This window comes from Thunnus thynnus, chromosome 14 (assembly GCF_963924715.1).
Source record: "Thunnus thynnus chromosome 14, fThuThy2.1, whole genome shotgun sequence".
Classification (NCBI taxonomy): Eukaryota; Metazoa; Chordata; class Actinopteri; order Scombriformes; family Scombridae; genus Thunnus; species Thunnus thynnus.
Window position 1 is genome coordinate 7,509,344 of NC_089530.1, and position 250,477 is coordinate 7,759,820.

At 39.2% G+C, this 250,477-nt stretch overlaps 6 protein-coding genes and 2 long non-coding RNA genes across 18 annotated transcripts; 5 read left to right on the forward strand and 3 right to left on the reverse strand.

The window, feature by feature from the left end:
* Positions 1 to 28,968: 28,968 nt before the first annotated feature.
* On the reverse strand, positions 28,969 to 71,189 carry LOC137197606 (uncharacterized). Of its 2 annotated transcripts, none has more exons than XR_010931478.1 (4): positions 70,636 to 71,189; positions 69,931 to 69,993; positions 69,196 to 69,314; positions 28,969 to 29,522 (listed from the first exon to the last, which is right to left on the reverse strand). It is a non-coding gene; the product is annotated as an uncharacterized lncRNA (long non-coding RNA). The 2 variants fall into 2 exon arrangements; XR_010931477.1 differs by having other exon boundaries at positions 28,969 to 29,525; positions 70,636 to 71,188.
* A 1,699-nt stretch (positions 71,190 to 72,888) lies between these two features.
* On the reverse strand, positions 72,889 to 90,849 carry LOC137196725 (rab11 family-interacting protein 2). Its single transcript, XM_067609529.1, has 6 exons — positions 90,685 to 90,849; positions 88,795 to 89,390; positions 84,965 to 85,371; positions 82,823 to 83,177; positions 80,384 to 80,450; positions 72,889 to 78,106 (listed from the first exon to the last, which is right to left on the reverse strand). The coding sequence occupies exons 2-6, from the start codon at positions 89,145 to 89,147 to the stop codon at positions 77,882 to 77,884; spliced, it is 1,407 nt and encodes a 468-aa protein (XP_067465630.1). The 5' UTR covers positions 89,148 to 89,390; positions 90,685 to 90,849; the 3' UTR covers positions 72,889 to 77,881.
* Positions 90,850 to 90,905: 56 nt separating this feature from the next.
* On the forward strand, positions 90,906 to 157,703 carry LOC137196727 (uncharacterized). 2 transcript variants are annotated; one of them, XR_010931307.1, is made up of 5 exons: positions 90,906 to 91,098; positions 93,637 to 93,755; positions 99,617 to 99,700; positions 157,212 to 157,302; positions 157,418 to 157,703. It is a non-coding gene; the product is annotated as an uncharacterized lncRNA (long non-coding RNA). The 2 variants fall into 2 exon arrangements; XR_010931308.1 differs by lacking the exons at positions 90,906 to 91,098; positions 93,637 to 93,755; positions 99,617 to 99,700 and adding an exon at positions 153,152 to 153,695.
* On the reverse strand, positions 132,346 to 153,107 carry fam204a (family with sequence similarity 204 member A). 4 transcript variants are annotated; one of them, XM_067609533.1, is made up of 7 exons: positions 152,768 to 153,107; positions 152,449 to 152,533; positions 151,900 to 151,930; positions 151,602 to 151,704; positions 149,849 to 149,938; positions 135,512 to 135,621; positions 132,346 to 135,313 (listed from the first exon to the last, which is right to left on the reverse strand). In XM_067609533.1, the coding sequence occupies exons 1-7, from the start codon at positions 152,990 to 152,992 to the stop codon at positions 135,262 to 135,264; spliced, it is 696 nt and encodes a 231-aa protein (XP_067465634.1). In that variant the 5' UTR covers positions 152,993 to 153,107; the 3' UTR covers positions 132,346 to 135,261. The 4 variants fall into 4 exon arrangements, with proteins under 4 accessions (XP_067465634.1, XP_067465633.1, XP_067465632.1 ...); XM_067609532.1 differs by having other exon boundaries at positions 151,602 to 151,707; XM_067609531.1 differs by having other exon boundaries at positions 152,440 to 152,533; positions 152,768 to 153,106.
* Positions 157,704 to 175,677: 17,974 nt separating the features above from the next.
* pik3ap1 (phosphoinositide-3-kinase adaptor protein 1) lies at positions 175,678 to 191,189 on the forward strand. Its single transcript, XM_067609534.1, has 17 exons — positions 175,678 to 176,004; positions 176,876 to 177,301; positions 178,862 to 179,106; positions 179,443 to 179,587; positions 179,835 to 179,977; positions 180,069 to 180,201; positions 180,428 to 180,624; positions 180,747 to 180,924; positions 181,049 to 181,111; positions 181,210 to 181,464; positions 181,554 to 181,610; positions 183,331 to 183,530; positions 183,631 to 183,703; positions 183,916 to 184,083; positions 186,237 to 186,307; positions 186,922 to 187,022; positions 189,833 to 191,189. The coding sequence occupies exons 1-17, from the start codon at positions 175,974 to 175,976 to the stop codon at positions 189,948 to 189,950; spliced, it is 2,604 nt and encodes an 867-aa protein (XP_067465635.1). The 5' UTR covers positions 175,678 to 175,973; the 3' UTR covers positions 189,951 to 191,189.
* Positions 191,190 to 192,827: 1,638 nt separating this feature from the next.
* Positions 192,828 to 233,501, forward strand: LOC137196729 (sorbin and SH3 domain-containing protein 1-like). 6 transcript variants are annotated; one of them, XM_067609537.1, is made up of 27 exons: positions 192,828 to 192,948; positions 202,795 to 202,831; positions 203,119 to 203,205; positions 203,593 to 203,709; positions 204,511 to 204,617; positions 204,775 to 204,916; positions 205,173 to 205,202; positions 207,590 to 207,732; positions 207,975 to 208,035; positions 208,177 to 208,251; positions 209,742 to 209,777; positions 209,879 to 209,981; positions 211,039 to 211,153; positions 213,300 to 213,383; positions 217,605 to 217,654; positions 219,773 to 219,951; positions 224,737 to 224,801; positions 224,991 to 225,161; positions 225,804 to 225,850; positions 226,331 to 226,445; positions 226,653 to 226,778; positions 226,909 to 227,103; positions 227,372 to 227,899; positions 228,578 to 228,673; positions 229,350 to 229,402; positions 229,487 to 229,593; positions 229,925 to 233,501. In XM_067609537.1, the coding sequence occupies exons 3-27, from the start codon at positions 203,172 to 203,174 to the stop codon at positions 229,990 to 229,992; spliced, it is 2,847 nt and encodes a 948-aa protein (XP_067465638.1). In that variant the 5' UTR covers positions 192,828 to 192,948; positions 202,795 to 202,831; positions 203,119 to 203,171; the 3' UTR covers positions 229,993 to 233,501. The 6 variants fall into 6 exon arrangements, with proteins under 6 accessions (XP_067465638.1, XP_067465637.1, XP_067465643.1 ...); XM_067609536.1 differs by lacking the exon at positions 192,828 to 192,948 and adding an exon at positions 199,536 to 199,691; XM_067609542.1 differs by lacking the exons at positions 192,828 to 192,948; positions 227,372 to 227,899 and adding an exon at positions 199,536 to 199,691.
* Positions 220,530 to 224,801, forward strand: LOC137197542 (sorbin and SH3 domain-containing protein 1-like). Its single transcript, XM_067611037.1, has 2 exons — positions 220,530 to 220,623; positions 222,043 to 224,801. Exons 1-2 carry the CDS (start codon positions 220,530 to 220,532, stop codon positions 223,671 to 223,673), a joined length of 1,725 nt encoding a protein of 574 aa, XP_067467138.1. The 3' UTR covers positions 223,674 to 224,801.
* Positions 233,502 to 237,597: 4,096 nt separating the features above from the next.
* On the forward strand, positions 237,598 to 245,412 carry pdlim1 (PDZ and LIM domain 1 (elfin)). The gene is made up of 7 exons (XM_067609543.1): positions 237,598 to 237,833; positions 239,056 to 239,207; positions 239,760 to 239,844; positions 240,925 to 241,109; positions 242,780 to 242,925; positions 243,158 to 243,275; positions 244,764 to 245,412. The coding sequence occupies exons 1-7, from the start codon at positions 237,741 to 237,743 to the stop codon at positions 244,948 to 244,950; spliced, it is 966 nt and encodes a 321-aa protein (XP_067465644.1). The 5' UTR covers positions 237,598 to 237,740; the 3' UTR covers positions 244,951 to 245,412.
* The last annotated feature ends 5,065 nt before the right edge of the window (positions 245,413 to 250,477 follow it).

Genomic DNA, 250,477 nt, shown 5'->3' on the forward strand with positions numbered 1-250,477 from the left:
ACTGTTTACATTTGGACAGAAACTTTACTTATCTTTGACTCGGCTTGCGTCACCTTGATTTTGTTTAGATGGAGGCAGCTATTATCTGGCAAATGATGTCTGAGATGAGATGTAGAGAATATTAATGATGACTGTAACGCATGCCCAATCACTTCCCTGGAAAAATTATAGAGGATTATTTCTGAAAGGCAGAAAAACACGCCGCTTATTAAATCATTTCTCTCTTCCCCCCACCCCACCCCACTTCTTCATGCTTTTCATGGGTGGTCAACAGTAATCAGTTTACCGTCTGGCTCTTTCAGGGTGTTAAGACATCCACTTTTCATTTGCACAAACAGTATGATAGTTTCAAGCACCCATTTAAATTAATCCCCCTTAAAGTTTTGTGCAGTCCCTCTAGAAAAAAACAAACCTCCCACTTTTAATCTGAAACCTATGGTGTTTTTTTTTTTCTTTTTTTTTTTTTTGTGAAAAAGGATTTACCCATAATTCTCATCGCCTGCATCCCCTTCCCCCACTCACGGAAAACACATCTGCACCCTTTTTTGCGCACACGCATGCAGACACACACACGCTGACGCACACACAAATACACACTGTATAATTTATAAAGCCTAAGCTCTTTCAATACTCCAAAATGCCAGATAAACTTTTCTCATTTGCTCCTAATTTGGTCACGCAAGATAATGCCAACATCTGAAGGCTTTTTAAACTGCTTTTTAAAATGCATTCCTGAAAGGAGCTGGCACCGGCACCTCTGCACCTTGTCAGCTCCAATAATTATTTCCAATCCGGAGCTAGCCCTTAATGTGCTGATTAATCCAGCCCTCTCCTTGCTGTGAGATGCATTCAGCTCCATTAATTTTTCAAAAAGGCCTCACTCTCTTTGCTGGGAGCCCTGCAGATGTCAGGGCTGTGGCAGAGAAAGCCATTAGAAGTTAACACCTCCCACTCCCCAGAGACTGGCATGGACTTTCCCCTCCCTCATTCTAATGCCAAGCAGCCGCATTAAGGACGTCAGCTGCCAAGCCTGGCATTCCCTGAACTTGGACATCATCATCTATGCACCCCCCCCCCCCCAAAAAAAGAAAACAGCCTTAATAAGAGTGGTTTCCAAAAACCAACATAATGAGAGACACGGCTGTGACACTCTTAGTCTCTCACGAGCACTGTCTTTGCGTTCATTTCTTGGGAATATTCAGGATTGGCGGAGAATCTCATGTCGTGTGTCACTGTTCTTATCCAAACTCTCAGCTCAGAGATTCTCAGCCAGGTTTCAGATCAGCCTCTGTGAAAATGTCCTTTAGAACAACTCGCTCACCAGTGTGTTCGAATTCAAAGCAATTTGAAATCTGTGCTCCAACCTCCTCTCACTCCAGAGCTTTGTGCAGCTCCCCCCTTATGCAGACTGGTTACAAGCTGTCTCAATTGAGGAAATCCCCCCCTTCAACCAGCTTTTATCTGCCGATAGGTAGGTGAATGGTGGAAATTAGGATTCCTGGAGAGACTTGGGATGGAGAGAATAGAAACAAAGACTTCCCCATGTCGGGAACCGATGTCTCTTTTTCCACTGCTTTTCCCTTTCATCCCAAGGGCTCCTGTCAGACAGAGGGAAGGAGAACGAGAGCACATATAATACCTAAGAGCCTGCCAGTTCTCTCCCATGCGATAAGCTCTGCTTGAATCACAATGGAGTTTCAGGACCCTGCAGTCACCCCAATGTAGGCCTGAGAACACACTCCAGCATACACATCAACACCGATATGCAAGCCTCATTGAAATATAGCACTGTAGCTAATTAGACATACAATACTGGAACCATTTTACACTAAAAGCATGTGATCATTTCCTCCAAATCATCTTTAGAATAAAGCTATAGCTTCTAAAGTCATGTTATAGCAAAGAAACATCTTAAACACTCGGCATTACTGGGAAAATCATCTGTCTATACTGCAGCACTTAGCTTGCCAAAATGGAAGTGTATAACTCCACTCAACAGTGGAGATACTATGTATACAGTATTTTGTATACAATCCCCACCGCAAAGTATTCAAAAATCTGTATAAACAGAGGCAGTGTCAAAATCCCAGCCCTTTTGAATGTTAATGAAACGGAGGTGTTAGGATGTCAGAAATCTGTCCAATAATGATAACAGTACAACTCCTGTTTACACTGAGCACGCTTCAGCTCCCAAAACCCAAAGTGCAGCCTCATTTACGTGCTAATGTGGGGAGGCAGATAAAGGACGGAGGAGCGATCACATGCCCTGTCAGAGAGTCACCCTTTGAACCATCCCTCATGCCGGTGAAGAGGGGGGAAATTAAAGAGCCTCAGCAGGTTTACCACCTTTCAAACACAACTCACACTCCATCCAAGTCCTCACATTTGTGACAGAGAGAAAAATAACTGCGTATTACAGCTGTAATACACACACAAACACTCACACACACACACACACACGCACACACAAGCTTTCAGTGCAGAAGTTCACTGTCGTGTGTCTGTATGTGAGATTTTCTTTGACAATTCATCCAAATGATTGTTTGGATGGTGCAGAATTAGACTGAGGTTGATGTAATGTACATGACAGAGCCAAACATGACTGTACTTTGTATGAGGCATTAAGTATACACTGCTATATTAAATGCTTTCTGGTGTCACGTAGGCAGAGTGCTCCCAGATTGTTGGACAATTTGACTTGCTAACAAGCTAATATATCTTACTGCTTACTCAACAGTGACTGAAATGAATGGAACAATTGTAAAAGACAGATAAGGTACTGTTCAGCAGCAGACCTGCATATGTCACATGTCATGTTCCCCTCAGCTCTGCGGAACATTTTAGCGACTTTCATCTCATTGTTTTGGTTTCACAGCCCGCAACTTTACTGTTTTGATTTTGCCTCTACCTTGTTTCCAGTAACAGCAGGTTGCTGTTTTCAGCGAAAAAGGTTTGATAAACCAGCTGAACGCTACCTGCTCACCTGCTAGTTTGAAACTAGCTGGTGAACACAGTGAAGCATTTAGCAGCTAAAGAGACCAAAAAGAGCTAAAAGGAGAGTGAATATTAGACGATTCTAAATAAATGCTGATGTTGCAGTGTGATTTATATATATATATATATATATATATATATATATATATATATATATATATATATATAATTCTGTGTGTTGTGTTAATAACTTGCTGCGATGCCCCCAAGTGGCCAAAAAAAAATCAGTTACAGGCAGTTTAAAGTCACTGTGGACATACCAATGACTAATGACCTACTCACTTTTTCACTCACGATAATCAGTCATACAATTATTTCCTTAACTTTACTTCAACTTTATTTGCACATACTGCATTAAAGAAGAGAAAAAAAAGTTCATTTCACCAAGAGTGGATTCTGTTTCCAAAACTGTCCACCACAGAGATCAATACAATCAATTAAGAAGATGCCACCTGTTCATGAGGAGGTGCAGGTTTGTGAGGTGTGATCATTAGCATAATAATCCACGCCCCTAAAATTGCTATATAAGACTCCATGTTCTGCTCTGTTTGTGGGTGAGTTTAATTCACAAAAAAAAGTTCCGATAGAGTCAAAACACAAGACAAGACAACATCAAGTCCTGCTTTTTGTTAATTGTAATATCATATTTAAACTCCAAATTAATTCAGATTAGGGCATTATACTTGTAAATCAAACAAGTGTTTCTCCCCAGTGCTCGTGACAGGTCTGGAATTTGTTCGTTCCTAAGAGAAAATTCTAGGTATGAGAAAACTGAATTCCACAAATGTTCTTAAATCACTCATAAGTGCATTTTAAAAGCTAATCTGCTCTAATTTTCTCTAATTGTTCTGATCATTTATATGCAGATGACACAGTGACATACACATCTGACTCCAATATAGCTAAAATTGAAAGTTCTCTGCAATCAGAATTTTCCTCTGTTCAAAAATGTTTTTTTAAATAACAATCTCATATTAAACAAGCAGCTCGCAGCTTGTTATTTGGTACTCCTTATAATCTGCTGAGTTGGTTATTAATTTTACTGATGGGTCTCCACTTATTAAAGTTGATACGTTTAATATTTGGGACTTTGGATTGATTCTGAATTTTCTTTTAGGCCTCATATTGATTTTATTAGAAATAAAATAAATGCTAGTCTCAGAGTACTTATCGGTCAGTTAATTGTTTTACTCTCCAAGTAAGAAAACCAACTGTCCAACAGCTTTTATTTCCCATTATGATTATGGTGATATCATATACCAGAACACCTCTAAATCCCATCTTCAACCTTTAAATGTAGTTTACAGTAATCATCACAGCAATCATCATATTTACTCAGACACACTCAACAAGCTTTATTCTTATTGTGCCTAGAATCTGTAAAGAAACTGGGAGACTTGCTTTTAAGTTTAAAGCACCATCAGACTGGAATCATTTGCCGAACTCACTCAGATCAATTAATTCTTTCCATGACTTCAAAACTTCTTCGCTTGTTTACCTTAAATCTACTTGTTTTTGTTTATGATTGTATACTTACTTTTTTTAGTTTATAAATAGACTTTATACTTTGACATAATGTTATTTGGTCTGTTAATTTATTTCAGTTCTCGTTCACTTTTTGTACAGATGACACTTGTAACAGATGTAGTGGGTGTGGGTTAGGATGGTGGGAGAGCCCTTATGTGTATCTCCTTGTTGATGTTGCTATGGTGATTGATTTGTGTCATTAGGTTGTTTAATCTATTATCATTATCATTATATATTTAGTTTTTTGTGTAAATATTAACTTTCATGTTTTGTGCCTGAGGACTCCATTAAAAACAAGATAGTGCATCTCAAGGGGTTTATCCTCTTATTAAATTTTGAAATAAAATAAAATGATGAATTTGTCTTGTCAAAATGTTGTGACTATTACAAGAAAGAACTGTAAATTAAAGACTTTCCCGTGATGTGATGCTGTCTGGACTGTTCCAGTTGAGTAAACTCCACCCATCTGGTGCTCCAATATGGTTAAAACAAATAACCTGCTTGCTAACACTATATGACCCTGATGTATTTAGGGTTAAAATGAGGTAACAGAGGAGTGATGGAGCATGTACGTGATCACAGCTGCACTGCCTTTTGGAGGAATGGCTCTTTTGGACCGGGAAGTGATTTTGCAAAATCTTCATGGAGCATTTAGGTGTGCTGAAGTCTTGAACAAATAGTCCTGACTGTTCTCCATCACCCTGCGCCCCAGCTCTCCTGCCTCAGCCATCCTGCTGATGAGAAGAGCCAGCTAGGCCACATTAGTGGTGCTGCATTAACCGTTCCCACATGCTGCTGAAATCTTAAGTAATGCACCTGTAATTTTTCCTCCATTTGTTAATATTTTACATGCAGGTTTTACATGTTACTGAGTCTAAAAGGTTTGAGTGGGCCTGTGGTCACAGTATGATACTTCTGTTCAGTTTTCATTCACACCTGCTTACAGTTTTACAGACACTGACTGCTCTAACTTATAGGTGGTTGTGTAATGTGTCCACATAATTCATAATAACACCCACATAAAAGCACACAGTCTCACTCTGAGGTCATTTCATGGTGTAATAATTTTCCATCTGTCTGTTATTGTTCATGTAAAAAGAATTTGTAAAATATCTGACCGATAGAATGTGTATTTTACAGTCATTGCATTTTATTTTCATCCAACTATGCATGATTGCTTTCATAGGAAATATTTTGGTTTTGGTAACATAGTTTTACTTTTCTGACTCAAAGAAAACTGCCCACATAGTGAGATGAAGGTCTGATTTGTCAGATATTGGTTCATTTTCCTGTAATTCCTGGGAAAGGATCAGTCTCTAAGAGGCATAAATGTTGAATAAAATTTCAGTGTAATTATTCAGGGGAGATTTGGAACAGTGGAACATTTAGGCCTTTATCCCATGTATTATGCAGGGAATTAACAGCTAGAGAGCTATCTGCATTTGGCAAGAGGAACTAAATAAATACCCCAAATGGATAAACCAGACCATCTAGAATCACACTAAATGCAATCATTAAACTTCCCCGCATTTTCATTAACTTTTGGGAGCTGTGTGCTGTTGATCAAGTTCAATTTTGTTCCTCAGGGACACTGAAATGATTCACGTTGTCTTGCTGATATTGTGATGCATAAAACAATAACTATACTGTGAAAAAAAGGCAAAAGCACTGCAACTTTTTCTTTTTATTCTGAGATATTTTGGCGGCGACAACAAAAAAATATGAACCCCCAATGGCTGGAGTTCAGAGAGGGGGCAGGCCAGATTGCGAAAGAATTGCTTTGAGTGGTGGATCGGCATTGCAGGAATTTTTTAATTTCCTGTTACTCAATAATTCTGCTCTAGTTAGGTCCTTGGACAACATCCTGCAGTGTACCTTGTCTGATCAGCTCAATCCATTGGACAGATGCAGGGGAAACCTGCTTTAATCCTTTATCATTGGTCCACTACATGGTGGCCCTGTGTGACTCGCCTGGCAGGTAGGCGAGTGGATGTAGTTGTTTGGGAGGCCGTTGGACAATGCAGTCAGGCTTAGTGATGTCACACACTGGGGACATACCCCCCACACCCTCCACACCCGCTATAGAAGTGATTATTTTATCCTCCGGGCTTTTTATGAGCTCATGGTGATAAACGGGAACGATTCGGCTGTCTTTTACTGGGGAAATAAAGAAAACAGTCAGATGAGAAGCAGAACGAAGTGAGCGGTAAGTGCTTTACAGTGGGGGGCGTCGACTTCCAGGCCTCCGGGGCTGTGTAGCTGGTTTTCTGCTGGAGATATTCCCCTCCTTAACCTCCACCCAGCCACCCTCCCCACTGCGCGCTCGTCATGGCTGTTCAGGGTCAAATAAATCACCTGCCATCGCAGGTGCTGACCTGTTGTTTATTAGTAAATGTCTAAAGGACAAGCTTTGAGAGGGGGAGGAGTTGCAGAGAGGTAGTCAAGGGGTTAAAGCACTAGTCTTAGGTCTTAAGGTTGATTTAGCAGGCCCTCTGGGAGGCTGCTGTACTACCCTGAAGAAATGAATGCCAATAAAGCCTGCAGTGACTGATAGTTGAGAGCGTCTTAATTGTCTTGTTAAAAAGAAAGACCATGGTATGTTGGAAGAAAATGTTCTCTTGGTGCTGTGAGTTTGCATAGAAAAAATCTTACACATGAAGTTGTTACAGCTGAAAAATGCTACTGTGAAACAACTTTCATATTAGATCACTTCATCCGGACATGAGAGTGAAAAATCTTCTATTTTAACTTAAACTGAAAGTTTAAATAGTATTCTGTCAGTAGAAAAATCTCTCCTTCTTGGGTTTATTATTTCTTAAAAACGCAACAGATAAACTCAAATCTATGTACGTGGTCATCAAGTAAAAAGACAGTTAGGAGACACCTAGTTTTCACTCAACAACAGCAGTATTTTGTTTAAGAAACTATTCCACACCATTTAATCACGTCATGCGCATAAAAGGTTTAGGTTTATAAAGGGATTATTTGATGAGAAAGCTGACTGTCAGAAATGACAGACGCAGATGAGAAATGCAAAATTACTTCCATCATTGCTTCATAACTGCAACAGTAAAGGAGTATACTGTGTAGTATAACCTTTGAGACAAGCCAAGATTGACAGCAAAGCCTGATCTTCAGCTATCTAATAAATTACACTATTGTCTCTTCACTCTTGACTTAGTCTCCTGAAGCATGTGAGCTTGACAGAGACCAAAGCACTGGAGGCCTTAGCATAACACTCGCTCTGCCACCATCCAACAATGACTGGCACCTTCCACCAAAGGTAAGTCAACCTTAAAATTTTTAAATTAAAATAATGATTGTCTAAACATTTATACATTCGATTTCTGTGTACATACGCCTTTGTCTAGACAGTGCGTTGCCATGAAGCTGGCAAAACAACATTAGCCTGCAAGAGCGGCGCAAAATATCAGTATCAAATGATGTCATCTGCCCATGTAATGTAAAGCTAAGATTGAGCTCGATCAATTAGGATTTGCAGTGGAGCAGAAAATAGCTTATGACAGAGCTAAGGTGGAAGAATGTATGAGGAAAAATAAACTTTTCCACTGACACACACTCTCTACCTTTGCAGATTTACAATTCAGCCAGATTGTATGCATTCATGTACTCACTAAGGAAATGATCCACAAGTCTTCTTATACTGTATTTGTTGAAAGATCATACATACAGTTTTTTGGATTTAATTAAATGGATTGACTGTTGCACATCTAAGTTTTGCAGTGATGTCTGCAATTGTGAATTATTTCATACCAGGCAAAACATCAGTTATACAATTAACAACATCCCTATGGCAAGTTAGGAAACTTAAGAAAAAAGTAATTTGTGCATTTCATATTGAAAAGCAATTTAATTGTCTTCCAGTTGCTCCACATCAATGTGGAACAACTGGAATTCCCCTTTACTGCCTGTCCATCTTTTGGATTTGAAATAACTTCAGGTTTCAGTTGTTTTACCAAGGCGCTGCCCCAGTTTTAGTCACATCTGATCTGTTCAAGTGCTACAAGTCCTCACTCATTTAACAGGAGAGTTCCCTCACTCCCCTCCAGCTTCCATTCATCTCAACATTAGACAAGCTAGAAACTCCAAAGAGGAACACCTAATAGACAAATTTAGCTACAAGCTTGCAGCCTGACATTGACACTTCATGACTTCAAACGGGTTACACTTACGAGTACCTAAAACTGATAAAGACACATGGTTAAAGTGTAATTTTGTAGGATACTTCTTTTTACAATGTCATCATTGCTGCTGAAGCTAACTACTGTGTTCTTCTATTTACCCCAAATACACCACGGTTGCTAAAACAGGAAATGTATGGTGTATTATTTTCTGTGCACCACAAGCCTGCCACAACAGCAAATATACAGACTTAAATAAACTTCTTAGTCTGTAGTCTGAATCTCTGATGTCTGTTGTGTCGACTGGAAACCAAGAGTGGGGAAACAGAAATGAATAGATTTGCTAAGCAGTGTATCCCATATATAGAATCTATCTGGACGATACTGCATACAATGTGACTCAAATCATGAGTACGTTTTTTGTGTGTTTTTTTATTTTTTATTTGTACATATTAACATCTTGTGTGAACATTTAGTTAAAAGTGTAGACTGATTTAACTTTTGCAATAACTTGAGTGTAATTCACTTGAGTGAAAAAATGCTTTCCTGCTCTCTGGAGTCAGACGTTACCTTGCTATTCTATGTTATATGCAATATTTAACTCTCAATCTTACAACATGTAAAAAAAAGGAAAATAAAACTTTGTAGAAAGGGGAAAATATGTTTCAGTGTCACCATTTTCTTGTGTCAGTTTTAAATTTACAGCAACCACGCTGGGAGTACATAGTTTACTTCTTATAGCGAGGGAACACTAGCTGAAAAAAAATGTAAATCATGACCTTCTGTAAGCTGAGGTTCAGGCAGAGGCATAGCTGAGGCTTCATAATCTACAGGCAAAATCTTTTACTGTCACATCAGTGAACCTGTAAAGTTGATCTTTTCATAGCCTATAATTTGTAGCAGATATTATCAGTATGGATATCAGTATGTCAGCCCGAGTTAAATGATGAATCAGTTAAAATGACTTATTACCTGTTCAAATCTGGCTTATCACCTTGATCTGCCTTCAAAAGCACCATCTTAACAGAAAACTTCCTTTCGGTAAGCAAGTCTGCACAGCGGGTCATTCCCAGTGACAGCTCAAATCATGTTTGTTATTGTGCAAGAGGTTGAGAGCCGAGGCTTGACGGGCAGGTGTAATAAGCCAGGGAGTTGAGATGTCACCCATGGGTGCAGCCTAGGGCAAATAAGGCCTAGTGAATGCCTAAGGATTCCTGGACTATAATGTAACTCTTTGTTCAAGTTGTACAGCAGAAATGGGAAATATGTTCATGCTTGACGTGTTCTTGTAATACCGGGGTAATGAGTGTCAAAAAGCAGTGGCCATTCCAAATACCTTTTGGCATCATGCGTCACTTTGGTGTCAAAACCGCAATGCAAACGCAGGTGTAGCTGTAATTGTTTCACTTAAGAATATGTGATTTATGTCAGCTGTGTGCTCTGAAGAGCAGGAAACAAAAATATTTCCTATTATCATTCCCACAGCTGTATATTATCTATCAAGAGATGTCGAGAGAATTGTGTAAACTTTGAATAAAACTGACTGTCACATATCCCTAATTCATTACATGCACAGTACATAACTAGTACATACTGAATAGTTGTTAATGGCAGTCTGCTTCTCTGAATGTCATAAGCACCCCAGTGTGTGTGAATGATCAATTAATGACTGATTCATTTTTGAGCAATTATATAAACACATCAGACAGCATCTTTTCTGTGTATATTACAGGACATAAACTCATCTTTCCATGTTTTTTTTTTTTTTATCTAGCCTATTTAAGGGGGGCGGGGTACATTCTACAATGCTAAATGCTGTTAATCCTGGCCTGAGGCCTCAGACAACAGAAATACAAATTTGCAGCTGCCTTAATTACCGGATTTCAAAAACAAACAATACATCTGCCTTAGATAGAGATGCTGCTGGAAAACAAACAACCTCTGGGCTTACAGACGGTTATCGCCATATTCTGATGTCTTAGGGAGATTAGTATAAAAGCCCCATGTATTGTGGAAGTGAGTCTATGCAGAGGTTGTGACACTTAAAGAGTGTGTGAATCATAGTTTCCTCAAGTTAATTATTTTTTTTTGCTTTTTGGAGCAGATGTAGATGATGGCACTAACCTCTGAGGTGGCTGTTTTAAAAGAAGGAGATACATCTCAGTCATTGGAACAAGGTGTGTCTGTTTCACGCATGAGTAAAACCTCTCGCAGCACAAAGATGTGCTCTGTTCAGTCCTGACCACCCGAGTACTGCAGTCCAGCTATTGAGGTTTTGATTATATTTTATGAGTCCTAATTGTGACTGACCTGGCCTGCTGGTGGCTTCATTTCATCTGGGGAAGAAGGGTCCGGTCCTTCCTGCTGATTGGGGCATCTCGGCCGATCAGCGTGGCTGTCTGCTGACCTCCACCTTCACAGGACGGTGAGGGACACGTCTCAAGTTCATCCTCCCCTTGGGTGGTACGGCTCTCAGCTTACCTCCACCTGTCCGCTGGGGCCAGCTTCTCCCTTCACCCCTTGCCCTCCAGCTTCTCTGTGAAACTACTTAACATACCCTGCTCGGCTCCTTTTACAGCTCTTTAACAAAACTCTACCTTTGTTTACCAACACTAGCTAGGGGTAACACTGCTTTCAAGTATAGTTTATGGCGTCACATTGCAACATAACGTTTCTGAGACTTCAGGTTCTATAATAAGAAGTAGCTGTAGCTTTGAATTAACTTCAACCTCACATGGGTATTTGAATATTAGCCCAGAACAGAGAAACACTAAAGACTTTTTCACCCTGAAGTCCAGTGGCTGTTGCTCTCTTTAGGTAGTAACATAAGAATGTGAGTCTAACCCTTTATTAAACTGCAGATTCCTCATTGTTTGTATAACCCCAAAGTGACTCCAGAGTCACATTTGTTCTCTAGGCCTCTGTACAGCAGAAAATGGCCGCTGCATGACCAGATCCTCTTTGATGCAATAATGAAAACAAATGAGTGTAACATGATAATATATTGAGGAGTGCCGCAGTTTCAAAGCTGACATCGCGGGGAATTGAGGTGCAACCACGGAAACACTAAGCTATGTTTGTCATCACTCTCGACATTGTCTCTCGCACAAATTATTTCCTCCAGTTCACTTCAGAGTATTAGTCTTCTTAAGGGCTCAATTAATCAAAGGAAGCACAGTTCCATATGCCTGTGCAGGGCGACTTTGACTGACCCCACCATCACTGTGGACTTAAAGCCGTACTTCATTATTCTGTACCTGGATTTTGTTTAAATCATATAATTCACTGTTTTCTATTTAAGTAAATACCAAAGAAAACTGTAAATCATGTTGGAAAAATACCATTTGAAAAAGAAAACATTTTTAGCGATCCCAATTGTTGCTTAAATAGGACTGCCAAGAAATTATGACTATTACGGTACTAGAAATATAGTATTAGGCCATGACACAATTTATCATGTGTGAATTGGAAGCTTATCCTCTTTATTTCCATAAACATAATTTTATCTTTACAGACTCAGTATTACCCGCTATTTAGGTAGACTCCAAGTTATTTTCTACAAGCTCACCTGTTGTTCTCATAAGGAAATCAATGCCTCTCCCTGGCGGTATAATAACATTCCCGCTGGAGAGTAACAGCTTAATTCACTCTTATCACTTTTGGTTGTCTGGCTTCCAGTCAAGCTGGGGTCCAAGAGGTGAAATGAGTTTGGCAACCTCAACTCCAGGCGCGACAAGAGAACACACATCATGGTACAGTTAGTGGAAAAAGAGAGGGAAAATTGCCTGCATAAGCAGGAAAGATAGAGTTTCATCGTCATCCCACTAAAAACGCACACTCGTCTTTGGCAGACTTCAAACACTTAATCGGCAATCATATTTCAATGAGCCCCAGAGGAGCACATTTTAGTGCTCCACCAAACAGTCTGCTGCTTTGTGCTCTCTAATCCCTCACGGTTATGCATCATGGGGAGCCAGTGGTCGTTCTTTAGGCGGAGGTTAACCCCCACCTCCAGACACACAGACGAGCAGACAGACAGACCCGCAGCACTGCTCTCCTCTCCCCTACTGCCTCTGCTCTGCCTCACCCGCAACATCTGTATCCATCAGGAAACACTCACTTTCTATTGGTGCAGCCCGCAAATTAAGATTGTCTTTTGATCTGGAGGCTGGACAAAATGCAAATGAAATGTGATCCCATAAATGGCCTTCTCATCTGCCTCGTTAGGCGCTATGAAGAGGTTTCACCAGCTCCTATTGAGCCCTGCCTCTTCTGGACTCATATCACACATGTGACTGCCTCACTTCAGAGACCCCCCCCCCACCACCCACCCCCAAACAAACACACACAACCACACACACACACACACACACACACATCGTCTTCCCTTAACCCCTGCTTCACTCCCATCTCATCTTTTGCCTGTGTTCACAATCTGAGACATAGTGCTCGGGAAAAATCATATGCAGGGAAGCCAATAATCTAAACAGCACTTAACCTGGCTGGTGGAGGAGTGTATTTGTGTGATGAGAAAATCTCCAGGCTCTGGCTCCGTCTCATTAATGAGAAAAGATGAGCGTTCCCCACTGCAATTAAGAGTCAATCTCCTGCATTAACTCACTGCCCCGCGGCCACACACACAGCACAAAGACAACAGGCCATCCCCTGTCACTCATTTTCCTGGGGTGAGCAGTGCGGAGAGCACTCCCAAGATAGATTAAATTAGATGCTCCGTCCTTCTGGGCTCACCTGCTGAAACCTAAACTTGGACAAGTAATGCCGCAAGGAAGTGCAATGAATGCAGCTCCAACTCTGTTTGCCATGCGATCATGTCACAATGATCATTTTAGTGCAGTGTGTTTAGTGTCCCAAAGCATTATATGCATTAGAGCCTATGCTAAAGACAAAGACCTTTTTCACAGCAGACATTTTGACTTCACATAAAAAGAGAAGCACAGGTGTTACTAATAACATTAACAATGGCTCCGTTCTATTCAAGTGTCCCTGAAAGCCATGATAGTGTGACAGTGTGACAGCACGCACAGTACCAAGACTCTGCAGCTAAATGGAATTCAGCCGTCATTAATTTAATTTGGATTAAAAGTTCTATCTGTGTATATCATACTTTTCACATGTGACATACTTGTCACATATTTAAAGGTGTAAACAATTCTGTTTACATTAAGTTTTACTAACACTAACATGAATGTATTTCTCCTTTTCATAAAACATTTGCAAAGCTGATTTTTAAAGAAATGTGGGAACCTGCATTGTTTACATCCATATTTGCATGCTAGAAGTGTTCCTTTTCTTTGCCTTTGCTGGCACATTTCTGACTATCTTGTGCTACAGCCACTTGTAGATCAGTTGAATAGTATGAAACCTTTGGCAGGAATATGTAATGCATCACATGTGTGTTTGTGCACATGTGAAGGAACAAAAAGGGGACCTATTGGTAAAATCATCGGGTACCTTTAACTTGAAAAGGATCATTAAGTTTAAATTAGTATGAATATGTAGATAAACTGTAGACAAATTAAAGTACCCTAACACTGTAGAATTTTTTTGTAAACAAACAACAGTTATGTTTACATTTAGTGTTACTCACCAAAATGCATTGTTTGTATCCTTGAGGTCTACCACAGGTATTGAGTGCATCCTTTCCTCATAAAACATTTGCAATTTTTGAAACAATTGAAACCGTGCATTGTTTACAGACATGTTTGCTTGCTAGCAGTCTTCTTCACTGTCTTTGTTGGCGCATTGGTACATTTGTTGGCATGGTGCTGCCACCAACTGTCGATCAGAGGAATAGTAGAAATAGCATGAAACCAATGCCAGGGTATGATTTGCGTTGCCCTTATGCTTTGCAATCTGTGCGCACGTCCTTGTGACCCACTCATAAAAACATTGCTCCACAGCACCACTAGTGGTCAACAATGCCACAGAGTAGCTTTAGGCTAATTCTCATAAAGACAGTCAAACAGCATGTTCATATTTCCATCTGCAGAAGCCCCTCGCAGACAAGTTGCTTCCCATATTTTAAACACATGTGTTTTGCCTCGCATCATAAACTCCGCTGGCCACAACATATGACACTATTTTAGACTGTATAACACTCAGTGGGAAAGCAGGTTTGGACGACTCAGCATTATAATTTGAACAGCAAACATCATTAAGCACTCTAAGCACAATATTCATCAAACAAGATTACTGCAGCACTCAAAAGGAGTGCAATGCCAGGCGACAACAAACAGGCAGTCATTTCAAAGAAGGACGCACTGTAGGCGTGGTGGGAGAAAATCTGGGCAGCAAAAGTGAGGATAAACATGCCACTTGAAAACCATTATTCTGTTTATTATGTTACATCATCATGTCTTTGCAGGATGAGAAAACCAAACTGGGCTTATATATGTTGTGTGTGTGTGTGTGTGTGTGTGTGTGTGTGTGTGTGTGTGTGGTGGTCATGGGGGTATTCAAGAGTGTGACAGAAAATAAGAGACAAGTGAAGGGATAGGAGATTGAGTTGGGGTGGGGTGGGCTAGCATAATGAGTGACATATTGTGAAATCTTTACCTACAAAGCAGAGTCTTCTTCCATGCAAATGAGACTCCCTCGATAGCGATCTGTTTGATGGGACACATGCGGAATATGAGGCAGTTAATTCCCTCATTAGTATTCCACAGAGCTGATTGGCAAAGACCGGAGAGAGCCAGCCGGAGAGCATGTCTGCAAAACCCAATATTGATTTGTTTAATGGTGTCAGAGAGTCAAAAATCACAAATCTCCTGTCAATTGTTTATGAGGCTGTTTAGCGGGCCAATAGATGCCCCTCGCTTAATTAATACCTCATTACGGAGATGTGATTATATGCTTGAACTGTTAATGGGGCCCCCGAATTTCAAAGACCACCATAAAAGGTGTTTTGACAAACAGAGCTGGGGAAAACACGATATCTGATGAGTCTCAGTGTGTTTGTTGATTTGGGACTCTTTGTTTGTTTTCTTCCATTTTTATGCTTCCATTATACACAGGGCATCCGTGCTCGAAGGCTCGACATTTTCCTCTTGTTATGTCCAATTTTGCTTTCTATAATTTGCTACCATATTGTTATCTAAAACTTGAATTTAAATTCAGGAAAGAAAATGTAATAAATTGATCGCTGTAATCAAGAGTTTGCTTTAAGCGTGTGAAGATGACAACATTTTTATAAGATATGTGCACATTTGTAAAGAGATATACATCCGTGCACAGTACTGTACACAATGTCTGCAAAAAACAGATTTTACAAATTATTATTGACAACGACGGCAGTCCAAAAAAAGCATTAAATGTCTTGTTACAAATGGCAGAAAAGCGAGGGGGCTGATGTTCACCTAGGCGAGCACACATGGCTGATCTGAAGGGCTCTCTATTTAAAGGCCTATAAAGGGAGTGATAATGGCATAGGTTTATGAGGACTCAGCCCAGTGAGACAGGCTGTTACTGCCGCGGCTGCTGTTGTTGTTATTCCCACTGTTCCTCGATGGCCACTAAAGCGGAAAAATGGATCCCCACTTTGGGTTGAAATATGAAGCTAGGCTTATTCTCCCTCTCTTTCTCTTTTTGTGTGAAAGGCGCCCAGGCATTTGCCTGCATGGTTATGGAGTTAAATGCTCAGCTCCATGGCTGGGCTTCTGCACGGTTCCCCCCTCCATTTCATTCCCCCTGACAGGATTAGCAGGTCTCCAGTGTTAGAAATACATTAAGTGGACCTTTGCAGTCACTTATTATGCCTGATTATGCAGCTGGAATGGGGAAGGTAGGCTCTGTTTGTAGTTAAATAACTTCTCAGATGCTTTTTTTTTTACAGCAGCAATCTTCAAAGCATGAACGGGTCAGTGGCTCAGGCACAAAGCTGAGATTGATTTCCACCCTCCTACTCTTTGTTCCCGTGGTTTAAAGAGGACAGGTTCTACTAAATTAGTTTGCCTGTGTTATTAATGGAATAGCCAATTAAACTCCCATACAGTGGTGTCATGGCAAAACAATGCAGCCTCACAGCCTTCCCACAGCAGTGGTTAGTACAGCAGGGTTAATGAAATGGTTAACTTATGTTGATGTATAGATAGGATTAGGCTCCATCTGGGCAGTGTGCCACTCTATTAGTATGGAGTCTATATTCTTGAAATACCACAGAGTCCCAACAGCTGTCCATTTTCTAGATCAGTATAGCAATCCTCTGCAGAGTGATGCATTCTGGGATCTTCTCAGGTCGAGGCGATATATAACACTTCGACATCACCCGAGACTGCAAAACGTGCCTAATGTTGACTCCTCTTGTTTTGACAGCTGGGACAAAACAATCTGAGAGTTTCGAGCTAAAACAAGTGGACAATTCAGCCGAGTCTGAGAAAGTTTCCATAAAATCAGCAGTGAAAGTGAGATTGACAGGGGGAAGGGAGAAGAAGAAATTTCACCAGAAAAGTCAACCAAAACAGTGAGAATTCTGTGTATCAGTATGTGGAAATGTGTGTGTATAAGAAGGAAACGAGCGGCTGGGCGGGGAGGTGGGTACAAATGCTGGTTTACTGTCAGCTGCGTCAGTTCTCAGATTGTCCAAAATTAGAGAACAGTCATTGCCCAACAATGAAACTCAATCCTGTGCTCTTTTTACCTACTTGAGTTATTTTCTGTAACGCCAGCAACATTTGCCGTTTTGTTATTCATTCATTATCTCTGACAATGTAAATGACTCATCACATTTAAAATGGCTCCCAAAGGTGAACAGACCCCAGGCATGATGTGAATGAAATCATGGGCATTTAGGTTACGGCCCAGTTCCCTTGGCCCGAAAATTCCAGTTAGAGTATAAGGCACAGCAGAGGGAAAATTAGTCTTCTTCGCTTGATGGCTGTTATACTTGGCCATTTCCTGACCCACTGTGAATAAAGCTCCAATTTATGGCAATTATCCATGTTAAAGACGGCACCCATACAAATTAGCAAAAATGCCAGAGGTGATGAGAATGTGCGAGCTGAAGCTGCTATTATCATATTCTTAAGCTCGCATACCTCACATGTACAGCAGATCACAGCTTAAAATGACTTTACACGTGTTATCTATGAGGCGGGTTTTTGCTAAAGCTAAATTGATAATATTTCTATTTATGTGTCTCAGAGACGTGCGGTCTTTCAGTGTATTTGTGGCAACGGGGGGAGGGTAAGAGAGGGCTTCTCCTCCAAAACAGCTGACACAAGTGATCCGTTATTTCTTGGAGGGAAGGTCAGGCACATGGGGCCTCCACACATCACACACCTCGGGCCATGACCACTCAGCAACGCCCTCCCCATCCCAGGCCCGGCCCTGTCACATCTGGCCCCAAAGACCCGGGACGTTTTCTTTCCCCTGTTCAAAATGCACCAGTGGTTCCCATTTAACACCTGTTCGCCCTAATTTCCATTTTCGGGGACGCTGTGGATTTCAAATCATTTATCACTTCCCAAAGTGCTTCCACATGTGCGCTGCCTTTCCCAGTGCGCGAGGTTCCTGCCTCCGGCCAACCTTTTCCAAATGTATTAAAATTCAGTTTGGTCCAAAGAAGTTCAGACACTGATGTTTCATTGTGGTGATGTCTGGTAATTATTAGTCTAAATTACAGCTCCGGCATGTGACTTGACAGGGTGGACTCCATGTTTAAAAGGAGAGATGGGGTGAGGAGGTAGGGCCAAGGTGGTCTGTCACGCTTTGTGCACTTTTATAGCTGTGTTCCCCAACACTGGGATGTCAGTCAGACTGAAACAGTTTCGCCACCGTGGAAACACTTGTGTGGTTAGGGACCTGAGAGGGTCCACTGGGGCCCGCTGTGGGGCGGCTGGGTGAAGGCTGTGTCAAAAGCACTCCACTGTGAGGGGAAGACTCCCACATCGAGCTCTGATGAACATTAAATACCAACTGCAGTCCGGTTGATATTCAAGGTCAGAGTTCATATTGTGAAACCAGGATTAGATCTCAAAGTGGAAAACGATTTGAATGAAAGTGAAATCAGATTATGTCTCGGGGCTCTTTGGTCAACAGTCCCCAAGCCTCAGCACACCAACAGTGTGTAATTGGCTTTGACAAAATGGGACGGGAGACATGCAACCTACTTGGAAAAAGTGTAATGTGATTACGTTGTGCATATTGCTTAAAAACGTAGACACGCTGAAGCATCGACCTAGAACGGCCCCTCCTACATATACTGTAGTTGTGTTTTTCATTGTCCAATCAACACCTTCCAATTCAAAGTCTGGAAATACTCTGAATCATTACATATGTAGCTGAGTTCAAGCTCAGGCAAAAAGTTCCAAAAAGGAAAAGAAAAAAACACAAATGAAAAAATAAAACTAAAGCCAACTAATTTTGTTGTCATCATATTAAATAATCAGAGTAGGTAATGAGAACCTTATCATCACCACATTTTCTGTGTTCAAGGGCATGTGCTACAAAAGTGGGAAAAAACAGATATTCCCACAAACACACACAAAAAAGAAATTTATTCAAATTCAATCTAATTAAAAAAGAAAATTGCAACATTTGTGTTTACAAAGTACGTTTTTTGACGCGCTAAGCTCCATCTTCAAGTGGGGAATGTTTGAAACTGTACTGTAAGTGTGCTTAATTAAAGTGGGCTGTGAAAATGTGCACTAATCAGATATGGTTGGTAACAAAGTCCATGAAATTACTAATTAGAATTTCATTAAAAGGTACTGCTTTATCATCTGAGGAAATCGTAACCTTTAAAACGCTTTCAGGAAGGCAGTATGCCTCTTTAAATGGGGTAAAAGAGAGGAAAACGGCTGGCTTTTGATGTAATATCTCATTTAGGATTTGAGCTAAATTGGACCATTTAAACATGTCATTGTTTTGGACGTAATTTATCAGACTAATTAATGACAGTTATTGCCTGGGTTGGGCGGCTGACAGAACACCAGGCTCCTGCAGGAAGAGATCACAAAGACAGACGTTTAGCTTGGATGAAAACACACCATTAGGAGGCATTTGCCAAGAATGAGAGCCACCCCTTTTTGATTTCTCATCCTGTTAAACTACCTCAGATGATTAACAATCACATTTCAAAGTGTTGTGGAGAACACAGAACATACAGTTGTCTGGTGCTTATTTTAATCCATGTGTGTAATGTACCATTTTATTACACTGATACATTAGTTTGAAGTATGGACAATTCCAGTTCATAGAGAGATTAAATATTCTTCAAAGATTCATGCAGAAAAACAAACACTACATTTTTCATTCAATTCTGGTAAGTAGTTTAAAGTGTTCATCCTATAGGCAGTATAGTGTGTCGTCCATGTGACTGCCTGCCTGATTACTATTCCTCCCATCAGTTGGTCAGGATGGGCTGTGTTAGTTGAAAGGATCGTATGTCAGCACTCAGGCCTGTTTATCTGAAGGACAGAGGCTCTGGAAGAAAAGACAATCTGTTCCTCTACTAATGACTGCTTGATTTAAGCGCCACAGAGTTCACTCTTTTCTACTTATACTCACAAGAGCGGAGAATAACAGGCAAACTGTCGACGTTAGGCAGATATGTGTAGAAAGCTGATTAGTTGATAGTTCACTGTGGTAACACCCATGAGTCAGAGGTGAGCACGGGTGAAAAGTGAAAAGTAATACTGTAGGTTTCCCTTGTGTCATGGCCTCTGCAGAGGTGCTGGCCTGCTGCAGATGTTGAAGAGGGAAAACCTCTGGAGCAGAGAGGTGCTTTATGGGGCCAAAATTGTCTGTCTAACAAGATGCAGTTATAGTCTGACTTTGCAAGTTCAAATAAAATCGGGAAACTGATCAAGTCCTACTAAAATCTGGGAACTCAATCAAATTCAAAGCTCCCATTAAGTTAACTGCCAGTGTGGTGCGAAACAAGGCATGTCGAGAATGCAGCTGTTTAATTTGCCCTCCAGGCTTCATAAACCTTTGCCTTTGAAATACCAACCATGGTGGCAACAGTCTATCCTACCAGCTACATGTGTACACATGTAAGTGCCAAGTGTTTCTCATGCAACATAAATTCTCACAAGGTGAGTAAAGGGACACAAATGCTTTAAGAAAAAAGGATTTGAGAAAGGATGGCAAACATAAATATGTACATTTTATTCATGGAATTTAATTTATAGAAGGAGCTGATCACATTGGCTCCTTAAAAGATTAGAATACTGATGAAATTGATTAGCATGGACACTTTAGTTGATTGAGCTTGATGCCTGAGGCCAAATGATGTCGTTAGTTTGATTTGTGGCACACCCTGGTTCCTCAAGTGGAAACTAATTTGCACCTTTGCACGGGTGACACTTAGGCATTAGCTTGTGAGTGTGTCAGTACCTGTAATTAAAGCAGATGGTCAAATAACCCTGTCAGTACTGTTAACAAAGTAGGGCCTCTACATGGTCCTAATTCCCTGCCCGTTTGTAAAGCCAAGCTGTGCTCTGGCCAATTCCCCCTGCACGTTGTTACAGAGGAGTTGTTTTTTCAACCGGTTTGGGCCTTATTAAAACTGCAGCTACAATTAAAGCGTACAGTAAATAGACTTGGTCGGGGACAACAGGGAGGACGTTTAGGCGACAGTCTCTGTGACATGCCAGATATGACCTTAAATGACTTGAAATGAAGCCTGCTAATACCGAGCTGCCTAATCTCCACCGCACAGGTACTCGTGTTTGAATGACCTTCAATCAGCCCCCCAAAAAAGAAAGGGTTATATCCTCAATAATTTCTTTTTTATCCTGGAAGCAGAGAAAGAAAGAAAGGAATAAAGGAAGAAAGAAAGAAAGAAAGAAAGAAAGAAAAAGAAAGAAAAAAGTAAATAAAAAGAATAAGTAAACCATGGGGGGTCACTAAATTAAAGCTACGACAGATCTGTAAGTTAGTGTGCGGTTGGGCTTATATTTGAAAATAACCCTGTGAGATTCTTATTAGAGCAATTCCTCTAAACTTGTTCCAAAATTGTGTTCCTTCCCCCTTAAATTGTGAGATGTGTTTAAAAGCACCACACTGAGATATGTGCTAAATACCAGCTGAGCAAAAAAAAGAAAAAAAAAAAAAAAAAATCCCCGTATCTGTCATTAAAAGGATCATAGAGTATAATCATCGTTTTACAATTGGAACACATGCTGTAATAGAGCATTCAGCAGTCCTGTGCAGTCACTATACTTTCTGACATGATACTACAGCGCATAATGCAGCCCTGTAATTATCTGTTTCCTGAAGGTGGAGGGCTGCGTAAAACTGCCATGAGCTCCTGTGTGCCTTTCATAAAACGCTTTTCTCCTCTTTGGCAATCACTCGCACAGACTGAGTCACTGGGCTTCGACGAGGAACTTAAGCAGGTTCACACCAGGAGGGGCAGTAGTACAGCAGCCATCTGGTTAGCAGAACAAAGAAAAGTAAAATATAGTGCACTCCTACATACGATTTACTTTACAAACCGAACATCAGACCTGGACTTGAAGCACATTCTGATTCCCGACACTAATGTTTTGTATCCGACTGGCCTGCCATCATGCTCCCATCAAGGCAGCGTAATTTAGTTTAGCCCAGGCTCCAATATCAGGCCTTAACATGACCCTTCGTCCCTACAGACAACTGTGAACAGCCAGGAATACATGATACCCATATCTTTTAGCAGCGTGAGATTAAAGAAGCTAAATAAACATAATCAGCACGGGTGATAGTACTGTTGTCCACTGCCTTATCTAAAAATACTCTTGTGAGACGTCATCATCCTGCTACTCAGATTGGTGGAGGTATCGAAGGGCTTTCTTAATGATACAGCAAACGAAGGCAGGGAGGGAGAATGAGAGTGTGTGTGTGTGCTTGTAGTGGTGGAGGTAGAGCAAGAGGAGAGAAAGAGAGGGTAAAAAAACATTAATTATTAGCCCCAGTGGGATCTCTTATATTCTGTCTAGCCTGGACAACACCAATTAATACAGCAATTATTATCCTGGCCCGTAGCACAGGGTTGACTAAGCTGGCTTGCCTTCTGACGATTATGGCGTGAGGGGGAGCAGCAGAAGAGAGGCATGCTGGAGCGAGATTATTCATCTCACACTAAACCCCTGCTTTTATGATGCATGGGTGATGGGGGAGATAGAGCCAAAGAGTAATTTAGTCTGCAAATTTCAACTCAGCATTACTGCAACACAATCTCCCTATAGATTAATTTCTGTTGGGTGTCATCTTTAGGGGTGTAGGGGAGCACCAATTCGATAAAGAATGAACCGCGCAGACGTTTTTCTCATATTTCGCCCTCCTCCGGAGTAACAAGCAGGCCTAAAGCTGTACTTTAAGTCTGAGACCCTCTAGATCCTGTGTGACAGGTGCACAGTTCACAGTACTACTGCTCTTCTTATACCCCCAAGGTCTTATTCTAGGCTGTGACCCAGCCCTGCACTGCATTCATTTCCTAAACATTGTCTTCTCCCCTCCCCTCTCTTGGCCCTGATTCCTCACCAGTGGACGCAGATGTAAGCAATAGCTCCACCTAGTTTCTGCAGCGGCGCTCTCGCCCATGCACTCCTTTTCAGAGCAGCACAGATGACTGAATGAGGCTCGGATGAGAGAAGATCTGCCGTTTCAAATAAAATACAGCTCCCATATTATCCCCCCTACTCCAGTCAAATTATCCACTGTGCCCTATTCTTCCTCATCATCTTTTTGGACAGGAGAGCTCTCTGTCTCTCTTGTTCTATTTTTGCGCCTTCCCGTCCTCGTCCCTGCTCTCCTGCAGTGACAGCCTTTGCAGGAGCATCTTAAGCACATATGCCCCTTTTCCCCGCAGCCACTGTAAAATCTGTGCTGACAGCCAATGAAAACAACATGGATGCTTGCATGTTATCTTGACATGGCCATGTTAAGCTTCGCTCTCATGATGCTAAATGGTCGTCATAAACCTTTTAAGATCTGCGCGGCCTAATATGGACTTTTATAAAAACATTATGCTGTGTAATATGTTTAGATTCAGCGAGGACATACAGTAGGCAGCTACTGCTCGCTGTCACACAGCTCAAAAGTCAAGCACTTTATCAAAACAATGTGCGCACTGTATTCAAAGTGATGTTTTTTTTCACGAACCAGCAAGGTGTTCACATAGATGCGTATTCTATTCACTGAATGTACCATTTTTTTCTGTTACAGCAGATTTTAATTGGAAAGAATTTATATATCTAAAATAATAGTATTGATGTGATTTTTTTATGTTCCACTGTCTCCTGCTGTCTAATCTATCTCTGTTTTTCTATGGGATCAATTGACAAAACAATTACAGTCTGCAGGATCTTGTCTAACAAGCCCTTGGAGTACTAAGAATGATTAGATGGCGGGTATTACATGAGGAACCCATCTTTGGATTAGTGATGAACACAATAAATTCTGAAATAAGTGGAGGAATATGTACATCCCTTTCATGGAAGACGCTTAGGTGATTGCTGCCACGAGAGGATTTGTCAGCATAACACAGGATCTCAAACAATAATGTGTGTGTGATAGGACACCATGGAACACATTCATAGCCGAATTCATTGCCTGTTGTGTAAATGGATTTCTCCTCCATGAAGCCGAGTGAAGGGCCAGAAAGAATTCTGCTCAGTTTCATCATCATGTAGTTGAATACATTAAACCATCCTCGCCATCATCATCATCAGCGGCAGAAAAAAAACAGCATTTATGCCGTCAAAAATAGTCAAATCCAGGAAAATGTTCACCTCCAACAGATGACAGATTTTAGCTAGTAATTGGTACATGCTGCATGTTCTTTCCAGCAGTACCGTCATTTATTTACAGGGGTGTTGTGTTGCGCCTTGGTACAGAAAACCGGCCAGGCCTCTAAGAGGAGGCGCTGTCATTGTCACTGTGAGGTGTAGGATAACAGCTCTTGAGCAGGTTGTAATTAGAGTGGCTGAGGTGTAATGAGGGTGCAAGATTCCTGCTCCTGAAGCTGGAGCCAAACTGGACAGAGGTGCCGATGGCACACTGTTGAGTGGCATCCGAGTGGGGTTGCCACCTCGCTGTCTCTAAGTGTGACTTGGAGAAGCACAGTGGACGCTCGGCAGAAGGCTGAGCATGTCAAAGAGGGCTTGGACTCAATACACTGAATATTTTCACCAGTTTCTCAGCTGAACTGGAGTGGTTCCCAACAGATGGTAATGATAATAATAATAATAATAATGATCCTGAGGCATAATAATAGAGTTATTAAAATGATTCTCAGAGAACAGAGGCAGTGTTTTGGCTCAAGAGCTATGTAAGACGTGAAAGAATTTGTGGTTTACTGATTGACTCGTAAATGAAAATGTTTGTTCATCCTGGATGTTGTCTGAAAACACAACATTTTCGGGCCAACTTCTCTTTCTCTTTGGTCACATTTTAACTTGTGTTCACTAGACGTGTACTGTACACCTCCCAACACACACATAACACACACACACACATACACACACACATGCCTCTTTTTGCACTCTTGGCAAATTGAAAACTTCTGTCAGAGTCAGATTGAAATTTATATCAGTTTGTCAGGCGCAAGCCAAAAATGATCTTACTGCACATTATTTTGATAAGTTTGGTGCCAGAGATAGAGAAGAAATGGAGGAAAGAGGGAGGAAAGTACCCCACACTCCACACACCAGATAAGTGCAGAAGCCAAGATTCCTCTCGCTGCTCCATCAGTAAGTGCTCAACCTGACACTCAAAAAAAAAAAAAAACCCTTTGGTAGAGATGCCTCTTTGCATAATATCCCACCCTCAGTTATACTCTCTAAACTGCACACAATTTTCTCAGGGAAGAAACAGCATCAATCACTCTTAAAAATTTTTAGAGAACAATCCGGCTACACAGTAGGGTGTGTTTCTTAAACACTTAAACAACAATGACCTAATTATTTTTTTCATGTGTTGGTACTGCACTCACACACATATATACATTCATGTGTGTGTGTGTGTGCCTGCTTGTATCACGAACTGTGATGTGCCAGGAGTTCGTCAAAGTACAAACTGCTACTACCCTACGTGATTGAACTTTTAAATTAGTTTGTGAGCAGTTCTCCATCTGACACTTTGGAGACAACACAGCTGAGGAATCGTAATGAGACGAGAGGAAATAAAAAGTGTTATGTCAATAATGTGTTGTCATATCATTTTCTTCCCTTGTTTATTTATTTTATTTAATGAGGAGAAAGCCTTTATCTGTGGCTGAACCGCCACCATGAAATTCTTTTCTTGGCTCTGTGTGGAGTCAACCGCAGTGTAACACAGTTACACCATGTCAGAGCTGCAGCACAGAGCAATGCGACTCATTACCGCTCTGCTTGAGAACATAACCACAATAAAACCACCCCTTTCCACCAGGGCAGGCAGCGGGGGCAGCCACTGTATTTGTGTCCAGCTCTAAGGGTGAAAAGAGTGGGCGAGCTGTGGTTTTGCTGGCTGTGTCAGGACAGGGTAAAATTTTTGTGCACTCTAGTGTTGCAGAATATGAAAATAGTGTTACATGAATATGAAGATAATTCAGGCTGGGGTAACTAACGGTCATAATGTATTCATTCCTTACTGTATCTTTCACCTTTATGTGGTTCATTTAGTATATTGTTAAAGCGAGTATAGCAGTTGAGTCCAGCATCTGTCTGGAGTAAACTGGAGTTGATGTGTCTGGCATGTGGTGAGCCAGTCAGGGACGGGCATTTTCCTGGAGTCCTGTCAGGCTAGTGGGAGCAGACCCCCACAGGCCATAAACTCCATAATGTAGGCCATCACAGCAGCGAGCCCGTGTAAGTCTGACTTCTGAGGGGCTTCCAAAATACCATGGTAGCGCTTTCATTTCCCCACCACTCTCCAGGCAGCCGCAAGAATGTCAATACGAATGAAAGAATGTCTCGGGAAAATGTCGAGAGGATTAATCAACACCTGTACTCCTTGGATATGGATTTACAAATGGCTGTAGACAGAGAGACAGTGCAAACTATGCAAAGCAAGAATCCGGGATTCATCATTCTTTGCATTCATCACATTATAAAGTTGTCTTAGCAGACAGAAGCTTGAACTGAAATCAGAAAAAATGTATTTGTTGTTTGTCTTTAAACTAAACAGAGTTAATGTGTAATTTGAAGGAGACAGAGAGAGTCTCATCCTTATATAATACTAGTTTATTTCAAGTAAAAGTCTTGCATTCAAATTGTTATTTAAGTATAAGCACAGAAGTCATTAACAAATGTACTAAATACTGAAGTATCAAAACTACTAAAAGCACTCATTATGCTGAACAGCCTCTACCAGTGTTATGTTATTGGATTATTATTGTTGATGCACATGTAAGCAGTACTTTAATGTTGTAGTTGGTCAATGCAGGGATCATTTTAACTGCTTCATTGGGTAGGTCAATGTATAAGAATACTTCATATTTTATAAACTATCTATATGTTTTATATGTAAAATCTAAATCTGTAGCAACTATGGCTGTCAAATAAATGTAGTGACATAAAAAGTATATTTCCCTTTAAAATTTACTAGAGCAGAAGTATAAAATAAAGTATAAAAAAGTACATCAAATACTCAATTGTGCTTAAGTACAGTAGAACATAGTTACTTTCCACCACTGCAAATATGTACAGCATCAACAAAATGAGCAGCAATTATGATTCTGCAATAATTCAATAATTCACTGTCTTTCATGAAATAATGATATCGAGTCAACTTGATACATTATTCTATTCTCTAATTATTTATTAAAAGTCAACACCAACTTAAATCTCTCAGAAAATGAGATGTTAAACAAATTAGGAAAGGAACAGTCATTATAAAGTACCAGTTTTATCACTACCATACTATCCAGAGTGATGTCATGAGATTTTGCAAGGTAGGTATCGTTATTATTCATATAAAAAATATCTTATCATTAAAGAGGTCTGAATTTTGTCTTTTTGTCCCACATTTGAATTTTCTAAAAAACCTTCACTCTCTTCTTCATGTTGGAAAACTCACTGAACCTTCAGCAGTCGTGTATTTTCTGCAATAAATGTCTGCACCCGAACACATGAGAATAATAGGTATCACAAATGTGCTTGTCAGTGCTTACACCTATTACATTCACACTTATTATAATGAACAAATTACACTGCATTAGTGAAGCAGACCCGCTTTGTGACATAACACTGAGTAATATACAGCTATGTTGTCTGTGCTGATATGTAGAGAGCAGATGATGTTATGAGGTGATAATGACCAAGCCGGGGTAATTGCTCTGCCAGTAGGAGACCTGTAATCACTGCGCTGTGATTATGTAATGGACCTTGCTGATATGGAACAGGTGAACCGAGAGTGAGTTGATTCATTTGGAGCATCCACAACAGGGATTTAATTTACATGCACAGAAATCAAGATTACAGTGCCATTAAGGTAATAAAGATGGTGCAACAGGACCCATGTAAACACCACACTGATTATCTCAGTGCTATTATGGCCTTAATAGGAGTACATGTGATCTCAGTCATTTATGTGGAGTTGTTTATTAGCAACATTAGAAATTTATTTACCTTCATCACATTTCTTCAAGTGTCATCACTGTGTTTAATGTGTAATTGGTGATGAAACTCAGGTTACTTAATCGTGGGTGCCTCCCATGATGACCAGTGTTATTTTATTGAGTGTTGTTCAGCTTAGTGACAATAATGTCTTAGTCAGGCTATTGATAATCAATACAGTAATGTTGCGTGTCAACAAAAGCACAATGAGGTTTGACAAATAATACCAACTTAAAGGATGAAGCTGGTGATATTCTATATTTTTCTTTTTGTCAGCAAATTCTATGAAAAGAGCCAAACCAGAAATGAATTGATCCTACTAACAAAGCCACAGCCTGATATAGCTTATCCCTCTGTGTCATAGATATTTATTGTTGTCCAGAAACTATTAAAAACATAACAAAAAATGAACACTATAGCACCGGGTGACACGTGCTTTCATTACCATGCACACGGCCACAGCAGTTTATTTTGAGTCGATCCCACACACACCGTCCTGCTGCCATAAATACTCACTAGAACACCAAATGTGTATTAATCCACCGCTGAAAATAGTCCCCAGCAAATATAGAATTTACTCCTGTTTGAGTAGCATTTGCTAAAAAAACTAAAGTGCTCAGCTGTTTCAGAAGATTACTGAGCCTTTTTTTTATTATTATTATATATATTTATAAAGACTAATCTTTGGTTTTGGTCTTTTCATGGGATTTATTGACAATAAGCAAAATATAGAATAACACCTGCCTTATCCTTTGATATAATGAGTGAATAAATGAACACATTTGTTGAAATTAATTTGTCATAGTAATGATCTTAAATTAATTATTGACTAATAAAAAAGATTGATTAGTGCATAATTCATGTATTGACTGTTAAACTGTGTATGTGTGTGAGAGTAACTGTGAAGCCAGCAGGACAACATAAATGGTACTTGTGCTACTTAAGAGACTTGTAATATGTGATAGTGTTAAAATGAGAAGAGGCCTTTGATATTCCCTCCGTCAGTTTATCCTTCTGGCATCGACTTTCTGATAATGTTTCTATTATTACACTGAACAATAAATGAGTAAAGCAAACCAAGAGATCTCAATCTCCAACACCTCAGCTACATCACTTGCACCCAATTACCTTTTCACCTGTGAAGGTCAGAGTGCTGAGAACGCTGAGCAGAGCTCGACCTCCCTCGTGCTGGCAGACACTGGACCTGTCTCACCCTTCACTGGTCGGACACTATCTGTCTCCCCAAACAGGAGGATCCACGATTCCCAAGCAAGGTGCAGCACGCTGCTGTCACTGCCCACCTCTTCATTGCTTGCACCTGCTAAAACATTTGAGGTATTTGAGCAGCAGGGCAACACATTTGCTTTTCATTTAACCTGCCTTTGGAGACCTTTGAAGTACATAATAGCAGAGCAGCATAGGTTCCCCCCCACCCCCCTTAATCATTTACCTAGTAAAGGCGCATTCTCTGCAGCTAACCCATCAAGCGGAAAACGAGTTTGGCCCGCTATTTCTCTCTCCCTCCCTTTTTCCCCTCCCACCTTTCCTCCCTTGCTCTCTCTCTCTCTCGGCCTGTTTTGCTCTCTGTGTGTCACTCCCTCCCCTTCCCATTGTGAAACCCTCATGCAGTTGCTCACTGACTCTACTGTATGTGAATGAGGGAGGCATGGAGCCAATTGTTGGCCTCGTCTGGGCGTGAAAGGTTTCAAGAGATGGTGTGGCTGGCAGCCCATTGATACAACATGGCTAATTATCTTTTGCGTCCAATCATGAGGAAATTTATTGGCATCGAGAATATAGCCTTTGTATTTTGGGCAAGATAATGAGACTTGTGTGCTTCAACACAGGACATGAAAAAGATCTGGTTGTAAATTCGGGTTGAGAATAGAGCCAGATTTGGTCTAAATGTTTAATCATCTTCAGTGATAAAAGCATATGCTTTATTTTTTGCTTGTGAATGTCCTTATTAGACAGATGGGGCTGTGTGTGAGAATGTGTGTGTGTTTCTGAGGAGGAGTGTAGAAGCAATTAGAGTAATTTGATTATTATGTATTAGATAAAAGCCATTGGCTTTCTATTTCTTATCTGAGTTCTGTGAACTTCCTGGGAGATATAAGAAATATTTCCTACAAATGAAACAGCTGTTTATGTTTTACATTACCCTTTAATCAGAACCACTGAAGTGAACGTCTGGTTCAGATGATTTGGAAAATCACATGGCAGTTCAGAAGCAACAGCCAAATATACGTATATTGAATAAACGTTGTAATGAAGTGCTCCACAATGGAGGCAGCGATGACTTTAATGGATCAAACCCTGGCACTTACACGCTAACTGTCCTCACCTGTGAATGCTCACCTGGACCTGGTAACTTTTAAGAGACATTATTACACACATTAAAGACACAGCCAAGAGTCGGAAGATGCTTCGCTGGGGAATGCGCTAAGGAAATGCCACAGGGCAATTTGCCCCACCAGCTAAGGCTATTTGTACAGTGCAATAACAACAGCAGACTGAGGATGTTCCTGTTACAGACAGCTGGGGTTACAGATGCAGGTTTGCATCCTGCTTGAAGCAATACATTAAAAATATTGCCCAACAATCTTGAATGTCTGCTACATAGCTGTGGATATTTGTTTCTAGAAATATATTTATCTATTTATAGGAGCTTATTCTATAGTTTTATTCACAGTAAACACAGTGATCATCATTGATAGAGTTTCTTTGGGTCCAGCAAAGTGAGAAAATAGAGGAGTTTGTTCTATGACCATCAACTAAATGTTACTGTGAACATCATTATAGATCCCGCCACTTCTCTGCTTTGGTTGAGTGTTCGGTAGAGTACTGTATTCTTCTTAATGCAACTTGAACAACACGTCTTTGAGTCATAGTGCGTGGATTGAGTGCTAATTTTGTGAATCAAGTTGCAAGGCGTAAAGTTCAGTCAGGTGTACCGTGCACAGTGCTGTACATGTGTTTCCCACCCAAAGCGCACATGGAAGCAGAGTTGGATTTGGAAGAATCTATTATCATACTTTATCAGTGGGTGTGTTAGGGGCCGGTAATAATCCCAGCCAATCAGTGCTCTCGCCACCGTGACGTACTGACAAGTTTGGTAACAGAGGGGAGAGACCAGAGGAACTTCTCTTGGGAGGGATATGCAGAGCAGCAAGTGAAAAAATACAGAACCCCCGATAAGCTGCCAAGGGCAGAGATCTTCTTTCAGCTTCTTGAACATAATGAAAGTCTGCTGGTTACCATGTTTTATGAGAGTAATAATGCACAATTTTATTAGAAATCACAGTGATACACTCAATAACCAAATTTTCAATAAACAAAGTCATATAAAAGAGAGCGTACACATAAAAATGCAGTCAAGTGTTTACACAGGTTGTCCTTTTACATAAAATAATAATTAAGGTTGCAATATTATGCAGCAGCGTGTCTACATTTAGTAGAATAGAATAACAGTAACGTCACTAATGCTTGAATGTCCAGAACATAATACATTATTAGACAGATGTCCTGCTAACATTGTTCAAGTTATAAATGGGGAAAAGTGGAATGTATAAGTGTATTATTAAAACCATGAAGCGTGGTTTTGGAACATTCAAAACATTGATCAAAGGGGCTTAAATAATGCTGAACCTCTTAAAAATGTTTTTAAACTCTTTTCAAATCTGAAAACCTGGCCGTTCATCTATGTTTAAAGCATTTCGGTCTTGTTAGTACTTTTAGTAGATTTTTTTAGTGTACAATTAATCCCAGAAGAATTTATACGAGCAGGCGAAAATGGGTGAAGTAACAGAAAAAACACTGGAGAGCAGTGAGTCTTACAGTGATGAGAGAAGCGTATAATGCTTTCAACAACGCCAAAAGCATGTGTAACAGCTGCCGAATAGGACTTTATAACAACGGTTGTAAGTGTCAGGCACATTTTGCTCATACTAAACACACAGGAGCAAAATATTGACATGAGGTTTGTGGGTTTTGCGTTAAACTTACTTTTACAACATTTAAAATTTGGAAAACCCACACTTCTGAAACAAACACTATCCAAGCTGTAGTCAGCTCTGTTTTTCCTCAGCATCTCACGTTGATAACTACCACCAGGGAAAATCCATTTTCAAGAGTGTTTGTTTGAGACATTAATTCAAATGCTGGATCTTTTTTTTTTGTTGGTGATAGGAAAATAATTATTTTTAAGCTAAGGTTTTAAATAGAAAGATGTGTCACTGATGTACAAAAGCTCCCAAAAACTCTGTTACAACTTAAACACTGTGTAGTAGGTTTGCAAATGATCCCAGAAAACAGACCTAAATTATATACTTGGCCAAGTATAAAATTCAGAGCTCATCCATCTTACTGAAAGAACAACTTAACAAGTGAGCTTTTCCCTATGAGTGGCTGAGTCACTCTTCTTTGGTGGTTGCGACGTCAAAGAAAATGCAGGCTGTACTGAAATCAGTAGCAGCTTCCTTTGTTACACGGTAGAGGCCTTCTGAGCCATCAAGGCATATTTGCTCCATCACTCCATTGTTCAAGACTCAAATCCACATTTAAATCCTCTCGCCTTTGTCTTCCTCCAAGTCACATGGCTGCCTCCCACTCTGAAAACTCTGTTAGCCATCCTTTCAACCAAGCAGGCTCAAAGGAATAGACCACATTGAACTACAAGCAACTACAATTATCTCAAATGTGATATGTCATAACTAGGATCAAAGCTAAATGTTAAACTCTCCAAAATGTTAATAGTTTCCCGGTGTTTAATAACTGGCTTCTGACCAATGAACTTCTCTGGAATAAGTCAAAAATAAAAGTAGCAAGTGGTTAACAAAAACCACAAATCAATAAAGACTTGTGAGGCAAAATAAATATTGAAGGCTTCTTGCAGGCTTTCTGTACACATCAGTGAATATCAGCGCGCTCGGTCCTTACTGTGCTATCAATGTCAGTCACATCTCCTCACTAACATTTTACTAGAGCACTTGAGTGGTTCTCTTTAATGCTCAATTTAACACAATCACCGTATAAAAGGGACCACCTTAGCCACCTGGATCTTTCCTTCCAGAGAAAACCAGGCTGAGGATCAAACTCTTGACCCAGGTAACTCAAATTGTTATGCCCCCTTTCCAAATTAATCTTACATACATGCTTACTTAACGCATCTCTTTTCCACTTACCATTGCTCCTGGTTCATTTGGGTATTTGTAGGAGCCTACTTGCCAGACATGCTACTGCTATTTCTCTCCATTAGGATTGATGTACAAAAACATGAATTATTATGAATATACTGTTTACAGACAGGGAAATATGGGAGAGGTGACACAGCCAATGAGAGTACAAAACAGTTTTGATTCATCAATGAGCTAAAAATGAACAGACTGGACACATGTCTGTAGTCTACTAGCATCTCCATTCAGCATTGTTTGCTTTTCATTAATCTAAATAGTATGTCATAGTCTCTTAAAGACCACTTCAATGAGGCCGAACTGAATTGCCCCCAAGAGAAAAGAGAGATATTTCCTCTTTGGTATTTGTATGTGTTCATATGCATGACTCCTTCTCTCTCGGTTATGTCAACCAGAACTAAAGGGCTTGTTAAGAAGGGCCAATCTTCATGTTATCTATAAATCCCAAATAATAGGCAATGAGTAAAAAAAAAGATGAAAAAGGGACATGGGGCTTAAAATCAAATAAATCACACCTGGATCCTTGGTAAAAACTGGCAGAGCACTCCTTATATTGCACTCAAATTACTCCATTTGTTCCCTAAGATATTTTAATCCCGACTGACCTCAAACTTCCCATGAACCAGGGCCTGAACAAAAGGCCGCCCACTGTCCTTGCAGTAAATCTGTTGTCTCCCTTCTGGGCCCTCAACAGGGGATCATAGATCAGCACTGCTCTGCAGCTTGCTTCAATTTACTCAATTAACTCTGGTAAAGCACTTGTAAGTTCTGCAGATGTTGGTTTATTATCGAGGCCTAAAATGTACAAGTGGGTTCAGGAGCCCGGGGTTGTGGCAAGGTTCACAAGAGGGGGGTGGGGAGGGGGGTGGGAGGGGGTTGGGAGCAAACTAATTTCAACCCTTAGTTTTAGTAAAGAACATTATGATATATGTAAGGGTGTATGTGCATCAGTTGTGTCTGTTCTTTAATAGAGCTCAAACCAAAGCATGGAAGCTCTGCAGTGAAACAATTTTAAAATTTCCATTAAATATATAAAGGTTTGGATTAACAGGTTTAATTGAGCCATTGGAATGACAGAGAAGTCCACTAGAGATGAGCACACACAATGTTAATTATTTCCGCTGCTGCAGCTGTTAGACTTCCAATCAGCATCTCTGAATAAAGTTCTCTGAAGATCTTAGCCACATGAAATAACTTAGTCCCTTCGCCTGAATCATTTACAGATGACAAACCTCAAGAGGCTAGCTGTAAATCATGATCACAATATTATTGCAATGCACGCAGTTATCTCAAAAATGACCTTCCAGCAAAATAATTTGTAAAATGTTTTACATATTTATCTCCTTCCAGTTATCAGAAAATCTTTGATTTGCTAAAACATAAAACTATTTTTTATCTACGTTTAACCTCTCATGGATAAATCAAACTAAAACTGACGTGAGGAATGTAAAGTATACAGTAAGGAGGATGCTAATATCAACCAGGTGTTGTTACCATCACCATAAAACATTCTGCCGGCACCATCCATGTGTGCCCATATATTTCCTTGCTTGGCCAACTACATTTCAATTAAGAGCAGCAACACAGGATGACATTCATAGTGCTTTAAAATAAGGTTTTGACAAATTATTTTCCTCTGTCAAGCTAATATGCTAAGTGCAGGCTTGGCTCCATAGAGTGAGGTCTTATCTTTGTGCAGTTGGTGACTCACAGGCCAAGTCAATGTTGGGAGGCTTTGCACTAGTTTAATGACTTGCCAGTTGATTTTAATGTGAAAAGTATTGCTCGTACACAGGCACAGCGGCTTAAGCCACGCGCATATTTCTAATAACCTCACTCCTCATAAACACACCCAACAGAGACTTTGCAGTCATGTTCTTTTGAGTAAGTTTGACTTTTCTTTTAAGATGAACCATCTTATCAACTTGGAAAGCTGATAAAGCTGCAGGTTATAACTGAATTAGCTGGGAATCAACTTTGAAAAGAAACTGTTTTGACAACTTGTGATAATTTATATGTCATTATTTTACTTCAAAAAATATTGTGATGTATAATACAAATCGTGTTTTACAACTGGCTATAAAAATATTAATGAAATGTCCATCTGACAAAACCCCAGCGGTTTTGAGTATAATTTAACATTTTATGTTATGATTACATGAATTATAAGCACACTGATGTTGAATTTGAAATAATTATGAAATTCTATGGAGTCTTAATATTTGAATATAGACTTCCTGAGAATATGTGGTGGAGTTTTATATGAGTCCGACACTGCTACAACCCAATCAGCCACAACTCAAGTTTCTTCATAATTGTATGTATTTATTTTTTATGTGAAAAACAGATTTGTTGAGAATATTGATTGAGCTGATATCGATATGTTATTAGTCAAACTTAATGTCCTCATTCAAAATTTTAAAAACATTCATTAACAAAACATTATTAACAGTATTATTCAGGGTTTTTTTCTTTATTAAAAAGAGGACACTAGAGAGTTGAAAGGAAATGAGCTGAGACAAAGGAAGGATGACTTGCAACAACAGTCCCCAGCTGGATTTGAACTGGGGACGTTGTGATTACATGGTCAGCAACTTAAAGCACTAAGTCACCAGGACTTCCCTTAGATTATTATTATCATTATTAAAAGGAGATGATGAGCAAGTGTTATCTCAATCAAAATACACACTATAATAAAACAACTAGATTTGATTGTGACTGTGAAAGCTTTGCTATTTGAATGACCTTTGTGATATTTTATTCTGAAGCAGCTCTTGCAAAACAAGAGGATATGGCTCCAGAGCATTTATTGTAAAACAGATTAGCTCTATGGAAACACAAACTATGACATGCAAGGCATCATGAAAGAGACGAGTATTACTGTACATATTTTCCCCCCATTTAAAAGATGAAAAGTAAGACAAAGTCTTTTGGGAGGCTATAAGAAGGAATTCCCTGCTAATGATATTCCCTGTGGGAAGAATGTAATTTATTCAAGTTAATGCGTCTTATTTTCTGTTCAAGGTGTATTCCATGGAATTACCAAACAAATTTAATTGTTAATCCATCTGCTTTGAAACAACCAAGATCTTGTTCAATAAGCTGTGAGTCAGCTTGATCCAATTATGCTAGAACGGAGACATTTGTAATCATTTGCCATCACACCACCCCTGCAACCTACACAGATACACACACAAAACCGGCTTATACTATTTGGGAGAAAAGCATGAAACTTGTGCCTGGTGAGCACCAGAGTAATACAAACAGTTTGAAATGAAGTAGTGACCCCAGAGAGTTTGAGGTCAAGGGTCCCGGTTTAAGAATTGTAAATGACATGTTCACCCTAGGGCTTCTTCTAATAACTTTTTGAGGAGAGGATGAGGCCCGCTCATTTCTCCACTGTCTTCATTGACAGGTCTTTGGGGAGAGATATGCAAGTATGGAAGTGTAATGAACTTGTTTTCCTTCTCTAAACCCCTGCGCTGTCTCCTAAATCACTTGTGCAGCACATGAGCCACCGTCCTCTCTTCCACAGCTGCACTTGCTCTGAAGCTCCGAACTACAGAAAGTGGTGTTGATAGTAAGCAGATACAGACCTTCTGTCCGGTCCAATGTTGCATTTCTGACTATGTGGAGTTTTTTTTTTTCTTCTAAATTGTGAGCTTTGCAGATTTGAAATGATCTAAATAAAATGTTTGCAATAATAACGATAACAGAATTTGTCCATGCTTTTATCTCAACTTCTCCATAGATAACAGACGTAGCCTGTCATAACATATTCTCTCATGTCTTGTAAACCCTGATGATGTTCGACATTTACTAGTGGCAGAAGAGTCGAATGTCTTATCCTTTAGCTGTACGTTTCCATATATCTCTTTTAAAGAAAGAGTTTGTATGCATGCTTCCACATTACATGATACTGCATCTTTCAGCATTTTCCTCTTGTGGTAATAAATTCTATCTGTCAGTTGGTCCCATAAGTTTCTATTTTCATGTCTAGATTTTTTATCAGGCTAACACAGACATACTGTACATCACTTTCAGTTTAACTTTGTTAGTAGAGCAGAGATCTGCCAATTTATTGACCCTGGGTTCTTATCTCAAATGAGTAACTTAAAGAATAAGTATGTATATTATTGTTACTGTCAAATAATCTTATGAAAAGACCAAAACTGATAATGAATTGATTCTCCTAACAAGTATCGTCTCCGCAGCTAAAGCCTGACAGTTTATTTATCTCAGCTATAGACCTGCACTGTTGTCCAAAAATATTAAAAACACACAAATAAGCAACACCTGATTCCACTGGGTGATATGTGTCTTTGTTAAAATGAATACTCACCAGCATACCAAACTTCGCATCTGAAAATGGTCATCAACTAATGCACTATTTACTCCTGTTTGAGGAATATTTGGTAAAAACTACAATGCCCAGCTGTTTTAGGAAATTATTTAGCCTTTTATAAATGTATATGTATATATTTTTGCTGCGACATTTTATTTACAATTTCAGCATTTTTTCATCAAGCATACGCCCAGGTATGTATTTTACAAAGGGCTCAAGTCAGTCTGAAAACTGCTGTGGTCTTGTTTCTCTGACTTGTGTATCAAAAAATAACCTAAATCTATCTATTTTATGCATGTAAAATAGTCTTTTGAAAGATACAACAATGGTCACAGGAAAACAAATGTTCTCAAATGTTTAGAAATTATTAGTATTAGAATTAATTAATAAAGATGATAATATAACCACATATGCTTTCAGCAGTCAATACTGGTATCTTATCATTAGCTCGAGGTTTGTGCAACCAGTTGTAGTAAATGATATGTGATTATCACTTTAAGTTTTCTAAACTCCTCTGTGAAGCTTGGTGTTGCCGTGTCCATGTCATATCCTGCACAGGGTGCAGCGGTGGGTTAAACTCAGGTCTGCTCCTGGTTAGCTAAACAGATCTTAATCTTCTGGGTAGACTGAGTCCAGCATCTGTGGTATTCAAAGAGGATTGATGGGTAGCATTCCTTGATTTTTACCCTTGCCCTTCCCCGTGCCCCTCCCATGATGTAATGACATTATCAATTAGCTCCCATTAATTTACCAAAAACAAATAAGCACCTCAGTACACCTCCCTTCTAGCATGTGGTTCTGATTTCCTGAATGTTTGTCAGTGGCCGCTGTTTGGTTAATCTTTTGGCCAAGGTGGTGTGGCCAAGAGAGGTCATGCCTTTCTCCTCCCTTCAACTGGTTTCCTCCCTGTCCTCTAAAGGATATCTTCAGCTCTGTGTCACACTGTTAACTGTTCATTTCCCTAAATCCTTCTTGCTTGCTTTCTTTGCAGTTTGTTTCCAGCCACAGTTATGTTGACAATTACTGAGATTTTACAACATTTCTCTAGATATGATCAGAAGCAATATAACATTTGATAAGAAAAAAGAAAAGAAAATTTTAATTAAGTTGTACAGTGCAAGTATCTGTCAAGACAGGGCTGCTCAGAATACAAAATATTCTTAACCAGTGATCTCACTAGTTGAGTTGAGTGAACCTCAGTGGGTGAGGCCAAAGATCCACAGCTTCACTGTTGCCAGTTATCACATTTTTATAATATCTTTTCTCTGATATGTATTATCAATAGTTCTGAAAAATACAAACTATGATAATTGGACATTACAACTGACACAATCAATATATTTTACAATGAGAGTTGTGAATTTAGTGTGATGCTGGTTTTAGTCATTGTCGACTATAGTGAAGGGCTGCACAATTTCGGATAAAATGAGAATCACAATTTTTTAATTGTGGCAACCAATCAACTTTGCAAAACAAAAATGGCTCACTCCTGATTTATGTATAATAAATACATTTATTATGATACAATGATATAATTTAAACAGAACATTACATTGTATGAAGTAACATAGCAATGCAGGCCAAGGCCACTGGATTAGGGAAACTAAAATAGGAGCATTTTTGGTATGAAAACCAACGACATAGTCCTTTTCAGGCAGCTGACTGCTTAAAGATTTCTGGCCATGAACACTACTTCATGAACCTTTTGAGGCTTCAAAGAGGAGTGGAGCCATATTACTACATTCCCACCAATATTAAACACTCTGAAGGGGAACTCCTGGTTCCCTTGAAAGCAGCTCTATGGACAAAGTTTGCTCTGGCTGTGATGTCTCATTGCCCTTTGCTGCCTAAAGAAACTCCCTAAACTCTCAGCTCTTATTCACTCAAATACAATGAAAAGTAAACTAATCTATCATGACTGTTGATGAAGTTATTATCCAAAAGTAAGTGATCTCATCTGTGAGTCTGGCCTGGAAGGTGCTCTCTATGTCCTCACTAACATAATTAATTTTGAACCTTGCATCCATAGTCGTGGCTACGTCCAGTAGCTCCTCTGTGTTTGGATCACTGTACTTTTCATGAAGGTGATCCAGGATCCTTGATTTGAGTGATCACGTGAGATCAGAGTCATCTGTCTTCACCACCAGTACTGATGTGTAGAAGAGGTGGAAAACTGGCTTCACAAAGGAGGTGCTAACACACTGCTCTCCTGAGAGGCCCCCTATGAAGTCTGTCAGTAGGTTGAGTGTCTTGTTGATTGCCTCCAGGACTTCAATGTCCTGCCATATAGGAATCAAGCGGCGAGCGTTCTGATCAGAGGTGAGAATACATGAAATAGCAGTTTGCTGCTCATGTATCCTCTGGACCATAGCTTGTTTTGATTACCCTCACTCAGCTTGTTTTCAGGTTGCTTGAGCTCCTACAGTCAATTTTTGGATCTTTCATTGTGTAGGAAAAAAATATTTTGTCATATAATTTGTTGTATAATATCTAATAATATAATAGTCATAATATAGTAGCACAAATATGGTAGTTTGCCAAATAGTTAAAAAAGAAAAGATAATGAGGATTCTTTAATACACAGCTCACCTATAGCCAAACACTGAGGCCTCGTCCAGTTATGGACTTTCACAGTGTGGGATCCATCATATACAACTGGTAAGACTCCTTCAGTCCAGATAGCCTCACCTGTGTGATCCTCAGACAAAAACACAGTCTGTAGGCACTGGCTTTTCATGAAGAAATCACTTCTAATGAAGTGGACTTCATTCCAGACTCATATGTAGATGTTTCCATGGTTCAGTTTGATCATAAATCTGGTCAAACTGATCATGATGCATTTCTCACTTTCTGCCTCAACTGCTGTTCAACAGTGAGTATATAGTCAAGGTAGTGCAACATTTGAAAAATAGTTGTGGGAGGGCATTAAATACTTGTCTAGTGTGTCATTTTTTCAAAAATTCCTCTGTTTTCCACAGTGTTGGAGCTATATCTCTCACTTGGTGGTGTGTGATAGCCTCTGTAATGTTCTTGTGCCTAAGTTAGTCAATCACATATGGAAATGCACTGTATAAAGTTTCCATTATGGATGTTTGTGTGGTTGAGTGGAAATTTTCTTAACCTTCGTGGCTTCATCACAATGTATTTTGTGGTGATGTTTCAAGTGGTTGTACAAATTCGTCATATTCCTCTGGGGAATTGCAACTCCTGCAAAAGACTGTTTGCACAGTGCTTTTGACTGTCGTCGTCTTCTTTCAATTCCAAAAAAAATCCACACAGGCGAATGTAATGTAGGAGCACAACATTACTGTTTGAAGTGAGGTTGGAATAATGTATTTCCTTCTCCTCACCAGCAGGGTCTTCAAGTCTGACTCCTTTTGTTTTTGTTTTCTAAGCTTCTTTCACCATGTCGCACACGTTATATTTGTTTTCAAATCTGCCCCCTCTTCCTGCGTACAGCGTCACATGGTGTGACACTGTCTTGTCATTTGTTGATACAGCTTAGGGAGAAATTGGGGGCACTTGGGAGTGTTACGCAACGGATCTCCCTGCTGATGCAAACACGGCAGAATTGGAAAAACTGAGATCGCACAGGGGCATGAATTGAGATCGTGATTTAAAAAGGATTAATCGTGCAGCCGTACTATGGTGTTCAGGATCTTGAGGAGATAGTACAAGTGAGTTACCAACAGTGTAGCTCACCGACAGTCACTTACTTGAAAGCAAGTGTCGGCTACTTAAAAGTAGAAGGTCAGCTTCAATAACTTCAATAACTACAGCTCTCAGTATGTTTTTAGTCAGTCGCAATGGTTTTATCCAGAAAAACTGTGGTTCTTTTGCTCCACCCATTGTGGTTTAACTCAAAGATTAAATCTGCCCCCAGAAACCAATGTAGGCTGTAAAGAAAAGTCCATTGTGCTATTTCTGAGTGAAGCAGCGTATAAAGCTCTTTGTAACTAGACAAACACACACAAGACTCTCACACGCACAGATACACAAACAAACAATTAAGGACATATGAATCTACACTATTTAGTATCAATGTGCATAATATGGGTTTTATGTTATTTACAGGGAATTAAATTTAAGTGGGAACACATCAAAATGAGCCTGAGGAAAAGTTGACAACCTCCACTGTGAGCCCCTGCGTCCCAGAGGAGCACTTCATACATTAATACTCGACCCCTGCAGGAAATTGGGGCTTTCCCTCCTGTATCTCAGTAAAACATATTCCACTGCAACAAAGGCTATGGAAAGTAGCCCGCTTTTTTTATATTAATAATGAGGTTAAGACTGACGCTCATAGATTAGCCCACAACGTCTGGCTGCATGGTTGCACAAAGACGAGAAGTTGACCCCCTTCTCTTCCTGACTGTGAAGTGGCAGAGAGGAAAAGAGAAAGTTTTAGATCATACAGTTACGCCTGCTGCTGAAATAACTCTGCAATCTCTGTTTGGGAGTGTTTGACCACTGCTTGAAGCCTTTCATGATTTTCATAATTTTAATTAAAGTAAAATAGAAATAATCAACAACATAATGTATAGCAATTTGCATTCATACTACTATGACTTAGAATGGCAGAAGCGGGATGTTTATTCATTACTTTTAACTATGTATTTTGACATATCTGCCTGTTTTGTCACGCAGTCTCAGACAATGACAAATATGTGGATACATTTGATTTTAAACAAACTACCATTTCAGTTTTGTTATGTTTGTTGTTGTTTTTTCAAATAAAGTGAGTGTGTAAGTTTCTGTTCTTTCCATCTATGATCATCGTTCATTATTCCATAAACTATACAACACAACAGTGACTTCCTCTGGTACACAGGAAGTGATACATTTATGTGTTTTGTTTGGAGTAAATAAAATAATAAATATGTTTTCAGCATTAGCAGCTAAAGCCACAATCACTGGACAGATGAGAGCAAAGGCCCCAAAAATAGAAAGTCAAATGTCATCAACAGAAAATCCAAAGAAAGAAGGAAAGATATCACAGTTCTGACCACAGTGACTGATAAATTGTCTCCGGTGCAGTGCAAAATAAAGAAAAAAAGAAAAACGAAATGAAAAATACACGCAGTTATCCTCATGTGACACTTTAAGTAACTAAAAAGTAAGTACCTAACTTTATTAGTGATAAGTTTTTGAAGCTGAACACTATGATGACTAAGAGGACTAAGTTGTACTGAGGGTCACTATCAAAAACTAAACCACCTGCTACTGGATCAGTGAATTTGGATTAGCTATAGGGGTCTGTTCTCTTTTCATTCGGTAAATCTTCCGTCTGAATAGCGTCACGCTGCCTTTACTCAGGCCACATTGACACTTCTCTGTGCCACTTCAATACTCATGGCTCATTTGCTAACAGGGACAGATTTTATTGTTTCCAAAGGCCACTTTTCAAAAGTGGTGACATGCTCAATACAACGTAATTCAACTTGAACGTGAACTTATCATTCCCAAAGCATCAGTGGATGGGAAAGGTTAAAGAGTTTATCTGCTTGTAGATTAAATTAAACAGCAATGATTTTGGTTATGACAAAATCTTAATCTAGACTCCTGTGTTTTCTTGATAGCGGAGCATGTGCTGGTTATGTGATTGCCTCCCCTGCCTATCCTATTTACTTTAGACTGAAGGGACCAAATCTCCAGCTTCTCCTCCTGGTTGCCACACAGTAATTCCTGTAGAGAAATCAAGGACCTTGAAGCGTGTTAATGCTCACATATTGAAGTCTTACAGCATGGTTAAGATACAGTACCTATGAGGGAGCACAGATAAGAAGGTGTGGACAGTGATGCGAAGTTTCTGTGCAGCATGTTTGTGTAATATTGCATCTAAACACTTCAAAGGTGGTGTGACTCATCTCTGGACTTTGCACCTGACTTGTGCTTAGCCAATCAGTAATGTACATATTTATCCCAGAATCAACTCTGGATTAGGAGCTTTCTAGAGAGCAGTTTAGAGGAGATTTCTGCATGAGGTCTTGAATGTTTCGGGTTAAAATGCAGCTGAATAATATTTTACAGGGCAGATATTCTTGTGAAGTTATTCATGTCTGTTGTTTACATTATTTTTTAGAGGAGTCGTAACCTAAGGCTAGCATAAGCAGATGTTTTGGCAATGGCTCATGTAAATGCATACCTTTTGTGCCTTAGTTGTACTTTCCAGGTATGACATAGTGATCACTACTGCTCTGCATGTAAGAAAAACTATTATACTGTAAAAGTGCATTTTAGTTTTCTAAAACACCATCTTTACAATGTGGTCACTCTAAAATGAAGAAATCTTTGTAAAATCAGGAAACTACTTAACAAAGTAAAAGAAAAGAGTGAATAATTGAAGTATAAAGTACAAGGCTCTTTACAAAAAGAATTAAAACAAGCAGTTTTAAATATGTAAATAAGGACTACAAAATATATTAAATAATAAGATTAAAGTTGGAATTAAAAACAATACATAAAGCATAGGAATAAGAGCAATGTTTCAGCCTATTTTTTGACTCTCTGGCCATACACGAGTGCATCTGATGGCAAAAAGCACACTGACCTCTAGTCTTGATCAGTGGCTCATAAGAGATTTATGCCTCATTTACACTGGCATGGTGCAGCACACTTTAGCGGTGCAATGGCATGCCAGGCTATGACTGTGGAATGAATAAATGCAATGACCCATGATATTGTGAGCCTGATGGGAGCAAGACCAAGCACAGGAAAGCTTTTAATTCAGAATACCTGTAGCTACTGCGGCATTTTTTTTTACCTGCGGCTGCCTCGGTCTATTCAGTACATCGGTTTTAAATAATGACAAGTAACCACAGTGAAGTGGTTAGATGAAGACCTGCAGGAGATATGCTCTAACTGCAGTTTAGTTAAATGTTAAGTGTCCAACAAAACATCAAGGGAAGCAGCGCTACTTGATTTCTTGACCAGTATCACTCTGGTTTGTTCACATGAAAATAAAGCACATACTCCATCCCATAAGATAATGTTATAAAAAAACAGCCACTGTTGTTGTACGCTTCAATATTTTAATTTAGCTCTCGGCAAGAATGCATATAAGTGTGTCTCCTAAGATGTCAAGCTGTTCCTTTAATGGGCTAAACGCTGGCCTTTACACAGAGCTGGTTGATGCTGATACTTTGTTTCAAAAAATAAACTGTATCCACATTTCTCTGTGTCCCATTTTGAACCACAAAGGGAAGTGGAGTACATTATAATAAATCTCATGGAAAAGTTAATTATAATATATACAAACGTATACACATATTGGAGCTGTAACTGTGTTGTTGCAGCCTTAGTTCTTTGACTTTAAAACTACTTACTGCTACTGATTGGTCAGACAGACATTACACCATGATTTATGAGGCTTTAAATCAAGCCAAGTCATGTTTAATTCATTGGCTGTCAGGCTAACTTGGGGTTTTAGCTTTTTAGATTTGTTCATGTTTGTCTTCCTTAAAGAGTAAGTCCACCCCCAAATTCCTAGAGGGTGGTGTATGTCGCTACCCATACATCGCTCATTGTATGGATTAGCTTAGAACTACAGGTCTCCAACCACGGTTTAGAGCTACAGCCACTGAGCATAAAACATGTTTAACTGTTGACAAAATGACTAGTATTATTTTATTCTATGTACGACAAGTAATAAATCTAAGTTTACTACTCAAAAAAGTTTTTGTGGGTGTAGTTATTGTCTTAAAAATTTATATTTAGGCAGCACAGGTGTAGTGGGACCTCTTATAAAAGCTATGATAAATTTCAATAATATACACAAGCACTCAAACTCATCGTCATCATCAGACCCATGATCTCAGTTAGGATCTCTCTCTCAAGTATTATTGCTATAATAAAGCAACATCTTCCCTTTTTTCTTCCTTTCACAAATCCACAGCTGCATGTATATATTGGCTGGGGGATACGAGAGAATGGAATTTCTCCTTTGATTTATATGACGGACCTGCCTTTGACCCAGTCCTACTGCTGGAAGCTTGCCATCACCCCATTCAGTTATCAGTGAGCATTTGAAAGTGACCAGACAACGTTTTACGCCACGTTTGGGTCATTCTGGGCAAGTTGGGCATTTAAGGAGTGGAGTGTCCTGTCAGGTGCATGAGTAAATATGTCATGCGTGCATGTTCTTACAGCTTCATTTATTATGTTGGGCTAGAATAGCCATAGAGCCGAATTTATAAAAAAAGAGAATGAAAAACTGCTTCCAGTAAAATAGTTCTTGTAAGTTTATCAAGTCCAAGTAGAGTTCCTACTGTGCATGTTGCAAGTTGAGTTGCACTATGTTTGATACAACAGTAAGGCAAGTTGATGGCGACTCACAGAAAGTGAAGAGTACAGTTTCTCCTTTTTCTTTTATCTCCAGAAGAGATGTGTTAAAACCTTCCAATGAGCACTTGTAAAATGTCTGTTGGTAAGCTGTGTAGTAGTTGGATAAGCAGAGAGGAAATCTAGAAATAAATAAAGTGGATTATGTCCTCTGAAAGCTCCATCTTTGCCCTACAGCCGACTGGGTACCTCTCCTGTCTGCATGATAATGCTTTTGTCAAGGCTTGTGACCCAGTTGGTACAAAGCGGGAAATTACGTCATTTGCAAATATGCTTTTATTCCATGATAGTGTATAATTGTACAAATGAAATGAGATTATCTCTCTAGTCCTCCACAAACAGCCATGCAGCTTTATAGGGGGGGATTGGAAAAGACTGATAATTTGCCAAAAAAACCCGTGGCGTGGAAGCATGTACTCAACCTTGGGCCCAGGTTATTTTAAGGAAAGCCAATCTTTGATCAGCCAAGCTGAAATGGCTAAGATAAGTGGGAGCTACATCTCGCGGCAGGACCGCGCACCAGTCTGATATTGCTATTTCCTCCCTGATTTCTCAAGAGCGGTAAATAGCTGCTGCCCCCACCACTCCCCCCACTGCACCTCCACCCCTCCCCCTTATCTACTCCCCACTTTCTTCTGGAGATCTCTGTCACTTTAATCCACAGAGTCTGCCGCTGGTTAACAAGGAAATCCTGTGTCAATTATCACCAACCACTTCCTGCTGGGAGAGCAGCGGGGAATCAAAGGGGCCTGAGAGTCTTTCACACCAGAGAGGAGCAGTAGGCCTAATTAAATGGCCCTTGTGTCCCGCTGGCTGCCGGTGGCCGGGTGACAGATAGCCCAGCCCAACGATAACCTCCTTCAGCTGATGATTGTTTTGATAAGGGAGCTAGTGGTGCCCTAAGGTTGGCAGATTGTGATCCAGGAGTCCAAATTAACTCACGTCGAGGACGTTGAGGTTTATGGAGAAGAATGATGGATAAATTCTTTCAAATGTATGTAATCATAATGTAATGTGGGTTTAAGAGATGTAATTCTGTGGAAATGAGATCCAAGCTGTTGAAGCTTTACAGTACAAAATGCATTTTTAGAAAGTCACCACAAGCTTTCACAAAAAATCCAGTCTCCTAAACTGTTATAAGTCAGAAAAAAGTCATTAAAATTCAGGTTTCATAAATCTGGGAATGTGAACCCACGATGCATCATTTGCACACTAGTGGGTGAGGCGTACATATTAAGATTTGATATGCCATATTTTATCTCAATTCTCAAAACCCTGCGTTTGGGGAAAAGGGAGGTTATTTGAAGCCCAAATATGCAACGCTCAAAATGACAATTCCCACACCACTTTCAGGTGGAGGTCTGTGAAAGCACAACTTGAGGTTCAAACTGCTTTTTACAGTATCAACTTTAAGCATCATATGGGGTCAGCAAATCATCAGCCTGCTTGCCTTGTAGTTGTCATTTCACTCTTAACTGTCACTTACAGGTATCTTGTGTTGCCTGCATAATGTCAGATTAGGCTATCACCCATAGTCGCTGCCAAAAGTAGCTCTTTCTGTTCATTAAAAAAAGTTAGCTTCTAAAAACTCACCAGAATTATCATTTCAAATACCGCCTGTGTGAAATATGTTTCCCAGGGATTGGCTATGGGTTGTGCATGATTGATAGAATGGGCAATTTAAGGGTCCGAAGGAAGTGAATGTGAATAAATGTGTGCATACATACATACTTTGTAGAATATTTAACATTTTAACGGGCTAAATAAAGTGCTGCAATTTTACATTGCAACCTAATATTAAGAACAACCTGCAGCTGGATGAAGTTCATCAAAATGTCCTCCCCCAGTCTCCACTCCTGTTGGAGACAGCTTCAACCCCCAGTGCCTTGTCCACCTTTAAATTTTCATATGGAGGAAAGGGGCTGCAGAAAAACCAATTTACTAACAGAGCGACATCATCTGTTTGGCCGTTTATCTCTGACACACCACCCCTCAGTCCAGTGTTGACAGTACATGATATTCCATTAATCTGCCTAATGAAAATTTAACCAGTGTTATAAACAAATAATTGGCCATTATCCTCTCAAAGATCCCGAATAAATTACTTGGGCGTTTTTCATGGCTTCTGAAAGAAGAAGAAGCCGGCCCCTCCTGATTGATGTTGGAATAAATGCGGGGCCGGCTCCGACGCTGCGAGTGGGTCTCGGCTAAGCCTGTGATTGACTTAATGAGAGTCTTTGGGGTGAGTAAATGTTCCAAATTGCTCAGTCATTAGCTTTTGCTCGGCTGTCTGAAGATACCCCCGGATCTGCAGCGCGGGTCTCTCCTCTTGTACCATTCCGCCTGCAATTACATTTTCATTTAGAGCAAACCTCTGAAGTCCGATAGGCAGGCCCCTTTTCATTATGCTGGCCTCCTTTTTCTTTTTTATCTAAATGGTGTGAAATGTCTCTTCATTTAGACCAATTAAAGTTGAAAAAGACTGCGCTGTAATGAATTATCATACAAATTATTTACTTAATGCCACAATCTCTCTCCCTCTCTCCCTCTCCTCCTCTCTCATCCTCCTCTCTCTGACACCAGGGATGCACAGAGTGCAGGCAGACGGGGAATACGGTGTGAGAGAAGACGTGGTGGGAGTCCACAATGGATCTACTTTGAAATGGAAACTTCCTTCAAAATGATACACATTTTGCTGAGGTTATGTCTCTCTTTGGCATTTATCTACGTCGTGCATGAACCGAGTTCTGCATATGGACAGCCTTGACTCATGGAGGAGGATAGGGAACCCAACATCCGAACAAAGGGAATAGTATGTCGTCAATATAGCTCATTTCAGATATTTCATTTCAGGAGATGTCTAAGCTCTTCTTAATTAAGGACAAGCTTATGGTTTCAAATTAACTCATTTAATTGAGGGGACCAGTCCTTGTCTGCAAGACGGTGTGGAGAATGTCTCCAGTCTCCTTCCGGAGGCTGTTGGCTGACACATAAACACTGGGAGAGTTCACAACTATCACAGCAGCCCCATCCATACCTCTGGGACCGCCTCTCTCTCTCTTGCTCCTCAATGAGACGCACACTGCCAAAGACTCCCTCCATTAGCTTTTCACCAGCAGAACAGCTATTCAGCGCATATTCTCCAGCCATTATTCGTGTTAGCAGCCAATGCACCATATTAGGGTTGTTTTTCACCAGCCGACATAATGGGGAGAGGAATGAAACGGTATATTTTCTCTCACTGTTTTGTTTTTTTTTTTTTGTTTTTTTTTTTTAAAAAGCCAGTCAATTCACAGCCTGATCATGCTGGGCAAAGCTGGTGGAGCTGAAGTGACTCGTCACCATGGAGACGGCAGCTTCTACTTCATGCCAGAGCAGTTCTGCTAAAGCCCCAAGATGAGGGGGCAGCAGGAAGGGGCTGTTAGTTTGTCCCCAGCCCAGCCACCCCTTCCCTCCTAAAAATGAGGGGGACTGGCCTGACCTTAGATGGAAGCCAGATTTGTCACCGGAGGCCATATTTAAAAAACCTCAAGCTGGTGAAATGAAAAGTCCCAGCCTGGATAAATTACTTTAACGTACCACAAAGAAGTACGAAATCTATGGGGAAAAATAAACTCAAGAGGGGTCAGTTTCAGAGGAGGTGTCAAAGTGTTGTTAAACTCACTGGGCAATAATCTTAAGTACTCCATGATTTGCGCTAATTGGTATGAAATCACCCACAGTGCTTAAGTGCAGCTACCGCTTCGGTTTGCTGCATCTGCTCTATGTCAGGGCCGATTCTTTTTGACAGCCTGGAAATACAAATACAAAATTGCCATATGGATCGCCCACCTTTGAGCTTAAGTCACAGGTACAAAGAGGGAATGGATTTTCACCAGAAAATCTTCTCTATTGCTTTTTGCTTTCTTATCAGCAGTGAAGAATACAAGTGCTATTTGCTGTCATTATCAATGAACACATAAAAGCCGCAGATATTCTCATGTGCAAAGGAAGCTATTCTAAACATTATGACATGAAATGATTTTAACAGAATGACAGGATTGCTGTTTGGCAACTTACTGAAGATAAGCATTTAAAAGTATAGAGGTAACATGATGTCACAGTTTTTCCAGATATGTTCATGTTACAAAGAAATATTTTGCCTTTCTTCGAGAGACAAGTGATTATGTCAGTAATGAATGACTGCTGTGAGAGGATACTGTAGGAAATTCAATGTCAAAACCGGCTTACTTAGATCTGTCATGGGATAGTGAGTGTCCCATAGCTACGTATGGCTAGACAAGGCTATTTGCTCTCTCAAACATTAAGCTGCCTCTGTAATCATACCCAAGTACTCATTATGTGTGGCATGCACCCTAATGCATGCTAATGGCTGCTTATTAACCTCATACTTTCATTAACAGAGGTAACTCATTTTGAAGCACCATATAAACGATGTAGAAGTCATTTATAATTGTTGATGACAATTAAAGGAAGGTTGCGCTAATATGAATCTCTGCAAAGGCATTAAAGTAAAAATCCCCCTGTTGGAGATTTGAAACCAGTTTAATTCCCCGTCTGTCTCACGTGTCTTAAGTGTTGTATTGCTTGTGGCTCCAGTTTATACGAACATAAAATCAGGACAGGTTAATCCTAAGTGCTTATGTAAGTAGTTGTGTCTTCAGTCTCACTGCAACTCATTGAACAAACGTGACTTCAAGCGAGTGAAATAGCCACCTGTCATGAAACATTGGAGTCTCAGAGCAGTGTCATGAGTTGTGTTAAGCTGTTAGGTGACATGAGAGGAAATTCTTTATAATGCTGCAGGCTAACATTACCTCCCTGTTACTTTAACACAAAAGGGGTTGTTTCTTCTATATTAATAACCAAGCCTCACCTAAAAAATTAATTTGAAACTATGCATACACTCCTGAATAAGAGAGGGTAAAACTATTAATTAAAAGTGGAACAGGTTCTTATTTTAGTGGAAAGTGGAAAAATTATGAGCCTTTGTTAAGGAAGGCCCAGGAGCAAAGCTTTCATTAGCCTACATGCATGGCAAAAGCAATTCATCAACTGTAATTTTGCCTCAATGGGCAAAAAAGAGGGATCAACCTCAGCATGCTATTTATGGAGATTTACGGAAGTCTGGGAAATGCTAATGTGATTAACATTTATCTACAACATGTTTCGAAATGGCCCTCGTGTCCACATTTTGCCTTTAAGATTAAGTTATTGCACTTGCTCGAGAAAAAAGAAAAAAAAATATAGAGTGATACAGAATCTGCTTTGCAGTGCAAGAGCACACAATGATGATTTTTTTTTTTTTTTTTTTTTTTTTTTTTTTTGAGAATTCTCTGTCACATTAGTGGAGGATTTCTTTCCCCCCCAATCCCCTCCCCTCTCTCTAAATATCTCTCTTTATGTGTGTCTGTCCCCAGATGAAGGCGCGGCGAGCAGAGCAGCGCTTTTGTCCTACCGGAGTGTCTCTCTCGAAAATGTGAACTGTTCCACGGATTAGCTGAGCAGAGATTTATTTAATGCATCCTCATAGAGTATTGTTGAAATCTATTTTGGGATACGGAGCTTGCCAAGCTCTAAGCCTGGTAATATATGCCTGCTACAGTTTAAGAGAGAGGGTTCACAGACCCTCTTTATGTTGGGATCATATGGATCATACAGAGTCGTTGAATATGAAAATATTGAGGGCTGGTAGCAAATTTATTGTTTTCACACAGGGCCCACAAAAGGCTTGTTTCCATGCCCTCCCTTCTGTCTCTTGTTTGTATGGCCTGTTTAAATATTTGATGTCCTAGAGAATGATTGTGATATTCACCAGATAAGATACTGCACATGCATATGCCATGAGAGGCCCCTATTTAAGATACCGGCTTAAGGTTTCTGAGAGGCCAACAAAGCCATGGATGGAAAAGACTTCAGTGCATTTGCATTTAAGCTGTGGATTTAGGAACAGCTAGAGCAGAATGAATACTAATAATGTATCTAATTTAAAATGCTAAGTATTTACCTTAGAGTTTATTCAACCATAAAACCTTATAAATAAAAGCAAAAGAAGCGTTTTTATTCAATATCTATAATAGTGTGTTTACAGCAAATGATAGTCTATGTAAATTTCATGAGCATTCACTGTGAAATATAATAAAAATGTAATCATCATAGTTTTTCACTTCTAAATAAAACCCAACCAGCGTTGGACCATTGATAAGTTTCAACTTGCTGATATCAGCAAAGTCACAAAAACCAAACCACCAATCCCTCAACCCAGACTCCCAACTACACTTCCCAGCATGCCCCGGGGGGATAAGGTTTGGACCGCTTCTCCTCACAGTGAAACGGGTAGCAATGTGACAGAGAGTGACACAAAAGAGGAAAGCCAGGGGGTGTGCAGGAGTGGGGGAGAGGGAGCCGGACAAAAGAGAAGACATGGGCTTTGCACGGAGGACATGATAAAGCCAGGAGCATTATCGTCAGTGTGAAAGACGGGGGCCATACTTCAAACGGGATTTTCTCTTCATGACAGGATACTCCGCTGACGCAGAGCAAATAGCTCTCTGTAGCAGTATATAGCTTCAGGGTTTCTAGGCTTCTTTGTAAATTCAACAAACTACAATGCAATGATAGGATCTTATACAGAGAAACCACAATGCTCAGTACCAAAATTTATAGATAAGTAAATATAATCATAGTGAAGAAACTGGGAAAATTAAAAATGCAAGCATTTAAAAAAATATTTTATTGCATTTTATTGTATTTTATAATTGAAAAAAAAGTGGTCCGCTTGAATAAATAAATGAGACTCACTTAAACAAATTACAAAAAAGCAATGCTGGCAACTGAGGCATTACTTTAGCTGCTATAGTGAAGGCATTAAGCTTTACAAATATGACTCTTGCAAGGAAGCCACGGGGTTCAATCAATTAGTCTGTGATTATTATTACTTCTGTTGTTATTACTAGTCCCAGCAGCCAGGCTGTTATGGTAACCCTAGACGTGGTCCATAGTACTAATCCTTGCCCCTTCCCTAACCTTAACCTTTACTCTCTTAATCAACATCATATTCTGAGCAAGTGGGCAAAACATTTACATGTTATCTCTCGCAGCGTTCAGTGAGAATTTGCCTTCACTCTGGGAATTCTCAAGCTCAAGTTGTTTGCGTGCTTGCACGTGCTCTTGACGTGCGTGCAAGAGAGTGTGTGTGTGTGTGCGTGTACAGTAGGAGCATGTGCGAGTGTGTGTGTGTGTGTGCGCTGTGCATGTGTTATTCTGTCCGGGCTCCATTGTTGGTTTTTCATCTTTTGTCTGAGTTGAAAGTCACAAGGACATTAGGGTCCCAATAAATTAGAGGAAGAAAGGCTCCCATTGTAGATGGGCTGTCGTGGGTGGTGTAGTTCTGTCTTTATGTAGCTCTGTCTTGCACATTATGGTGTTACTGACAAATTAGAGTTTAGGTTTGGTCTTAGAAGTTGTGGTAAAATACAAGATATTTTGAGTTAATAAAGACAAAAAGACAGTAGTGCAGCAACCACAGCTAGACAAGTTTATATTCCAGACTGGTGGAAAAGCTCTTCTTTCATTTTTGTTCAATATTCAACCCATCTGTCCTCAATTCTGAAAATGACTATTGAGAAGTTTGATCCAACAGCAAATATAAACTGGACAGCAAGATAAAGGAAAAGCACGAAAACATCGAAGCAAGCAAACACCACAGTGAGACAAAGATATTTCCTATGCAAAGCTCACACACAATGTCATGTGTGATAGCGACGAATCCCGTCCAAGTCACACGCAGGGGGGTTGGTGGGGAGACAGAAACGAGGTCGGCCGCCTGCATCTTCCAATGATTCCCCCTCTTAGCTTTGATTCCGCTGATCCAGTATCTCGCCATATAGCAAGGGACACAAAGCAGATTTCAGCTTTGGGCTAATCTCATTAAGAAACTCTAACCACCCCTATGAGTAGTGAGGGGAAAAAAGCAACTCATTCTGCAGTATGCCAGAGCCAAGGCTCAGGGAGGCAGGTGTAATGTTACATAATTAGCCTCTAAACGGTAAAAAGGAGATTATTGCAAATGGCCTACTAGCCAGCACATGCAGTGGACCTGGTCCCTGAAGACTCACCAGTCTAGTGAAGCTGAAAACATCCCTGGGGAATTGATGTGTGAAAAAGGAAAAACAGGTTATTTGCAGTAAGTGTGTGGTAGAGGGTGGTCAAAAGCCTCTGTAATTTGGTCCACTTTAATGAATGAACATGAGTTTTATTAGGGTGTAAGTAGGGGAGATTTAAACTAAATAGTCAGTAGACAGTTTAGGTTAATAGAGAATGAACTAGTCAGTGCTACAGAAATACAGCACTGTGGGTTCCTGAATTGACATGTAGCATTCCTAAATCTTTCTTCTCTCCCTCTTAATAAGTGGAAATGTTACTTTTAAATACATAAAAACTGCATGAGGGGAATTTAGTGAGGCCCAAGTTTGTGCTCCTGCTGAGATGTCCTGTCAACCACCAGCAGGGGCTCAACCGCTGACTCCAGCACAGAAATGGCTAACAGAAGAATTGATGGAGTTGGTCTGATCCAGGGAGCCCACACCTAGTCACTCATAACCTCAAGACTGGATTACCATGTCAGATTGTTGCCATATGTGGCACGGCGCACCACTCTGGCAATGACAGTGATCAACTACTGCCGATCACCAAAACCATCCAACAAACATTACTGTCAGAGTTCAAACACTGCACGGACTCAAACACAGGATTTCTGCATCATGTAGAAGTACAATAGCCCATATTGTCCAACAAACATGCTAATTAGAGAAACAGAGTCAAAGTCTCTTCGGGCAGAACCAGTTAGGACAAAGAAAGAATGGCGGCATTCCTTTGTTGCCTCTTCAGACACACTGAAGCATCGGCTCGTTGTTACATAAAGTTGTATAACAAATGAGCCTGGGCTCTTTGAACTGGCTGACCACACAAGCCTGGAAGAGTCACTAGGAGCCCAACATGTGGCAGCAATAAGATGGCCCCGCCCTCTGCAAGACATGTGGGAGACACTGCATTCCAGTGGAGCTCATTAAAGATAAAAAACAAATCCAACAAACACTGCCCCAGTCTCAAAGGAGGACCATGAAATATATAGAACAGGCCACAGCAAATGACGCCTGCTGTTACTGCTGTTTATCAATTGATTCATTATTTTTACTTTACTATTTGCCCATCTCCATTGTCTATTCCACATTAGAAAAAGGGGAGAAATCCTTAAAAATCTTGTAATTCTTAATTACATTCGCTCATCATCTCGGTAACTTCAATGAGTCAGTGTGACTGACAGCTGAAATTTCAGACAGTGACATTTACGATGGCTTTTATAAAGTGTACAGATGTGGTTTAGTATTTAAACCTGTCATTGAATTTGGCTTATTTATAATGCTGTTTGTTCCACCAGTCTGCCCAGTTAAGCTCTGTGTTGTCTGTTTAACTTGGCTATAAACAGACTGTTGCTGACTGTTTGAACTCCTCCTCATACATTCATATGAGAAAAGGGCATATGGTAGGTTTTTTTTTTTTACTGTTATTGTAAAATGTGACATGATATTCAGTTTGTGTACATGACTTCACAACATCAGGCAGTGCATTATGAGGATCACAAAGTGTATTCACTTAAGATTGATAAAAACTCAATAAAATCAAATGCCCACCGGGGAGGCAGTTTTCTCGCTGTAGCAGACATCTGGCATGATTATTTTCAGCTCTTCAGCTAATCCTCTCTAAATGTAAACTGAAGAAAAATGTGCCAAATGGCTTTAGAGCAAGACTGAATTTTGGACTTGTGGAAGATTTAAATGAGTTTTATAGAAATGTTAGAGGCATTATTGGAAAACACAGTGAGACAATTGTAATTAGTTTTCAGCCTGTCACATTTATAATCATTATCCCACTTTTTAGACATGCCAATTTTTGACTCCTGTTAACCACTGCAGCTGTGGAGAAGCCACATAACATACAGCAGGTTTTTTTCATGTTTTGATGTGCTTTCATCTGTGTTGCTGGGCGTTAGATGTTTGATATGTAGCGTTGTGACTGGAAACGCTTGAGTCGTGTGCATGCCATTCAGAGGTGGCCCAATAAGAGCTAATCTACTTGTCAGGGTTGACTGCCAAGCATATCAGCCCACACACTTCACAATATGACTTTATTCATACTGTAGATCTGGGACATTAACTGTCTCTGCCCACCAGAACACAACACTTACGCCCACCGTTCCCAATGTAAGAAACCTACATTATAAGCCTGTGCAAGTGATAAAAAACTGATCCACATTCTTTACACCTCACATCTACAACCCCCTTCACCTTAAGACTATAACCTGAAGCCTGTTGAGATGCATACCTTCATTTTAACAGCACTGGTTTTGTTTTATGTGAGGAATTTAGAGCAGTTCTGTGCATTTTGATATTCCTATTCAATGAACCTGAGGAAAACTGCCAGCAGGATGTTTGAATGATGATCTATGCTACAGTGATTCAGTTCTTATGCAGGAACATTTAAAATAAAAAGGCCTCAAGGGCTAAGAAGTTTACAGCAGCTGTATTATTAGGGACTTCTCAGATGGATACCACCATTGTCAGTACAAAATATTTAAATAAATGATTTGTGATCAAATTAAAGATGCAAGAGCAAAATATTTTTCAGAGCTCATCACCTCCAAACAGCACAAGCTGGATCCTTTAGTCAACCCCTGGTTCTCCTGATGTCCCTATCACTGCAAATGCAGACTGTGAAAGGTTTTTAACCTTTCTCATAGACAAGATTGAGGACGTTTGATCGAAAACAGTCAATAGTTCTTTATTTTCTGGATGTGTTCCCAATTATTTTAAGACTGCCAGTATCCAGCCACTTCTCAAAAACCTGGTTGTGATCCCTCTGACTATAGCAACTATAGGCCAATTCCTAAAGAAAATTTTCTCAAAACAATTGGTGGAAGTCTTGATCGGTAGTAATATTTTTGAGAAATTTCAATCAGGTTTCCAACAGCAACACGGCACAGAGATTGCCCTTGTAAGAGTTATCAGTGATATCTTGATGAAGGCTGATGCAAGTGAAAGCTTGGTGCTGGCTCTGCTTGGTCTTAGTGCCATATTTTGACACAGTGGGTCATAGCGTTATTATTGAAAGGTTGAGACCATGGGTTGGTATCTCCGGGACTGCCCTCCAGTGGTTACAGTCATACTTTTCTAACAGAAAATTTGTTTTGTCTGTTGATGGCTTTACTTCCTCTCAAGCATTGTCTATGTATGGGGTGCCGCAGGGCTCCATTCTAGGTCCAATTTTATTTTCTCTTTATTTACTCCCTTTGGGCCACATTATCAAACAGCATGATATTCAATTTCATTGCTACACAAATGATACTCAGCTGTACTTGTCCTGCAAACCATCTGAATCAGATAAGCTATCTTCCCTGCATAATTGCCAAGCTGCGGTTAAGGATTGGATGGCAGAAAATTTTCTTCAGCTTAACTCCTCCAAAACGGAAATCCTTATTATAGGGCCTGAGCAAACTTATGGCCAAGTCCTGCCTGCTCTTGGCTCAACATGTTGTACCCGCCGCTAAGAATCTTGGAGTTGTTAAAAGGCTAGCTCAGTCGTGTTTTTCCATTTGAGAAAGGTTTCTAGAATTAGATCTTTTATTACTTTTAATGATCTTCAAAGAGTGATTCATGCTTTTATCACTTCTCGTCTGAATTATTGTAATGCCGTGTTTACATGCCTTGGCCAAAACATGATTGCACGGCTTCAGGGTCCAAAACGCAGCCGCCAGATTTTTCACCAAATCACAAAAGCATGATCATGATGATCATCTCCCCTATTTTAGCTTCCCTTCGCTGGCTGCCTGTCCATTTTTAGAACTGATTTTAAAATTTTAGTCTTGACTTTTAAGGCCCTGAGCAGTATGGCACCGAGCTACCTGGCTGAGCTCCTAAATCATAACTCACCAGCCTTTAGCTCGAGATCCTCTGATAAGGCCCTGTTAGCTATTCCCCAGTCAAGGCTGAAGACGAGGGTGACAGGGATTTTGCTGTTAGGGCTCCAACCCTTTGGAACAGCTTACCTGAGAAACTTAAGACTAGAAAATTCACTGCATTCTTTTAAATCATCTCTTAAAACTTACTTCTACCATATGTTTTTTTTCTTAATTATTTTATCTGTTACTTTTATGTGTTATTTTTATCCATTATTTTATCTTTACTTTTAACTGTTTTATTTGTTGACAATGATTTTTTTTATTGTTTTCCTGCTTTCTTTTATTTGTCCTTGTTTGTGAAGCAGTTTGTAATGGTAGTATTGAAAGGTGCTATATGTGTAAAGTTAATTATTATTATAAATTGGTCAAACTCAAAATTAATTTCACAACTCTGTTGTGAAATATGTGGTGATAACATCCAAACAGATGACCTGCAATCATCTTAAATAGAAAAATTGCATCTTGCTCCTGACTTGAAAGCAAGAGATCCATTTGATCAGGCTTATTGTACTATAATAAAAGTGGCTGGCATGATTTATTGAACTTGAATAATGGAGCCTCATGGGCATTTCATAAATCTCTAATAGGGCAGTGACCTCAGTCGCTGGCACTTCATAAATCTATATCAACAAAATTAGAACTTCAAAAAACACATAATATAGCAAATGTGTCTAATATGTTTGCTTCAATTAAAGAAATTGAGTACAGGTCAAATAGGCAAGGTTCACATATACATTAAGAGTAACCCGCTGAGCAATTATTTAGAAAGTAATAACTCCTTGATAAAGAAGAAAGGACACACAGACATCTGCAGCTGATTAAAGCCTCACAAATTTACAATGAGACGGAAGAGGGATGTCAAGTTTTCACACTAATTTAATGCAGGGACTTCTTAACCCAACTATTATGAGAAGGAATCTTTTGCATAACATATTGCAATGATAATTTTAACTCTACACCATAAAGCAGGAAAGCTGTCACAGAAAGGACTGCTGCCAGATGGAAAAAATATCACTCCGGACTGTATTATAGCGAGACAAAATGAAAATAAAAACGTATCCAAAGTTCACAATAGCAAAGCTATTCAAATAAACCAATAAATAAATGAGTGTACAAATGTGTAAGCCTCAGGGCAAAGAGAGGATCTTGCTGCCAAGTCACAATCTCAATCTCAGTTGGTAGTACACCACAAGGGGCAGTGTGCAGTACATGACAAATGAGGGCTGCAGTGCTGTTACACATTTGATTCACTGCAGGGGTGGGCTCACAGGAGTCACTTAAGGTTATCAAGTGTTTGTGGCTCCATTTTCCCATTACTACATGTGTTGTAGGATAATACAAAAAAGAGTAAAACAAGTCATAAAGTAAAATGTGCATGTATCATTTAACACTGTTATGATTAAACACATCTGGTCTTTAATGTGATATATAAATTGCCATGTTTTTTGTGTTAAAGGAGTGTTTTTAATGCAGGATGTTTACAGCATGGTGCGTCATGTGTATCTTAAAATGTTTCTAACCTAAGTTGCTGTTGATCTCTGGCCTGAACTGTTAATATGATGTTCCACGGGCAATATACTGCACTAATATTAGCAAGAAACCTGAGCAATAGTCCATTAATTCCAAAATGGCAATTAATTTTCAATATGCCATTAAAATGGGCTGAGAGGAATGCTGAATATTTTATATGACCAATTAATGGCTTCTTAGTGGATGGATTTTATTTGAATTAACAGACCGTCTTGCTCTCCTTTTTAATTTCCCAGATTAGATTGTTTCAAAGGAAAGGAAATAAGGTTTTGCAGGTACTGACAAAGACAGTGTGTGTAGGCGCATGTGTGTATTAAATGTGTATGTATATATATTTTTAATATTTTAAATACAAACGTTTAATTCCTTGTGTTATTTAAAATTAATACATTTGACTACAGATACAGTATATTATTTTACTCAATTATATTTGTTTACTTTTTACATTTTACTACAATAAATTACAATATAGTTTCAAAAAATATATTTAAACCATCAGTGTGAAACTCAAGTCATTTATATAGTGAACTTTAAAAAAAAACCATCATAAAATCAGGCACTGATTAAAAAACACTTCTCAAATTTAAATGTAACTAATTTTTTTCACATGATGGTTGCAGTAGATTTCAGTATGATTTTTTCTGTATCATGTAGAAGAAGTGAAAGCAATTACAATGAATGATTTAATTTATCCTTTATATCTCTTTAGATTATCTATAATTTTAATGATTTAACTGCAAAGGAATAATTCATTTTTGATGTAACCTACACAAAGCTGTATCTACTACTATAACCTACTTACACAGACGGTTGTATTGTTTGGTCATGTACAGTTTTACAGTTATAAGAGTGGGGGGTGTACTGCTTTTCATTTGCTTTCACAGGCAAAAACCTGCCAGCTGACCCACTGAGGGGGCTGTAGGTTGAAGAGACGGCGAGGTGGAAGGTGGGGGGGCTGCGAGGATGTGGAACTTGAGAGCACAACCTGAATCACTTTCAATCTGTGTACTAAATTGATGGCGATGAAAATAAGCCTCCATGACACAAAAAAACACTTGTTTGCAGATTAATGTCTTGAATGGAGGCTTGTGAGTGCGCTCTTTGTCGCTAGCCTCACATTGTGCCTCGGCCCTCACCTGAGACTAATGCTCAAAAGACCCTTAAACCAAACTGGGCTGAGTAGCACAAATGGGACAAATGAAATGATAGTTTACTTCACTTCCTTTATATACTGTAGATATTTAGTAATAAACAAGTAACAAACATGCAAACACAGCAACACAGTTTGCGTTTTTTTTTTCCACAATGTCACATTTAGGCTCTAATATTCTCCGGGAGAATGAATATATTTGTTGACTAACAGCATGGATAAAACCCTTAAATATTCAGAATTTTTAATCTGGTTTAATATTTCCACCCGTTTTATGCAAATTACAGTCTATTAGCATAATCTCATTTGAGAATACATCCTTTTAAAGTAAAAGATTATAACCTATTTTTTAAACACATATAAATCAAATGTTACATTGAAATGGTAATGTTTTAAAGTCTGTGCTCTGCAGAAAAGAGGTGCATTTACATATATACTTTTTTTTTTCATTAGTGGCTCAACACTACATGAAAAGATACAAAACGGAGCTAAAACCTCCATGAGGGAAAACATCCAACAGCTTAAATGTCTTGGCAAACATGAAACATCCATTTAAAGAGCTACAATAAACAACTTCAAATATTCTCTTTGTGCTATTTTGCCCAACATATATGTATATATATATATCTCGTCTAACCTGCTTTTTACAATATCACTTTTTCATTTACCAATACTGTACTTGACGAGTAGAGTTTAATTTTCATGGAGAGGAGAGGAGAGGAGAAGGTAGGACATTACCTCCAGGCATTTAAGTGGAAACAGGGTCTGTAAAAGCTTCAGCGAGATATTGAGGTGGATAAAGATGTAAGAAAGGGCCATTATGCTGCTGAGATGGTGGTGGAGGGGGGCTCTATCTCTCTCCATTCCCTCCTCCTTCCCTCTTTACGTCTGCCTTGAACTTGTAAGGAGTTCAGCAGGTCTGAGCCTACAGTCCAGACAGGCCTCTGGAATGCAAGTGCGGCCACTCAAGCCCGTCTGACCTGCCACCATACCAGCTCCATTTCACTGGGCTAACTTACCTATTCATTTACAATGGGACTTCAACTTTATCTTCCCTTGTAACACAACATTAACTGCCAAAGAGCTGGAAATGCATTATCAGCCCGCCCCAAAGCTTGGATTGCTTCTCTCATAAATAAGATCATTATACGAGTGGTAATCCCATTAAATAGATCATTTTGCAAATATCTAAATCCAATTAATAAAGTGTTTTCAGAGGGGGTGCAGCAAACACTGCCTTTTAGAGAGCTGACATGCTGTGACTCCACTTCTTTGTTCCTCACTCCCTTAGTAGCAAGGGTGATATTAATAAATACAACCCCGAGCCTGAATCACTCACTAAAAGAAAAAGTGGGATTCAGTTTGGCTTTTTCTGGTGAAGTAAAAATTCAGCGAAAAGTCTGTGTTTATCAATTAAAAAAAAGATTAAATTATTCAAAGTTCATTTTGCTGTGGATTTGGAGAATTTTCCTGCAAAAATAAGTTCTTTCTTTACCTTTCACTCTGGCATGCATTGCATTTACTTGCATAATGTGCTTATAGGATGTCCTTATGCTGTAATCCTATAAAAATCCCTAGCTGGACTGGGCCACATGAGCTAAAAGCATTTAAATGATTACCAGATGGTTTAACAAATTAGCCATTTATGGAATTAATCCAAACTAGAGTCCTAAATCATTACCACAACTCATCAGTGGAAGTGCCCTCTAAGTGCCCTTTAACTTTTGGATGTGTGCTCCTGCATTGACCGTGTCACTTTCTCTGGACCAGTAGCCAGAATATCAGCAAGACAGAAAACTGTTGTACTAATTAATTGCCATTGCATAAACTAACCATCTGTGAGCAAAAGAGGCATTATGATCCTAAAGTAGATGCCCCTCAAGTGCTTGTGTTTGTTCCACTAAACTAATAAAGTGCATAATCCGATAAAGGATGATATCCTTTGATTGCGCCTGAAGTGGTTGTTTTACCTTTGTGGAAAGTGCGTCTGGCATGGTAAGAATGTTTTCGTATCTTTTCATGGTTTTTAATTGCCAGCTGAAGCTGTTAGGAAAACACTGCTGTGGTTAAATGAATTAGAAAACAGTGCCCCTGGGTGATGTTAACACGTTGCACTCTCTCAGCCGAAGCGTATGTAAGGCAGCTGCCAGTAAATGATCTACGGTATGTCATTTATAAGGCTGTTTATGGTACAAAGTGAAGGAGACCACAGCTCTAATTATGGGGTTTGAATGTGTCTTTCACTATCTAGACGATTCCTTTATCTTGGAGGTTAATTTTAATAACTTTGAGATGATTTAAGTCACATTGGCAACGGTTACTTTTGCACTTCAAACCGTCAAAGGAATCACATAACCCAAACATATGTCTGTGTCTATACATGATACTATTAGAGTGAAAAGCTTTTTTTAAAATTCTGGGAAGCTCCATGTGTTCAGAGCAGAGAGGCGGCAGCTTGTAGCATTGCATCAGACCGCAACTCAACATCCTAATGACAGCATCATTAGAAGTATCATTTCAGTAATTATTCCCCTCATCTGAAGGCAAGCCTACAAAGAGTGGTTGGTGAAAAACCAAGGCGGACTTTGAGACCCATCTCCCCCTCTTCCAGTCTGCTTTTCCCTGTCTAATCTGTCTTTTTCTAATGAAGAGAAGGAAAGCGAGAACAGTGGAAAGAAAGAGATGTCAAGATTGAGGTCGACCGCCCCCCTCGCAGGGTCAAACTCGAGGGGTTAATACCTGGTGTCCGACACTGCACATAAACTCCGCTGAGCTCATCACACTAATTAAACAGACACACATCCTCTCTGAGCTCCGATGGCCAATCGCTGCCAGCTAAAAAAGCAGTCCATTCATGGAGGTTGGCAGGGTGTGCGTGTGGGGTGGGCTAGGGAAATGCTACCTGCCCTTCCTCAGTTTGATTAATGTGAAGAACAATGGCGCTCTTGTGGCCCGACAGCCTCACTCCACTTGGTTCTGGTTCACCGCTCGAGGAGAGGGGACTGCATGTTCCAAACTCGTACCGCCAGACGAACCACCACCTAGCCTAACAACTTCTCGACGACTGCTGTCTCCTCAAAACGCCCATCTCCTCTTCCTAAGGCTAGTCAGGCCGAAAACAGTCCGAACACTTGATTATTCCCTTGATTCATCGATTTCGTCAGAATGTCAGAAAATAGTGAAAAATAACCATCACCATTTCCTAAAGCAGAAGGTCTTCAAATGGCTTTTTTCCCCCCGCATAACAATCTAAAACCCAGATATTTAATTTCATATAAAACAAAGAAAAGCAGCAAATCCTCACATTTGATTTCGGCTCTAATGCTGATAAATAACTACTCAAGTTATTTTTCTATTTATTCTAAAGAAACTGTTATTTACTAAAAACACATCACCTACTTTGTGCCCAAATAATTTCCCTGCAAAGACCTAATCCACATTGTTCCTTGAAGCTGATTCATGATTTCATTATAGTAGTTGTGTCAGAGAGCTACAAAGCAGACATTTATTTATATGAAAATGTCATGGATTATTGCTTTAATGTCTCATTTGTTTGTCTTTCCACAGACTTAACAACCCTTAAGTGGATGCATCGCTTGCATTTAAAGGGAAGTCAAGCCTTTTATTTTCTTGTTTCCTTGATGTATCAGACTACTGTTTTGTGGATGCCTAATCTAAGTTTTATCAAACACGTCTGACCATCTCTCTTTCTTTCTGTTGGCGTGAAGAGTCACAGACAGCCGGCAATTACCTCCAAGGGATAAAGGCATCAACGTCATTCCTCTGAGGGACTGACAGCATAATGTTATGTGTGTCAAAACTTGGGCGACATAATTAATTGCAGCACTCGCTGAACTCACAAAGACTTGTAGAGCTTTACCAACACTTTGCCAATACTCACTGCCTCAGCTATATCAAAACAGGGAGACAAATTGAGCCACCTGCACAAGTCTCCAAAGCTTGACAACTCATCTCACTTGCAAATTGCAAGTATTTTACCCCCCTACAAAGGAGTCCGTGGAGGCTAGCTAGCTCCTCACCAGCCAAGGCTTGATAGGTCTTCATGCAGCTATGTGACACTTTGAAAACAGTGGAGACATTCCATAATGTTGGAGGCTGGAAAAAGAACATGCAAAGTCCTAATGATGATAGTCCATATGGCCAACAGCACAGTGTCGGTCACATACCCTGAGCTGTTTGGAGAAGTGTTTCATAATTATTTGCAGTGAACTTATATTTGAAAAACAAACCTTGTTGGCTCGAAGCCATGCCGTGAGGATCATGCAGTCAGGGATGTTAGTTTTCTGTAACATAAGGTTTATATAAGACCTGATTTTTTAAAGTAAAGCTTTGCTGGCTGAGGACAAGTTTATACGTATATAAAGCATTGTATTAATCGGTAAAAAAAGGTCAAGTGGAAAAGTATTTTTAGTGTGAAGGTAAAGCAGGGTATAAAGCACTGAGACACTGCACACAGTTCATATAGAAATGGTTGTGGATTACAAGGAACTGTGCTGATAGAGCTGAAGAAAGAAAAGGAGAGAGAGAAGGAATGATGACTGAAGCCAGGGAAAAAGATATTTGAATTCCCTTCATTAAAACTTATTACTTTTTATTTTATGGTATTGTAATCCTCTCTATGAGCTATTTTATAATAGCATAAACCATTATTTATCTCAGATTAATTAGATTAAAGACCTTTTAAGTCTCGTCTGGTGCAGAACGCCCATGGAGCTTCTCTTCTCACAACAAAGAAACACCAATAGATCTTTACTGCTGATCATTTTTTTGTAGATTAGAGGATTGTTATTAATTGGTCAATTGGCTAATTGTTCTTTTTCTTAATTAGTCACCGCAGAGGAATAACTGGCTTTGTTCAGTGACCCTCATTTACAGTAATGTGCTTGTCACACAAGTTTTATTAGAGGATTCACACACACTAAAAGACATGCAAGCCAAAATCTAAATTATTGGGCAGAAATATAGGATTGTGTATTTGGAAATCATGGATCATGGCATTGATGCACAGCAAAAATCTTATCGCCTGTTGGCAGTAGCAAAATGAGGGTAGCAGACTGAACACTAGACAAAAACATACCGTAACACTTATGTTTTTCATTTTATGTTAGCACACAAGCTGTGAGAACACATTATATTTGCAGAACAATATCTACTGTGGTATCTTCAGAATGAAGAAAGGTTGCGCATGTTTACATTCACGCCTGGGAGCTGCCTGGTAATAACATATTTTCAAATTGCTTGGTATGGATCATACAGAAAATAAAGGGTAGAAAACTAGTGTCAGTGTTAGGAAAGCTACTGGAACTACAACAAGGCTACTCAAGAGAATGCTGTTTTTCCCCCCTCAAAATTGCACTTAATAACATATACATCTGTCATACAAAAACACTCACTGCTAAGGAAAGCTCTAATCATCCGAAATCAAGTCAAACCATCTGTGTGTGTGCATGCTGGGTGTGTAGTCCTTTTAAATTAAGCCCAATTTAAAGGCCAAATATGTAACTTTTCTGCATTAAAATGTCTAAAATCAACTAGACATATGTTATATATTTTGTTGAGTTGTGTACTTACATTATCCCAAACATTTCCGACAATGTTCAAACCCAGAGAAATCTGTAATTTTAATTAAGGTAACGATCCATTCCCTTTGTGCATGTATCAGCGTTGTGGTTGTCTACCAGAAACTGTCATAAACTGACTTTTTATCTCGTTTTAAGCCACATTTCTACAATATACTTTTTAGATCTTGGTATTTTTTAACTATATCTTTTAACCAGATGATTATTTATTTATATGATTTTGGTTACAGTACCCATGGATGGCATTACGGCTAACAAACAGACAAACAGGTTAGGGCTGCAACTAAAGATTATTTTTATTATCAAGTAATAAGTCAATTACTTTCTCAATCAACCAATTTGGCCTATAAAATATCCAAATATAGTAAAAAATGTATGTAATGATTTCTAAAGCCCAAGGTGATGCCATCAGTTTAATTTTATCAACAGTCCAAAACTCAAAAATAGTCAGTTTACTATCACATAAGACAAACAAAAGCAGAAAATCTTCGCTACTGAGAGGCTGGAATTTGAGAATCTTTGGCATTTCCGTGTGAAAAGTGACAGAAATAATCCATTGATATTCAAAATAGCTGCAGAGGAATTTATTTTTTAGATCAATTAAGCACCACAACCCTAAACTATTTGGTAGAAACAGTAACAGATGTTAAATGTTATACTCAATCCTACTAACACAACATCACAGCAAAATACGATCAACAACCAGTTTACCTCTCAGTACTGTCAGGTTTGATCAAAATAAATAAGCACACATATCAAAGTCCATCATAGGTTTGCTGAGTCTGCACTAGTCATTCCTGGCATGATGAACTGCTAATGCCGCTTTAGAAACAGGAATATCTCCATCACTACCAGCAAAGCAACTCATCTCCTCACAAAACAAAACAAAACAAACAAAAGGGTGGTCAGCAAGTGGCTTGACTGGTAACCACACTCTGATGCTTTCCACATAACTACCAAAGACATTATTGTCATGAATAATTTATAGGAGATTCTGCAGTGGCATCTGAAAGCATTTCCCATATGAAGTTAGCAGTGAGAAGACGTGTGATTGTAACCAGAAGGTCACAGCAACCTTTGTCTAACTGCTCCTACCTGCAGCACATTAACCAGGGTATGTTTGTTCAAAAAAGAAAAAAAAAGCTAAGCAAACCTCTCTGATAATAATGATTTATGATCATAAATAGTAATAACATTAAAAAAGGATCAATGAGAAGAAGTATGTTGGGGGAGTAAAGCAATGTGCTAGAGGTATTCAGATATAAAGTGACATTTACCATCTAAGAGGCTCACACAGAGTATCTAATGCTGTACTTTACATGCTTATTGTATGTGTTCACCATGTTGAGTATCTAACAAATTCCAAACCTATTACACCTGCCGTTGGCAACATTTGCATGTAAACATGCGCAGTACAGAGGAGTGCCCCGACCCTTTCTTATTGGGATGCAGTAGGTTTTCCCTGAACTCAATCATATTTAGGGAAGTGATATGAACATTTAGACAGATTAGATGGTAGACTTTTGTGTGCTTTTCTGAGACGTACTTGATTTCTGGGTGCTGATGTTCAAAATTTGCATATAACAATTTAGTGCCACCAATACATGAAGTTTCTTAGCACAGCTCAATCAAATAAAGCCCTTTTTTTATATACTGCACATTCTGGTTTTCCGTTTCAAAAGTAATATTTTTAAATTAGCTGTTTTCATTAAGAAGGCATGTAAGCAACAACATCCAGCTAAATTGAGGAAGATGTTAACTCTCTGATAACTAAGCCAAAAACAACAAGCGGATTCATGTAAGCAACAGGTTAAATATCTTCTTTTAGTATAGCGTGCTGTGAAGTCACATCCTCCTGGCGGTGCCTCCTACTGTAAAATGTCCACTGCCATCATCTGAAAGATGACCAGAGAGCGCAGCTCAACAAGGAGCTCTGTATGAGAGACCGTGAAGCCAGACACTCAAAGACATTGGCAGACTTTGCTGAGCTCAGCCCAAACATACAACACTCTCCCCTCAAACCTGGGCTTGTTTAGCTGCTGGCACCCGAAGGCGTCAGTCAGATGTATGCCAGCTGAGCTGAAGTGTGCCCACAGAGTACACACTGCAGCATCACTACCAGCACTCGTGCCCTCACCTTGTCTACCTTGGCGCTTTTTGAGTTTGATGGAAAAAATGGCCCATTGCAAACGACAAGTCAAGTGCCAGACAGCATATTTAACCATCTTAATTAGCAATAATGAAGCCCCGTACCTGCCAACAATCTGATGCCAGTGGTTACTGTGTCGTGTTGACTAGACTGTATGTCTGTTGTTTGCCTGCTACTTACAGGAGAATTGTACAAATAAAATAGGTGAAAGGATCCGGTGTTTCGCTAAAACCATTAGATCTGATAACAAACATGTAATGATGATGGATCTTTAAATGTAGGTAACACCTGAGGATGAAATGTTTAGTCTGAATGAGCCATTACATACACCACTTAATGATAACTAAGCTTATATCTATCGAAAGGTAAAATCTGCAGGCTGCAGCATGCCACATATTTACAGAAGATTATAAATGATCTGGAGATGATTGTTAGTTTCTCTTACAGTTTGTCATGTCACAGTCACAGATCATTCATTTTTAAGGACCTGTCAGGACATGGTGAAGCACTACAGCAGTTTCTCCTGATGTTTTGTCTAAAGTCCGTGTGATTGGAGGCCGTGTTTGGATGCGAACATGTTTAGATCTGTCGGCAGCGATAAGTTTGAGCCCTGCACAGCGAGACATTCTTTATGAAGGTAATGGAAACAAGTTGCATGGATTTTTTTACCGTGAAATAGGCTACAGCCGTCCTCCTGACGTCTGGATTTATGGCCTGGTAATTCCCCTCTGGAGTAATTTGGCTGGTACATCTGCAGCTTAGCAGCATTCCAGCAGAGCTCTCCTGTGCTGTGAAGTCAGGAGATGACTGATTGATTGATTGTATTACTCTAGTTTTAGCATGGCTTTACTGAGCTATTGCAGTGAAGTTCTAATGTGATCTATCCACTGCAAACTACAACTGCACTTGACGTAAGCAGTGAGTGGCCTGCCTGCTGCTGGGCTAGCCCGCTGAGAAGATCACAAATCATAGTTAAAAAGTGAACTTAGCATAATAACCCACAGCGATAACAATACACACATTGACTGATTTTTTTTTTTTTTAATGGGAGCAATTAAACCTTCTTCCACACACAAAGAAAACTGTTTTAGGGTAAATATAGTTCAACTCAGAATCGTTATTAACAAAACATAGGTTTTACTGTGTAATAGCAATAATCTGCTTGATCATGATTATGTGTAATTCTTCATCGTTATTAATAACAAGATGAGATGGTCACTTAAGAGTTTCATGCGGCTTTCCCACGACAGTGATCCCTTTACAAGCTCTTTGTGGTGCCAATTACAGTCTAAAAATGACTAAATGCAAACCTATGGTCTGCTGACAGCTCATGTTTCCTAGCTTTTAGGTGATAAGTCCCAGGCACGTGCTGCTCAGACAGTGATAATGAGGCCAGTCGCTCACCAGCTTTACTGAAGAAAGACTGTGGTCCTATGAGCTTGACCTGTTCCCCAGAAACAGCCAGGCCTGCAGGAGCACAAAATATACAAGTGTACAAGTGAAATTACTGGATAAAAAGGGACAAATCTTCAATGTTACTTGTGTACAAGTAGCTAAAATTTAAGTCATTAACCACTGTTCAAGTTTGTTTTTCCCTTCTGTTTAACAACAGGTTATCTTAAGTCCTCCATTCAATAACACAATGAGAACATAAGACAATCCACATTTCACTGTTAATATACACTGTGTGGTGTTATGAAAAATTTGTGACATTAATATCATTTAATAGCATTTTCAAAATGACTGCTGAAGGTAACGTTACTTCAAGTTTTATGTTGTTTAGCTAACTTACTTCTAGCTTACCGCTAACCCAAAAATTTGACATATAAATTTAAAAATATTTGTGTCAAAAGCCATTGTTAAAAGTTATTGTAAAGGTAGAACATTACATTAAAGTAGCTTACGTAACATTAGTGTATAGTTTCTGTGTTGCTAACTTGCTATGCAGCTTAGCTTACATTAGCTGTTTGATGGACATTAGCTAATTAACAATTAACAAGCTATAAGCTAACACTTAAAATGCCACATAGGATACTTAAGGAAACTATGATACTCCAGAAAATGTAAGAAGTAAGAGGATAAGAAACTATAACTCAAGCTAATACAAACCTGAACACCTTTAGCAGGAACAACATGGTATTTACACAAACCAAGTGAAGAACTGAGCTGTTTGTCACAACACTGAAACTGAAACCTCTTTCTAATGTAACTAATGTAGTGACTTAACACTCCAGCTCTCAATTTTAGTTCAAGAAAATTGTTCACACAAATAGAACTAAAAATGACTATGAAAAAACTTATTTTTACAGCATGATTGAGAAAACTGAGGTAAATTTAGAAAAGATACATGCTTCATACAGAGGGATTCACAGTATATTCAGATGCTCTCAAAAAAATACCAATAGCTCTTGTTGACTTTGTTTACAGTAATTCACTGGATTGATAGTATTTGTTTCTACCTTGAATGTTTGAATGTGTACTTTTTATAAAAAAGCTGTGACAGTGTGATAGAAAATGCTTTCCATTTGTAATAATGAAAACAGGATTCAGAAGATTTGTAATTTGGAGAGGTGAGTGTTATGTTATTTTTATTATTAAATGATAAATTTGATTTATTTATTGATATATACATATCTCCTTTGTAGCTAAATGAGTTGCAGCCTGTATCCTTCACCCTTGTTTGATGTTTGGTGTTGACATTCTCTCTTTCCTCTGGTTGTCATCTGGCTTTGTTCACCTGATACCAGACGCGTGGCAGCTATCAGAGGGAGACAATACCTTCAATACAACGCACAACACTGGGATCTGCAGCACGTTTGACACCTGATTTATCTCAAGCACCTATTCAGATTAGCTAACTATCCAACAAAGAGTCCTGCGTTGGAGGACTGGGTGGGGTCTAATACTCTGGGGAGTTTGAGGGGTTAACCTTGACATCTGGCCCCCGATCATCCAACAAGTTCAGGCCAGCTGCCCAAATAGGTCTGCTTTTTCCTCTAAAAACACCTCATCCATCTGCTGAATTTCTCCTCATATAAGTTTCTCCATGATTGCCTTAGGCACTTCCATTCACAGACGCGTGCGGGGTGACACTGATCCTTGCTATGACGCCCATCCATATTTAAAGGAGGTTGCAGGTGACCTGTGGGTGGCCCCGTCTCTGGCACGCTTGGGCTCTCCTGCACCCACAGAATCTTACATAACACATTTGTCGGATATTTCCTCAAATTACAGCAATATGATATAATGCACAACGAACTAATGGGCTTTAATCTTGGAAGCACTCAGATGACACGTGCCGCTGCCATACAAAAGCTGGGATCTGTGAAATTCAATCTGTTGATGAGTGTGTAAGGATGACAATGAGTATGCCAATTAGCTTATGAATACAACAGGTGACACCTACATAAAGCCCAATTACACACTTATTTGTGTTCAGTGGCTTCCAAGGTAGACTGTAAGTTAACACAGATGATAAAATATTAATCATGATGCATGCTGCTAATGCTGTCACCAGACAGAATTAACTTGAAATTAACTTTATGAGTATGGCTACATTTAAATTTTACTTTATAGCCTCATATAAAGAAGATTTAGCCTAATTATTAAGTCAGCACAGGTGGTTTTGTCACGTTTTAAGTCACCTGTAAGGTTGTTTCATTAAAGGCATTATGTTGTAAGTAAGTCTATTTTCTTGGTGTCCTTGGTTACCGCTGCTATGCATCTTCCATCGTCCCATCTAACGCGGCGCTGTGGTGTGCAGTGGCAGCTGCCGCACTGTGAGGTGCACCTCTTCAGGAACTAGATTGAGGTGACAGGAGAGAGGTCATGTTTTAACCTGCGGGGTGACGGAGAAGCAAACCGACCAACAAAAGCATCAAGTAGTAAACAACACAAGTGTTTCTTGTCCCAAAAGATTTCACACAGTCTTGTTGCACACATAGGCAAATTAGAGTGGTGTTTTAACAAGCAATCTTGCTACTCAGTTGTCAAACGATGCCACTTCTCTCATTTGCCAGGGAGGCATGGGAATTTCTCAAGAACAAAAGGAAGAGCTGCTTTGAGCAGGGAGAAAACAAAAGCTTGACACAAATCAGCACAATTAAAAACTCTAATCATGGTTTAACAGCCTAGAGAGATCAGAGTTAATTGAGAATGGCTTTTAATTTATCCATAAGAAAGATGGGACAGGTGTTCAGCGAAAGAAGCAAGCTTAGAGATCCACTTTATGGAAGATTTACACCACAAAGTTTGATTAACCAGATCAGCTGCAAAATATAAGGGAATGCATTACAATACTAATTTCATTTGCAGTTAAAATGTTTTTGCCTTTAAAAAAAAAACTCCCAATACAACAGCAAGTTTCATTTACAGTGAGTTTATTGAAAAGGACAACACAATCTTGCTTGTGCCTTTCAAACTACACCCAGTGGAACATTTGAATTTGATTATAATGATGGTGATGATGTTATCTAAAAGTTCATGTTTCAAACTGTGGAAAAAAAACAAAACAAAACTGTACAGAATAGCACATGGAGGAAGGGTCAACATTAAGAAATGCATCAAATTCTTATGAATTAGTGCTTTTGTTGGCACTTCACATACAGTCACCATCAACAGCATTACACTGTTGCCATAATACCGATCAGTTAAACCCCAAAGTGTTTCCAGAGCTACAATAATAAAAAGCCATACATTCTAGTCCCCAAACATCCAAGTTTAAAAGTCTTGCATATCGGCCATTATGGGAAAATATTAAAAAGGGAAAAGCTAATTTACCTTCCACCTCTCAGGAAGGTACACTTGTTAATCAGTTTACACACTGTACACATTGTGAGTTAAATACATTACAATAAGGTTGTGTTATAAAGGCTGATGTACCTGATGAGAAATATGCCATATGATTAGGTAACAATATAAAATTGTACATCATCAAAACCTGTGATTGACATGCAGAAATGACAAGAATCCAAACGCACCCATTTACTATTTTGTTATTACATTACAAGGCATGTGGCTGAATAAACTGGGAGCCCTGGTATACATTTATTACCTCCAGAAGTAGACCGTCAGTCTGTCTGCCTAACATTAGTATGAAAATGTCATTTTAGGTCTCCGCCATGTTGGGTCACTAAACTCAACTCATGCTATGTATAATTGCGTTGGCCCCTGTGCACCGGGCTCCATAGAATTCTGTAAACTCAATGACGCTTTGATAACTGGCAAGATCTTTTATAAACACAGTCATCATTTCCTTCAAAACTGTGTGCCACATTACAAGCACCGTCAGGGGATTTAGCCGGAGCTTAAGTCTTAGTGTCTGGCAGCTGTATGTGGCCTATGGCAAGCAGCATCATATTATCAGTAGAAGACTTAAAAGACTGCCAGAGGAGGATTGTGAGATCCGACTCGAGCTTTATGTCATCTTCATCAAAAGGTTCAATGCATGCTTCGTCAACATGGGGGGAAAAAAACACATGTGTTTGCACTGTTTTAAAGGATGGGCCGGACAATCACCCATACTTACTTACATACATACTTTAACACGTGTGTGAAACAATCTGTATAAACTCACATGATGACACGTGGCCACGGCCAAAATGTAAAGGAAATTTTACCTCCAAGCATTTTAAGTGCTTTGCATATTCAAAAATGACTTTAATTGGATGACAATATTATGCAAAGAGGCAAGGAAGAAGTATAATCTTTTTTTTCTTTTTTTTTTTTTGCATTGTACCCCTTTACACTGTTGTGCTGGAAAATGATTTGAAAATGCTTTTCATTTAGATTTATGTGTTTCAGTCTGACATCCACCAAAGCACCAAATTATATTATAGCATAAAGCAAATGTAGCAATCAAGCTAAAATAAAAAAAATGACAGGCAAAATTAATTAATTTGAATTACTCACCCGTCATTTTTCCTTTGAACTGAATAACCTCCCGTTCCAAATGTGTTCAACATGTAATGTTTCTCAGACGTTATCTTATGTTGTTATTTCATCATTCAAGCAAAGCAGATGCTGTGTCCCATTGGTGCACAGTGCACATTGTGGACATGAGTGTAAATCACCTGTTTCATACTCTGACGGAGTATCACCGAAGAACAACATGACCTATACACCAAAATATCTCTGGTAGGAATCTATAGATTTGCTTTGCTTGGAGAGAAATAATCTATAACTATAAAAATGCCTAAAATGAGTAATAAAACAATAAAGAAGCCTGAGTGCTACTATTACATCATACTTTGCTAATTTCAGTTTAGCTCAAATGAGAGGTGAGTGGTGAATAATTTTCTTTAGTCTTACAGTTTTATCTCCACCTCTGGAATTGTATCCACCTTTTCCTGAAGCTTAGACAGAATAAATCCCAAGCAAACACATTTTCAAAACATTTTGGAGCACAAGAAAATGTGCAAAAAAGTGAGTTGTAGTGATATTACAAAGTGACTACTGTATACAGTATGTACAATGGAAGCATTACGAGCTTGTCAAGGTCCATGAAAACTGGCTAACTACCAATACAGACTAGTTAAAGCAGTTGGTAAAGCCTGTAACATGAGGAGACAGAGAGTTTACACTTCAACACATGTAGGAAGGCAATAAGTGAGAAGCTTTTCCACAATGGAAAACAGATTCTTATCCACATAGCTTCCTAATTAGTATCACATAATACTCATGTTTCTAAAAGGTCACATTTTTTTGGCTTTCCAAACTATGTGGAGATCAGACAACTTTTTTTTTCCCAATACAAATTCAATTCACCTCAACATCTGTGTCCCATCAGCCCACAAAACAGTATATACAAACAACAACTGCATGTTCATAATCACGTCTGAGTTGTGTCCGACTAAACAAAAGGGAGATTAAAAAAGAAAACATCCAAATGAAATGATCTCTTTGGATACACCAAATACTTTAAAGGCAAGCGAGGTTCAATGGCCTTGTTAGTGTATATCATTATACATTTCAGAATTCAGTATTTCAAAGCCAACCAAAATACATTCAGTAACAGGAGATTTTGGCTTGAAGTCCAAAAAAAAAAAAAGAGATCACATACCTTCAGATGAAATAACTACTTTCACAGCAGCACAAAATTATAATAATTAGTACATTGAAAAAAAAAAAAAAGTTTCTGAGTGGGGCGACATTCATGAAAAGTTAAATTTTAAAAAGTGTTTTTGACGGTTGACATTCCACAGATGCAGTGTAGCACTTTGTCTCAGCTGTGATTTGGTATCATACAGTGTAAAGGTCAAATGTTTAGAAGATTTAAAACTGGAAAGTAATTACAAAACAGACAGAAACACCAGAAAGAAAACCAGCAACAAGACAAGGTGGTTGATATCATTTGATAAAGAGTATCGATATATAAATAAACTTGGTGTGCAACTTTGGGTATAAGACAATGTGAATACAAAGCATGTTCTAACACTGTACATGAAGCTGCTTTCCATCAAATAGGAATAAACAATTAAAAATGTAAACCTATACATCAGTGAGTGACTTAATTATTGTTAAACATCTAGCACAAGCACAGGTATAGGTGATAAAACATGGCCTCTTTCTCAGAATAAAACCTGTAAGTAGCCATTTAGTTAATTTTAGTACCAGCAGTGTGATCCAGCAGCTGCCCTGCAGCTCACTCAGCATTTGTTCGGTAGAAACTGATAAAATCACAGAATAAGTGTTTAGCGTGGAAACAGCATATGTTGTTATGACATTAGCGTCGCAGATTGAGGCGACATTTGAGATGACATGTAACAGTGAAATGAGGATAGCTAGTTAGCTTCTGACATACGCTGTCAAAAACTTATTTGTGACCTGAATGACACTGATTGGCTGTTTATCACGAACAATTATGAAGTGATCCTCATTAGTGTTCACTGAACTTGTTGCGTTTAAGACACATTTCTATCTTATATGAGTGTTTATATTGGACTGTTTTGCTGATAGAAAAAGTGTGTTTCATTTAAAGTAAACATATCTTATTGACAATGTAAATTACATGTAAAACTTTATCAGTATTAGTCCTTAATACATGAATAAATTAGCAAATTTTGGGGGGATTTGTACCATCTGTACAGTGTTAATACAGTAGAACAGGTGATGGGGGAGGGGTCATTGGGATACAGTAGCGTTTTAACATTAGAGTACCATAGAAATACACCAAAATATTATTAATATGTAAAAGAGTTGTGACACATTTATAAATAAAGACTGTTCAGCATATATCCACGTGTGCAGCTAGGTACCATTAATACAATCATCAGCCAAAAGTGTAATTGAAGGAGATGAAGGCTGTAACAAAGAACTCCAAGCTAATAAATCAAATCAACATTAAGACATGAGTTTAGCTCAAAGATGTGATTAAAATGTAAACAAGAACATTACCAGCAGAACATAAAGCAAGAAGCTTAAGTTATGATTATTGCACTTAAAGTCAGTAAAATGATCACCTTCAGCAAGACCCTCAGTCCAAGAAACTTAAATGATAGTCTTCACAATTAAATCAAAGGAAGATAAAAGTCAGTAACTAATAATAGGAATGTTACATTTGTTCATTTTTTTTCTGAAAATGCATGACTCAGTAAGCTAGAGAGAACACTGACTCCCAGATACTGTACGCCAACTTTTTACCGTAACACCGTTGTAAGAACATTTATGAATCACTCAAGTTGTTGGGTGGGAGAGCAGAGTTCATCCACATCATCCCCAGCTGAGGAAGAAGCTCAGGAAGAAGCCGTTACTGCCTGGCTTAATGTGTTTTGTGGTTTATGTGGCAAGTTTAAGACTTGTGCTTAAGTGTAAACACAATAATTACAGCTTTGTTTCATCAACCCCTTGACCATCTTTTAACAGACAGCAAACAACTGCTTCTACAGCATCTGGTAAACATGAATTTGGCTGCATTTGCACCTTAAGAGCTTCTGGGCAGATGATGGCAGCTGTATGTGCAACAGACCTCTGTGGGTTCACAAGTGCATACGATATACATAAACCTAATCTTTGAGAAAAATATTGATTTGAATTTGAAATCAACTAATGAATTTCTCTCATCCTGTTTAAGTACCTTAAAATGCACCGCAACATTTAAAAAGAGAAATATAGGAATGAGATTTCTGCCAAACAAAGAGGCCAAAGAACTGCATAAACTAAAATAACTCAAACATTAAAAAATGTCTATAAAAACTACATCCATTGAATAAAAATGTTCTAAGGTAAAGAAATAACTCAATCATAAATTTGGCTTTGATCAATCCCATTTGTTCCCACTTATTTTACCACATGATACTGATACATGAGCTACCGCTAAACCCTTATTAGTAACTTTCATCCTCTGTATCTTTGCTTTCTACTTTTTGCTAAGTTTACCTGCCTTCTTTTTTGGCTCATAGGGTGTCCGTAGTATGCTTGGCGTTTCCTCCATGACGCGCACAAGTAGGTTATCAATGTAGTCTTCCAGCTCCCTGATGTGGGCGTCTTTCTTTTTCACCACTTCTTTCTGCTTGATGAGTTCCTGCACAACTTCCTCAAAGGACAAGTTTCTATAGGCTGCCACGCTTTCCTGTGTCACCTCCTGAAAATGGAAAACAAGTTAAATGCTCAATTTAACCTCAGCAGATTTTGAGGTTACATGGTCTGTGTCAGCATAGACATGTTTTTATAAAAGTAGACTAAAATGATTGAATGATATTCCACGAAATGTCAGCAACTGATTAACGCAGGAAAGTGTAAAGATGTATGTTCGCTCACGATGCGACAGAGAAAATAGACTAATTAGATGTGTTGGCCTGACGTGACATAAACTGTCGTGTTTATCTCTCGTTCCCTGTTGCTAATAAAGGCTAATTGAGAGTTGTTAAGATGAAACTGTTCTCCAGGGATTTAGCATTGACATGTCAATGAATTGTATAGCGGATGTCATGATCCAGTGTTTATAAAGCATCAAGAACAGTTAAACTGCTCTAATGGGACTCGAGTCTGACACTATAACAAGCAACTAACATCTTGAGAAAGTTCCTTTTTCTTTAGTTTCAAATATCTGAAAGCATGATCTCTTAATATAAAAAGGTCCAGGAAAAACTGACTATGACTAAACTGACATGCCTGCCAGCACTTAACAATACAGATTTCCCCAAAAAAAAGGAATCTTTGTTTCGAGGGGGAAATGCCAGGCTGCATAGTTCTGCAATTAAAGGTCACGCTAATAAATTCCAAAATATGGATGCAACCCAAGCCCAGCTTTGCTCTTTGCGGACAGTCTATTTGGACAGAGCAGTGTGGTACGGTATGTGCAGATCATATTGCGCGGGTACGAGAAGAGCTGTAATCGTTTTTAATGAGGGACCACTTTATCGCTTCAGTGCTGGGCATCCTCCCCTGAACGGATAGAGCAGGCAAAGCCTTCACCCTGTTTAAAATACCACACTTATCAGCTTCCACTCCCATGCACCATTCAAGCCTCTACTGCTGGGTAAAGACAATGCAGAAAGAGCCAGAGCGGGACTGCTTACCAGGTATCTTATCGCTTCTAACAGCATAGAGGCTACTGTGGGGGGGGGGGGGGACCACAAACCAAAATGAAATATTTGCCACCGAGATTAAATGTCCAACGTAAGGAGGGTTTCGACAACAGAGCTCTGTAACCTACTCCCCGCACACACACACACACACACACACACACACACACACACACAACAACAACAACAAAAAAAAGGCATCTCACTGAAAGATACTGAACTTAAGCCATTTGAGAGAGAATAAGAGAGCTGACAGCCATATGGAAGTAGATGTTGGTTTCACATACAAGCATGTGTACGTGCACACGCTTCCTCTCTCATACTCTCTCTCTCTCTCTCTCTCTCTCTCACACATGCACACACACACAGCATAATAATCAGGAGCTTTAGTGGCTGGTGACAAAGGCCTGGAAATGACCATGAACTGGCAAAGTAATGATGACCATTTTTCTGCGATCAGTAGTGAGGAGAAGATAAGGCGCACACTTGGCATTCTCCAGTTGTGTCATTACAGTTTCTAATGAGCTCAGCTTTGAGAATCTAAAAGCTCAGTCCTTTGAAATCTCTCACTGCGCTCCCTCCCCCCTGTGTGTGGTTAATTAGGGCCTTGAAGCAGAGGAAATGGGAGCTGCCATTTCTGCAAGGCATTGCGGCATGCGCAGGGGCACATGTGTGGATACCGACAGCCCTCAACACCCGAAAAGAAAGGTGAGGAAAGCCATTATCAGCATTCTCTTTCTCATTTAGACATCACTTTAGCTACTGCTCCCACCGCTCACTCATAAACACCAATTCTGCTGCGTAATAGTTGGCAAATTTTAGGTTTTTGAAAATAGAAATTTAAAAGAAATTTTTAACAGAACATAACCACAAAGAGTAAAATGCTGAGTGCAAATAATGAAACAATCATTAAAAAGAAAAACAAATGACATTTTAACGCCTTTTCTCAACAAAAACTCCCAATTACAGAACCAGCGCCGTGCACCGCTATGATTGACCTTGCACACCGAAATTTCACACTGCTTCAAATTATGATTGGATCAGACATGATGACCGATGTGTGCAGCTGCTAATTAGTTGAATGGCACATCTGAATTTTCAGAGGCCACAGAGATCAATGTCACCAGCTGCTATGTCAAATGAAACTTAGAGTTCTCAATTAAAAATCGGTAACGCTACACTTGAAGTAATGACACAGTTGCAACTGTTGAGGTCACTTCTTCCCCTTTTTTTTTATCTCAATCATTATCAGGTACAACTGACAACATGCAAAAAAAAAAAAAATCATCTGACAAAGCATCTGCTTTTAAGGATGGCTGTGCTCTCTTTCTTACTTTTTTCTTGCCGTCCTTCTTCCTTTGGCCAAAGGTGAGGTCTTCATTTCCTGTTGGCTTTTTATCACTGCAAAGCAATCAAAAAGAGGGTCTTTATTCACATGAAGGTATTAAAGTATAGATTTTGGGTATGATTGTAACATTCCACTAATACGGAGGCTCTGAGGTGTCTACCCTGTGCAGCTGTAAATGTACTTTTCAACAAATAATATACTATAAACCACCTTTTTGTATTCGTGCTCCACATTACAAATGACCACTGAGCTACTGTATGACAAAAGCGGCAGTAAAAATGATGGACTAGTGCCTACAGAGATAAGTGGTTAATTGGGTGGTCTATCTCTGCAGAGGATCTCATTACGATTGCTCAGAGGGCTCCGTTATCAAGCCCAGGCTCTCTAAAGAGCCACTAATGACACCTTCCATTCTGATAAACCAGAACTTAGCCACAGAGCTCACCAACTCTTTATGTAACACAGGAAATAGATGTAACCGGCTCGGTGGAAATGTTTAAACAACAATACTTGACAATAGAATGAGACAGAGAAGGGGGGTCCATCAGATAGTAGATTTCAATCAACAAGGTATTCTAAACCCTACGAGAATGCTGTAACCAATATCCTGTGGATTAGAGCTTGTCAACCTGCGTTGGGCCTCATGGGGTAGCAAGATCACTTTTTGGGATTGTGAGATGATTTATGGAATAGGATGAAAAACATACAGTACTGATATGCTACAAATTTACAAGCGAAAAAGGTTGACAAGCACTGCTGATAGAGGCTAAATTTAGGCCATGGAAGAAATGGATATTTCAGTGAAATATTTGGAAGTTAGTCATGTTTCTTAGTCACACACATAAAGCAAACTATAAACAACAAGTCTGAGGTTAAAAGTTCACACTTCTAAAATACATGGCAGAGGTGTGACTCACAATGTACATGAACATTTACTGAACATTTCCGTCAGCCAGAGAGCAGCAACTTAGAGAAGTTGCTCCTTAAGGGACGGGTTCACAATTTTTCAAGTCTGTCTTAAAACAACAGTCACGTGCCCAAACGAACATCGACACGTGTTTTTCTTGCTGTAATCATTCCTCAACTTCATACTGACCATTAGAAGATCCCTTACCCTTACTTACAGTGTAAGTGATCGGTGCCAAAATGCACAACCCTCCTTCTGTGCAAAAATGTATTAAAAAGTTTATCTAAAGCTAATATGATGCTTCAGCCGTCCAAATGAGTCAAATCAAGTAGATATATATTTCTATGTTACAGTCTTTTTAGTCCCTCTTTTTGTTACTAGACTTCCACCACAGCTCAAACAGGGAAACACTGTCTGAGGAATCACAAAGAGGGAATTTGATGCTAAAAAGACTGTCAATACAAAGATAAAAATAAATGGCAAAATGGTAAATGGCTACATTTATATAGCGCTTTTATCCAAAGCACTTAACAATGTTTCTGTTGCTCACTCACGCATTCTCTCTCACACACACACACACACACACACACACACACACACACACCAATGGCGGCAAGCTACCACGCAGGGTGCTGATGCAACCATCGGGAGCAATTTAGGGTTCTGAATCTGACGCCTCATATAAGCTTCAGATAAACTTTTAAATGCATTCTTGCAGAAAATGAGTGTGTGGACACACTGTGGATTTTGGCCCCCATCACTTATATTGAAACCACATTTGAAGGGGATCTTTTAATAGCCAGTATGAACAGGAAGAGTGATTTACAGCGAAGAAAACCTCTTCCAGTGTTCATATGGACACCTGACTGTTTTAAGACAGACTTGAAAAGTTGTGAACTTGTCTTTTAAGAGGGAAGGATTCTGGATTTCTAAATTAGGCACTTTAAGCCGAAAGGGGGTTAAATGAGGAATCAGACTTGAAGCCGTTTTTGTAGAGTCTTAAGCATTATATTAATTCTCAAAGAAAAGAAGTTTTTTAAACAATTGGAAATTTAGTTAAGGGATTAATGTGTTGAGATCAACTACAGGTTGACTTTGAAATTAGTTAAGGTTATCTATCAGTATCAAGAGATGGAAAAGATTTGAGGAAAAATGGAGGTTGAAAGAATAAAGAGTTAGTTTTTTTCCCATTAAGAAATTGCCATTCAACCTTTTTTACCCATTGATGAGTTAAGATGAAATATTTCAATTGCAGAAGAATGTTTTGCATTCATTACCTTTTATATTTCTCTTGTAAATTTTTGTATCCACTAAGAGTAGATGATGATAATGTTTTTGTATGTTTTTGTGATCTATAGGGAACATGACTGATCAATGAACTATACATAAGGAAACTGGAAACAACCTGATGAAGGCAAGATAGCCGAAAACATTTTGTGAGGTGAATAAAGCACGGTGTACCCGACAGGTGTAGTGTGACATGTTGTCATTTTTGATGAGTCATATAGTGCAAAGTACCTGGCTTTGTAGTTGGAGCTGAACGGGTTGGTGTCTGCTTGCGAGTCACCGCTGAAGGGGTTGGGGGAACGCAAGTCTCCAGAACTACCCGAACGCCCCCCGTTGCTGGTCTTGCGGCCTTCTTTCTTTCCCGTCACTCGTTCCAGTAGGCTGACCTTCTCCTTTTTCTCCTTCCGCTCTGCCCGGTCCCACAGCTGCCCGTGCTCCCCCTCAAATGGGTTGCGGTTGCGTGGGAGCGTGGCATACTTCTGTGGCAGGGCGTCACTGATATCAGTGAAAGGGTCACTGTGTGCCTCGCTGTCCTGGTAGCCTGGCACCTCACTCTGGGAACGCCTGTGAGGGCCGGCTGCGCTCCCTGGAAGAAAAGCCAAAAGCATTACGTCAACTTATGGTGTAGTTATTCTAAAAAAAAAAAAAATCTAGGGAAAGGGCCAATTACACTCTTAAAAATAGGTAAAATATGGGATTGTTTTGTTTTGTGTGATTATCTGTGACAGGTCTAATTAGGATTTTTAATGGCCAACACCAATCACTAATTTGATGTTATTAGAACCGGTTACTTTAAAACTGATCAAAGGTTGTCTTCTGTTCACAGACAACTTTTACAGTTTTACAGAGATAAAATAACCTGTAAAAATCACCACTTTGTATTGTGTGTTCACTCGTTATTTTCCAAGTTGTTCGTGTGGCTCTTCCAACTAATTTCTCTCCACAAAAGAAATATTTTATTGGGAGTAGTGATTTAGGAGCGCTTGTTATATTCTTTATAGCCTGCAAAATCTACAATTGTGTCTGTCCTACCCTCAAAACTTTGAGTATGTACCCCTCCCCTGCATGCCGATCTGAATGATCACAAAGCAGCTTGTAAGATAAGGTTAAAATCATCATAACTGCCTCAGATAGCTGTGCAGTCAAGATGAAGTGGGCAGTGAGTTGAGTAATACTTTAATTGGCTTTTATGATTATGTAGTTAGGTTGTTGGTAATGAACATCAGACGATTGTTGCCTAATTATTTGCTGCATCCTTTGGCAAAAGCATGAATTTCACTGCTCCAGCACAAAATGACCATGTTATATCTGTAGGATTTAAGAGGATTTCTCAATACTCAAAACTTACACAACCAGATAAAGATTTTTAGTGTTTAGCATTTCACTTTATCTCACTTCCCAGCATATCCATCTGCTTTACCACAAAAAAATTCCCACCCACCTACATTTCAGTCCGCCCCACTTTTACCCGACCTTATGCTCTTTCAGCTACAACACCTGTAGGACAGTATAAGGACAATATAAGTAAAACCTCATTCTTTAGCAAAAACAAAGCAAAACAGCATTTTTATAACTGTGATTATTAACTTGTTTTTCATTGATATGTGTTACATTTTACCAGCTACTTCTGTTAGATCTCTGCACTGTTGTTATTGGGAAATCTGTTGGTTTAAGGCATAATAAGTGAAGGACAGAAGGAAGATTGGAAGCTGGTGGAGCTGGAAAACTCAAGCCAGTTTTATACTGGTTAGCAACAGAGACCAATAAACAGGTCACAGATTGATATTATTACCTACATTAATATTTAAGTTAATGAAGGTTTATATACTTTATACTGTAAAAATCCTTATATCTATTCCCATAGCTCAGTGATGTCTATCGACCTCTACTGATGGGCAATAGAAACTGCAACAGCACCTCACGTCAAGATTAAGACAAGTCACAAGTCATGAAGCCTAAAACACATAATTAAGAACAGGTAGACAATTAAGCATTGTGTGAAGAGACACCATTCCAAAATGCAAAATACTGTGATTATAACACTGCTTTGTCATTTTACTGCTTGAGAGTGAGCCCTTTTATCCCTCATACATAGCTGAAACGCCAGTCTCTTGCTTGTACCGCTGCCCTACATCCTTGAAATGAAAATATGAGGAAGTAGCAATGACTCACTGATCACCAGTGACTTTACTGTACCTGGTAGAAAAACTGGTCTTATTTTTTTTTTTTTTTAAACATATTGCTGCCCTGCAGACAAGCAGCAATAAAAAGTAACTATTGCTGCTTTGATTTCATATTATATAATATATGGTAAACACAAAATATTTGAAAGTGCTGTAACATATCTGAAACATAAAAAGCACTGGTCCTCACCACTCTCCTCTATGGAGTTCATGGAGTCCAGTTTGGGGCGAAAGTGGGTCCCAATGAGATCCGACATGGAATGGGCTGCGGAGAGCTTATGGGCCCCAGCAAGTAGCGGCCTCTTGACCTTGGTTTCAGGCTGGGGCTGTGGTTCTGGGGCAAACGACTGACGGTTGGGCTCTGAGTCGCACACAGCAGAGCGAGGCAGGATGGCTGAAGATGTGTCACCATAGCCGCTGTCATGTTTGCGACCCTTCATCTTGTCCTTCAGTTTAGAGAAAGGCGAGCGGGGCTTTTCCTTCATGGAGAGGTCAAACATGCTGGCTGTCATGTTGTTCCTCATGAACTGGATGCTGACTTGGATGCGGCCTCGTTCTTTCCTCTTCTTCCCTGGCTTGGACTCCAAGGAATACCAGCTAAAATGAGAGTGGAGGACACTTAGGCTGAGGATATTCAATGAGATAGTTTATATAGAAAGAACATTTATGGAAATCTTTTGTCGTTGTTGATTACACGCAACTCAACATAATTCAGAAAGACAGGTATACAAAGTCAGAATGTCCTTACACTATCAAACAATGTAACCAATGGGAAAGAAAGAGCCCACATTCTTTCTAATGTGCTCTACCTACTTCTTTGCGGACACCACAGAAAAGGCTAATTTGAGCAGACTAATCCAAAAGCTACACACAAATGCAGAAGCTTAAATCGTTTGAACTTTTTTTGACACAAGTGAGAATACAATTTATCATTCAGGGGATAAACATTATTCTTTGCAAACTGAACGTAAAAAATAGCCTACTGCTGAATAATATAGACCATTTCAGGCTGCTTTTGGGCCCCTATTTGTTTAACCTCTCTGCTTTTTCAACTGGAAGTAATGGGATTTATGCTTTCACTCTGAGCAAAATAAAGTGGCATTTGCACAAATCTGGCCTTTGTTCAGAAATGCAACGACAAGCAATTGGGAAATTGCAAAGCCACGTCGCAGGGCAACCCAACAGTTCATACATGCTAATGAGACATATCCTCTGTGTTATAAGGCTTGTGATGTCCTTCAGGAAACCAGCATCAGACAACTCTATCGATGTATTCTGTCTGCTTTTGCCACATTAATCATGGAAATGTTGTGGGTGTATTCTAAATACTGGCCTGCACACTCATCCACCTCCACCATGGTGCAGTTTGATCGATGTAATCAATTGTTCCGTCTTACACTGATTCTTAGTGGAGAACCTTTAAACAGAAATTTTTTTCATGACTTTATTTGATTTAATTCAATTAATGTTATGTATTTCCTGGATTTAAATGGTGTGTGTAGTATCCCTTGAATTCCAACATGAAATATCAGTTATCACTGCAATCCAAAAAAGGTGTTGGTATTGGCTTTTTAAAAACCGCAGCTGTTGAATGCTATTCTACACTGTCTAGCTCGTGGCCCAGGAGCCCGGTCATGAAAGGCCTTGCCGGGTCCAATTCCCAGGCTGCGCGCCATGCTCAGTCTGATCAGCAGCCACAGCGTGCCGCTGCCGTGGGGCCGGGGCTGCACCTCACGTGCGTCTCAAGGCCAAGATAAACCTCCCTGTGCTTGGAACCACAATCCTCCCACTCTGTCCCGGACCGCTGGGAAACTCCTCACAATCAACAAACACAGGTGTGCGATAATTATGGGCTGCCTACTCAGATATCAAGACGGGCTTTCCTCCCCAATATGTCAGTTCAAAAACATTGCGGATGGGCCGCAGCGAACACAGACCCACTGTGGAGTGTGGATATATTATCTAGGGTCCCAGCATCATTGTCGAGTATGCCTGCAGTGTGGGATTAGGCCAACAAGCAATGTGGGCATATCCGTTACAGAACCTCTGCTGAACAAGTCCACGGCTTCGAGGTGCATCAGCTCAGGCACCTAAAACAAATACAACCCATCCACACTGATTATAACATATTGTGATTCTCCAAGCTGATGGTTAAAGAGGAAGTGTGCTAATGTCTTCCCATGTTGAAATGTGCTGTGAGCTAATTAACACCAGATCCAATTTTGTTACTCTGTTCCTGTATCGTTAATGTAAAGTTAAACAACAGCATATGTGTGTTTTAGGGGTCAACACCCTCCCAAATTAGCCTGATATAATACTGCCCCTTCATGCTATGACGGTATGTATACTGGTGTACTTTACTCCATTTATTCACGCATTTTCTCTACCTGTTCAAACCTTTTATGAATCACAAGGGAGCGGTCCCTATCCCAGCATGCACTGCTGAGGGCGGGTTAACAGCCCAGACAGGTCACATGTTCATCAAAGAGCGAACACAGATAGAAAGACAACCACTATGACAACTAATATCACACCTAGAGGCAATTTCGAGTCTCCACTTCACCTGACTTGCACCCCTTTGAGCTCTGGAGGGAAACCAGAGAACTAGAACATGACTAGAGAACGTAAACTCTATGCAGAACGAGCTAAGATTCAAACAAAACAAACAAATAGGCTTACTCTGTCCACACCTTGCAAAACAACAGTTTTGAATGCATAGGAGTGACTAACAAGGCATGTTAGGCCAGCTCCACTAGTTTCAATTAGGCCAACTGGTGCTAACCATGTCAATGATCGAGCTAAAAATAATCTCTTAACAATGTAGGCCAAGTCATTGCTAAGCCTCAAACAATAGAGGGTCAACAAGATGGAAAATCCCAGTTTGAACAATCTGTGGTCAATAACTGAGCACAAATATAAAACCTTATGTGTCAGACAGTCTAAAACTGAAGAAGAAACAATCTGGTGTTTTTATTAGACAAGTTACCTACTGGACGACAAACAATTTAATTTCTGCTCTTTAAATTACAACAGATCTATCTAATAAAATATATTTCTTAAACAAGTACATAAAGAGACTAAAGGACAATACAATGGCATTTAAATTATCAGCTATAAAAAAGTCAGGTCATCAACTTAATTGAGAACAGAATACAAAATATAACACACAAGACACAGTGCCATTTGGTCCACATATGTTGCCTAACATGGCAATAACACATGTGGCAAATATAACAAATAACAACCAATTTAGCCCATGCTGTGATCCACTTAGGACCGAAATAGTTCTGAAAATATTTTCCACTTCCTCCCAAAAGTCAGCTTCTCTATCAAGAGATATACATAGATGCAAGACTGTGAGCTGTGCTTGCACAGTTCTTGAATGTTGTAAAAATATCATTTCAAACATCAAATATATAAAAGAGCTCAAATTTTGTACATGTGACGCTAAAGTCTCAGTATGAAATGAACTGTATAAAAATTCAAGATACAAACAAGACAACTCGTCGCACACAAAAAACCCACATATTCAAATGTCAAAATGTCAATTACCACCAAACAAATGCAACAGCTCATTTGCTTAATATTGCAGCTTTTGCACCAAGTATTCCATCACTCACATTAGTCAGAAAAAAGGATTCTCTAGTAAGGATATATGTATCATGTATATTATGTATACATACTAGATGGATGATCAATGGTTACACACTTGTAACCACCAAATACTATTCTTAATTTTCATTGATTTATTTCATTCTGCCCAGATAATCAAAGGAGGCATATTGCTGGCATTAATTTAAAAAAATCTGGTGAGAATTTGGCAACAGTGATTTATTTATCTTCTTCTGGATTGGTGGTAATGGGTGTTCATCACCTGAATTATTGCCAGCAGAATCAAACAGTTATGTGTGTTTATCCCTGGAGAGTAAAAGCAATGCAGCCCAACCACAAACTTGGATTTATGGCTTGTTGTGAAATGATGTGCCTTAGGACTTAACTGCTTCAGCATATGATACTTACTCAGTTTTCTTTCGTTCCTTATTATCAAATATTTCATTAAGGTTGATGGACCTCTGACCCAGGAACTTGTCCATCCCGACCAAGGACCGATGCATCACTATGAAGCAGAGTTCATACACTTCAGGGTTGCCCTCCAAAAGTAAACCAGGTAATTCGAAGGAGGCTTCTTCTCTCCAGACAGGGTTAAGTGTCTTCTCGGCCACTGATGTCGAGTACTTTTCCTTGCCCAGCTGGATGATAGTGTAGGCATCATTGGTGCCATTTTTGCCCTTGGGCTGTAAACCGGTTGCTTGAAGAACAGTGGCTTGGACATGGGTTGGAAACCACTTTTGAGACTGCTCACCCAGTGACATCGTCAGCACTGATTATTAACTGAAAGCCATTCAAAACAAACTAAATGATAATTTATGCCGTTTGTTTTTTTAGTGAGTGTGATGTGCAAAAAGCAACAAACATGATTCACAATAGTTTGTTGTCCATGTCAGTGTGGTTTATGTGCCTACAGTAGCAATCATTACAAGTAATGACAAGTCTGACAAACTGAGCAAGCCTCATCTTCTGTAAAATCACAGATGTCCAAGCCACTGGTGAGTCATCTGAAAAACACAGAAAGAAGCAGAGCAGCATCAGTGTCTTTCCCAGAACCATGACATGACTCATAGTTGCACAGTGAGCATTGATATTAAACCAACTAATGATTTCAGTCACTTAGGATGATAGCCACTTGCACCAACATGTGATTTTGAAGTAAATACAGGAAATGAAGTAAACTATAGATTGATACATTAAATTGTGTTGGAAAGTAAATTAAGTATCTACAAACAGGTCTCCTTAAGCTGGAAATCAAAACAGAAACTGATGATCTCATCTAGTGCCACATCTTGTCCATTGTCACTGAATTAGTGACGACTCAGTGGGGTGATGGCATGATTGTTTCACATCTTACTTCCAAATATATTTTATTTGAATATAGGGCCTCTGGCAAAGGCTTACAAAATGTAACCATGTTCAAGTAAAATGACCACTGGTGCTGTCAAAGTGTCTTTTTTTCCACTGTTCATGAAGAAGCTCCAGGTTTCATCTCTAGATGACTCATGGTAGGTAGGTAGGTAGATAGGTGCGGTACTTTATTAATCCCCAGGGGGAAATTTCTTTTTTACAGCAGCAATGGCAATTACACAGCAATAACACAACAAGAAGAAACATTAGGATAATAAAATCAAGGTCAGAGATAAAAAATAATGACAAAAAATAAATAAACTCTACAGGATTGAAATATACAAAATGTGTAGTGCTTGGAAAAAGAATGTTTGATGATGTTAGTTCAGGGTTGAGTTATAGAGTCTGATGGCGGTGGCCAAGAAGGACCTCCTCTGCTGCTCTGTGGTACACCGAGGCAGGATGAGTCTGTGCTCCTCTGCCTGACCACAGTGTCATGAAGTGGATGAGAGGCGTTGTCCATGACGGCCAGCAGTTGAACCAACACTCTCCTCTCAGCCACCACATTCACTTGGTCCAGGCTGGCCCGCAGAACAAACCCCACCTTTTCATCTCTACAATCTGCCTCTCAGTTGATCAAAATGGAGCTGGTTTCAATTCACTAATTTAGATGAAAAACTATGTAAAAACTATAGAACTGACATAAGCACGTGAATTCAATTGGGGTGTTTTTCCATAAGAGTGAACATCTCTCCACAGGGTTGTCATGACGAACTAAGTTGTTATTTAACTGACTTCTAAGGTCTATTCATGCATTAAAGCAACTTTAAACACACCTGAAGCTTTGCTATTGTTGTTACATTCAGTCAGGCTGCAGGATAACGTTAGCTGTATGCGGCTAGCTACTGAGCTACCACACACACACACACACACACACACAGAGCTGCTTACCTCGGTGTCATTATCACCGACACTCGCAGGACATTCAGCTCTTCATCCCAGCAGAGACTGGCTTTACAAAAACATTCATGCGATGGCTTTACGAGGCAAAATGCCAGCTAGTGTCCGCTGTTGCTGTTCATTGCTATTCACTGCTGCTGTCGACCAGCGGCGAGCTTCACTTCCCAGTCTGACGTCACTTCCGCCTCACCCCGGTGAGGGTTCAAAAAAAAAAAACACAACAAAAATGGTCACACGCGCTCACGCACAAAGACGCGCGCGCACTACACTGGTTTTAAATGTTTTAAAATGTAGATAAAAACATACGTAACTATGACAAAAAGAACTGCGCAAGAGATGTGGAAAAGAAAATACGAAACATGTTAAGAGGAACAAAATGTGTTGAGTTGCGGGTGCATTTTACAGGTAAGAAGCTGTAACGAGAGGCTAAACACAGGTGAATTATTTTTGGGTAACACACTCTCTTCTGTAAGACACGTTATGTATGTGTGTGTGTGTGTGTGTGTGTGTGTGTGTGTGTGTGTGTGTGTGTGTGTGTGTGTGTGTGTGTATGCGTGAGTGTGAGTGTGGGTGCACTTTACTTGAGAGAGGTAAATCATACAAACATGGGAAGTGCTTTTGTCTCATGAGTGGGACATGGAGGTACAGATAGGCCTAAGGGATTCACTTGAATGAACACAGACATGCTTGTCACCCCACTTGACAAGTGCATCTTAACCAAACACACCTGCCTATGTTGGTTTTATCGTCCTGCTGCAACCAGTGCAGTGTGTACACACCGCTGGCCTGAGGCTCCGGCTGGGCCATCCATCAAACTGAGATTATTGCACTTATCTAGAGTACATCTCTGAATGAAATGCTAAGGCTTAGTGAAATATTAGGCTGAGCAGAAATATAAGTCAGATAGCATTTAATACATGTGTGGATCTTACCCTCATGTTTTGCATTAACTGTTGTTATAAACATTAGGTGAATAATTACAGTACAATGTAACTGTAAAGGATCCTTAAAAATGGCTTTCTAGCAAATCTAAAATGAATTATTTTTTAACATGTATTTTTAATAATTGAAATACACTTTAATCATTGTATATGTTTTGAAAATTCAGTCACACACCGCTTGTCTTTTGGTTTATGATTTATTATGAAATGTATTGGCATTAAAACCCCTTTATATTCTGTATACACATTATATTTCCTCTTAAGTAGCTTTAAGAGAAATCATCCAATTGAACACAATCTGACAGTATCACATGCAGTATATTTTCTGTGTCAGTTTATTCCTGCTCTTCATTGAAGCTTCATTATGTTGACACTGAATGAAGTATTCAAGCCCAGTTTTGTATGGATGCACTATTCCAAAATATTCAAGGCGTCATTAGTCATAATTTTGTGCACATTTGCTCAAAATTCAGTTTGACATATTTGTTTGTATGTTTGAAAATTTTAAGATCTTCTCTAAAATTTGGGGTTGGACTATAAGATGCTATAAATATGACAAGTGTCAGATATTATGCCATATACTGTGGTAGCTATTTCTTTAATATCTCTCAGTGCATTATGCTATTGCGGACAATGTTGCAAATTAATAAACACGACTGATTTATGGCAATATTTATATTTTTATATAATTGTTGCATCGATGTGATAATTGCCTTGATGCCCAACTATTTAAGTCACTGGATTTGGCAAAAAACAGATTTTATCCACTACATGCAGTATGCACAATGCACTTGTTTTCCAGAAAATTCACTATATCCCAAAATATATTGGAAATTATTGCAAAATTTACATGTAACAAGATACAGGACTTTATCCAAATCAGCCAATCTGACTAGAATTTAAAATAAGATTCTGTTTCGTACAAAGTTTGGCTGCAAAGCCTGAGTTTATAATGACTGTGCGTCAAAGTAAAATTACAAGAAAGCATTTTGAAGATTTGATTGACTTTTGATCTTGTTTATGGTGGCCACAACGGACAAAGATTTAAGACAAGCAAAACCTGTAATGAGGCCACTAAATTTTATTTACAATCAGAGACAAGAGGCGATAAAGCCTCTCATCCTATTAATGGTATCTGGTCAAACTGTTAGAAGTCTTAACACTGCACAGCTCCTGTGTGACTCCCAAGTGTTTGTGATTTATCCGGTCCCATCACTAGTCACATTCCTCTCAGAAATATTTTATTATCTATTGTGGTTAGCAGTGTCGTGTTGAGCTGAATGAAATAACAACCAGAGGCATGCATGTACACCACCAGGGTCATGACACGCTTGCTTAATTTGACAATAAGTCAAACACTTTCATATATTACCCTCTATAGGAACATAATACGACTGTACTGCTCCTTTGTGAGATAAAACATGAAAGACTGCATTCCAACATCACCTGTATCCTTTTATTACTCTCCACTGGTAGAGAATACATTGGTAAATTAGAAAGTAGTAACGTATGGACTCGGTCTGCTTTCCAAGGGAACAATGCTGAAGGTCATAAACTGTCCAACATATAAGTGAACCTGCCGGCACGGCTCCGTCCACATGTTGAACCATATTATCTGTGGCCCCTAACGGCCGCCATCCACTCCGTGCACATGGTTCTGGTTTAGGCCCCTTTCTTTAACACTATATAGGTTGTATTACATTTATTAAACACTTTAAAAAATCTCTGGCTGCAAGATTGTCCATCTGTTGAGGACAACAGAAAATATATGAAAGAGCCATGAGGTGCGTCGGGGAGAGGGGAAACAGTTGTGATGTCAGAGCCGGTCTTAATGTGGTGCAGGTCTAAGTTCTGGACGGATGACTGATTTAAAAGGCCTAGCTTTTAGCCGAGCGAACAGTTAGATCACAGATGAATTTTAATAAAAAAAGAAGGAGAAAGGCACACAAATCACCTCTGCTTTGCTCTCAGGAATGTTTTTGTGCACCGCTTTGATATATAGGTGCAGATGTGCGACTGCAGCGTGACGAGCAGAGCTAAAAAGGGCTGCTAAGCTGGGGAAACATGTCAGCCCGGTGACTCCCTAAAGGCCCTGATTTCTACCTTGTAACCTCAAAAAGAGTAAGTGAAACTAACACCAGAAAATCTACAACATCCACAACCCACTGGTCAATGAGTTCTGCGTTTGCTTGTTGATTAATCACTGATTTGGATATTTAAATATGTTGCTTTAACCACAATTTTGCTATTATCGTCAATGAATCAATTTCTGAAATACAGACATCTTAAACCTCACTACTCTTGAATCTAGTCAAATAATTAGAGCAAGTTTGTTTGTGCAGGAGGTGCTCCTTCCTGCATGTCAGTCATATTATGTGCACAGCTCACTACCCTCAACCCAGTGATTACACAGGATGTCCTCTGGTGTACCATACTGGGCTACTAAGACAAAATTTTGCAAAACAAAGCATACAGTATTTCTTGGTGGATTCGGGGCTCTGCCAAGGCTGAGTCTTGTCCCCAGTTCGGGTGGTTACGGAGTGTGTCGGTGCAGCTAAAGATTCGGGAGTGTCTATGTTGGTGACCTCAGAATTGCATGTTTGCTTTTTACTGTATAATTCTGTTGGCTTTGTTGTGCTTTCACATCCCAAATCCAGCACACTGGAGTGAAAAGTGATATGGATGATATGATGGGCCATCAAATGCAAATCTGAGCTCAAGGCACTCCACAGAAAAAGACTCACCTACGCCCTTACTGGGTGTTCAGACTGAAAAACAAAAATACTAGCAGCTGTGTTGGTGGGGGCTTGTTGGTTCAGGTAAAAGAGAGACAATGAAATGTGATCCCGGAAGGCCAGAGTGAGTAATAGATCTACGGGTATTAAGGCTTATCAGATGCCAAAACCAGTTTTGGTGTCTGATAAGCCAAAGCGGTTTATGTCTATGTCCATGAGACAGGTTTTCACAACCCTTGAAAGTTTTTTCCACAGTTTCAATTTACCATCCACCAGTAAACAGAAGAAAAAAAGCCATTCAAGTCACAAAGTAATCTACCAGGTATGTGCGCTTGTACGTATTTGATTGGCCAACACAGAAGCCTGTTGGAGGACTCTGAATTGTGTTGCCGGACAACACCGTTGTAGTTAGAACAGAGCTGCTACCCAAGGGAAGGTGTTCAGCTATCCCAGGTTCTTTTTCATGAGTGAGGTTAAAATACAGCATTAGATCAGCATCCTAATTTATCAGTCGATCTAGGTTCTAACCATCACTTACGGTCATTAGCTTTTAGAGAGCAAAAGAATGAGATCATGGACACAAGTGGCTGAGGTCACCCTTAGAAACAGGATGAGGAGCTCAGAGATTCAAAAGGATCTCAGAGTAAAACCCCTGCTCCTTTACATTGAAAGGAAGCAGGTGAGATGGTTTGGACATCTGATTGAGATGCCTCCTGGATGTTCTAAGCATGTCCAACAGGCAGTTTCAGAACATGTTGGAGGGATTACATGCCCCATCTGCCATGGGAGGACCTCAGGATCACCTAGGAAGAGCTGAAAGAAGTGGCTTGGTGCTGTAGAGGGATGTCTGGGAGAGTTTGCTTAGCTTGCTGCCACCACGACCCAAACCAGGAGAAGTGGAGGAAAATTAATGGATAGATTCCTCTTATTTCTGTAGTAATAAGTAGTTCAGTATATTTGTGTGGGTTTGAAGCATTTTAGCATCACAAATTCTGCAAACTCCAACAAATCTGTGTACCTGAAGAACAAAATATGTATTTTATCAATGCCTGTCAAAGAGACATATATATGTTCCTCAAACCATAAGTTTGTGGAACTAAAACATAAGGCACATTAAGGAAATATGGCCTTCATGACTGGTCATCTTCACTTTTGTGACTGTGTCAGGAAAACATAGCATAGGCTATTTAAGGAGAATACACACATCTCAAATGGCATGAACTAAACATGGACTTTTGAATGCACATAATGAAAATAGAAATTAAACAACAGCTTTCCTAATTAGAAGCACTGTTATTTCAGTAATAATTACAGACACTGATAATAACAGTTGTACTTTGTTAATTTAAAGTTTCTAGTTTACACTGAAGTAGTAAACAATGCATTTCAAATTAATTCAGCTGATTCAGTGTTTGTGTATGATCAGATATAGATACTGTCTCTGCAACCACCTACTGATTCACATAATTGCTGTGGCCACATATTTGATACATTACGCTAACTAATCTCTTCATTTCTGTCTGTTTCAGGAGAAACAGCTTATTTTTTTTATAAATGCAACAAGAAAGGAAATACAGATAGTAGCCTCTCTGTGTACCCGTAGGCCTCTAAATTAGTGCATTCTTACATGCACAGTTTAATGTCAGCAGCACACTCTGAGGTCATGTTTAGCGGGTCAGGCGAGCAGGTGTCCACCCTGCACCCTTATGAAAAGACTCTACCCAGGCCAGAGGAAGCACCCACATGTGTATGCCCTGAAGTCAGCCCCATACAGGATGAAATAATTCATCAGAACTGTTCAGAAGAGACATTGTGAGGCAGAGTTCAGAGGCATGCTAATGACAAGAGCATGTTCGCACAGAAAAGGAAAACTGTCAGCTCTGAATGAATTGGGAACGGCAGAAAAGAGGTTAGGCCATTTCAAACTCCTTATATCTTTGTATAATCCATGTAGAGGGCTTGTTAATGTCCGGAAGAAATTGGTGGTTTTGTAGCAAATGATTTCTTCAGTCCAGTTTTACTGTTGGATATTACAAGATGAAAAATACTGTAGAAAGCATGTTGCTACTTTATCATTTGCAAATATAATATATGAGCTATTTTTCAAACCATGCTGCTGAAGACAGAATTTTCCATAGTCAACATAAAAAGTAATCATCCCACTGCATTTTACAGTGAAATGATTTAAAGTAATGAATGTAAAACATGCACTTAATGAGTCTCTCCAGATTAACATTTTTCTAAGAAAGTGGAAAGTACGGTGCGCCAGCATTTGCATAGCCAATAGGATATATGTGCTTATATGTTAACTGAGACATTTATCATGTAATACATATACTGCGTTTGGAGAGACTGTGCATTAAAACACACACACACACAAATATAAAGTAGTGTTTTACCTTAGCCCCACCGAAAACATGAGTGGGATGTATCATTACGTTTACCAGTCTTCAAAGCTAGAAGCAGAATGGAATCAGCTTATTACCAGTTTCTACAAGGATAAACATCCCACACAACCACTCAGTCTGCACAGTTTTATAGCAATTTGCCTATATTAAGTATCAAATTAACATTTTCTTCTACACACAGATACACATTTATCACAATGTAGCAAGTCAGACTCGTTGTATAGATAAAGATGAAACTAATGATTCCTGTAGAGACACTGTTCAAGTGCTGGGCAACAACCAGGGGTATATACAATAAATAAGTATTGATTAATATGTCTAAATTTGAAAAGTATCCACAGCATTTACCATATGAGCAGGAAATCAAATATGATTAAATTAATATTTAGAGACTGCATACCTGCAAACCAACTGCTCAATCTTCTAAATTTGTTATTTTAATAACAAATGAGATGTGTAATGTGTTTGTGGATCTGAGTAAAAATACTCTAAAAGGTTGAAAATTTTAAATACATATATATGTGTATATATATGTATATATATATATATATATGATTATTATCATTAATAATAATAATAATAATAATAATAATAATAATAAATCCTGTCCAGGAATATTACATTTCAAAAAGCAAGTGAATAATTATTTTTGTGCTAATTCAAGTATGTTTGAATTATTTATTTGAATATTGGATGTAATTTGTAGGAAGTGTGTATAAAATAGATGGATCTTGAAACAAGAAACGTGGGGCGAAATGTATTTTATTTCTGAGGTTATGAGTTATTGACCAATAGGTAGAGTGTTTTAAAATAGCTGTGTTTGTCACTGTTGGATCCAGATCTAAACCAAAATCTAATTGTTTGTTACCTTGCCCATTGTCCCAATTTTCTATCAAAAATCAGTTTTTGAAATATCCTGCTAACAAACAAACAAACAAACCGGACTGAAAGTGTCGATGCATGTCTGCGTTAAAAGCTGCAATGTAAATCCACCAAGCCTAAGTTTGCGTTATAGATTTGGATAACATACAGACAGACAGTGAAAATTAAGACACATGTATTAATACAGCAGCTGTGCGCCTTAATTGTCCATAAAATGTGTAAAATGTACACTAAATCTGATACAATAATAAGTATGTTTTTTTAAAGTGCAGGGGCTATTTTGTAATTAAATGGGGTTTGTGATGACTGTGTTGCTATAAGTCACTGTAAAGCAGGTAAATGTGTTTCCTCAGCCAAACGTGCTCTATAACAACCCTGACTATATCCTTTTTTATTAAGTGAGTCATATTGTAACCTTTTATTACCAAAAGTTCAATCTTCTTAAATTGGCCCTTTATCACTAAACACATGTTTCATGGTGAAGGTTCACCATGTACCAAGTACATGGTGAACCTGAATGAATAATCTACCACAGACATGGGAATTCTACCATTCATATTTTCTCCCAAAACCTCTTTTAAAGGTGCCTCCAAACACCATCACCTCACCACCATTATCCCTCACTGAATATAGCGTAAAGCAGTGAATCTATGTGTGTGTTACGGAGACATTAGAGCCAGCAGTAAATTACCAGACAGCTGTATAGATCAGAAAGCGATTGTACCACAGAGATGAGTTACAACATAACTCTAAGTAACAACTAAATAGTTACACACATGCCCCCTGGGTAGGTGTAAATCATGTAATGTAACAGAACTCACTAAAACAGCACTTTTTCTGCCACATAGCATCATTTTTTCATTAATTGCTGCCATTTTACAACACAGTAATCCATTTGAGACCTAATTTATTGATGATATTTCAAAATCAATCCAGCTTACTATGATGTGCTACGGTAGCAAATGGCTCATGCCAGCTTACTCATAGCTGGTGCATCCCAGTGCAGCTGAGATCACCAGCTGATGCTCCGACAACATCGGTGCAACTTTCCAAACAGGCGTTATTTGGATGAACTGACCACATATTAGGAATCTAAATGGTTACTTTCTTGCCTGAAAAAATATTAAAACTTAATGAGGTGATGTATTTACAGTCCTACAGCGAAAAGTACAGCTGCTTTCAGCCTGGCTCGTCTCCACCACTGCTACTCAGGGCAGCGCTACTTCTTCTGCCTTCCAGGTTGGATGGAGGGCAGACTGGACGCTACAGTGACTCACTATCACCTCTCAGACACAAATTGGTATTACGAGACAGTTCGAGCCGGACAGGGCCAGGGCTAGCTGCTTAGCATGCTAACTTTAGTAGATATCTCTGCAACACAATACATAGACGTCTTTGACATAATGTCAAAACTGTTATATTTTCACATTCTGTTGATATTTTTAATTCATTTTTGAGTGCTTTAAACTAAAATTATGGCAAATCTTACACATTGTACAAGGTCTGTATTTGTGTGTATGCAGTGACATGGAGATAAAGAGTGCATCATTACACTGTAATAAATTCAGCAATTCATACCAAAAAGCTTCAATATAACCCTAAATGTTTCCTCTGCAGCATAATATCAGGAAGGTCATGAATGAAAAGATAATGTCCCCCCATCTTTGGGTAATAAATGCCCAAACAGATGACCTTTGTATTCACTCTGCTAAAGGCCATGGAAGTGTGAACCCCTTCACCCTGGAATGACACATTTCAAAGATTACACTGTGGATGACTTGTCAGGTCAGATGATACCTGCCATGATCTGCCATGTACCAGTATCAGTACCTCAGTAGCTTTGATGATCAAGAGTATAAATCCCCTCGCAATTCCCACAGGATCAAGAGTTGATTCAAAATGTTAACCCACAAGACACAAAATATTCATGAGTGTAATTTAAGTTTTTGTGTTTTAGGGACGGTGCGTGGAGTCACCATGGATGTCTCAGTGTCTGCTGAAGGTATCTGGTCATTGCTCCCTGGAGTCGTTTCTCACTCAGGTCAGACACACTGCCGGTCTGTCAACATCCCTCTTGCTCTTCTTCTCCAGCACATGTCACTGACACTTTCTAATCTCCACACACTACATCTTGTTGTGTGTAAGTGCATTGAGAGCCACTAGAAACCGGAGTCAAATTCCTTGTATGCGTAAACATACTTGGCCAGTAAAGCTGATTCTGATTCTGATCTTCATATGGGTGAACTATGGGTGTCCTCTAGATGTCGTGATTACGGGAACTTTAGCATGTTCACCACCGTTTGTTTGTTTATAGTATGTTTAGTGTTTAAATACATTTTAGCAGTTAGAAGAAAAGTGTATTTTAATTGATATTAGCCCTGTGAGGCGATGGCATACTGATAATTGGGAAATAATTTTTACATTGTCAATGTGACAATAAAGGTCAAGGCCTATGATGGAGAAATGCTGAAGTATTGTCTAATTTTTGTGTTATATCAACCACAAAAGGTTACCCAGATGACATTAAGCAGAGCTGACATCTCTGATTGGCAATTTGAGGCTCATGACCTTTTGTGATGTACACAGTCGGTACTATACTGTGATTTCTTGATATTAAATTACTCCTTTTAGAACATCTCTTCCTTGAGAGAGTTTCTTAGTATTTCTGTTCATTTTTTTAAGTCAGTGGAGGTGTGTGATTCAGAAAAGCTTCCTCACTGCTTCTACGCAACCACAGCTACCTTTAGTAAGAGTTGGAAAGGAAGGACAATGATGTCTTTCATCGCTGTTACACGGACACACATACATAGATACTGCAGATCATCCAAACATGATGCAAACACAGAATTTATGATCAAAAACTACTTGTTAAAATAGGTAATCAATATATTAAGTTTTATGGATGAACATGCAGCACAAGTATATGTTTCAGCTCGGCTCCAGTGGGACCATTAATAATGTCAGAAACAAGCTCTATCCACATATGGTGACGGCACACCTGACAGTTAATCCCATAAATTTGAATTGATTCTGATAACAACGTTGTGCACTTTAAGCCTTCCCATCTGCTCGTAAATAGTTATCCATTTTCAATTATGAATATGTTAAAAACCTAATTCTAATGCCTGCAAAAAAAAAAAAAAAGTCACATTCAAACACGTCTTTTGCCACAAATATGCTATTTTCCAGCAGAAAGGCCAATTTGATGCTCATCATGTGCCCTGGTGTACCTAAGAGCTGTTTAAAGAACATCAATGCAAAAAGGGATTAAATATTCCTGTATTTTGCTAATCATTTATGAAATGCATAATTATCTCAGCCGCTTGTTGAGTGGATTAGAAATCATTGATTCTCTCTCTCTGTCTCTCTCTCTCTCTCTCTCTCTCTCCCTCTCTCTCTCTCTCTCTCAGTGTATATATAGTGTCTACCTAACCCTTTCAAACTCCCCAATAGAAATATTCTGGATAATACGTACGTATATAGTTGGCAGAGCGGCACTCTGGTTCATATTTCATGCAATGTGAATGACTAATCCATGAAACGTGTGGGTGGGATGATTAACACAGACACCAGCACTGAAAATATGTTTGCTTTGAAACTCTGAATGTGATATGAACATGAAACTATGAATAATTGGCAGAGAAAGGGAGCCTGTGTAGATTTAGAACTCAGAAACGCAGTTTATGACTAATTGTGTTAAGTGAAAATAAAGTGCACTTTTGTTCCTGGGATAATTAGCTTTTCAATGTTGCGAGGGTGATTGTGAAGCCTCTCCTGGGCTCTGCTGCTTTTGGAGTGAGCCCTCTAGCTCTCCCATGGGGTAGTAGCGCTTGTTACATGCAGCCTGCAGGCCAGAGGAGAGGAGAGGCAAGGCACTTGTTAAGAAACGAGTGTGTAAAACAACAACTAATCCTGTGCAGAACAATATTTTGTTCTGACTTGTGTTCATAGTAAAATTTTCAAACTATGTTAATGTTTTTCTTGGTAATTTAAGGTTTTTTTTAATTAAATTTAAATGCAAATATGTGAATATACGTTACAACTTTCAAGAAATGCACAATATTAGGCGCTTCTATTAGATAACAATCATCAATTAAGTTTATAATGTAGAATAATTCTTGGTAAAGCAGATGTGCATGTTTATATATTTTTTTTAAAAACCGCTGCAGTGGTGCAGCAGCATTTGTTAACACTCTTTTTTGGCATCAATGCATTTTAGACTGTTTCCCTTGGTATAATAAATATTTTTTTTATTTGTAAGCAATGTACCCACAGTTTTGGTCATAGATAATTTGGTGTCTTTGTGGGTTTCAACAAAGTCGCATTTCAAAGACATTTTCACTATTAATAAATACCTTTAGATAACATTAATCCAATCCACACATTTAAAGCAGTATTTATAAATGTGATTAAGCTACTTCACAGTACTTAAAGTTCTTTTACATGAGGTGTTTACTTTATTGTGTGTGTGTCTATATGTTTCCTCAATACTTTTGTTTATCAAGATTTGGTCCAGGACTAGCATGTGTAGTGCTGGATAATTAGCATCAGTTATTGAAAACGTGTTCAAATGTAATTAAAATTTATTCACATAGAAAGGCACTGTTAAAGAGGTTTTAGGGAGCGGGAAATTTGGTTTTAGAAAGAGGAGAAGGAAGAGGAGGATTTAGGAGAAGCAGAGGACAAAATAGGTGGCAGTGGGGAGAGAGGGAGAGAGTAATTACTTGATGTAAAGGCCACAAACAGAGCGCCTGCTGTCGCTGAAAAATCAAATCTGTCAGCAATTAGAAGGAGGCCAAGCAGCACTTGTCAGGAGACAATGGGGCAAGAGGAGAGGGGGTTAGCAATTATTAGAGCTGATAGAGTACCTTTATTTATCTAAACAGCAGGTTAGTTGCCCAATCTCCTCCTTTGTCACTTGTTGCATATGTGAAAGGGGCACCACTTAATCCGAATAGTGTTCCTTGTGGCAACCAATGGGTATTATACCCGGGCCAAGAGCTGGAGAGGGCTGCCTTTCAGAGAATGGCAGAATAATCCAGGGGTTGATCTCATGCTCTTGCAATGCTTCCTTTGCTCAAAGCGCTGATCAGGATCCCTTACGTTTGAAGCTATTTATTAGAAGTTTAGGGAGGGGGGGGCACTAGTCTAAAACATGTAGTCACTATCAAAGACTTCTGCTCCTTGAAGGGGCAAAAGCCCACAGAGTCTCAGGGAAGGGATTTGAGATGTTTGGGGCTTATTTTCATTTAAAGCCAACTGCAAATACAGTCCACAAACTCAGTGGTTCTCACAGAAATATATTTGCATCATATAAACTAGTTAATGAAAGACTGTAATGTTATTAAGTGGTGGCTCAGGAGGGAATATTCTGGAAGCAAAGGGCTCTTATTAGTGGTTGCTTAGAATGTAAACTTCTCAATTAATGTAGAATTAATTAATACTTTGAGAGAGAAAAACTTGACATGTTCTCACCTGAGGTTTGACACTGTTGGAAAATGTGTTAAGTCAGTTTAATATGAAAATATAATGATGAAAATATAATTTTCTTCTTAGAAACTACCACACCATCTTCAACAATACACATAATGTTTCAGTTGACGACAGCACGTTCCTTTGCGTATATTGATATTTATTTATTATAAATGTATCATTTATTCCTATTAATTTCCCTAAAAATACCTATCTTGAAAAAAAGTTTCTTGCACTTTGTAAAGTTTAATGAGTGCAAACCAGTTTGATGGGTGCTGTGTCTCCAGTGTTTATAGAAGCAGTGTAACACTTATGCCAAATTAATGTTTTCTCATTGTGTCTATTAAAAGGTAAAACTCGTTCATGCTGTTAATTGCATCAGTATCTCTCAGGTGCAGAATGCAGAAGCTTCTCGGCAGTTTTACATCAAGCAGCAAGAATAATTTAAGTTTGACAAAGTCAGCAATAGTACGAGAAAAGAAATGGGTTGGAGTGACCATAAATTATTAGATAAATTGTAAAGTTTACGCTTCTTTTAAAAAATCACATGGAAGAACTTGTGTTAATAATTAAGACCAAACTGAGAATTAAACTATGTAATTTGCAGATTATGTGAATTCGTTCAATTAATGACGTGTGTGTGTACTTGTAATGTTTCTTACTTGAACTGTGGAAGTTTAAGTGCTGAGAAACATCAGCTCATACGCACAGAATCTTATAATGTGGTTGATAACTCTTTTGCTGACACAGGCTAATTTTCTCAAACATCCCTAACTGGAGAAGAAATTAATACTAAGTTCACTCTCAAGCGCTCTGTTGCATCAACTCTTCAATTAAAATTCAAATTGGAAATTTTATTAATAATGTTTCAACTAACTTTGAGAATAGCAAGAATCTGCAACGTTTATTTGAAGTGTCGCTCTGAGTAAGGAGGTTATAGTTTCAAGATAAGTCAAAATGTCCCTCTAATATTGAATATAAATATTTTTCATCTGCCTCTATGGAGCGCCTGAAATTGCCTGAAGAGCTGAAAGTCATTCACAATGTGTTTGCGCTAAATTACAGTAAAGTTATTCCTTTCTGTTGCCTCCTCAGTAGCGCCCGGACACGCTATCTCCACATACACGCTCACTAAACAGCCCTCCTCACTTCTGGCATCTACCTCCTGAATCGTAAAGAGGAGAATGTTTGTGGTGATACAGTCCAATTGTCAATAAAGTATGCAGAGTCTAGTAAAGTGGTGTCTTAAGTATTCCTTTATATATGGAATCCAGATGTGAAAAATATGAAATCCCATAAATCACTGGAGGCTGATTAGTGCTCTACATTTGGCCATTGAAAAATACATAAGTACATCACTCATGGCTCAAAGCAGATTTCTGGAGATTACAGAGTTGCATATTTTCTAAATAGTGACAGGTTTTAATGTGGTTTACAGAGCGCTCAGATGGGAGAACAAGCAAGCAAGATTCATAAACTGGAGACTCCGACGTCTTATTCTTTAAGTCGACGTTTAGGTATTTGCCTGTTTCCCACACATATAAACATGTGCTTCTCAGATATATCACTGACATGAGACTGAGCATGTGAAGAACTCATTTGTATTTACTGGTAGGTATGAACTGAAACTTACACAAAGCCTTCCTACACATCTATTTATCTGTTTTCAAGGCTGGAAAAAGAATGAAAATATTCACGTGGATTTGGGAGTTCAGTTGGTGATGTTCTCTCTTTTTTTTTTTTTTTTTTTTGCATAAAAAATAAATCTAATACTCTTTCCACCTTAATTTGAAGAAAATTTTGCCTGGTTGGAAACTTTGTCGAGGAAAATTTGTGGTCATGGAGAACACATGAAGAACATTGTTTCTTTTCTTCAAAATGCTTTCACAGCTTAAACAAATTTAATAAGACTTCTTTTGACTGACAGGAGAGCGCTCTCCCACAATGTCTTCTTTTTGCTATCACATTCCTCGTCAGCAGCTGTGCGCCGTTTTGAATGAGATGAAGACTGAAAATCTGCGCAGCACACACACACTATCGACTTGGAACAAGTGGGACTTTTATACAAGTCTCCGTTGGCCTGAATGTGCTACTCATGACACATTTCAGAGGTGTTATTTTGTGTCATATAGAGTTTTGTAGATTCAGTCGGTGCACGGTACAAGCGACAGTCATATCACAGCACACGTTGTTAGACGGTGTTTTTGAGTCAAAAATGCTTCAAATCAATCAGTGACACTTCCTTTAAAATCAATTAGAATTTTACTAATCTGCCAATACATATTGCAGTTATTAAAGGTTTTGTATTTGCGTTCCCGGAGAATGCTCCGCTGCACAGGAAGTGACACATTTTACATTTCCTGAAGCAGCAGCATGTTTGTGATAAAAAAGAGGAACTTGTTAGCATGAACAGTGACTGCTAAAAGAAAAGAACACCACCTGTAGTGAGTCAAAAATAAAAGGAAAAGACAGCATTGTACCGCCCACAGGCAAGCACCAAAGATATCTCACAAATAAAACAATAATTTCCAGATTAATACTTAAATTTGTCGTCAATGGAGATGGTTTGCTAAGTTTTCCAGCGCTGTGTCTGAGTGCTAGTTATATTCATCAGGTTTCCCAGCTCTCAGTGAGTCAGAGGCACAGTGGAGGTCTGTGCAGGTGGCACGGCTGTAGAGCCCGGCGGGGGTTTTCTGCTCCCTCTCCCCCTTCTCCACAGGTGCTTATTAGCACATATAAGCTGCCACATGTTCCCAGCCCGGCCACCGCCCGAGGGGGCAAAATCAGTCTTCGCCCATAATCTTCACAGCCTGACCAGGCCCTCGCTCCCACTAACAGGGGCACATGGCATAGCGTTTATGAAGCACAGCAGAAGTATTACCCCGGCGTATTCTTTCTTTTTTCTTCTCTCCTCCCTGAACTGCTGGATAACCTTTCTAAGCATCTCCCCCCTTTATTTCCATATTCCAAGTTTAAGGTCAGGATGAAAAGAGATATGGATGCACATAATACATATATGTAAAAGATATCTATTCTCAAAGGCAAAGAGTAATTCAGTTGCAGACTTTTTGTTGCAAGTGTTCTGTTAACAGATATCAAACAGCTCGGGACTTGGCCAGCAGTTGAAATGTTTTGCACCTGGTCGGCATGACAGAAACCCATTGTCATCTTAACAGCCCCCCACTCTGTGATACATGTGAATGGTTCCGCTGTGTGTATGCGAGAGGGCAAGAGGGGGAGCACGGCTGGATGGGAGCTGTCCGTGTTTGAAGTGGGCATATGGTCGTCGCATTTGCATTTAATGCCCTTCAGATTACTTGTTTTAACTCGTGCTAAACACCTCACTCAGTTGGGGCTAATTTGATGAGGTCATGGTATGACCCTGTGACCCCCTCTCTCCATGTTCTCTAAGTGAAACCAGCTGAGTCACAGAGCGGGAGAGGGATGTGGGGGGAGTGGGAAGGGTCTCTGCATCGTGGCTGGATTGGCCTGACAGTCACTGAGCTTCACTTACCCATCAATCTCAGCGGACACTGTGCTGCATGGCGGGCTGGTGTGAAGCCCTCTCCCTGCCGTCGCAGAGCTCAGCAGCTCCACAGCTTCTCTCCCAAGCAAAGCATCTAGTCAAAACACATTCAACAGACCTGGAAAGAATAACAAATGCCCCAGCTCCTTATCGCTCCATTTTCCACTTTGAAGATGTTTGCAAGGGAGGATTGCGCCAATATACATTCAGCGGAAGATGTGTGTGTGTGTGTGACCTGCAAGACCCCTATTAAGACATTTATTTTCCCTCGCATGGCTATACTTTCTTATGTTTCAAATCTCTTAACAAGATGTTTAACTATAACTTTTCCAACAAAAGCAATCTTAAAATTCTAGTTTCTGAATTAGGGGAACAATGTGTTTAGTGTTGTCTAAATTAAAAATGATTAAAAATCAGTTTTACTGTTTACTATAATTTTAAAATAATATTAGCATGTTAAAAACAACACATCCGTAAGCATGCATAGATATGCATAATGTAAACACATAGGACACACACACATGCAGAGGCAAACACACACTCCTCTCAACATGAAAGGCTGTTCATACGAATAGTAAAAGCCCTCTTATGGAATGTTAGTGAGGCCCGTTGAAGTTCTGATCCACAGCGGCAAACCGGCTCTTTTCTATTGCTGCAGACTCAAGTGTTGTCCAGACTCCAGAGAATAGTCCCGTATGGTCTGAGGGGCTACATTTTCCTAACCTCCAAGGCCACCGCCGCGAAGGCGCCTCAAGAGAGCCTCTTTCGTGTCAAAGGGGGAAAGCCATTCAACTCAAGAACGGCCTCTGGCTTTTGATCAGTTCACAAGTTACAGTTTTGCCGAGCCTCTTTTTTCATGCAAATGGGAAATCTTCAAACACTGCGCGGAAATACATCTCTTTCGGATGTACCTTAATAGGTAGTGCTTTTAACATGGGAACTTTCACAGCCAAGGACTTGCTTGAAAGCCTCCTCAGAGAAGTGAAAAGCACGTTCGGTGCCCAGGTGTAGATGGTCTCCTTTAAAGAGCTTCTTTCTGTCCTTAGTTCCTTCCAGCCAGCGGCTTTGTATGTTCACTGGAGACCACATTGACTCCCAATTAAGGGATTAGGATAAAGATTATCAGGAACCATTTTCAAAACACATAACATTTACTGGCTTTCCCACAGCACTTTGGATCACCACTCTTGTTTTGGCACACTTTAACTTTATTGTTATAGATGGAACTGCTGTTTCTTAGCACAAAGTGTTATTATAATTGTTGTTCTAATACTTGCAGCTTCCAGGATAAACAGTTTTCATTCCATTTTGACAAAATGTAGTTTTTTTTTTCTTAATTTTGTGTGTGCATAAATTATATATTCCACTTCACTCTGCTCAAATCCATATAATCCTAATTTGAGAAGTCTGGGGTTGCATAAATACAGAGCGAACTCTATTCCGAGAGGTCTTTCCCAAGTGGGTTCAAATTCAAAGGTGTTGGAATGTCAGATTTTATTTGGGGTGTCTCTGTGTTTCATGTGTTTCTCTTGGCACTCTAAAACCGCCCATTATGCTCCTATTAAAGTTCATGTTGCTGGAATATTGGGAAGAAGAGGGGGGGTGAACCAAACTCTCGTCAAGGTCATGTTCCAATGGAAAGAGCCAACAATGCCAGCGCTAATCCCTCCCCCTCCACCGCGTTCTGACCCCATCCCGTGGCTTGTAGGACTCTGTGGTGGGAGAGGACAAGAGGCCCTGCTTGTTCCTATACTCAGCCCGGCATTACGCAGCCCAGAGCTCCTGGATTATCTGCCAATTAGCACCAATTGTGCCGGACGGCATTAATGTAATGTTCTATATTTTTTAATACCGTTTAATTTTTGCTCCTCTTCTCTCCCCTCCTTCTCTTTGGCCTAATCAAGATTGTCAGCACTCTCTTTTGCCTTTTCTCATTTAAAATAAAAGAGTTGGGGTTTAATTTGGCATTAAGGAGCGTAGAATATGCCTTGCCAGCAGAGCGTTTGTTGGAGGGAGAGAGTTAGCAGGGAAAAAGGGGGGAGAGAGAAAGAAGGGAGAAAATCATTTTATGGGAGATAGTGTGAAGGACTTGTTTGAACAGGCCGCGAGCCTCAGTGTCCTGCTATATTAGTGGGGAAGTCAGCTTTGTGCCGGAATAACGTGTTGCCTCACTATTGTGCCCCCTACGGTGGAAGGGTTTGGTGGGTTTGGATTAGGAGACTCCATTACATTACCCTAATAACTGGATAAAGCCGCCTCATCCAGTGCAACTGATCCTCAAGTATTAGCGCTCATGGCTTGTTACAGCATTTCAGCAGCTGATCTGCAGACAGTTGATTTCTCGTTATAACAGACTGATAGAAACACACAACTGCGGCAGACGGCGCCCGAGCATGCCGTGATGTGCAACTTTCATCTCAGAGCAACTTTGTGATTTATAAGAGAATTCCAAGAGACTATTACTGTCGTTTCCCACTGATTTAGACTGGCATCACAATAAACAAAGTCAACAATCCTCCCCCACAATTTAACAGGCTAAATGATAATCTTTAGTCTGCTATGAGGGAATTTCCACACAGGTAAATTTTATAACCATGAAAAATGTTTTATACTTTACAGATAATTGAGTCTGTACTATCCATAAAAGTAGTTAATCATTATAAACTATGGTAGTTTCTCACAGTTTAATTACATATCTGTTGCAGGTGTTAGGGCATGTCAGAGGCTGCATTATGAGGCTCACAGCGTATTTTTATTGTGATCTTTTTTTCCAAATAGTCTCATTTACCTTATATAAGCTGTGCGAGTTGTTTTCACACACACTGAGAGAGAAACATAAAGACCAGAAGAAAGAGAAAATGAAAAGTGAAGGAAAACTGAGTGAGACGAACAGGCCCAGCAAGAAAGCGATGAAGTATTTTTTTTTTCATTAAAATGCTAAATTTTTGTCATTTTAGATCAAAGTGAATTGATGGAGAATGACCTTCATTACAACGTTTGAACATATAAAAAAGCGCCGGCATGAGAATGTGGCAGAGGAGCGAACAGATTACATATAAAGCCCAGCTTTCTTTGATGTTAACTGTCCAGACCAATTAGGCCCGAGGACATGTGTGAGTCCTGACGCTTTCATGGATAGATTCAGGTTGACTCTCTGTGTGCTGCAACCACACACCAACTCCCAGAAATTTAGTCTAAATTAAATCATATTTTTGACTGTGATTTTTAAAATATGAAATTATTTTTATTAGTGGTGGAAGTAGTTGAATTTGTAGTATTAGGAGTGATACTAGTGGTTCCTAGTTTAATGTAAATGTAGGATTTGAGGAATTATCAAAATATCCACAAAAAAATTCACCCAGACATGCATTAAAATATTTCTACAACAAAAATAATCTACATCTAAGTTAAAAATAGCAACTGAATACATTCAGAGGGTAAATGAATAATGTTGACTCTCCTTACATCCACTCACAGTGTGTCCGGAGGTATGGCTGCTGTATGGGCGGAGCTCAGGTGAGGCCAGAGGCCACTGGTCATTAGCGATCCAGCTTCCCTTCATAGTGTTAATATGGGGTCAGACTGTGGACTAGAAATCCACAACTGCAGCTGGGACATTCAATGTCTCCACGGTTGCTGTTTTCACTAGTGCAGTGAAAACAATCCGCCTGCTGTTCCCCCCGGTCCGCCGGGCTGACCTTGCCCTTGGGCCACACCACCGTACACCGCCCCAGCTGTTGTCACTCTGCAGCCGGGGAAAAAGCCCCGCCGCCTCGCTCGCCCCCTCTTGCTGGGACCTTTTCTTTGCTGTGGGCCCTTCCTGAAGTTTCGCTAAGGTCCTAGCTCCCCCTGTTTGATTACGGCGCAGGCCAAACACCAAGGTTTGCCTCCGCCCTGGTCCTGCGGGTTTGATTCAGGGCCTCCAAATGCCTTTTAGATCCCTAATCCTAAACACTTAAGCCCTTCCTGATGGGTTCAGCTCCAGGTCCCAGCGATTTAACCAATCCAAATAGTGAGAGCACTGAGGGGTCGAGTTCGGACCGAGCAGCCTTTTGCCCCTTTTTTCTTTTAATTCAGTGTATTAACCCTTTCCCATTGATTGAAGATCTATAGATGCAGTTGTAAAAACATGGTTCACTCTTATATTTTAGGACACATTACTTCACACTCCTTTTTACACTGATACTGACACTCGTGTCCTCATAACGTCTTCATTTTTAAATGAATCCCTCATTCAGTCAGAGTTGCTATAAAATATGAACGCAGATGAAACAGCTTCTGTGTATTAAGTTAGCAGTTTCTGAGATTACTAGATTGTGAAAAAATGATGTTAATGAATCTTGAAAGGAACCAGTGTCAGGTATACTGCTGCATATATATGACCTACAGGGTTTTTAAACAATCTAAAACAAAAAAAAAAAGTTTGCAGCGTAGTTCTTCTCACCGAGCGTATGCGTTGGTTTAATCTTTCCCATTTTCCCCGTGCTGTTTAAGTAAACAGGGCTGTCCGGGTCTCCACCTGTTTCAGGGTGCTTGAGAAATGGACTTTTCCTGAAAAGTCTGTGACCTCTGACCCTGCCGAGCAGGAAAGGGGCTGCCAGCAGGCAAATGCCCTCCTGTGTGGCCAACTGCCATTTAACCCCATAATTGTTACAAGGCAGCTCCTGGCCGTCCAAAACTTGGTTTCCGGAAATCGCTCTTAAACAATCAAATAAACGCACATGCAGGGAATTTGCCATGCCCAAGGCCCTGAGATCGAACTTGTGAAGCAGTGATTACAGATTCACTGGTTGGACCTGACACCTTTGAAAACATAAAACATTAAGCAAATACAATATATATGAAATGTCAGTCAAAAAGTATGTTTTAAAGTTTATTCCACCACAAAAAAAACATTATAATCATAAACAGCACCCAATTTACACATCATGAAAATGTCAGTAAATGGGATTTTTTTTGTCATCTTAAGTAGTACAAGTACAGTAATATAGTTATACAGCTAATTAAAATAAGGGGTTAAATAATTCTCTTCTTATAAACAACATTTCACCAGTTAAGATCGTTCTATTTTTTTGTGGTGTTGAATCACAGCCGGCCTCAGGCTGTGTTGTAGATACAGTATCCACTTTACCTTTATCATGTAGCGCTCTGGCCCATCAGGCTTTCTATGTGGTTGGCTGCACTTGGTTATTTTTTCCATCCCTGCACATTTGCTTTTTGCTCGGCGCTCACCTCCAGACTCAGGCTTAGAGTGTTTCCCCAGCAGCCTTTCTGATAGCAGTGCGCTCGGTGATTGCTTCCCAGGATCAGAGCAGCATGCAGCACGAGCAGGCGGCTCAGCATACCACACATGCTGCAAGATCAAAGGTCATTCTTGGAAGCCCGGGATTATGGGGGAGGTAAAATTATATTTTTTATCCTCGTGCTTTGTTTTTGATCACCCTATCTGACCCACCTCAACCTGCACTCCCACGCCACCTCTCACTGCAGCCCTTACACTCAGGTGTTAGTTTTCAAAAGGGGCTCCGAGGTGAGAGAGGGTTAAGGTTTTGCTAATGTAGAAAAACAACAGACAGATTTGATGCAACCTTGAGCAGCGGGTTTGGAGAGAGCTCTAAAGAGACTCCAAGGTCAGTGGATGTGGGAACTGCTGCTGTCTCCTGGGTCTGACGGAAATAGTGACCAAATCAAAGACGGCTCATGAGTGATACGTTGACTGAGGTCACTTCTATTTATTACTGCGAGGGGAGAGTATCACATATACAGCAGGTCTATAATGGAAGGGACAGTAATGATGCCTGATGTATGTCATCAGCAGGTGTGAATGAGTAGTCATCATGGAAGTTATGTGACTGCAGCTTCTACAACTGCTTTAAACTATGTATTTACCTGTGTGTGTTTATTCTGCTGCACCACCACATGACTGTGTGTGTGTGTGTGATTTTAACTGTAGTCTTTTATTTAGTTATTTGTAAGCAGGACCGCAGAATATGCCCTCTTCTAACTTTTAACTACAGAGAGCTCCACCTCATTTGCATGCCGCAGAGTGTGAAATTAACACAGAAAGCATTGTATTGTATTAATGTCAAAATTGTTCAAATTTGTAAACAAATAAAGCAAATACACAGTGAGAGTGTGTCATTGACTTAGTCTTGTAATTTCAAGGCTATTGTATTAAATGTCATGGTGTTTTTCACTATTGTAAGGACACTCAACATCAAACACTTGCAAAAAAAAATAAAAAATGTGTATTGTAATTATTAATTCACAAAAATATTACCCTATGTGTCATATTATATCTCAGGGGCATATTTGGTTTGTAAATATTTTTTAAATGTGTCTGCCGCCCTGCATGCTTTCATTCATCTGGCAGAATTAATTATGATGTTTAGCAAATGCTGGATTTTAGTGTTTACACTCAGTGGGTCAGAATTTATTTAAGTGTATTTATTTTGCTTAAACAACAAATAGAAAAATATAGAGGCGACCAAGAAGTGAGGAATAAAAGTACTTTTAGTTAGTTTAACCTGTGTTTAAGCACATTTGGAATTTAAATGAATTTACAAAATATGGAAAAGTGCAAAAATGACAAATTCATTTAAACATGTCTGCATGTGTTCAACCTTTTGACACAAAATGTTTCATGAAGCATACTCTATTATGACTAAGAATATGAATAACTACATTATTGAATATTCCAGTTTATTCAATTAACATGCAGCTGTAACTGTAATAATCGTTCAAAGACACATAAAAGTTGCAAAAACCTATATGTACTTATTTATCCTTAATAAATAGCTTCAGTAAAGTTTCAGTTTGCCTTGAAATTTTGAAAGCACCATGCAAGTTACAAGATAGTATGTTGTTTTTTTATTTTGTTACATGGAAAATACTAATGGAAGCTTCATGTCAAAAACTATTTTTTGTGATGCCCCATCAATAAGTCTCTCTCATCTTTGTCTACCTTTTTTCTTTTCTAAATATATCTCATAAATTAGTTTATAAAACAGTTTTGTCTGAATGGATGGGAAGAGAGAAGACAAAAAGACAGAGACAGATTTGTCGAGATATTATGTTTTTGTATTAGAACATAAAAGAAACATATTTCACCTTTATCCCACTACAAAAAGAAATAAACTGTTATATAGAACCCAGATCTTTTTGTATACTTTTTGTAAAACTCACATAATATTTGTTTTTAAAATATTAGCTGTTGCCCTAAAATTCTGTGTATGAAAGACACGGGCTTAGATGAATAGTGGATGAAAAGACCTTGTGGAGAGTGGAGAGGGAGACGCTGCCCTCCATGTGATTCAAAATGCTCTGACAGAGTGGGAGAGGACCATTAAGCGGTGTGTTATTTACACATCATAAGCCAGTCTATTATATTGACATCCAGACGACCCAGTCCACCACTGTTCTGTGCGCGCAGCGGCCTCGCTCTCTGTTTGCTCTCAACACCAGCATGCTGATTGGGTGATTTTCTGATATGACATTCCAATGCTCTGGACTATGTGCAAGATCTTTTCGTCTGAAATAGTCCGAAAGCATTCATTACCCGCCGAGAAATGAGACAAAAGGTCAAGAAAGCGGTGTGGCAGGGTGGAGCTATGTGAAGTGGAGGTGGGGTTTACAATCCAATTGGGGATTAAGTTATCTCTTATATCTCTTACTTACAATAAATCCACACGTCTCCATCAGAAATGTCTTGTTTAAACTGTGGAGGAGCATGAAGCAAATGTTTGACTTTATTTAAAATTCATTGTTCAGTATTACATTGCCGGCTGGGGTGAGCCCCGAGATTGCAAAGGTGAGCAGACAGGCTGTATATTTTTTATTCTGATCCAGAAATTGCAGAATTGCCATCCAGTTGTTGTCCTCCACACCATTCTGCCATTTACCAATGGCATCAAAATATTTGACATCCTATAATGGGATCGCATCCAGAGTAATTCCTGTAACTACTGTTGACATAGGTGCCCCAAGTAAAATAAATCTATTTTGGCCATTGATGTGAATGAACTCTCTGTGAACCATTTAAAGCATTAATGCAGATAATGGATAATACATTCCCTATACCCAGATCATTAGAATATAACTACTTACAGTTATTACTGTAAGCTCCACGGCAAGCACTTTTAAATTTCAATAACATCTCTATAAAACCGAGGGAATGTGAAACAATTATCTGCTCAGGGATATATACAGTTCAAAGCTATGAGAACCTCCAACATCTCCAATATGATATAAAAGGTCATTTACAGACATTCATGCAGAATATTAGACATTACAATGAAAAAAATCTGCAAGTGGCAAGAGAAAGTACAGCTTCAATTTGTCTGAAATGATTTACAGAGCTCAAGAAAATAATGTTGCTGTTTATATTCTTCAAAGATATTATTCTCTCTCTCTCACACACACACACAGACACACACACACACACACACACACTAGTACAATACAGTAGCTTCTGAAAATAGTCCTCACAAGCAGGAGCAAAATGCAATTATGAGAGCTCGTTTTTTTACCCCAAAATATTTCTTTAACCATTTCCAGGACTGCAGGCACAAGTACAGTACATGTTATGAATTTCAACTGATTTCAACCAATCATAAGCACTTATGGAAAAGCCGAGCGAGACGCTCTTTCTAAAAATGGTTTCAATTTATGTTCACAAGTAATGCAGCTGTGTTTTATAAATGAGATGAATTCAATAGACAAATTAACATTTCACTTCCTTATCTGTAGCATGTGGTTTTTACTAAATTATTATTGTTTTGTTTGTCAGAATGGTGTTGAATATGTAACACCCCAAAGTAGAAACGCTGTTGAGAAAGATCCTCAACTAAAGTTTTTTGTTTTAGTCTGAACTATAGGTGAGAGATAACAGACAATAAAACTTTCATCAGAGCAGTCATTTATGTCCATTTATTATAGGTTTAACCTCTAGGGAGTAAAATAAGAAGTCCTTGTTATACTGGAGACCCTTGGGAGACCCCTGGGAGTCCCTGTGCCTCAGTTTGAGCACCGCTGACACACAAGACACAAGTACGATCTCAATAAAACTTTTCCAAGCATGTTGTTTAGAGTTAATGAACAAATTAATCACTGAATCTGTTTTCATTTATAGTGTTATTGCCATTTAGTTTTAAAAAGTATGCAAGTGAATACATTTTCATCAATCTTTATGTAATTCTGTTTTTGTTTTAATCTTGCTTTTCTCAACAGATATTAGATGTTAGACTTTAGCTACTCAGAAGCGATGTTTTGAACAGAAAGAAGTGTTTCAGAACATCACAGAGTACATCTACTGCTCCGTAGTTGACTGTACACGAGTCAGGTCATGATCCAAGCAGAGAGAGGAGAGGGTCATGTCACAGCAACACATCGCTGGTTGTAAGACCATCTGTGTTTTTATACATCTTTACATGTATTTTAACTCAAATGTAGGAACTGACAGAAAACTAGCAAACAGTGTTAAATAAATTATGTTTCATACTGCATGTAAGTTGTGAATTTAAGTTGAATTAGACACCAACTTTTTTAGTTTTGTTTTCTTTTACAGGAAAGACTGTGTTTCTGTCCTTTTAATAATTTAATAAAAATGGAAACATTTGTCTAGAAATTACAGTTAAGTTGCACCCAAATGAACAAGTGATAATACTAGTGTCTCCATCTGGTAAGTAAAAGAAACTGTTGAATCAAGAAGTTATTTTGAGTTGAGTCACTTTTTCTTCCCAAATTGACTGGATTACACAGTTTACTATTCTTTATTGTTGTATAAATTACAATGTTTGCTCCCTTCTTTTGAATATATTTAAAACTAAATGTGTATATACTTGCAATATGAGTTGTTCACACAGAAATTGAGATATTTGAATTAAAATGGCAAAAATCTTAAGCTTTAAATTGCAAAACTACTCTGTATTTAACTGATTTTATGAACATTTATATACCGATTAACATCTACAGCTTCTGGAAATAGATAACCAAACTCATACAAGGAAACTGCATCAGCAATAGTAGTACTTTACAACGGACTTTTACTGGTAATGGAAATTCCCATGTGTAATAAATACTTAACCGTAAGAGTGAAACACTAAATTAGCTTGAGAATTATTTGAATTGGAAAGAAACAATAAAAACAAATGAGAAGCTGATAGGGATCTGTGGAAAACTTGGCAGACAATTTCCTCCCCTCACCTCTCCCATGAGTGCAGCAGCACCCACCAGAGCTGGAGGCGTCCCACTGGGAGAGCCTCTCTGTGGTTATCATACCCCATCTAGTGGCTGCACTGGGTTAAAGGAGAGAGGAAGAAGAAGGACAGTGTCAGCGGCAACTGACAGACCTCAACAAGGGAACAGAGTATCTATCTGTATTAACACTTATGCTAATATAGATAGATAGATAGATAGATAGATAGATAGATAGATAGATAGATAATACAAATGTTTTCAATGCAAAAACCTAAACCATCTTGCCTTGGTTGAGACTCAGTTGAGACTTTGGAAGCAAATTACTGTAAAATTAAAAGAAAACAGAGACATAATTTGACTCAATTTGATTATATGTTTGAATATGTCATTAAGAGAAGCTGCAATAAGGTCTGAAAATATGGTAGTGGAAGACGTAACAGTCCTGTAGGTGCAAATTGAATTTGATTTAGGGGGGGAAAAAAAGCTTGTGGAGGTGTTGAGACTGAAGCGGTACGTGGTTCATGTTACAGAGATATGAAGCCATAAGAATGTGTGAAAGCAATGCCCTCTAGATCCCCTCGTTTCACAAAACTATTATCCAATTGAAAACTGATCCTTAGCGAACTCCCATTGTGTGCCTCTCTCAGAGAATAAATGCACCAAAATTGATCTCAGGTCTCTGAAGTGGGCCTGCGGAGCTGGAGTTTACAGATGGGACCATTTTATACACTTCTGGTGGCAATTTACAAACATGCAAAACTGAGAGCTCTCCACCACAACCTGCGAGCCATAAGCAGGAGTTCCACCTGTCTCATAACCTCGTTGGAGCACAATTTTCCTGCCTACAGAGAGGGAAAAAATGTAGCTGTGACACTGTCAAACAATGTGTGTTAACAATTCAACTGAGAACAGTCGGCATGTCATGCAGAAAGAGCAGCCAGTTGGAGGATCTGCTAATGTATTGTGACTCCTGCTGTCAGCAGTTCAGCTCTACACTCTGTTCCTGTAATTTTCAGCCATCTCCACTGCACTGATACCGTTTCAAAAGCCTGCTCACTATCACTCATACTGAAGCTGCGGGAACTATTAACTGTTTGTTCGGGTTTTGATGTTTTACATTGTATGAGAGCAAAGAAAGATGCTTTCAAAACATCCGAGCGGCCCAGCTGAATTAAAGATGTTCTTGTTGAAAGGATGATCAGACTGTTTTATTCTGCATTCAAGAGCTCCTTGTGAGTTCCAGCTCACAGTCTAAATATTTATAGATATAACTAATACAAACAAAGTATGCTTCTTGTGATTTATTTTAAAAATCAAGCGTCACTGAGCTGCATTTTGTCATAGTGACAGATTAAAGGGGAGATGTAATTACTGTTATGTTTCTTTTATTAGCAAAAATGTAATAAAAAAAAGCTCAAAGCTCAACGTTTGTCTATTCATATAATAAAATGTCAGTTAACCTCTAAACAAAGACTTCAAATATAATTACAGAGGAAGACTTTATTTTAACCTCCCTACTTAGCATTTATGAGCTGTATATCAAAAATAAATAAATCGTTTATAACACTCTAAAACACACTTAAGTGTAGTTGTGAGCAGGCAAGGGTAGTAACCTCCCCCGTAAATCATTCTTAACAGATGTATAAACAGAAAACAGATGATTGATATATAACACAGTTGTAATCATAAAATAAGTGTTCATATTGTAAGTGAATGCATTGTAATTGTGTTTATTAATTAGGGTGTTTATTTATATTTTTTGACTCTCAAAACCTAAGCAAACTCCATCAGTTTTACAACTTGTTGACAAAATACACACAGCTATGAATGACAGTAAATTTGCTTTTTTTTTTTTTTTTTTTTAGATATTCCTAAAGCACATGGCACTAACAATCATGACAATCATGAAACACTACGTGTTTAACAAGCTATATGAGTGAGAGGAACCAATACATAATGACAAATGGTTGATTTTCAAACACAGTTCACATGACATGGTGTTCCACAGGGGTCCATTTTAGGACCTCTATTATTTCTTACCTATATGAATGATTTCATATTTGTTTGTAATTTTCCCATCCCATTTTGTTTCCTCATGATTTCCAGTGAAATACAACATTTGCAGAAAAAAGCAAAAAGTATGCTAAGGATTATATGTAAGTGTCAGTAAATGTAGCAGTAATTTCCCAACTTCTTACGATCATTTCTCAGGCATTTTGGATGATAAGAAATTAAATAGGAGAATGGATAAGAAAAAACAAACTAGATAAAAAAGTGAAGTCATTGGAGACTAACTAATGTGTCTTGTGTAATGACTCTTTATTATTAATATGTGAATGATTTAGTTTGATTTATGGTAATAATGTTTGGGCCAACACATGTTCTTCCAATATTCATAAACTTGAAAAAGTACAAGATTTATGAGCAACTTTCTCAAACTCTAAGGAGACCTCTGTTCCCTGTTTTTATTTTTTAAATTTAACATGACATAAATATTTATATGAATATATGTTCTTCCCACTTCTTATTATAGGATATTATGTAATTCTTACATCAAGGATTACAGATATGTTATACTGTGCTATTAATCCTTCATTAATTGTTATTACACAACTTACGGATCCCTGATAAGATTTTTAATTAGAGTTTAATTAAAGAGTTAGGAGATTTATTGTTGACAAAAACATTAATAAACTCCTAAAAATATCCTTACAGCTGCTTATAACTACATTATGGTGTGGTATCAATAATTTTCTAAGTGTTTATATACCTCTTACAAATGCTAAGGGACTGTATGAAAATTGAGGTAAAAAAAAACAACCAACCACCACCCAATATCTCATAATGTAGCAAAACAGGGAAAGTATAGCTCCTAAGTTGAAATGTTCTAAGAGGCATTTATATTGCTGTTGTAATAAATACAACAAGTTTGATACAAATATATATATTTAAAAAAAATAGTGAAAATACAGCCACTCCCTATTTGTATATAAAGAGCTGCTCAACAGCAAGCTTTATTACAGTCACCAGATTAGTGAATTTAAGCAGCAACACTGTTTGTGCTGATGGACTTGAGCACTGCAATATTTTCACCCCAGAATGAATGAAAAAAATACAAATCTGGGATGAGAAAAAGTTGACATACCCTCATCAACAAACACAAACTACCTTCCCTTGAACACTCCATCCCCAGTAATAATTTTCATACAGTCCCTAAATATATAGAGTTAAAGTTAAGTGTTACTACAATCATATTCACCACTTTATTATGTTGGTCATGCATTCAACTGGAAATTCCTACATCTCTGGCAGCAGGTATACGTTACTATACCATGGAGTACGATTTAAAACAAACCAGCAGGAGCATCAGGCATGTGCTGTAAAGTTGCTCTGATAGGTGAAAAGCTGTCACAATCCCTATTATATGGTTTATAATTATAGAGCCCTCAGCTGTTTCAACCTATTTCCTGAGCATCCTTTTAATCAGGCCATAACCACCATTTCATTTGTTCATCCAATGGGTGATGCAATCCCTGAAGCCAAAGCTCTCTATTCATTAGATTGTTTTAATGTGCCTGAAAGCAGTTGTGCAAATAAACAAGCCGTTACAGTGAAAAGAGAGGAATCCCTGAGTCTGTGCATTAACCCAGGAGGGACTACAATTCCAACTTGTGCCTTTTATCTTATTAATCCCACGCAACGTCATTTTGCAGGTCCCCGAAAAGGACTTATAAATTGCGTCTAATAGGCTTCAAATCAAGCACTAATTAAAACTGCATTAACCTTAATGAATCAGAAAAATTGAGACCCCAATTTATTGGAGTTGTGTTTATACAAGGGCTGGTTTCAATAATACATGACGCAACCGGCTGTGTGGGATGAGCCCGTCCTCTTAATGTGAACCTCCTGTGAGCGTGTATGTGTGTATGTGGGTGTGTGTGCATCAGTGTGGTGTGTTTTGGCCCTCGTCGTCATTACAGGCCTTGTTAGAGGTTAACTTTAGCAACATTCAGGCGTCTTTAGTGCCGTGGAAGGAGATGGAGCCGCATGGTGCCAATCAGCGTCACAGGTGTTCATAATTGTCTGTCTAATTGCTTCATTACTGGTGAGGAGGCCTGAGCCCCGTCTGCGCTTCCACCACATCTGGATTTTGGGAAGCCCTCTTCAGCTCAAATGAGAAGCCTCTCTTGAGTTTTAACATGTATCTGCTTGTTGCCGTGATTTCCCAGGAGCGCGTCATTTATTTGTACGCCGATTCTGACTCAAACGCCTTTAATGGAAATTCCCATGGCTGGTGGGGGTGGAGCGCTTATGGCAATTTGTTGACTGAGAACTCATTTGTTTTGCCATGAATGAATGTGGAAAGATGTTAAAAAAAAAAACAAAAAAAAAAAACATGCAAATGATGTCAGTGTAGTGTAGTGTGTTCTAGCAAAGTACAGGGAGGCTTTTTTTCCCTTTGAGTGTTTTCGTGTGTTATCCCAGTCACTTGTATGGCTAGAAGACCCTTGAGATTTCCCAAAAGAGACTTGCTGTCCTAATGAATCAAGTGTCTCCAATGTGGCAAGGACCTGAGGGGGGAAAACTATGATTCTTTATTACTGAGGCTTCAGCAAACCTGCCAAACTCACCAGAGATCCCGCTTCATTCTTGTTATGTCAGATCAAAATGACAAAACATGGGAAGGCCTTTCAAATCTTTAAAATCCCTTCATGTTTTTCTGATTAGTCACTGTCTGATGGCCGCAGTGCTTCTCCCTGTAAGGAAATGGACGATAGATTAGGCTGAGGTCACCGGCATTAATGAGACATTTAACATGCCATTTGCAGGAAGTGCTGCAAGATCTCCTCCATTTCAGATAAGCTTTCAGGACACCCGTGTGAAACGGTACAAGAGGGGACCGATGCTCGACCTCAAACCTCCAGCCACCTCTGCCCACCCACAGAGGTTGTTATGTATCCATGCTCACGTCAAGCCCGGGCCTGCATGCGCCAATTAACTCCCAGCCATATGGATTTCAACTGTGGCTTTTGGCAGATGTTTGTCCAACCCATCACTCAATTTGGCACACTAGGGATTTGGTGTCACCTTTTGGGAGTTTTGGGAGTTTTCTGTCAGATTTTGATTATCAGTCTTCATCAGGTGGATTGGTTTTTGTTCCCGGAGGTGTAATTATGGCCCAATGTGGCTTTTATTTATGCATGAAAGTGATCTCAGTCGCCTACAGTGCCAGCAGTCACTCATGGGAGTCACTGCCAAGGTTCACCTGTAAAATGTGTAGCAAATTTGCCAAACATTGTGGATTATCATCAAGTGCAATGATGGAATTCTGTCTTCACATTTATAAAATTAATTCAATTATAAAAACGTTTTGGAGGTACAGTTCCCTTACCCACTACTGTCAGATGTAGATGGGCATGTCTTGACTTGATTCTCCTTGACAACAGAGCTACAGGCTGCTGGTGTCTTCAGTCAGGCATGCTGAAGTCCTCGGAGGGCTCGCTGGTGTTTCATGTAATGTCAACACTATAAACACAACATGCTATTCTTGATTTGTATCATGCCTCAGAACCCAGGCTAAACCCATATGATGACATAATTAGATAGGACATAATGGGCAACAATGAGCATCTTATGAATATTGTTTGTCTATGTGTTTCAGTTTGCCATTACTGGCTGTGTGGTGTCCACCTTCTCACTAACTACAAACCGGAGTCAAATTTCTAGCCATTGTTTGCCCAAAACTGACTCGACAGTGGGTTTTACAAATACAAGTGGTGAAATATTTCATGTTCTTTGCAGCTTATGTGCAATAGACTTGGCAGGAACACAATAGCTATGGGAAGTGATTTATTTTCTTAAAGTAATTAAATGCCTACTTGATCATTTTTTCTGGGAAAATGTGCAAATGTGGCAAACAAATTAAAAGAGCACTCCATGACTAAACCTATCCCTAGGATTGGTGGAAACATCACAAGCGAAACAGGAGCCAAACCTTCTTAATATACGTAGCTACATTTGGGAGTTTCAGAGGAAACAATTCGGAAACATGCATTCTATTTCTGTTTGCTCCCGATTATTAATTTTAATTTATGTAACCCCACTTACTCCCACAGTTTAATTAATGATGCTTGTTATCAGCTGTGTTTAAGAGGTAATGGACAATGCTGAATTTTGAGTGTTTACAGCGCTGGAGAAAAATCCCGCTTTACCCCTTTGTAATGGACTGCCAGCAAACAAGAGATTAACAGTGTTTGTCACTCTTCCTGCAGCTGTGTTATAATGCAAAGCAAAGAGGGGAGGGGGAAAAAAGGCATTAAGCACATAACTTTGAAATGGTGACTTGAAATAGCTACCATGGTCAGAAGAACTGGCATGCCCCTCCATCACCTAATCCATACCATAATTCCTGATCTAATTAGAGGAAGGCTCAGCGCTAGGCCTGCCATAAAAGAATAAAGAACACAGACAGACCGTGTGCCCAGAGGAAGGAGGGAATAAGAAGTCAGTGAAATAGAAAGAGAGCAAAATAGAGGAAGAAAGGAAGAGGGAGGAAAAACAAGTGCATAGTACAGTGAACTTAACAGGTAAACATGACTGACCACTTATTATTTGCCTAGTCACCATCAGTATAACAGCATGTATATTTTGAATATATACAGTTAATCTAGTTATGGGATTATTGGCTTTGCTGTAATACTAAATGTGTGGAAACAGGTAAATCTATGCGTGGCTAATCTTTCAAAAGATTGTTCCACACACACAGATTCCTTAACTCGTAATCTAATCAAGATCATTGATAAAATGGTAGAAGCACACTACGTACTCATTTGCTTGAGGCTCTGTTTATGGCAGATGTAAACACATTTTAATAATTAACAATGCTAACAGTCCAACATGTTGTGCACAACACAATTATTTCCTTTCTGTTCATCCACAAAATCACAATCTTAAACCCTAAGAAGCAATACAATAATCAATCAGCAAGACAGGAGGACAGTTTCACATGATCACATGAACAACTGACACTCTAATAAGACACCAGTATTTTCTTTGAATGTTCAGAAATATATGGAGCAAACAGCCAAGCACATCATGGAAAAAAACAAAATTGGATTATCATTATATATTTTGTACTCTAGTGCACAAATTAGTAATTAGTGCTCTTGAATTACTTATTTTCTGCTCTAGAGTTAATAATTCATGCAAATTAACAGAACATAATGTTAAACAATACTGTCAACATGTGTTTAAAGTGGCTATAATCTATATTTTTATAGTGACAATAGATCAAATGACTGTATAGTGTGAAAGGTGTCACACTTAGTATAACAAAGCCACACAAATAATTATTATCAGACTCTGCAGTTCCACTCAACGCTATGGAACATTTTAGCATCTTTCAGCTCATTGTTTTAGTTTTATAACCTGCAATTTCACAGTTTTGTTTAGTCATCTTCAGTTGCAGAAGGCAGCTGTTTTTAGAAAAAAAAAGGTTTAAAAAACAACTTCATGCAACCTGCCCAGCACCAAACAGCAGACAGACAAAGTTAGCAACTAGCTGGTAAAAATGGTGGAGCATTTAGCGACTAAAGAGTCAAATATTTCCCTCAGCAGTTGGTGGAAACCAAAAACAGAGCATTAAATTATAGCTGCTTATTTAGATTAGATTGTCCAAGGCCTGGCAACTGTCACTGTTTATTCCTCTTTATACTATACTATACTATACTATACTATACTATACTATACTATACTATACTATACTATACTATACTATACATTATGTGAGAGTGTGGCGAGTGTTGCTGAAACATCCTCCAATGTAATTTGACAACTGTGTTGAAAGGAGCATTAAGGGGACAAAGACAGATATAATGAATGTGATAATACCCTAATGACATTAATATGAAGAAATTCGGTATTTTGAGGCACCTCAATACTGAAACAAATAAGTATTAGACTGCTGCTAATACAACAATTGGTAATTTCACATCTTGCCCTTACAGACAGTAATTTAAGAGCCTACTAATTTGTGTGCATAAATTAGAAATCCATGAGCACAAATTTCTAATTTGTGTGAACATTTTTTAAAAAAAAAAGAAAAAAGAAACATACTCCTCCTAAAACAACACATGTGGGGCTCTATACGCTAATAACTGAGTATAAGCAGAGCTCTTGCAGAGAGCAGGAAAACATAACACACGTATTCAATCTGTGTTTGTGATGCAGAGGTCTAACATTTTCCCTTTCATCTGGACAGGATGAAGTCATTTAAACAGCCGGGCCCTTCTCGCCTTCAAAGTGACTGTTTGAGGTCTCAGACTGGACACTTGCTGCAGGTGCAGTGTTGGAAACACTGATGCAACACCAGAAATGGTCGACCTCTTTAAAAAAAATAAGCTTCACGGAGGAGCCAAGTGAAGTCACCTCATGTGTCTACCTGGTCAGAAATGCAGCCTAAATTCAAATTTCCAACATTTGAAGACCTTTCAAAAGCAAACTGCATAAAACCAAGTGCTGAGATAAGATACCTCCCCTGGGTACCCAGGTGAAAGTAATAAAAATCACACTGCTGCTTCTCCAGATACAGTAGAGCTAGAGCTACAATAAGTTAGCAGAGGATTACGCTGTTAAATAGCCAGAGGCTGTGCGTGTATCATCAGCCCGGATAACTGCACTATTGCGTACTACACAATTGTGCATTGCCAGTAATGTAGTCTGTACTCTGAATTACATTCATGCGGATGTCAGTAAACTCCCTTGTGATGTATCTTTGTGGGTTAAGAAATGAAATACACTGATTCTGAAGTAAGATAGATGTGCTTACCAAGGTCAAGGAGGCTCCCCAGCGTAATTACAAGACTACCAAACACAAAGGGCATTGTTATTGGACAAGTATAATGCCGCACATTACCAGAGCAACACAGCTGTTTCTATCAGCGAACACTAGCTAGGGAAGACATAGGGCGGGCATCAATTTAGCCTACTTATCTAAAGTCTCTAATTACTTGGTTTATTTGATAAACAGAACAAGGAGAATCCTTAAATGATTCTGCAAGATCCAAAGGGGATTAATTTCTTACTCCTTGAAAAAACAAATCACTGGTAGAATCCCTTATTTCACTCTTTAATCACGCATTAATTAGGAGCAATAGGGGCACCAGTTACACTTGGCATTTGGTGAGATTGCAGGAGGAAAAAAAGGGCCTGCATTAGCCTCTCCAGAGGAGGAGGCGAGCACATCAGCCTAAGACAAAGACGACACAATCAGACAGAACAGCAGGAAGTGTGAGTTGGGAGAACGGGGATCTGAGCTTCTCAAGCCCCGCAAAGCTCATATTTCCTGAGGCAAAAGAGCCAGACTGGATAGTCATGCTTGCTGCACCCTGGTGTGACAGGCTGGACGAAATATTTGATCACTGTTTTATTCGGATATAGGTTTTTAGAACGCAGCTAATTCACATCTATACACTATCTTATCTGCCATTTTCCCCATCCATCGTAAAAACTCCTATCAAGTATAGGTTCATATATTTGCCCCTGCAACACAGTTAAAGAAACTATTGAAAGCTTTTTGAACATGCGACTAAACATACAACATCAACAAAGAAGCCACTCTATTGAGAAACAGTTGCAAAGATGAAACTGTCCAGTTGCAGAGTGTTTTGCAGCTACTGTACCTCAGTCGCTGCGAGCAGGAAAATGGAATGAGGAGCGAACAGGGAAGACTTGATTTAGCAGTAAAGGATTAGCACTCCAGGAAAAACTGTGCATTCATAGTGCAAAGCGGGGGCTAAACACTCTATTTATCTTTACATTTACATCCAGGATCCAATTAAAGTTAATTTGAGTAATGCTATTTACAACCAGACTACCATTTTTCAAGTAGGTTCTTAGTTCGGGGAAAGAAGAGATGATTCCAGTTGTAGTAGTGATAGTAGTAATTTTTGACTACAAAACATCAAAATATTTCCATAATGGATACTGATACTATGTGCTGATATATGGGCCTTTTATTGATCAAAGCTAGGAGCCTGTGGGTCAACCTCCATCATATTGGTTATTCATGCAAACATGAACATTGTTAATGGAGATGACTTGAGAACTACCTCACAATAGTCTAATTTGTCTGTTTGGGTGATTAATCGAGCAGTCATTTGAGATTAATTTATTATTAATCGTTATATATAATATTTATAAAGCTAAAAATGCCAAACATTCTTCCAGCATCTCAAATGCAAGAATGTGCCATTTGCTTGTTCAGTTCATTGTGAATTGAATATCTTTGGGATTTTTTAATATATTTTGGGGTTTTAGATTAATGCAATTATTAGTCTGCTTTAAAATTGCACAGACCAAGCAACCTCATGGAAAAATGAATCCACAGTTTATTCAATGGTGAGAAAAACATTAGTTGCAGCCATACAACAGTTTGTAAAGATGGCAATGAATTTTTTAAAATGTCTTTCATTATATTAATTCATCTAATAGTTCTCTAATGTTTTTGTAAATTGATTCTGAAGTTTTTCTTACCAATAATATTGGTGGTTGGTCACAGTGCGATGCTAACAGAGCTGCCAGCTGGAGTGGAGCTAGAGTAGTTAAGTTTCCCATAATCAATAATGCTATATGCTATTCATCAGCACAAAATATTGGCACTTTGGCACATTAATAGTAACATTAGAAAGTGTCATCAGTTGTTGGAAGCGCAGTAAGTTTGTACACCAGAGTGACTTGTGTTTTCAACCAGGTTTAGTACCATTATAATCAGATTATCATAACCCAGCTGTGACACTTACATCAGAATCAGAAACAGGTTTTTTGGTAAATAAGATTACTTGATCACCTGACAATGCTTAACAATGACATTCTCTGTGCATTTTGTTCCCGCAGTACATGCTCTTCCTCATGCTTTCTACCGGAGGCTGTGAAATCATGTTTGAAAAGCTCAGACCGTTTTACGTTACAGCACCTGAACCGCTCTGCTGCTAAACGCCTTTCATGTCTTCACTCAAAATTTTTTTGGTCGACTCCTTATCTAAGACGATAACCGTATCGAACACAAAATGAACAAAATGGCCTGTAAAATGTGTTTTGAAATCATTATGCTCTCAGTCTGTTTTCTTATTTCGCGAGCTTGAATAAAGAGGTAGCTTCTCAAGCAATCTCGGCCTTGTTTGTTTAAGGTAATTACTACTTGTCCTCCCATCCTGCCGGCCCAGATGATGCATGAAAATTACCATTCCCCTACTTCAATCAAAGCTGGAAAAAGAAAAGGGAGAAAGGGGGGAACAGAGGCGAGCAGATGGGAGGGGGTGGTGGTGAGAGAGGAACTCTGTGAGACACACTGAGCTCCCTCCCTGCATGACAAGAAAGGGCACTGTCTCTGATTAATTAGCTGGAGTTGGTAATCAGTTTAATAAGACTGAAGTTGATGGTGAGAGGTCCCCTTTGGCAGAGCCACGCTAAGCTTAGCACTCTGTTCAGGGCCCTCGCTTTCTTCCACCAAGTAAACACGCAGTGTCTATTTACATAAACAGTTGTTTCTTTTTTGTGGGGGGCTATTTTTCCTTCCAAACCGCCTGAAAGCCTAACACCACCGCTTAAGTCACTCCCAACAATGGCACGGGGAATTGCAGACAAATTCATGAATTTTTCAACATATGAGAACTAATTAAATTGAGGCCTTTTTGAAATGAATATAGTGTGAGGTACTCACTGGCCCTACGCACACAAAGAGGGTATAATTCAGCGATTGAATTCTGGCTTGATAGCATTCAGCCTTTTACCATGGTGAGCTATACAGATGGCCGGGGTCCTTTTCATTCTTTTCTCTCTTAATGGCAAATCTCATTATGGCAGTTATCACTGTATGAAGAACAAGACAGGAACGATGGGCCACAAAGCCGCACCGTGCAGGAATTTGGTACCTGTCTGCTGGTGAACATGATACTTACTGTTAGGTCAGATCGTGATGAGAATTCAAATTTTACTTTTGTTTAGATGACTATTGGAAAATCAAAAGTCACAGCACATACAAAACATTCTTAATACTGTTAGTTTTCTCAACAGTAAGCAATAGGAGAAACCAAATACATTTTATGGAAGTGAGGGGTTGAATATTCTGAGAAGATCAGTACTACTCTAATGTGGTAAATATGAAGCTACAGCCAGTTAGCGTAGCTTAGCATAAGGACTGAAAGCTGGGGGAAACAGCTGTTCCTTTAAACTCACCCTTATGTTTGTTTGGCAGAACATCTTCCACACCAAACAAATACACACGAACTCTGAATATTTAACTTATGGCTAATAGAACAGGTGGATTTATACAATATACTACATGTGATACTGTCAGATAATTAAAGAAACTTTTGGTGAAATTTGAGGGGGAAATAAAGGTGAATCATAAGTCTGTCAACTGTGGAGCTGCAGAACATATAGGACTGAACTGGCCTCAGTCCTAGAGGTATACACCATTCATTACCAGCTGGTCTCTCTGATTTCACTTTTCATATGTGGGAAAAGACTTGAGACTCAGATGGTATCTTTACTGATTTAATGATATAATATAATAATATATCTCTAAGCTAATTTCTTTCTAAAAAAAAATTAGGTATTTTGCCACCTTATTGCCTAATTTTTATGGAAAACCTTATGATATCTTCTTTGAAGATGAACCTTTTCAGAAAAATTTGATTTCACAAATGTGTGTGTTTTCTCATGACACTCGATTTGCATCCAGTTGATAAATATTTTAATGCTTATAGACAAGAATCAGGTGTTGAACTCACCACAGTGGTGGAAGGAGGCAATTAAAAGAGCAGGTACTTTGTCTTTCTGTGCCCGATTTTAAATCTGTTCATGATTATACATACAGTAGGGTACATCTAAGCCAAAACAGCACATTGACACTATGAAAATGGCAACAGAGCCTGTTTGAATCCCTGTTTTAGCTACAGCTGTTCCAATGGAGCAGCTTAGTGGACAAGGCAGTAAAATCCAGTGAAATGAACTCCTCTGAGATGTAAAAGTGTGCTTTTATGAGCAGTTTTTTCCCCCAATTTGGTGTTTAGCTTCTCAAACTCAGACCAATAAAACCATTAACAGCTTGATAGTCTTGTGAAATTGCTTTTCTTTCTTATGTTAAGCTTCTCAGGTTCTCTACAAGTCATTCTTTTGACCGCTGTTACAATTAAGACTTCCTTGCTAAGAATAAATTCATTAAATGAAGCCTCTCACATGACAAAAACTCTATAAAACTACAACTTTACTTCCTACATTCTTCACTCTGTTACAATTAAATCTAATAAGTCATGACTTAGACTAGTCTTTAAAAAAAAAAACAAGTTGTTGCTGTCATGGCCGAGCAGTTTTATCTAAAGTAAACTCAGAGGACCGAGCCTGAGATAAGAGAGCACCACATCACCCGTGGCGTTAATGATCGTCCGCTGTTACAACACAAAGACAGTCAAGTAGCAGATAGAGCACAGAAATAATTTAAGCAGTGCTAAGTGGTCTATTGTCATTCAAATGATAAATTATGCTTGGCAGAGGTTTTAGAGTCACTTTTACAAAGCGTTGCTATTGTTTGTGCGGAGACAAGGTTTTAAGGAGTCAGAATGGAGGGAATTACTTGAGAGAGTTTGGAGTTCCTTGGGGTTTGGACACAAATTGGTTCCCTACTCATCGGGCCTGCCCTGACTGTCAGACAAGCCTTCAACATGGCAACACTGGTGCTTACAAAGGACTGTATTGCTCAAAACGACAGTGAAGATCTGGAGTCAACATGGCAGCATCAGTGTTAAAACTACAGTAGAAGTTGGTGGAGAGATGTTTGGATGTTGTTACAGAGGCTTTTAATTCAACGTACCTTACTACTGCACTGTCTTGTTGCAAGTTAACTACAGAATTACCAGTATTAATTGATCAATAACAAGTCTGGGGCAGTTTCTTCCCCACCTCTAATCAAGCCAGCGTTTGTAATTAGCTGCTCTACAGTAGGTGAGTGTTCTTCATATAGGAACGCAGCAATAAATTACCACACAAGCCAGACTTACTGAGGTCTTTCCTGGGACAAATCAAGGTAATGTTAATTACGCCATTAAATTCATTTGCTCAGTGTAAATCCCCCCGGCTGCTCTAGATCACGCTGTGTCCATTCTTAAGATACAAAAGGATTTCATGTCCGAGAGTATGGAAATAAAACCAGGTCACTGTAAGCTGTACAGTGAAGTTCATACACAACAACAAAAGGAGAGGTCTTAACTTAGACATACATTGTTAAATTGCTGTAACACAGGAGATACAATATAAAGAGTACAATAAATAGCTTTAATATTGTGATATATCTCCATGTGTTGCACAAGTTAACCTGGTTGATATTAATTCAGTGGTCTCCTGGTGTTTGTCCTCTTTCTTCAGGTACTTGGCACTGCTTAAGATGTCATTACCTCTGTTGGGACTGTTAAATGGTTCCATAAAGAAAAATGAAATATTCATTAACTTGGTTAATAATTCATTCAGATAAAATTCAATATGTGGTTTGCAGAGTGAAGATGAATGCATAATGAGTGCATGCTCAGCATATTTGTGCTTGAATGTTTTTATTTCACGATAGCAAAATGGAAGAAATTAATTGAAAGTTAATTTTCATTTTTTTGTTCTATAAGTTATGCTAAATGATAAAATAGATGCTTTCCAAGCAGTTTCTCTCTAAGAAACAATTAAGAGGGCGTATAAGTAACCCACATACTACACTATGGTTTTTAATTATAGAAGAAGTGCATTTAAACAGTCTTTATCAAATTGTAAATGTTGTGAGCTTGACCTAATTCACACAGTTTGAGGAAACTGTGTAAAACACTTTGTACTTTGCTTCCCTAAAATTGGAACCATAACCTCTGCTTATCATGTGTCAAAAGCCTGCAGAATGAAACAGTAAATTCATAATTTCATATGAAGTTTTGCCACAACTGAAAATATTCTGTTGCTGTTCCAGATGTCACATCAAAAGTCTCCTGACGCTCATGTCCAGAAACTGTAAGTGTGTACATGTTGCTTCAGTTACTATCAGAGTGGTAAAGTGTTCCCACACCGCCACACTGCAGTGTAAACACTGCTCATCCAAACACTGTCAAACTAATTTCCTCACACCACAGAGGTTCATTTTGGCTTTCAGATGAATCAATTCTTCCTCTAATTATCAATTGTGACACCCATAATCACTGGAAGACTGTTGCGCTGAATAAATGGCATGTCTTTTGTCTTATAATTCTGTGCATCTTGACAAACATGACCCATTAAACAACCCTGTGGCCTTTTTCAAGAGCGATGATTACACTAATTAAAGCTGCAAAACATTTGAGAGGGCTGCAGACGTGCCAGAATTAAACAGGTCATTAAATTAGCCAAGGAATGTGTCAACATCCCCACTGCCTGTCACTCTTACAATATGTCACTCTAGAATGAAAGACTCAAAAATACCTCGTGTACAAAGATGGGCTCATAATTTATTTGATATCACATGTGAGAACTAACTAACTATTTTAGGGCTTACTACCGTGACCTTTAAGGGCAAAACAAAGTTGCTGGACGAATCACATTAACAAAATAGAAAACAACAAAAACAACATTTCACAGTTTGGAAATGATGTTGGTAATGAATCAACATTTTAAGATTTGGTGATTGGTTTTGTTGTCATGTTTTCTTAAAGGTTGTTGAGTTTTCCGTTCTGTTAATTAATTTTCTCTAATGTCTTTTCAATTTAGTTATGGGTTTTATTTTTTAATGTTTTCAGTGTTGTTGTGTTTTAATAAGTTGTTAATGTGTTTTCAAAAATGGTGATTTCTGTTTTGTTAATTAAGTGTTTTGGTGTTTGGTGTTTTAATGTGTTTCGTTCAGTTTTGCTGTATTTTGCACCTCAGGGCCACCGTACAGTAGTTTTTCAATGGGAACAAGTGAAATTTCTAATGTGAAAATGAGAATTCCCCTTAAAAATCTACTGTACCCTAAAGAAGGTAAAACATTTTATATTTTTAACACTGATTGGCTGATAGAGACCTTTATTTATACAGGGAAAATGAGAGCTCACTCTTCTTGCAGGATTGTACAAATAACAAGAGTAACAAGTTGTAGTTACATGACAAACCGCAACATTGCAGCTCAAATTTTATGAACTCCAATGAAAATTTGAACAAAACATAAACAAACATGTGTGAGCTACACCCTGCATTAGGTGTGAGATGTAGCCTCTTTATCAGCTGCATCTCAGCGATCTCTCCTTCGAGTTAATCCTCCTCTAGCTGGTGATAGGAGCAGGTGATAGCGCTGATGTCTTGTTACCAGCAACATATGTTCCCTTTCATACAACAGCAGCTTTCCAACCATTTAATGGGATTGTTGTTGTTGTTTTTTTCCCTCTTTACCCTGGCTCCACACAACAAACACTTTTCCTAGAAGTGGTTCGACATGTGCCCAAGGAATTTGTCTCCGCGTTTCACAACAAATCAGCCTAGGTCAGGGGGCTAAGATTGGCCTCCAGTAACAGACTATTGAAAACAGCTCCTCAACATGACGAGAGGGGAAAGTGGATTTTCCAGCTTAAAAGCAGAATCATCTCTGCTCAAGGCATTATCCTGTGTTCAAAGAGATTAATAAAGTGAGATGCTATTGATACGGCGCCGCGCTGCTCTTGGATCAGTGCTGGTCATGTTCACTGACAACCACTAGTTTTTTTTTTTTTTTAAAAGGCTTTTACCAATGGAAAACACATTCACAGATGCTGTTTTGTAACATTGTAATCCAAGAGCAGGTCAAATTAAATATTACCTTCCTGAAAAGCTTTTGTTTCAGAGAGGTAAAGTTGTTTAGTTTATTATAAAATATGCCACAATCACCTGCATCCAGTCATCCTCTGCAAATGAAACAAACTATTTCGTTGTTCTGGAGGACTTCTCCAGAACTTTCCAAGGCCCCAAAATTCAGCTTCCTTTTGTTCTGTTAATGAAGCATCTCTGATGTTTCCTCACTCCGCAGTCAAGATATATTTTTCATAGCAGTCATCAAAGTGAAGAAATCCCATGTTGTACTTTGATGTGCTTAACACAGTTTTAACTCGCGTCTCATTACAGAGATAATTAATAGTTTAATTAGCACAAATTCTCACCAACTGACAGCTTCTCAGACACACAGTCGTGATTAACTTGAATGTAAAACGATACAAAAATCTTTATTTGCTCAATCCGCCATGTGCATATCTAGCTGTCTTCAGCTGAGGTGTTTTTATATCATCATTTAATTGACTACAAACTTTTACTGCTGATGTTTTGTTAATTTCTCTTCATACTGATTCAGCCTACGCAGCAAAGCGATGAGAATACTCCGCCTCACCAGGGGACAAAGTGCCCAAATATGTGCAATGCAAACAACTTAGGTGGATTAATTTTAATTCTCATTACCTTGAAGCAAAGCAATCATTTTCCATGGTTGGGTAAAAAAAATATATAAGCAAGCATTATGAATAAAAGTAATCATTGTTCTTGGTGCTTTTTTGCATGCTGTTTGCAATTAACACTTCCTGGAATCTGAATGAGCATTTCAGAAGTGTGCGTGTAGCTGCAGAGGCAAACGCTGCAGATCAAAAAAGATCAAAGTAACAGCGAGAGCAATCTGCGCTTTTAGACGAGTTTACAGATGCTGAAGAGTGCTCATCACACAATGAGCGGCGAGTGTAGGCTTCGAGAAACAGCGCGTGCCTCTTGTTCGAGCTGAGAAACAATAGCATGTCTCCCAGCATGGGTGAGGGCCAACAGCAAAGCCTCTGTTTCATGTCTCACACTCCTCCTCCTCCTCCTGTTCGCTTAACTTCCAGTTTACGACTGCTCACAACAGTTTACAGCAGCCAAATTTCATTTTCTACCCACAAATCCTATCGCACATTATCCTGTACATTGCATTAGGGGCCTAATCTTTCCTTTCTCTTCCTCGGCAGAAGAAAGGAGCGCCTTCATGATTAACCCACTTTACAGCAATAAATAAACGCATCATCCAGTAATGTACACCAGATTTAATTTGAAGGGGAAAAAAGGCCAGAATGCTCAGATCACTGAAATGTAATGAAAAATAACACAATGCAGACTCCAATGGGCGCCTTAGGAATTAATTTGAATGCTCCATAATTTTTTCTCTCTCTTGTGCTCTCTGCATGGGGTTTTTTTCCTCAGCCAACTGTGTGACTTTTTCCCCCTCACACACTCTGCTGGTGTGAAGTCTTCAAAATATACAAACAGAATAAAACGAAACAGGATCAGTCCGCCATAAAAAAAAAACAAAAAAACACAAGTTTTATCGAATTAACTTAAAAAAAAAGTAAAAAAATCACAGTCTTTCTCCTTTTCCTCCACGTTTGTCACATGAAGCCCATGTTGCTTTTGGTTTCCCATCGTTTTTTCGCCTCAAACCTGCAACACAGAGAAACATTGAATTATTGAACCCGTTACAAATACACTGAAACTGTAGTCTCTGCATGAGTAATGATTCAAAGTCCAGCTAAGGCAGGCTTCAGCAGCTCTATCTTAACTGCACTTGGAACCAGACAAAGTGCCACACATGGCAGATGTGATGGTAAACATAAGCATGAGGACAGAGAGACGTCGTACCCCCAGGCTATTTGCCTCTTCCTTTTCTGCGCTGCCCTCAAAGCTTCCTCTTCCTGTTTGCGTTGCACAAAGTCACGGCAATCAGCGGCTTGAGCGATTTTCACAGCCAGCTATTTAGAGGCAGACAGAGGAGAGGCCCATTAGAGAATGGAAATCAGTCTGTGGCAAGAAGAGCTTTCTGACTGATGTGTCAGGGTGGCTTCTCGTCAGTGTCTCTGCCGCCTGTGCTGCAGCACATAAAGGCTGTAATATCCTCAAATTTAGCAACTTTTACAAGACATTAGGACTAGTAATCAGGTATAATATACATATGTCAGAGAAAGTAAAGGAAAAAAACAAATGGATCATAAACAGTGTCATTTTTCCCAACAGCAGAGAAACATATATTACATACATGAATATAAATAAGTTAAATATAATGCAGCATGAAGAACCAGCAGCACAAAAACTCTGTTGTAAATGTATTGTGAATAAATGACCCAGCAGGTCTATAACAGGTGTTTTGAAGAGTAATATCAGGAAATGTTACATGTGTACTGAACATATGAAAAAAATATTTCAGAAGTTAAGTTTGTTAACTGCTGGTTCTTTTTGCTCTCCACCTGTATCTGCAGTAAAAAACAATCCCACCTGACACCTGGTGGTTATCATATGAATTTATTTGGATGTACAGATGATGAAAATGTTATAATTCTTCTTATGTCAAAATCAGGTGTACTGTGTCTGAAATGGACATTGAAGCTCAATAATTAGTTGATTAATCACTTAGCTGATCAACAGAAAATGTATTTTGACATTTAATCACTTAAGTAATCTTATAAGGAAAAGTAGCAGAAATTCACAGATTCCAGCTTTTTAAATGTGAATATTTTCTGGTATTAGTCTTCTATGATAGTAAATTGAATATATTTGGGTTTTGGACTGTTGGTCGGTCAAAACAAGCTATTTGAAGACGTCATCTAGGGATCAGGGAAAATGTGAGTATTTTTCATTATTTTAGAAATCAAACGACTAATCAAGAAAATAATTGGCAGATGAATCGATTGATTGCAACCCTAGAGGTCATCCTGTTTTCTCTCCTGCCTCTTGTGTTTTTCTCTAAAAATACAACCTTCCATTCGGTTGTTGTAGATTATAAACAATAACTTGGAGGGTTTTATTTTTAGAGAAATAATCTGCAACACCCAAAATACTGGAAATATCTCTAGACCAGTAACCAGCGAAAAATACAAGAGATAGTGTCGAATATTAGCTACATACATAACATAAAAATGTTACTGGTGAATGTGTATGCGAGTGTATGTTTGTGTGTGTGCGCATTTTGTGTGGGGGGTGAATTGCCCCATAGCTCCATACATTACAAGAGTGTTGTTTTATTCAAATTATTCTAATCTATTTTGCCTTTTGTTTGAGGTGTTTTAAGAGGAAGTCATATTTGAAGCTCCTGGCTTATAGTCTCCCCTGCACATTGTTTCATTTGATTGCTTCTTTTTTCTTGTTTAATGTGCAAATGAAATAACTTAAAAAAAAAAAAAAAAAAACGTTCAGCATTTTGCCATTTTTCCTCCCATCTCAAAAAACGTTGCAATGGCATTTTTCACTCATCACGAGTGTAAAAGAGACTTTTCTGTTTGGAATACTGCAGGCAGTCCCTGAAATCAGAAGTGAAGAGAATGACCGTGACTGCAAGAGGCAAACATTCAAATCCCAGGGAAGACATGTGTGTATTGTGAAGCAGAATAATCCCAATAACCCCAGTCACACAGAAGCACAGGAAACAAAGGGAAAAATCCTGCCTCCTCTGTCACTCCTGAGATAGGTTTATTATTCAAGCAAAGGCGAACTTTGATAAACAACTTGGAACAATTTCACCAAACCTTTGGGTAATTCTCTGTAATATTCAGAGTACAATCAGAGGGGAAGAAGTCTTAAGGTAATGAAGAAATGTGCCACCACTGCGCCACTTGAAAAAAAAAAGACCTGCTAGAAAAAAAAAAAATGTTTCAATTATAATTAAGTGGGATAAACTTTATTAGAAAGACTGAAACTAAAATATCTCCTAATGCATGCTGGGATTAAGCAGGTCAGAGCGAGCAGGCAGGAAAAATTAAACTCTAAAGGCTTTTTATCACCATATTTCAGGAACCAAGGGTGTAAAATGTTCTAATTTGGGATACATTAAAAGCCATAAAGGTCTTTCAAAAAGATTAATGGTACTTTGCTTGGATTTAAGATAAGGGCTTCGGCTGGCTGCAAGTACTGGGCTCCGGCTGGGCCCTCAAGGCATTCATCTATACAGTCACTGGAAGATTTGTGAAAGCGTCTGCATAACCTGAAGCGTACATGCTATGACAGTTCTCCAGTTCTTTGCCATTTTTATAGGTTTTAAATTCCTCAAATAATGTCTTCTAGTCTTAAAGAGAGTTAGAACGGGTGATTGCTTTTACATTTGCAGTAGATCAGCGAGCAGATAATACCACACCAGGGCTTTCCCTGCTCCTTGATGGAGTGGTGTAGGTGCTAAATGCTTCTGAGTGGCTCCGATGCATGCCGAGATTATAAAGCAGACGTTTATTAAATTGTTGACAAATCCGAGAACAGCTCTGTGTTTGCAGAAAATAAAGTCGTTGGCTAAGATGCCTCATTCAGGGAGCAAATCAAATGAAACTGCATGATGCTAAATGGGTTCATTTGGAGATTTACAGTCAGAGATTTTTCTTTTTTCCCAACACGAGGATTACCCACATTAACCTGCTCTTCTGTGGAGGCATTTGAAATGCAAAAGGTCTTGAAAACACGCCTTCCCAAACATTCCCAAAACCAAAATTAAAACCCACTTCCATGCCCCTCATTTCCACCTCTTTTAAATTCAGAACATAGCCTTTACTACATTTAAAGCATTGAAGGTCTTTCATTTTTTTCATTTTTTTATCAGTTTAGTCTACAATCCCTGATTGTCTTTACTGGGGCTCAACATTAATGTCAACCAAGTTACCTAGGAGACAGAACAGATCAAAGAGACAAAAAAAACCCTCAAATGTCTGATTAATCAAGCCTGCAAACAGCTTATTTCTTTTAGCCTGCATGCAAGTATGAAAATGAGATTCCGAGAGCAGTACATTGTGCAGATTTGTTCATTCTTATCTGAACAAAGCCAGCGGCAGCTTATTTCATGGATCACTGGCACTGTCAGCGCTGTGGCGCCGAGCAGGTGACGGCTCCTCTTTCTGTGGCGAGAACAAAATTAGCAAAAAGTCGGCACAAATTAGCCTCTCATATTTTCAGTAATATGACATTATTTTTCATTTACTTTTTTGATCCACTTTTCAGGATCCCCCCCCCCCCACCCTCCCCCCTCCCTTTGCGTGCGTCTTAGTGCCAAATCCTTTCACATCAGAGGCTGGTGAAAAATAAGAATGAGAGTACAAAGCTGGAATAAAGGCAGGAAACCTCCTGCATTCTTTGTTTATGTGGCTCCTAAAAGGCGATTCTTCCCACTACACCACATATTAACGTACAATTAAGTGTCCATCACAGCCATGTTTCTGTGCCTTGTTTCTCTCTCTTGTGTGGCCTGTGCACAGCCCTGTTAAAAATAAGGTTTATTCAGAGGATTAATACTCTGACCTTTGGAAGATTTGAAGGCAAAAAAATTCATCGTGCACAATGCTGGCACTGCAGCAGCAGCAGCTTAAGGCCACTAGGAGGGTTAAGTCAATAGTACCGTTTTCTGTTCATTCATGTTTGGGTCGTCATGGAGATTCAAGTGGAGACCCAAACATGGGGCCTCAATACGATTTAAAAAAAAACCCAACATAGCTGCTGAGAATTACACACAACAAACCAAGTCTATCTTAATAACAGTTTCACGCTCTGTCTTTTCTGTTGCATCATTTCTCAGGTGTTTGATGAATGAAAGAAGCGTTAGGAAGTCTTTATGAGCAGTGCAGGGTTGACAAAAACACTGTCGCAATTAAATGGCAAGTGCAATAGACAATAGCTGAATGGAAGATGAGAAAAATGCATCTCCGTGTGGATAAAGTGTTAAAGCTCCTATTAACAATATGAAATAAATGATGGCTTTAAGGAAGAAATGGCCTTAAACCCATTCATAAATTTCCTATCCAGGAAGCCTCTTCCAATTAAAACGTGTGAGAGGTGGATTAACAAGGGCTATATGGCTTTGCCTCGCTAAATCACCTCCCCGAGCTGCTCTGCTGCATTTGACGTGTAAACGATTAATGACCAGCCTAATTCCCTTATCACACTACCTTAATGCCTAAATAATGTGGCCTTAGTCAACTTTGGAAAGCAGGGCTATATAAGAAAGGAATGAATATCAGATTAGCCAGCTCGTGTGTTATTTCAGCATAATTTCTTCAGACTGAGGCGGAGGAGCGAGAAAAATGTGTTTCTGGCTGCAAAGCCTCAGTGTTGCAGCAACACTGGGAAGGTCAAAAGATCAGGAGATCAATCAATACCACCCATATCGCCTTAAAAAGGAAGTGATACAACGTTTCATTCAGCTAGTCCATTCTGAAATCTCAAATGTAAAGTAATAGACTGAAGTAAACACACAGACATAAGACAACAGATGTGACAGTGATTCACAACATCACCTGCTGTGAGCATACAGACCTCAAGGGTTACAATCTCTGATTAATTGTTTATCAGAATAGTTGCTGATTAATTTTCTGTTGATTGCAGTTATGGAGGAAGTATTCAGATCCTTTCTTTTAGTAAAACTAGCAAAGCCACACTGTAAAAATACTCTATTACATGTAACAGTCCTGCATTAATTGTGTTACTTAAGTATTATTAGAAAAAATATACTTAGTATCAAAAGTAAAGTACTCAATGCACAAAAATGGCCCCTGTGACTGTTAATCATTAGATTAGTCATCCTGATGCAAGCCAGTTTTGAACTGTGCAAGCCAGTTTTGAACTGTTTTACAAAGTATTACAACTAATGGTTATTTTTTATTATTGATTAACCTTGTTCAACCAATAGTCCAAATCCAAGAATTATCCAGTTTACCTTGATTTAAGACAAGGAAAACAGCAAAGCCTCACATTTGAAAAGCTGGAACCATGAGATGTTTGGTATTTCTGCATTAAAAAGGATTTAAACAATTAATCAGTTAACAAAATAGTTGCTGATTCATTTTCTGTTGATCTGTTTTACTTACATGCCACCACGGGACGACCGGCTGATAACCAGACTAATCATAGCAGCTCTGCTTGTGACTTTGTTTGTCATTTATATCTCAGATGACAGTTTCAATACTAAATTCATTAACAGCAAAATCGCTGTTAAACAATATGTAATGTGAAGGTAAAAACAAGTACAATATGTCATTATTTCCATGACAATGCTAAGTCCAAATATACAACGTGCACGTTCCACCCTTGTACATCCTCAAACTGTTCCCTCGAAAGTTTATCAGTCTTTCATGGGGCAGCCTCGTAAGAGCTTTTCGTAATCTTGCCACCACTTTGACAAACAGAATTACATGGCAAGCAAAAAGAGAGCCACTCCAGGGAGGGCACAGTAGAACAGCAATGTCTCCATTTCTCTTCTAGTAATCTGATGCTAGATACACATGACATGTCATCTTTAGGGAGTAGACAAAAAAAAAATCTCCGAAAGTTCGCCTGCTTTGTGCACATTCCATTATCTCGCCTCTTCTGAGTAGGGTAGGCTTATTAGCCAGCTTTGAACCCACACTTACAATAATATGACATCAACAGTTTTATAAGCTAATTAGAAAAAACAGTTTAATTAATGAGTGACTGGCAATAAAATGGCAATCATGAAAAAAGAAACCGAGGGTGCTAAGCTTCCACTACCACCAATTAAGGCCTAATTACAAACAAATTATATATGTGTTTTGCTGTGGGCTTTAATTTAAAAAAAATGGCTTTAATTAAAAGAGAAAACATGCTAATTAATTAAACAGCACACAAATCTACATTGAAAAGTATGCTTTGTCTATCAAGTAATTAATGAAATACAATAATCCCAAATGAGATTCCCAGGCATTTGATAAAAGCTTAGTACCCATTTCAAAATCCATTTCAAAATTAATGGGCGAAAATTTAATGTGAGTCATCCAGAGATACAATAAAAGTTCATTCAGTGATAAATTGCTTATGCTGAAGGAAAAATGAACAAAGAGGAGAGTTTCCCTGAACTCTTTGCGCGGTGGCCTGGGGGGCTTGCAGGGGAGACGGAGTCAGCCTCGTACTCTGATGTGGGGCGGAGGAAGTCAAAATCTGATAAGGCCCACTTTCCACAAAAGCGCTGCTCATTAATTTTTTGATTACAAACACGGGCATGGCAGGGAGAAGGTGGCGAGAAGAAAAAAGGTGTTAAATAACATAAATATCATGAAACACTCTTAGTTCAGCTCTTTGTTTCGACTAAGCCACCATGTCTCCTCCGACAAAATGCCACGCCACCTTCGTTTCACAGCATTTAAGCGAGGGCTTTCCGAAGGGTAGATTTCAAGGACAGTGGGGCTTTTCCTTTCAGCTGCTGCTTCCACTGAAATCTGAGATGGAACATAATGAGGGATATTATACCCGTCCCCATGTTCAAACGCTACAAAAACCATAAATGGCTCTGGCTAATACATATTCATGTTCTTAATAACTGTATATGGAGTGATCTAAATATTAGAAGGGAGCAATTTAGACTGATCAGGTTAATTATACTCAATACTTTGAACCGTGTCTAAAGAAAGACCCACCACCCAAAGGCCATCAAGAGAGCAGGAAGCCACTGGTCCAATGGGACTTCAAAAAGCAGGAACAGTCCAGTTAACTGTGACACAAATTTTCTGCAGCCACCAAAAGGGTGTCAAGCAATCAATTAAGAATCTAATACAACACAGGCACTAAAAGACCAGTAACTGTATGCACTATTCAACATCAACAGGACATGATTCCATCCTATAAGACAACATTTACAGTACCAATTGTTTGACATCTTTCATTGAAAAATGGCAGATGCAATGGGGTTAGAGAGAAACTGGAAATACTGCCTTGTGGTTGTATGCCTCCGCCAACTAGTCAAGTTGCAGTGCACATCATGTCTGTTAAGACCCATATAATATTTGTAGTGAAAACGTAAAAGGAATCTAATAAAAGGTATTAAGTGCATTTTCCTTGTATATGTTTACATGTTTGGCCAATAAAGCTGATTCTGATAATACACAAAGTGGTCGCCATGACAGTAGACGATGCTTCAGATATGGATGTTACTGCAGAGAAGCTACAAATTCTAAAACATGGATGCTTCACACACATCTTCAACCCAGCAGCACAGAAGATCTAAATAATCACCACAGTTTCAAGGTGGGCACCAAGATTAGTGTCACTAATTCAGTGTCTGACCAAATGTGAAATATGGTCACAATTTCCCCTTCTGTCTTTGTATGAATTCTTGAGTTATGGCCAAAAACGTGTTTTGTGAAGTAACAGTGACCTTGACCTTTGACTACCAAATTCTAAACAGTTCATCCTTGAGTCCAAGAGGATGTTTGTGCCAAATTTGAAGAAATTCCCTCAAGGTGTTCCTGAGATATCAAGTTCACAGGAATGGGACAGACAGGGTAGACGGTTAGACAGCCTAAAAACATAACGTCTCTGGCCACAGCTGTAACTGGCAAAAGAAAACACTAAAAAGTGCTACTGCCAGTTAAACTCTTTCTCTCTGACAGAGCAACAGCAGGTTACTAGCAGATTTTAGGTCATGGTGGACGCCGTGGGCTAGCAGGATATTCATCTAGCTTTGGTATAAATTTGTAGTCATCTCAATTTTAGCTTTCAGCATCTATGCAGACTCAGAGGATTGTGGGATGTTAACTACTGTAATCATAGAGTTCAAAAGTGCATGGAGAAGACGTGAACAGTCTCTTCAGAACAATAGTGAATCTCCTGGGCTAGATATCAAAGGTCAACATAAACAGTAAACACTCCAAACTGTTCAAAATCAGGTAAGTCTGAGATGTTCTCATCTTTCATAGTGCCTCAAAATATTGAACTAAATAGATTAAAAAGAAAAATATTGCAATATAATGTATGTTCTTCTTTGTTTGTAGTATCATTTGCAGTCCCACATCTTTCCTTCTCGTTCGAGAGAGGCCAGCAGCCATGCAACATACTTTTTATTTTTCATATTTCTCAGCTCCTCATAAAATGGACTTAACACCCCCTATTGTGACAGACAGAAGATAGTTCCTGTTTTGAAGTGGTAATGCCACTCTAATAGCTGTGATGAGTAATATGGGGGAACTGTAAGCTCTAACATGGTGTGACGGTCTTTTGTCGTGAAATATACTCACTTACTCTATATAAAGTACAGCTCCTCGCTGTTTCAAAAGACCTCAGTTGCTCTGTTTTATAAAGAGAAAAAAAGAGCGAGGGAGTAATTATTTGTTGTAAGGATGATGTTGAATGAAATACTATAACAAGAGGGTGGATTAGTGTGACAAAGAAAGTACTGTAATGTAGCTAAGTGTAAAGTCGACAAAGCAGGTTTTGCCTTTCTGAGCTGATATTTATCGTCTTTATTTAGGGTACAGTGCTGAGAAAAGACAACAATACGAATTCTCTCTAAAAATGGCATACAAATGATCATTATATGTTGTGATGTAGTGCTACATTTCTATTGTTAATGTAGTACGAATTTAGAGTTTGCCCTTGTTGTGCTGAATAATAGAATCAGGTTCAATATGGACAATGAGTTATATACATTCATGGTTCTAATCGACCTTCAAAAGGCATTTAATCATTCAGTTTTATGCAATAAACTGGAGGTTACTGCGTGGTACACCTTAGTGGTTAGTTGGTTTACATCATACCAAAGTAATCCTACTCAGTATATAGATTTTAATGGCACATTACCAGATCTGGGGTGGTCACATATGGCATTCCACAGGGATCTATCTTAGGACTCTCTCTAATGTAAATGATATGAAATCTACAGTTGATTGTGGATAACATATGAGTAAAGAAATTACAAAATTGAGTACATTGCTAGTGGACAATAGATTTTCACTACTTTAGGGCATGACTGAAACTATTTTATTGACCTCAAATTGTAAACTTGCTCAGATCAGATTTCTTAATGTCACCTGCAATGGAGTCACAATAAAAGCCCACAGCATATTAACCAACTTAGGTGGGTTACTTGCTCAAAATGTGAATAAGAAAAGAAATAAGAAAGAAATGTTACCTACAATACGATACAATTACACTATGCTGTGATTGCTATTACCATGGTCTATCTAAGCAAGGACAGGCCCAATCGCAGATTGAATAAAATATGATACATTACATATTTGATTACAATAAAATAACCCATTAAAGTATTGGATATTGTAAATCACTAAAGTTGTTATCAGTGCTAACAGGGTTCAGTATTTAGCAGCAAGTGCCATGTGTAAATGCCTAAATGTCCATGAACCAAGATATTTACAAGTGTTTGAACAACCTGCACAAGTATAATACTATGCAAAGTTAAAATTCATACATATGGTTCTTTTGAATCTAAATCCTTTCATCGTGTGGGGGCAAAAAAATGGAACAGTTTGCCAGATAATGTGAGATACTCAGAATCTATTCCAGTTTTTAAAAGCAGGTGTAGAAAGTTTTCAATTAAGGAAATTGAATAAGTTAAATTACAAATTGAGAATTTGTAATTTATTTATTAAATATGGGTAAATGTATTAGTATTTTATTAAAATCTACAAATTGTATAATGAGTAATATTGTATGTACTATAATTACATCTGCATGTCACAACTTTCACACAAGTCTGCACAGGCACAGCAGTCTTTGTCGTGATTTGGGTCAGACCAAGACCATTATGGAAACAAGTTACATTAACCTTTAGTGTTTTTGTCCTGAGTTACGCTTCAATTTTATATATACCACCTTTTTTGTGTTACAGTATATACTATTTATGGTTTGTTACATTGTATGCTTTGTGTTTCTGCATGTCCAGGTCCTATGTTGGATTGAATATATGTCTTTTGTTGTAATTATGAATATAAGTGTGTTATGTGTAGGTTGTTTGTGACAGAATAAAATCAGACCAAACCAAACTAATTGTAATCAATACATTACAAATTTCCCTGTAGGTCACACTTCTCCTTAGATGACATAGGAAGCTCCATAGTGCTTTGTAGGTCTGATGCATTATCACCTTCCTGTGCTTGCTCATATAAGCAGGAATAGCTGCAAAATCAATCTGTCAAATATGAGCTGCTGGATGCTATCACGTCTCCTGACAAGGCTTTGGGCTGTTCATACTGTATGTGTCAGTCACTCAATGTTATGCTAATTACAGAATTAATTAGCCTATATGCAACTTGCAGCAGTTTAGAATAATGTGCAGTAATCAAAGGATGGAGACCCCGTCTTCTTAATTGGAGGACTTGTACCTTAATCTACTGAACTACTTGGAATACTTTAGAGGCAAGAAGCTTTTCACATTATTTCGTGTCTTCTAAAGCTTGTGAAAAGAAATCTAAACATGCTGAGAAGGATCAACAGACATCTTTATGAGAAAAGAAACTATGCTATCTGCACAGTTTAAAGGAATACGTTAGGGAGCTTTGTTTAAGCAATGTAGACATTAATAATACTTTGTTACCTAAAAAGGGGATGGGATTTCTTTGCTACATCTTCGGGGGCGTTAATACTTTCACTTAAAAACGAAGGATGTCTTCATGAATTCATCTAAAACAAAGACTTACAGCCTTGGGAAATATTTTAAAAGTGTAACGAGAATAAAAAACCTCAACCTGCAATATCCGAGCAGCGTGTTTCAGAAGTTTGACAGATGAAAGAGCACATATCTCAGAATTTGTAAGGAGCCTTCAAAACAGGTTTTTACCAAATTGTTTTAATGTTCAGATTAAAAAGAAGAAAGTAGAGCAAATGGAAATCATTAATTGATTTGAGGGAGCTCAAAACAAACATTTTCGTCTTATAAAAGGGGGGATACTGACAGCAAGCTTTCTATCTTCCTTCCCTTTGCTTTGAGGAGATAAGTGGGAAACCGTTAGATTGAGGATGAAAATACACAGAAATATTGTCATCCAACATGTACCAGCGTTTTCTTTACAAAACAATGCCTAGAGGGACAAACAGGCCTCTTTAGTTCTTCACAGCTGTCGGAATGCTTTTGCATTTTTTGAGAAGAAAACCTGTTCCTATTCTCTCAGTGAAAAGCTTGCCACAATCATGTCTTGGTGTTATGACCATAAACAAATTAAACATCTAAGCCATTCCGTACCAAATGAGCCACTCAATTATAACCCTGAAATTGATTCTGGCCACAGCGGGGATTATTGATCCTCTAAATGTTTGTCACAGTGCTGCTGTCAAAAGTGAACAGGAGTGCTGTAAACAAACACGTTGGTCTTAATGCTATCTGCATTACAGGCTGCATCGTTTAAGATATACCATAATCCTTTCTATCTGATTCAGAATCTGTCAAACATTTTGGCTTTTAGCACTTCTCTTCATGCTTTCCATGTAATCAGGACTTCCTTTATTTAGAAGTGAATGGTATAGAACTTTACGTCATCTAGGTTTTGGGGATTTCAAAATGGTCAATTCACTACTCCCATAAAATGAAGTTATCACTGCTAAACAATGAGCGCTGGATGCCAGACTGCTGTCACGTCTCATCACGGTTCTGGCAAGACGTGAGGCAGGTGCCAGGGAGGCGAGAACCTCGGCTCAGGCTAAAACCAATCCACCGGCGCTCTAAGAAGCTTTCTGAAAGTACAGCGCAGGTGCCACTCACAAGGGCTTTCATTTAACTCCCTCATATTTGACCACTCTGCTCGCAGTTAAGATGAGAATATGAAGGGCTCTGATGCCGCACACTAATGTCTATTACACACTGGAGATACCGGGGTCATGTATGTAATGCCAATCCAATGAATAGTACAACCAATTTTTTTCAGTTTTAAACACAGTTCTTTGTTTTTAGAGCCTACTTATTCATGAAAGAAGGTGAGATTTCCCAGGAAAAGATTTGCTGAGAGTTAGGGCTGCAACTAATGATAATTTCCATTATTGATTAATCTGTCTTTTTTTTCTTAATTAATTAATTAGTCATTTGGTCTTTAAAATGTCAGAAAATAATGAAATATGTCAATCACTGTTTCCCAAAGCCCAAGTGCAACTGAAAGTGTCTTCTTTTGTCCCAACCAACAGCCCACAACCCAAAGATATCACGTTTACAATCACAGAGGACTAAAAGACCAGAGAATATTCACATTTAAGAAGCTCAAAAAACAATTATGAGATTACTATAAAAATAGTTGTTGATTAATTTTGTCAATTGACTAATCAAATAATCAACTAATTGTTGTTAATAGAGCTAATCTAAACTCTACTGGTGTATAAAGACCTTTTTTTTCAAAAAGCAGGACTAAAATCTCCTGCAAACACACATTCCGTGACCTGTTTATAGTCTGTGGTGTCAGTTCTTGCTGAACATCATCTTTTTGGTCTGAATTTCAGATAATCACAGATGTTTTTTCCTGTGATTTCTGATTCACTGCAGTTGCAAAGTGGTTGTGGAATTAAAATTAATTTTTCCCATAGACAATGTTACATGATTCATAGTTGGAACGCTTTTTAGGGATTAGAAGAGCACGAAACCATTACAGTTGAATCATAAGTGCAAAACAAACAACTTCTTCAGAAAATATATGGTTCTTTGACAAACGTCAAAGTGTAAGACTGTGATCATAAAAAACGTTAGATGAAAGAAGTTAACTGAAAGAAGATGACTCCCAAGGTGCATTTCAGTAAGAAACATCCAATCACAGAGCTTAAAATTCTGTTATGTGCGCCACTAAAAGCAGGCAGCTGTTAAAGATTATGGTGTTGAGAAAAATGATAATATAACTTGCTGCTTTATAGAGAGAAGAATAGTTCAATATTTTGGGAAATATGCTTATTCACTTCCAGGAAGTGAATTAGATAAGAATATTAATACCTCATTCATGTGTGTACACTAAATATAAAGCTAGAGTCAGCAGCCATTTAGCTTAGCTTAGCATAAAGACTGTAAACAAGGGGAAACAGCTAGCCTGACTCTGTCTAAAGAACTACAACCCCCTATCAAATGGTGAATTGTTGTTTTTACACTTTTGTTTTTGTATGGAATTAATAAACATGATATAACATGTTAATTAGTAAGCTTTACATGAACTGCTAGACATATTATTTTACCTTCCTAAAGAGCCAGTCAAGCTGTTTCCAGGGAAGCTAAGCTAAGCTAACCAGGTGCTGGCTCTAGCTTCAAATGCACAGACATTAGAGTGATATTAGTTTTGTTATCTAACTCTGCCAGAGAGAGAAAATAGTATTTCTCAAAATAACAAACTATTGCTTTAAATTAATTCACTTTTAGATTCTCCTGTCGATTTTGCATGAATTGAATTGTTCACAACTGCAACAACAAAATGTATTGAATTCACTATAAGTCTGCTGCACACCTCTGACTGCTGGGTTCTTCAGACCTGCCTGATGCAAAAAACACATAGCCATAACATAAACCTATAGGATCATTACATTATCCTGGAGACTGCTGTGTTTATATGTTGGGTAATATTGAGAATAACATGAAAAGAAAAATTTGAATAGGAATTCAGAGTGGGGAAATATACCTCCATAAACAGCTGCCCCGCCCACTTCGCAACTCTATTGCAATCCCAGACCAACGAGGAGCCTGCAGTATGTTACATGTTTGTGTTGCCGCTATTACAAAATGAAAAAGCTTATGGGATGCTGTGAGCAACATGCATCATGAAACAAAGAAGTTTAACTTTGATGCTCAAAGTACGGCAATTGCGCCAGTGGAGAAGTAACACCGCAGCTGTATGTCTTTTTAACACAATTATATGTGTGTGTGGGCTACATTTTATGCTAAATTAGTTTCAAACCACTTGATCCTTGATGCCTGCCAAGGCGGTTAGTTACAAAACTTCAGGCACTGCATTTAGGGACATGTACACTTCAAAGGTATGAAACTCTTACCTGGAGAATGATTTAACAGTTGGCTTGAAAGCAATGTACTCTTCATTAAAAAGCAGAGCCAAAAGTCCTTTAGACACTGCAGCACTTCAAAACTAAGGGGAGGGCTTTCCATTAACTCAATGGAAAAGGGCTGCAGGACTGAATGGTGGGTGTCTGCGTGTGTTTTTGTTCCTCTATGTCTTTGCAGCAGAAATGGCCACGGATCCATTAGCCTGATTTGTCACAGCAGGAACACCCCAAAGATCTCTTATCAGCACAACGTACCTCTCGAGTGGCGAGTCTGTCGCTCATCTCCTCCGCCTTTGCAATGTCCCCTTCAGCTATGGCCCTCTCTATGCTCTTTTCTAGGCCGGACTGCAGAAGAGGGAAAAAAAAAAATCAGCTTCTTCTTTTTTTTTTTTTTTTTTTTTTTTTTGGAAATAGGGGTAGAGAGAAAAAAAAAATCAAAGAGTAACTTCAAAAGTCCCCAGGGCCTTATTTTTAATATGATTGCCATTACTACAAATATGTAGATTTCCCTTCACAAATGAAAACCTTTTTGATTGGATATTAGTGGGGAAATCTTAGAAATGCTACAGGAGATTACCAAACATAAATGTGACTCTTTAATTACACATTTCCATTACAGGCCTAAGCAGAGGGGGGTGTGCGGAGAGGCCCCCGGTTACTGATGGCAAGGCAGTTCTGCTGTGATGAGCCTATCTGAGGAAGCGCGGCACCAGATTTCTTCAGCCTCCGAAATTTCATGATGCTAAAAAAAATGCACTGGAAAGAGGCTGTAATTATGAACTGGTCTCCTCTGATGTATTGTTTGAGGACCTCAGCTGTAAAAGTACAAGGACAATACCATCAGGCTTAAAAATGCAGGATTAGTAAGTTTGCTAAAGGATGTGTTGTACATCCTAAAACTGTTTTTTCTCATAACTCTGGTTGCCCTGTCTTTATTTTTTCTTCATATAGTTTCATTATTCTGCATATATACTGAGTCTGACACTGATACAACCTGACTTGTGATCTCAATTATCTTCCATTGCATCTCATAAACAAAATTCAAACTGAGCGACCGTCATCCTTACTGCCATCAAATGTGTTTTGAGGTCACTGAAGAAAACGCTGTTAGCAGATAAAGTACTGACATCTCTGTGAAAGCCTTTTTCCTGAAGTGACTGTGTGCCAGAGTTGGCAGAATTAAAAGAAATATGATATATTAATTAGAAGGAACTGCATTTGAGGGATGAAGGACCCCTCATTATGTCGATCTGACAAGTTCTGTTTCATTCAGCTTGTTAATCATTTCTTTATCCTTTCATAGTTGCCCTTTTCAGAATGAGGCTAAAATCAGCAAAAATTCAATTTTATGCTGCTCTGAGAAAAAATTAAGCACAAAATACTCCAAAATAATCATTAAAAGGATTTCAAATTGAAATGAGAACAGTTTCCATTCACTGGGTCAGCTATAATGTTCATCAAGCTTGCAAATATTTTGCTTCATTGGCAATTTGCATGCTCTTGCATTAAAATATTCATTCATCTTTAAATGGAGAAATGTATTCAAATGAAAGAAAGTTTAGTTTTAATTTTTTCAATGAATTCCACAGAAGTAGGAGAACCTGCCCATTTGTTATCTCACCATTAATCTCAATGTTCTAGCTGCAATCAAAGAGTCTGTATCAGGTGCTCTAACCCTCTATTCTTCTGTCAAGCTAAATTTTGGTTTTCATTAGGATTTGTACAACGGAAAAACCTGCATCTCACTTTAATCTCAACCACACAAGAAAGGAGAGTCCCCCTAATCTTATCACTAAATGTAGCTGAACATAATCCTTAATATTCTTCTCAGTGTCAGGCTGAGTTACCATAAGGATTCTTCTAATCCATATGTCATATCACATAAAACAATGAGAGGATACAGTGGCACGGAAACACAAGGGATGTGAAGGTGTTATTAACTGCTACGACAGACACAGTATTAAAACCTCAGCAGAGAAGTTGGAAGGCAGGCAGGAGTCTTTGTTACCTTCGGAGGAGGTTTAGAACACGCAGGGGGATGAAATCGATCATTTACACCAAAATACTGCTTAAGCCCATCCCAGGGCTTCTCCTGCTCCTCCTGATGCTGACTGCTGACAGAGAAAATGGGTTTTAATGTTCATTGCATGTGCACCAACACTGTTTTCAAGCAAACTATATTTATAACTTCAATAGACTGTCTGTCCTATAACTGGACTCAATGTTAACTGAATGTTGGCATTTTTCACAAACTAGTTGAAGCAATTTTATTGTATAAACTGTAACTTCCTATAACATTTTGTTACCTTGTTTCTGCAGGTTCTTCACTGTCTGTTCCTGTTGAATGACATAAGAGACACAGTTAAAGGCTTATAGGATTCTTTGATAAAAATAAAATTAGCATCAGCCAAACACAAGTATTCCACTATTACATGTGTGCAAATGGTATGCTCTAATATATAGTAAGAGGATGACCCAGGGTTCTGGTGTGGGTAAGGATGAGTATCATTTATCTTTGCTGTCTGTTTATCTAAAAGATTGATTAAAATACCTTTGTCCACTTAATTTTACACATACTAACACACGTACTACAATCTTTATGAATCAATATCAATGAAACACACAGTATCCAGCATTGAATTTCCACTGGACATGGTTTCCACGACCTCTGCTCTGTTAATGTCATCAAGAAAAATTAAAATATAATGATAACTCTCAGGAGGAATTATTTCACATAGCAAATGCTATTATATTCAGTTTGACAATTGTTTAGGTCATCATCTATAAACTAAAATGATCTAGAGACCATGTGTCAGGATCAGCTGTGATGAACCCTGCTGTATTACCAGTGACACCTTTCTTGTGTCTTCTTTTTCTTCTTCTTGGGACCTTCATTGTCTTCATCACCTCATCTTTCTTCTTCCGCAGATTGTGGAATTTCTTGAACACAAAACACAAACTGAATTTAAAAGAGCACCACAACCTCTGATCTCCTACTGCTGTATATTTATTATGTGATGACACACACACACACAGTCATTAATGACATTTTGTTGGTGCAGTTTCATGCAGGGCTGGGGATCCAGCAGAAATGGTAAACAACAGGCAGCAGTAGCAGCAGTACACTACAGTAACTAGCCTGTAGCATCACAGGATGACTGCAAAACAACATACTTGCCACATTTCCTGGGATATACCAGGCAGGCTGCTTGTCGCGGATTCATAGTCTGCATCACTGACAGTGTGACTGGACTGTTCCTCCACCATTGAGCCAGTGTTTCCCCCGACAGAGCTCCACTTTTCAGCAGAGCTCTCACACTTTTCACCCTCTCTCTGCTCCTCGTCATCTGGACTGAGGTCATCTTCTGTTAAACCCTTAGGCAGGAGTCCACTATACATACCAAGTTTGACCGTTGCGATTAGGTTAAACGGCAATTATTCATTTAATAGGGGTGGGAGGGTGTGGGGGACGAACAGAAATTACGATATATTGGATATTTCGACAGCGGTCGGTCGCTGGCTGTAGCGGGTCTCATTTCCGGGTAAACAAGATGACGTATGCAGTAGGAAGAGCAGCAATTGGCTGAGAGCCGGTGTTGTGTCGAAGTCTGCTCCCCCCTCAAATAATGTTCCCCTCCTGTTGGATTGGTGTTTTTCCGTAGCACCACCTCCGCGGTTGGCGTTAGGACTTAAGTTATGGTTATGGTTAGGCGTAGCAGAGATCACTGGTTAGGGATAAGGTTGGGTGCTGTTTAAGGTAAGGGAAAACATAGTTACGGGGTAACAGACTTCGACACAACACCGGTGGGCTTGAGCTCAACAACACCCAATCAAATTTGTACTTCCAACGGCTGAGCACGAGAAGGAGACAAAAGCTCTCATTGGTTGTTTTTTTTAGCAAGCGCAATAAATATTTTGAGTATGATTTGATGTTTTAATTTCGAACATAGGGGTTTCATGGTGTAAAGTTTCCTTTTTTTTAGTGACATTTTCAGCGAAGAATAGAGGTGTGGAACAAATTTAAGGAGTTATAGTCGTCTAAGCGAGTCTTTGCAGTGAAGTAAAGTCAAGAGTAGGCTGTTGTGGAGCATTTCTAATTGAGGTGAGCCAGGCTACTGACAGGTCCATGAATTACCAGGAATCATTCAAATGTTAACCTATATTTGTGTCATGTTCTCGGCGAGATAAGCTTCCTTCTATGACCAATGGTTCGCAATTTGCTCAGAGTGCTTTGGGTATTACATTATTATTAGAATGATTAGCATGCAAATCTTGTATAGCCCCTGGCACTGGCACAGGCACATCTAGCTACCCTTAAATTGCTCTTTCACACTCATTCCCATTAGGCTTTCTTTTGGTTGCATCTTATTGCAAAGCCAATAATATACATAAATTATAGCCTGTATTTTGTGTTCCATATGAATGTGGAATAAAGAGTGAGACCTATAACACCAGTGTATAGGTATAAAAAGGTTCAGGGCAGGCTCAGGTTGGCTGGACACTGCATGTGGAAAGGAAAGAACTTTCTGCATGAGGTCAAGTAAAACAGCAGTGTTATATGGGCTGTGAACTGTGTGAAATTAATTGATACTGGTGACAATAAAACAATACTATTTTTTTGTTTTATTTTTGGATAACTGACTATATTTATAAGTTACTATTCCTTTTCATTAAAAAAAGAGGCCAGACTTCTCAAATGTAGTTCACAAGCAGCAGTACACTGACTTGGCCTAAATAAGATAAAGATATTAAACAATTAGTCAATTTATCAATTAATCAACTGACAGAAAATTCATCAACAACGATTTTGATAATAGGTTAATCAAATGTCATGCATATTTTCTGTTTTTCTGTTTAAATCATTGTATCTGTTTTGGTTTTGACCTGTTGGTCAAACAAAACAAGCTATATGAAGACCATCTTTGGCTCTGAGAATTTGTGTTGGGCATTTCCCACAATAGACTAACCGATTAATCAATTCATTAATACAATCATTGAGAAATTAATGGATAATGAAAATGATCAAAGAACAAATCTGACCAGACAATGGATGACAGCTTTTGACACTTGACCAAAAAGGTATTTAGGTTCAATAACCAGCCTGATTGTAGCCAAAATGTAAAATAAATAAACCTGGAGACCTTTCACTCTCCTTGACCTTCCTGTACCCTAAGATTAGAGATTGACTCGGTTCAGCTTTGCAAAATGCAGTGCATATTAAACTGTGCTGATAAGGCTTATGCTATATTGAATGTCATCTCGCACATGTAAAATATCAATCTCATCCTCTAAAATATGCAACCATTAACTGGTATCACTCACTCAGCATTATCGTGACTTTAATTACATGTGTGACAAGTTGATGAGCATGGCAGCGTCTGAAGGTAAATGAGAGTCACAAAGTCCTGTTAATACTAAACAATTTTGGCGTTACAGGTCTGAATCATTTCCTTATTGATTACTAGACTTTGTGTTCTATTTCACACTTGAATTAATGTCTCTCAGCTTTCCCACCATCCATCCATCCCTCTCCCTCTCTCTTCCTCTCTCTCTCTCTCTCTCTTTCTCTCTCTCTCCCTGGCATGTGCTCCAGTTCATTATTTCTGTCATTTCTTGGTAATTTGGAGTTGGCTGTTTAAAACTTAGAGCCTCTTATTAAGTTTTGGCCATGGTGGATAAGAGGCAGGACTGTAAGAGCACAGAGATAAACTAATCATCTTAAAACCCTAATTATTAGTATCTTACTGTGACAGACTGTTTTTGCGAGCCAGCCAAATTGAGCCTCAAATGAGGAAAGGCATATCTGTGGAAGTGGTAATAATTTTAAGTCATCTCGATCTGGCTTGGTGTGGCAGAATTCATTAGTGCAGATTAGCACTGTGTGTACAAAGTAAATGAGATATCTAATAGCAAACGTGGAGGTCCGGGGACTCTTAATTTCCTCCGCAATATGAGGGATGATGTTAAGAGGTGATTATATATATTTTAACATTCTGACTTCTGCTATGTAGATTTGTCTACTCCTTAACCCAGCGGTTTCACTAAACAGTTCACTAAACTGCTAACCTCTCACCTTCCTCTGGATTTCAGCTGCAGAAAGGTGAGGAGAATGAACCCCAAATCAGATTAAACTATGTTACTCTGATGCAGAGGCAAGCAGATTTTTTTTTTCCTCATAAGGATATGAGGGAAGTTAATTATGTGTGTAAGGAGAAGGTTGGGGAAAAAATAATAAGATTACAAAGAATAATTTGCTGATATAATTACACCAAAATTGGGTACACACAATCGTAAAATACATGTATTGCTTGACCTGGGTTAGCCAGTGAAATAAATCCTCCTTCTATAGCCTTTGTTAATTTGTTTTTATCATCTCCAAGTGGTGTTTGTGCAGGCAGTTCAATTTGCATGTGTAATTCCACTGTGCAAATTGACAACAAGTAGATAATTCGAGGAAATAGGCTGGTTGCAGGCCCCTGCTATCTTCCCAAGCCTATTCATTTTGAGGAACCGCTGAGGCATGAAACTCATACATCAACTATTTCCTGACAACGCTTAGGCTTATTGTCCCCTAAAATGTCATTACAGCCATTATTTATGAAGCTAATTCATTTATTAAACCATATTTACTCTGACAGAATTTGTCACATTCTATCCGTATCCCGAGCATTGCTTTTGAACAATGTCTTTCAATGAGTATGTGTGAACACGTACAGCCTAACAAAGTTTTGAATCGACCCTATTTGTCGCACATAATAGTTGGAATATTGCGAAAAAACGTCGGTAGCTCTCAGTTTTATTGACTTTATTCATGGAAACTTTTCATGGTTAAAGCCTGCACCTTTTGTAAGAGGGGTCCCCTGAAAATAGTTTGGTAATAACCGATGTCCTTTTTTGTGTGTGTTTTTGTCCCAACAGAGCTGAGTTAACAAGAACATAATCAGATGGGTTGCAGCTATTTTAGCAGCACTGATAAATCCTTCCTCTGACAGCCTCCTTCCCAAATGAGTGTGTATTAGTCACTTTTAACGCATTGCAGTCAGACATCTGCAGCTAAAGAGTTCTCACGTCGAGCCTCCTGGCCTGTTGCTGCTGACTTATGGATCTGTCAGTTTAGCGCAGCACACTTCATGACAGTGTGGAGAATTTGCAATTGTGAGCGATGAAGTAACACATAGGGGGGTCATAAATTTTAATGTTACATGTTCTCGCTGGATAATTCCGTCATACTATTCTCCTGCATCTCTTTCTTTGGACTTACCTGTCACCCAAAAGCACTTATCACAGCAGTCGCAATGAGCTGTGTTTGAACTGTTTTACAATATTGATTTGGATGCATGACATTTTAATTAATACTGGGTGTTAGCTGTCATATAGGCAGCCAGCCTCATTGGTTAGAATATGAAACAGGCGAGGTGGGGGCAGTGAAGATAAGACTAAAGCACTTAGTGTGAAAAGGCTGTAAAAAGGGATCAATGTGGAGGGAGAGAGACAGTCATGGGCTGAATTTAAGGTGGAAAAAACAGTAATATCTGTGCTCACTGTATTTCTGTCAAGGTCTATTCTCTGCCCGATAACACAAATCATGGAGACACAGCGTGCCTTCTGTCTTCCACAGGTTGCAGAATACATCATGTTATTGGGAGTCTGTGTTGCCAGCAGACCCAGAGAGAGGCCACGTGCTGAGAGACGACCAGGGGGGAAATTAGGTAACTTTGTAGCACTTCATTGAACAGCAATAAGCTTTTAGGGCTTAGCGAGCATAAACACATTAAACTGATGAGATTCATCAGCACTCTTGTGTCAAATCTATTGTGTCCACAGGCAGAGCTCAGCGGCAGCAAACTTCAGAGCAAGGGAAGGGTTTGCCCTCATCACAGAGACGAAGCACTGCTGTGTCTTCTGGATGTTTCCTGGTTTATCAATACTGAGTCAGGTGATCTTTGAGCTGAAATATTAATCTCATATGTTTGATATTGATATATAATTTTACATTTGGGATAGCAGAATTTGTTAGCAGCTTAAATTGCCTGGAAATAACAAGAGTTTTAATGGAGGGTCAAAACAGAGGCTCCAATAATCCAAACGTTATTTTCATGATTGATTTTTCAAGCTAAAGACTGACTCTGTTAAATGTGAAAAATAACATCAAAGCTATTAAGTTAGCAGATAACAATGTGGTGACTTGAATTTTCTTCCTTAAAATCAGAATCAGATTTAGATTTGACTTTATTGGACAAGTATGTTCACACATACAAGGAATTTGACTTCGGAGAGAAATACACTAAACAAGAAGAACTAAGACAACAAATTAAACAAATATAAATAAACAGGAGCTGGTGAAAAAATATCTATAATCTGTATCTAATATGTATCTATATACAGGTCAAATTGTCACCTGTTGTTATGTATTTTATGTACAGGGCTGTAGTACAGTGCAAAGAATACTGGGATAAATATTATATAAAAAATAAGTTTCTCTATATACAGATGTGGTTTTATGTACATATATTGAGAGTATATGTACCGTGTGTACAATCTGTTTAGACTTGTGTATAACAATGAAAGGATATTATGTACATATCATTGCTTATTGTTTATATTACATTGTCATATACAGGACAATATATCATATGCAAATATTGTAAAAACATCCTTTCTTTCAGCCTTTGTAAAGCTCTAATATATATGATATTTATATTTTACTTGACTAAATGACCAAAACCATTAATCAGTTAACAGACTCAAATACCTTTCAGTTCACTTGACAGATTTCATTCAGACATTCACTGTCTAATAATTTCAGTGTTCATGGCCTGTTTTAAAGCAGTTATATATATATATATGTGCAGCAGGTCTAGCTAATTGCAGCTGTAATCGAATGTCTCTGAACAACAGCTAGAAAGCTAGAAACCCTTAAACAGGAGCATTTTTTCATTTGCAGTTAGTTCACCATATTTGATGTTTAATTGGTGTAATCTCAGAGCTGCAAAGCTGGAGGACCTTACCCTGATAAAGTGATACATTTAAATTGAAATATTTCTTCTCAAAGGTAAGAAGGCCCTTCAACTTCATTTCACCATTTATCTGTTGTCTCTTCCTTTCCAAATCATTATAGCCTCTTGCCTTTTGGATAGTTTCACTGGAGGCAACCAGATTGGCATGAAATTAACCCAGTTTGAATCTTTATGTGGTCCAATCAGATGAGCTGAGATTTAATCTCGACTGGCCTGCCCTACCAGAGTCAGACCCCTCAGATGAAATGGACTACATATTCATAGGTTCACTTGCATGGTTGATTATAACAGCATAGATGGAAGGTACAACCTTTCTTCTGTTTATCTTTATTTCAATTTTCCTGTGTGAGAATGGAGATTGAATATTGAATATGAATTCCCCCCTCACTGATTGAGTCAAAAAGTAGGGACACAATGACATGGTGCTCATCTTGTCAAATTATTAACCTATTACATATATATACATGCATGTAACTAGCGAGTTCATATTTTATCCCATTCCAAAGCTGATGTAATTTTTAAATGTGTCCTTTCCATAATTTCCACTAGACTTCTGCATAATTTACATTGAGGACAGTGTTTTATATTGTAGCTAAATAATGTGCATGCCCTTGTAGCTATTCATTACCTAGCCTGACATAAAATAATGCCTTGGAATAATGGGAAATATTACCTGATGAATTAATTATGATGATAGCATCTAGGGTAGGAGGCTTAAATGCCATCTTAAATTACATGCAGACATTAGAAAACTTTCAACTTGTCTTATTTGCATAAAAAGGAGCAGAAGTGTGCATAAATATAGAGGCTTTCATGGGAAACAGGGAGGAACACTCGCTGGGAAACCTGTTTAGTTTATGGTACTGTAGGAATTCACACAGTAATGAGAAGAAAATTGGTAAAATCCCTTACCTGTGACTGATTCCATGCTTGCTGTGAAAGCAAGATTTACTATAGCTACTATACTACGTTACTATAGCATTTGAATCAGCAGGACAGCATCGAATTATGGGATGATTTTATTATACAAATAAATAATTAAATAAAAAATATGCACTACTATATATATATCAAAGGTTACACCCTATCAATCTAAAACTAAATTTGTTTTCGCACTGAAGCTGTGGCAATTTTCTCATTGTTTTATTTGAATGTCAGAAGTGATTGTCTCCCGCTGTAGTTCAGCTTTTTTAATTGACTTAATGCACAAAATGCCAATTTAGAAACACGGAATTAAAGTGGTCAGCTCTCAGATAACAAATGCTCAGTTGTACTCAATCAAAATCCTGATGTAATTCTTTGTTTTGTTTCATTATGTGCACAAGGGACCTATGCGACTAATACCATAACGTGTAAAAGATGTTTGGTAGTGGAGATTGAGAACAGGATGTCTATCTTTCACTAAAGCTTGTTGAAGGCCATTACAGTGTTATGATGATGATATAACTGTATTGCGCCGGTAAACTACAGAGCAGCATTATTATTATTAGCCAATAAGTCATAATAACAATGGGAAAGTAGCTCTTTTCTTATTGATGTTAAGGAGCGTGTGAAAAGGAATAATTGATTGAAAATCCACTTTAGCAAAAAATAAAGCAAATATGATGTGATTGCTAGTCATTCTATACTCTAAATATAGCCTCCTGGCCTCCATTTATCATAATAAAATCATGGCTTTGTTGGTGGTGGCAGCTTTTCAGCTCAAGTTGATCTCTTTCACCATCAATTTCTAAACAAACTGCTGATTACTTCTGAATGTATACTCCCCATGTGCTTCATTGTCAGAATTTTTCTTATGCCGTGTACAGTGTTTATTTGCAGTGCGTTGAAAAAAAACTATTTTTCCTCCTTCACAAAAGCGCCTGCTGCTAATTAAGCTCATGTTCACCTACAGTACTGTAAGTTCACAGGTAAGCTCTCCATCACGGCATCATGGCACAGGAGAAGGAAAAAAAGCCCCCATATTGTGGAAATCTCCTTCTACTTAGAGAAAGAGAGGGGGAGAGAAAGTGGAGGAAGGAATGCCTTGCCTTCCTCATTACACTGCTGTCATTTACTCTTCATCCCCCGTACTCTTTAGTGGCATTAAGACGGGATGTAAATTTGACAGTTAACGCTGTTAGAAAATGGCTAGTTCAAGAAGGGCAGGAATTAGAGATGGGCATTAGGCGCTGATAAGCTCCTTTCCTCTGCCGCGGCGGCTGCTTAACATTCATGGGAAAGTCATCATCAAACAACGTTATCACAGCTCTGTTGACGGCTGAGGAACATCATCACTATGATAATTTTTTTTATAGCTGTGAGCCAAAAAAGCACTCTTTTATTTCAGCGGTTTGTTAATGAGATAGGAGCTTGTTGGTATGGGCAAATGCAAACTTGCCACTCTCCAGCGTTTGTTTGAGTCCTCCAGCCTCCCCCCACGCCTCCCACTGCACCCCCTCCACACTGTTTAATGTTGTAGGGGGGGTGGGGGGGTTGGGGGAGCATTTTATGTACTCCTTTCGAAGTGCTCTGTGTACATTGCTGAAGGAGGGCCTTTATGTGTACCTTTGCAGATCAGTCGCTCAAAGAGAGGAAAACACGGTTATATCAACAAACGCTCTCTCCTAACAGCCCTGTAGCTGGCACCTGTCACTCACCTGGGATTTAGCCATAGATCTGAATAGAGGCAGAATATTGATGGTTATTGAAGCTGAGTAAACTCCTAACAGCAAAAACCATGTGATCAACTCTGCTATTAATGATGAAAAGGCTACTTAAACTGTCAGATCTTAAGGGCTTCAATTATTATGGCTACACATCATTTGCATTGTTTCTTCCTGTTTGTTCGCTGTGCTCCTAACTGCTTGGTTTAGAGGTATCTTGCACTCTGATGCCCTTGGAGCAATTCACATATGTGCTAGCTGCCAAGGCTAAGCAGCTTTCTTATGGATAGGGATGCAAACTGTGGGCTGTAGATACCAAAATCTGATTTTGGCTTCATCACTGTTTGTGTTTGTGGAGTGGGCTAAGAGAGATTTAATCTTTGGAAATCCTTACCAAGGGAGATGACAAATCATCTCTAACTTGTTCTAATTACTTCTAAAACTTTTTGTTTGCATTACAGTTAGCAAGCAGAGTCATTACTTTAAGTTGTTCATTTATAATGTTATTGTGAACGCTCAATTTGTTAGAAAAGTACAATATTATTACATATAACAACATTACTATTGCAAGTATATGCAAGTTCAGAGCATAAATGGATGCAAAAGGCCGTCATTACATCTTTATGTCAATTTACGCTTGTCAAAAAATTGAATGAGGGATGCCCCAGTCACACACTGCATTGACTGTCAGAATAAATTATGTGACCCAGTAACAGTACAGTTAAAATATGTGTTTGATGTTAGTAGTTGAGTAACAAATAACTATTTTGCTACTCTTCAGTAAATTGATGTGATTCAAGAAAGGTATGCAAAATAAATGATTGGTATCATTTATTTTCAAAAGCACCTATTGTTAAACCAATTGTAATGAAGCATTGCATTGTAATGACAAGTACTTACTCACGATAATTAGCTATATAAATTATTGCAAACCCTACTGTAATAAAACAGCTTGTTGAGTATTAGTTAACATCAAAACATGTCACTGAATGACTTGTGCTGAACAACAAGGTCATGCTTAATGGATACTCTGATAGACAGATTGAATAGATATTGACTGGATATACAGTATAAGTATCCAGTCAATCTGCAATCCATTTTTGTTAGAACTACTTGAGACATGTTTCATTATCATCATCATTTCTGATCAACCAACAACGCAGTGTATTATAAAGAACAGTAGTTTGTACTGCTTTTAGTTCAGACATAGTCAGTATCCCCTAAAAAAGTATTTTACAGTAAAATGTTCTAGCACACACCACAAATATCTCAAAACTAGGCAGAAGAATGAACACACAGCAGCAAGCTGCCTGTCTCCACAATGCAGTGAAGGTCTTGGTAATCATTATGGCAGACGTTAACCAGCAAAAGTCAACACTTTCTGGCATAGAATTATACAATACCAGACATCAAATCACGCCTGGTAAATAATTTCAACACGTCTATTAAAATTCTGTGCTTTCAGGTAGTGGTAAGAAGCTTTTTCAGATTTTTGCATGGCACCTGTGTTAAGCTAATGAAAGACTGAAACAGGAAATCATGGAGATGGAGCAACAACATCATTATAGAAATTTAAAACGTGTTGTTTTTTTTGTTGTTGTTGTTGTTGTTGTTCCAAAGTACCCAATATATATTATAGTACTTTGGTGACACCACTTAGATTGGGTGCCTGTTGGACTGCTGTAGTGGTTCAGTAAGAAAGATGTCATGAAGACACAAATGTGAACAAAAATGACAACCAATGATTCGGGGAACTTTATGCAGAAACCAACAGAAAACCTGTCAAAAACCTGCTTTTCCCAAGTTAGTCAGTTTGCAAAAAGTGTAAAACCCTGATAAAAACCCTCCATAGAAATTAATTGTGCAATTAAATGAACATTTCAAATGTCTTTCTATTATTAACTAGGTTTGACAGTCAACATAAGCAAAACTACACTGATGTTATCAATTAAAGTCCAATACAGAAAAAAATCAGTTTGATGTTGCTCATTTGTTGAAACATTGTTTATCCATTACCATTCAGTGGATTGAAGACATTTTTCCACATTAATGTATTCATTGAGCGATTGATTCGAGAACTGACAAAGCCGCAGCATATAATTGTGTAAGTCAGCTTGTTGTACAAGTTTGGAGTTGTTTCATTCCTTGGAAATATGAGTACAATGCAAATGAATCACAGATGTGCTGCAATCCTTTTGGATCCACAGTAATTCTGTCTTTTGAGTTGACTCCACAGCATTATCTCCACTTTGTAGTGGTCTCTGAGCCCTTTGTCATGTTAGTTCAACAGTCCTCTGGACTGTAAACCACCATTGCTCTGTGTGTAGCTCTGTTATTTAGTGCCACTTTGGGAATGGGGAAACAGGATAGAGCTTGATCTTGTGTTTCTGGGCACAGAGTTCCTTTACAGAGTCGGGGGAAGCCCTGAATTTGTTGCTTTGAAAATACTCTTTTCAGTCCTGATATATGGCTACACATTTAATGTTATAGGACACCCACCGTGATTTTATATGTTGAAATATTTATAAATGTTATGCTACAGAGTGCCACCTACGCACTTCATTGTGATGAATGACAAAAATCGTTAAATTCAACCAACAAAAGAAGGTCTAGAAGAAACATTCGGTTTTCAAATTATCCTTCTGCACTGAGCACAGTGCCGCTTTGGAGGATCACTGTCTCACCAGCTTTTAAACTCCTCCATAAACAAGCCACAGTTTGGTTTTTCTTATTTATGATAATAAAATGTAATTCTGCCCTTTATTGACATGCAGTGCTCTTATACCCGAGTAAATTATTCTCTTTTTACCACTGCTTCCATATTTTAAAACCATTACTTAATCACATTGTCAAAATCCCCATTTCCTCTCATCAATCCTACATTGAGCTTTATTTGTGATCCTCTATTTCTTATGCCCTCACGCAGTTTATTCACTCCATTTCTCTCGTTCAATTTCCTTCCGCATTGGTGTTTATTTTTTTGAGGATGACTGGATTACCCCCACTGAAATAGCTGTTACTCAGATTTTAGATCATCTACCAAATCCATTAGGGAAAATATACAAATAACCTCACTTTTCTCTGACATCCATAGTGGTCTGCTTTTTTTCATCTTGTGGCTGCAGAGGCTTACAGTGCTATTAATAGTAGGTAATCTGCAACAGTTTTGTCTCCTAATATATTTATGGTTATTGTATGGTGGAAAATAAACACTTCATGTTGGTAAAGGGTGGTATAACTCCCAACAGGCAGCAGCTTTACCACTTATTTTCTGATGGATTCTGAACATTATTGTGTCACATTATTATCAATAACTGTATGAGAGCCGGCTCTTCAGTAATTCTCATAATTCATAATGTATTCATTTATAATTAGCAGGTTTAATGAAACTGATACTACAATATTAGTTATTAGGTGTACAGTTTCAACAGAAACAAATCCGCTCATTCAGTACAATAAAAGTGGCCACATGAAAGAAATAAAGTGAAGAAGCAAAGAGCATTGAAGCTAACGAAGTGTATTACACACTTATTAAAGTAATTTTCACTTTGCCTCCCAGACCTGGCCAAAAACACTTTCAAATTCTCATTGTACTCCAAGGTAGGCTATGTGGAGCTTTTTTTTCCCCTTGGTAACTTTGAAGTAAGCTCAAAAACGTATAGGTAGACAGGGGTGGCATCAAATAATCAGCAACTTCAAAAAGCATGCTGCCACTTAGCACTCCTAAAGCTAATGTCCCCAAGACATTCAGAATGGAAATTATTCAAACTCATTTAGTGGCAGCAAATTGGTCTAAGTTCAATCAGAAAACAGACTGACACTGAACAAGAAGTGCAGCCTAATTATACTTGTTTGTCAAATGAAAATTTCATTTGGGCAGAAATGAAACCTCCGAGCAACTTCTTTTAAGGTGAGCTCCTAGTTGTATTATCAGCTAAATGCAGTAAAATCCATAATCATATGATGATAATGAAAATGGAGCCAATGTTAACATTCAGGCTTCCAATGCCCCGGGCACATGGCGATAAAAATTAAGTACCATAGTCCTCTGCCAGGCACGCTGACACCCGGGCTGGTCTTTAGCCTCTTAGATGCGTTTTTGCATTTTAAAAACTTTATCAAAGCACTGTTGCAATGTGGAAAATGTCAACGTGAAATGCACTGAAGGCAAATTGGAATTTCATTAATAGTAAAATTATTGCTTTTGACTGATGTATTACTATGCTTGTTAAGAGCTAGAGAGTGGAACGCTCGTCTGTCTGGTCGGCAGTCTTGCCTCTTCTTGTCCCATGCCATTTGCTGAAAGTTAAGAGATCTACTATACAACTGAAAATGGAAATGTGAAGTTGCTAAAGTTGCAGGAAGTGAAGGAAATCTAGTTTTAGACCTTTATTTATCGTGTAGTTTGTGCACTTAGTCTGTCAGCTAGTATACACATGACTATACTGATTTTATTAATGAGAAGGAGAAAGGACGGACAGGATAACAAAGGCTATTTTGTGTTAGATAACATTGACATTGACATCTGGGTAGCTGGTGTTCACCTTATGATTAACCAACACTAGGTGGATTTGTGCTGTAGAGCAGTGAGGTGTCTTCTCATTGTTAAGCACGATGACATCTGATCTTAACTATAGAGTATGGGTCCCACTGTGGATTGGTATCACAGGTAAATAGACCTAACCTGGTGTGAAGGTATCACCTCACCGAGACTTGTGCCCATTCATGAAGCCTGTGGTGTTTATTGATTTACCTTGTAATCCTCTCAGTGTCAATGCTGTCAATGATGGAGGAGAAAATGGGAATGGCGTGTCAGATGGAGGACATTTTCTGACAGCAAAAGGAGAAGACAGATTAGCATTAATGGGATACTGGTATTCATGCTCTCCTGCGGGGGTTGGGATATGTGGCACTCGGTCTACAAGTGGACCTAAATTATTGGCTTTCAAAACAATTTTTAAAATGTTGATAGAGCAGGTAGCATGATGAAGAGGCTAATCATTGTACAATATTAACATTTTATAGCATTGTATGTTGTAATTTGGTATTTGTTCTGTTGGCTGGGAAACATATCTGTGAAAGGTGAAAAAGTGAAGTGAAAAATAGCATCATTGTTTGAGGTAAATGTGAGTATACTTATATTTATATCAGAATTTAGCAAAAAGAGTTGGCTAATACAACATGCTAGAGTAAGCAAAGTGGTATTGTACTGAAATGAATAATATTTGTTCAGTTTATGTCTGAAATGCGGAGAGAATTAGTTTATTAGCTATTGTTTGTCAGTTGAAACAGCTTTCATTGCTAATTAAAGAAACTGATGTTTTACTTAAATGTAAAGAGAGCTTAATTTGATGGAATAACCTTGTGTTTTAACTTTAGCTAGTTTTCATGATGATACAGGAAGTGTAGTTAATGATTTGACTTGACATTGACTCAGACTAGTTTTCACATCTGCATTGTCTTTCTGTGGAACTACTGATGTGACACATACAGAAGTCTTTGTTGTGTCTATTTTTGATTTTCCCAGGAAGATAACAATTAAAAGGTCACAGTACAGGTTGTCTGTTGTTTAGGGCTATCATACAGCTACATACAATATAGCTATACAGACCTTTTACCAGACACACCCATTTTTGTGCACAAGCCCAAAAAAACATACCCAAAATAAAAAAGATTATTGTTCATAACCCTGCTCTCATTTGAAAGGTAACTCTTTAAATTTTATAACCAATAAGTCAGAATGAGTATAAGTGATCCTGAATCAAAGTTACAAAGGCTAAAGTGTCTCATGGGTGGGACAGTGTTGTTTAAAAGGTTAAATTAGCTTAATTTACTGTATATCTAAAATGGAATATCAGAAGAGATTTGATTTGTTTCAGTGGGTGAAAAAAAAAACAAATGAAGAATTTGTCTTTTCGCATCAAATAAATATTGAAGAGCATCTTCTCCAACCTGAACATTTATTAACAGTACTCTGATATTCACATTGACAAGACGCAGACAGACACCCTCTCTGATTTGATCTTTTGCCAGTTAAATATATTAACATAGTAGGATACTTTGTACCTTGTACCCTTGTACATCAGATCCTCAAATATGCAGCAATATGCAATCCTATGGAAATATCAGGACATATTGTTATAGACTAAATTCAACAAACAACACTAACTACTACATGCAACAAAAGGCTTATATTTTGAACTAAATCTATCAGAAAACATCCATAAAGTCAATTTGCTACAATAAAAGAGTTTCACATTTTGAATCCTGTATCTTAGCAGAGGTCATTTACTTAAAGCCAGGATCCTGATGTGCTTTAACTCTGAAGGAAACATAAACAGGAACCTTTTACAAACAAGACTGATTTCCCTGATCAGCTGGTAAATTTGATTAAGCCAGTTCCTCTGGCTCTGTTGATCCTCTCATGGCATGAATGATGGTATGTTGTCAAGTAGACAGTTAGTAGAGATGGACCTGGTTACAGATACATACCGTGAACTCTGGACAAAGGGTTTCAATAAAAACAACCTTAGCATGATCACCTGACAACTGTAGCTTATGAGTTTTAAAATTCACTGTTTATATCTGATTTTAAATGACTGATATATTACTGGAGGTACTATATTATAAATATTCAGCTATACACTGCAGTTTAACATAGACTTTGCAGCTAAAAGTACCTCACTGATGGATTTTTTATCAATCTGATAATTACTGTAAGTGTAGCATAAAAGTGCAGCCAATCTGTAAAGCCTATAGCAGTACCTTCCTCAACAATGTCTACATTTAAACATCAGTGACAAGTCAGATTGTTACCTGGTATTCAGCTTCAGGCTTTATGTAATTTAAGGGAATTTCAAATCACACAATGTTGTCACTCTTTTCATCTACTTTAATGACACTATTAATTGGATTTGTAATGATGTTTTAAGCAAACTTATTTCAACAGACATCTTTCAGGCAATGGCCTTCATGATAACAATGAATAGTGCATGTCTGGCATACAGTAGCTGAGGATTAGACGCCAAGGTATTTCACAGTATTTGCAGTGGAGTTCTGACCTCTTGTGTCTAATTGTGGAAGTGCAAAATCCTCATGCTATACTGGTAATAGTGGTAATAACAAGCTCTGTAATGCAATATCTCTGTAAGTATGCACTTTAATTTAAAAAATTAAAGCTTCTTGGAGGTCCCTTTCACAGTTCCTCTATATGTAATATTTTATGAACCCCTCAGGTGACTTCCAAAAAACCTTCATAATAGTCCCTGTAGGAATGGTTTGGGTGATATTTTGAAAACCCCAAAGAAATGTTCCACTGGATCCATTTATGGACTGTTCACACTCAAACTGTGACAGAACCTTTATCAGTTTCTCAAAGGAGCCATACCAATGCAGGTTGACCCAGGTTACTGTACCAACTTAGAACAAAATCAGGGTGGATGCCACCATCAAATCTGCATTTAATTAACCCATATCAGGTGGTGCCTTATGTTTCTATTGTTCCATATGGTTCATGACCTTTGCTGTCTGACATCCCCGACTCATTCCTGTCACCCTCCACTGCACACCATTAAAGCAAAAATGCCATAAAATATTCCTTAATCCTTCAACAATGCTGCTTCAACTGCTGTCATATGAAGCAGCGCAATAAGTGACCTTTTAACGTTCCACCTTTCGATGTTACTGTTGCTAACTTGGACAAACAATCCCACCTGGCACAGTGCCATCTAGCAAAACAATGGTAGTCTGTCACTGATAGTCTCTCCGAGGCCACAGATAACTTTTGGAAACAGACCAGTTTGATATCATCAAGAATCCACCAAAAAGGGCCCTAACATGCTACAGGGAGACGTGTCCAAGATTTCAAATGTACTAGAGGACATGCTGAAGTACTAATGCATATGGGTGTTACTCTCAGAGCAAAAGGAGACTGTCAGCTGACCTTACCATCTGCTGATAACAAGTAACTCAAGAAATCAGTTTAATTGAGGTTGATTTAATTTCGAGCCAGGGTCAACATGAACTTATGTGGAAAATGATGTGGAAATGTTGGTTACATCTGGTACTTTGTATCAGACTGACCATCAAAAACTGACCACAATTAGTGTTGTCATACTAAAACAGTTATAAGGGTTATGCCTTTATATGTTTTTTTTTGTTTGTTTGTTTGTTTTTTTGCTATAAAATGCAAAGTACTGTAGATAGTAAAGAATGCAAAAAATACATATACATAAAATGGAGAAAAAGACAATATGATATAACACATGCAGTTGATTCTATAAATAATAGCAACAATATAGTCCAAATACAGGCCTTACAGACGCCAGGAAGAAATGTGTGCAATATTGTTTCCATTGTTTTTGATTCAGTTCTATAAAATACAACCTCTTATCTCATTATGTTTTATATATCAGTGTCAATGTTAAACCATTTACACAAGCATGGATTCATGGGTGTAATGTCCAGTTCACCAACTATGTTTAACCTGCTATATATTTACCCAATAGTTCCTTTAAAGAAGCTTGTGATAGTTATGAATATTAACACCATAAACAATTGAATTTCCAAGAAATCTGGTCGATTCATTCATTCAGTTATCCACCAGCAATTTCAGAGCATTTCAAACATTTTTACCCTATGGGTCCAAAACATGCCTTGTATAATTCTAAGAGTCCTTATTTTCTATTAATTATGCCACTCAAAACACATTTAGCTTATTCAATTTTGAGAAAAATGGCATACAAATTTTAAATAAGTGGAAAAAAAGGGGGTTGGCTTTTTGTTGTTGTTGTTGATGTTTTAAATTTGATATGTTAAAGGCACATTTCTTGAACCAGTACTTTTTTAGAGTGCAAGTATTCATATTTTTTCTTTTGCTGCCAGCAGTGATCTGTAAATCTCGAGCTGTAAAGCACATATTTAAGCCAGTAGAAGCAAAGTGAAGAGATTCATGCAATCCTGCATATTGCTTTTGCTGCTGTTGATTCATCTTATGAATCCATCTTTGTCAGCCCGATGAATCCTAATGAAGCAGAAATCTGTCACATTTACTCCACAATGAGGGTAGCTGGCAAACTTTCTCTGGAAAATGAAACTATTATCTTCAACTAGACACGCACAGGGCTCAATATAAATAAATAAAGTCACAGTTATCTAGTGGCCAGTGTGATTACTGTAGCCAAAGCTGACATCCAAATTGACTGTCTTATCATGTTGAAGTGATTTCAGCTGAGTGGAGACTGTAGATGAAAGCAAAATGATCTTTAAATAGTAGTTAAAGATGGTTGCTCGATAAGTTGTTCCACAACAGTTTTGATCAATGAAGCATGCATTCAATATATTGCCTATTTAGATATGTGAGATAAACTTGACTGGTCTTCTAAATGGTTCATAAATTATATTTCCTTCAGTACAAGGTTATGGCCTTGTTGAATTCTTGATGTTGTAAGTGCTTCAGGAAAATTATAGTGAGCTAGAAAAGACATTTTGAACATATTTTGCCTTATGTCTCCTGTATTTGATTCAGCTTTTAATAATAACATAATAACAATCAAATGTTTTAGTCTTATTTCTTTTTTATACTATATCTATCTATATATTTATCCCAATCCTTCCATCAAGTTGGTATACTTACATTGTTAAAATGTACAAAATATTACCCCACGATAAGTATCTAGTCCTGAACCACACATATGGATGTTGACCACTGGCCAAATAATTGAAAATGGGCCTTAAAGCAACATTTCAAGAGAGAGCGCTTTGACTACCTCATGTCTAAAAGCCCATGAATTGAATTTGCTGTGCTCTCACACGACAAAGCCTGTCAGGTGGGAGCACCAGCTGTGGAAAATGTCAAAGCTATTTTCCTCTTTACTAGTCAATGCAATGCTTGTTTAATAGTAATTGGAATCTTATCCTGCTGTTTGCTCATCATTTCCTATGCCTAGTTATTCCACACCTAAACTCCATTTAAGTTTTTAATAACATTTTAGAATAGTTCCCATTGAGGTAAACAGAATCTGATTACCTTGATGGATTGAAAATGTATGTCTGACGGTAGTTTATTTGATTTATTTATTCAAGGGGCCTCAAATGGAGGCACTTTAACTGAGGCAAACAAATGGTTGCGGTGCCTCTCTAACAGCACAGTGGTTTACAGAAACTGGGAGATTTTATATTTTTGTTAGCCTCTGCACTTCTCTATTCCACTGTGGAGAGACGCTAGAAATAAGAATAATGTTAGTCAGAGTTGATTTGTTTGCTCAGACGGATTTTTTGCCAGATTATTATTGTTGCAACATGTAATGATGAGTTATGCTGCTCCACAGAATGTCTCCACTTGTTCAAAAGAGAAATACTGTCCACTGGAGTACTTTGCGTGACTTTAGATATTTCTAAAAACGGAATAAATGCACATTCAATGCCAGAAGCCAATGAGCAGGAGTCTAAAACTATTCTGTGATAGTTTTGGATTTCTCTTCCTCTATAAGCCTCTCATTGTGTAAGAGGACCTGCTTTGTACAAGTGCTTGCCAGCTGCTTACCAAATGAGGTTATAGTGTTTCCCTATCAACTGTAAATTTCAATAATTTGTTGGAGGGGCCTCTCACTGTCAGTTTTTATCATATTATCAATGACGACTCAATTTTCCTCTGCCACTCCATCTCAAGCACTGACCCCCGGCCCTATTACAGTCCTGTAATGAAGTGCAATGGAGTGGTAATTGGTCCACATTATACCAGATCAGGTAACATTAGACTTATTTTCTTATCACAATGAGCCCTGCTGGTGACTCTCAATGAGAAACCAAACACAGTTCCTTTCTTATGCAGGCTATCATCCAAATAACATTTCAGCAGGAGACCCTTTCCCCATTTCAGTTTTCCATTTCAAGATTGCACTCCATGTCCTCGGATTGTGTTTTGTTTCTAGTTTCCTCCACTTTAAAAGTCTCCCAAACAGCGTCAGACGCAGTGCAGATATGAGGTAGAGCTTTTCTGGGATGAGGAAGTACAGTAAATGAGACGGTAACATGACCATTATGTCAGCAATATTAGATGTACAGTACTCCACTCTCACTCTGTTCCAGCCTCTTGCTTTGGAGGACTTGGTGCTTCAGTTGTAATATCTTTCATGTTTTTCTGTCATTTTAGAATTACACTCTTCTCTTTGAATTCAGCAAATTTTATGAGCCCAGAAATCCCAGTTTCAAAGTGCAAAAATGCATCCATGTTAAAAATAAGGCTGCATTTCATCATTTCTCAAAAGTTACCATTGTGGGAGTTCTCACGCGGGAGGAACATTACGTAGACTTTATAAAAATCAACTGCAGTTCATAAAATTGGCACAAATAAATTATCTAGTATCCATTAATCTGTCAGCTACAAAGGAGATTTCATGACTGTTTTTTTCTGCCATGGTTTAAATAATTATGCAAAAAAAAAAAAAGAAATATGCACTTTCCAGTAAAATAAGCCAAACATAGTTGAACAGCCTCATATTGAAACCCATAAAAAGCAATCCAGCTAACATCTAGGCATGCCCCAGGTAGACTAAAACCAAAAATGACGGTCAGCTCAACGGTAGTAAACTGTTTGCAACATTCACTAATCCTGTGCCAGTAAAGCAGACTAGCACAAAGCTGTTAGTCCGTGCAGCTCCTGGGTGAACTTTTGTGCTCCGAGAGGCAGGATGTCAGGTCTCTGTTGTGAACTGACGCAAGCTCTCTAGCAGAGTCGCTCTGTGTGCTGAAAACACACTGTGGAGTAAAAAGACAGGATATTGGATAACAAGGTTAAAATATAGGAGCAAAAATATTCTCTTATTAAACTCAGGCTGCAGGGATTTGATTTGAGCCACCTAATAGATAGTGGTTTCAAGGGAGCCCAAACAAAAGGTAACGGGCCGGTCATGCTTATGGTAGCTAATGGCAGAGTTAGAAGAAATTAGGGGGATTCTTTTTCTACAGGAAATTGTACTTAAAGACGGGTCATGGATCACCCTGCTCTTCACAGGCAGCTTCAGAAGTCAGAGAGTGAACTTTTGCTGCGGACATTAAAAGGTCTACGTCGTAGAAAGAGGTCAAAGCAGACACAAAACTAATTGTATTATTGGAGAAAGGCAAAGCTATGTAAATTGATTTCATGGCTGGGATTCATGGTTGGACAAGTGAATAAACTCTTTCTTGTGAATTTGTAACTATAGTTTTAGGAAACTTTGATTAAGGGAATAGCAAACACACAGGTACATGGCAAAATAAGCCAAACATCAACAAAAGATGTTTAGCCATGAGTCACCAAGAATGGTTTGTTGGCTTTGATTCGACAAGTGTCTGGAGGTTTGTTAAAGAATGTCTATAAGAGATGTGATGGTTTGGTGTTTTGATGATGGCTGTCAAAATAGCTGTTTCAGGTGCTGCCACAGAATCTCCTGTTAGCACAGATCAATCAATTCTCATACAATGATGGTGATCACTCATGGTTGCTTTGTATTTATTGGCATTTACCTTGACCTCTAATTGGTTAAAACCATGCCAGGAAAATGTAGCACAAGTGTAGCCTTCAACACTTCACATGCATGACAAGCAGCGCAGACGTGTATGATAATGGTTTTTAGCTCTTCAGCTTCTCTGTAAAGTCTTTGCAGCTCAAACCACCTGCTAACATTTTAGACTGAGGCTGATTCAGGTTTCATCTATTTTTGCTCGTGTACAGATGTCAAAGTTGAGTATGTGCAATTCTGCCCACTGTCCATTACAGGTTTTTTTGTTTTGTTTTGTTTTTTTTTTTACCTTTTTTTTATTTTATTTTATTTTTTTAATTTGAGTTTTAACACATAGAACATATATGGAACATATATAGAACACACCCTCATTCACTACTCCCTATATAATAAACACTCAATAGTTAACTCTGTAGTATATATAGTCTTTCTTTGTTCCGTTGTGGGAAAGGGAGGGCACTATATAGAGCATAGATTTACACACGCAGAAATTACTCATAAAATGGCAAATAAAAACAAATTTAAAAAAAATAGCAGTGTATAATTTCTAACTAATTTGAAAATTAGTTTCCAAAAATTCAGTTTGAGGGCTTCATAAACTAATAAAGTTCTTGTCTTTTCCTTTAACTACATAAGTCTATCTCTCCAAAGCAAGACAGGCTGCAAATCTCTGCTGTGCAATCATCCTCCTGGCCTGCAGAAGTACAAACAATTTTCCTCTTTTGATGTGGCGTAGCAGTAGTGTCTTTAACTCAGTCTTCCACTCCAACATCATCTTAAGCTGAAGAGAAAGGGTTGGGTTTTGGAATTGTTTTTACAGCTGTAGTTCTATCATGTAAACATGCACAAATCAACTCCGAATGACTAGAGAAACTGAGATGTAAAATAATTCTTTAGTATGATGGGATATAACTGCTCAAGTGTTTTACCACACCTGTGTAGAAGTACCTGGATCCCTCATCTGTATGGCTTATAGTAACGGCTTTCTTATGGTAGCTGTCTTCATAGGGACCAATGATGGGAATGTTTGTCAGCCAGTGTGATTGTCTGCTGCCCTCTAGTGGTTGTGTCTCTGTGGTGCCATGTGTTGTTGCAATTGGTTGTTTTATGTTACAGGAAAAATTCTCGGGGAATCTGGGATTTCACATACCAAACATAGTTACACCATACAAATGATTCATTCAGTTCATTGACTAATTCATTCAGTTGTGTAACTCGAGAAATACATTTTGTGTGTACTTGTGTTTGAATGTACTGTTCGTGTGTGATACTTTTAGGCACTATTTGAGCCCTAATAGTGCACCCTCATAAAATCACATTGACTTTCACACTTTACTGCTCAGTGAAGCTTATCTAAAATATCACATTTTATATTTCACATTGGCATTTGGTCACTGTTAGTGAGTAATTCGTACTGTATCAAACTTTACAATGACATGGAAACAGCATATCATCATGATAAAAAACTTGTTTTATTGCCTATAAACATATAGACATGTGAGTCATTTGCTGACATCAGTGCTTGTGAAATCATCATAAAAAGCATAGGTAACATTAAATAGACATAGATTTGTCTTATAGTACCACACTGACTGTAGTGTGTCACTACGAAACTCCTCACATCACACCTTGTTAAGGAAGTGAAAAAACGGAAGAAGCTTGTGACACGCACCAGGTGAATGATATTCATTTATGTCTGTGTGTGTGTGTGTGTGTGTGTGGGTGTGTGTGTGTGTGTGTGTGTGAGTGTGTGTGTGTGTGGGTGTGTCTCTGTGTCTCTGTGTGTGTACATGTATAAAAGACTAGATTATATGGGTTAATCAGTCTTTTATGTCAAGGTCTGTGTCTGGATGTCTCAATTCAATCCAGTAACTCTTAAGTGAATTTATTTGTTCTTATAGTTTCTGTTGTGAAAAATCAACTATCTAGAAGTGACTAATGACAAGTGTAATTGCAGACATGTTGCGCATTCTGACATGACTGTGGTGCATTTTCTCACTTCTTCAACTGTTTCAGGAAGTGGGGGAGAGTCACCAAAATCAGGAAACTAAGTGTTGCTATTAATACAACTGAGCAGAGGGCTATAGCTGGTGAAAGCAAATGTAGTTTCAGTTGAAGAGGAAAGCACCTTCAGTAAACCTGAAGAACCAAAAGGACATATTTCGGCAAATTATGCTCCTTGCGGGGTGATTTTATGTACCTTTGAAACTTCACAGCCATGGAAGAACACATCTCAAGTATTCAATCAGGTAAATTACAACACTTCATCTATGGTTAGCTTTCAAGTCAGTTTCAGGTGGCGAAGATATACACAAAAGACGTGTATTTATACTAAAATGGCACTTTGTAGTTTTTTGAACAGTATGGGTTACTCTCTCTTATAATGTTTAATCTTTCCTTTAAAATATGTGTCTATTGTATTTGAAAACCTAAACTGAACTTTCATTGACAATTCTTTACCGTGCTTTAAAAAAAAAAAGAGGAAGCAAGTATCTTAGCCTTCCTGAGTGAATAAATTCAAATGTCAGTTATTTAACAAATTCTCATGAGTCAGAATTTTAATCACTCATGTTATCAGGTTATTAACAAACAGATGGCAAGTCTCTCTGCCCTGCCATCACTGGGAACTGTGATGAAGGTGAATACTCATGTTGGATTTCTTTCCCAGTTAGCGTGTACAGAGGTGAACTTGACCTGATTAAACACTGTAATGAGTCAAACAAAATTACTCTGACCAGTGTTGACACAGCGCAATGTTTGCACAACTCCTTGTTGGCTCTGCACTGAAATATCAAACAGATCGGACATTCATTCTCTAACCACAGTCACCTTGACATTCCACAGCTGGTATGTTGTGGAGCATTTCCACGATAAACACTACCTGCTGCGACATGGAAACTAACACATAATATCACCAGTGTCATATCATTAGTGTAATGTTTGAGCTGATTACAAGAGTGTGATTCGTTTTAAATGGTCCAACTGGATCAGTAATGTTTAAGCGGAACTAATCATTGACTAATTATTATATGATTTCCCATTTTATGCTACACTAAAGCAGTGTGTTTGAATGCATGAACTGTACATACTAATCACACAGTTATATATTCTGTTTTTCAGCATATTCTGAATCCCTCTCCACATATGAGTTGTTAATTCTACACACTGCTGAGGCACAGGAGTGGGCGACATATCTGCAGCAGATCTTGAAATCATCTCATAGATTCCGCAGAAGTTCTATTTTGATGTATGCAGTCGGCCCAGACGATCAGGTCCATGGATATAACTTTGAATATTTCCACAGCTGCAAGTGCATTGTGCTGCTTCTCACGGGAGCATTCATAGACATCCTCTGTGACCCTGAACTGCACGGGGCACTTCAGAGACTCCTTTATCCTTCACACAGAGTGGTAGCGCTGTTGTGTGGAGTGTCAGAGGATGACATACTGACGGAGAGCTTTGAAGACTGGCCGAGCTGGAGGAAACTCTATGCTGAGGATGAGCCTGCTCTCTATGTCTCCACTGTTTTGGAGGCCATCGCTGACAGTACGTCAATAGCCACAAATATCCGAGTCTCATTCAGCCATCTGTGTTAAGACAAATTTTGTCACGCTTCATGATCTCTATTTTGTTCGTTTAAAGACGTCACATTTTTGTGGTTTATAAGGTTCATTTTAAGTTTTTCAATCTAGTTAAAACAATTTCATTTTCAGTTGAGCTACTTAGAGGCCCAAAGAGTAAACAAATGTTCTCACTTACCTGCATCTCATATGTAGAGAGTTTTGCTTTTATATGCTGAAGTTTTGAGATAACAGCCTCTGACACTTCTGCCAACGTTCCACTGTAATGGAGGTTAATTAAATTTCCTACGTGGTGCACTGGAATTGACTAAATATATTAGGAATAACTCAAACACATCTCGCCTTTCCAGAAAAAATGTCCTGGTCAGTGGTGGAAGAAGTATTCAGATACTTAACTCAAATAAAAGTAGCAATATCATTCTGTAAAAATACTCTGTTGCAAGTAAAAATCCTGCATTCAAAAGATTTCTTAAAGTCCCCCTCCACTCAAAAATGTGTTTTTCTTATTGTTACTTCACTTAGACCTTGAACGTACAAAATGATATATGTGCAGCGTTTGACGCTAGAAGGCTGTTTTCACATTCATCTGCTGAGAGCGGAAAGTTTCTCTGTGCTCGCCTTACATCTGAGTTTAAGACATAAGTATAAGCATGATTTTGTGTCATTTGTGACAGCTAGTTTGGAGCCAGTTGTAGTCCAATATTCAACTTATGTGATGTAGAAACTTGTAAATGTCTGGAGGGGATCTTTAAGTAAAGGTACAGAAGTATTATCAGCAAAAAAATGTACTTACAGTATTGAAAGTACTCATGCAGTGGGCAATGTATTAATATTGACATATATTAATGCTAGTGATGCATTAACATGTAACAGCATTTTAAGCTGTAGCAGTTAAAGGGCAAACTACTAACTACTTTATATACTGACTGGTAGTTTAATCTATAGCAATGCATCATACTTTATAATGTTATCACAAGTTTTATATGTATATGTAGATATGTAGATATATATATAAATATATTTCCCCACTGAATTGTAGTGAAGTAGAAGTATAAAATAAGCGTAAAATGGAAGTACTCAAGATAAGTACAAATACCTCAAAATTACACTCAATACAATCCTTATGTAAATGTACATTCCACCACTGGTTCTGGTTAATCAGGATAATCCACAGATGTTACAGTTTTCACTGGAGCTAAACTGTGAAAACTGTTAAAAGTGACATCTGTGGATTATTGAATGTTTTGAACAATGCAAATAAGATTATACACACTTCCGTTGTCTTTGGGTGGTGGCAGATGTTTCAGATATCGATATCTTGAAACATGAGCAGATAAAACGAAAACTGTCTGCAAAGGTAAATGGGACTTTTTTTTCATATTTATTTAATTTTTTTTGCGTGAACTGAGCCTTTAGCCATTTCTAAATAATTAAAGGCTAAATAGAGAACACTTTTAATCTCTGTAGAATATTTAGGTGTATGTTATTTTTTGTATTAACTGGGTTTTATTTTTTTTATTCAAAGGCAGACGAGCGGAGGCTGAACGTGACAGCATATCTGCAGCCGCAGCAGGGTTGCACATCACTGCAGCCTCTTTAACTGAAAATCCCACCAGTGATGAAACAGAGGAAGTGGTGTCAGAACAGCAAAAAGAACCTGTCCTGAAGGATGAAGGACCTGTAAGCCTGGGGATTTCAGCCACTGAAGAAATGAGTTCGCCCACGCACAGCACCTGTCTCACTGTTCAACCAAACAGAGTTCTGTGTGGGGTAAGACTTTAGTAATTACATAGTAGTAACATCAAAGGCAATACTAGTATGGATGAGAGCTGTTCCTATGGAGATACTGTGTGTCAGGAGTGTGTTATTCAACATTTATTCCCATGTTTTCCTCATTTAAATAAGTGGGAGGGATGATTTAAGTGCAGCAATACTTAGTATTTACATTTTGTTACCACTGTTGATTGAAGCAAAAGAATTATTAATGGTACTGATAAAATACTGGCTATAATTATATAATATAAGTTCTATACATGGAAACTGACTGCACTTAATTGAAAATAATTGCTAGGAGGCTGTATTAATTTTGCTTTATTTTTTTCTAAGGAGCGGGAGATCATTTTTATTATTTTCACACACAAAGTGGATGAGCAGTCGGTACCAGAGGTGGAGTTTTCGTGTGAACATGTAGATGCTAAAAGAGTCCTGGGCACTGTGGAGAATGAATACACTATAAGTGTCACTGCCCCTGGTAAGTATCTTCAGCAAGACTTAATATTGGACCTGAGTTTGATAGGTTACCAGAAACACGACTCCAAATGAATGCTAATGTTGCTACATAATGTTTCTGCTGGATGTGTAAATAGGCAGCTGTTTCAACTTAAAAGGTGATATGTCTGTTTTGTGTTTATAGCTAGTTTCTGTTGCCTCCAAGTGGCCAAAAAATCGGTTATTGCAGGTTTAATTTATCATAACATCAATACGTTTTTCTCGACTAGATATGCCTGCTGGAGTGATATCACTCACTATGTACACTGACCAATCATGTATCAGTTTGAAGCCTGTTACATACTATACACACATGGGAGAAGTCAATCGGCATCTTGAAAATGCTACGGATCCCGTTAACTTCATCTGCCAGGTGAGACATCATGTCACACAATGAGTAGCGCTGCTGGCTCTGCTAGTTTTAATAGTTCTCTTGATTTATTCAACTTATTTTGTACTTCCAGGCCTTCAACTTGACGTCAAATTTAACAGAATCACTGGACCACATGCTAACTGACTCACTGAAATCCAGGATGCCTGCAAATAGTCTTCAGCTGTTTGGAATCAGACAGATTGAAGAAGACAATATGGCGGCATGTGAGTACAGTACATGAATTTCTACCATTGGTTGTCATTGCTAATTTATTTGGGGGCATTCCCCAAATCATTCCCCAAAGTTGGAGGCAGATCTGCTGCTGTCACAAAAAGATATCTTGAAGCATTAAACTATGTTTGTTCCACCACTCTAATGTATGTTTTATCTTTACAGAGAATAACAGTAGCTTAAAAAAATCATAACAATCTTATGCATTTTGACCTTCAGATCAACGTAACGAGGAGCTTCCCACACTGCTCCACTTTGCTGCCAAGTACGGCCTGAAGAAGCTGACCACCCTTCTTCTTCAGTGTCCTGGCGCTCTGCAGGCTTACAGTGTGATGAACAAGCACGGAGACTACCCAAACACGCTGGCAGAGAAGAGTGGCTTCTCAGATCTCAGACAGTTCATGGACGAATTTGTTGTAAGTTCAGTGATGATGTTTGCTTTGTATTTGTATTTTTATGTAGTATCCAAAAATATTTTCTCTTGACAGCCAAGTTGTCTTTAAAGTTTGTATCTGCCTGTGTCTTCAAACAAATCTAGGAGACAGCAGACATGCTCAAGTCTCACTTTGCAGACTCCATCAACGCAGACGACGGCGCAGAGGTGTATGAGATGATGTCAAATACGTCTCAAGATATCATGATGAAGTATTCAGGTGGCTCAGAGGACATATATGAGTCTATGCTCGGGATAAACCCTGAATGTGCAGAGGACCTCTGTAAGATTAGATCATTTTATTTGGGAAAAATAAATCATATAAAACAATTCCTGCATGTTTGACCCAGAATGGTAGCTTCATGTTTGTGTGTGGTGGCTGACGATGATGGTGCTGTTTTTGTCAGATGAGGTGATGGAGGCGGTAACCGAAAACCCAGAGGAAGCTATGCTTAGGAAGTTTTTCCAAGGTAAACATTTTAATAACTTTTATAGTAATAACCTTACATAGCAACATTGTCTGTGTGCTTTATAATATATATATATAATGTGTTAATGTTGTCTCCAGCAAAACATCAAGCCAGTGTAGACCAGGACAACAGAGAACACTTTAAAAGTGAGGAAGAGGAAAAAGAGGACCAGAATGACTTAGATCAAATTGAAGAAGGGGAGGACCCATACGACCTCTGCCCAGAGGATATCTATTATACTGTGGATTCAGACAGTACCTATAACCCAGGAGTTGTGAACCGTCCACCAGCCCCCATTCCCAGACCTGAACATGAGCCTAAGGCTGAGAAGTCCATGACCTACATCTCTAGAGGTATTGTGCAGTCTGTTTTTCTTTTTCCTATAATGTTCTAATTTACATCTGATTTAATTAAGTTTTTAATTACTCAATATTTTTGACAGTATTTTCAGATAAAAGTACATCCCAAAGGCAAATGATGGAAACAGGATATTCTTCAGGTAAACCACAATGTTTAAAATTTGAAAAGAACTTTCAGAATCCAGTCAGGCACAGGATTCCTGTGTTTCTAATTTTGTTTTATGTTTTATTTGCATCCCAAGTTCAAGGGACCACTTTGAAACTGTTTATAATTTCATTGGTTGAGTTCAACCTCAATATGGAGGGAGCCAAACATTATCTATGATTACTAAATGCAAAGATATAAGCTTAACTGCGTATACACGCAGTTAAGTTGTTTTGAATGTAGACATTTCAGGGACTTAATTACATACTTTTAAGTTAGCATTGAGACATCCTCTGGTTCTTTTGTTTTTTACAATATGGTGTGAACAGGAAAACCAATAGATTTCAAAGACTTACCCAAGCATGTTTGGTTCTTGTTCTGATACCATCCTGCCGATATGTATATTATTCAAATTTTTCAATATTTCTAATTGCACACAGGCCTGATTTGCATCACCACCTAATTTCTCATAGACAGTGAATGAAAGTAAAGTTTGACCTTTGTATTTGCTGTGCAACTAATGTAGAAGGTAAGCGAGGTCATGCATACTTTAAGAAATTTCAACTACGGGAATGTGGTTGTCTATGCAGCCTGGCTGCGGCCCCTAGTTCAAATTTGTTTTGCTAGTCACTATATAATATAAAGTCCTAAGGTTATTTCAGTAGACTGGTTAGTTAGCCTGTTGACTCTTCAGAATCATGAATGTTATAGTCACAACATTTTTTATTTTATTTAACCAAAGATCCTTCTTTGCCATTTTTCTTAACCTTTATTTATTCAGGGAAGGCAGTCTCTCTTTTGCAGGAATCCCCTGACCACATTCACACATTATCTATGATTACTAAATGCAAAGATGTAAGATTAACTGCACATACATAGCATTTTGCTACATCGTAGTAATAGAATCATCGAGTAGAACCTCAATTTATTTAACATAATCTGTTGATATGTTCTATTCATCAGTGCGCTTGCATTTTATTTTGTTCAAATATAATTTGTGAGTGTATGTATGGGAAACATAATCTTGAAATTTTTACTCTATCTAATTACCCATATATGAACTTTTCCGCCTTTGTGGTATTTATGTTGTGAGACACAAGGCTCACTGCGACACCAAGTTGGTGAGAAGCTGCCCAGTACAACCACCATCTGATCTGCTGGCCACTGAGCAGCTCCACTGGAGGTGTTAAGAGCCTTGCTTAAGGGCACCTCAGTGGTAGTAATGAGGGAGGGGCAAGGGGCTGCTTTTTCACTTTCTACACACAGATTTATCCTGCCGATCCGGGGATTGAACCAACAACCTTCCAGTCAAATCGTGTTTCTTCAACCTTTAGGCTACCATGTGATTTCAATAAGATACACAAACGTCCTGATCAAAAAAGATGAATCTCATTACACCTACATCTTTGCTCCTCTGGCCTCTCCTGTTGAATGTTAACTCAACCAGTGAACTTATTTCTGCCTCTACATCATTTCTCACATGAAATGATTGTAGAACTAAAATTCCAATTTACAAAATGGCACTGCAGTTTTTTTTTTCTTCATGGTCACATTTATTTTATTTACTTCTTATCATTTACTTGCGTTCTTAATGAAAATAGAAGTTTTTACATTTTCAGTTGGCATGAAATTGTATGTATGTATGTATATTTCTTGCCAAGTGGAAAATTTCATGATATTTAATATATTTTGTTGAATGACAACATCTTCTTCAGTTCAAGTTCAGCCTGTGTCGGACCCCCCCACACCCTTGTATGACCCCTATGCTGGGATGAAAACACCTGGACAGAGACAGCTCATATCCCTGCAGGAGAGGGTGAAAGTCGGGGAAATTACTGTGGATGAAGCCGTCCAAGAGTTCAAGGCCTGGCAATTTGACCATGAACGCAGGGCCACCTCCTTACGCTATCAGCAGGTAAATCTGCTACACAAATTTTGTGGTCTGTCAGGTGCTGATTAGTGGTCAAGACTTGGATCTAATTTGTGTCTGGTGTGTTGGTGTTTTTTTTCCTCAGGAAAATCTGAAAAGATTACGAGAAAGCATCACCAGGCGTCACAAAGAGAGAGAAAAGACAGGAAAGGACCTTGGTAAAATAATTTTAATATTCATTATTTTAATTATTTTAAACTTTAAGGGGAATAAAATTCATATATATCCTCAGTATGGAGTGAGTGTGATTATCTCTCACTGTTGTAAAATGATGATTGTTAATGATTGTACGTACAGTAAGACACAGAGGAAAATCACATCCTGTTGTTTTCAAAAATGCTGAAGTTTGATGTGGTCTCTCCCCTCTTAGAGTATGAGATAAGTGCTCCGCTGCAGAGAAACTTATATTGGGGCTCCAATATGACATTAGAGTGTGCGGTGTATGAGCCGGCACCCAGAGCGGTGGCTCCTCCCCCTCCAGTGGCTCATACTATTCAGAGAGGCAACTGGAAGACAGGTAGCACGTCCAGCACATCCAGTGAGTCCCAATGCTCATTTCTTCTTTGTTTTTTGTTTTTTTGTAACTCTGAGGCTCAGTGGTTTATCCTGTTCCCTTAAAAAGGGACTAAACAAGAAGGGCCAAAGCAGCTCCTAAGCTTCTGTTTGCATGGCTTTCCTACTACTTTTCAATTACATACATGTCAGGGGGATCCAGACTCTAAATTTATGTAAATCATTGTTGCTTTGTGATCCACATGGCTGAGGCGAGGAATAAGCAGGAGAAATTTGTATGTATGTCAGGGCCGATAATATTAGTATATGTGTTACCGGTTTGCACTAAAAGAAAATTAAGGAAGAACAATTGTAGCACTAAAAGCAGACTTTGTGACTTGCTGATCAATACCCAATTCTTTCTATATGTCACCTTCAAGTTGTGGCCAAGAAACTCAGCAAGGATGCAGGAGAAAAGATTAATACTCACAAAGTTGATACTGGTGGCACTTGTAGGCAAGGCTTTCATTTTACTCTTTTTTATTGAACCAACTGGGTGCAACTTGGTAGCTTTGACTATTTGTTGTTGTATATGTTGAGGTAAAAAAAATTCTTCAAGTTTAATCCAGTGGAATAATCCAAAACTAGATTAAGTAAAGGATAGAGTGGAATTGATGCAAGAATGCTTCTTTTCATACAGCAACTAGAGGGATGTTTTTTCAATAAATACATTTCTTCTGACTTGATACACAATAATACAATCAATCATGAATAATATAACTTTTTATTTCTTTGTCCTCTGGATCCCTGTGGCTGCCAGAGCCTAAAGCATTTGCCTACCTTTGCCTAAAGGTAATGGTATTACTCATTACCTCACAATTTTACGTTGAGACATTTTCTCATTAATTTGTTTCACAATCTGACAACACTGAACAAGCCATAGCTTCCTTATTCCGTTTTATGCGTCACTGTTGTACACAGTGACGTCCATTTACAATCACTATAGTTAGAACAGAGACATTATCTTGGTTATGTCTTTTATCTCCATTACAGTTAGAGAAAATTAATCTCCAGTAGTGTCACCCAGTATACACAGCATTGTAAGTATCTGCAAACACATGAAGGTTTACTGAGGCCTAAGGACATTGTCGTCCCTTCTTGGAATTGCTTGATATCCATCTTTCCCACATCCCAAGTTGATCTCGGTTCACACAATACAGGGACTTAGATTAATGTACTGATGGTGACCTCTACCTGAGTAGGGCTTTTGTTCAGTTGCAAGAAAATAGATTTCCTAGGAGTAACTTTGTCATGTTTCCAAATCAGAAAACTATCTACACAACAACACAACCAAAAAAAAGGGGGCATTATTTCAGATTAAAGTCATTGACAGACTCCATTATTCAAAGACAAAATTATACACATTTCCTGAGATCTCGCCATAATGCATTAAATGTAGCATGAAAGAAGCAAACCTGCGTTGCTGCTTTGCCCATTGTCCCAAGATAGAGAATTCTTGATCAGATTTTTTTCAAATTTGCTGAAATACTTAAAATCTACATTGAACCACATCCTATTTATAAAATTTTAGGTTTATCTGATTTCACTTAATTAAGCTTCTAGGTAAAAGACAGACTTTCCCAGCCCGATAATATCTGGCAACCTCTTATCAGGGACTCAATTCATCCTTATCAGTCATGGTATGTTTAAGTTACACATTGTTTGTTCTCTCAGGGTTTTTTTAATAACTCGTTTTATGTTTATGTTGTAGTTTTTAGTAGAGCTGGCTTAGACAGGGAACAGTTCTTAATTTTAAATTTCAAGTGTTTTTCATTACATGTATCTTAAAAATGTCAGAAACGTGCGTACTACAAATACCTGAAGAAGACAAACATTGCTTTGCACTGATCTGTTGACAAGATTTGAAAAATAGTTTGCTGGCAGCCTCATGATTCTCACATTTAGTCTGTTTGTTGTCTGCAGGCTTTCCCTTTATTTAATCTCACTATGATCGCTCGTATCTCTCCCTGTAGACATCTTGTACAACTGTATCTTTTTCATGAGACACAAAGAGATACTTTAACCACATTGGGTGAAGTGGTCTTACAGCATAATTTACCACAAACACTAACCTCAGATGAGTTGAACTTGAAACACATGTTTTCCTCCTGTGTAAACTTGTTTTTGTCTTTACATCAGGTACAGAGAGCAACAGACTCAGCATTCACAGCACCTTGAGCTACAGCAGCGGGACAGAGCCGGACTTTGAGGTGAGCCTGGTACAACAGGAGTGCTTGCATCTTCAGTGCTCTTGATAACAACAGTTTTCATACTGTATGGACCTACCTCCTTTCACATCAGAAAGTGGGATGCTGGAGAGTTAGACACTTCATGACAGCATTTTTATTGCTGTGTTAGTGTCTGTAAACCAAACTGAACCTTCACTTTCTCTTGTAGTGCGGCACATGTCTGACGTTTTGCTTGTAACATGCATGTCATAACCACATGTGTAGCAGGGGGCTAGTGTCTAGTCTTCGGTTTTATTCTGTAGTCACATGCTACTTCAATTCCTCAGTTTCTAAAATCCTTGCAAGTACAGAAATACGTGTATTACAGAATTCAACTATTAAAGGTCTCAAATCATTCTTGTGAAATCTTTGATGCTTGGCACACATTGCTCAATGGTTTCTCAGAAATTACTAGTCAGAGTTTACAACTATGGTACCTTTTTCTGAGGATTTTACTTTTGACGCAAACATTGAAACTGCTATTCTTGTTATAAATGATTATGGCAGATTACAGTGGAACATAGAGGGTTTTTTTCAGAGGGCTTTTCTATATTTCTAAATGTTTTTATGTTGTTTTTTTTCTTTGTTTTTTAAAGGACGCAGTAGAGAACCTCCCTCCTCCACCACGACCTCCGCGACCCTCTGAACCTGCACCCGTCATTCCACCGCCCAGAATTCCCCCACGGATCCCAGAAAGGTCAGTCTAAAGACCAGTGATTCAGTTTACTGATGCTACGATGCAGAACAATACAGTACTGAATAATATGATACAATCCAACTGCACACAAAACAATACACTGTTGCAAATATCATATCGTATTAGAATGCCACAATGGCTAATAGACAGTATGACAAGAGAGTAGACATCAAGAGCATGGAGGCTTGTGACAGGAATAAACACAGAAACCAATAAGGACTCTGCAAGCAGTGATGAGTGAGACAGTACAGAGGAAATGTTTACACACCAATAATTCACTGCTGTGCATCAGGGAGGAAATCAGAGTGTGAACGTGATGAAAGTGCTGAGATGTTCATGCTGTAAAAACATATAAATATCTCCCATACATAGAAGTTAGCGAGCACATACTGAGAGCTTTTTTTAAAATGAAAGCTAAAATGAAAGTTACTCTTGAAGTGGTTTCGAATGTTTACGATAACTGTGATACATTTCTGTGAAACCTACAATATGATATTCACATTGCCTTCACACCATGACTGGCCAGTCGTGCGGATGTGAGAAAGTAAGTAAGTAAAGTTTATTTAGCACATTTAAAGGCGTCAGCAGAGACCACAGATCGTATGTCTATAGTAAGAGCATTCTACAGTGTTGGACCCACAACTTCAAAGGCATGATCACCTTTTGTTTTTAGTCAAGAGCGAGGGACAACCAGTAAGCCCTGGTCAGAATACCTGAGTGACCTATTGGTGATATAAGAATGGAGCAAGTCAGAGACGTACTCAGGTGCCTGACCATGCAGGGATCTATATGTGAAAACAAGAACCTTAAAATGAAAAGAAAGTAAGAAGGGCTTCTCTCTCTCTCGTTTGCATATTTTTTCATTCTTGACAAAACTATTTGTGTCACTTTTCATGTGCAACACAATGAATGCTTTCCCAGAAATACTGTCTGAAAATGTGCGCCATATTTAAGCGATATCTCAGCTTTTCACTCCACCTTCCAGTGTAGCCATTTGGAACAACTATAAACACTTTTGATTTCCAACGTGGTCAGACAACACATTATATGAACTAGTTCTGATCAAGCATAAACCAAATGTAACAGGGTACTATGGCAACAACAGACATGGCCTTTGACATCAATGTGATGGTGAAATGAGTTTATCATCAGCCGAGTTCAGCAAAGCAGCTCACAATGTTAATATTTCTGGTTTGATATTTACAAAACGGTTTCTAAAGTCTAACTCCTACCTTGTGGCAAAAAAGTGCCCCTTTTTTCAGGTGCTGTAAAATTTGTGTGTAGGTTTAATTCTTGCTCATTTCACAGAACTGTGAGATCTTATCGAGAACTGTTTGCTCTGTAAGGCCTCTTTCAGTGTGTGACGAGACAGTTTGAAAGTATGTTCTCAAGGTTGAGTAATTGAGGGGATTTTGTGTGTGTTTTCTGTCTTTTAGTTTGTTTTCTTAGTTATACAGTGACATACAAAATGACAAGTGTCATGTGAGATAACGAAATGCTGTGATGGGACACAATATTGTACACAACTAAACAATAAATGCAACACAATACCATACAATCAATATGATACGTTATATCACACAACACAGTATGGCATAACACAAAGCAACATGACACTGCAGAATTCAACATGATACAATGTAACACAGTGTAATGTGATATGATACGGTTGGACATAAAATGATATGACACTTCATGACCTAAGCACTTTCCGATCATGAGCTCAGTACACCGCCTAACAAAGGCAAAACACAGTAACTACATGTTTGGTCGAAACTAACTGAAGACTACAGTAATTACAAAAGAGTTAAACCCAAACTGCACTGCGGCTTGACCAACTGTGGGCTGAAGAACTTGCCATCACAATTACTTCACAGCCCCTATGCAACTAAAACAAGAACTATATCAGGTGAACGCTGAACTGACGTCTTGTTAATTATGTTTGTTATGTAGCTAAATAATGCTTATTGGTTATTTATCCTTAATGGTTATTTATTGAGAAAAATATAGTACAAAAATACAATACAGTACAAAGTACAGAGAAGCAGTACTTGCTATTTCAGTTTTTGACATTTGATGTGGTTAAGCAGCCTTTAAATTACATAGGCTAAAATACACTAAAATTGCAAAGTAATTTATTGTATTGATTTGAATACAAATATTAATAGTAAATGAACAGACACCTAGCAAACCTAGCTATGGAACTGTAAATAATCAAAGATTTACTCTTAAACAAACTAGTTCAAATGATTAAGAAAGCTGAAAGTCAGAACACATTTCGTCTGTAGAGACATTTTGTTGTTTGTGCATTCTCCCTTTCATAACCTGAAGATTGTTGAAAGACAGAGTGTAGTATCTGCATTTTAGGTATTATGTATGTTCTATTGAGATTGTTTTTATGCATAAAATAATGAGCCTAGAGAGGGCATAAAAAGCATAACAGCCCTTTTTATCTGTCACACAGTTTGCCTGAAAACGTCACAGTTTTTGTAGTAACTGCTTTATTCTGCATGCTTTAGTCTAAATATAAAAATTCAGGTTTATGATATAAAAACTACCACAATGACATAGATTTATTCAGTAGTGGATAATCCAATGCTTTGCTTACCAACAACCAAGAATGTAGTTAAGTTTACCTGGTTTTGAATTTCTGGCCTAAATCAATGGTACAGTACTATTTAGTACTATATGTGATTATTGCCTCTTCTGCTCTTTTGTTTTGTCACTTGATAATGACCAGACTGGAGTTTTACTGTACATTTACTACTGCATCAGAGCCAGTAACTTACAGTGTTGTCTTTATGTTGTAGGGCACCAGACAAGATGCTGCAAGAGCGCTACATATCCTGCCCGACTCGAGCACTTCCTCAAAGACCCACTCAAAGACAGAGAAACTCAGCACCTCCCATACCTCGTCGCTTGCGGTGATAGACACGTGGTTTTCTAGATTATAGTCAGGGGGGATTTTTATGAAAGAGGGATGGATGAGCTTTTTTATTTTAGTTTTTGTTTGTTTGCTTTTTTGCTTGACCTAATTTTATGTGTGAGTTTCCCTAACAGAATAATGCATTACCCATAATGTTTCATAATGTTTCATTGTGTGTATATGCGTGTGTGTGTGTGTGTGTGTGTATATGTGTGTGGTTTTCAGTAGTAAGTGTGTGTTCATTTCACCAGAGAAAAACATGTAATATTCCTTTATATAATTAATATGTCTTTACTTATGATTTTTTGTGACTTGTACTCTACTTATTTTACCTCAAATGGTGTCACCATTATACTTCTTAAGGGACTTACAGATTTGATGTGATGTTTGTATTGTATCATTCATAAACTTGTAGTTTTGCATACATCAGACTTCATGTATCTTCTGAATCTCACACATAATCACAATGAAATACCATGAAAATATGGTCCTTTTATATTCTTGAATGTATAATTATTGAAATTGGCTCACAATATGTATTGATTTTGTTCTTGTGCAATATGAGGTTTGGTCACTTGATGGTGCCCCATTTTCTCAGTTTGTACTTCACAGGTAAAGTCCTACCAATAGTTTTCACATGTATGTGAATACTTAATAATGTTTTCTCATTATTTTTCTCACAGTAGTTTGCTCAAATTACAGATGATTTCACTGTTATGAATTGAAATGAACCCTGACTGCTAAAAATGTCCTGTCCAAAGTTCTTTGGGGAGAGACACATGTAAAGTTTGAGAAAGTGGAGCCAGCTAGGACTTCTGGTCAAAACTTTCAAAATAAATTTTTTACTGACAAACACACTGCATCAAAGTGAAAAAACATACAGTACCAGTCAGAAGTTTGGACACACTTTCTCATTCAAGTGAATGGGAATATATTTCCGAAGACGTCTGCTGTAATATAATTACAAGCATGTTTTATTTATTTTATGATTCACTATACAGATTTGTGGCTTATAAATGTCATACAAGGTGATAAAAAGTGCATTTTTGCTGTATACTGAACAGTATGTTGCTGACCACCCAGAGTTATGAATGCATCAAAAACGAGCTCATTTCTATTAATATTCTTATGTTTATATTACAGTTTGCAAGTTAATAAGGAAGTGCTCATGTGGGTATTTTTCCTTCTTTTTTGATTTGTTTTTTTTTTCAATAATAAATAAGCTGACTTGCACATTTAAAGGATCTTTTTTGTTTGTTTCCATTCTGAGGCCATAACTTCTGAGCTATGTGGAAAGTTTGCTTCCTGTGAACACTGTCTTCGACACCAAGGCCTGCGTCTCCACAAAAGTGACAGAAGTCATCATATCTCTGAAAAACCTTTGAATGTTTGTTAGATTTAATTCATGTTCTGGTCTGACATTGGAAACATGAAGCAAAAATAATTTCATTGAACATGTGAATACATACATTTTATCTTTAGAGAGAAACATGACTGTGACATGTACTGAATCAAATCACATTTAATATAGACATATTAGGTTCATTTGTAGTATTGTACGCATTGTATCCTGAAAAATGTCAGTGTTTTTTCATGGTCATTATTCAATTTAGTACAGTAGAAAAGCCAATGCATTTGTGTTAGACCCCAGAAGTATGATGCCTAGAAAAAGTTTATTTCACTCATAACTCCACTCCAAGTTATTGATGTACACAAAAGTTATTAAAGCTGCACTAATCAAGATTTCTATAACAATATCAGTGACTTTGGACAATGGTGCTCACAGAGAAATAGCTTTATGGAGTATTTTAGTGTTTTTCAGCTTATTGTTTTAATTTTTTGGTCCCCAACTCTTACCGTTTTGGTTCACTCTTACCATTCCTATGAAGAGTTTTTCTCACACAATAACTGTTTTCAACAGAAAGAAAAAAGACAGGGTACGTTAGTGAACTATTTAGCAGCTAAAGAGCCAGATATGCTTCTCAAGAGTTGGTGGAGACCAAAACAAAGACTTAACGACAAAATTTTATGAACACTAAGGGTGTCTGCTTGATGTGTAATAGACAACTGTTTGCTAACCTTGAAGGCATATCAACTTTGTAAGGTGGTAATATGCCAGTGTTGTGTTTACAGCTTTTTACACTAAGTAGCCAAAAATGAATTAAGAACACTTTAAACTTGCATTGTGGAACTTTAACATATAAATGAACGTCCGTTACTTTCAAGCCCTTGCAAACGAGTTCACACAATGCTGGTTAAGCCTATCATCGCCAGATGAATCTCTCTTATTTCACAGTATACAGAGTTTTTAAACTGGTGTCGAGATTGACATTCCCGCGCTGGCCGGATGAACGCATAAATGCAGACTTCCGCCTGCCGAGCCGGCTAACTTCCGGTTAATTCTCTGCTTACTTGAAGAGGGATAAAATAATTCAATAGTGCGGTTCCGCTACGCTTTCCAAATGTTATTGGACTGGATCAAATTCTGATAGTGAAACGAGTCATTTCACAGGGAGTGTGTCCACTGTTTTACAGCACTGACATAAGCACGTGTGGACAGCAATGACTTTATATAAAGATTTTTATATACAGTCAATGGTGGACAGTGTTTTTGTAATTGCTCTCACTGCCAGAAGGGGGAGACAAAAGTCCCGCACTCCAGCTTTAAGTAAAATGTCTCTCTTTTTTATGTTAATCTGATTGTGACATGGTTGATTTCGAGTCCAAATATCAACCCTTTCTCTTTGTCCACTGCCTCCATCCAGAGGAATAGGTCTGAGTTTGGCTCCACAACCTCAGCTGGAGTTGCATCATGAAGTGACTGCGTGCAGGCGTTTATTGTGAAGGCCGGTACTCGGTGGCCGGTGTGTGTGTATGTGTGAGTCTGTGAGTGTGTGAGAAAGCTGACAGGACGCTGGTGGGGAGCAGCTGTCTGCGCACAGAGCTCAGTGAAGTGTGTCTGCAGCAGCGACCACAGCGCTGGATTACCATCAGACACAGGTAAGCATGTCCCTGCTCTGAATCACTGCTGCGTGTGTCTGCTGCCGTGTTTTCTTTTCTTTTATGTTTTTTTTTTGTAGAGATTTTTAAAAATGATTATTTCTTGCCCACCTATTTTTTTTTTTTTTTTTTTTTTTTTTTACCTTGGCACCGTAACAGCTGACTTTGTACTATTATCGTGCGATGCAGCACCACTGCATATATTTCTTATTCATCACTCGGTCATTAAATGTGAATCCAGCAGACTTTATCAAGCAGAAGTGCTTCTGTGAGTCAGTCGATTTTTTGTTTTTTGCGTCCCACAGCAGACAGCTGCTCTGGCTTTGGGACAGTTACCGCAGTGAAGACAGATCCATACAGTGGATATGCGACCCGCCATGGGTGCCGCACTCTGAGGCTGAATGCCCAGGAGAACACCTAAATACTCCAGTCAGGGGTTTAAATGCTTCCTGACTGTATACCATGCTCAGTACTGCCTGGTGTCATCTCTAAAATAGACTAATGTATAATTTCTAGTGTGGTGTATTTAAGTTGGCAGGTAGCAGTGAAGCTTGACTAGTAGCGGTTGGCATTGTGAGTCAGACCACAGGCTACTCCACATGCATACAATGGCTGTGACATCAGGAACATACACCTAATGGAATGCATACTATGCGGCATGGAGGTGTCAGGAACAGTTTAATGAATAGTATTTCGCTGTAACTTATATCACAGTATTGTCAGATATTAGACTGTTGCCATGGGCATGTTTGATTAGAGGATTTTGACGGTGGTTTGAGGAATTGCATGTAAGACAGGTTTTATTAGTGGTTTAAGGGTCCATGAGGTGCATTAGCAGCTGTTTCACACAGTTTAAGAAGATAAAAACAGGTTGTAATGTTATCACAGCACAGTTTCTTATTTTCCACTTCTTATAGTCAGTGTCATCACTGTGAGCATGGCTAACTGAGCAGCTGTAACTGCACAGTAGTATTGTGTGAGTATTCTCTGCAGTTATTGACACAGTGGACATGAATGTTAAACTTCATGTCCAACTATGAGAAACAGGTCTGCCTGAGGCTTTGTAATCGACAGCATGTGACATGAACAACTGCTTCACAGCACAAGTGTGGACTTATGTAGACACACAGATAATCAGAGATACTTACCTCTTGTTGTGGCACTTCAAAGTCTATGATAGACTTTTTAACAATAGGAAATGAGAAATAAATATAGAAGAGCCATCAAGGGTAAAGATTGTCCAACATTTCAACCATTGGAAGTAAGAATTCTCTTTAAGTTTTAGGGGTTTTATAACCTAACACATCCCATCAACATATTTCTTGAGTCTGACAAACACACAGCATGAACTCTGCTTCCACATTATGTACACGTTAGTTTATGTATGCCATTCAATTCCAGTAGAAAAAGAAAATAAATTATCACCCTCTTTGCAAAATTAGATGGTCTGTTATCATTGAGCTGTTTAATTTACCTCTGGATCTCAGCTGAGACACTGGGCTCTTTCGGTCTTTTCATTCATAATTTTACTCCAGTGATGATTTATTTTTAATTCCAAGGGATCTGCGTAACATGACGCCGAACAAGCTTGATAAAATATTAACCCCAACACAAATAATTAATCAAACAGCTTCAAGGACAGAGGAAAAGCAGCCAGACTGATTTTGTCAAAACTACCTGTTTCAGTGTTTTGCTATAAGGCTGGCACGTTTCAGAATATCACATATCCCTTCTGCTTGTCTTATCACATGTTTGAACTGGACACAGTTAATAGAGATACAGTATCTAGACAGTGTTCACTCAGAAAGAACAGAACATCCATTAGCCTCCTATATGTTGATGGACTTTATGTTTATGTGACAAAGCCTCAAAGAGTTATTGTTATTATGATATCAAGTGTTTTGTCACAGGCACAGCTTATGTCCACTGTTACCACTGAATGACAGGTTTTTCAGGTTCAAGTATTTATTGAGCAGTAGCTCAGCAGCCTATGAAGTAGACTCCTGGTTTACAACATGTTAGCAGTGGAGTTGTAGATGTTTACACAGAGATGGTGGCAGGTTTGCGTGTGTAGATGGAACAGAATCATCCGTCATATGTTTGGTACCCAGCGGTTCAGCCGTGGGCCATTTGTTCAGTCACTCAAACAGCAGCCATGACCTTTTGCACATATTGTGCAATTAAAGCAAGTCAAATATGAACTATGAGGAGTGCCATTTTCTGTTGAAATTGGGAGAATTCAGCATATGTATTTGTCCTTGTTACAATAGCATGTATTTTAGATTAAGCTGATTCAGTGCAAACAATATGGGGCTCAGGCTAAGTTTTGACTGTAATTTGGACTTCAGGTCCGACTATGAGAGCAAGATTTTCATTCACAGTTGTTAAATTTTGCAAACAAAGATGTTTTCAGGTCTTTTTATATGTAAATTTTAGGGTGCAGAGCGATACTTTGCAAAACAACATGCAAACAGACTGTTAAGTTTGGGGTTTTTATGGGCCAATTATGTCCAATTCTTGCTTGGACAGATGCCATAAATCAAGGTGTTGCATTTCAGCCCTTTGAGCATGACAAAGAGAAATGATAACCTGTAGAGTAAGGATGGGACCTGTTGGTATGAACCCAGCACCGTTGTTAATAATTCATGAGGCTTGTTCAGAGTCACGTTACATAGATCCCCCTAGATTTGAGAGGAACAACCCTCGGAAACATGAATCTCAAAACTCAATTTCAAAGATTTGCCAAAGCCAGGTGCTGTCCAGTTCAACCACGTTTTTTTCCAGGACAATCATCATTTGTTTGGAAATTACTGTCGCTGAATGTTAGAGAATATGAACTACTTACTGAATGTCTATTCAGTAAAATGACCACATACTGTATATCATGAGAGTGTCATCAGAATGTGCTTGCTCTTTTGCCAGTTTGTCTTTTACTTGTTGCTTTGATACACACAGTACGAGTAGAGACCTTCTGTACCCATTCAAGTGTTCAGAATGAGTGTAGACTAATGATTCATTAACACTGACTCATTATTAATTGCATTTTTTAATATAGCACATCATTAAATTGGACAATAGCAAAATAATTTAGTGATTTAGCTATATGTTTGTAAAATCACCTCATTTGTTAGTATGAGTTCATCTATGATGAGTGTATTGTGACAATACACAAAACCTTTGTGGTCACAGCATTTGGAGTAAACCGCCTCATCTTTACTGTGAATAACCGATGCCTTTGGATCAGGCCGGATGTTTCAGCCAGACACCAGGTTTCTGTTTTCACTCCATGTTAATGTTACAACAGGTTGCTTAGCAACCCCCTCTTCCCCCCACCGCTGTCCGCTTTCTCCATCTGCTACCATTGGCTGAAGTGGATGGTGAAGTGAAGTGTTATGCTTTGGCTTTTCAAGGTCCATGGCACAAAGAAGCCCCCGATCATGGATGCATGTAAACAAGGCACTGAAAAGACAATTTATGCTTTGGTGATGGATTTAAACAGCACCCCCCTCCATCACCATCACCATCACCACCACACCTCCACCCCTCTCCCCTGTGTTACATGTCAGGATCTGATGGAAAACAACAGCATCCCTGCAGTTGTTGGCAGATATTTTAATGAGAACCAGCATGTGTCCTTACTCATCATCGCACGAACCAACAAACCAGAATTATCAAGTGACAGTGATGCATTGCAGCTTTATAAATCACTCACTACAAAATATAACAAACAATGATGAAAATCTGATATCTGTGCTGCCACCTATGAAGCCAGGCTGTTATGGATGGAGCTGTCTGTTGTGTTTGTGTCTGGGTGTGACGAGACGAGTCAGACTGGCATTCCTGAAATAGACAGATGATGGAGACCCTCCGGAGTCCTGCTGCAAGCTCATTTCACACGAGGATACCTTCATAGCACTTAAAATTGCTGGATTATCACAGCGCTGTTTATATTCACGTTTAGCTGCCATATCCTATGACTCAATTATCAAGTAGTCCTGCCACACAAGGTGCTCAGAGAGTTATATTAAGGAACGCTCTCAGAGCTTCCATTCCACGTCGGAGTCAAAACATCCAGCGGAGATGAGGAAACACTTTCAGCACTCTCTCAGACAATTATTTGAATTGTCACCGCAGCTCACCTAATGTGCAGTATGCCCCATTATGTAAGCCAGGAGGAATCCATTGTGCACAGCTGAGCTCGTTATCTAGTGATGACATTAAATGAACATTGTGTGTGACTCTTATTCATATTCCAAAATTAAGTGGCAGTCTATCTTTGGGAATTTATCATTATATTTTAGTTGCTCAGGATTTGGGGATTTTTTTTTCCAGTCGTATAACTACATAATACTGTGTCAGTTATCTCCATATTTGCTCATAAGCTTTTCTCATTTTGAACTTTTCACTCAGCGCCTACAAAAGCAAACTCTCTGAAAGCCCCCTAAAGAGACACAGCAAAGCTACTTGAATATTCAGTTCCATGTTTATCCTCACTCCAGGCCTGTGATCCAAGCTCTCTCGCTCTTGGAGTGTAGCCTGCAGCCCTTGCTGCGAAGATGTATCACCCTGGGTAAACTGTCAGCTTACTGACATTCTTATTACACTGGCTCTAAAAGCCTAGCAGGCTCGTTATAAGCAGCCTGGCTCTCTAACACAGCATCTGTAACAGGCGGTCTGGCCATGCCGCCAACTGCACCCCTCCCCAGGACCTTCACACGTGCCAACCAAAGTGTTCTCTGTCCCTGAGATCTGGCCATGATGATGTCCAGTAACTGTCAGGGCCTCGCATGAACACCCTGGCAGGCTGCGAGCTTCTCTAAGCACTGAGAGACACATCTTTCATTGGCCAGTGTGATGGCTGCTTTTGTTTTTCTGCCCTCAAAAATAAAGACACCTTTTTCCTAAAGGTCATCAACATCCCCAAAATAATCTCTCAAATATGACACTGATACCAAAGGATCACTCTAAACTTGTTAAAGCTATAAGTCTCTATGTTACTGTGATATTTCATTAGGTGAGTTCCATATAATTAAAAGGCATAGAAGCAGTATCCATATAGACTCAGCTTAAGCTCCAGCCATTATCAACATGAATGCGTAATCCTGCTCTGAGGCCTATAATGACTGCAGTGTGTACGTTACATACATTTCCTTTTATGCTGCAGTTGTTTGAAATGAACTTCAAATAGCTTCGTTGAGGAATGTGTAGAATCCCAGGCTGCCGTCCAGTGTGGACGCTGTTTATGGAAGAGAGTTGGGAGGGTGGAGGGGGTAGGTGGGGGTCTTCTCAATTAGGAGGATAAGCTGCTGCTCCGGAGCGGCCTTTTCTAGCCATGTTTGGAGCTGTTTGGTGGGATCCACGCACAGCGCTGGATAGCTTCTCTTCTCTCCTCTCTGCCATTTGTTGACAAAGCAGAAGTCAAATGGCGTTACATAACAGCCCTTTCTCTCCGTCCATAGTACAGCAGAGCGTGTGATGAGAGCTCTTTTGTGTTAACATGGCTCATTTTTAAGGCAGCCTCTGACTGTGGCACAGAGACCCCCTGCATGAAATACATCATGGTTCAACTTGGTACCAGCCCACCTTTGTCTGGTTTTCAGAGAGGGCAGACAGAGAGAATCTGGAGCCTGATTCAGATAAACTGATCATTGCTGCCAATACAGAATGCTGTGGTTCACTGGCTAAGATATTGAACTCATAGAACAACTCAGGGAGAAATCAATTTTCATAAAAAAGTACTTTATGTAGACCAATATGTTGGATATCATCCAGTTTGTTTTTTATCCATCCAGTTTGTCTCTGATCATAGATTCATTAAAAAAGACTTATTATTATTACTTATTTATTACTTTGATTGTAATTTAATAGTTCGATAATGCTTCTAGTAAATCCTCTCTTCAATTTAAGTGACAATCCATCCACTTCTCCCTACTATACAAAAAGTGTGGTTGGTCACTCAGCTTTAATCTGGGCTAAATTGAAAAGGGAAATTTGTGGGAATTTTTTTATTTGTGTAATTTTTTTGGTGCATCGTTTTTTAAAATGTATAGATATAGGCACAAATATCATCTGTAATACGACAAGACTGAGAGTCAACAGCGACGCTAGCTGCTCTGTGAAGCTGTTTTTCACAATAAATATCCAATTTATGAACTAAAATAATGTTATTTATTTACTATTATTAATCAATAATGAAAATAGGTGTATTTTAAAATATTTCAAACTGTAGTATCTACATACCATCTTCCTGCCATCTTACAGTTCTTATCAATGTTCAAACATTCTGGTAACATGGATACTTAACCACTCATTAACATGTAAGTAATAGTAGTCATAGCAGTTGTTCATCATGTTGACTTAGGTATTAAAATCGTATGGACGGTTGGAATCATCCAGTAGTGAATTCCATCTGTCCTCCAGTGGCCTGTCTGTCTCTCCTCTACTCGCCCTGCAGGAGTATTTCCATGGGGGGAGGCGGGGTTTTATGTGGTGGTCTGCACAGTTGTTGAGTGGGTGCTACATTCCCAGGTGGCATGTGGTGACAGGTCCATCTGGGCACGCCTGTTGTGAAAAACAAACAGACCCCCTGCATAGTTAGGGTTCAAGGTCAAAGCTGGGACCGTCCCACCCAGACAAGACCCTCAAAGCTTAGCCAGACATCTCAGGAGGATTCAGAGGGAGCTGACGTACGGGGACTGGGAGTTTGACAGAGCTCCCCTCTCAGGACTCGCTGTGCTCATCAAGTAGGTAACACATCTCCCTTTGGGATGCTCACAGCCTTTTGGGAGTAGCTTGTTTTGGAAAGGTATTTTAGTTACACCCGAGAGCATTCAGTTCAGTTGGAGATTTATGTATCTACGGTATGTGCGTGTGTGTGTGTGAGTGTGTCATGTACTAGTAGTAAGCTTCTCATAGCTGCAAATGGAATGAATCATCTGACCTTTTTTGCTCATAGATAATCACACAGGTTGGAGCTGAGAGGCTGTTTCATTTGCTGTGAGTTCCTGGAATCCTCAGTGATCATTTCAGTGCATGAATAACTTCTGTATTTTTAGAAATGGTTTGCACATTTTTAAAGTTGCTGAAGTCTGTGAGTTTTCTGTTTCTAGAGACGATCAGAAGAAGTCAAAGCTCAGGATGACTATCACTTAAATCCGTACAGTACTTTGTGACAGTTTTTGTGTTCTTACACATTCTTCATTTTTAAGTAAAAGAAAAAAAACAAAAAAAAGGTTGCGTGATTCCAGTTCTTGTGTGCTACCGTGTTAAGACTGCCTGTCTAATCCAATAGCATCACACCTCATCTTTTCTCACTACGAAACCCTGTTGGAGAATGTTAGCTTAAAGCTTAAAAATATAAACCCAGACACTTTTCAACCTTTGAGTTTAACTCACTATCTGCTGAACTTTGAGCTCCCCACTTTATTGTCATATCCATTTGTTTTTGCGAGAGATCAGCCAAATTGAGCCTATTTGTGAAGTGGAGACATCCAGCAACTTCCTTAGTTTTAAGTGTTGTTTGGGCATTCAGGTAAACTTAGGTTTTACAGGCATTTGGCTGATAAAGTCTCCTCTTATTTTCTTGTTTGTCTTGGCCCGATCACTGCTGGCCTCTCTTTCACAAGCTGGATGGATGGCGTTCCTTGCCCAGCTCTGCTCTGAAGCATCTCTTCCTAAAAAGGCCAGCGTTGATCTCTGCTCTCGAGTGTTTATACAGCGAACTGAACACTGCAAGCTGTCATCTTCCCACTATCTTTCATATGTGAGAGGTTCAAATACTCCCATGTTATTATTCTGTATATTCACCTTCTTAGGGTTCATCTGAGGATACGGCGGAAGTAGCGTTGAGATCAGTGTAAACACTCCTCAAAGGAATGTCTGTTAATGGTTTTGGAAATGAGATCATGGATGCATCACGTCTCAGAGGCGCAGGGGGTCAGGAAGTGAGTTGATTTTATTAAAGAAAGAGGAGAAATAAATACACAGAGGTTTGATGCTCAGGGACAGCTCAGCTCCAATACTGGAAGATGTTTTAAAAGGTTTTTGCTTCTTGTCCCCGTGAGACTTTGGAATCGCTCCCATTTTCCCTCATCCATTTAGGCCTATTTGTGGAGGATTCCAGCTGGAACATCAGTCCCCTGCCTGTTTTGCAGGTTGGCTTATTTACTGCAATGTGTGAACATGGTGCACACACAGTCCCAGACAGACTATTAAGGAAGTAGCAGAGCTAAGAATTCAAATACAGCTTAAAACCGACATCCTAGAATACAGTCAGGATGGATTTGGTTGGTTGAAAACACTGTTTGTGTTTGTGTACATGTATGCATGAGTGACTGAGTGCCTTTGTATGTGTGTGTGTGTGTGTGTTTGTGTCTTGACTCAATCAGCCCTTTTCTTGGCATTTTAAAATGGGGACGTCTCCTAAATCAGTTGTGCTGGCTGAGCACAATGGGAGGCCCAGCGCAGTAATGGGAAGTGTTCACAGCTACTTTTCTGGTGGCCTTGGTGTTGCTTCTGCATGCTCCACTGATGCAGCTCAGATTAACATAAGTTTGTTCTCTTTCACACCCTCCCTTCTTCTCCTTAAAGGGGAACGCAGATAAGACTTAGAATTCATATCACTGGTTAAAGGCAGGCTAAACTTCCTCACATAATTCAAAGAACTGAAGTTCAAACAAGTGAAACTTGTGACGTCAGCAGAAGTAAGCTCTCAATGAACGGGAGGCTGACTGCACCTACACAATTACTGCTCTTTAACCGATTAGTGTCACCATCTCAAGCGTGTGTTTTAATTCGTTTTATATGTAGAAGCTGTTGACATCCACTTTTCACTGTTTTTGGTTGCATATTCATAGATAAGACTGTTAGATACAGTATGAGTAATATTGATATTGGACTATAAGGACACAGTCAACAGATTGTTCTGATTGGTGCCACTGTTGGGTCCCTTTGCTGCGAGTTTTAATATCAGTGAGATTAGTTTTTATAGCACTTAGATAGCACTGAAAAAGCATCATTAAGTATATTAGACTTTGCCACATGAAACATGAGAGGTCATTGCTTTTTTAAAAGTTTTTCTGCACCTGTCTGCTGTGTGAAGAACACAGTTGTCATATTTAAAATCTTTACTCTTTGATAAAGTATGCAGCTCAAGCTCTGATTGTACCAACCCTGTATTCAAGACTAAATTAAAACTGATAACTTAGAGTTCACCGCCTTCCTGTCTGACTGCACTGGATCTCGTTTCAGAGTGTAACACAGCCGTAGGCATACTACCACAATTTCATTAGCTGTATGTGGTCCCTGATTACAGCTGTTCATTACAGAGGCTCCAGTACGTGCAGGAGCTATAGCAAATCAAGTGTTTTCTAGAAAATTTCTTTATGTGTAATATTGCTCCAGTGCTGCTCACTGTCTTTTATAATGAAATACACTACATGCTGCAAGATTGCACTGCAATAAACCACTTACCCTGAGTCTTGACTGTGGTGCGGTCAACACTGCAATAAACCACTTACCCTGAGTCTTGACTGTGGTGCAGTTGGGACCAAATTTACAACAATTCAAAATCACATGTGTGCTGTCAGGGATTTTGTAAAGAAAAACTTGAAACTAAAGTAAAACTAACCAGAAGGCATTGCACTCAATCTAATTGTCTTTGCAGCATCAATAATGATGTAACTGTGATATTTTGATATTTGAGTGCCTTTGCTGGGTTTTGTTTCTGTACCAATCAGCCCTTTTGTATTTCTGCAGGCTGATGTTTAATAAATATCACATTTATTTGCTGTACATACACTTCCCACTTTTTTTTGAATATCTGTCCTCCCTCTGTTTCTCCTCCAGGTCTGTCCAGAAGAGGGCAGAGTGAGACCGAGCGTCAGTAAGTCTTCTCTCAGTCTGAGTTTAAAAAATAATTCAGTGAACCTTATTCAGGAAGGTACTATTAATGCTGAATAGTTAAAAAAGCATGTTGCTTTAACACATGGCTGCTTATGAAACACAAAGACAGTCAAGTCATGTGCAGACACTTTAATTTAAAGCTGTTTTAAGTACAAAATTTGTGAGGATCCTTTTTGCATTCTGTCTTTCTACATGTCACTTGATGATGGTGTGGTTTTGCCATTACTAATTATAGACTAATGATGTACGTGTCTGTGTGTACTGAAGTCCCGTCACGGCCTCGATCGGTCTGCACTGTCAAAATCACGCCTCTGTCAACCATGAAAGGATCTCCTGACCTGATTCCTGCCGCAGGTGACATCTCCCTCCTCCTCATCAATCTTTCAGCACCTACAACTGTGGGACACCTCATACGCACTAAGAAAAGCTTTTAAAAGCAAAGTGGCATCACTTTATCAACCTGTGTTGGGGATAAAAACGTAAAGGACAAGCTCCAGCTGCTCCACTTCCAGCTCTGACAGTGTGATCATGGCAATTAGTTTAACAGGACAGTAGGATATTAATTTGTTGGCCTGGTTTTGATGTAACAGTTCTATTCTGGTCATTTGGGGCATGAGCTAGCAATAACGTGGATTCCCAGCAGCTCTGACGCAGGAGTTCACTTGAGAGTGTAAGACTGCCGCTGTATGTCTTGAACAATGAAGAGCTCTGAAGTTAGAATGTTATTTTGAATGTTTTCAGATCTGGACCCCAGCAGAGTGTGCAAAGGAAAAGGAGTCGTGACCCTTCGGGCTACCCTCGTCCACATAGACGATGAGGACTGCATCAGCGAAGAGCCAAACGTCATCACAACACCAAGTAAGTCAGAGCGAATGCCACAGCTGTTTCATAATAACACTCCACATGATGAAAAAATATTTAGAGGGCAGTAATAGTTGCATGGTCGTGTGAAATAAGGACACATTGCTGTGGAATCTGGACAGAGGATGTGAATGTTTTTGTAATTTAAAAAGCACTTCATCATGTTATCAAGTTGCAAAAATTCTTTACATGCCTTTCAGAGTTCTGTTTTGATGTGAGAATTATATAACTTATCACGTTTTGAAGTGTATGCTCAGTTGCTAGGCACACTCAGAGTGGTGATAAAGGGCGATTGCTCATATTTTCATGTGTGTGTCAAAGAGCTCTTTTGTTGCGGCCTGCCCACACTGCACTTTGGAGCAGGGGGGCCTTGACTGTGGGCTTGTTTGTTGCGTAGAGCACATTGGAACCGGACTGGAGGCTGGCCAAGGCTTTTTGGGAGATGCTTTAATTGTTGTAGAGCCGGAATATAAAGGCCATTGGAACAAACGGCCTTTGCAGCTCATTGAATAGGCGCTTTGTTCTGATGACAAAGTTCACAGATTGTGGGAGAATCTTTTTTTTTTTTTTTCTTTCTTTCCTGGGAATATTAACATCTCTGTGCATGAAAACCACCAAGGAAAGCATTCAAGCCCTGCGGAATGACATGGAGATTTATTTGATCTGCAATTAGCTGTTATGGTTTTCTGGTTTCCTGATATAAGTTAATTGGAATACTGTACGTTTTAGTATCATCCTCAGTGGTTTTATTCTTGCTGCGCTGGCTGCTAAACTGAGAGAGTTCTGGACTCTTTTTAGGTGGCTGGACAAGCCAGATTAATGGAGACAGCTCTAAAGCAGGATTGGCTGAGGGAGGCAGCAACATCACAGCTGATTTACCTCCTATAAACATCACTCAGTGCCAGGTACGTTTACTCCCACCTCATTTAACACAGGATCTTTGTTTGCCTCTCTGTGGTTTTACAATTACAAGAACTGTGTGATCTCTTTATTTTGGGGTAATTTGATCTGATATATATTTTTTGTTTTCTAACTTTTAACTGTGTATTTTCTCACTTTCAGACCAACTCGCCAGAAAGCATCAAAGAAAATCAGGCTCCAGCCTCCACTGACATCCTGAACTGTTTCACACCATCGTCCAGCTCCATCTATCCCTGCACTAGCACAGTTAACCCCACCATAGTCCTGCTGCAACACAACAGAGGTGAGCACACCTGTCTGTCAGTCGGGGATGATGGGTATCGAAAGGAGTTTCCAAGAGCTTTCAAGTTTTTTATGAACATATATCTGTTTGTATGATTTATGGTACTTTTAACTGTAAAGGGTCAAACTGTGTGGTGTCTGTAATCCATTAGTATTGTCTTGCTCTGTGTTACACATAACCAGTGCTTTCACACTTTTGCTTCATTGCTTCGTCACATCTCACCGTTCTGTCCTTGTCTGTCTTTCTCCCACAACAGAGCAGCAAAAGCTTCTTTCTCATTTGGAAGGTATGCTCTGGGGTCTTGGTGATGTCAAACAGATATTTGTCATTTATTTTTCAATTTTTAAATTGCCAAAAGCAGTCCTAGTTTTATAATGACTTGATTGAAGCATCTGTCACTCTCACCCTCCTACCGCTATGACTGCTGACGGGATAAATATGTTCGCCACAAGGTTCATGAAGTGAAAGAGTAATTTTTTATGCATAAGGGTGTTGAAAACATTGGAAACATTCATTTGTTGAAAGAGAATGTATCAGACTATACAGAGAAATAATGGATACATAATTTATTTTCTGTATTTATTTTAATTGTCATACCATTCTTTTTGGTCGGACTGCAACAGTGGGACCAGCCCTATATACGTGAATGTCTGTCTGTTGCTGAGTCACTCACTGACTCACTGACTGAGTGATGAAGTTACACTATTGGTTGGCCGAAGTTGGCCAAAGCTTGGGACAGCCAAATATCCCAGAAGGCATTTCTCACCAACCGGCAGCGATGGCAGAGATTTTGAGCCAGGCTGAAAGCTGTTGTTATTTTTGCTGTAGGACTGTTAATATGTCACTTTATTAAGTTTTAATATTTTTTCAGGCGAGAAAGTAACCATTTAGATTCCCAATATGTCGCAAGTTTATCCAAATAACGCCTGTTTGGAAATTTGCTCCGATGTTTTCGATGATGTGAGGAGCTGCTGGCCAGGTGAGACCGGCTCATCATCTCAGCTGCTAGCAGCCCGACTCTTGAGATGATTGGCCGGGCAATGATGAAGTGCAGCTCTTTTGTAATTTACTGCTGGCTCTCATGTCTCCATAGGATTTTGATATATGATAAAATTCCTTTTGGAAGATAAATGTTGGTCTCACAGATGAATTTTACAATTGTAGCTGCCACATTAGTTTGTCTGAAGGTAAAGTGAAGCTTCATGTTTTTATTGGACAGAACAACAGTGCTGCCTCTGGGGCTCTATATGTACAAATATCACCACGTTTCAATACATATAAATGTATTGAAATGAACAAATTAGTCTACATTAAATTTTGTCAAACTTGGCATACTTGGTACTAAGAAAGGCCCTATGTCAAATTGGCTCCAGTCAAAGCCTGGCACACTTCCTGGGGGCTTTGTCACCACGTGTCGCCCCTTCCTGTATCTGTCATTTCAAATTAAAAGCCCTCAAGTGTTTCATACACAGTCCAGCCATATATTAGGTTTTGACCTAGTCTTGTTGTATTGCTACTCACCAGACTTGGATTAAACCAGATTTAATATCGTAGTTTGCTGTTCTCTAATTGGGTTTACAATACAATATATTAATAATTACCTCGAGTTCCAGTTTGTTAAATCACATTTTCTTCTCTCTTCCACTCATGTGACACCTGACGCATCTGATTCACCTGAATTAGGAAAAAAGAAAGAGGAGAGGAGAATAGAATAATAAAAGAAAAGAGTATAATAACAATATTATCACCATATTGTATTGCATTTTGGAGAAAACTTTTATGGAATTTGACACATTCATGCACAAAAACACAATATATTTCTGTATACTTAGCACAAGAAATGCAACTTTTGTGATGTTTGTTAGAAACATCACAGAAAAAACTTTGTATCATAAAATTGTATTTTGTGCATTAAATGTTTGCCAGTGCTGCTATAGTAAAGTGCTTCTAATTAATAAAGCATGCAGTAATTCTAATCATTCCACTTGATTTTATTTATTTTGAGACTCGAAATACTTGTGTTATGTAACAACAAGTAAAAATTGGCCAAGCTGAACTATTGTACAAAATGCAAAATCTTGACAAGCAGCCATTTCATGGCACAGAATATAAATTTTTGCAAAAAGTGGAGCACGTACTGTATTATACTGTACAGCATAGTGCCCATATATTCTCTATGTACATTATTTATCCATTTTGTTTATTTATTATTTACAAAGTCTGACACTAACCAACAATTCTTTGTTTTTCATTAACATTATGTGTTCATATTATGCTACTTTTGGACATGCACCTACAACCAACTTTTTTCACGTCAGACATTTTAACATCATAGCAGGAGAAGCACAGGTGGAACTAATAACGTTAATGATGGCTCAGTTCAATTTAAGCCATGGCAGTGAAACCACATACACAATACAAGGACAGCAGAACTGGCAAAACTAAATAGGATGCAGCATTAATTATTGTCATTAACTACGCCTGTGTTTTCCTGCGATGACATGTCAAAATATTTGCTGTGAAAAGGTCTGTTCTCTTTATTGCCTGCCATTTATTGTATGCAGCCCTCATTATCTGTGTAACTAAAACTGTTCTAAGTGTTCCCTGACATTTCACTAGAGGTTTTGTCAGGCTTACAGGTTTTTTGATGATTTTGTGTGTCTTGTGTTGCAGACCCAACCCCAGAAAGGGATAAAAGCCCTGTTCCGGGGAGAAACTCAGTTAGTCCAGTCCCGGACATGGATGGGAAGAGGCTGCGACTATCGCTGCACTCCCCTGTCCTCAGTCCTCTTAACAAGCCCACTGCGCCTGTACGGGTAAGCAACAAAACCTTCTGTTGAATGAAGACCTGATCTACTCACAGATGCAGATATTTAATGGGTGTTTGGTTCATATGATACTTGATGTTGCAGTAAATGAGGGTAGAGAGAAAGATGTATTTGTAGTATAGTATTTATATCAAACAAATTCATACTATATTATCACTGCTTCTGCTTGATAATCACAAAGTTTAAATATTTCTATTATAATTTCTGATTTATTTACATCTTAATTTCAGAACACTGAAAAGTCCAAAGACTGGTACAAGACAATGTTCAAACAAATACACAGAATACCTGGTAAGAGAGAGTTCATCATCATTTCTGCTCTTTATATGTACGTGTCGAGTTTCTCTGTTGGTGTCCACACTCTGTCTGTGTTTCTATATGTGTTAGTATGTTGTGTCACGTTGTGCTCTGTCTCTCCATCACTGTGCTCAGAACCTATTGAGGAAAACCCTTACCGCCCCACCTACATTTTCCCTGACAACTATGACATTCAGATGAAATCAAAAGGTATCCGGAGGCAGTAACTCCGCTCTCGTTGGCTTTACTAATCTGCGGCCATCATGGGCCCTTTCAAATACTTAAGCTGTGTTTACTCTGTTCTACCTGACCATGTGGCAAGTGCTAAGTATTTGAAAGGATTTAAACGTTTAAATCTTTTTCTGATGTCCATTCCATATCATAGTGCAGCTGTTTCCATAAGTATTAAATACACTGCAAGTTTCGTGCAGATTTCCTGATGTAATGATTTCCTGATGATGAGGAAATTTTAAAGATCAGCAGACTGTTTGAAGTTAATGAACTGGTGTACCCACCACCAAAAATCAACACATATACCCTGCTGAGCAACAAATAAATATGAAATAATGCTTTCCTGTGCTTTCTTTACATCAGTTCAGTTTTTTGAACATGGGTGAAAAAAGGCTCATATTTTAAGCTATTAACAGTTGAGTAACACCAAATGCTAGTTTTTCAATTGCATGAAAATATGCTGTACTTTCTAGTTAATGTGGTAAAAAAAAAAGAAAAAAAAAGCAAATTTAAAAATTTTAAACATGGTTAACTCTAAACAGGTTGACAGATACAAAACACAGAGTTCTTCTTAACGCACTGTTTTACGTTGTTGATGAAATGTTGGCAAGGATGATGCACGAAGCCTTGTAGTGTCCTTTTACTTTTACTTAAAATGTAACAACTTATTCATGGCTTTTCTCCTTTTGCTGACACCATCTAATATTAGAATCTTCAATATTAGATTATTAATATATGTTAATTGTAACAGAGTTGTCACCTGACAATAGAGCATGATCTCTTTAACCCACTGTTACTGGGATGTAGTGTAGTGTTGTAGCCACTAGGTGCTGCTGCAGACCTTTGCGCTGAGGTTATCGACGCTCCTGCCCTGAGTTGAGCCTCTCAGGCTGTGCACAACCTTCAGGGCTGTGTGCTGCTTCTAATAAGCTTCTTTTGGATTTTAGTTGTAGTTGGTAGAAGTCTGGGTTAGGGTCATGATTTTTGGTCCTATTGTAAGATTAGTGCCACCTAAGAGAAAAAGCTGCCATACTGTAGCTTTTGTTTGACTTGTTTCTCAGTCCCAGCTCAACATGATGATGTCCATGTGCAATTGTGACTGATTTTACCTAACATAAAAAATATAGTTTATACAAAAGTCCAACTGAATGTGGCTAATGCATAGCTGCTGTAAGCCAAGAATCAATGAGCCTTGATGCTCATCGATTCTTGGATCCCTTTTTAGCTCAGTAATGCTTCCTGTAAAGTGCTTTTGATTTGACACACTTTGATTGTGTTTGGTAAGCTTGTAATGCTTGGCCTAATGGAACGTGTCAGGCAGTGGAGGAGAAACACCGAAAAAGAGTGTTTTTAGTGCCTTCTGAATTATTTAGTATTGTGCTGTATGCATTAGTTTAAAAAAAAAAACAGATCATAGATAGATAAAAATGATAATAAATGCTTTTGATTGTGTTCTGTTCCTCTTTAAGATGACGGTCCCAACCCCTTTGGCTACTTGGAAGATGGTGAGTTTGGGAATCGGAAATATAATATATCATTTGAGAATATTAATGCAGTTAGTTGTGCATCATCCTGTTGGTATCGTTATTTATGTGCCTGTTTTCAGTCAAAGGAGTACCACGCTCAAAAAGTGACGCCGAGGTCGATTCAAGAGGCCAGACGATGCCGGTGCCAACACGGTCCTCTTCCCTCAAACCCTCTGCCAAAAGGTCAGTAACACTCCAAATGACATTCACTTTGATATTTAACACAAAAACACAGTACTTTTCTTGTTTGTTAGTAAAGAAATGAACTGTTTACAGCTCAGAATACTTCAAAGATGGAAAAATTATGTAACTGAGCATCAATATAACTGACCATAGAAACCCTATTTCTGTCCATTTCTTTAACAGCCAGTTGGTTGTAATGTAATAGTGTTCTCTCAGTACCACTTTAATGTCACACTCCCAGAAAAAGTGTCTTGTAAAGAACAGTTTGTATTGGTCTTTATTTACATGCAGTACAGTGTCACTTGACAGTTCACACAACAGAGCAGAAAAGATACTCCTGCTTTCTGACTTTGTGAATATGAAATTATTTTGTCCCCAGTGGCTTCCACTACCGTGTCCTCCAGTTTTTACGTGAAGTGTGACTAGTCCTCACCCCTCCATACACACATACACACATCAGCACTGACACAGGCTGATCTGCTCCCAGAGAAATGAGTGATAGAGTGATGAAGGAGGACAGGTGATGGAGGATAAACTGTTGCCTCACAGAGCTGCTGATGACATGTCGAGGACTGACCTTCCTCCTTCCCCAGCAGTTATGCATGGAGGGGGTGACTTCCTAAACACGTCTTCGTTCACTTCTGAAAAATGCTGCTTGATTTTCTTGATGCTCAAAAGGAATTTCATTAAAGAAAAGGTGCTGGATAAAAAAAGATTTTAGATTGGGTGTTTCTTGTTTGAAGAGTAATCCTGGCATTGGCTGTCTGTTATTCTCCCAGGAAATGCTGCGTTCTGTTTTCTGTCACTGGGTCCAATCTTGTTTATCTGATCGAATTACCGATTTGGCTCGACCATGAATTGGATTTTCTGTCATATCATCATTAGAGGAAAAGAGGGAAGAGGGAGGGAGAGAGCAGGGATAATGAGGCGGACGTTATGTTTAGATGGGGAAAAAAAAATTTTTTAGCCTAAGCTGGTTGCCATGGAGACTACTTGATAAGGATTGGCTCTCATCCATCCCACACCCCACCCCTCCCTTACTCCCGCCTCTCCACAGGAACGAGTGGGAGCCCCCGGATAAGAAGGTAGACACCAGGAAGTACCGCGCCGAGCCCAAGAGCATCTTTGAGTACGTGCCGGGGAAATCATCGGTGCTGAAGCTGGAGAGAACGGTATGCTAGCCGCCTGCCTGTTTGCCTTGTCTCTCTCTCTCTCTCTCTCTGTCTCCCTCTCTGTGTGCATGTCGTGTGAGCTGTCTCCCACTCCACCCACCACATCATCCACCCCTCCACCCCCAACCACCTCTGTATCTAAGCTCCCGGGTGGCAGCTTCAGTAACAGCTCCGAAGGCAACGTATGTGTAGCCTGAATCGCCATGTGCACCACATTCCTAAAGGGTGTCCTGTTGCGGTGACAGATGATCCTGCTTGGCAGAGGGGGAGTATCACTTACAAGGATAGCCATTGTCTTCCTGTCTTCAATTTAAGGTTATTGGGCTGAATCAGCTGGGTGTGAGAAGCACAGACACAAAACATGGATCTTGTGTGTTTTCTTGAGAGGAAGTGTAATGCTCTCTTCCCTACTTTCATCTCTAGCTTATACAGATTGTACTGAATCCAGTGGTGCGGCATTATTCAGTGTCCTTGAGGGCTGTCTTTTTAGGATGAGCTTTATTACATATAGGTGATGATTGTCAGCTGCTGCCTAGATCCAAAGTGTAATATTTAAAAGAAAAACACACGAATTTGCATTTAAATTTTTTTATTTTAAATTTGCATTTTGAGGTCTTTTATATTTCCCTCTTACATAAAAGAGGACACTGAGATGTTCATTATTGTGATTAAGTAGTGTGTTGATTATGTAATTATTGTTTGTCTGATGTTCAGCTACGTCAAGCTAGTAGCCAGGTTGTTAGCCAGGATTTGGCCCATACCCAGTGGCAACAAATGCACTCATCAGTCTGCTCCAGTTCATCCCGGGCCCACTGTTAAATAATGGACTGTCTTGTTTTTCAATTACAAGCTCAGTGAGCAGAGGTCAGTGTCCTTGGTGCTGTAGCTGGTCATCATCAAGTTCATTCTTCATACTCTGTGAGGCTAAAAGTTATGGTGGTACTTTATCTTGAGGCCTTCAAAAAATATATCTTACAGATGATTATATTAAATCCTAAAAAAAGTGTTTGCATGTTCTGTTGGTCTGTTTGTCTGTTGATTGGATAGAATAAAATGAAAACTATCAATATATGGATCACATTAAATAGCAACATTTTCTGGGTAATTGACTTGCTTGAAGGAAGGCTCACAACACATACAGTACTCACATGCCCATGTCTACATTAAAGAAGTTATCGGTCCCTATAATTGTTTCTTCTGTCCATTCTGGACAAGAAAATATATGTAAGAGATGGAAAAATGCATTTAAAAAGTTTTTAGCTGATGCTAAGTTACTTAAATCAAGTGAGTATCTTACAAAGTTACAGTCTTTTTAGTATTCTCTTGAGGAGGGGTGTAACAGTATGGACCAGACAAACAATAACAGCAACCAATAACTCGTTTATTGTACATATGGGTGTGTGAGTAATAGTTCAACATTTTGGGAAATATGCTTATTCACTTTCTTGCAGAGAGTTAGATGAGAAGATTGATACCAATCTCATGTCTGTACGGTCAATATGTAGCTAAAAGACTGCAAAGACTGGAAACAGAGGGAAACAGCCAGCCCGGCTCTGTGAAATGCTAACAAAATCCACCTACCAGTTACTCTATAGCCAACTAATTAACACATCATAACTAGTTAGTTTCATCTATTCAAAAACTGAAGTGTAAAAATGACAAGTTGTGGTTTTGCAAGGGCTTATATGGTGAACTATTTCTTGACCTGGTGCAGTGACTTCCTTGAGTCTCCGCTAGTACCTTGGCAATCTCACAATGACAACAAGACTCCCGGAAGTGAATGTTGCTGGCCAAATTTTGTTTCCTTTGGACAGGCTTGCTATTTCCCCCTGTATCCAGTCTTTGTGCTAAGCTAAGCTGTTTGGCTGTTGACTCCATACAAACGTGAGAGTGGTATCAATCTTCTCATCTAACTCTGGGCAAGAAAGCAAACAAGTGTATTTCCCAAAATGTCATAAGATAGGCTTGAAATAATGAACCTATCCCTAAACTTACCAATCGTAATGAAATCATTAGTTATAGGGATAGAAACATTTGCTAAATCAACAATGTCTGATAGGGTCATTACCTTGGTGTGTATATGCTGTGCTGTCTGAACTGTCTTCTCTTTGTCTTTCTCCTCCTCTTCTTGTTGCCATGCCCCTAGACTCAGGATGTAAGTCCGGAGGATGTAGATTTAGAGAATGAGCCTTGGTATAAATTCTTTTCAGAGATGGAGTTTGACAAAGCGGTAAGTGGTTGCTGTCTTCAAAGTGACAGTATATTGTATTTTATTGCATGTGATAACATCTATGTTTAAATAATGACTAAACAAACAGTGTCTGTCTATAAGGACTACTCCAATTCTACTCCCACTGTCACTTTGCAATATCATCTTGAACAATTTCCTTTTTAATTGATCTTCCACATAAAAAGGACTTATGCATTAGAGGAAACTTTGTTTCAACTCGGCTTAATGAGACAGACTACTGATCAGTTTTTATACATCCTTATTTTTCATTATTATCTCTGTTTTTCTTGATTTTTCTTCTTTTTTTTTCAGATTGTGTATTAGCTATTCTTTTTGCAGCAAACTTTTTTCAACCTACTTGATATAGCTGCTGCCATTCCGCATCATCACCTCATACAATTTAAAAACAAATTTGTTCCCAATAGAGTCGAAAATAGTCGACTGAGATCTATTTTTGCCCTCTTCAAAAGTGTCTCCCAGCAGTTTGTATGTATCTGTGTAGCTGAGTTAGCAAAATCAGCTCAGGTGCTGGCAACAGAAAACTGTCTTACCACTTACCACTATGGTTACCCTTATGTAATTTAGATAATTATTATTTAATACACTGATTATTGATTTGGAGATTTTATTATACTCTGGTAGTAACACAAGTGCTCATAATAAAGGACCAATTAAATTATCACAGGGCTGTTATGAGTTCATCACGTAACACATTGCAATCTCTTGCCAAACGTGGCAACATCCCGGTTCTTCCATGTCGTTAACTCAACAGCTAAGAGGGATACTTTGTTGTGTTCATTTTGAGGTGCACCCCGCCAACTAGAATGCATGTCATAAGCCGGAGGCCTGAACTGGCTGATTCATCCAGAAGTCACTCTTCACTTGGAGGGGCTGCAGTCCACGCAAGCATTAGACTCCAGGATAATCCCAGGCCCTTGAAATAATAATTGCTGCCTGTCTGCTATCTGGTATATTTACCAAAATATCCAAAGGGGTGCAGGCATGTTGAAGCAGTTGAAGTTAGGTATACAGTGTCATGACAGATCCATGCCTCGGGCCTTTGTTGGCACCAGACAAGCATGGCACTGGCTGCCCACAAACAGATGTTACTGCTCCTCGCTCTCTGTCAGTGAGGGCCACGCCACCACACCCTGGATAATATGAGGTGGCACCGCTGACTACGACATGAGGTCATGTCCGAGCATCAGCCAGACGCAGGGGTAGAGTCTCCTGTTCCCACTGATAGCCGATTCAGGTTAGTGTATATGTGGAGGAGGTTTAGCGGTGGAGGCGACCGACTTTCTGCCTGGATGGTTGCCAGATGAGCTCGGTTTGATGACTGGCTCCTGTTTAATGTCAAAGTCACTTCTAAAGCTGCACCTGGTATGTGCAGCATTTGACCTTAAGGCTCGGCCAGACACACTGGCTCATTGGAGTTTGATTGACATATCAGTTCACACTCGGTATTACTGAAGGGAAGATATGGTTGGAAGTCTGCAAAAAACGACTGCTCGGGGGTTAAATGAAGAGCTGGCCCCTCTGGCTCTGCTCCACTGAGTTCTTGTTCTTATTAATAACCATCAAAGTGCTGTGGAGAACCATTTCTCCTAATGAAGTAGTAGTATAATAAAAGGAAGCTTCTTGACAGTACTGAAAGTTCATCTGATAACTGTCTTCTTATGATTTCACCCTGCTAATTAGTCAGTTGTCAGGCTTACTGGAAGTAATACATTGAATAATCCTATAAGACTGCAATGTTTTTTCTTCTTCTATATCCTTTCCTGTCAAATCATCATCACTCATTTACAAATAGTAAATAGTACTAGTACAATAGCACTTCTAGTCACCTAATAGCAGCTGAATAAGAGTGACACCTGTATATAATCACAGTAATGGTCCTCGTGATTAATATTAACAAGCCCTAGTCCCAGGAGGAGTCAGGAAACACATACAGTGACAGTTACGGTCAAACAGAGGCTCATCGATATACATGGCTATCTGGAGCTGGGATTCCACACATAACTATGGTCAGGAAGAGCATTTTGGCCCCCTACAACCGCCAGAGTGACTCCATCTGTCGAGCATATGCTGACGAGGGGGCTGCTGCCACACTGTCTCAGCGCCGAGTTACACGGAGCCTCTCCACCCCTCCACCCCCCCACCCCAACCACCTGACATATTCTAAAGGAGGCAACTCCGTAAGCCCGCCAGCTCATTGTGCTTTCATATTTAACCTCTGTTATACACTTAACCTTTACCTTTAAGCATTTAGCGTAGATGAGATGAGGGGCGCGTGGCTATAACAGGCCCTTCACACTGGGGGAGCTGTTTGTTTTCATGAGAACATGTCAACACAAATAAGGTGCTGGAAAGAATGAGATTCATGTTACCATGACCTACTCATGATCGCTATTTTGAATATGAAAGCGGCACACAGGAGCCCGGCCTCTGAGTAGCCCGGGGACACCTGTTAGGAAACACGCACATGAAATTCTGCATAAACGTTGTCATCGGTGTTCCACTGACTCACCAAGGCCTTCATTCATGTCCATATACAGCTTTAGACATTTCACGCTGTTACTGCTTTAAGCCAGCACTTTCATCCCTCGCGTGTGTCTTTATCTGATAAGTCAAACCAGTGTCAGCGTCTCTCTTTCTCGCTCTCTACTGGATGATAAGTTGTGCAACTATCTCAGCATAATGTGAAGTTTTTCAGTGATATCACTACAGGATTAGTTTGAAATAGTTTTACCCTTTCATATCAAGAAAAGTTCACATAAACTGACACTAATCAGGCATCTTGTAAATAACCAGATTAAGATTCCATTCCTTTACTCCAGATAAGCCGTCCATGCTTGTTTCCTGTTTACTTTCCATTGATGCTGTGTGTGTAAGCCCAATTACCCAGGGGTGTCAGAGGACACTATCTTCTCCCCCTGTTGGAGATGAGATTCAAGGGGGATAGAAGACGTGGCGGCGCAAGGAAGAGCCGCAGATTATTCAATGACACTGGCATGTTCTCCGAGTCAACATGGAACATTTGGCTTTATAAATAGATCAGAATATAGACCTGCCAGACTGATGTTCTGTTCTTTTAAAGATCGGCATTTATTCTGAAGGGTTATTAATGATCATCCTGCCCTGGCAACTAAGTGGAAAGGCATGTTGTGGCAAATGAGCTGTTGAGAATGCTCCTTGTCTGGTCATCGGTGTGGGAATCGGAGGCTTGGCCGCACCGCGGGGAAGTGGATGTGGTATTAACGGCAGGGCCAGGCTGGCTGGGATGGGGATTGTGCAATCGTATTTGCAAACAACACTTGTGCTCTTATTCATAGTGCCCGTGTCACGTCTGTTATTTTTACCTGCTGTGACGTCCGAAAAGAGGAAAGCAACAGAAACAGTGGGCTAAAATTAGTTGCCTCTAAACCATTCAAAATGCTCATGGGCTGGTGCTATCACACTGAATGGCCACCCCTGTGTTATGGAGATAATATCTGTTCCAAAATAACAACTACATATACTGGTATAGTCTCATAACATTTCTTCATTCACTCTGTGCTCACTATTTATTTCTTCCTGTCTTTATGTTTTTGCTCTTTTTTTCTCTAACATTGTTATTTTTATCTTTTCCACAATATGACTATGTTTTACTGTGTTCTTTACTTTGTCAGCAAGCATTCGTGTCTCCTTTTGACTCTGTAAGTGTGTGAGATAGTGTCAAATGTGTGTGTGCGTACGTGCGTGCGTGTGTGTGTGTGTGTGTGTAATTCGGCCTGCCTGCACCACCAGCTGGTTAATTGTCCCCCGGTCTGGTCCAGTGGTAATGAGAGTGACTCAATACCAGACAAAAGAGACGGCTTCACTGGGAGACAGCAGCCCATTGGCTGAGCCTGTGACAGCCCCCTCCCCACATGGGCGCCCCCTGACCGATGCACACCCACCCGCCCACTGCCCCCCTCCCCTCCCCTCCACTCTCCTCACTGCCGCTTGTTTTCTCCAACTTGCATGCAGGCCAAAACACACGCTTACTCCTCCATGCCAAGCCCAGTTCATAGACGCTAAGAACCCCGGGTGCTGGAGACAGAAACCCAGAGCAGCGAGTGAACGACAGAGAGGAAAAGCAGAGAGAATCTTGCCACAGCTAATGCTCCTGTTTCTGTTCTAGCTGGAGGAGACCTTCCTGTGGATCTATCAATGACTTCTTTGTTTGGTTTGTTGCAGAGTGCCCCCTCTTTCAGCCCCCTGGAAACAGCCTCCGACCTGCAGCAGTAGTAAGTCCATGCTTCTCCTTCTTTTATGAATACTTGTGCTTTAAATCTTGCTTCCTCCTTCCATCATGTTGGTGATTATTTAGGGCATGTTATGGGGATAAATGTCAGTGTGAGATTTCTCCACCCTGCAGAGCTTGCCCGCCTACAGCGGGGGGACTCCTGCTTCCTGAGGAGATCCTGTTAATAAGGCAAAAAGCTACCAGAACAGTGTGTCCTCTGTCTGTGTTTCATGGTGTTTTTTCAGGGGGGTGGGGGGTTGTAGTGTGGAGACATGGCTGCTATGTGGTGATTTATTTAAAGACAGCAACCTGGTTGTCACTGGGATAGAGGGAACTCTGACGATAGCTGCCCAGCTGCTGCATAACTTAAAAACCGTTATCTCCTTCTGAATGGGTGTGTGTACAGCACTATGAACAGCAACCGGATTATGAAAGAGGATGCTAGCCGACATTTAAACAAAGCTCAGCAAGCCCTTGATCTCTTTTGTTGTTGTCTGATTAGATTGACACCTTCTATTTTTGTTTGTGTAATAAAATGTAAGGAATTTAAGACTGAGCCACGGTGACTGTCTCGTGCTACGGTCCAGGGAAAATAAACTTCTCCCTCCATTTCTCCTCAGAACTTTCCATCTGCTACAATCATTATGTCATCATGGCCAACTATTTGAAAAAGGGGTCTCTAATCCAACTTTTTTGTCCATTGATTTGTTGTTGATTTTAAAGGGAAGAGACACTTGATGTAGGGCTGAGAGAAGCTTGGTGGAAGCGCAGCCTCACAAACTTTTCAAAGGAAACCTCAAGTCACAAACAGACTTCCTTCAAAGGAACATATGTTTAGGGCAGGGAGCTTTGGAGACTGTTTGAAATTGGAGACATTTTCAAGAACTGTGCTGTAAAGATAATATTTGATCGTAAAATGCAAAACCATATGTGCCTGTTAGGGTTGATCAGATGAATGAATGAACGTCCAAGTAATTTTATGTGTTTTTGGGGCTGCCATTAGACACCCATTGTGTGTGCATGATAGTTATTCTTCTAGAAATATGCTACAAAGCTAAAATAGCAAGTGGGTATTGTTAGCAGTTGGCTGAAAAACTGTTATCAATAATCATAAATCGTTTGTATAGCCTCACAATAAAAGCTGTCATCATAAGTCAGTAGTAGTAATCAGTGCATTCAATATTCACACTTGCATCTAAAGTAACTCCTCCTCATTACAGATAAACAGATAACATTACAGTTAACCTGCACCAGGTGGAGTCACTGGCTCTCACTCAAGCAACTTACTCTGTTGAGTAAGATTGTGTTAAATCTTGCATTGCTCCTGCACTGTAGATTTCCTGCATGCAGAGCATTTATTTCCTCTATAGCATTTATGTGAATCTTGGAAAGTAACCTAGAACCAACATGGTTTTAATGGCTCTCTGCAGTCAGCAGTTCACATGTTTTTTTTCTAAGAGCTATGAAAGAGCTTCTTGTTGAGGTAGTGAACAAGGAGAGTAATGTATCCATACATATGTGCAAGCTTGTAAAAGTGGTTTGGCAACACAGCAAATGTAAAACACATTTTGGAAAATACATTAGACCTTCTCCTAATGCTGGAGAAATGTGTTTGTATGGCTTCTCTTTTCTTTTTCTTCTTGTTTGTTTCCCCTAGATGACACTGGAGTCTCTGTCAGTTTAACGACCATGTTTGTCTGTACAAATAGAGGAACAGCATAACACATGAGCGGCATGTGAAAGAGAGTAAACCTGAGAGTTTTACAGGTGCAATGCAGGGGCTGATGCACCATGTGGGAATGTTCAGAGAATATTTATAGAAATCTGTCCTGTTGGCCTCTCTGGAATGCCAAGATATGTGTGGTAGCGAATGCCTTCCCTCAACATCAGCCTCCAAATTCTGCACTTTCTCAAGTTTGGTTTTTCTGTCTGATTATTTTGTCTCCCACAAGTCTGCAAAGGCAGGAATTACCTCAAGATATACTAAATAAGAACCATATGACAGCTCATTAACCAATTTGTATGCCTCTGTCTATCATAAAAAATATGTTACACAATTCCCTCGTATGAATTAGACTGTGTTTAATTAGCTGTCTGCGTTCCTCTCACCACTGTCTAGCTCCTCGAGCAAGTCTGGACACAGCGAGGTGGAGAAGGACGGAGGATCATCCACAAGCGAGCCTGCGGCTCCAGACTGTGACCGCCATGTTTACAAGAGTGTCCTAGAGGGCGGCGACATTCCCTTACAAGGTCTACGGGCCCTAAACAAGCGCCATGGCAGCTCCTCCTCCTCTAAAGGTAGGATACTAACTACTTCACACATGTGGCCAGTAAAATGTCAGGTGTGTGTTTATGTATGTGTACGGGGGGCTAGATGGTACACCATTTAAAGGCTGTTCCTGCTGAGACAGAACCAATGAGTTACAGACACTGATGTTGGACTGTTGGAAGTGTCAGACAGGGATACATGTGTTTCCGTTTACCTTTCTGTTGGAATCCACACATTTTCTTTGCTCCCAGACGTCACAGCATTGGCCAATCACCTCGCAGCATTCATTCCCCTGGCAGCTTTTGATTTATTACTGATGCCATGGATGTTTTCATCAAACGTGTGCTGGCCATCTGCATTGGAAAACTCATCAAGAGAGCAAGGTTGTCTCTCTAACTCGATGGAAGCTAACCTTGGGGATTTTCCCCCTCTTGCTCCAGTTGTGAGCCGCCAGTCGCTAGGCAGGCTTAGGGCAAGACTCCAGAGCGTTCCAGCGCCAGGGAGGGGATGGATGAGGAGGGACGAGCGAGATAAACAGAGCTGTGCTCTTCACAACCCGGCTGGACAGGGGTGAGATAAACAGGAGGGACACAGAGGGTGGGCAGGCATGAGGAAGTCAGCTGTCAGTGTGAGGTCAGGGGCTGGAATGCCTGCGCACATGGCCAGGGAGAGAAACGCTGGGGGAGGAGAGGAGAGGAGATGTAAGGAAGAGAAAGGAAGGGACAGATCAGGCTCAGGGACAGTATGACCCAATGCATGTCATTACATGACATCTGGAAAGACACACCAGAGAAGTAACTTTCCACTGAGAGTTTAAGTTTGGTATATTTCCACAACATCTTATCTAAAAACTAAATATGAATAATTTAAAAGAGGACTCACTCACTGTTTCATTTCAGAGGTCTTGGAACAAATATATATCAAGATGTTTCAGCTTTTACTCAGTTGAACTGGAGACCCATGCAGTAAATGGATTTGGCACTCTGGTCAACTGACTAGCACGCTCCTTCATTAGCCTCCAGCCAGAGGCACCACCTTGTTCATTAGAGTCTGTTACTGTTCATCAGGCACAAGGTAAAGTGTAGACAACCCCAAAGAAATAACTGAGTGCTAGAAAGCAAAGACTTCGTCATGTGTTTCTGTCATGCGCTCATAAAATAAAAAATATCTCTATTAATCTTTGTGTTTTAAAGAACTGAGCCTCCTTGAGGACTTTTTAGTGGCTAGAATGATAACTCTTCACTTCCCACGTGCCATTGATATAGTAATATCAAGTTTACTTCCTCGGTGTGTGTTTGTCTGGTAGATATAATTGTGACAGATGGGTCACTCATGCTGCAGAAGTGTCTCTCAGCATGTGAAAGTGTTATGTCATTTCCCGGCTCCATCTGTAGCGCTATCATGAGCTCCCACTACAGCCAGGAAATGACATGAGTTTTCTCAAAGGGTTTTGACAGTCATATTTTACCAGGATACAAAAATGTATCCTGACTCAGGATACATTTTTTTATTTACAACCATGTAAGGGAGCAGTGTATTAACAGCTGTGCCACAGGCCATTTATCACTGCAGCCTCCGGTCTAATTGCTAAAAGTAGAGGAGAAGAATGAATGTGGGAGGTTGAAGCGGGCCATGCAGCTGTCATGTGGGAGAACATTTTTGCTCTAACATGAAAAGAAGAAAAGATGTGAATAGGTTGGGTTTTTTTCTCTTTGTTTTTAAAATGTTTTGATACTGCAGTCAGTGTTAAGAATTCCTACGTGACCTCCAACATCACATAACATTTCATGGCATATTGCTCTTTTAATACTTTGTTTCACTGTTTATGTTGCGGTTTACAGTGATTGATTATACAGGAATCTGTTAGATTGTAGATTTCCCCTTGTTCCGTTTTAACAAAGTTCTTCATGCTACACTGCAGTACCATGCTGTTAGTTTAACAGTCATCTATTACTTGATGTACACAGCATCAAGCCTGATTCCCCTTCTCATTCACTTTTAATGGAACTTAGTCTTTACTTTAGAAATGTGCCTGACTCTGTTTTAGTGTGTATGTGTGTGAACCTGTGACCATTGTAATCTAATATGTTGTTTATTCTGTTGTCCTGCATGCTTGCCAGTGGATTATAAAGGTGGGAATGGCTATATAATTTCACCCTGCTCCTCTGTAAATAGTCGATCAGTTCTTGCCAGTAATGCAATAGGTAACCAGTGTAAAAGTAAGAAGCCTCTATCTGCTGCCAAAGCCTGCATACCCCAAATCCTGCCCTCTAAGTTCAAGCCCAAGCTGCTGCCGCCCAGTGGTGACAGCCAGGAAAGCAGGACTAAACCTGTGAGGCACCCAAAGGCCCACAGCTGTGAGGATCTGTATACAGGGACATGTGATCCAGACTGTGCTGGAGCCGAGGAGAGGGAGAGTGGACAGCATTCAGACTCCAAGTCCAGCTGGGGCACTGAGTGTGCAGACGGCCTCAGGAATGTTTCCCCTGCAATTAGGAGGAGCACATCTGAGTTTTCGAGCCTGTACAGGACCATGCATCACATCCAGCGGCCCAGCTCGGCTGGCTGCAGCCCCAACGGCAGCGTCCGCAGCCTGGCCTCTCTTTTTGAGAGGGCAAAGGGCGACGGTGCTGAAAGGTCAGAGGCTGATGACGGGGGTAACATTCCACGGGACGCCGTGTCGTCACGGGTCAGCGAGTTTGAAATGATCATCCAACAATCCAGCTCGGCGCCCAGCCGCTCCTCCTCCCTGCCCACCCTGCACTCCAGCCACAGCCACAGCCACAGCCCCGCCCACCTCTACATGGCGTCTGCAGTGTCAGCGGAGTCCCTTTTGGTAGCTGACGCCACCCAGACGGATGCCTGCTCCCCAATGGAGGCAGAGGGCAGGCGCACCGGGGAGGAGACCTTGTCACCAGGCAGTGATACTGTGGAGGAGGCCCTCTACTCCTCAGAGGACAGACACAATGTCAGGACTGTGTCCCCCTCTGCCACTGAGGCGGAGGTCGAACAGATCTTCAGGAACAATTCTCCAGAACTGATCCACCCAGCTGTCAGTGGATCCAAGAGTCCCTTAACACTGCTCACAGCATCCCCTCCACAACACAACCACCACCACCACCACCTCCTGCACCACCTGAACCATCACCTCCACCTCAAACCCAGTAAATGCAAAGGTTCCTGCCCAGCCTCCTACACCCGCTTCACCACCATTCTCAGGCACGAGCGGCAGCAGGCCACGGCGCAGCAGGAGAAGCCGCCACCTGCGGAGAAGAGGACCACGCTGCCTGGGAACCTCTTCCTTATGGGCCCTGCTCCCTTCAGGTTACGGAAGAACCTGCAGTCCCACCAAGCTCGGAGGACCCTGTTAGCCACCAAGGTGACAACGAGCACCCAGAGGCCCTGCAGCATGTCCCCTGAGCTCAGACCTCTGATCCCTCAGCGCCTGTCCTCCCTGGAGGTCCTGGAGAGGCTGAGTAACGGGGAGGGAGGCAACACTGACCACCTGAATAACGGGCAGGGCTTCGACGCCAACGGGAACCTACTGCAGCCGCTGGCAGCTCACCGCAGAGGTGGCTATCTCCATCCCTTCACCACTGTCACCCTCCTCTCTCCTTGTGTGGTCACTCATTTATCTCGACTCTATCTTCACCTTGTGTCCCTTTTCTCCACAAAGCAACGCCGCCACCCTCCATCTCTAGTCTGTGTGGTGTGTTTACAAAGTGACAGGGAGGCCTCCATCTCATTCTGAGTGTGGTGTTTGGTGCTCTTCCATTTCACTGTGAATGAGTATGGTCCCACAAACCCATCTAAACACTTCAGTGACTGTAGGAGGTTCAGGCAGCTTTTGGTAATGTATATATCTTCTGGTGACATCAGATTTGAGTTGTATGCAAGCATAGAGTGCTAAAGTCTGCATAAGCATTACATTGATACAAAAATTAGTATCATTCGTGTCAAAAAATATCAATATAAAGCATTTTTTATGGTTTTAGTTTTATAAAAATACTTAAAATTAAAACATCCAGCCTAAAAAAACAACAATTCCAGCATTAATCTGTAATGTTTATGATACAATATTGCATACCCTCTCTCAAACTGATGTCTCACCATATCTGTATTTGTTTTGTTTTTTTCTGTTTTTCGGGGACTGTTCACATCTGACATCTTTCATTCTCACATTATGAAGGTTTTTCTTAGTCAGACAGGATGTGTCCTGATTTGATTTTTTTATGTAACAGCAGGTACTTGGTTCGTGTACAACTTGTACACAGAGCCAAAACATGAATAGTTGTTTCTTGTGGCCCTCGCCGGGATACAGAGTGAAACATCTATGGTGACATGGCGAGCAAATTTAGTAATGAAGCTTTCTAGCTAATAAGGTGAAACTTCAGTAAAATAATGGATGCTGGTTGGTCGATCAACATCAGTAAAACCATGATTTCATGTTTATTTATTTTTTTGTTGCTAAGACACAGTAGATGGCATATTTTGTTTCCTGTATTCATTTGTTTTTTTTTCATGAACACACATTGGATCATTCTGTGTTCATTCCTATGTGCATGCAGGAATACATTTGGCTTTTTTGATGTGTGTGTGCTTTTTGTTTTAGTGCTGCAGAGATTACATTGTTTGTTTAAAGCATGCGTGATTGTAATTATTGTATATTTTATTATTCTGTTCATTGGAATTAAGGAGTTGACTGCAATATCATCATCTTATGTTTGAAAAGTTTTGTTCTTTAATTGGGTTTGCCTCTGAGGTCGACTGTGAAAATGTTTCACAGTGTAATCCACTTTATGTTTCTGTTACAGACTCGTCCCCAGCGCACGGGGAGAGCCAGGATGAAGTGTTGAGGAGGCGTCATGGAGACAAAGAGGTGAATTTCCTCTAAATCTAAGCCAAGCTTTCATAAATTACACCTCACTGACAATGTTTTAGTGAAGACAGCTGTGTTATGAATGAGGAAATCTTACATTTTACATAACAAAGAAGGTGTCACATGAATAAAAGAGTAGAGGGGACCCATATCTGGTGGGACAAACAGTTTAGTCTGTTTCCCTGGCAGAAAATCTTGGAAGAGCAGCGGCGGCTGAAGCGGGAACAGGAAGAGGCTGACACAGCATCGAGGCGACACACGGGCATTGTCCCGACACACCACCAGTTCATCACTAACGAGCGCTTTGGAGACCTGCTCAACATCACAGATAACTCAGAGAAAAGGAAATCAGGCGTAGAGGTACAATAAAGGGCTGTGTCTTATCCTTCTGTAAGCAGGAAAAAGACAGCAGCTGCTTTGTCAGTTTGTGTGTGAGTCAGGCTGCGTGGGGGGGTGATGGGCTTGTCAGCAGGATTTCTTCAGACACAGATGGCTTTCTCCTCCAGGTCAAAAATTCAAAGGGTGAGAACAGCGATAGAAGGCAAAATATGTATTGTTGAGTTTATCACTGAATATTTCCAAATGGCTTCCAGACTTCACTTCCACAGTGCACACTGTAATGTTGACCAGCTACATATCTGCAATAGATCAGTGGTCAGATATTTATATCATTAACTGCACCCTTGTTGTGTTTACCAAGGTGTGCCTGATCTCCTGGCAGGCCAGTCTTACAGTAAATAACCCACAGTAGCTTCTAACTCAGTTTGCTCCAGAGGACAATAACACAGTCACAAGCGTGTCATTCCTGTCGTTGCTAAAATATTTATGCACAGAGGGGGCACTGAAAAGACAAGTCAGGCAGATTTATGTTCATAACAACTACCAGAAAAGTACAGTAACCAAAAAGTGAGAAGGGTGGGCATATACAAGAGTATTTAATCTTTTGGAAAAAAAAAATCTTTTCTTTTTCTTTTGACAGTCTTTTTTTTTTTATCTACACAGAGAACTCCAGCTATGGCACGCTTCGACTTCAGAGCAGAAACTCTAAAGTAAGTAGAAGTAATTAGTATGTGTATGTACAATATCAGAACCTACAGCCTCAAAAAGTCCCATTGAGCAGAATGAACATCACTCTGACACAGCATCAGCTAAAACCAAACTTTACAAGTTTCACAACAGGTGATATTTCTTGCAGGGCAGTAGCATTATATTTAACTTTTTCTTTTCATATTGTTGTATTATATCCACCACATATAGATTTACATATAGGCAGAGTAGACATTACTGAAGTAAATGAAGCAGTGGCAGAAAATCTGACAATCACAGGATCACTGTTTAGCATTAGTAGTAATAATACATGTATTCCAAAATGTGAATAAATCCCACCCATCTGATACTCCAGGCAGATTAGCTAGGTAGTGGTGTTAGACACAGGTATGCATGAAGTCACACTTACTTAATTCTCATACTGTAAAATATTATTCCTGTCATTTCATGTAAGTAACTAATCTCTCTGCAACATCTTTTAGGGAATTACCGTTTCAGAAGGGAGACATCGTGTACATCATCCGACAGGTGGATCAGAACTGGTACGAAGGAGAGCATCACGGAAGAGTTGGCATTTTCCCTAGAAGTTATGTTGAGGTACGTGGGCTCTCTCTTCCCTCCATGTCTCACACTTCTTGCAAAGCTAATTTTATTATTAAAATTCACATTTTTGAACAGTGACTCATAGAAATAGTTATTATATTTCATTCCTAATTGCAATTCTGAAGATTGGATTCTCGTGCAACTCACAATGTGATTCAGTTTGTTTTCTCACTCAGTTTTATTTTGTGTCTTCTTGTGCAGCTCCTTCCCCCCACAGAGAAAGCCCAGCCAAAGAAAAGTGTCCCAGTGCAGGTGCTGGAATATGGAGACGCTATTGCCCGCTTCAACTTCACCGGGGACACAGTGGTGGAAATGTCCTTCAGAAAGGTGAGAAAAAGGGATTAATCATTACAATTGTATTAATATGAATAGAGATTCTTTTATGCTTCATTTATCCAAGGAATGAACATTTAATAATATTTATAAATGATCTTCTGAACCTAATGAATGTGTGCAGGGAGAAAGGATTACGCTGATTCGTAGAGTTGATGAGAACTGGTATGAAGGCAAAATCTCAGGCACCAACCGCCAAGGCATCTTCCCCGTCACCTATGTAGAAGTGAACAGACGGCCCCGTGTCAAAAACGGGTTGGAGTATCCCGACCCTCCTGTCAGCCAGTCCCCACAGCGCAGCACTAATGCGTCTCCTCAGGTAAGGACCCAGAAGAAACATTTATTGATGAAGGGGAGGCTGAAACTAGTATTAGGCTGATCCACTACATCTCTGAATTTTTGTGGTCTCCCAGACATTCTCTGAAGTTTTGTCTCTTCTGTGTTCACCTTGACACCCACCATTTAATTTTGATTTCTTTTTCTAGTGAATTTGTCTCATCTTTCATTTCCTTTTCTTCCTCTCATCCCCTCTTCTTCTCTCTGCCTCCATCTACATCCTCCTCCCACGGTCCTGTTGCTCTAAAAAGCTGTACCGTAATCGCCTGACCACCTCCCCTCTGCCCCTCCCTCGCTCCCCCCGCCGCTCTGTGTCCCCCGAGGTCCACGCCATCTCCTCTGAGTGGATCTCCCTGACTGTGGGAGGCGGAAGCCCTCCTGCCGCCCCGACCCCTCCCCTGCCACCGCTGCCCACAGTGTCCTACCGCTGCGGCGAGTACCTGCCCCCGCCTTACTCTGCCAGCCCCGTGCCTCCCATCACCGGCAGCCCATACTGCATCTCCCCCATGGCCTCACCATCTGCCTCCCCTCTGCCCCCACCGTACCCACCCAGGCCCAACTCCACCACTCCCTTCCTTACGTTCACCCCACCTCAGGGGGAGGACTTCCTGCTCTCCCCTCCCTCCTCACGTCTATCACGCAGCATGAGCCCCTGTGGTGGGCCGGTGCTGGAGGGCTGGCTGAGGGGGGAGAAGGAGTTGACAGAGGGGGAAGGCGCAGAGGGGGACAGGGGCGGTGGCCGCGCAGCCCCGGGCAGCTGGCGAAATAGCCCTGCAGAGGTATCTTCTGCATGGTGTGCCGTGTTGCATCTCAGGCTCACTCTGGAACATGGGCTTTATGGCCACAGTGTGATTCCCTAAAATGGGCCATTGAAGCTGACATTTGTGTGTGGAAGACTAACTTATAGAGTTCACCTGAAGTTGACTTTAGCCCTATGGAGAGATGAATCTGCTGGTTTAGTAAAGACAAAAGAAAAAGGTTAAACCTGGTCACACCGCTCAAGGTTGCAAGTCTGCATGTTGTTGTGTGTGCGCTACTAACACGCAAATGTTTTACAGTGTTGATGTAGACTGTTTCAGATGTCCCCGCTGTCTGTAAGAGGAGCTATTGTGCTGGCATTTACAGGATTGATTCGAGAGCTCACATTACTGAGTCTTCATAAAACTGAGCATATGGTTGCATGTTGTTGTTGTTAAGTTCAGAGGTGTGATAACTTGGATGCCACTAGAGGTTGGAAGTTTATTTAGGATAGTGGCATATTTATTAGTGAGTATTTATAGATTTCACATGTTGGCTCCTGTTTCAAAAGCTGTGGCGAGGTTTAAATTTCTACCTTCACACTGTGACTGAAGTATGATGAATAGTGACAGCAGGTGGATACAAGATGTGGTGCCATCTCCAGAGTACAGCTTTTTTTTTTTTTATTTCCAAGCTGATGTGATATTTCTGTTTTGCAGCTTGTGAGGAATGAGATTGACCATCATGGACGGACCTCCAGAAGCCCTGTGATGCTGTTTGACATCCAGGATAACAACAATGTTAACTCATTTGCGGTAAGGTCATAGTTTCCATTTGTCTCCAGGGAAGATTTTCAAATTGAATGTGTAGTATCTAGTTTGTTTTTCAGAGATTAAACCGAACATAACTTCATCAGCTGTTTAACTTTTTAACTCATCACCTTCAAACTCATCTTTAACTCCCATTATGTTTTCTACTTGTGTGATATTAAAAAACTATCCTTTCATTCCTTTTAATACTGCATGTTCATACTGAATATTATCCTGAAAAAAAAAATTAATATTTCATGTTTCCTGTACATGCACTCACTCTGGTGTCTTGACTTTCCATGCCTTCCCTCCTGGGCTCCACCAACGTCTCCTCTGCTTTTTCCTCCCGACTTTTAACGGATCACTTCCTTTTCTTCCTCGCTACTCACTGGACCTACCTTCCTGTCTCGCCTCCGCCCCCCCACCCTTCCCTCTCTTAACTTCTCACCTCCCACCTCAACTTCACCTCGGCCTCTTCCGGGACTCTCGGTGGGGCCGCTGTCTGTCTTTCTGTGACGACCTCACCCACTACTACTTCTACTACTAGGAGGCAGTATGTAATGAGATCTTGAATATAGCTGAGACCTCGGTGAGGTACTGCAGCACCCTGTCCCACCACCCTCATGACTCTGTTCATAGACTGCACCCCCACCCCAGTAAACAATCTCTCATCATTTCCCAGCAACCCCAGTCCCACAGCAGCAGCCCGGAGCCGAGCCGTCTCAACTGCGGAATGTGAGTAAGACCTCCTTGTCGCACATGTGGATGACCTGTGTTTCAGTTTTACGTTTACCAATTTATCTTCGTATCCTGCTCTAGTTTCCAGGCTCTGTACAGTTACGTGCCGCAGAACGACGATGAACTGGAGCTGCAGGAGGGAGATCTTGTCAGCGTCATGGAGAAGTGCGATGATGGCTGGTTTGTTGGTATGTGCCACAGGACTTGGAATAGATTCCTCAGAGATGACACTTACTGTGTCACATTCATCCATATAGGGTTTCTGCAGAATGACAGGAAAGGCCTGCACAGGGCTTCAGGAGAAGTAGAAGTGTGTCACATCCTTCCTTACAGGGTTACTGAAGAATGACAGCAGAGGATTGAGTTAAACGTAAATGCTTTAGACCTCACACTGAATTTAAATATATTTCAAGTGTGTTATTTTTGTGCTAAAAGAAGGTTATTTCAGCCTTTAATCTGTGAAAGAGTGGTTTTACTTTCATTTCCTTGATATATGTGTCTGTTTCTCTTCCACTTCAGGTACCTCAAGGAGGACAAAACAGTTTGGGACTTTCCCGGGGAATTACGTGAAGGAGGTGAAACTGTAAAGATATCTAATCTTGCTGTAACACATGGTTGCCTGTCAAGCTTGGGAAGTCATAACTATCGCGCATGGCTGTTGGTTAGAGTAGTCATTTAGCCAGGCGAATCCATTTTGTCTGGGAAAGTGATCGGTTCGGTCTGAGGTATGTCAAACTGCACGAGGAGAAGACAGAGACGGCTGATGGCTCACTGCCCCAAACCTCAGTATGGTGTATACCTTGACCACATCTTACACACTTCTTGGCAGAATTCGTCCGTCTCCACAAGTGGAATTTTCTCTGTGAAAAACCTACCACAAAGTAGCTTTTATTGTACAGATGATAGCTTCCATTCTGTCCATGTAATTTACAGTACACAAGTGTTTACGTAGCACCTCAGTGTGGAGGGCAGCAGCAGAGCAGTGTATGGATCAAAGAGTGGATCTTATTACCTGAACTGGATTTTGGGGGGGTCAGAATGTATTTTTATGTGATGTGAGGTTGGAGCTGTTTGTCATGAGCTACCTTTCAGGACCAGAGGTGTTTATCATGAGTAGCTAGGTATGATGCAAACCATACAACTTATGAATTGAAGACGTTTTGATTTCCTTAGACTTCTAAAAAAAAAAAAAAACCTCAGTGTTTCGATCAAGAAACTGTACATGTATGATATTTAATGTGGTAATTCATGTTTGGACTCCTTAGTTTAAATTCAAGAAAATGACTTAAATTCAAATCCCACCAGAGTTTAAATACTTAAAGCCTTATGTATTAAGGCCCTTAGGAAAAACTGGTCTGACATACCCGTTTTTTCTTTTCTTTAATGGAATTTACATTTACATTCTTTTAAATTACCATATAGTCATTATTGGCTACTTTTGAAAAAGATCACAGCTTTCACAACTCAAAAGCTTTCAACACCGGGTCAGTATTGCCTTCATTTTCTATCCAAAGGTTGTTATACAACAGTTATTACACAGTCATGTGCATGACTAGAGAAACTAAAATATTGAAGTGTGCTGTTAGCTTCTCTTTTTCTCCGTCAACATGTTAAACACAAATGCAGGACACGTGGACTGTGTTGCACGTCTGATGAAAGTGAAGCGAAACCGTGTAAATAATGCACATCCTATATTTTCAGAAACTATTTATTTGTCCTTTTATACCTCTTCTGTCAAAATAGAAGTAAATTATGTTTGCCGGAGGCTGTCGCCTGTAAGGTAGCTGGTGGTAAACACCTCGCTCCAGCGCAACCACAGGACAGGCGTGGTAGCACTTAACTTCCTGTTTGGTCATTTAGGGAGATCCCATCTAACAAGATAATCGAAGAGTAATCATTGATGACACAAAAAGCAATTTAATCTTTGAAGTGAAGTGAAAGCCAACAAGGTGTCTTAGAAAATAATTGTGAAGATTTTTAGAAGCATATTGAGATTTTAACCATACCCTTACTGACAGGATTGTATGTTCTAGCCATGTAAATGTGTACAGAGAACTTCAAGAGGCCTTCCAAATATGGCTACATATTTTCATATGTAATGACTACAACGTTTACAACAGTTAGCAGAATGATTCACATCATGAGGTTAGCATTAGTACAGCATGCACTGTAGAGTCAATAAGAGACTGACAAATCAAATGAGAGCATGAAACACTAGCCAACGCCTCAGTATTTGCACCTTCAGCTTATGTAAAACAGAAGTGATGACAGGGTTAACAGTCTGGTCTTTGAGCTTCAATAGCTCCCTGATGGAAGACTGCTTTGAATTCTGCTATCAAAGCATCAAAGCGGTCTTCCTGCGAGTACAGAGCTCCCACATCTCCTGAACCATCAGATCCTGTAACAGACACCGCATGTCAGAATGGATCCCCTACACGCACAGATAGAAAGATGATAGCTATTGTTTTCCTTCCTTGTGTTTTCATCAAATTCCTCGTCGTCATCAACCGCTGCGATGTGCTCATCGATCCTCGACAGAGCCGTCAAATAGTACTTGCAAATAATTCTTAGTACTTGCCGTGGCCTGCTCAGAGCAGCAGTTTGTAGGGCAATTGCTAAAAAAGTATTTAAAATTAAATTTAGTTTGTACCAGGAGGGCTGCTGTAGTGATGTGTTACTTAAAGTAGCTGAAGTTCTTTTCCCAATCCACACATTTCTAATCACATGTTGCCAGACTATCAGTGCACCTGCCTTTTAGTATAACTGTTTGTGATTGCCTGAGCGCACACAACACAATGTGAAGTATTGAAAGATAAAACAGTAACATTCACTAGATCTAAAAAAGTGTATGTTTATCTTTGTGTCTTGCATCTGAATGTGTTAGCTACAGCCGTGCAGTGATGATAAACATTGATTGGAACATGGTTCGAAGCTGTACCGTCTAAGTTTGGTAACGTAAAGTACATTAATTTGACAAAATCTAGTAGCAATCAGCACTTCATCCTCCTCAACATGAGGTGTTTCTTCCTGCCCAGATCACCTCCGACATCATTAGCGAGGGACTGTTTTCTCAGCGAGATAAAACACTAATACAATATAACTGCATTATGAGTTTGCCTGTATAGCACTGATATAAAGTTCAGGTATTTTGTGACACCACAAAAGCATGTTTTTCCCTCCACTGCTGGCTAAACATTTTTGTTCCTGTGTAACTCCAGCTCCTCATGAATGTGCTGATTGGTTGGGAGTCTGTTGACCTGTAGGCTTTTTTTTTCCCCCTGACAGAACAACAGGAGTTCATAGAGAGGTGTGCTCCAGCTAAAACACTGACGAACTTTAACAAAAAAAAAAAAAACAGCACAATCACTCATATAGTCAAAACACAACTCACTATCGACTGTTTCTGTGATATTGTGCTCCATAAAACATCACAGGATGTATGAATGTATGAATATATGAATGTGGCACAGTGTACACAATATGTAAAAAATGTCTGAATTTTCATCATTGAATGAACATGCAGACTGTTGAGCAGCATGGCACAAGAAGGATTGTAAATATGTAAAATAAAAAAATAGACTGCAAGTGATGAGGGTGTCAGATTGAGCTCTCGGTCACTTGCAGCAGTTTATTTACCTGAAGGATTTTTTGGCAAAGCACAGAGTGGAGCGTTACAGAGCACAGGAAAGTTTGACGCATACGAACATTACGCTGCCATTTGTGAGGATCATAATGCCTTATGTTAGATGCAAAAATTGTGCCTCATTTTCATTAATTGTTTTTGAGTATCACTGAAATGTATCCATGACATATTTAATGTAACCCTGGTTTTCCCATAGTCCTAGTCTCTGTGATGGGAGAACATTTACTGAGAACTTGTCAGTTACTGTACAAGTACCTAAAGTGTGACACGATGCTTCGACTTAATAATTAATAATCATGAGAATGAATTAGTTTGATGAGACACACAACCTGCAACAGGTTTGGTTTGTTTGCTTCAATTTGCAGTGCTGTTACATTGACAATATTAAAATAAAGATACTATACACTGCTGTGACTTCGATATTATGCAATATTTAATAAACCATTTAAACCATTTGGTGTATTACTTGTGTTTATTTTTATCTAACAGCAGAGTTGGAGCTGTGAGTTCATCAGTTGAGTAAAGTCTTGCAGAAATATAAAGTTTTATATACAAGTTATCTTTGCATGTAACCATTTAAAGACATGTCCTCTGTGGCTGCGTAATCATGAGCGGATGCAAATTAATGTGAGCCAAAGTGGAGCTGTGGAGTCTCTGGATTGGTGAACTGCAGATTGTTATCTGATGACAAAAGTTACTGAACATTTTTTGTTATAGATCATTTCAGTTACACCCTGGTCAGTTATAGTAATGAAAGCTACAGGGGTGAGATAGGCTAGTGATAAATGTAAGAGGATAACTTCTGTACTGGCAGGCAGTTTATGTAAATAATTATGGTAGAGTCATTTGTGGCTGCCCTGTGAGACCTATGGAGCAACAGTATGTTCATAAGTATGTCAGATGGCAAAGAATACCATTAGTCTGATGTTGACAGATGTGTTTTCACAGCCTTAACAATGAGTAACATCTGTACTTTTAACTTGATTTGATCTTCAGCATTGTAAGGGCTTTAGTTTAAAACTAACAGTCTCAAAGATGACATCACTGACATGCCTTGAGGCCTGTTAAGGATGTATCTTGGTTTGTAAACCCCACAAGAAAGGACGTGTTTCATTGAGTCAGCCTGCCCGGAGCTTTTTCTTTCCACTTTGAGCAGCGATCCCCTGGCAGGAATTCAACTTTTGGGAGCGGCACATTCCACATCCTGGGATTTAGCTCTACCATAAATGGTAAGCTTGCATACAACACAGTGACGTACTGGCAGGCCAACATCCCTAAAACAAACAGTGGAGCTCATCTGAGAGAGGAAAAAAGAAATACAGAGGGATCACTCTGCTCTGCTTTTCATAAAGGTGAAAAAATGTTTCTTCTTGTAGCTGATGGGTTTGATCAGATTTAAAAGATTAATTTTCTGGAGTAAAAATGGTGGCATCAACTCCAAAGCCACATATTTAGGACCACAGCCTAACAGCTAACAGCCTGTGTCTTTTAAAATACTGTCAACAATGGTTTAGTCAATAAGCAATGACACACAGGTGTCCTGATACAAATACAATGAGGAAAGAGGAGCCAAAGATTACATTTCCTCCAACTATGTTGTTGTCTTTATCAGGACACAAACATTGCTGGTAATTTTTTGAATGTGTGTGACACTCTTTATATTTGTAATCTCCATATAAAAGATAAAGCTGGTGTTATACTGTATTCTTCTTCTTGTACCATGAAAATACCAAAACTAACAAGGTGTTAGCCTGTCTCTCACTTTTCAACTGTCCTACCTCGTCTGTGGCACTCATCAGCCCGTTTGTTAGCTATTGATGAAAAGATAAGATGAAAAGCTCTAAAATTGGGGCACAAATTTATAGTCTCAAATTTTAAAAAGGATAGGTAATTCCCTAAAAAAGTTGGGAACTGTTTTGTGCAAACACTACTCAAACAAGAGCAAATTGTGCTTTTGTTGGGGACTATTTTCAGATGCAGTCCTGTCCTTAATACACATTTGGTAGACTATAGTGAGTATAATTGTTGGCAAAAGGTATTTTTAGGCCCTAAGGCAGGGGTCAGCAATTAGTGTCAACCAAGGGCCAGATTTTTTTCAGCATTGCTCAAGAGGGGCCAACATAGTTTTATAAGTGCAGTGAAGATGTAGGCCTGTTGTTGTTTGTACGTTTAATACGTTGTGTTTGTTTGACTATCATTTTAATTCATTTAATCTTGGAATAAAAATGATTAATAAAACGGTTTGTTCACTGTTTAAATGAGCCTACTCTTGCCATGGTTCCAGACCAAGTCATAGCCAATGTTGTAAACTAGATAATAGACATAGCCCAGCAGTGTATGTGAAGTTACGACATGCTCAAATCTGTTTTAATCGAGTCATCAGGCATCTTGTAGGCCAGTGGTTCTCAAAGTGGGGTTTGGGGATCCCCAGGAGTTCTTGAGTAGGTTCCAGGGGGTCCCGAGCAAAAAAGGGAATAATTTATTTTCACTATAATTCCATCCAGAAGTAACACAATGACTGAATGTTTGACTATTTTTGGTCATGGGTTTCATACACTTCCTGTAATAAAACATCTAAAAGCAAACATCTTATCAGATAGGGGGCCCTGGGACAAATTCCTATCAAATGATGGTCCATGGTCTAATCTGGGTCAGTCTACGGGTCCTTGACATGAAAAAGTTGGAGAACCACTGATATAGGAGACCAACAACGCCAAGCAAGCTGGCTGCAATTGATCAAATGCACAATGTCCTTCTCAAAACCACACAAAAGGAAGGTGGATGGTGAAAACAGGAGTTTCAAAGATGAAAGGACGGAGATGAATGCATTTGCCTTACCTTCATTTGCTAACACCTTCTTTGTAATGAAACAGTTGCAGTTCTGTTCGACTGCCACCGACGTATTTCTGTTCATGAGACACAGATCTGTTTTGTCTAAATAGTCGAATTAAAGCTTTTTAAATTATTGGGATAGCCTACTTGTTTTCTGTAAATGAAGTTGATTAAATTATTCATCTGTGTCATTCACATGATTTGTTTATTAGACTTCATTTCAGCACCACTGGCATCAGGCGTTGTCCATTTGCAGTACGTTGCTTGCAGTATGACCTTAACAACCTGGCTCAGAATGAGGTGAAGTGGCCTCTCTTCACGTAGGGGCACTTAATATTATTAGATGATAAGAGGTCATATGTATCAGGAATTATATAAGACTTGTAATAATATAGTTATCTATGGCTGATATATGAAAAATCATATGGACATATGGACATAGGAAGTTGTGACGTCACCCATTGGTTTGCATTGGAGCCAGTTTCAGAAGCCCAGAGTTGCTGATTGGCACCATATTTTCCGTTTGGAGCCAGGACCTTCCAGATAAGGAGTTCAGGGTGTTTCCTTCCATGCTCTGGAAATACACCCCACTACCTCAGACTGAAGCTAATGCTAGCTTACCAGAAACACTAAGTGGTGCAGACTTGTACTAACATTAACTAACTAATATGGCAGGTATCGTTATCAAATGACATTAAACTTAGCAAAATATGGCGACAGTAGTCTGACACAATGCGAGTCCCAAAGCTGTCAATCACAGCTGTCAATCAACACCCACACGGCAGACATCAAAGCAACTATTCATCTTAATATCTTGTGCAATATACGACATTCAGCCCCACTAGATGTCAGCAAACAACTATTTTCTATGCAAGGACATAGTTGAGTAATGGTGTCCTGAGCAGAGAGTGAAGTCACACTCCCTTTGTATTATAATCTGAGCCTCTCTGTACTTTGTTTTGATAGCTGGTCTATGCACATTGGTGCATGTGAGTCCCTCTGTGTCCTCGCATGTTTTCAACATAGCGGCTAGGTCACAAATGTTTTCATATTACAGCTAAGCAGTACACTAAAATATGTTTAGGAAAACATTTGAGGCGAGAAATAGGCAATGCAGTAACAGAATCTTGATCCATATTTGATCAGCCCTGCCTAGTTTGACAGTTTGAGTTTCGTAAGCTGTCGGTTCAGGGACCGCTTTCTTTTTTCCCAACTTCAGAGATGCTGGTGCTATAGTGTGACGTCTAGTGGGGCTTGTCGCCAAATTGAACTGAATTGAAAAAAAATTTGCTATGCTACGACAGGCAACCATGCACCGCCATCCGAAATAATATTTAGCAAATATAATCGTATTCATAACTAAACTTAATAAATTGCCATTAATATTATTGATACCGGTTTTACTGCAGTTCTATGTATGGTATGTTCAAGTGGTGTTGCCATACATAGTTGTCCAAAATGGTGGACCCACCCGCGCATGCGCTACTCAGATCGGGCAGCAACAGGGTTAAATGTCGTATATTGCACCTTTAACGGAGAAATAATCTCCTAATTTCCTGAATGAGATTATAATGACTCTGAATAAATGGCTTCAATTTCAAGCCGAGGTTGTTGCCTCTTGCACACACACTAAGGAGTGATGCATCTTCCTAATAAGCGATCTCTGTCGACTCAAGCCTCATTCGTCCAGCTGTAAGCTGGGTCCTCCTCTTCCTCTAACGCTGCATAGCTGTAGCTTCGCTGAAACTTCTGACTATCGATCATTGCACATGTCATATGTGCAGTAGGAAGTGAGCTGGTGGCCAGAGATCTTAAAGCATAGTACTAACAGTCGGCTCTGTGAACACCAACAGTAATACCATGCCTCTTCGGGTAGCCATTCAGGGTCCTGGACCCTGGGGATTCAGACTGGTTGGAGGAAAGGACTTCGAGCAGCCGCTGACTATTTCCCGGGTAAGTTTTCACAGTGAGCTGCTGTAGTTCGGGCTTGTCCAGACAAAACTTTCACCTCTCATTGTTTCTTCTCGACTTCACTAAACGACACTAAGAGCAGACCAATAGAAACCGAGTTAGTTTTGGTTCTTTATAGTGACGGTGTGTTGTTTCTTCTTTCAGATAGACGGTAATGATTTGGTGCTCTGAGTTTAATACTTACATGGATACAAACTGGTCTATAGACCTCCATTTGATTAGACAGATAACTAACTCCAGTCTGAGATGTCTTCTTTGGTGTTGGATAATGATTTTTCAGTCTTCAGGATACAACTTGAGAGGAAAAAAGTCGACATTTAGCTTCATTATGTCTACACAGCTGACTTATTGTAATCTTGGTGGTTCATATCTTATCTCTCTTCAGTCCTGACTTTAAACGAAAAGCAAACATAGACAGAAGCAGCTAAACTCCTCCTGTGAACTTGTTCACACCAATACAAGGCAGTTTATGAGGCATTACACATTGTTTTACAGTGTGACACTAACAGACCTGAATATGACTCTTCACTATGTACTTTGCCTGAGTGAAGGCTGCTGTTCCTGTTGTAAATGTTGTTGCAGTGTTCAGTTGGTCCACTCCACCCATGGAAAAGTGATTAGGAATTCCTGGATTGTGCCAGAGTGTCTCTCTGCTTCAAGCCTTTATCTCCCACAGTATCTGCCCCAGAGGCAGCCAGAGCTGCTGGCTGAACACACCTCTCTGTGCTACCTGTAAACAATGAAATGTGTGTATAGGGCCTTGAAGGTCAGAGTTAAAAACAGTAACAGCAGTAGGCTCTGATTAAATCAAGTCAATTTTATTTGTATAGCCCAATATCACAAATTTGCCTCAGGAGGCCTTACAATCTATATAACAATACAACATCCTTTGTCCTAATACCCTTCATTTGATTAAGGAAAAACTCCCTAAAGAAAAATTTAAATGGGGGAAAAATGAAAGAAACCTCAGGAAGAGCAACAGAGTAGATTAGGATGATGAGAAGCTTTGGATGGAAAAGGGATGATAAGTTTGTGTTTCACATATATCTTTCAAAGTTACTTGATGCTTGTGTGGTTTTATTTCTCAAAGAATCCCTCAGGACTAAATATTTGAAGCCTGTATATAATATTTGATGTTGATATTTCAAGATCACACACACTCAAAAGTCGCTGACTTTCATTATTCATGTCTCCTGTGTTGTAGGTCAGCCCCGGGAGTAAAGCAGCCCAGGCCAACCTTTGTATCGGAGATACGATCTTGGCTATCGATGGAGAGCCGACAGAGAAGATGACTCACTTGGAGGCGCAGAACAAGATCAAGGGGTGCATAGAGGAGATGGTGCTCTCCATAGACAGGTAGGATGTAGCGACAAGTGCCCGCCTGATCTGCATACCCGCAGGCCTGAAAAACACTGAGTAATACGAGACAGCTCAGCCTCGATCCAGGTGTTCGGGGAGTGCCGTGATGGTTATTCATGCTTTTTAAAGGCCTTTTGTTTTACTGAACTCTTCAGTTGGAGAAGTGCATGTTTGCTAAGCTGTGTTGTAATTCTCTGTCGTGTCGTTGCACTACATAATAACTAGTAGCCGATGGTATGAAGTATCAGGGATGTTGAAATGCACTTAACAGGAAGGCTGCAGCAAATATGTTTGTTCAAGTTAAGAGGGAACATGTTGAGTGTAGGGTGGGGTATCAAGGAACCGGAGCCAAAAAAACATACCTGCAAGGGTTCCGTTGCATTCAAAGACACAGACATATTATCATGTTCAAGTAATGCTACACAGGAAAACACACCCAGAAACAGGAAGAAGAACACTTCAGGCACGTTGTATTTAAAGCCACTATGTGATTATCGCATCTTTCAGGAGTATTTATAGAGTCCTCTTATCCTTTCTCCTGTTTTCCAGGTCAGAAAATAAAATGTGGTCGCCGCTTTCATCCGAGGAAGGGAAGACGCATCCGTACAAGATGAATCTTGCATCAGAGCCACGGGTGCGTGTCTGCAGACTCAACATCAAAGCTGGATGTTGAGCTTTTAGATTTACTCCTCCACCTCTGTCATTAAGAGTAAAAATCAGGAAATCTCATTCACAGGTAGCCATACAGTCTCTGGAAGTCTGTACATTCTTTCCCATCATGCCGCAGAGGCTTGTGGGGTTTTTTTCTTTCATACAGTCAACGATGAAGTCATTGTTTACTTCCCAACAGGAGGTTTCCTAGGAGACAGTAGTTTATCAGCCAAGCTGTGACGCAACCCTCAGTTCCTGCCCACTGAGTGGAAAGTTGAGGCCAAAGTGTGAATACATGTAGGAAACAGTGTGATGTGTGCTTCACAGGTCACAGATGTTGTGCATTTTTCTCTCACACACACTAATGTGTTTCAAACGCTTGTCTGCAGTTTGTCACTTTGTTGCCTCCTCACTGTGTTATGTGTTCAAATTAGGTTATTGTAACAATAGTCCATATTTCTTTGTGTGAGTTCGCTTGCTCTTAAGAGTCTCTGGGTAATTCTGCAATTTAAATGTCAGATGCTTGAAGCATGAGCTATATTTGGAGGCATTTCCGTGTTCCCACTGCGAAGCATGAGCTAGATTTAGTGGTATTTATGTGCCCACTTTGATGGCATGCCAATGTCATGACGTGTTTGTCTTTTAAAGACAGTTAGCTATAATTAAGGCAGAAACCAGTCATACATTATCCTGTTAAATTATGTGTGACCGTATCAAACTAAAAGCAGCAGCTGAAGAAGCAAACAAGGCTGTTTTTGATGTTTTCAGTTGAACAAAGTCTGCATTGTTAAAAACACGAGAGGATGAGTGTTTTCAAAGATTTAGTAATATTCATAAGGGTTTTTTTTATGTGCAAGCACATAAAAAAAAATCCAAATGAAAGTTCATCTGAAGACGTCAAAAGTTGTGGCCACCATTGCATCAAGTTTGCAAAAAGAGTTCTGCATGTTTCGGGCATAAATGAAGTTTTTCATTTCACAAATATGGGATACCTGCACTGCACCACCTTCTGCTTGTTCCACATCAAAAGCTTTAACGGTAACATTTTGCATGCATTGTGCAGGAGGTGAAACACATTGGCTCCGCCCACAACAGGAGCGCTCTGCCATTCAGCAGCTTTGGCTCCAAAGTTGTGACCAACCAGTACAACAACCCCGCCGGTCTCTATTCTTCAGAGAACATCAAGACCTTCAACTCTGCTGTGGATGAAGTGAAAACCATCACTACACCCAACGAGCCCAACAACAAGTAAGAAAAGCCTGACATGACTCCACTTTTGTCCAATCCGAGTCAAGACTAGGTCCCAAGAGGGTTAAGATTAAGTCAAAACAGACAGACCCCCAAAACAAATGCAGCGCTATTTAAGACCATTACCAAAAAAGGCCATAAACGGTGTTTATGTTTCTAAATGTAAAAACACTGAAGTGAACTGAATCGACTGTGTAGAACGTAGATCCGTCTACTCGGTCGGCTGTGATAGAACTGCTCGTCCTGGGTGATTATTGATGAAATAAAGCACCTCAGTATGTCGGAGTTCCCACTGAAATATCAAAAAAATTGACAATATTTTGGCTGCAATTGGTGTTTTCATATATGTAGAATGTTAAGTGGTATGTTTCCTTGCAAAGCCGGCCCAAACATTGTTTTATGGTCACTGTGGTCTGACAAGCTTTTGCTTAATTTAGGGGCATCATGAAGTCTCTGTACACCAAAATGACTTTGCAGTCAGGCGAGTCAATTACAAGAATGGAAATCTTTATGTACCTCGGGATTTCATTCGTTTTTGTTTGTTTTTTTTAAATCATTTTAGAATGTATGCCATTATCAGATAGTGGACAGAGGACAGGAAACGAGGGAGAGATAGAAGCCACAAAGTTCCCCAGACTGACTCCAACCAGAGACGCTGCGGCTCATGTTGGCCTCTAAGCAGCAGAGGAGGCCTGCAGATATGATTAGATTTTGATTCTAGTTGCTATGATGCAGTTACACACATCTAATGTTTCTGTTTCTATACTTTTATGTCTCTGTATGACCACATTTGACAATAGCATAATTATTCATATCCATCATAAAAAAAGTCAAACAAATTTACATCCATTTTTATTAATCAACTGTAGAGTGTGGGTGTTGGTCTTTCAACCAAGTGTAACATTTTATCTTAACATGGCGCATCATTCACACTGTATGGATCTGCTTCCATCATCCTTCACATGTTCACTGGCCTCCAGGTTGTTTACATGCTTCAGCTTAACACAGCACACTTGTTACTGACATTTTACAGTCCATTTGATTTAACCTTAAATAACCCCCAACTTATTAACTTACTATTACCCAATATTCTATATTTCATCATTGTAGCTACTTTTTGTTACTGTGCTTATTCTTCAGTTGAAAGCATCAAGGATCAGTTTTACTAATGGGAAACACTCCTCCATTACATCAATAAGTTGCTTCACGATGGAAAAACTGAGCTCTCAAAAGGCTTGTTGATATTTATAAAAATCATTAGTAATGTGGGAATGATGGCCAAGCAGTTATTCAGTGCTCACTCAGCTTTAGTCAATTAAGTTCAGGAATTTTTTTTTTTCCTCTTCATGCAGCTTTTAAGACCAATAAAAGATGAAGTTCTAACACATCAGAATATTAAGTCGAACAATATGTAGTCTCATGTCTCAGATCTGTTAGATACTAAATAGAAATGTAATTCTTTGTTCTTAGTGCTGAGTCAACATGTTAAAATAAGCAAGAGACAAAGCAAACCTTTTGTGATTTCTTGGACTTTGTATCTCATTATATATAAACATCCAGGTTAATGACAAGACGTTGAAAAGGTGTTTGCTGTTTGCCTCTAATGAATGATTCGACATGTGTGCTGTGATTCTCACAGATATATTGAAATGTTCACACTTGCTTCGTAGAGCTCCATCAGATCCAGCAGTGCCAGGCATGCGGCCGGTCGTAGCGGATTCAGAGGTTTACAAAATGCTGCAGGAGAACCAGGAGTCTGATGAGCCTCCCCGACAGTCTGCCTCATTCAAGGTGCTTCAGGAGATTCTTGAGACAGGTACGCATCGTAGTTACCGCTCACCGCTCCCTCCAAGAGTACTGAGGGATTCTTCTTTTAGTGTTCAGCTTTTATCATTCACTTTTTAAAAGATGACTCATTTCCTTTTTGGTTTTGTTCCAGATCATTTTTCTAAGTAATAGTGATCAAAGGCCACAGGTTGTTTTGAAATTTCTATTCTATCTCTACTCCATTTTCAAAATCTACTTCAATGTGCGTGTGATTTTTGTAGGTGATGCTGATAAACCGTCAGGGTTCAGGAGTGTCAAAGCGCCGACAACAAAGATCGGCTCATCAGTGGGAAATACAGAGAAACTATCCATCTGTGACAAATGTGGATCCGGGATTGTGTAAGTATTTTATGATCCTCCACTACCGTTTTACAGATAGTGTGTTTCATTTGCACTGAACATAGAAAGTGTGTCTGAGTCATTTACGGCTTCACTTGAATCCAAACATTATCAATGCGGATGTTTGTTCACACCTCTTCTCAGGAAATTCAGTGATATTTGCAGTTTATATATCAGTGTTGTTAATCTAAGATAACTTTCACACTGTGACAAAAGACCCTGGACAGCTGTGTCTCTTTGAAGACACAAGACTTTGTCACCACCTTGTGGTTAATCGTAGTTAAAATCAGTAAAACAGTCCATGGCTGTTTACTTGAACACCTTGAGCTGCTGTTTCCTTGAAATGTGCTTTAATTAGTTGATTCCCCCATTAACATTCTGTTTACACTCTTTATTGAATTGGATTGGACTGTCCTGTTTTGGATTCAATATTCCTAAAAATCTATACTGTTACTTGAGACAGATGTTTCCAACAGAGTGTATAATTAAGACTTTTGATAGTTAATATCTTTATGCACCCAGATGCTGTTTGATCACAGGATTATTGACAGTTTTATTGTTGTTAAGAGGTTTAAAATGGAGAATAATATGCACATAATATAAACCATTTCGTCTTCTTTTAGTTTCTACAATGTCAATCCAATGATTTGTTTTGTTCAATCATTTATTTGTAAAAACTGCCATTTTGAAACTAATGAAAATGAACCCACCATATTTCTACATGTTGAACCGTTTATGGATTGAATAAAATATATACATTAGTAAGAAAAGTACAGATCACTCCTAGTAAACGTTATGATTAATTTTATGTACAGACTACACACGATTATCTGACATAGTTTACAGTGTGTGTGAGAGAGTTAGAATGGTACATGACATACTATGTGTTGCCAAATGTATGTGGAAACACTGTTCACATATTTGCGTAATGGTGTGAGCTCTGTAGTTCCTGTGAAAGGATATCTGTACAATAATACTTTAGACAAGTGTGTTTCCAACTTTGTGGCAACAGTTTGGGTAATACAAATACTTTGGGTTTTTTAATTTTGGTGGGAAGAACCTGACTGAAGGAGAGCAATTATACGCATAATCAAGGCTATTTTTCAACAGCATCAATGAAAAAATGCTTGCATTTTGACCTGATGAAGATCCAAGTAGGATCAAAATGTTCTGATTAAATTTTGTGGGTTGGAGTAAGTGTGCAGGTGTCATATTTTTCACTGAAAACTTCACTGAAACTTCAGTGAAACCAGAAGAGTTGAGGCTGTTAGAGCAGCAGTTTAGTGCTTGTGGTTTTGGAATGAAATGTCCAACAGTCACACATGGTGTAATGTTCATGTGTCCACATACTTTTGGTCATGTAGTAGCCATTAACAGTTTATGGTGCGCATATCAAATCATTTGCATCCAGATTCTTGAATTAGAATCTGGATAAAACGCTAAATTGTGTTCATCAGGTTTAACGTGATGTTTATTTCTATACTTCAGGGGGATGGTGGTGAAGCTGCGGGACAAGTTCCGTCACCCCGAGTGCTACACCTGCACAGACTGCAACATCAACCTAAAACAGAAGGGACATTTCTTTGTGGAGGACCAGATTTACTGTGAGAAGCACGCACGCGAACGAGTGACTCCGCCTGAGGGCTACGACGTGGTCACAGTCTTCCCCAAGTAGAGCCCTCGCTGAGCTCCGCCTCGGACTGCGCGACACTATAGGACACCATTACATAACCTGAGACGTTACAACATTTAGCTCTTGCTACTCCTACGACTATGAAATGGTCTTCTCTCGCAATACGCTTCAGTACAGTCACTGGCAGGCAGGACAGTAAAGAACTACATGTTTGAAAATGTTGATTTGCACATTAACTTTGGCATCTGCAAAAGGAAAATTCAGTTTTTCTCTCCCTAAAAAATTTTTTCTATTTGAATGAAAGCAACCACTGTGTGTTAGTAATGTTTGTCTTTGTACTTTTGAATCATGGAAACAATGGAAATTCAGACTACTTTTCACCACAAGAGACTCGATATGTTTTCTACATTTTTTATTAAATAAATAGAACTACTTTTATGCAGTAAAATGGCTCAAAAACACAATTGAATATCATTGTCAAATAAATATTTTAGCTTAAACCAATTACCTCTTGTCTTCCTAGATTGATTGTCCTTCAAAGCTTCTTAAAATTGTTGTGAGTGCAACATGGTTATGAAATCACTTTCCAGCACCAAGAAATTACCTCAAATAATAGCAGTGGCTCATTTGTTTAACAATACTTTTGAACAAAGTCTGTTTTGTAACTCGTGAATGCAGATTAAGTGCTGTTAGATAATAAATTCACACTGAATGTAGAAAATGCTGCACTGCTCTGTAGGGGCTGAAGCATGCTGCATGTTGGTGAGTTCTCAACCCATAAAGAGCAGAGCAGCAGCTTTGTGTGACCCTTTTAAGTATTATTTTTTACCTATTAAGAGTTCAACATAAAAAATTGACATCACAAGAAGTTAATAGTCTATTGCCAAGTATTTCTGAGATCATTTTCACCACAGAATGACTTGAAATAAAAGGTAACAGGGAAAACACTTGATTCATCTCTTGTAAACATCTTACAGTTCATTTCACGAGCAGATGTGTAAGAGTTTCTTGGATTAAAGTCAGCTGAGGTCCTACAACAAGACTCAACAGGTGATGCTGAGTCCCACTCTGCAGATGCGACACTCGTTGGGCTGCTCAGGTTTGATGCGTGCAGGTAATCCGGCGCGTGTCCGAGTTGGTCGCCCATGCGCAGAGTCTCGGTCAGCGCCCAGATGTAGTTGTGAGCAAATCGCAGAGTTTCGATCTTGGTCAGCTTCGCGTCCTCTGGCAGCGCCGGCAGGATGCTCCTCAGTGCGTTGAGAGCGGAGTTTAGGTTGTGCATGCGGTGGCGCTCCCTGTCGTTCGCCTTCATTCTGCGCCTGCCTCTCAGTCCAGACTGCCCACATCTGGGTTTGTGCTTTGGGTTTTGCATTGAGGCTGCTTCCCCTTCGCTAAAAGTCTGTGCTTTTATATGTAAAACTTCACTGCAGACCTCTGAAGTGTCACCAGCTTCAGTCACTGGGTCATTTGGAGAAAACCTGCTGTGCGAGTTTCTGGATGTGCGCAGGTCACCGGGGGCGCAAAGCACTTTAGGAGACATCCTGTGAGAATAAAGTAAAAATACTCATTATCAAGTGAATCATGATTTTAAAAGTCTGATGCATAAGCACACATATATCCACTCTTATCATGTTACAAGCTTTATACGCCTAATAATGTCTGTATGAGTCATATAATTAAACTTTGTCTAAAAATCTTCATACTTTTTAACCATTAGAGTCGAAAATCCTGTTCTATTTTTTCTTTGACCCTCCAAATGGTTAATAAATCTGCCACTGTACTGAGATGATTTCACAAATTTTTACTTCAGGTTTTCACCACTTTATATAATTTAAGTGATGAAAAAGAGGCAGGATGAGCACGTGACTACACTAGTGTCCAGAAAATGTATCTTGAAAAACACAAAAAAAGGTATAATGCAACTTTAAAGTAATATATTTGCACTTACTTGTGAACTTGTGACAGGTGATGTTTGAGGAGACGGTGTGTCGCTCGTCCTTGTGATTCCCTCTTGTAGCTGGAGGCAGGAGACAATGTATACGTGCAGCTGACAGTGAGGGAGGGATGCGCATCTCTGTCATTTTATATGGCCTTTATCTTATCTTTCTGCACGGTGGGCGCCTGAATCAACAGCGCCTGTTAAGTGGCCAATCAGCTTCCAGGCAGTGCGTCCTTCACCCTCTGCCTCTCTCTCGCTCTCATTAGTCCCACTGCTGCATTTCTTTGTGTATTCTTTGTAATATTCACTCAAATACATGTGTGTGGTAAAGTGCCATAGAGAGTCACAATAAGCACATTTTGAAGCCTGATTGAGATCAAACTTATTTTTTCTTGAGTTGATATCAAACATCAATTCCCAGAAATCTGTCTGGAGGTGATATTTTAAAATCAGGGGGCATGCAGGACCACTAATGGTCTGAGATGTTAACTTAAATTATCTTTTATCTAACTGTTCACACTTACTGTATACAAAGTGGTAAAAAACAAACAAACAAGAAAACATTTTGTTAGTTATGCAGTCACATCTACCCCTTACAATGCCAATGCAGGACGTCTTGCTAAAAAAAACCCCAAAAAACATAGAGCAACTTTGTCATATTTTTAGGTAAAGTTTTTGGTGCACAACGCAGAGAAATACAAAATGCTCTTTTACGCATAGATGTTCTTCATCCAGCTCAAACACTGTAAAAATATACGGTACACATGAGTATAAATGGTGAGTGTCCAGCTCAATTAGAAGCTTTCAGTGCTGGTCAGTACTTTTTCATAATTGTCATGACATTTACAGTATATGTTAATAAATCTGAATGAGGCTGACTATCGTTGGGTTTAATGCGCAAAAAGCTATGAAATGATGGTAAATATTTGGCACATTACTTAATTTTTCTTGCAGAATAGAAATATTTTTGAGCACGACGTGTGAGTTTGCTTTTGCACGTGTTATCAGATCTCTATCTTTAAGGGTACTTGTAATGCCACATTTTACGCACTCAAAATATTGGCACATGCTCTGCAGGGTACACAGTGGTCATGGTAACTTGGCAAACGGTCTCCTAAAATCAATTCCAAGTTCGCCACAATATCGAAAACTGAGGTGAAAATAACAACATCTCCACGATTACTTTAAAATAAACAGTTTATTATTAAGTGTGCCGTTGCGTATTTTTGATTGTGCGCATATCACATGACCTGGTAAGGTTGACATTAACAATGCTGCAAATTGGTCCTTATTTGAGTATTGCCAAAAGTTATTTTAAACAATAGCTTATCTCTTTGTTAGCTCGTAAAATCGCACGCATATCAAATAAAATCTCGTTTTTTAAAGCCACACTAAGTTGGATAAACGTTTGTTATTGCGTTAGAGCGCAAAAGTCCTGTAGTTGGACAAAGACAATTACGCATGGTGCCACCTAACAAAGAGGATTCGAGAGGGTGAAACCTGTTGTGTGAACTGATAGCACAAAGGGTCTTGATGTGTGTCACAATAATAAAAGCTCGATTTCCTCTGTACTGTGAGCCTATATCTGTGCGCTATGACATCTCCAAAAACATGTCCAATATCGCCACAACTCAGTGGCGCATTGCAGTTTCATAGTATAGTTTTATTTTTAGCAAGTTAAACACTAGTAAAAAGTATCAGCAACGTGCAGACAGGTTTCAGCTCTGCTGTGGGGGAGAGGGGGAGTGTGGCAGAGCCCGAACATGATTTACAATTGCCAACAAAGGATCACAAAAAGCACTCCTTAACTTTCTGTCTAAATATGTGTTTTGGGAACAATCTGATAACCATATGCTTTCAATAAACTGGACAAATACACTAGTGAGATAGGAGATGGTGCCTTGCTGTTATAAAAGGCACGAAAAGTCTAAAGTAAACTGAATATTACCACTTTACAAATAATCATTGATGCCAAATCCATGTTCGGATATCATGGACAGGTGTGGGTTTGAAGCTGTCAGTCTCTCTCCTTGATTTTTATCAGTGTGCTGTAGTGTCCTGCTTGTTATGCAAAGTATGGGCAAACATAAGCGCCCAGTTGCTGTGGAAATAGCAGATATCGGAGCAGACTTGGTACGAAAAGTGATTTAACAATATTTAACAATAAACTGAGCAAGCTCACGAGCAGGTGATACCTGCCCGATGCTCCTGATTAATACTTCCTCTACAACTTCACTTTACAGTCTCTTTTGCTTATTTATTAAACGAAATCTATTTATTATTATTTTAGCAAACAGAGGTACCAGGTGGGGCTTTATTTTCGTCTTCAGCTTTTTGTTTGAAGGACGTTTTGAGGGGGGCAATCAAAGTCCAACAACTCGCTGACCAGATTGTTGTCATCCCAAACTAGCAGCGAAGCCATTCAATGTCCCCCCCTCCTCTTGTTCTTTCTGCCAAAGAGCTGCCGGGAGAGAGAAAAAAGGAAAAAGAAACTTCTTCAAGAAAGGAAAAACATCTTAAAAACATTTAATTGCAACCCGGATGCCATATGTACACCTCTTGTGAAACCCCTCAACAATGTAACTGCCTTTTAGAAAGTATGGAGTGCGCCTTTGGAGACGTGTGCGCTTTTGGAGAGGTGCGCGCCTCGTGACCAGAATGACCCCGAACACACTTTACACAAGAAGTAATTCACTTTTAATGTGCTTTGGAGTTTCCTTTCACAGGCAAAGCATTGTGCCTCTCACCTCAGCTTTTGAAGACAGTGTACACCAATTACACTGGAATAGCTGTCCTTTGGAGGCAGTTTGTCTTTTTGTAAAGATTGGAGATTTTAAGCACAAATAGGGCTCTGATTGCAAGTCGCCCCTTTTCACCCCCTAAACTACGGCAGAATGTTTTTCCTTTCTTGTGATAGCGTGTTTACATGTCCAACTTTATGTTCATTAATGACTCTTGGTGGATAAAAAAAGAGCAAAAGTGCATTTTCTGCAACACCTTAGAAGAAATGAAACATAGTTTATTTGTACATTTATTAATTAGCCATTGAGCGTTTATGTATTAACGTTCCTATAAAAATCTCATATATCAGAAGGTCTTTCTTACAGAGCGTTTGAAAGGTTGTCTCTGGTGAAATCTAATCAGGCTGTTTGATGTGTTGCCTAATCTGTGTAGAGAGATATATGGTCTAAATATATATAAATATCTCATTTCATTTTTCAGTGTTCTGCATTGCCACTGAGTAAGCCCAACATAAACACACAATGACTTCACTGACTTTGTTTTACGTCCTTTTTACTGTCAATATGAACCCAGTGAACCTATATATTGTTATTTTTCTCACAGCTCTGCAGAATGATAACAATAGTTCGAGAAAGGCAGCTCACTCTCACTATGTGTGATATTTTCTGTTTTAACATTTCAAGAAAATACAACTACATTTACAACCCTGAAAAAAGATAAGTATATAACAAATAAAGTATTTAATTAATTAATGCCATCAAAGTGTGCATGTGGGGTTCTGTGGTGCTGCGATGCACATATGATTCACTAAATAGCCTATTTATGCTCATTATACCATTAAACACTGTAACAAACCTGTCTGTAGGTCTGTAATAACCTGTCACTTCC

What these genes read in the sequence shown, in the direction of transcription:
- LOC137196725 (XM_067609529.1), bottom strand. Translation starts at nt 89,147, where the DNA reads ATGTCACTGGGTGAGCAGTCTCAAAAGTGGTTTCCAACCCATGTCCAA. An exon ending in GAACTCCATAGAGGAGAGTG is followed by an intron (nt 83,178 to 84,964) that starts GTGAGGACCAGT and finishes CTTTTCTTCCAG; the next exon opens with GGAGCGCAGCCGGCCCTCAC. An exon ending in AGCTCCAACTACAAAGCCAG is followed by an intron (nt 80,451 to 82,822) that starts GTACTTTGCACT and finishes ATTGCTTTGCAG; the next exon opens with TGATAAAAAGCCAACAGGAA.
- LOC137196729 (XM_067609537.1), top strand. Translation starts at nt 203,172, where the DNA reads ATGAAAGGATCTCCTGACCTGATTCCTGCCGCAG. An exon ending in GCTTCTTTCTCATTTGGAAG is followed by an intron (nt 205,203 to 207,589) that starts GTATGCTCTGGG and finishes CTTGTGTTGCAG; the next exon opens with ACCCAACCCCAGAAAGGGAT. An exon ending in GCACTAATGCGTCTCCTCAG is followed by an intron (nt 227,104 to 227,371) that starts GTAAGGACCCAG and finishes TGCTCTAAAAAG; the next exon opens with CTGTACCGTAATCGCCTGAC.
- pdlim1 (XM_067609543.1), top strand. Translation starts at nt 237,741, where the DNA reads ATGCCTCTTCGGGTAGCCATTCAGGGTCCTGGACCCTGGGGATTCAGA. An exon ending in ATCTTGCATCAGAGCCACGG is followed by an intron (nt 239,845 to 240,924) that starts GTGCGTGTCTGC and finishes TGCATTGTGCAG; the next exon opens with GAGGTGAAACACATTGGCTC. An exon ending in TCAGGAGATTCTTGAGACAG is followed by an intron (nt 242,926 to 243,157) that starts GTACGCATCGTA and finishes TGATTTTTGTAG; the next exon opens with GTGATGCTGATAAACCGTCA.
- LOC137197542 (XM_067611037.1), top strand. Translation starts at nt 220,530, where the DNA reads ATGAGGAAGTCAGCTGTCAGTGTGAGGTCAGGGGCTGGAATGCCTGCG. An exon ending in GGGAGGAGAGGAGAGGAGAT is followed by an intron (nt 220,624 to 222,042) that starts GTAAGGAAGAGA and finishes CATGCTTGCCAG; the next exon opens with TGGATTATAAAGGTGGGAAT.
- pik3ap1 (XM_067609534.1), top strand. Translation starts at nt 175,974, where the DNA reads ATGGAAGAACACATCTCAAGTATTCAATCAG. An exon ending in TTTGGAGGCCATCGCTGACA is followed by an intron (nt 177,302 to 178,861) that starts GTACGTCAATAG and finishes TTTTATTCAAAG; the next exon opens with GCAGACGAGCGGAGGCTGAA. An exon ending in GCTTAGGAAGTTTTTCCAAG is followed by an intron (nt 181,112 to 181,209) that starts GTAAACATTTTA and finishes TGTTGTCTCCAG; the next exon opens with CAAAACATCAAGCCAGTGTA.
- fam204a (XM_067609530.1), bottom strand. Translation starts at nt 152,992, where the DNA reads ATGTATAGTGGACTCCTGCCTAAGGGTTTAACAGAAGATGACCTCAGT. An exon ending in GAAGAACCTGCAGAAACAAG is followed by an intron (nt 151,708 to 151,899) that starts GTAACAAAATGT and finishes TTTCTCTGTCAG; the next exon opens with CAGTCAGCATCAGGAGGAGC. An exon ending in ACAGACTCGCCACTCGAGAG is followed by an intron (nt 135,622 to 149,848) that starts GTACGTTGTGCT and finishes GCCTCTAAATAG; the next exon opens with CTGGCTGTGAAAATCGCTCA.